The sequence below is a fragment of the Amblyraja radiata genome, chromosome 22 (assembly GCF_010909765.2).
Source record: "Amblyraja radiata isolate CabotCenter1 chromosome 22, sAmbRad1.1.pri, whole genome shotgun sequence".
Taxonomy (NCBI): Eukaryota; Metazoa; Chordata; class Chondrichthyes; order Rajiformes; family Rajidae; genus Amblyraja; species Amblyraja radiata.
In genome coordinates this window covers 21,241,959-21,447,537 of record NC_045977.1, presented here as the reverse complement: position 1 = coordinate 21,447,537, position 205,579 = coordinate 21,241,959, and the positions used below count along the sequence as shown (strand labels likewise).

At 44.2% G+C, this 205,579-nt stretch overlaps 7 protein-coding genes across 11 annotated transcripts; 2 read left to right on the top strand and 5 right to left on the bottom strand.

Moving 5' to 3' along the window:
* Positions 1-916: 916 nt before the first annotated feature.
* aimp2 (aminoacyl tRNA synthetase complex interacting multifunctional protein 2) lies at positions 917-6,796 on the bottom strand. Its single transcript, XM_033040572.1, has 4 exons — positions 6,618-6,796; positions 5,512-5,718; positions 2,961-3,192; positions 917-1,380 (listed from the first exon to the last, which is right to left on the bottom strand). The coding sequence occupies exons 1-4, from the start codon at positions 6,717-6,719 to the stop codon at positions 1,013-1,015; spliced, it is 909 nt and encodes a 302-aa protein (XP_032896463.1). The 5' UTR covers positions 6,720-6,796; the 3' UTR covers positions 917-1,012.
* Positions 6,797-7,115: 319 nt separating this feature from the next.
* Positions 7,116-28,903, top strand: pms2 (PMS1 homolog 2, mismatch repair system component). The gene is made up of 15 exons (XM_033040566.1): positions 7,116-7,340; positions 9,035-9,174; positions 11,123-11,209; positions 15,449-15,551; positions 16,085-16,268; positions 17,314-17,481; positions 18,292-18,389; positions 19,079-19,178; positions 20,850-20,934; positions 21,413-21,565; positions 22,384-23,245; positions 23,937-24,104; positions 24,920-25,020; positions 26,217-26,386; positions 27,967-28,903. Exons 1-15 carry the CDS (start codon positions 7,330-7,332, stop codon positions 28,108-28,110), a joined length of 2,574 nt encoding a protein of 857 aa, XP_032896457.1. The 5' UTR covers positions 7,116-7,329; the 3' UTR covers positions 28,111-28,903.
* Positions 28,904-32,942: 4,039 nt separating this feature from the next.
* On the top strand, positions 32,943-61,227 carry LOC116985682 (radial spoke head 10 homolog B-like). 2 transcript variants are annotated; one of them, XM_033040564.1, is made up of 20 exons: positions 32,943-33,280; positions 35,827-35,902; positions 36,754-36,822; positions 40,132-40,305; positions 40,449-40,534; positions 41,521-41,641; positions 42,183-42,359; positions 43,647-43,788; positions 46,132-46,256; positions 47,036-47,225; positions 48,267-48,378; positions 48,932-49,011; positions 51,086-51,234; positions 51,857-51,964; positions 52,233-52,400; positions 53,094-53,201; positions 53,993-54,056; positions 57,632-57,757; positions 59,801-60,056; positions 60,994-61,227. In XM_033040564.1, the coding sequence occupies exons 1-20, from the start codon at positions 32,973-32,975 to the stop codon at positions 61,157-61,159; spliced, it is 2,805 nt and encodes a 934-aa protein (XP_032896455.1). In that variant the 5' UTR covers positions 32,943-32,972; the 3' UTR covers positions 61,160-61,227. The 2 variants fall into 2 exon arrangements, with proteins under 2 accessions (XP_032896455.1, XP_032896456.1); XM_033040565.1 differs by lacking the exons at positions 46,132-46,256; positions 47,036-47,225 and having other exon boundaries at positions 32,958-33,280.
* Positions 61,228-62,658: 1,431 nt separating this feature from the next.
* On the bottom strand, positions 62,659-97,477 carry ccz1 (CCZ1 homolog, vacuolar protein trafficking and biogenesis associated). 4 transcript variants are annotated; one of them, XM_033040568.1, is made up of 17 exons: positions 97,400-97,477; positions 95,057-95,145; positions 89,309-89,402; positions 86,279-86,376; positions 84,719-84,812; positions 83,374-83,451; positions 81,394-81,441; positions 81,207-81,290; positions 78,156-78,331; positions 77,170-77,251; positions 74,987-75,048; positions 74,612-74,723; positions 72,034-72,067; positions 70,589-70,706; positions 67,604-67,762; positions 67,364-67,491; positions 62,659-64,284 (listed from the first exon to the last, which is right to left on the bottom strand). In XM_033040568.1, exons 2-17 carry the CDS (start codon positions 95,068-95,070, stop codon positions 64,229-64,231), a joined length of 1,437 nt encoding a protein of 478 aa, XP_032896459.1. In that variant the 5' UTR covers positions 95,071-95,145; positions 97,400-97,477; the 3' UTR covers positions 62,659-64,228. The 4 variants fall into 4 exon arrangements, with proteins under 4 accessions (XP_032896459.1, XP_032896460.1, XP_032896461.1 ...); XM_033040569.1 differs by having other exon boundaries at positions 95,057-95,142; positions 97,400-97,471; XM_033040570.1 differs by lacking the exon at positions 97,400-97,477 and adding an exon at positions 97,018-97,288 and having other exon boundaries at positions 95,057-95,142.
* Positions 97,478-107,465: 9,988 nt separating this feature from the next.
* Positions 107,466-118,319, bottom strand: LOC116985681 (parvalbumin, thymic-like). Its single transcript, XM_033040563.1, has 5 exons — positions 118,161-118,319; positions 116,720-116,787; positions 116,501-116,633; positions 108,627-108,736; positions 107,466-107,712 (listed from the first exon to the last, which is right to left on the bottom strand). The coding sequence occupies exons 2-5, from the start codon at positions 116,778-116,780 to the stop codon at positions 107,687-107,689; spliced, it is 330 nt and encodes a 109-aa protein (XP_032896454.1). The 5' UTR covers positions 116,781-116,787; positions 118,161-118,319; the 3' UTR covers positions 107,466-107,686.
* An 8,219-nt stretch (positions 118,320-126,538) lies between these two features.
* On the bottom strand, positions 126,539-133,077 carry LOC116985580 (parvalbumin beta-like). Its single transcript, XM_033040400.1, has 5 exons — positions 132,962-133,077; positions 131,683-131,750; positions 129,333-129,459; positions 127,919-128,028; positions 126,539-126,757 (listed from the first exon to the last, which is right to left on the bottom strand). Exons 1-5 carry the CDS (start codon positions 133,075-133,077, stop codon positions 126,714-126,716), a joined length of 465 nt encoding a protein of 154 aa, XP_032896291.1. The 3' UTR covers positions 126,539-126,713.
* An 18,218-nt stretch (positions 133,078-151,295) lies between these two features.
* Positions 151,296-157,940, bottom strand: LOC116985679 (parvalbumin alpha-like). Its single transcript, XM_033040562.1, has 5 exons — positions 157,812-157,940; positions 157,254-157,327; positions 156,159-156,285; positions 153,241-153,350; positions 151,296-151,586 (listed from the first exon to the last, which is right to left on the bottom strand). Exons 2-5 carry the CDS (start codon positions 157,318-157,320, stop codon positions 151,558-151,560), a joined length of 333 nt encoding a protein of 110 aa, XP_032896453.1. The 5' UTR covers positions 157,321-157,327; positions 157,812-157,940; the 3' UTR covers positions 151,296-151,557.
* Positions 157,941-205,579: the final 47,639 nt, after the last annotated feature.

Here is a 205,579-nt window from a genome sequence, read left to right as displayed (position 1 = left end):
GAGCTGTCCAGTGGTGGGACAAGGCGAGGCCCGGTGGAGCGAGACGCCGGGGCCAGGAACGCAGTTAGCGGCAAAGATCTTATAGGATCTTTGGTTAGCGGCGGCCCTGGGGGACGGCAGCGGGAGAGTGCACTGGGTTGGGAAAAGGCCCGGGGCACGGCTGCAGGGCCGGGGCCTTGGCGGTGTCAATAAGCGTTTTAGAGGGTGTGTGTGTGAGCCCTGGTGAGCAGAGGGGGGAGTCTGAGTGTAAGTAAAGGCGAGTGGACGATCCTGTGAGTGTGAGCAGTAAGGGGGTCCCTGTGTGTGTGAGGAGTGAGGGGGTCACTGTGTGTGTGAGCAGTGAGGGGGTCCCTGGGAGTGAGCAAAGGTGAGGGGTTTCCTGTGAGTGACCAGTGTGGGGTTCCTTGTGAGTGTGAGCAGTGAGGGGTTCCGTGTGAGTGAGCATAGGTGGGGGGTTTCCTGTGAGTGTGAGCAAAGGTAAGGGGGGGGGGGGTCCCTGTGAGTGTGAGCAGTGAGGGGTTCCGTGTGAGTGTGGAAGACCCTGTGAGAAATTACGGGTAAACAGACAAGAAAACGGTGTCATTTCAAGGTACAATTATCACAAAAAAATCTGCATAAAGGGGGCGCTGCCCCTGTTTACCCCCGCCAGGGGCGTTGCCCCTTGGAATACCAATGCCCCCTGGACATCCATCTCTCTTCCTCTTTTTCAGTTTTTTCCTGTCTCATGCCTGCATAAAGCAAGAGTTTCATAAAGAATGCAGTACAGTACAGGAAAAGCCCCTTCGGCCCACACTGTCTGCTGAACATGATGCCAAGACCATCTCCTACCTGCCTGCCTGCACTTAATTCATATCCTTCCATTCCCTGCATATCCATGCACCTATACAAAAGTCTCTTACATTTTCAAATCAAAAACTGCCTTTAAAAATATTTATTAAGTATTTTAAATAGTTACCTCCTCATAAGTAAATATTCAGGTACAGGGTTATCAGATGCTTGCAAACTGTGACATTTATTTCAGCAGTTTCGGCGCCAGATTCTGGCAGCTTTGCATGCATCGCTGGATGTTGGCTGGAATGCCCTCCAACTCCACCTCCTGCAAGACACAGTACAGCACCACATCAGCCAGAGTCAGATCGGCTCCCACCACCCAAGGGCTCTTGCTGAGGACAGAGTTCAAGGACCGCAGGACTGCGGCCTTCCCCTTGTTGCTTCCGTTCTTCAGCTGGAAGATGGCCACGTCAACCCAACTGTCGATCTGGGTCGAAGTCACTGCGTCATACTGGTGGCCCAGCAAGGCGAAGAGGAAGCGGGCGATGTTTCCCTCACCTTCGATGGAACACATGTTTTGGATGCAGAACTTCATCTGAGGTTTGAGCACTGCCAAAACAAAAACAAAACTGTCACAGCTTCATCTGAATTGGGTGCAAAGACCAAGATCAACACTGAACCAAATGTTAACCTTGTTATCCATGACCCGTCCTGCCATTCTTGCACTTCAGCACCACTTTCCAGAAGCATTTCCCTTGATTAATATTTAAATGCAAGGATGTTGACTGGAGCATCGCATAAGAAGGGGTTGGACAAACTCATTTCTATTCTGAAAGTCTGGTAGGGGGAAGAAAGCTAGAAGAGATGTGGATGAAGGACAAAGCCAGGCAAATTTAGATACACATGGCCTAGCAAGTCCACACAGATCATCGATCAAACTAGTTCTACATTATCCCACCTTTTAATCCACTATACACTAGGGGCAATTTTTCAGCGGGTAATTTACTACAAAACAAACACGTCTTTGGGATGCGAAGTGAAACCAGAGCACCCGAAGAAAACCTACGTGGTTACCGTGAGAACTTGCAAAGTTCACACTGACTGCACCAGGTCAGAATCAAATCCAGTTCTCTGGCACTGTGAGGCAGCAGCTTTACCAGCTGCACCACTATTCCACCCTTGAAGTGAAAAGTTTATACAGGCGAGGGGGTTTGTTCTGCCCCTTCTCTCTTCCAGCTTTCTTCCCTCTACTGCAATCAGTCTGAAGGGTCCCGACCCAACGGCAGAGACCCGGTTTCAATCCTGTCTGTACAGAGTTTTTGTACATTCTCTCTGACTTTATGGGTTATTTCTGGATTCCCCCCACACTCCAAAAACGTATTGTTTGTACGTTAAATCTGAAGGAAGGAACCACGAATGCCAATTTAAACCGAAGATAGACACAAAATGCTGGAGTAACTCAGTGAGACAGGTAGCACGTGGAAAGAAGAAATGGGTGATGTTTCGGGTCTGAAGTAGGGTCTCAACCCGAAACGTCACCCATTCCTTCTCTCCAGAGATGTTGCCTGTCCCGCTGAGTTAATCCAGCATTTTGTGTTTATCTTCAGTTTGTAGGTTAATTGGCTTCAGTTAAATTGTAACTAGTGTATAGGATAGAACTAGTCTACAGGGATCAGTGAGGACTCGGTAGAGTCTGTTTCAGTGCTGTACCTCAAGTCTAAACATAGTTGATAAAGTGGTTTTACCTCTCCAAAATTCCCTAGATTTGGTTTCCTGAGATTGTAAAGCAGCAAATCAGCAAAAATTTGTTTAGCTGCTACGGCAAAGGTTATTGCATAAAATAATAGCTTATGATGTAGTACATAACACCAGTGTCTCCTCCACTGCCAGAGTGTTTATATTAGTTGAGAGATGTAGTACAGAAACAGGCCCTTCAGCCCATCAACACACCAACCATCAATCACCCGTTCACACTAGTTCTATGTTATCCCACTTTCTCATCCACTCCCTACACACCAAAGGCAATTTACAGATGCCGATTAACCTATAAACACAGGTCTTTGAGAGCGAGGCCAGACACAAAGTGGAAGAACATAATATTTTAAGACTTTGCTCTATAACGCTTAAGGTTAAGACACATGTTGAATTACTGTTAAACTATGAACTTCAACAAATCAATTTTTCCTCACCATCCTTCCAGACGAGAGTGAAACCAAGTTGATATTCCCGACGGGATTGACAAATGCTTTCATTTCCCAGACAGTTCCAGAGTTGAGAGGGAACGTTTTGAATGGAGGAGTGCACGTGCACAGAAGACAACACCCGGTATTGTTTACACAGCAAGTTGTGCAGCACCAACAGGGACAGGGGTACCTCAGACGGGTTGGCATTGATGACGATGTCTCGTAGCACACTAGAGGTCTAAAGCAAGATTAAATTAAAAACAGTTATGAATGTAACATAGAAGTACTCACAACACATCATGACCACCAGGTTCAAGAACAGCTTCTTCCCTGCAACCATCAGGCTGTTGAATACTACAAGGCACTAATCTCAGCAACTATGATCTTCTATGGACTCGATGGACATAGTTGTATGGACATAGTTGTACTATGGATTTTCTTTTGCACCAGTATTAGTTATTTTTTGATTACTATATTTATCCGTGCGTATTGCCTTTATGACTGCCTCGGCAAAGCAGCCAGCATAATCAAAGACCTTTCCCACCCTGGTCATTCCTTCTCCCTGCTCACATCCAGCAGAAGGCACAGAAGGTTGAACGTGCCAGATTCGGGAACAGCTTCTTCCTCTTTATTATCAGGCTTCTGTACTTACTTACTGCCTCTTATGCTTCCTGGCATGTAGGGCAACAAAGGTCCTCCACTCTTGTCTGTTCTGGGCTAGCTTCTGGACACTACCCCAGGTCAGGTCCATTGTTTTCATTTCCTCCTCTACAGTTCGACGTCAGGTGGTTTTGGGTCTCGCTCTTTATCTTTTCCCTTCCGGTGTCCAATGCAGGGCTATTCTTGGGATGCTGTCTGGTCCTCTTCGGCTTTCACCATTGACATTCATCCTAGCATCTGTCAATAGCCCTGGAAGTCCATCACGCCCAGTAGTATTGATTCCTTCAGTTGCTGTTTCCATAACATATTTGTTTTACGAGACAGGGTTGTTAGCCCTGTGCTCAACCTCCAACCTGGAGGACCAATGGATCGCTCTTCGTCTCGCCTCTACCCTTCGACCTGTCCAGCATGGGAGACCCAACAGGAGACGAATCTCCCGCTGGCATAGCTCTAGGGGTCACTGAGACACACAAGCTCCCTGACAATGACAAGGTTGCAATCCAACGGGAGAGGCTTCTGTACAGTCGTTCCATAAGCTAGGCTACTGTCCAATGCGCCTTTCTCCCTTTGCTGACATTGGACTTTGTCTCTGGAACATGGAGTTCTGTCCACGACTGCAAGAAATTGTGGAGAGTAGTAGGCATAGCCCAGTCGTTCACACAGACCAGACTTTGGACCAGTGACTCCATCTACACTTCACACTTCCTTTAGAAAAACAGCCACATAATCAAAGACGTCCCACACGGCCATTCTTCCTCCTCCTATCAGGCAGAAGCTTGAAAATGCGCACAAGACACACGGTTTCTTCCCCTCTGTTATCAGGCTTCTGAATGGCCCTTTAATAAGGTAGGGTACTGTCCAATTCACCTCTACCCTATTGCGGATGTTGAGCTTTGTTTATGGAACTGATGCATTACAATGCGAAGAACTAGATTCTGCATTCTGTATCTTCTCCTTTGCTCTATGTATTGTACTAGATTATGACTTGATTGTACTTATGGATAGTATTATCTGAACCAATTGGATAATACAAAACAAAGCTTTTCACTGTACCTTGGTACACATGACAATAACAAACCTAAATCTTATGGGATAGCTAAGCTGTTTCAAGTAAGAATGCCAATTACACACACTAGACTCGAGTACACAAATAGACTTGAGTACACAAATAACGCATTTATCCTGTCAAGCCTACCTCTGGCACCTAACCAAGGCGAATCAGCAGCCCAACACCTTTGTCTCATCTTTGCTCCATTTACTTAGAAATAGTTAGCCAATTAAAAAAAATCCAGAGAGCTCAGCCATGAAAACGTCATTGCACCAACAATTGGCGATAATTAGAAAATTCTTCCAGGGAAGAATCAAATGTTGAAACATCTTCAACATATCTTTAAACCTTCAACTCCATGAAGAAATGACATCAGACAGTAATTTAGGAATGACAATTTTGATACAAGGGCTAATTTTATAACATGTAAAAATGCAACAAGTGCAAATTGCAGAGTCCAATTTAAGAACCGAGCTGCCAGTATTATTAGAATTAAACTTGCAATACAAAGTGCGGGAGTAACTCAGTTAGGCAGCATCTCTGGAGGACATGGATAGGCAACGTATCGGGTCAGGAACCCTCCTTCAGTATGAAGGAGTGCACATCCTAACAAGCATTAACTGCTCCACCTGTGGGTGAGTCACATTAAACACCTCAGAACCTTTGGAGTAGCACAGTGGTGCAGCTGGTAGAGCTGTTGCCTCGCAGCACTAGTGACCCAAATGTGATCCTGGCCTCGGGTGCAGTCTGTGTAGAGTCTGCACATTTTCCCTGTGACTGCTTGTGTATCCTCTTATCACCCTTAATGCATATTCATTTATCAAGAGTCATGCAGAGATTCTAGCCTACCTTTCCTAGTACAGAATCTAAACTGACTGTAGTCCCACTTGTCGGCTCAGAGCAAGCACGATTCATTTCTGCCACATCTAAGTCAGCATCTGGAGTGAGAACAGTCTTTGAGAGACCATCGACGACAGCCTTCAACTCATACAAGCGATTCAGGATTTCTGTCTGTCTTGATTCCAAATTCAGGAGCTCGAGAGACTCATCTCCATTCTGAAAGACAAATGGTGTATACATTGTAGACACAAGAGATTGCAAATTTAAGATACTTTGTGATAGGCACACGGATAAGCAGGAAATGGAGGGATGGAGATCAAGTGCTGGCAGGGGAGATTAGTTTAACTTGACATGTTCAGTACAGACGTTGTGGGCTAAAGAACCTGTTCCTGTGCTGTGCTCTTCTAAAAATGGTCCTGTATCTGTCTGTGTGGGCCCCACATCCATTTCTGATGCAATGCATCTACCTACATAACTTTCATTTTCGATTTCCCCCTTTACTAATTTCTTTGTCATTCTTTGTTGAACTCTAACGTTTCCACCCCTCAGGCATTTACCTTAGATTGATTAATATTTTAAATTTCTCCTGCAATTGGTCCATTTGTCTTTTGTCTTTGTCCCTTAAAATAATATGTATATATGTTGCCAATCATCTACTATTTCTTGTAAATGGTTCCTATTAAATCCCCGCCCGTCCCCGCGTTAACTGCAGCTCATTCCACATACACACCACCCCTTTGTGTAAGAAAGTTACCCCCTCAACCTATGCCCTCTGGCTCACGATTCCCCTACTCTGGGCAAAAGATGTAGTCTTCTCCTGATGTACACCACCACAAAATCACCCCACATCCTCCTGCACCCCAGGGAATAATGTTAGTCTGCTCAACCTCTCCCTACAGCTCAGGCCCTCGAGTCCTGGCAAATTCCTCGTAAATCTTCTCTGTACTCTTTCCAGCTTGACAACATCCCCTATTATTGCTGTATTAGATCCACTACATTAACACTCAGTGCTGCATCTCTATTAACTATTTGGAGGCTTTTAAGCAAGGGCCACTAATTTGGCCTGAGCGCAAGAGGCACGTGGCAGCCTGGCCAACCCTCCCTCAGACACGCACCTGAGCGTCCGCACCGGCTTCGTGAACATTGGGCACCTTGTACATACAAGTGGGCAGCTCCACGGCGCCCTCGCCCAGGTGATAAGACTTTACTTTATACATCAGCGCCGCTGACAACCGGGCTCCCGCTCACCAGCCCGCCCACCATTAAACCTTCCCATCAGCCTTCGAGCCCGCATAGACCCGCCCCTCTTCCTTCCCATTGGTCCAGCATCACCGTCCTCATATTCCTATTGGATAATAGACGTGTCAATCATATAACGTCAGGTGTGTTTAAGATGGAGGAAATATTAAAAATCAAACTGTTGCAAACATAATAATTCAATTCGCGCTTTCCTATCAAATATGTTTTATTACTAATGGATAAAATAACGACGGTCTTTGTAAGCTTAGTACTGTCAATAATGCCGCGGGCAATGTTCTCACGTGGACTACATGTCCCAGTGGGCAGTTCGCCGCGATGGGCTTCTGGGATGGGTGGCCTGCGGCTGCGGGGAATGTTCACCCATGGACTACAAATCCCAGAGGGCTGTTCACGATCCTTTGCTGGGCGGGTGGGCCGAGGCTGCGGGGTTGAGAGGACTACAATTCCCAGCGGGCAGTGCGTCAACCGTTGGCGGTCCCGCGCAGCTCCTCTAGTATCTTGGGTCCGGCGGCTTGAAGCGGCGCGCGATCGGTGGTGAGCCCGGGAGTCGCGTTAGTCACAGAGGCGATGGAAGCCTGGTGAGTGGAAGCCTCATTCAGGCCGAGCGTGAGGGCAGGGAGCCAGAGGTATTGCATCCCGCGTTCTCTGGTACCTGCAATGGAAGTGCCAACCTTGAGCAAGTTGGCACCACATCAGCCTCAAAGTTCAAGGGTCGTGGGCAAAGATCCTATAGCAAGCTCCACTATAGGACAGTGCCACTCCGCTCCGATTCATACAACATGCAAACAGGCCCTTCACCCAGCTTGCCCATGCCAACCATGGTGCCCATCCATACTAGTCTCACCTGCCCACGTTTGGCCCACGTCCCTCTAAACCTTTTGTATTCATGTACCTTTTTAGATTCCCTCTCTTAAAGAGCTGCCTATCTAATCAGTCTGATGAAGGGTCCCCCACCAGAAACATCGCCTGTCCATTCCCTCCATAGACACTGCCTGATCCCCTGAGTTCTTCCACTGCAGCATTTGTGTTTTGCTCAATATTTCAGCATCTGCAGATCCTTGTGTTTGCACATCCAATACTCTACTACCGTGTGCCAAAACACTCCAACCTCCCTTATAAACTAATGCACTGACTTGGTGCTTTAACATCTCAGTTTTAAAATACTTATTCTTGCTTTCAAATCCCTCAAAGTTCTTGCCTCTCCCTATCACCATAGCATCTTCCCATGTTTTAACTGTCCTGAGATTTCTGCAATACATAGAACAATATAGCATAGGAAAGTACAGCATGGTAACAGGCCCTTTGACCCACAATGTCTGTGCCAAACATGATACTGTCAAACTGATCCTCTTTGCCTGCATGTGATCCATATCCCTCTATTTCCTGCATATCCACGTGCCTCTTAAATGCCAGGATCATATCTGCTTCCACCACCACTGGCAGCGCGTTCCAGTCACCCACTCCACCACCACTGGCAGCGCGTTCCAGTCACCCACCACTCTGTGAATAAGGCTTGCCCTGCACTTCTCTTATAAACTTTGTTCTTCTCAGCTTAATGGCAATCTTTCAATAACGACTTCTGCACCTCTAACTTCACAATTTCTTCTAAGGCCGACCCTTGGGGTGCAGAAATATTGTTTCTGTTTCACTTTTGTGGGTTGTGAGATGGTTTGAGGTCAATGTGTGGAAATTACAGACTCTTCCACAGATGGGACTGGGACAGGTGGATCGGTAGTTTGTTAGACACATGGAACTGCAGATGCTGAAATCTTGAGCAAGAAACAAAGTGCTTTTTAGAACTGCACTTTACGGGTCAGAAACATAGAAAATAGGTGCAGAAGGAGGCCATTCGGCCCTTCGAGCCAGCACCACCATTCATTGTGATCATGGCTGATCGTCCCCTATCAATAACCCGTGCCTGCTTTCTCCCCTTGACTCCACTAGCCCCAAGAGCTCTATCTAACTCTCTTAAATCAGGCAGCATCTATACAGGGAATAGACAAGTGACATTTCGGTGTTGGGATGCTTCTGGTAGTTTGTGAAGTGTTGTCCTCTTTCCATTGCTTACGCAGGGCCTCCATGTGCTCCTAAAAAAAGACACAAAGTGTCTCAAGAGTAACTCAGCGAGTCAGAACATGAATAAGTGACATTTCTGATCAAGACCCCTCTTCAGATTGTTGTATTTAAGGTTTTTTTGTGCTTTGTTAACTATCGATATCAATGCCTTCCATGTGTTTTGTGAGTTTGTTTCAATAGTTCTCTGTTCATTTAGCTTGGAGCCTGCAAGAGCGATCAAGGCAATTGACAGGAAGTCAGTGCACCAGATTTGTTCAGGGCAAGTCGTGCTAAGTCTCTGCACTGCTGTAAAAGAACTGGTGGAAAATAGCATAGATGCTGGAGCTACTAACATTGGTGAGGACAGCAATAATTAAATTATATCTCTAATATTTTTCAACAATGTACATTTGTATAGGTCTTTTCACAGAAATGGGTCAGTCATGTTAGGCCAAGTGGATTCCACCTGTATCATTCTTTGATAAACATAGAACAGAACAGCACAGGAACAGATTCTTCAGCCCACAATGTCAGTGCCGGACATGATGCCAAGTTAAGCTGATCTCATCTGCCTGTACATTGTTTGCTCTATTGCTCTGTGTATAGGTTACCTAATTTATACAAGGTGCTGTATTTGCTTTTCATAAAATCAGTGCAATTCTGACCAGAAACTGTACAAATAGATGTCTGAATTTCTCTTTAGATTAGAGATAGAGCATGGAATCAGGCCCTTTGACCTATTGTGTCCACGGCAACCATCGATCAACCATTCACACTAGTTCTGTTATCCAACTTTTGCATCCACTCTTACACACCAAGGCAATTTACAGCAGCCGATTAACCCGCATGTCTTTGGGATGTGTGATGCAGCAGCTCTACCTGCTGCCCATTTTATTATTGCAGTTAAATGTTTAACTATAATTAGAGTAGGTGGCTTATAAGAAATATTCATAGAAGAAACACATCTGCGCCTTCCTCCCTCGGAACATGGACCCGTTGCAGTTCGCATACCGTCCGAACAGATCCACGGACGATGCGGTCTCCCAGGTCTTGCACACTGCTCTCTCCCATCTGGACAGCCAGAAGGGGGGCTACGTGAGGATGCTGTTCATAGACTACAGTTCAGCCTTCAACATGATAGTCCCCACCAGACTGGCCGGGAAGCTAATGGAATTGGGGCTCAACACCTCCCTGTGTGCCTGGGTCCTGGACTTTCTCACCGCCAGGCCCCAGGTAGTCAAGATGGGAGGGAATACATCAAAGTCCCTCACCCTGAGCACAGGATCGCCCCAGGGTTGCGTCCTCAGCCCCTATTGTACTCCCTGTACACACATGACTGTGTGGCTAGGTTCAGCTCCAACTCATGAATTAAGTTTGCTGATGACACTGTGGTGGTGGGCCTGATCTCAGACAACGACGAGAAGGCCTACCGGGAGGAGGTGGCTGGTCTAGCACTCTGGTGCCAGGATAACAGCCTCCTCTTGAACATCAAAAAAACGAAGGAGCTGATCATGGACTTTAGGAGGGCACATCATCCGAAGACGTACACTCCATTGAGGATAAATGGGGATCCTGTGGATAGGGTGAACTGTTTTAAATATCTGGGAGGCCACATCTCCGAGGATATGACATGGGCATCACACGCCTCAGCACTCGTGAGTAAGGCAAGGTAGCGCCTTTACCACCTCAGGCAATTGAGGAAATTCAGAGTGTCTCCGAGGATCCTCCAGTGCTTCTACGCAGCGGCGGTGGAAAGCATCTTGTCCGGGAACATTACCATCTGGTTTGGGAATTGCTCTGCCAAGGACAAGAAGGCTTTGCAGAGAGTAGTGCGTTCGGCCGAACGCACTATGGGAACTTCACTTGCCCCCCTGCAGGAACTATACATCAGGAGGTGCAACTCCAGAGCCAACAATATCATGAGAGACCCCTTCCACCCCTGCAACGGACTGTTCCAGCTGCTATGGTCAGGCAAACGCCTCCGTTGCAATGCGGTGAGAACGGAGAGGTTGAGAAGGAGTTTCTTCCCAGAGGCCATTCGGACTGTAAACGCCTATCTCACCAGGGACTAACTCTACTGAACGTTTTTCCTTCCATTATTTATTATGTAAAAGAATATGTGTGTTATGATTGTGTTTATAGTTTGTTTGGTTGTTTGGTTGTTTGTCTTTTGCACAAAAGTCCGCGAGCATTGCCACTTTCATTTCACTATACATTTCGTATGTGTATGTGACAAATAAACTTGACTTGACTTGACAATGAGGGATTAAATGTATTCCTTTCTCTTACACTGGATCTTTTTCAGAGATTAGATTGAAAGAATTCGGAGCAGACTTGATTGAAGTATCGGATAATGGAGATGGAGTGGAGGAGAAAAACTTCAAAGGACTAAGTAGGTCCTTCTTTCTTTCACGGGATAGGTACACCAGCAAGCTCATATTTATTGCGATTTCTTAACAGAGTTAGTGCTGAGTTGCCTTCTTGAATCATTACAATCTGTATGTTGAAGTAACTCCTTGGAGTACGAGAATGAGATTTCGAACCAAACATTGATGTTGTCCTATTCCAATAATTTTAAGTTGGCAGTGATCTCAATGGCTCAGTGATACATTAATGTCACATGCGCCTAAGTGCCGTGATAATTCAATTATTGGATACTATTCAGTAAAATCTTACTGTACATGAGCACAACCCAAGTACAAGAGTGTAAGAATAGTAGATTGTACTGAGGCAGTACACAAGAGTCGCCACGTTTCCGGCATCAACTTGTATACTTCAAGTTTCATCTCTTTTGTGCCTTTCATTTATTTACTAAAGAGGCGCTTAGGTGACCCTTACTCTGGGTCCAAGTCATTTACTTAGCCTTATAGTAAGTAAGCAAGTTTATTGGCCAAGTATTCACATACAAGGAATTTGCCTTGGTGCTCCGCCCACAAGTAACAACATGACATACAGTGACAGTTACGAATGACTCAGAAAACACTAAACATTAATAATAATAAAACATTAATGATAAAACACCATTGATCAAGCATGTGAACCAACAAAATACCAGATCAAAGGGAGGCTACAGATTTTTGGTTGTAGAGTAGACTACTCGTGGATAAAAACTGTTTTTATGTCTGGCTGTGGGCAGCTTTGACAGTCCGGAGTCGCTTTCCAGAGGGAAGTGATTCAAATAGTTTGTGGCCAGGGTCAGAGGGGTCAGAGATGATCGTGGCCGCTCGCTTCCTGGCCCTTGCAGTGTACAGTTCATCAATGGTGGGAAGATTGCAGCCAATAACCTTCTCTGCTGATCGGACGATTTGCTGCAGCCTCCAGGTGTCGTGCTTGGTGGCTGAGCCAAACCAGGCCATGATGGAGAAGGTGAGAACAGACTGTACGATGGCCGTGTAGAATTGGACCATCATTGCCTGTGGCAGATTGTGCTTCCTCAGCTGCCGTAGGAAGTACATCCCCTGTTGTGCCTTTATGACTGTGGGGTCGATGGTAGCTCCCCACTTAAGGTCCTTGGAGATGATGGTTCCCAGGAACTTAAAAGACTCCACAGATGTGACTGTGGTGTTGTTGATGGTGAGTGGCTTAAGGGGAGGGGGAGCTCTCCTAAAGTCTACAATCAATTCCACTGTCTTAAGAGCATTGAGCTCCAGGTTGTTGCGATGGCACCAGGACACCAGCTGTGACACTTCCTGTCGGTAAGCAGATTCCTCCCCATCCTGGATCAGTCCAATCGGGGTTGTGTCGTCCGCAAACTTGAGAAGCTTGACAGAGGAGTCAGTGGAGGTGCAGTGCTTGGTGTAGAGAGAGTAGAGGAGAGGAGAGAGTATGACAACGGGGACGACAGATGGCACAATGGGCTAAGTGTTCGGCTGGCGACCGGAAGGTGGCCGGTTCGAATCCCGCTTGGAGTGCATACTGTCGTTGTGTCCTTGGGCAAGACACTTCACCCACCTTTGCCTGTGTGTGAATGTGTGTGAGTGATTGGTGGTGGTCGGAGGGGCCGTAGGCGCAGAATGGCAGCCACGATTCCATCAGTCTGCACCAGGGCAGCTGTGGCTACAGAAGTAGCTTACCACCACCGAGTGTGACTGAGGAGTGAATGAATAATGCGATGTAAAGCGCCATGAGTATTAGAAAGGCGCTATATAAATCCCATCCATTATTATTATTAGAGTATGCAGCCTTGCGGTGCTCCTATGCTGAGTGTTTGCGGGTCCGAGATGTGCTTTCCCAGCCTCACATGCTGTTTCCAGTCTGTCAAGAAGCTGGTGATCTACCGACAGAGGGGTTCAGGCACAGTCAACTCGGAAAGTTTGGAGTGTAGTAGCTTTGGCACAATGGTGTTGAATGCAGAGCTAAAATCAACAAACAGGATCCTCGCATAGGTCCCCTGGCGGTCTAGGTGCTGTAGGATAAAGTGCAGGCCCAGGTTGACTGCATCATTCACAGATCTATTGGCCCAATATGCAAACTGCATAGGATCGTGATATTTTTCAGCTTGGCCAACACAAGCCTTTCGAGTGTCTTCATGACTTCAGAGGTCAGTGCAACAGGCCTGTAGTCGTTAAGACAAGTAATCCTTGTCTTTTTGGGTACAGGGACAATAGTGCAGACTTTGAAGTAGGCAGGGACAGTACATGTTTGCAGGGACTGGTTGAAAATATCTGTATAGACCGATGCCAGCTGTTTGGCACAGAGCTTAAGAGTAGAGGGGGAAACATTGTCAGGTCCTGGAGATTTCCAGCTTTTTTGTCTTCTGAAAAGCCTCTGCACCTCCTCTATTTTTATTGTTGATATTGGATAAGTGATGTTGTGCAGCACAGAGGGTGTGGGTAATTGGGTGTGAAGTGGTGAATGGAGGGGCGTGGATGTAGAAGGGCCCAGTCTTTGCAGACTGAGGTCAGGCTGTGAGTGGGTGTGAAGTGTTGGTTGGGGTGGGATATGGTCACGTCTTTTCGTACTGGAGTCTTGCCTTAAGTAGGTGTGGAGTGGTGAATGGGAAGGAATGCTCAGCCCTCTGCTGTACTCACTCTATACTCATGACTGCGTAGCCGGTCATAGTGTGAACTCCATCATCAAGTTTGCTGACGACACCACTGTTGTGGGACGTATCACTGATGGGGATGAGTCAGAATATAGAAGAGAGATCGAGCGAGTGTCCATATGGTGCCAGCACAATAACCTGGCCCTCAACACCAGCAAAACCAAGGAACTGATTGTGGACTTTAGAAGGAGTAGGATGAGGACCCACAGTCCCGTTTATATCAACGGGTCGATGGTTGAAAGGGTCAAGAGCTTCAAATTCCTGGGCGTGCACATCTCTGAAGATCTTTCCTGGTCCGAGAACACTGATGCAATTATTAAGAAAGCACATCAGCGCCTCTACTTCCTGAGAAGATTACGGAGAGTCAGTTTGTCAAGGAGGACTCTCTCTAACTTCTACAGGTGCACAGTAGAGAGCATGCTGACCGGTTGCATCGTGGCTTGGTTCGGCAACTTGAGCGCCCTGGAGAGAAAAAGACTACAAAAAGTAGTAAACACTGCCCAGTCCATCATCGGCTCTGACCTCCCTTCCATCGAGGGGATCTATCGCAGTCGCTGTCTCAAAAAGGCTGGCAGTGTCATCAAGGACCCACACCATCCTGGCCACACACTCATCTCCCTGCTACCTTCAGGTAGAAGGTACAGGAGCCTGAAGACTGCAACAACAAGGTTCAGGAATAGCCACTTCCCCACAGCCATCAGGCTATTAAACTTGGCTCGGACAAAACTTTATCACTTGCTCCTTTATCAGTTTATTTATTCATGTGTGTATTTACGTATGTAATGGTATATGGACACACTGATCTGTTTTGTAGTCAATGCCTACTATGTTCTGTTGTGCTGAAGCAAAGCAAGAATTTCATTATCCCATCAGGGACACATGACAATAAACTCTCTTGACTTGACTTGGGTGCAGGGTCCATTCTTTGTAGACTGGGGTTTGGCTGTGTTGGTTGGGGGGGCAGGGGGTATCAGGGTTATGTTTCTGATTTTCAAACCTGCAGTAAAACTCATTCAGGTTGTTGGTCAGCTGACGATTGTCCAAAGAGCGGGGGGGCTTTCCTCTTGTAGCTGGTAATTTCTTGCAAGCCCTTCCAAACTGAAGAAGAGTCACTAGCTGAGAACTTGCTCCTCAACTTCTCAGAGTACCTTTCCTTGGCAGCTCTGATTCCTCTACTCAGCTTGTACTTGGTCTGCATCCCTGCTCCTGTAGGCCTCCTCTTTAGACTGTCGGAGCTCTGCAGTGAACCAGGGCTTGTTGTTGTTGCACCATGTCCGGTCTTAGTTGGAATGCAACTGTCCTCGCAGAAGCTGGCAAATGATGAAACAGTGGTGATGCTCTGTATGATGATATGGGCCTAACACTTTATAAAGAAGATGGCTCAAATGTCGCCTGTGGTTTGTTGAGACTCGTTTATAATATAGATTGGAAGTCCATAGAATAATGCCTCCAAGGTTTTAACTTTAACAGTGACTAAGAATTTGTTATTGAAATACAAATAAAGTAACCCTGCTAAATTTACATGATAAATGAATATTTATATATATATATATATATTGCAAATGTATATTTCTTCATTTTTTAAAGCACTGAAGCACTACACATCCAAGTTACAAGATTTCTCTGACCTTTTGCATGTGGAGACATTTGGATTTAGAGGAGAAGCCTTAAGCTCCTTATGTGCTCTGAGGTACAGTGATATCTCTATAATACTAAAACTCTTCTTCTTGTTTGTGGCTGTACGTGTGTGAGTCAATATCTGGTTAATTCCTATTTTCTTTATGAACAAAGTCAAGATTTTTGAGCTGAATATTTTGTAAGACAAGAACCGTTTATATATGAAAGGCTGTGTGGTTAGTTCGAAGAATGAGTATTGTTCACGTACTGAAGACCAGCAAGAAAACTAAGTTGGCCAGTCTGGATAGCGTGAAGCTTTTGATAAAGGTAGACACGAAATGCTAGAGTAACTCAACGGGTGAGGCAGCATCTCTGGAGAGAAGGAATGGGCGACGTTTCGTGTCATCGCCCATTCCTTTTCTCCAGAGATGCTGCCTCACCCGCTGAGTTACTCGAGCATTTCGTGTCTACCTTCGATTTAAACCAGCGTCTGCAGTTCTTTCTTACACAAGCTTTTGATAAATATTGGTTTAACTAATACTTTAGTTCAAAGGAAGGTTAGACTGTGCTGGGTATCTCTTAACATTGTCCTTTTGCTCTTGCTAGCAACCTGTCAATTGTGACTTGCCACAAGACTGCCAAAGTTGGAACCCGCCTGCTATATGACAACGATGGGCATATCAGCCAAAAGATGCCACAGCCTCGACAGCAAGGGATGACTGTAAATGTTCAGCAGCTGTTTAATACACTTCCGGTCAGACACAAAGAGTTTTTGCGACATATTAAGAAGGTGGGTTATATTTTATTTAGTGGTTTATTTCAAGTAAACCAATACAAATATAGGAGGATGGCACAGTGGCGCGGCTGGTAGACCTGCCGCATCGCACGCCAGAGTCCTGGGTCCAATCCTGACCTCAGGTGCTATCTGTGTGAAGTTTGCACGTTCTCCCTGTGAGCGCGTGGGTTTACTCCGGGTGCTCAGGTTTGTTCCCACATCCCAAAGAAGTGCGGGTTTGTGGGCTGATTGGTCTCTGTAATTTGCCTCTCTGCGCAAATAGGATAACATTTTCGAATGTTAATGAATGATCAGTGGTTGACTGGACTCAGTGGACTGAAGGGCCTGCTTCCATGCTGTAACTTTAAATTAAAGAGTTAAGGCAAAACATTTACAAATTTAAATAATCTAATCCCTCCCCGGATGTAATATGGGTTCCGAACTCCTGGGAAGCTGAGGTGGTCCAACAAATGGAGCACTCTATGATTCCCACACATGACTGGTAAAGTGGTTGGAATTTATAGACCAGAATAAAAACCAAGACTGCTGGAAACAGAGTCTGAAAATTGGAAAGCAAAATATCCATTGTAATTTAGTTTAGTTTAGAGATACAGTGCGGAAACAGGTCCTTCAACCCACTGAGTCCACACTGACCCAACATTCACCCATACATTAGTATTATCCTACACACTATGGACAATTTGCAGAAGCTAATTAACCTACAAACCAGCATGTCTTTGATATGTGGGTAGAAACTGGAGCACACGGAAATAACCCACACGGTCACAGGGAAAACGTACAAACTCCGTACAGACGTCACCCATAGTCACGATTGAATCCGAGTCTCTGACACTGAGGCAGCAAATCTACTGCTGCGCCTCCGTGCTGCCCCAAGTTTAGATTTGGGAAATGTGTTATCCAACAATTCTAATCGCTCAATATGCATTGTATTGAAAAAAAATTGTTCAAATCGCAGTTTGAAACTCTTTGTGTGAAACTCTTTGGAAATTCTGTTTCAATCCTAAACTTTGTAACTCTTTTGTTATTAAATTTAAAACAGGAGTACAGCAAAATGGTGCAGGTGCTCCAGGCTTATTGCATCATCTCCACAGGGAAACGGATCTCCTGCACAAATCAGGTTGGACAAGGAAAGAAAAACCCTGTCATTTCCACAAGTGGCTGCTCCTCGTTAAAGGAGAACATAAGTGCTGTATTTGGAGCAAAACAGGTGAAAAGGTTCATCATGTATCTTATCTGGCACAGAAATCCTTTAACTACATTTGCAATCTCTGCTTGGTCAGTCTACTTAACATGTGCCAAGAAATTACCAAAGTGCTTCCTCCATGAAGTGGATTTGGAGTATTACTTCCAGCTAATTTGTCAGCAGTTAAGGGCCCTTCCCACTTAGGCTATTTTTTAGGCGACTACAGGCAACTAAGCTGTTGCCACATGGTCGCCGGGGTGTCGCCTGTATGGTCGTGAGTAGTCTCCTCAGTCGACCAAAGAGTCGTCGCGTCTTTCTGGTCGCCGCTGGATTTTCAACATGTTTCAACATGAAAATTTTCGGAGACATTCGACGACAGTGGGTTTGACGCCAATGAGCGTAGCTTGACTTCTCCTGACATGGGTACTGTCGTAGTTGTCGCCAGTGCTGACTTCGTTTTTGTTGTTGTTGTTAAAGTAATGATTCTATTTCAAATTTTATGTCGAAGTGGGGTCCAGTCGGTGGTTTTTTGGCAACCTACTATGACAGTCGCCGGCAGTCGCCTAAAATTAGCCTAAGTGGGACAGGCCCTTTGGATTCTCTTGGAAAGAGAATTATAAAATCAATACAATATAGACTAATGCATTGTGTTTGTGCAGAGTATTTGTCAAACAATCCAATCAATCCCATTAGAAGATAGAACATCCAGTGCAAGGACACGCCCTTCAGCCCACAATGTCTGTGTCGAACATTATGTCAAGGCCTACACAAGCAAGATAACTTCATTCTGTGCACATAATTTTATGCAGTATAACTTTTTTTTTTAATTTACAGGTAAAGAGTCTTGTCCCTTTTGTTCAACTACCTCCCAGTGAAGCAATTTGTGAAGATTATGGAATTAACCCTGCTAACATTCCCGAAAAGCTTTACACGTAAGTAATAAACAATGGTTATCACTAAATTCAGATCCAAGATACAGTGAAAAACTTTGTTTTGCATGCTATCCAATCAGATCAGATAATACTATACGTACATACAATCGTCAAACTCAAGTACAAAAGGAAGAGCAAAGGGGAAGATACAGAGTGCAGGATATAGTTCTCAGCATTGTAGTGCACCAGTTCTGTAGTCAAAATACAATGTCCACAATGGGGTAGTGGTGAATTGGATAGTACCCTAGCTTATGGAAGCACCGTTCAGAAGCTTGATAACAGAGGGAAAGAAGATGTTCCTGGGTCCAGTGTGCACATCTTCAAACTTCTGCCTGATGGAAGCGAGGAATGACCGGGGTGGAACGTGTCCTTGATAATGTTGGATTAATGAGGATGGTTAGAGCAAACACAAATGGAATGTAAAAGCTGCAAAGTGTAAGGAATGCAAGCAAGCCAGGTCAGGCTAATAGAGGTAGAAAATCTGCAAATTTGGTTCAGATGGATGATTAACCACAGAACTCGCCCAGCCTGTTCAATCTTTCCCCATATTTAACCCCTTCAACCTGAAAATCAACCTACTGAGCCTTCTCTGAACACCTGCACAAGTATATTTTTGCTTAAATATGGTGAACAAACAACATTGTTTTATGTGCTGTAACATTATCTTTCTTTTCTGTACTACACTGAAGGATCACAGGTTTCGTGTCTCGTAGCGATCATGGAGTTGGTCGCAGTTCGACTGATCGACAGTTTTTCTTCATCAATCAACGACCGTGTGATCCAATAAAGGTAAGCAGCAGTCACGGTGAAAATGTATTAAATGCTAAACATGGATAGTTGACGTTTGGATTCAGGACCCTTCGGTCTGATTGTGGTGGTGGGGAGGGATAACAAAGCTGGAAAAGAGGTGGGGGCAGGACAAGGACACGCAAAGCTGACACTCGGTGGGTAGGCAGCATCTCTGGAGAACATGGATTGGTGATGTTTCAGGTCGGAACCCTTCAGACTGAAGAAGGTGAAAAGATGCTACCGACCCATTGAGTTACTCCGGCATTTTGTATGTATCTTTAATATAAAGCAGCATCTGCAGTTAATTTTTATCACATATTTGCAAGTGATAGGTGGTTATAGGTGAGGGGGCAATTTTGATAGCGGGATGGTTGGACTAAGGCAAGAGGTGAAAAGCAAACTGAGAGAGATAAGGATTGAAGTGTGAATTGTGTAAACATAGAAACATAGAAAATAGGTGCAGGAGTAGGCCATTCGGCCCTTCGAGCCTGCACCACCATTCAATATGATCATGGCTGATCATCCAACTCAGTATCCTGTATCTGCCTTATCCTGTATCCTCTTCATACCCCCTGATCCCTTTAGCCACAAGGGCCACATCTAGCTCCCTCTTAAATATAGCCAATGAACTGGCCTCAACTACCTTCTGTGGCAGAGAGTTCCAGAGATTCACCACTCTCTGTGTGAAAAATGTTTTTCTCATCTCGGTCCTAAAGGATTTCCCCTTTATCCTTAAACTGTGACCCCTTGTCCTGGACTTCCCCAACATCGGGAACAATCTTCCTGCATCTAGCCTGTCCAACCCCTTAAGAATTTTGTGATTTTCTATAAGATCCCCCCTCAATCTTCTAAATTTTAGCGAGTACAAGCCGAGTCTATCCAGTCTTTCTTCATATGAAAGTCCTGACATCCCAGGAATCAGTCTGGTGAACCTTCTCTGTACTCCCTCTATGGCAAGAATGTCTTTCCTCAGATTTGGAGACCAAAACTGTACACAATACTCCAGGTGTGGCCAGAGATAAATGAGAGAGAGAAGAGGCAAGAGTGGAGGGAACCTAAGTGGAGGAAGGGGTTGCTAGGATTACTCAATGAGCCGGGATAGACTTACTGGGCCCAATTGTAGAACTACAATTGGGTTTTTTTCACGAGTCTTCTCCTGTTCTTCCTCATTACTTTCCACATCCTGTAAACCTTTATTTCTTTTGCCCTTGGGTATTTTTAGCTTCCCATTAAATGAATATAAATGCAAGATATGTAGCAATAGGTTGCACATTTTCACCACTCCTGAAGAAGGGCTGTTTTCTTGAACCTATCTCATTTTTTGGTGACAGTATCATATCAATGATGTCTGGTCTTCCTGCCCTCTCTGAGCTTGCACCACCCCCAAAGTTAAAATAACAAATAGTTTAATTGTTATATAGGGAGAGAATATATCATGGTTAAACACAAAGTGCTGGAGTAACTCATGGGGTCAGGCAGCATCTCTGGAGAAAAATGATATGTGATGTTTCAGGTCTGGACTCTTCATCAGATTGAACTGAATTATATTAAGGCAAATGAGATTAGTTTATCTTGGCATTGTGTTTGGCAGACGTGTTGTGGGCCAAAGGTCCTGTTCCCCAACTGTACATTTCTCTGTTATAAATAAAACACATTTTTGTTTTCTTTTAGATTTCAAAGCTTGTAAATGAAGTATATCACATGTACAATAGACATCAATACCCATTTGTTGCCCTGAATATCTGTGTTGATTCTGGTAAGTGGAGTTCAACACTATGGTTTTTGTTTTTTTTTGCAAATCATTCCTATTGAGAATTTTAGATGCAAGATAAATTAACTGATTTTCTTTCAATTGGGAGAAATAAATAATCTGTGGATTGAATGTTGCAATGGATTTCTGTTCTAATAATTTACCTGCTGAATCTGTGGAATTCACTGCCACAGGTGGCTTTGGAGGCCAAGTCAGTGGGTATTTTTAAAACAAGAGATTGATAGATTTTTGATTAGTATGGTTGTCAAAGGTTACGGGGAGAAGGCAGAAGGATGGGGTTGAATGGGGGATAAAGGAGATTAGCCATGATCGAATGGAGGAGTAGACTTGAAGGGCTGAATGGCCTAATTCTGCTCCTGTGTCTTATCGTATGGATGTAATCAAGCAAGAGTATGTATCCTCCAGGATAAATATCCACACATAAGATGACTATATTCACTAAGATCTGTTTTGCAATTTCTAGAGTGTGTTGATGTCAATGTCACACCAGACAAAAGGCAAATTCTTCTTCAGGAAGAAAAGCTCCTTCTTGCAATCCTGAAAACATCGCTTGTTCAGATGTACAATTCTGATGTCAACAAGCTCAATGTTAATCAGAAGTTTCATCAGATGACAGGTAAAAATTAATGTGGCTGTGTGTTTGCTGTGGAGTTGTCAATTTTTTGATTATTGTTTTCTAATTGTTACTTCAATCAAAGACTAAAAATGGGATGATGCAAACAAAATCACTGCTGGATTTAAGAGTAGTTTACACAGTGGCTCAGTTTGTAATCCTGAGCCATTGCAATATGGTTACTGTTGTCATGTAGTCAAACACAACAGTCAGATTTCACACAGACAATGTGCTTTAATTAAATACAACAGAACAGAAAAGTGTGGCATAGTGATAGAGCTGCTGCCTCACTGCGCCAGAGACCCTAGTTCGATCCTGACCTTGGGTGCTGTCTGTGTGGAGTTTGCACTTTCTCCCTGTGACCGCATTAGGTCTCATCCAGGTGCTCCAGTTTCCTAAAGTTGTGCAGGTGGGTAGGTTAATTGGCCTCTGTAAATTGCCCCTTGTTTGTAGGAAAGTAGGAAAATCAGAGGGAGTTGATAATATGGAGAGAATAAAGTTGGATTAGATTAGTGTAGAGTGTGCAAATGGGTGGTTAATGGTTGATGAGCCAAACAGCCTATTTCTATGCTGTATCTCTCTTTAAAATAAAAAAAACTATTCTGTGAAGGGTACTGAGGTATTTATTGCGTTTATGTTGGACCTAATTACAGATAAATTATTTCCAGCACAGAATTCTTGTACCTCTTGATCAGCACTTCCAAAAGGAAATTATCTGGTCCGCTTCGAGGGGATGCAGCTTTTCATTGTACCTCCATGATCATGAATAATAAACCCATCCTTTGTATTTCAGATAGTTTATTTTGTGCTTCTGTCTTCAGTTTTAGACGCCTCTGAGAAAGCTCCCCAGGCAGTAGGTTCGGAGTCCTTTATTCACGACGAACAGGAAGCTGCTCCTGTGCATTCAGAGAGGAATATAAGTATTGCCAGATTACGTGAGTCGTTCTCCCTACAGCAGTCCTTGTCCTGCAGATCAAAGTGCAGCGAAAAGCAGGGTCTGCCACTGCAAAGGAAGCTGCATGCGTTTTTGACCAGTTGTAAGCGGAGTAGCGCTCAATGTGGCTCCCATGACGAGTTGCCACCCAGAACCCCTGACCATTTGGAGAGAGACTGCAAAAGTTCTGAGAGTGAAACAGATTCTGGAAAAGGCAGCACACCATACTCGTTGATTGGAAGTAGCACATCAGAAGATAACACTCCAGCCAAATCTAGCGTCTCCTCTGACAGTGCAGCTAGCTCGCCCATTGCACTGCTGAATTTTGCAGAAGCTCAGAAAAGGGATGATGAGCTGAAAACTGTAGCAACAATCTGTGATGTTACTATGTCAGAGTGCACAGAGAGAGCTAGTTCAACCGGAAGTTGCAGCCAACCGCTGGAGTTTTCCCATTTGCATGATAACTCTTTCCAGGGTGCAAAACGCTCCAAGGTTGAAGGGCTGTGTTTAGATGTTGGCTTGTCTTTGGGTCTCGGACCTTCTGAGAACTTGGAAGTTGATAGACCAGTAGAAATTAGTAAAAAGACTGTGGAGTTCCCATTTTCCATGAGCTGCCTTGCTGAAAAGATGAAGCTGATCGGTATGCAGCAAACGCAGCAGGAAGAGGCTCAGAGACGTAGGCGATTCCGTGCCCAGATTAATCCTGGAGACAATCAAGCAGCAGAAGAGGAACTCCGAAAAGAGATCAGGTAATGAAATTGTCAGTATCTGCATGAATAACAAGCTTTCATCAGTAAGGGCATTGAGCATAGACGTTAGGGTGTCCTAAACTGGACACAATACTACTAAAAAGACATGCTTAAATGGTGAAGAAGGGTCTCGACCCGAAATATCAATTATCCATGTTCTCCAGAGATGCTGCATGACCCGCTGAGTTACTCCAGCACTTTGTGTGCTTTTGTGTATTAACCAAGGTCAGCAATTCTTTGTTTCTACAATGGGTCACAGTTGGACAAGATGTTGGTGAGGTGCAGAAACAAGGAACTACTAATGCTGTTTAACAAAAGAAGGCACAAGGTGCTGGAGTGATTCAAAGCGTCAGGCAGCATTTCTGGAGAACATGGATAGATGACATTTCAGATGAGCATTCTTCAGTCTTAAGAAGGGTCACGACTCGAAACGTTACCAATCCACGTTCTCCAGAGATGCTGCCTGACCCACTGAGATACTCCAGCAATTTGTGTCTTGGATGCTCTCTGGAGCTGCTGCCCAGTGACTTGTAAGGACCCAATAGGCCAAACAGCCTCCAATATTGCCATAAGTGTAAGATAAAAGATATATATAACATTAAAGACAGAAACAGTTGTGGAAAATTGCCATGTTTTCTCCAGTGATTTGTGGCTGAAGTGTATTCAATGGTTTGTTTATTCTTGCCTGCAGCAAAGACATGTTTGCAACCATGGAGGTTCTTGGCCAGTTTAACCTGGGATTTATTATTGCCAAGCATGGATCGGACTTGTTCATTGTCGACCAGCATGCCACTGATGAGAAGTACAACTTTGAGATGCTGCAACAGCTCACCGTTCTCCAAGGTCAAAAGCTGATAGCGTAAGACTTTCCCTTCTTGTATGTTTTACTTATAGCAAAATGTTTTGCACTCAACAGTAGGCATTTTGGGAGTTCTCTGCAAGGCAGAGGACAATCGATTTCACAGTCGAGGTCACTGTTTTTATTAACGGTGTATAAGTGAGCGAGCACAAAAGGTTCCCTCTTTATCTTGGTACATGTGACAATAATAAGCCAATAACAATAAAGATCAGCAATGATCTAATTGAATATTGGATCAAAAATGAGAACTGGTCTCCTTCACTTCCTGTGTTCATAGCCTTTCACAAATTCATAAGTTATAAGAGCTACCTCACAGCGCCAGAGACCCGGGTTCGATCCTGACTACGGGTTCTGTCTGTACAGCATTTATACATTCTTCCTGTGACCGCGTGGGTTTCCTCCAGGCGCTCCGGTTGCCTCCCACTTTCCAAAGACGTGCGGGTTTGTAGGTTAATTGGCTTCTGTAAATTGTCCCTAGCGTGTAGGATAGAGCTGGTGTACGGGTGATCGCTGTTCAACATGCAGTCAAGTGTTAGGCACTAGTGATGGGCACTAAAGGGTAAATAATTGCTACCTGTAGGGAAGAGCAGAAGAATTGCACAGTTCTGGAGTAACTCAGCAGGTCAGGCAGCATCTCTGGAGAATATAGATAGGTGACATTTGGTTCGAGACCCTAGAAGACTGAAGAAGGGTCCCGACCAAAATTGAATTTGAGTGGATTGTTCCAAGAGCTGCAATAGACTCAATGGCTCCTGTGCCATTACAATTTTGTTTTACTGACAGAATTGTTTTCTGTTTCTGTTCAATGATTTCAGACCGCAAAATCTTTATTTAACAGCAGTGAATGAAACTATACTGATGGAAAACATGGACATCTTCAAAAAGAATGGGTTTGAATTTATTATAAACGAGGAAGGTTGGTTTTACCCTTTGTACTTACAGCACATGGCAGGGGTTTTATTAAAAAGTTTTTTTAGATCTATTAAATATCTGTATTTTTGCAAACATTGGAACAAGTCCTCCCTGGGTTACGAACACCCAACTTATGAACGTATGTATAGGCGGGTGAGATGGATGGGGATGGATTTACCAGCTGCTGCAAGGTTGCAAACATCTTCTGCCGGGCGAGATCGGGGCATTACTGTCTGCCGTCTCTCCTCCTCCCTCCCCTGCTCCCCCAACTACACCCCCCCCCGCCCCCCCCTTAAGAGCTGCACCAGTCAGGGGCTAGATTGAACAAAGTGCTGACAAACCTTGCCTCCTCCTGCTCACTCTCCCGTGGCACAGTGGAGTAATTGCTGCTCACAGCACCAGAGACCTGGATTTGGTGCTGACCACGTTCGGAGTTTGCACATTCTCCCTGTGACTGCATAGGTTTCCTCCGGGTGCTCCAATTTCCTCCCACATTCCAAAGATGTGCAGGTTAGTGAGTTAATTGGCCTCTGTGAATTGTCCCTATTCCGGAGGATATAACTAGTGTACAAATTATTTTTACTTTAGACTGTAGAGATACAGCGTAGAAACAGGCCCTTCGGCCCACCGAGTCTGCACTGACCAGCAATCGCTTCCTACACTAGTACTATCCTACATGCTAGGGATAATTCACAGTTTTTACCAAAGCCAATTAACCTACAAACTTGTACATCTTTGGAGTTTGGGATGAAAATGGAGCACCCGAAGAAAACCCACGCAGTCACAGGTAAAACATACAAACTCCGTACAAACAGCACCTGTAGTCTGGATCGAACCCGGGTCTTTGGCGCTGTGAAGCAGCAACTCCACTGATGCGCCACTGTGCCGCCCTGATCGTGGTCGGCGTGGACTCGGTGATCCGAAGGGCCTGTTTCCATGCTATATCTCTAGACTCAAGTAACACTAAAATAAATCTGCTCCTGTGATCTCCTCCCACACACATACACACACTGTTTTTTGTTCATTTTTGACTTGAGACCAATTTGGGACACTTTCGTAACTTACTGTAGGCAAACTGCTGATAGTTGTGGATTCCTGGGTTGCATCTGCATTTTTGAAGCGCAACCTGTTAATGCGTGGACACCTGTTTCATTGCAACACTTGCTCACAGATTTTTATCTTTGATGATTTCCTCTACAGCACCTCCCACAGAGAGAGTGAGACTGGTTTCTTTGCCAATGAGCAAGAACTGGACGTTTGGTGCACAAGATATCGAGGAGCTGATTTTCATGTTGAGCGATAGCCCAGGTGTCATGTGTCGGCCCTCCAGAGTGAGACAAATGTTTGCTTCCAGAGCCTGCAGGAAATCAGTAAGTGCTCCCCAATATGTTTCCATTAATTAGTACAATTAGGCATAGATAGAGTGGACAGTGGCATAGATAGGGTAGACAGTCAGAACCAGAATGGGAAAAATCAAATACCAGTGGGCATAACTGTAAGGTGAGAGGGAAAGTTTAAATGAGACTAAACTAAGTGGTCTGTTCCCCCAATGCACCCGTTCCCTACCCGTAGCCCCCACGGTAGGTGTGGTCCTCCAACTCAAGCCGTTGCCGAATGTAAGAATCAAGCACTCCTGCCTTTCTCAGCCGTGATCTTAAAAAAAAATTCCAATTGCACTTGCCCTGCACGTTGCAATAGCAATTCGTCCTTCCCCTGCTAGTCTAGCCATTGTGAGGTCAAAATATTCCTTTTTGACGTAGGAAGAAGGGTCTCGACCTGAAATGCCACCCATTCCTTCTCCCCAGAGATGCTGCCTCTTCTCCATTGTTGGCTGACTACTGAATAGACATCTCTGAAGGACACAAAGTGCTGGAGAACATCGATAGGTGACGTTTCGGGTTGGGACCCCTCTTCGGACTGATTATAAGGGGAAGGGGGAAAGAAAGCTCTGAGAGAACAGAGGCAGTACTGTACAAAGTCTGGCAGATGATAGGTACAGGACAAGGCAGGTATTTATATCTCTTAAGCTGGGGATGTAGATCCGATCTCCCAAACTACTCATTGCAGCACTCTGTTCTCTCTCTGTAGCTCTATCATCGATAATGTTTTATTATTAATGTTTAATGTTTTATGTGTCATTCCTAATTCCTAACTGTCACTGTATGTCATGTTGTCACTTGCGGACAGAGTACCACGGTAAATTCCTTGTATAATAATAATTATACATTTTATTTATGGGTGCCTTTCAGGACTCTCAAGGACACCTTACAGATTAAAACAAGCAAATTATAAACATATAAGCAAATGAAACAAACAAAGTAGTAGGGACATCAACAATACACAATTCAAAGAGAGAGCAGCGGCAGCTAATCGCGCCAGCGTTCACTCTCACTTCCAGCAGCCATCTTGGAAACAAAACAATCAAAACACATTTTAACATGAACATCCACCACAGTGACTCCTACACACTCCTCACTGTGGTGGAAAGCGAAATAAAGTTCAAGTCCTTCCCCTAGCTAATCCTCGGTCGGGGGGCTCGAGCCTCCGTTGATGGGACCATCTTGACTCGCGTAGCCGGCGGCATTTGGGCCCTCCACATCGAGACAATCGGCTCCCGCATCGGAGGGGATGTCAACTCCCCCGTGCCGGGCGATCGAACCTCGCGTCGGGGTTGGTCGAGCCTTCTGCGACGTTGGAGCTGACGACTAGCCTCCCGAGACTGCGAGCCCTTGATGGTAAAGTCCGCGGTGGTCGCGATCCCAGGCATTAATGCATTAATTCATTCAGCTTGTGGGTGACATTCACATTCAGGTTGTTAATGTGAAAACATCAAAGGTCCCAACCCATAATCAATCATTGATTCCTCACAAGAGTCGGACTATTCCAAGACACAATCTTGAACCCAAGGATGGTATCAATGTATTTACATTATGCAACTCTCTATCAACAGGTGATGATTGGGACTGCGCTTACTGTCAATGAGATGAAGAAGTTGGTTACGCACATGGGTGAGATAGAACATCCCTGGAACTGTCCGCATGGACGCCCAACCATGAGACATCTAATTAACCTGGACATGATATCTGGGGAATGATTGACTGTACTTAGACCATGTCTATCAAACATTGAGTTATAGAATAGCTACATTGGTGCTTGCTGTTCAATATGCATTTCTATTAAGGAGAATGCTAAAGGAATCAGCATTAAACAGGGTCTCAACGACATTATATGTTGAGAGAGATATCACTGACACACTACTATGGTAGGAACCTGGCTAAGTTGGAAACTGCTTCCCTCACTACTGTTGTTGGCTGAGTAGTACAGACATTAGTGTGGAGATCAGGCCTACATTCTGGCCAGCAGGGTGGGTCTGGGTGTTGTGGGACTGAGCCCCACCATTGAGCACGAGGCATCTGTACTCTTCATCCCGGCCTGCTCGTCACTAGTCCTCACAGGCAGCCTCCTAACATCAAGCCATGAAGGGATTCCTTGCTGTGGTGTGTTAGCAAAGGCATAGGGATTGGTATAAGAGTCGGGAAGGTAGGTGTTTGTGGCAGCTTCCCACTGCAGTAAAGAGGATGGGTATCAGCATCAGCTTTCCAGCCTAGCAGCTCACGACTTGAGCAGGTGTCTTTTTAAATGCAGCAGGATGCTATCTGTGAGTGTTCAGACTGGAAGACCAAAACGCTATAATGCTCAGCAGAATAGCATTAAGTGGGGTACCAGAACATATTATTCTTAAAGTTGGAGCATCAAACTCAATTGTATTGTACAGTAGCAAATTACCCTCTTTTTGGAATTACATTGTAAAAGGTTTATCAATATTTTAGTAATGGAAATGCCAAATACCTGTTTCATTTCTATTAAAATTTTAATTTAAAACAAAATCTTTGTACTTCCATTTACAAAACAAGTAAGCTGGTGAATTCTCAACAGGGAGTTTGATGATGGCATGTCGTAAAGCCCAATGCTATTTGGTTCCTTAAAAAATGCGTTGCTGGAACAAAAGCAAATGCTCAAATGTTTTTTCAGGCACGATGGAACAGATTGAATCACTTAAAGAAGGTTCCTGACCAGAAAAGTCACCTGACCATTCCCTCCCCAGATGCTGCCTGACTTGCTGAGTTCCTTCTGCATTTTGTGTTTTGTATCTGAACAGACTAATCAGCTTGTTGCACTGTAGCATTAAATATAAATGCCATAATCCTCGACTTCCTCATCCACAGACCACAGTCTGTCCGTATTAGTGGAAATATGTCATCCTCGATAACAATCAGCAAGGGAGCAGCCCCCTGCTGTACTCTATACTCATGACTTGGCAGCTGGACATAGTGCGAACTCCACACCACTGTTGTGGGACGAATCACAGATGGTGATGAGTCAGAGTATAGAAGTGAGATTGACCAGTTGGTCGAACTCAACTGGCTCTCAACACCAGCAAAATCTGGCTCTCAACACCAGCAGAACCAAGGAACTGATTGTGGACTTTGGAAAGGGTAGGATAGGGACCCGCAATCCCGTTTTATATCAATAGGATGATGGTGGAAAGGGTCATAAACTTCAAATTCCTGGGCGTGCATATTTACGAAGATCTTTCCTGGTCCCAGCATACTGATGCAATTATAAAGAAGGCACATCAGCACCTCTACTTCCTGAGAAGATTACGGAGAGTTGGTATGTCAAGGAGGAGTCTCTCGAACTTCTACAGGTGCACAGTAGAGAGCATACTGACTGGCTGCATCATGGCCTGGTACGGCAACTTGAACGTCGAGGAGCGGGAAATAATGCAGAAAGTTGTGACCACTGCCCAGTCCATCACCGGCTCTGACCTCCCCACCATCGAAGGGATCTATCGCAATCGCAGTCGCTGCCTCAAAAAGGATGCCAACATCATCAAAGATCCACACCATCCTGGTCACACTCATCTCTCCGTTGCCATCGGGAAGAAGACATAGGAGCCTGAAATCTGTAACATCCAGGTTCAGGAACAGCTTCGTCCCCACAACCATCAGGCTATTAAACATAACATCAAATAAGCTCTGAACAATAACAGTCTATTATTACTATTGCACTTTATCTGTTTATTTTTTGTGTGTCTATGGTCTATAGTCTATAGATACACTGAACTTTTATCTCCTGTTCATTATTATGTTTACATATTCTGTGGTGCTGCAGCAAGTAAGAATTTAATTGTCCTATCTGGGACACGATAATAAAACACTCGATTAATATTGAAGAGATAATAATTTTCCATTTCACGTACTATGGTTATATAGAAAGGATAAACTGATCATTTTGTGTTAGTCTATTCTGCGGTATAACTCTTGTGATAGTAACCTCGTTGGTTCTTGGAGTCACCAACCATCTAATCTCCCGGGAGAAAAATCTGCAATACAATATAGGAAAACTCCAAAGGCACTAAACCAGCTCAAGAAATCCAATTAATATAAAGGCACAATTGCAACTTTCATAATATTTTTGATCGAAAAATACAACAATCAAACAGGCCCCATCAGCCCACAGAGTCCACGCTGTCCACCAGTCACCCGTACACATCAGTTCTATGTTATCCCACTATTGCATCCACTCCCTGCACATAGGAGCAATTTACAGAGACTAATTAACCTACAAACCTGAGATAGACACAAATTGTTAAGTGGGTCAGTCAGCATCTCCGGAGAGTATGGCTAGGTGACGTTTCAGGTCTGGACCCTTCTTCAGACTCAAGACTGAAGACTCAGACTTCTTCAGTCTGAAGAAGGGTCCTGACGCAAAATGTCACCTATCCATTTTCTCCAGAGATGCTACCTGACCCGCTGAGTTACTCTGGCATTTTATGTCTATATTCTGTATAAACCATCATCTGCAGTTCCTTTTTATAACCTACCACCCTGCAGTCTTTGGAATGTGGGAAGAAACCAGAGCACCTGGAGGAAACCCATGTGATCACAGGGAGAACGTGCAACTCCTACCCTTGGCCAGAATCGAACCCAGATTTCTGGTACTGTGAGGCAGCAGCTCTACCAGCTGCACCTGTTTACAAAACTAAACTTTACACTAATCTCCAAGAAATCAAAGGCACAATTTTCAAAAGTTTCAAAGGTCTGTTTATTGCCACGTGTACCAATTAAGGTACAGTGAAACTCGATTACCAAACAGCCATACTAAAAAAAAGCAACAAAACACACAACTACATAAAAGTTAACATAAACATCCACCACAGCGGATTCCACATTCCTCACTTTGATGGGAGGCAATAAAGTCTAATCTTCTTCTCTCGTTATTTTCCCGGGGTCGGGGGAGTCGAACCATCCGCAGTCAGGGCGATCGAAGCTCCCGCAGCAGGCAATCGAAGCTCCCGCGGTTGGAGCTCCCGAGGTCGGTTCCTACGAAGGACTGTGAGCTCCCGCGGTTGAAGCATCCGAGATCGATCCACGACAGGGATGGCCAGCGCCACGATGTTATGTCCGCTGGCTCCCACGGCTGGAGTTCCGGAAGTCGGTCCCCAGCAAGAGGCCGTCAGCTCCGTCAGCTCCACGATGCTAGGCCGCATTGTGGACGAAGATACGATATGGAAAGAAATCGCATCCCCGTCGAGGTAAGAGATTAAAATAAAATTCCCCCAATCACCCCACCCCCCCACATAAACCAATCTGAAGAACACTAAAACATACATTTAACACATACTAAAAAAGCACCAAAGAAGGGAAAGGACAAGACAGACGGTTGGCGAGGCAGTCTTGAGCATATCTTTGAACAAAATACGGATTCTGTTTCTGATGCACTTCAAAGCATTAGATAGTTTAGAATTTAATGAGTAGTCCTTTAGCAAAAGTTTGAATACCTGGTGTGTGAAGCTCCAACAATCTCCATGAAGCCCAATGCCCTCCAAGACAAAGTTGGCTGCAATGTGACACACATTCCATCCATTAATATAAATGTTTCTCCTCCACTGCTGACGCATCGTGTTTGCATTGTGCACTATCTTAAAAATCCATTGCACTTACTCACCTGGGCTTTTTGACAGCATCTCCCATACCCACAACCTCTCCCCATAAGGTCACCTGTTGCAGAGAAACATCAGGCTTCCCTCAATAGTGCACCTATTCCTGACTTGTTAATGGATTGGCAATCCTCATTGCTGCTGGGTCTGAATGCCAGAACACCCATCCAATAGTAATGTGGGAGAACATACAGCTGAAGAACAGCGGTTGTTCAAGATGGTGGCTTACCGCCTTCTTTCTCCGGGTCTTCCTCTAGGGCGGCACAGTGGCGCAGCTGGTAGAGCTGTTGCCTCACAGCGCCAAAGACATGTCTGTGTTCGATTCCGACCTTGGGTGCTACAAAACCAAAAAGTGCAGGTTTGTAGGTTATTTGGCCTATGTATACTGCCCCTTAGTTTGTAAGGAATGGGATATAGAACTAGTGTGAATGGGTGATCTATGTTCAGAGTGGACGGTGGGCCGAAGGGCCTGTTTTCACGCTGTATTTTTAAAGTAAGACATTGAAAGCTTCATAGGATAGGCTTTAGAAGGATATGGGCTAATTGCAGGCAGGCGAGACTAGTGTTGGTCGGCGTGGGCAGGTTAGGATGAAGGGTCTGTTTAGGATGAAGGGTCTGTTTCCATGCAGCATAACTATAGAAATCCAGGACATTTAGGAGACAGTGAATGCTGACCTTGCTAGCGATTACCACATTCTGAACAATAAATAACTAAAATAATAATTTCATCAGCGTGGTTAGGCTTTACAGAATTGGTTGGTATAGGCAAGTTGGCCGAAAGGCCTGTTTCCGTGCTGTACGACTCTTCAAGAGGACAAATGGCAGAAGAACGCTATTTAAACCCAGTGGTGGAGACTCATTGCGGCCCTGCGACGTCCCGTAGATCACGTGCGCAAGCCCACGAACGGGTTGCCCGGGTAACAGCGGCCGACGTTGCCAGGGACGACACCAAGATGGCGAAGGAGAAGAGGAAACGGAAAGGGAAAGAGGATAAGGACAAGGACAAAGACAAGGAAAAAGAGAAGGAAAAGGAGAAAATCAAACTCAAGAAAGGGAAGTCGGGGGATTGGACGGAGGAGACGGCGTTGGAGCCGGAAGCGGCGCAATCGGATGCGAACCTAACGTGCCGGGTGGTGTCCGAGGCGCCGGAGGAAGGGAGCCTGGAGCCGGTGCCCGAGGAGCCCGAGAGCCACGAAGTGTCGCCGGAGGTCACCATCACCTACTATGAGGAACCCATACTGACCAAGCTGATTGTGGCGAGGTGCGGCCCTGCTTCTAACCTGGGTGTCACAAACAACTGCAGATACTGGTTTACAAAAGGTTTACAGACGGAAAGTACTGGAGGAACTCAGTGGGTCATGCTGCACCTGCGGAGAAAATGTGTCCAGAGATGCCACCTAACCCGCTGAGTTATTCCAGCATTTTGTGTTTGCCTCTAATCTTAGTGACTAGTTATCGAGATCCTTTTGGATGTAAGATTTAAATAACGTTGCTGGATATATATTTTCAGGAACTGCAGATGCTGTAATCTTGAGAAAGTGCTGGAGGAACTCAGTGGACCAGGCAGCATCTGTGGAGGGAAATCCATTTCCATTTCCATTTTGTTGCTGACTTTCTCCAGCATTTTGTGTTTGACTAATTCCCGAGGCACAATAGACTGCAGATGCTGGAAACCTGAGCAAAAGACAAAGTTCTGAGGCAACTCAGCAGGTCAGACAGCACCTGTCTAGGGAAATCCATTTCCATTGCATTGCTGAGTTCTTCCAGCACTTTGTGTTTGACTAATTACTGAGACTGCCCCCCCCCCCCATTGCTATATCCCATTCCTTAAAATGAATCCTAAAATCTCCAGTGAAACTCAAGTGTTAAATATTTCACTCAAGATTCTGCCTCTGATACAAAGCAGACTCAAGATTGTTAAAATGGAAAGAGTGCAGAGGAGATTTATGAGGATGCTGCCAGAACATAAACTCGAAGGCCTGAGCTATAGGGATAGGTTGGGCATTCCTTGGAGTGCAGGAGGATGATGGTGATCTTATCGACACCATGAGAAAAATAGACAGAGCAGGTGCACAGAGTCATTTACCCAGAGTAGGGGAATTAAGAACCAGAGGACATGGGTTTAAGGTGAGAGGAGAAAGATTGAGTCGGATTCTGAGGTGCAACCTTTTACACAGAGAGTGGTGGGTATATGGAATGAAATGCCAGAGGTGGCTGTTGAGGCAGACATTAAAACAACATTTAAAGGATATTTGGACAGGTACATGGGCAGGAAGGTTTGGAGGGATATGGGCCAAGCATGGGCAGGTGGGACTATTTCCATGCTGTATGACTTTATTCCAGCATCTGCAATTCCTTGTGTCTTTCTAACATCTCCAAGCACTAAACCCTCAGGATTAGGATGAAGATCCTATGCATTAACCCTCTTCGAACGCTGTACATTCGCACTGGCAAAATGTATATTATGCCCTGACCACAGGTGTGGGGGATAACAGCAAATAAAACAGTACAAGTTGCATGTGCAACATTCAAGTGACAGCTGCCAGTGAAACACAGAAAGTGGAATGTGAGAATATCAAAGATAAATGCAATCAGCTTGCTGTGTGCAAAGCTGAAATCTAATTTTATAACATGAATGATAACCCCTTCTGTGAATCGTAATCTTTAAGCATGAACTGTAACTGTAAATGCTTATCAAATTGTAATGTGAAGTCTAAAGTGAACCACTAACCTTGATATGAGTCTTAAGCTTCAGTGCAAACCAGGAAACAGAAATTTACCTGAATTTGTATCCCTGTCCTTAACTCAATTATTGTTGGCACCACTGTAGTGCCAAATGCCATTGCCAATTAAGAGCTGTTATGTTGTCAATGTGTTTTAATAACTTTACAACTTCTAATGGTTCACCAGGAACTGAAACAATGCTGCTAAACAAAATTAAACTCTCTAACTAATGTAACAAAACAAAAGCTTGGAATTGGGAACAAAAAGGCAGCAGCGCCACAGACCCAGTTTTGATACTGACTTCAGGTGCTGTCTGTGTAGAGTTTGCATGTTCTCTCTGTGATTGCATGGGTTTCCTCCAGGTGCTTCAGATTCCTCCCAAATCCCAAAGGCGTATGTGTATGTTGGTTAATTAATCTCTGCCAGAGTGTGTAGGGAGTGGATGCAAAAGGGGGATAACGTAGAACTAGTGTAAACAGGTGATTTAAAAAATAGTAAACAGGTGATTGATGGTTGACATGTACTTCAGCCGAAGGGCATGTTTCCTTGCTGTATATCTCAATCAATCAAATGAATAATTGTTAGAATGTGAAACTCTCCAAACCAAGGACAATTACAGTTAAAACAATAGATGGAGTGAGGTAAACAAAGAAGAAAGGAGTGGAAAGAAATGCAGATTTAATGACATTAACAGTGAAATGTGAGGGTGCTCCAGTGAAGTATAAACATGAATGGACTGGATAGGAACAATTAGCTTGCTATTGAAAAATATAGGAAATATTAAGCAGATTAGTGATCATTCACAAGAAAATAGATTAATTAAAAATATTAAATTATTACATTAGTCACAAAATAAAAATTATGGATAAAATAACAATTATTGCTTAAAGTCAGTGCCTTCACAGCAGATTGACACTTGCTTCTAATTAATGTCCAATTGAGAATAAGGAAAGACTTGCATTTATTTATAGAGAGCACATTAAGTCTCTTTCAGGATGCTCTGAAGAAGTGACAAAGTAGATAACAATTGCAGTGAAATGAGGAAATGTGTTTATTTCTAAAAAGGATCCATTTCTTTTAAAGCTACGAGGGAGAGAAGATGCGAGGTCTTTATGAAGGTGTAGGTGTTGCCCAATTCCAAGGAGGTCATGTCTATGAAGTAAGTGAATTGGGTAGTTTCAATTCTCTCTTTTATCATTCACCTTCAGAACGAATACCCTTTGTGTGCTGAATATTGTGTCATTTTAGTGTGGAATGCTGTATTCCTCAGGCAACTGTTTACAAGATTATTGTTAGCCAAATGGGGAAGATGGACAGTTTTGTTCTTTGTTTCTTCAACTACCAAGGGAGCTTTTATGAATCAAAACACAAAATACTGGAGGAACTCCGAGGTCAGGCAGCATCTCTGGAGGAAATGGATAGGTTCTTCTGAGGAAGGGCCCTGTTGCAAAATATCACCTATCAATAGAATTCCCCTTTGGTCCCAAATAGGACCCAATCTTTCCCTGGAGACTCACTTGCTCCTTTTCCATTCGCATTCAGTGGTGGATATCCACAGCCAACTTTTTGATGCTAATGATGGCACAGTCCCATCCAATAATGGGTCTTGGGTCATTTTATTAGGTGTAAGAATGCTTTATGTGATGCCCACGTCCCCAACCAACTTCCAATAATATCCATGTTATATCTTTTGAAATGTTTGCTCACAAAAATCTTTGCTCCATTTTTTGATGGTCTGCATTGTTATTATTATTCACTGCTGCCATCATCAGTCTTTTAAAGCAATGCCCTTTAAGTGATGAAGCAAATGCACTTATCAGCACTTGGACTTTGGGTGGATATTTTTGCTACTTTGTCGGGAGACATAAATTACTGCTGCATAGTGGTTTACAAGTTGAATTTATAATTGTATTAACATTTTCATAAAGTTGAAAATGAAATTGTAGTACATTAGTAACAGGTTAGGCACACTAACTCATTCTAAGATCTGTCATTCATGTTTTGCCACAGGGTATGTTTTCGGAAGGCATGATGCATGGCCGAGGTACCTACATGTGGGCGAACGGAATAAAGTATGAAGTAAGAGAACAGCTGTGTATGTCATAGAACATGAAACAGCACAGTGTACTGTATATGGGTGTTCTCTGTCTTGTCAATGTGCTTTGCACTGAAATATCATAAAAGAAACTGCAGATGCTAGTTTATACCAAAGATAGACACAAAATGCTGGAGTAAAACAGCGGATCAGGCAGCATCTCGGGTGCACATGGGCTGTCTGCTTTGCACTGCATGTCTGCTGCTGAGCAAATACATGTATAACGAGTGCCATCTTTTCTTGCAGAAAGAAGGAATTGCAGATGCTGGATAATAATAAAAGACACAAAGTGCTGAAGTAACTCAGCAGGACAGGCAGCATCCCTGGAGTAGGTTCAAGGTTCAATGTTCAAGGTTCACATTTATTTGTCACATGCACCAATTAAAGTACAGCAAAATTAGTTACCATGCAGCCATACAATTAAAAAGAACACAATACACAATAGAATTTAACATTAACATCCACCACAGCATTCTTCACTGTGATGGAAGGCAATAAAGTTCAGTCAGTCTTCCTCCTTTGTTCACTGTGGTTGGGGGTCTTGACCCTCCATAGTCACCGCAAGGACAGCCCGATGTACAAGCCCTCTCGTCAGGATGATCAAAAACTCAGACGTCGGGACGGATCTAACACACTCCGCGGCTTGGAGTTCCCGAATCGGCCACTTTCTTACCGGAGACCATGGCTTCAGGATGCTATAGGCCGCGGTCGGAGCTCTTCTCCGGTGATCCCGGCAAGGGATCAGCCCGCTCCGCGATGGTAAAGTCCGCTCCACACCCGCTGCTAGAAGCTCCGCTGACCTAGGCTGCAGGATGTTATAGGCAGCAGGCCAGCGATCGGAGCGCTTTGGCGATCCCCGGCAAGGGATCCCCCGCTCCGCAATGGAAAGTCCACGCTGCTCCTACTGCTGAAGCTCTGGGCACGACTCCGGGAAAGGCCGCACCAATCCAAGTTGTTAGGCCGCGAGGGAGGCAAAGAAGAGACAAGGAAAAAAGTTGCAACTCCGTCGAGGTAGGCGACTGAAAACGGATTCCCCCTATTCCCCCCCACCACCCCCCACATAAGACATACTGAGAGATACTAAAACATACATTTGGATATACTAAAAAAACAAAAAAAGTCGTAATGACGAACTCGCTGCTGGCGAGGCAGCCGACGAGTAGCGTCGCCCGATGTAAGTGTAAGTAAGAACATGGATATGTGACGTTTTGGGTCGAGACCCTTCTTCAAACCGGTGGATAAGTGACGTTTCGGGTAGGGACCCTCCTATCCATGTTCTCCATAGATGCTGCCTGACCCGCTGAGTTAGTCCAGCACTTAGTGTCTTTTTTCGGCTTACTTGCTTGTTGCACCACAATAATTACTGAAGAATTTAATTTTGTTTTTAGTCAACCTGAGGGAAGCAATTAAGTTAGTCCAACAGCAAATTTTTTCTTATCAGATACTTACACAACATTTAAATCAACTTCCACCACAACCCATATCAGCACATTCCAGACCCTCACTACTCACTGTGTAAAAAGAAAATCCTTGTGTAACTTTTCACCTTCTTCTAAAATATGTTCATTTAGGGTCCCGTAGCTCATTTCCACTTTGCTACTGGGAATTCTATTCTGTCAAGACACAGCAAGATTTTAAATATCTCTATCATATCCTCCCGAAATCTATTAAAGGAGAATCATCTCAATCTTTCCTGTTTATTCATGTAAGTTCCTCGTTCCTGATATCATTTTAGTAAATCACATCTATACCCAAAAAAAACCTTTATATCTTTCCTAATGCTTGGTATCAGAATGGGACAACGATATTGCTCTTGCAGCTGAATCAGCATTTTATACATTTTTATCATAAAATCCTTTCTCTAGCACTCATTTATTGTTGTCTGCAGAGCATCAGCGACTGAGGTGAGACTTGATAGACGTTTATAAAATGATAAGGGACATAAATAGGATAGAGAGTTGGAATATTTTACCCAGGTTGAAAATGTCAAATACCAGATGGCATAACTTTAAGGTGAGAGGGGGAAAATTGAAAGAAGATATACAGGGCAATTTTTTTACATAAAGAGTGGTAGATATCTGTAACGCACTGCCAGGAGTGATGGTGAAAGCAGATACAATAGTGGTGTTTAAGAGACTTAGAAATTGATGTAAATATGCAGGGTATGGAGGGATATGGAAGGGAGTATTATAATTTGACATCATGTTCAGCATGGTGATTGTGGCTCAAAGGTCCTGTTCCTGTTCTATAACACCAAAGGATAGGGTGAATTCTTCCTGATTTTCCAGCCAATTGGGGCTTTTGATGGATTGAGCTTTTTTTCCTTTTTGCTATGTTATCTATTGAGTCTTGCTTTACAAACCTATTATGCCACTGCAAATCAGAATTTCATTTTTCTGATTGGTACATATAACAATAAGACTTTCTAACTCTTGAAAATTTAAACCATCAACCAAAATATGTATTAAATGATCTGGCGTTACATCATCAGATTACTTCTGACTCAGATCACAGTGGCGCAACGATAGAGCTGTTGCCTCACAGCGCCAGAGACCCAGGTTTGGCCATGACCCAGGCTGCTGTGTGTGTGGAGTTTGCATGTTCTCCCTGTGACTGCATGGATTTTCTCTGGGTGTTCCAGTTTCCTCCCACATTCCAAAAACATGCATGTGTGTTAGTTAAGTGCCCTCTGTAAATTGCTCCTAGTGTGAAGAGAATGGATGCAAAAGTAGGATAATAGAACTAGTGTAAATGGGTGATCGATGGTCAGTGTGCACTCAATGGTCTGAAGAGACTGTTTCCATGCTGTATCTCTAAACTCTAAACTTCTAGTGCAGGAACTTCCTGTACTCATTGGGTGCCACATTTTCTCCATTACACAGTGCCTGCTGTTTTAAGGTGCTTCATTGCCTTTAGACAATAGGTGCAGGAGTAGGCCATTCGGCCCTTCGAGCCAGCATCGCCATTCAATGTGATCATGGCTGATCATCCCCAATCAGTACCCCGTTCCTGCCTTCTCCCCATATCCCCTGACTCCGCTATTTTTAAGAGCCTTATCTAGCTCTCTCTTGAAAGCATCCACAGAACCTGCCTCCGCTGCCCTCTGAGGCAGAGAATTCCACAGACTCACCACTCTCTGTGAGAAAAAGTGTTTCCTCGTCTCCGTTCTAAATGGCTTACTCCTTATTCTTAAACTGTGGCCCCTGATTCTGGACCTGGTTTAAGGTGCCTGCTGATATTGTGAGGCAATGAAAGGTACTGCAGTGCATATATCAGAATATTTATTTTCTCAGGGAGATTTTGCGATGAATACTCCCACAGGCCACGGCACTTACACATGGACTGACGGCAGCACCTATGTTGGTGAAGTGCAAAATGGAATACGCCACAGACAGGGAACTTTCACGTGTGGTGATCGATCTATTTCTTACACTGGCGATTGGAGCTATGGCAAAAGGCACGGAAAGGTAAGAGTTAATGCATTTACTGGATTATTATTGTTGAGTTGTGATTCAGACAATGTAAGTGTATGTTCAGAGTGGGCAATGGATTGGAGCAGAAGTGACAGCATCAGACACAGTATCTTTGACATCTGACCATCCTTTCTTAGGGAACAATATACTATAATGAAGAAGGAACCTCATGGTATCAAGGTGATTGGGTGAACAATGTTAGGGAAGGCTGGGGAGTTAGACGGTAAGTACATTTCTAAATAAATTTATCTTTTTATACACTCCTGTTAACACAAAATCAATTTCAGATCCTCTGCTAAAATAGTGAATCATTAATTTGTCTTAAATGGGTTAGCACCTAAAAGATAATCTGAATTAAAATGAATATTTGTTTGGTTTTTAAGAACACTTAGCAATGAGCAAATTTCCACAGTCTTTAAGAGAATAGAAGATGAACCAATTTTAATACATTACCATGTAATTCTTGCACTGTGATGAGCAGCAGTAAAAGTCTACAGTTTCTAGTGTCTCTGGAGAATGAGCTATTTGGCTCAAGAGAACGCAACAAATAACTTTAATCTTATCCTCTCCGTAGACCCAGAAAGATTCCAGCATCTGTATTCCCTTGGTCACCATCCATAGACCCATGTCTTGACAGTTTGAGGAGCTGTGTGATTTTCTAGTTCTTTCCACTTTCCCCTCCATTGAGAATGGGTTGGTGTTTTCACCATGATTTATGTGATTCAGCAAAAGCCTTTAGACTATGGACTTTATAGATATACAGCGCAGAGACAGGCCTTTTGCCTCACCGAGTCCATGCTGACCAGCAATCACCCCATGTACATTAGCACTATCTTACACACTAGGGACAATTGTTACAATTTTACTGAAGCCCATTAACCTACAAATCTTTACATCATTGGAGTATGGGAGGAAACCGGAGCACCCTGTGAAAATCCACCCTATCACAAGCAGAACCTGCAAACTCCATACAGACTGCACCCATAGTCAGGATCAAACCAGGGTCTCTGGCGCTGTAAGACAGCAACTCTACTGCGGCGCCCTTGAAACCACGAACTAAACTTGTGGTAAGGCAAGTGGATGAGTCACTATATTACTCTGGTGACTAGTAGAACGTTACTTGTTCCATAGGTTTTAGGATGAGATCAAACATTTCATGAAGGGCACCATTCAGATATTCTATGTTGTGACATAAGTGTGTCTCCCTAGGTATAAGAGTGGGAATGTGTACGATGGAGAATGGAAAAACTTTACTCGTCACGGAGAAGGCACGATGAGTTGGATTTCCACTAATGAAGAATACACAGGCCAATGGGAAAATGGTATTCAGGTGAGATTGCAGCCATTCATATTAAGCTTCCTTCTCGTTTGAGGAAGTTACTATTGTCAACATAAAAATTATCCCACTATTCCCAATTATAACTTCCCAAGCCCCCTCCCCTGTGCCCTACCTCCACTTGGCCATATTTCTCTCCTTCCCATCCTCCTCTTCCTAGATTCCTTCCTCTGGTTTCATAATGTGCAACTCTTCAATCTTTCTGTCTCACACAAGGACACAAAGTGCTGGACTAACTCAGCAGGTCAGGCTGCATTTCTGCAGAACATGGTTAGGCGATGTTTCTGATGCACATCTATTTTGATCTCTGTCCTTTGTTCCAACCATCTGCATATGAAACCCCCCCTCGCCTATGCCCACCAATAATTACTATGCTTTGTCCTACCTCTCCTCCCTCCCAGAAGTAGCAGCAAGAACAGGAAGTATGTAATAAAATGGTGCCACCAGTTGCTGTAATGCTTTGCAGATTTTATGTTTGGGTGTCAATTTGAAGATTTTTGGAATCAATTTGAAGACTCCTGTTTTCTTTTTCCAGCATGGATTCGGGAACCACACCTGGTTTCTGAAGAGGGTGTTGGGTACTCAGTACCCACTAAGAAATCAGTATGTAGGAGAGTTTGTGAAGGGGGTCCGACAGGGTCATGGCAAGTTCTTCTATGCAAGCGGAGCCATGTACAGTGGAGAATGGCTGGCAAACAAGAAGCACGGTTTTGTAAGTTTCCTCCAAAAAGCACTGGCTTTTTGTTCACTCACTGTCAACTTTCAGAGCACATTAATTATTAGTCTCTATTAAAGAGTCAGTCAAATTTATTATTAGCTGAAAAAGTGCAGGGTATTTTGCTGTTTTCTTTAAATGGCTTTTATGTAAAGATATTTATTCTCTCTTTGTGCTTGTTATTTTGGTGAATAAATTTTGTACGGAAATACTACTGCGTCCTAAAGGGAATGCTGCAATCCTTTGGTGTGGTGCAGCCACCAGGAACTGCAGATGCTGGAATCTCAATGTGCTGTTTTCCAGACTGCAGGAGTACGTGCTGTGGAATGCACGGAAGCTTGGTGCAGCTGACGCAAAGACTTAGTGGGGGAGGTCCACAGCCTAGGGTCCATCCGCTGCTGGACATTGAGGGGCTGAGTCAAGTGGGGTCACCCCTCAAAAAAGGGAAGGAATATCAGGGTGCCACTTACGTGGGAAGGGTGATTTGTTTGAAGATAGGTGTGAACTACTGACTATGACACTATTGAATGTATAGAAAATGTAAGAAGAGTTTTTGCACAGTTTTTGTTCTGTATATTTCTTTTATTCTGAATAAAGTTAATTTTTGAAAATTAAAAACGACGGGTCAGGCAGTATTTAGGGAGGAAATGGACAGACGATGTTTCGGGTTAGGACCCTTCTGTAGACTGATAGATGTAGGGGGGTAGAAAGCTGGAAAGGAGAGGTGGGGGAGGACAAAACCTGGCAAGTGATAGGTGGATACAGGTGAGGGGGAGGGTATAATTGGCAGATGAGTGGACTAAGCAACAAAGTAGAGGTGGAAAGGAGACAAAGGGGTGTCAGGTAAGGAGAGGAAAGAAGGGGTGCCGTTGGACACTAGAATTGAGTGGAAGGGTCAGTAGTGAGGATCAGGGAAGGATTATTGGAGTTGTGTGGGTGAGTCATGGATCAGAATCTGTATTATGAATGTGCCATGCATCAGTAACATTGCAGGGAGTTCAGGATTTTGACAGAGCTAATATTATTATGGATTGAGGGTGGTGGGTAGGAGAGTGCAATTTACAGTTAGGTTTTGAAAGAGGCCCGGGTTTCACATAGGGGATAATGGGGGAGTCAGGGCAATGCAGACAGGGGGAAATTGGAACTGGGCAGTGGTAGTGAATTAGGGCTGTCTACTCCATTTTGCTTTGTGTTTTAGCTGACTACAACAAACCTGCAAATGTTATTTTCAATATAATTAAGTCTGAATTGTTGAGTTCAATCATTTTTCTTTTGTAATATTAGGGAACATTCTTGTTTAAGAATGGTCGTACTTTTGAGGGAGAGTTTTTGGAAGATCGCATGGCAGAATTTCCTAATTTTTCAATTGAGGGGATGAACACACCAGATCTGAGTACCATACGCACCGAATCACCAGTTCAAACTGGTAAGCAATTTTTCTGACATTTTGATCCATATGTAATAGAAAGTATTTTCTTCAAATATATGTGAAACTTTCTCTCTCCAATATATAACTGATGAATATTTTAATAATGCTTTGTAAAGCATTATTAAAATATCATGCTTGACTAATCTTCTGAGGATGAAACTGGGAAAATGGACAAGGGAGGGCCAGTGGATGTAGTGTACCTGGACTTTCAGAAAGCATTTGGTAAGGTCCCACATAGGAGATTAGTGGGCAAAATGAGAACACATGGTATTGGGGGTAGGGTGCTCACATGGATAGAACATTGGTTGGCAGACAGGAAACAAAGAGTAGGGATTAACGGGTCCCTTTCGGAATGCAAGGCAGTGACTAGTGGGGTACCGCAAGGCTCGGTGCTGGGACCGCAGCTATTTACAATATACTAGATTATTAAAAGTAACATTAGCAAATTTGCAGATGACACAAAGCAGGGTGGCTGTGTGAACTGTGAAGCGGATGCTATGAGGATGCAGGGTGACTTGGACAGGTTGGGTGAGTGGGCAGATGCATGGCAGATGCAGTTTAACGTGGATAAATGTGAGGTTATCCACTTTGGTGGCAAAAACAGGACGGCAGATTAAATGGTGTCAAGTTGTAAAAAGGGGAAGTACAACGGGATCTGGGGGTCCTTGTTCATCAGTCACTGAAAGTAAGCATGCAGGTACAGCAGGCAGTGAAGAAAGCGAATGGCATGTTGGCCTTTATAACAAGAGGAGTTGAGTATAGGAGCAAAGAGGCCCTTCTGCAGTTGTACAGGGCCCTAGTGAGACCACCTGGAGTATTGTGTGCAGTTTTGGTCTCCAAATATGAGGAAGGACATTCTGGCTATGGAGGGAGTGCAACGTAGGTTCACGAGGTTAATTCCTAGGATGGCAGGACTGTCATATGTTGATAGAATGGAGCGGCTGGGCTTGTATACTCTGGAATTTAGAAGGATGAGAGGATAAGGATCTTATTGAAACATATAAGATTATTCAGGGTTTGGACACGCTAGAGGCAGGAAACATGTTCCCGATGTTGGGGGAATCCAGAACTAGGGGCCACAGTTTAAGAATAAGAGATGAGGAATGATTTAAGAATTAGAACGTAGACGAGGAAAATCTTTTTCACACAGAGAGTTGTGAGTGTGGAATTCTCTGCTTCAGAAGGCATTGGAGGCCGGTTCTCTGGATGCTTTTGAGAGAGTTAGATAGAGCTCTTAAAGATAGCGGAGTCAGGGGATATGAGGAGAAGGCAGGAACGGGGTACTGATTGTGAATGATCAGCCATTGAATGGCGGTGCTGGCTCGAAGGGCCGAATGGCCTACTCCTGCACCTATTGTCTATTGTCTATCTAAACAAAGGTACGTGTGTATTTGTTGCAAATCTGATCCATGGTTACAATATTTCTATATTGAAAATTGCAGTTCAGATGACTTAAGCCTTTGTCATGTCCACCGGTTTGCAAGCTCGGTGATGAGAAACTAATGCAGGAAGTGGTGTCATTCTTGGAGTGTGGGGTCTAGTTTAATGGTACAATGGAACTTTATTGTCAATTGTACCTAAGTACAATGACATACAGTGACATATAGGCACAATCTGTTTTACTGTAGATACTACTTTGGTATTGGGTTTGGTTTTCTTGGTTGAGCACTTATCCTGGTGCTATAGCATAAGTACTTTGTGTTTCATCAGTAATTTAAAGTATAAGACCGTGAGATAGTAGACCATTCTGAGTCAGTACACAAGAGTCGCAACAGTTTAGGCACCATCTTGGACCCTTCAAGTCCAAATTTTAATTAAAAATGTTAGAAACTTAACTTAGCCATAAAAGCCCCATTGTCCTGGCGTCAGCACTGGGTTGTCGTCGGCTTGACCAGACGATGTACCGATGTCCTCCAACGCTACTCTACCACTCTGTGCCACTGCAGGCCACATCCGTTTATGCGCTTGGCCACTTGGAGCAGCGCACGATAATAACGCCTCAGGGCCTCTAGCATTGACCTTGTAGGTTAACTGGCTTTGGTAAAAAATACATATTGTCTATAGTGTGTAGGAAAGTGCTAGTGTACAGGATGATCACTTGCTGGTGCAGACTCGGTGGGCCAAAGGGCCTGTTTGCACACTGTATCTCTAAAGCATAAAGTAAAAAGTCTAAAGTTAAGTCAACATCGCAGGCATGACACACAGAATAATGGCAATATGTATTTTCCATTATTCCAGGACGTCCCTGCTATAAATGTTATGTTAAACACATATAATAACAATAGGTATTTTAAAAAATCAATTGAACAAATAAAAGATTTACATTACTTTCCTCGAAAGGCAATATCGAAGAAGAAGGATCAAAAAGTGCAATTAGATCAATTCTGCAACATAACGTGGAACTTGATATCGCATCAGTTTTGGAGAAGATGCCAGAAGGAGACAGACAAAACGAGGTTTTGCAGGTAAAACAGAACTCCGTCAGATCATAGAATTGCAGATGCTGGGAATCTCAAATAAAGACAGAAAGTACTCAAAACATTCAGCGGGTCAGACAACATCTGTGGAAAGAGAAACAGAGTTAGCAACACTTCATCAAAACCACGACAAAGTTAATTTTAAGCTGCATTCAGGGTGGGAGAAATGGTTAGAACTTTTAAACTTTAAAATTGAAAGTTTAAAAGGCTTAAAGTGAGGAGGGAGAAGTCTAAATGAGATCTAAATGTTTTTTTACACAGTTAGTGTAGATGCCAGGGGTACTGTGCAAGGGGAGGTGGTAACACAGTTATGATAGCAATGTTCAAGAGGCAATTAGACAGAATAAGCAACGAAAAGAGGGGTAAATGGAAATGGGATTAGTTTAATATTGCATCATCTATATTCTATGTTATCCGGCTTTCGCATCTTCCACATTAGGGGTGATTTTACAGAAGACAATTAGCCTGCAAGCCTGCACATCTTTGTAATGTGGGAGGAAACCGGAGCACCCAGAGAAAACCCATGGGGTCATAAGGAGAACATGCAAACTCCACACAGATAGCACCTGTAGTCAGGATCAAACCTAGCCCTGGTGCTGTGAGGCAGTATCTCTACCAGCTGTGCATTGTGCCGCCCTTGTTACTGTTCTGTATTCTATGCTCTTTCTCCTTGACCAATTATTCCCTCGCCTCACCATGACCTCTGCTTAAACTTTATGAAACTGCTTTATTGGAGATCAATGTTATGTTGCTTTTGTTTTGCACAGTTAGAGTATGCTATTCTTCGAAATTTCACACAACTGAAGAAAATATACAGTTTCTACAGTAGTCTGGGACACCAGCAATCTCCGGATAATGCCTTCCTACTGAGCCAGCTCCAGTTCTGGAGATTTCTCAAAGACTGCAAATTTCACCATTATGGTTTGAGTCTGGCTATCATGGATAGAATTCTTCACGGTAATTAAATCTTCCTCAGAGTTTTTCCTCTTTGAGACAATAGACTTTACTTTAGACATTAGAGATACAGTGCAGAACCAGGCCCTACTAGCACTATCCTACACACTAGGGACAATCTACAATTTTTACCAAAGCCAATTAACCTACAAATCTGTACATCTTTGGATGTGGGAGGAAACCGGAGCACCTAAAGAAGACCCAAGTGGTCACAGAAAGAGCTTACAAACTCCGTGTAGACAGCATCCGTAGTCAGGATTAAAACCGGGTCTCTGGACCTGTAAGGCAGCAGCTCCACCGCTGCGTCACTGTGCCGCCCCAACGTGGATTTCTTGTGGATAATAATGCTGGTGTATTGTAGCCAATAACCTACAGGTTTGGAATACAATGGAGCTAATGATTCCTCAGAGGTTGATAGTCAGAGTGAAGAAGGATTCAATTGTGCAGGAGGGAGGAAGAGGAGTTAGACTGCAGAAGTGATACAGGAATTAAGATCTTGATGGGTAGAGGTGTTTCAGTAGCAGCAGATATGACTCTAGGGTGGTGAGTTGCCTCACTGAACATCTGCAGAATATCCTGAATATGAACTGTGAAGAACCAGATGTTGTGGTCTACATCAGTACCAACAACATTGGTAGAAGAAGAGATGAAGGCCTGTTTCCAGTCATGGCAGATTCTAGAATCTGAGAGCACAACCTCAGAATAAAAGGATGTACCTTCAAAATGGAGATGAGGAGGAATTTATTTAGGAGGGCGGCAAATCTGTGGAATTCATTGTCACAGACGGCTGTGGAGGCCGACATTGGATATTTATATGGCTAAAATTGATAGGTTCTAATTAAATTAGAATACAATCTTGCAATTTTACAAAGGATACAACTTATTCCATTTTTTTAAATTAGTTTTAAAATTAACAAAGCTGTATTGATAAGAAGTGACTTCACCATCTCTACAATGTCCTAAATTCAGAGTATTTTGAATATAGTAAATGTTTATCCTCCAGCCATGCCAGATGTAAAGCCTCTAATTTTCTGTCTTTTGCAGAACAATTTACTACAGTGGAGGATACTCACTCTCCGTTTGACACACTGTTGTTGGGGAAGTTCCTGAGCTACATTGTCATCTTGGCCTACCATATTTACCACAAAGAGCATGAGTAAGAGACTCATATTTAGCCCATGGAGACATAAGGAACTGCCACTACTGATTTACAAAAGAAACCACACAAAGGGCTGGAGTAACTCAGCAGGCCCCCAGGCAGCATTTCTAGATAACATAGATAGGTGGAGTTTTGTGCCAGGAGCCTTCTTCAGACTAAAAAAGATGACCCGAAATGTCATCTATCCATGTTCTCCAAACTAAAGAAGGGTCCTGACCAGAAACATCATAGCCTCCATCCATTTTCTTTTTTATTAATTATTGAACTTTTTGTTGTTTAATATTGTATCTACTGAATACTATGTTAACTTACCTGTTATGCTTCTGCAGGTAAGAATTTCATAGTTCTGTTTCAGGACACATGAAAATAAAACTCTCTTGACTCTCTTCTCCATAAATGCTGCCTGACCCGCTGAGTTACTCCAGCACTTTGTGTCCTTTTGTGTATTAACCAGCAACTGCAGTTGTTTGTTTCTACTGCTTACACAGTGATAATCCCTGACTCGGTTATAGCGGACGATCAGCAATAACGGACACCATTCTCATTTCAGAGGTCAGCGTCCAATTCTTGAAGATTGCTTTTCCAAACTAATGGCCAACAATCTTATTCCTTATGCCTGCGTTGTTCATGGTACGTCAATTCTGCATATGCCCTTGATACTATGTAATAACTCATACTGTACTTAATGCAACAAACTACATGTGGGATTGCCAATAGTATGAATGCATTATGAAGATTTTTAATACTGATTTGCAATCCATGAACGTGCTGTCCTTGCCATTTGTAAATTATGAACCGTATCCCTTTGTGTCTTGTTTTGCTAGTCCCTCTTCCTCTGCTTGTACATACTAACTGTGCAACATTATTGTAAGCTTCCCTTCATAATTTCTAAATAATGCCATTGTTTCATATTATTGATTTGTTGTTATCCATGTGCAGATCACAATGACTTGCACAGGTAAGGGTAGACTTAGCCGTTAGAGATAAAGCGTGGAAACAGGACCTTCGGCCCACCTAGTCCGCGCTGACCAACGATACATTAATACTATCCTACGCACTAGGGACAATTTACAGAAGCCAATTAACCTACAAACCTGTTTGCCTTTAAATGTGGGATGAAACCGGAGCATCCGGAGAAAGCCCAGGGAGAACGTACAAACTCTGCACAGACAGCAACCATAGTCAGGATCGAACCCGGGTCATTGGTACTGCAAGGCAGCAACTCTACGGGTGCACAACTGTGCTGCCCCAAATACTTAGATATTTAGACTTGATAGAAGTATACAAAGTTATGAGAGGCACAGGCATGGTAGACGGTCAGAACGGTCCAAGGATGGAAAAATCAAATACTAGAGGGTACAACTTTAGGGTGAGAGGGACAAAGTTTAAAGGTGATGTGCGAGGAAAGTTTTTTATACCGAGCATGGTATGTGCCTGGAGCATGCTGCTGGGTATGGTTGTGGAGGCAGATGCGATATAGGTGTTTAAGAGACTATTGGATAGGTAGTCAAGAGTGTTTTATTGTCATATGTCCCAAATAGAACAATGGAATTCTTACTTACAGCAGCACAACAGAATATGTAAACGCTGTAAACTCGAAAATATATATTGAGAGAGAAAAAAAAGACGCACACACGCACACACACACACACACACACACACACACACACACACACACACACACACACACACACACACACACATACACACACACACACGCACGCACACACACACACACACACACACACACACACACACATACACACACACACACACACACACACACACACACACACACACACACACACACACACACACACAAAACAATAATAGTGCAATGAAAACAATAATAGTCTATGTAGTTCAGAGCTTATTTGAGGTTGTAGTGTTTAATAGTTGAATGGGGAGAAGCTTTACCTGAACGTGGACGTTACAATTTTCAGGCTCCTGTATCTTCTTCCCAACGGCAGGGGTGAAATGATTGCAAGGCCAGGGTGGTGCGGGTCTCTGCTTATGCTGGCTGCCTTTTAATGGCAGCGACTACGGTAACTCCCTTCAATTGTGGGGAGGTCAGTGACAGTGATCACAACTTTTTGCAGTCTTCTTCGCTCCTGGGCATTCATGGCCAGGCCATGATGCAACCAGTCAATATGCTCTCTACTGTACACCTGTAGAAGTTCAAGAGAATCCTCTCTGACATACCAAATCACTGTAATCTTCTCAGGAAGTAGAGACATGGATATACCATGGAGGGAGTATGCCATGCCATGTAGTATGGAGGGATATGGATTACGTGCAGGCAAAGAAAAGTTGGTCTTGGCATCATGTTCAGCACAGTTGTTATGGGCCAAAGGGCCTATTCCTGTGCTGCACTGTTCTGTGTAGGAAAGAACTGCAAATGCTAGTCTATATCAAAGGTAGACACAAAATGCTGGAGTAACTCAGAGGGACAAGCAGCATCTCTGGAGAGAAGGAATGGGTGACGTTTCGGGTCGAGACCCTTCTTCAGACTGATGTCTGTAGACTGTACTGTTCTATCTTCTACTATTGTTTTTTAATTCAAATGAATCATTCAGATAGAAAAGGGAATGCAGATAGGCGAGCATTATAACAAAGAAAAATCTGGGAGATAAAGCCATGGATACAACCAACTGTGTGCTTACTCCTTGGTCTCTGATTCCTGATGGATTCCCTTTATCTGCAGGGCGTTTATTTCAAGAACGTGAATGTACTACGATCACACTCGGCTATGCAAATAAATGCTGGGACGTGTACAGAACCTATTGTGAGCAGAACCGTAGGCCAGCCAACACCAAGATCATGACAATGAGGCACTTCCTGTGGATGCTCAAGGTACATCTTTGATTGATGAATTGAATGAATGAATGAATGAATGAATGAGTGAATGAATGAATGATGGGTTGAATGGATGAATGAATGAATGAATGGCAGAATGAATGGATGGGTGGATTGAATGAATTGATGATTGATTGATTGATGGATTGAACGAATGAATGAACCAATTGATGGAATGAACGGATGGATGGACAGATTGAAGGATACAGCATTGAAACAGGCCCTTCGGCCCACCAAATCTATGCCGACCATGAGACATATTAAATAAAATCCAATATTTATGATTAGAGCAAAAAACATGCTGTTTGAGGGACTCAACCAGCTAGACAATGTCTGTGGAAGGAAATGGACAGAGGTTGTTTCAAGTCAGGAACCATCTTCAATCTTGAAGAAAGATCCCGACCCGAAACGTCATCTGTCCATTCCCCCCCACAGATGTTGTCTGGCCCACTAAGCTCCTCCAGCAATTTGCTTTCTGCTAAAGTTTCCAACATCTTCCAGCAGTCTCTTATGTCTCCATTTTATGATTAGAAATTACTATATTTTGTACGATCACTTTTTATATATTTATCTGAACAAAAACATTTGTCTCACATTTTATTTTATTCCACAAATGCAGGATCTAAATTTATTGAGCAAGCATTTAACAGCAACTCGTGTTGTCCAGATCTTGTCTCAGGATAACCCGGCAGTGTCTGATGGAACCTACCATAACATGGACATTGAGGTACCAGAGGTCTTATTTAAATCGTTTCCAGGGTCTCTGGCGCTGTGAGGTGGCAGCTCTACCAGCTTTGCCACTGTGCCCCCCCGAATATTTATCTTAATAATATGTTAAATATATCAAACAGTATGGTTAATGTAAGTACCATTTTTTTCATCAGTCTTAAGAAGGAGAATCTCGACCCAAAACGTCACCTATTCCTTTGCTCCATACCCGCTGCCTCACCCGCTGAGTTTCTCCAGCATTTTTGCCTACCTACCATTTTTTTCAGATGGTTTTCTTGGAGTTTTTGGAAGCCCTTCTCTCGTGTGCAGCAGTATATGTGACCAAAAGAATGCTTGAGAATTCGGAAATATCATCTGGAACGTCAAGTGGTGTGAATCTAACACACCTGTCAAGTACTGTGCCTGCTCAGGCAAGACAAGAACCTATAGACCTGGTAATCAAATACTTTAGATTTCTTTTTTTTAATAGAAATTGCTGTTTAACTCCAAACCAAATAAGAACAAACCCATCATGTGGATACATTTTATTTCTGTGCATTACAAACCATCACAGAGAGTTATGGAGTCATACGGCATGGAAACAGGCTAAACTCTTCCATGCTGACCAAGATGCCCCATCTAAGCTAGTCAGTCCCATTTGTCTGCATTTGGCCCATATCCCTCTAATCTATGTACCTGCCCAAATATCTTTTAAATGCTGTTATAGTTAAACGTTGCAAAAGTACTTGCCTCAACTACCTCCTCTTCATATACCCACCACCCTCTGTGTGAAAAAACTGCCCTCAGGTTCCTATTAAATCTTTCCCCTCACTCCTTAAACCTATGTCCTCTGGTTCTTGAGATAGTCAAGAACAAGAGTCAAAAACGCGTTCTCCCTGTAACCACGTGGGTTTCCTCCAGATGCTCTGGTTTCCTCCCACATCCTCCCCAAAAAAACACGAGGGTTTGTAGGTTGGTTGCCTCTGTAAATTGCTCCTAGTGTGCAGGCAGTGGATGGGAAACTGGGATAACATAGAACAAGTGTGAACAGGAGATTGATGGTTTGTGAGAACTCGATGGGCTGAAGGACGTGTTTCCATGCAATATCTCAAAACGAATGTATTAAGATTATCCTTTAAATTAATCAGCAGGTCATCATCCAAGAATATATTTCTCCTGAACCAAATGGACGCGGCGCAAAATCCCTCCTGAAGAAACGTGGAGAAGCTAATGGAGTCGGTACACGGAGGTCAGAGGTTTGTATGATGATTATGGATCTCTTTTACACATAATAGATGTTAAAAAAACTTATTTTTTTGGTGCATTTTCTTTGCCAAATACTGTTTATGTTAAATTTTATTTTGTGCTCTTTTCACTTACTATGGCTGTATGGTAACTCAAATTTCACTGTACCTTAGTTGGTTAAGTGACAATAAACGCGAACGAACTTGAATACTATTCTCGCCTGTTTCATCCATTTGGCACTAGAATGCAATGTGCTGCAGTAACTCAGCGGGTCAGACAGCATCTCTGAAGGACATGGGCAGGAAATGTTTCAGGTTGGGACATTTCTTCAGATGACAGAGATGCTGCCTGACCCGCTGAGTTACTCCAGCATTTTGAATTCCACACAAGTTTCCAGCATCTACTGTTTCTCCACAGTTTTGACAAGGTGGGTTCAGTTAAAAGAAATCCATCAGGAGAAAAGAAAAGCTCAGATTCATAACAAATATAAATAAGTTCTGGATTTTAGCATACATATCAACAAGCTGCATTGATAGATCACCCACAAAATACTAAAAAAAGAAAGCGTTGGAGTAACTTGGGTAGTATCTCTGGAGACACAAAGTGCAGGAGTAACTCAACGGGTCAGGCAGCATCAACCCGCTGGAGTTACTCCAGCATTTTGTGTCTTTTTTGTAAGCCAACATCTGTAGTTCCTTGAATCTAAGTAGAATCATTTGTTTTGTACAATTGTCCAATGCCCCAGGGCTTGGAAGTTGCAAATTGTGCAAGGGGCAAAGATTAACTTTCATATCTGTTCCAGCGGAGGAAAAATAAAGCATCTGCCTCATCAGCTGAGAAGTCCACAAAAGCATCCGCCCATCATGGTAAGTTCAGCAAATGAATGCATGCAGCAGTCACAACACAATATGAGGATCTCTATCGATAACAGTTACTTTAGAAAATGGATATTTGCCTGCCAACTCTACTCAGCCTTTGCTAATTCATTGAACAATAGTTTAGTTTATTGTCACGCGTACCGAGGTACAGGGAAAAGCATTTGTTGCGTGCTCACCAGTTAGCAGAAAGACTATGCATGATTGCAATTGAGCCATCCACAGTGCACAGATACATGATAAAGGGAATAATATTTAGTGCAAGGTAAAGTCCAGTAAAATCCGATTAAAGATAGTCCAAGGGTCTCCAATGAGGTAGATGGTAGCTCCAGACCGCTCTCTTGTTGATAGGATGGTTCAGTTGCCTGGTAACAACTGGGTAGAAACTGTCCCTGAATCTGGAGTTATGCATTTTCACACTTCTGTATTGCTTGCCTGATGGGAGTAGGGTGACGAGGGATTGACCGGGGTGAGACTGGTCTTTGATTATGCAGGTGGCCTTGCCGAGGCAGAGTGAAATATAAATGGAGTCGATGGAAGGGAGGTTGGTTTATGTAACGGCAGCAATTCTCCACAATTTCTTGCGGTCTTGGAAGGAACTGTACCGAAAAAAGAACGATTGTGGGAACTTAAACATTGGTTCTGTAGCTCAACTGACCCATGGAAACCTAAACACCACAGGTCTACTTCTCACCCTGGACTTGGTCAGTATGGACAAGTTGGGCCAAAGGGTCTGTTTTTGTGGTGTGTGACTTTGTGGCTCTTTGACCCTTTGAGTTCCTCCAGTTCCTTGTGACTCTATCTAAACATATTGATGGGTTAGCCATATTGGGTGGTGGCAATTAACCAGGATTGGTCTCTGGATGTCCACCATTCATGGTTCCAGCTGAATTATGCTGGTGGGCTGAACTATAAGGAACCTTCAAGTAGAATTGTTGAATGCTGCAGATCAAAAGGAACTGCAACAAAATGTTTAGTTTAGTTTAGTTTAGAGAATCAACGCGGAAACAGGCCATTCGGCCCACCGGGTCTGTGCCGACCAGCGATCCACACGCATTAACAGTATCCAACACCCACTTGGGACAATTTTTACATTTACCAAGCCAATTAACCTACAAACCTGTACGTGTTTGGAGTGTGGGAGCAAACCGAATATCTCGGAGAAAACCCACGCAGATCACGGGGAGAACGTACAAACTCCGTACAGACAGCACCCGTAGTCAGGATCGAACCCGTGTCTCCGGCGCTCCATTCGCTGTAAGGCAGCAACTCTACCGCTGCGTGGCAAAGAAAGAGCCATCTAATTAGTCCCATTATTGTGAGCAATTTTGGGCTCCATATCTGAGGAAGGACTTGCTGGTGCTGGAGAGGGTCCAGAAGAGGTTTACGAGAATGATCCCAGGAATGATTGGGTTAAAATATAATTTGCGTTTGACGGCACTGGGCCTGTACTCGCTGAAGTTTAGAGGGATGAGGGGAGACCTCATTGAAACTTACTTAATAGTGAAAGGCCTGGATAGAGTGGATGTGGAGAGGATGTTTCTACTAGTGGGAGAGTCTAGGACCAGAGATCATAACCTCAGCATAAAAGGATGTATCTTTAGGAAGGAGATGAGGAGGAATCTCTTTAGTCAGAGGGTGGTAAATCTGTGGAATTAATTGTCACAGACAGCTGTTGATGCCATCAATGAATATTTTTAAGGCAGAGATTGATAGATTCTTGATTAGTGTGGGTGTCAGATGTTATGCGAAGAAGGCAGGAGAATGGGGTTGAGAGGGAAAGATAGATCAGCCATAATTGAATTGCGGAGTAGAGTTGATGGGCCGAATGGTCTAATTCGGCTCCTACAACATGAACTCACTACTGCTCTCACCCTAGTAGCCCTGCAAATATTCTCCTTGTAGTTATCATGTATGTTGCACTTAATCTTCTTTGGCTCCAGCATGGTCTCATGAGTTGGTAACAGTAATCAAAAGATATTAGAACATGCACATGAAAATAAGGCAAGGTCAGGACAGAAAGATTGGCAACCCACCTTGGAACCCACCTTGCTGTGTACCATGGTATGAAGAGGATTGTGGTTTGTCCCTCAAGATGGATGCTTTATTTGTTCATGTGAGTAAAGCATGGTTGTTTTTATGGTCTGAAGGAGGGTCCTATCCAGAAACGTCACCTATCCATGTTCTCCAGAGATGCTTAGTTTAGTTTGGTTTAGTTCATTGTCACGCGTACCAAGGTGCAATGAAAAGCTTTTTGTTGTGTGCTATCCAGTCAGCAGATAGACTAGACATTTCTGGTTGGGACACGACTTCAACCTGATTATAGCCTGACTGTAGTAGGGCGAGAGAGAGTTGGAAGAGAGGACCTGACAAGAGATAGCACTTCAACTCCCCCTCCCACTCCGTCTCCGACCTCTCTGTCCTGGGTCTCCTCCATGGCCACAGCGAGCAGCACCGGAAATTGGAGGAACAGTACCTCATATTCCGCTTGGGGAGTCTGCATCCTGGGGGCATGAACATCGAATTCTCCCAATTTTGTTAGTCCTTGCTATCTCCTCCCCTTCCTCAGTCCCCCTGCTGTCTCCTCCCATCCCCCAGCCTTCGGGCTCCTCCTCCTTTTTCCTTTCTTGTCCCCGCCCCCCCCCCATCCCCGATCAGTCTGAAGAAGGGTTTCGGCCCGAAACGTTGCCTAGTTCCTTCGCTCCATAGATGCTGCTGCACCTGCTGAGTTTCTCCAGCTTTTTTGTGTACCTTCGATTTTCCAGCATCTGCAGTTCCTTCTTAAACAAGGGATAACATTTGCTCTCACCAGTTCTGCTATAGATTCATTCATTTTGGACTGAAATAAGGTGATACCTCTTTAGTCAGGGTTGTGAGTTGTTGGAATATTGCATCATAGAGGGCAGTGTATTTTTGTCATTGCGTATATTGAAAGGTGAGACTGATAGAAATTTAGACACCTTGGGAATGAAGGGACACAGGGATTGGGCAGGAAAGAAGATTGGTGGTGGAAGTGATGATATTGAGTGACAGAGCAGACTTAGAGAGGTTGAATGACGTAACCCTGTTTGACTTGTCAGTCTGAAGAAGGGTCTCGACCCGAAATGTTGCCTATTCCTTCGCTCCCTAGATGCTGCCTCACCCGCTGAGTTTTTCCAGCATTTTTGTCTATCAAGCTCTGTTTGATTGATTGATTGAAAGATACAGCGTGAAAACAGGCCCTTAGGGCCACCAAGTCCATGCCGACCATCGATCACTTGTTTACACTAGTTCCATGTTATCCCATTTTCTCATCCACTCCCAACACACCAGAGGCATTTTACAGAGGCCAATTAACCCGCGAACACCCACGTTTTTGGGATGTGGAAGGAAACCGGAGCACCCAGAGGAAACCCACTCAGTCATAGGAAGAGGGTGCAAACTCCATACACAGACAGCATCCAATGTCAGGATTGAACCCAGGTTGTTGGTGCTGTGGGGCAGCATGGGCCATTTGGAAATGGTAATTTTCTGAATATCCGCCATGTTTCAACGGGTTCTAACAATGAGTTTATTGACTTGTACAGATCAGGGCAAATCTGCAGCTGTGCTGAAATCAGCTCAGAAGGAAGAGGAGCTAAGCCAGAACATTTCCCAGTTGCTGCCTGGTGAGAACATCTCTGGAGATTCACAGAGTGAAATGAGTGATTATGGTGAGACATCTTTTATTTGTGTGCTTGGGGCTTTTCCTGCATTTTCATAGTGAGATATGATTTCAGATCTCATTGCCAGTCGCCATTAGAAGAAGACATGACGTACATAATCTAAACCAAATGAGAAGTTATTATCTTCCATAAGTTTGCGATCAAGGAAGAGGTGGTATTGGGTCACTTGATCTGTACTTAGGTGGATAAATCCCCAGGGCCTGATGAGATCCATCTCAGGTTATTTTAGGAGCCAAGAGAGGAGATTGCAGGGGCCTTGATGAAGATCTTTGTATCCTTTCTAGCTATTGGTGAGGTCTCAGAGGACTGGAGAGTAGCTAATGTTGTTTCTTGTGTTTAGTTTATGAGTTTAGTTTGAGTTTAGTTTATTGTCATGTGTACCAAGGTACAGTGAAAAGCTTTTGTTGCGTGCTTGGTTGGGGGCCATTTTGGATCAACCTCTGTTTAAGAAGAGGAGTAGAGATCATCCAGGAAATGATTGGCTGCTGAGCCTCACGTCAGTGGTAGGCAAGCTATTGGAGAGGATTCTTCGGCATAGGATCTGGTTACTTTTAGAAGAAAATGGGATAATTAGAGACAGTCAGCATGGCTTAGTCTGTGCAGATCATGTCATGAATTTGATTGAGTTTTTTAAGGGGGTTATGGAGGTGATTGATAAGGGTAGGATGGCATATGTTGTCTGAATGAATTTCAGCAAGGCATTTGATAAAGTCCCTTATGGAAGGTGCATTCAGAAGCATGGGATCCACAGTGACCTGGTAGTTTGGATTCCAAACAGCCTAACCCATGGAAAATGTTACTTTGGAGGGAGGTGTGTAACCGGTAATGTTCCACAGGGATCTGTGTTGGGACCTGCTTTTGTGATATATATAAATTACTTGGATGTAAAGATAAATGGGTTAGTTTGTAAGTTTACAGACAACACCAAAATAAATAGAGTTGCAGACAGTGAGGAAGGCTGTCAAAGGATACAGCTGGATATAGATGCATTACTGAAATGGGTGGAGAAATGACAGATGAATTTTAATCTGAGCAAGCATGGGATGTTGCACTTTGATTGTAAGCAGAAATATAATTAATTTAGTTTAGTGTAGCTTAGTTTATTATTGCCACGTGTAGAGTTCAGATATTGGCAAGACCCTTACAGCATTGATATACAAAGGGATCTTGGGGTCCAAGTTCATTGCTCCCTAAAATTGGCAACACAGGTAGATAGAGTTAAATAAGGAATTTGCTATGCTTGCCTTCATCGGTTGGAGTATTGAATATAAGAGCCAGGAAGTTATGTTGCAGATTTATAAACGTTTGGTTTGTCCACATTTGGAGTATTGCGTGCAGTTCTGTGCATCCCATTACAGGAAGGATGTGGTGGCTTTGGAGAGGCTGCAGAGGAGGCTTCCCAACACGTATGGGTGTCTTCAGGAGATGAGTGGAGTGGAGATGGCACAATCGCACCGATGTAAAATCTCTGCAATTAATGATTATCTTTCATAAATTAAAACAGAAAATGACAGAAACACTCAGTAGGTCTGGCAGCGTCTGTGAACAGAGAAGCAGCTTACATTTCAGGTCTGAAAGCTTTCACTCTTGATTACCTCGCATTGGTGATTCTGCGATGACTGAATGTGAGCAGAACATATGTTTACACACTCAATCACACTCACATATTCAATCACACTTATAGAAAATAGAACAGTGCAGCACAGGAACAGGCCCTTAAGCTCACAATGTTTGTGCTGAACATGATGCCAAGTTAAACTAATCTCCTCTGCCTGCATGTGATCCATATCCCTCCACTCCCTGCATCCACTCACAGACATCTGCACTGACGGTCACTCTCAAACATTCATAAACTTACTAACAAATTTAAATCTGAATGCATTATATGAGTCAGCCACAGCTTTTATATTGTCAATCAATATGACACTGCTCTCACAGTTCTTAATCAGATTGTTAAAAAGTCTTTACTTCGTTGAGTTAATTCTTATCGCCGTGAATAAATCAGTGATCAAATGTTTCTTTTCATTTAAGGTAAAGGATCAGAAGATTTGCAAATTGCGCTCAAGCTACTCGAAACAAAAGCAATGTCTGCCAAGGCTCCAGCACTGAAACCTGAAGTCAAGTCAGGGGCTGAACTAGAATTGTGGCTGAGTCAAATCTGCTTCTTCTTCTTGAAGAGACTATTCCCAGCCTATGAACATGTGGAGGTCTTGAAGCTAGAGGCAAGGAAAGACATTCTGCGACAGAATGAACTGGAACACCAAGCAAGGATAAAGATTGAAATGAGGTCTGTATCCTGGCCTTACTGGAAAACCTCATAGTAACCACACAACGGGATTCTACCCCTTCCAGTGGCCCAGAGGGAATCGGATGGTTCTACCTAACCTAAAGCAAGGTTACTAATCTAAAAAGCTCTTCAATCCTACTATCATATCTGCCTCCACCACCAGGCACTCGAGACTCTGTGTGAAAAAACTTGCCCCACACATTATATTGTTTATTATGGTGTTTACAGAGCACTATGTTTACATATCTGTTGTGCCGCTGCAAGTGAGAGTTTCATTGTTTCGGGACATACGACAATAAAACACTCTTGACTAAACTTTGCCCCTTTCACCTTAAAGCTATGTTTTCTAGTCTTTGACATCTCCATCCTCGGAGAAAAGGTTCAGACTATCTACTCTATTTATGCCTCTCACATTTTAAGAGACTTGTAGAAAGGCACACGGGTATGTAGGGAATGGAGGGATATGGGATCATGTGCAGGTAGAGGAAATGAGTTGAAGATAGACACAAAATACTGGAGTAGCTCTGCATCTCTGGAGAAAAATAGGTGACATTTCGGGTAGGACCCCTTCTTCAGACTGAAATTAGAGGTGGGGGGGGAATAAACTGGAAGCGTGAAAACGCCAGAACAAATCAGTTTATTGTCACGTGTACCGAGGTACAGTGAAACCATTTTTTTTTGCTTGCTAACCAGTCAGCGGAAAGACTACATATGATTACAATCGAGCTGTCCAATGTAGATATACGATAAAGGGAATAACATTTATTCCAGTATTGACATTAATTGGTACATGTGACAATTCAATTAAATTATGGATCTTGATCAGCATGGACACTGTGGGCTGAAGGGCCTGTCTGCACCTGTACTGTTCTATGCTCATACCTGTCAAAGTTTCCTCAATGCTGCTCCAACTTTGTCTGTTCTAATCTGATTACAGGTTGAAAGATAAAGACATAAAATGCAGCCAGGAGAATGAATCGTCATTGAATGCTGGATCACAAAGTGACGAAGATGATAAAAACTATGTTCCACATAAGGATAATATTTCTGTCATATCCTCTAAAAAAAGCAGCGGAGTCAGAAAGAAGAAAAAATCCGTATGACTTGGGTCCTCACATATAAACGGGGACTAATTTTAATAAACCATTGTTATTAACAATTTTCTAACTTTCACTGAAACCTAAAATTGGAATAATTACAGTGTCTCTGTTTAAATATGTCATACCAGGGCTTAGGCAGAGGAATATATCTTAGAGGAATATATGTTCTATTTAATAGGTTCAAGGGCTATGGGGAGAAGGCAGAATAATGGGGAATAGAGGGTATAGAGGGAAGGATAGATTAGTCATGATTGAATGGCAGAGTAGACTAGAGGAGCAGAATTAGGCATTTGCAGCTCATCGAGTCTACTCCGTCATTCAGTCATGGCTGATCTATTTTTCCCTCTCAACCCCATTATCTGCCTTCTCCCCATCACCTTTAACACCCTTACTAATCAATAAAGAGCTGCAGGCGAGAAAAGACCAGGGTTAAATCAGGGACAGCAGCAGATTGCCTCAGACAGGGAGGTGCCCTGGAATGTCAATTGATGGTTGGGGAAGTATGATATCAAGAGGGATACAATGTGGCGCACTGTGGAATTGGTTAAATGACTAGGGTGGAAGAAGGCGAAAAAGGGGAAGAGGTGAGGAGTGTTAGTAGAAGCTCTACATCATGGCAGACTCTGAACTCGTTGAGGTGGATGCGGAGCAGTACAAAGGTGTCTATTGAGGACATGACATTCTATGATTCATTCGCAGCCAAAGATAGTTCACAGCCCAGACCTCTGCAATGCAGGAGATGAGCACCAGAGGGCACTCTCACGCCTCAGACCGCAACAAACCAAGTTTCTCTTTCGAAATTCACCTCCAGCTCGTTTGGTTCCATATCTAACCCTCAGCCGACTGGAAATTCACCGAGGAATTCAGTTATTTTGTCATCAAAGCCAAACCACTGTTCTTGAGTACATACTCTGTACAACACCGAGTCAGTGCTGCACTGTCTGTGATACCATCTTTCCATGTCAGGTGTTAAACTGACGCTCTCAATGACTTTTCAGGTGGGTGTAATAGATTCTATTGGCACTGCAGTAGTCTGAGAAAAAGCATCCCTTGGTCAACATCTACCCATCTGCTAACACCACCTGGGAGCAACTTAGCTCTGTATGGAGTTTTCAAGAAGGAACTGCAGATGCTGGAAGATCGAAGGTACACAAAAATGCTGGAGAAACTCAGCGGGTGCAGCAGCATCTATGGAGCGAAGGAAATAGGCGACGAGCTCTGTATGGAGATCAGTTGCTGTGATGTCCACAATACAATAGTGACAGTACTTATGTGCAAGGATGGATACAAAGTGCTGGAGTAATTCAGCAGGTCAGGCAGTGTCTCTGGAGGATGTGGAGTTACTCTAGCACTTTGTGCCTTCTTTTTTGTAAACTAGCAGATGCAATTCCTTGTTTCTACTCAAAAATTTCAATTCCAGTTAGCCACAATATATGCCAACAAAAAATCTTCCATTTTCCCTTTATCTTAACATAACTGCAGAAAGCCAACAACTCCATAAATTAGTGCAGATAGATTTGATTTTATTTTTAAAAAATGCATCATTACATGGATAAATCAGCACCTTGTCTCTCAGATAAACCCGTTTCACTTTGAGGAAGTGAAGAAATTAAAGATGGCAGAACACACAAATGCTAAAACATAATCTGTCTGGGTATATATACCTGCAGTTGTCTGATATGAAAACTAAGTTTGACGTACAAAAGATCTGCTAATTTTTAAGCCAATAACTTAAATGCATGCAACACACAATTTCACACATCTAAGTACATGACTTTTGAGTGCTTTGAAAAATCTGCATTGCTATTAAGACTGGGAAGTAACGTCTATCTGCAAGTAGTTTTTGGCTGAGAAAGGCAGGGACAGGATGTGGTAGCCTGGGTGCAAACCAAACCAGCTGTCATAATGTAGCTGGCTACCTCCAAAACCCAACACCACGGAAGTTATTGGACAACTGAAAACTCCAATACGCTGATAAAGCTCCTTGGATTAACTAAGATCTTGTGTACAAATGTTTACACAAGGCATATATGTCCCAGGACACAAAGTACTGGAGTAACTCAGTGGGTCAGGCAACAATTCTGGAGAACATGGATAGGTGATATTTTGGGTTGGGACCCACCTTCAAACTAGGTGACGATTTGGGTCGGGACTCTTCTTCAGACTGACCCGAAATGATGCCAACATATGTTCTCCAGAGATGCTGCCTGACCCGCTGAGTTACTCCAGCATTTTGTGTCCTTTTTATAAACCAGCATTTGCAGTTCCTTGTGTCTCTTTATTTCCCAGGCCTTGTTGAACATACAAATGTGGGACACTGTTTCTCCAAACTGAAAAAATCTTCAAAATACACAGATTTTCAAGTCATAATGGCATGTTACTCCCAGCGTCCGTGTCTGAAAATATTACAGTTTATGTAGTAGTTTTGTTCAAAGTTAAAACTGCACAGGACATCAGGAGCTGATGCAGTGTAACAATAACCCACACAATACTGAGCAAGAATACTTCCTGATAAACACAGATCACTTCACACAGAAACCCACATCTACATAAAAAAGGGACCCACATTATATCAGATCACGCAGCTTTCATTAGAGAATACACTTTTTTTAATATATAAAATACCCAGTGATCAACTCTCCTAAACAAGAGTTAACATAAATAAAGCAAAAAATACAGACACAATGGGAAAGTTAAAATCTCACTCAAATGTCATTGTTAATTTATTTTTTTACAATACAAGCTTGCCATATATTACAGAATGGAATGATAAAGTTCTCATTCTTTTAACTCCATTACCATAAATATTTAAAATCTAATTATCTTACATTTCATGGAAATTTCCTATCACAGCGACTGCTGTGCGCAAGCTGAAGGTGAGCCCTTTCCCTTCCAAGAACGAGCAGGATTAATGGGAATACCATCGCCGTCACTGGCATAACTTATGGGATGGAGTTTGTTGGCCACAGTGGCATCATCCATAGTTCCTCCTTGTGCCCTCAAGCTGACTGGTGTCACCCCACATCCCTGTCCCGTAACTGAAGCCACAATGAGCAGCGAGATTCAGCTCCGTTAATCCAAGAAGAAAATGTTGTTAAACTGAGTTGCACAGAGTTTCTTGACTTCCTCTGGATGGAGTAAGAACACAGTAAAAAAGTCAGAAGGTTTTTACGAGCCAAGGGCATTTCATTGTCAAAACAGTAGAAACAATAAACTGCAGATGCTGGTGAATGCACAAAAGGACACACAATTCTGGAGTAATTCAGCGGGTCAGGCAGCATCTCTGGAGAACAAGGGCAGGTGACGTTTCCGTTTGGGACCCTTCTTCAATCTGAACAAGAACTCGACCTGAAACATCACCAATCCATGTTCTCCAGAGATGCTGCCTGATCCACTGAGTTACTCTAGAACTTTGTGTCTTTTTGGACATATAATTCTCATTCGACCAGCGACAAAACACTAATTCTTACTTGCAGCAGTTTAACAATTCCATTAATACAGATAATATATATTTTTTAATTCAATAATTTAATAACTGTAAAGACCAATGTCCATAGTGCAACCAAAGACAGTCCATAGAAGTTCATGGTTGTTGCGGTTAGTGTTTTGTACTGTTCAAGAGCCTGATGGGTTGTTGGGAAGAAGCTGTTCCTGAACTTGGTGGTCACAGTTTATGGGCCCAGTTGAATTTATTATTGTCACATATACTGAGGTACAGTGAAAAACTTCTGTTTGCATGCAATTCAGTCAAAGAAAATACTATACATGATTACAATCAAGCAGTCCACAGATAAAGGAGAGATTGAAGTCCGATAATGTTATAGATTAAAGATAGTTCCAAAGGTCTCCGTGAGGTAGATTGGAGGTCAGGACCAGACTCTAGCTGATGAGAGAACCGTTCAGTTGCCTGCTAACAGAATTGTTGACTTTGTACATCATGACTGCAATCTGAAGGTCCAGCAGCAGATTGATTCTTGATCCAGATTCCAGCATTGTAGTCTCTTATATCTCAACAATTCCATGACATGAAATTACTTTAGACTTTAGATACAGCGTGGAATCTGACCCTTCGGACCACCGAGTCTGCGCTGACCACCGATCACTTATTCTAGCACTATCCTACACACGGGACAATTTACAGAAGCCAATTAATCTACAAACCTGCACCTCTGGAATATGGGAGAAACCGGAGCACCCGGAGATATCCCACGGAATGAGCAAACTGCTTACAGACAGTACCTGTAGTCAGGATCAAACCTGGGTCTCTGAAACTCTACTACTACACCACAGTGCATCAACAGTCAAGAGTGTTTGATTGAACTGTCCACGCGACATGTTAACGACTGACGATATGGGAGCTGATAACGGTTGGTGAGACTGCTCTAGAAACACTTGGTCCCTCAAAGTTAATGCTCCAGTGACCCTCCATTTTGTGTCATTTACAAAGCCTCTCCCCTTCCAGTGCTCATCTAGCTTCTTCCCAAAAACATCTCAGCTATTTGGTAAAAAAGGCTTCTGATACATTGGCCTTCATCAGACAGGGTATTGCGTATAGAAGTTGGGATGTTATGTTACAGTTGTACAAGATGTTGGTGAGGTGTATTAAGGCATATAGATGTCATTACACGCAGATTTTATAACATTTAAAAGCCATTTGGATGGATACATGGATAGCATAGGTTTAGAGGGATATGGGCCAAATGTAGGCACGTGGGACTAGTGTTGATGGGACATCTAATTGGTATGGGCAAATTTTAGCGAAAGGTCTGTTTCCGTGCTATATGACTCCATTTGCCTCAATGTCTCTCGTATTACTGAGTTCAAAGTTCTGGGCACCTCATCACATTCTTTCTTGAATAGCCATAGAAAGAATACAAGATAATTTCCCAGCGTGATAAGGAGGTCAAAGATGTTACACCTAATTCTCTTAACTTTTCCTGGGTTTCATGTTGGTCAAAATAAAAAGCTTTTAATGGGGGAGACATATATTTGGTTGGTTTAACAGTCAATGACCACTGGGGCGGCACACAGTGGCGCAGATGGTAGCTGCTCTCTCACAGTGGCAGAGTCCTGGGTTCAATCCTGACCCCGGATGCTGTCTTGTGTGGAGTTTGCATGTTCACCCTGTGACCGCGTGGGTTTCCTTTGTGTTCGGGTTTGTAGATTAATTGGCCTCTGTACAAGTTCCCCCTTGTGCATAGGGAGTGGATCAGAAAGTGGGATAACATTGAACTAGTATGAATGGATGATCGATGGTCAGCGTGGACTCGATGGGCCGAAGGGCCTGTTTCCATGCTGTATCTCTAAATTAACGTAAACTACAAACTAGAGGGCATATGTGTGTAAGTAAGTGTTCACAAAGGAGCCACAAAACAGGCTGCAAAACTCAAGCGCCAGCAAAGAAAGGAGAGACTCTCCACCAAGGCATCCCATCCCAACCACATCCCACCACCCTCATCCACACCCACACTATCCCTCCAGTCCCGGCATATCCATGTGCTTATCCAAAAGCCTCTTAAACAGCACTATTGTATCTACCTCCACCACCACTCCTGACAGCGCTTATCAGGCATCCATCACTCTCTGTGTAAAAAAAAATGCCCTGCATATCAACCTTTAAACTTTGCCGCTCGCACTTTAAGCCTATGGCTTTTGGATAGGCACATGAATGTGCAGTGAATTCAGAGATATGGATAATATACACGCAGAATTGGTTCATAAGTTCACAAATTGTAGGAGAAGAATTAGGCCATTCAGCACATCAAGTCCTCTCTGCCATTCATTCATGGCTGCTCTTTCTTTCCCACCCAACCCCATTCTCCTGACTTCTCCCCATAACCCGACACCCGTACTAATCAAAAATCTATCAATCTCCACCGTAAAAATATCCATTGTCTTGGCCTCCACAGCCTTTTGTGGCAATGAATTCCAGATTCACCACCCTCTGACGAAAGACATTCCACCTCATCTCCTTTCTAAAGGTACGTTATTTTATTCTGAGGCTATGGCCTTTGGTCCTAGACTCTCCCATTAGTCGAAACATTCTCTCCACATCCACTCTTGGCATCATGTTTGGCACAGACATTGTGGGCCGAAGGGCCTGTTGTGCTGTACTGTTCTACGTTCTATGTGCACTTGGAGATTAGCTCTCTAATCTCACTGGTAAATTCGAGGAGGTAGAGAGATTAAATGCCAAGAACAACTCACCGTTAACCTCGATTAGATTTGCGTTCTTCTGACACAGAATGACATACAGCTCGCGTTGGTCGGACTTTTTGCCGACAACCCAATAATCCGTCATGGCCTTGGCAATGACCTCTTCATCCTCGTCGGCTCTGTTGGAAATGAGAAAAAGCAAGTCAAACGGGAGACATGAGAACCTCAATTGCCCCTTAGTCACCCAGTCCAGGTCAGAAGGTGTTAGCTGAGCAAAACAAGTGGTTGCACCTTGAGAAATCGCTGTTGATATCCCCCAGGATCTTCATGAGATCGGGATGGACGGAGGTCAGAGACATGCTGGCCGTTTTGCGCATGTGGATGGTTGTCTTCTCCGCCAGGTTCATGTGGTTGAAATAAATATATTTAAAGTGAGGTTCCTTTTCAGGCCTGCAAGTGAAAGATCAAAAGCTTTGTAATTGCAAATGGTAGCTGCAGTCACTTCCTAGCTGAATGAAACGCAAGCACTGGTTTATTCCCACATCCCAAAGACGTGCTGGTTTGTAGGTTAATTACTCCTCTGTGAATTGCCCCTAATGTGTAGGGAGTGGATGAGTAACCATATAACCATATAACAATTACAGCACGGAAACAGGCCATCTCGACCCTTCTAGTCCGTGCCGAACACGTATTCTCCCCTAGTCCCATATACCTGCGCTCAGACCATAACCCTCCATTCCTTTCCCGTCCATATAACTATCCAATTTATTTTTAAATGATAAAAACGAACCTGCCTCCACCACCTTCACTGGAAGCTCATTCCACACAGCCACCACTCTCTGAGTAAAGAAGTTCCCCCTCATGTTACCCCTAAACGTCTGTCCCTTAATTCTCAAGTCATGTCCCCTTGTTTGAATCTTCCCTACTCTCAGTGGGAAAAGCTTATCCACGTCAACTCTGTCTATCCCTCTCATCATTTTAAAGACCTCTATCAAGTCCCCTCTTAACCTTCTGCGCTCCAAAGAATAAAGCCCTAACTTGTTCAACCTTTCTCTGTAAGTTAGTTGCTGAAACCCAGGCAACATTCTAGTAAATCTCCTCTGTACTCTCTCTATTTTGTTGACATCCTTCCTATAATTAGGCGACCAAAATTGTACCCCATACTCCAGAATTGGCCTCACCAATGCCTTGTACAATTTTAACATTACATCCCAACTTCTATACTCAATGCTCTGATTTATAAAGGCCAGCACACCAAAAGCTTTCTTTACCACCCTATCTACATGAGATTCCACTTTCAGGGAACTGTGCACAGTTATTCCCAGATCCCTCTGTTCACCTGCATTCCCTACCATTTACCATGTACATCCTATTTTGATTTGTCCTGCCAAGATGTAGCACCTCACACTTATCAGCATTAAACTCCATCTGCCATCTTTCAGTCCACTCTTCCAACTGGCATAAATCTCTCTGTAGACTTTGAAAATCTACTTCATTATCCACAACCCCACCTATCTTAGTATCATCTGCATACTTACTAATCCAATTTACCACACCATCATCCAGTAAGTGAGATAACATAGAACTAGTGCGAACGGGTGATCGATTATCAGCGTGGACTCGGTGGGTCTACTTCCAATGTTGTATCTACAAACTAACCAAACTGGGCAAATGGATCCACTATTGAACCATTGAAGGATGACCATTACCTGAATGAGTTGGCTCAAGTGAAACAACTACGTAACCTTCATATCTCTCTGGGCAACACCAGACTTCATCCCACACTGTCATCACTCTCTCAAACTGACCTCTCATAAGCTAACAACATACTCCCAATCTTCCAATCCACCCTCGTGGTGACCCTTGAACTTTTTTTTAACCTGCACTTTCTCTGTAGCTATAACACTATACTCTGCACTCTTTTTTATGTTCCCTTTCTACATTACATGGTGTACTCATGTACGGAAGATAGACACAAAAAGCTGGAGTAACTCAGCAGGACAGGCAGCATCTCTGGAGAGAAGGAATGGGTGACGTTTCGGGTCGAGACCCTTCTTCAACCCGAATCTTGTTAGGTATTGCGTGAATCTCCTGGTCTCAGCAGATCTAACAATGTGGTCATCAACAATAGACAGGTCGCATCTATTTCATGCAACACCTTAAAATTTAATTAACAATGAGGCTGATTCGGGATATCAAGTAACATGGCACCAAACCTATTAAAAATGCTTCCGATGATCTCGAACAAATCACTCTCAATCTGGGCCGTTAGTTCCCCGCACAGGTTTAGGTTTAAGGTAGACACAAAATGCTGGAGTAACTCGGCGGGACAGGCAGAATCTCTGGAGAGAAGGAATGGGTGACGTTTTGGATCGAGACCCTTCCTCAGACTGAAGAAGAGTCTCGACCTGAAACGTCACCCATTCCTTCTCTCCAGAGATGCTGCCTGTACCGATGAGTTACTCCAGCATTTTGTGCCTACCTTCGATTTAAACCAGCATCTGCAGTTCTTTCTTACACAGGTTTATGTTCAGTTTAGTTTAGAGATACAGCGTGGAAACAAGTCCTTCGGCTAGTGTCTGGTCATTCGGGATTGAGATGAGATGAAATTTTAAACCGTGCAGTGCACATATACAGGATAAAGGGAATAATGTTTAGTGCAAGATAAAGTCCAGTAAAGTCCACTTAAACCTTTTTTTTAGTTTAGTTTAGCTTATTGTCACGTGTAACGAGGTACAGTGAAAAGCTAGACACAAAATGCTGGAGTAACTCAGCGGGTCAGGCAGCATCTCTGGAGAAAAGGAATTCATGATGTTTCAGGTCGGGACTTCTTCAGACAGAGTCAGGGGAGAGGTAAACTAGAGGCATGAAAGGGCTCAGAACAAATTAAGGCTGGCACCAATGACCAAGGAAAGGTGGAGCCCACATTGGTCCATTGTTGGCTGCGGAAGAAGTGATAATGATAAGGAAGGGATATGAACAGTGAAACTAGCAGGACGACTAGAGAGGGTGATGGAGGGATAGAGAGAGGGGGAAAAAAATGCAAGGGTTACTAAAATTAGAGAAATCAATATTGATATTGCTGTGTAAAGAAGCATCTGCAGTTCCTTCCTACACATACAGTGAAAAGCTTTTGTTGCATGCTAACCTTGCAAACCGCACCGGTGGTCGGGATAGGGATCGAGCTGTGGACTGTGGTGCAAGGCAGCGGCACTGACCACTACACCACCGTGCTGCCCTGATGCATTAGGGTGTACGGAGTCTGCTTGTACTCACGCAGAGAGGCGCTTGTTTGCGTTGAACTGCTCGCAGATGTCGGAAGCCAGGAGTGTGAGCTGAGGACCAACCAGGTCATCCAGTCGCTGGCAGAACTCTCGTGTCAGATCCACTGCGGCTGAGGAGTGGAGCAAAGCGATCACTTCAGCTGCAGGTAGATAAAAATGCTGGAGAAACTCAGCGGGTGACGCAGCATCTACGGAGCGAAGGATTAGGTGACGTTTCGGGTCGAGACCCTTCTTCAGACTCAAGAGTCACCGAGTGGCACAGAGTCGTACAGCACCGGAACAGGCCCTTCGGTCCACCACATCCATACCGGCCATCGTGTTGCCGTCCACACTGAGGGGCACAAGGGCTTTGGGAAAGTTCTTAAGTTCCAGGAGCAGAATTAGGCTATTGGGCCCATCAAGTCTACTCCACCATTCAATCATGGCTGATCTATATTTCCCTCTCAACCCCATTCTTCTGCCTTCTCCCCATAACCCCTGACATCTGAAGAGGCAGGAACCTTGAACCGAGGCTAGGGTCAGTGCAGTGTGGTAGCTCTGAGGGGCTGAATGACCTACAGGTTGGAGCACGGAGCACACAAAACCCGGTGTAGGAAATCGTCCCGTGAACGCACTATATAAACTAATGCCTAAACCCTATGCTTGCCTGTACACTCTGCATATTTATTGCTATGTCGTTACAGGGAATAAAGCTTAAAATCGAAAATAAAACAATTGCTGTCATCAGAGATGGATTTGTTCTTTCATTAAATGTGCAAGGATTGCCATGCCAGTTTCCAAAGAAAACCCCTTAAGTGGCCTCCTGCTGAGATAAGGCCACCTAAGATCACTATTCTTGGTAAACTAGTTCCGTTCTTCTTGTATGTTTTGGGTTTGTTTATTAATTTATATTCCACATAAACTGTGCAAGTCCCAAATGCCAGATGGAATCTTTCCCAAGTCTGTGTGGAGTTTGCACGTTCTCCTTGTGATCACGTGAGCTTTCTCCAGGTTGCTCCAGTTTCCTTCCACATCCCATAGACGGGTGGGTTTATAGGTTACTCGGGCTCTGTAAATTACCGCTAGTGTGCAGGGAGTAGATGAGTGGGCTAACATAGACCTAGTGAGGATGGCCTACAGGTTGGGTCTGGCATCCATAGGACCACCGGAGTGCGGAAAACCTAGAACCCGGAAACATGGAGCGCAGGAAACCCAGGAAATCCCGGGTGATTGATGGTTGGCATGGACTCGGTGGACCGAAGGGCCCGTTTCTGAGCTGGACTTTTCAATCAATGAAAATAAGTCAAATGTTGCAAACAGCAAAGGGGGTACAGTTGGACTGAGGAAATGCTGTATCATTCTTCACCTGTTTATGGTGGCCTTTAATGCGAATGAGAATGCACATTGGAAACTAAGACAAGCTCCTAGCTTCTCACGATATTAAGCAAAACCACTCACCATCAATCAGGAAACACACCACTGCACTCATAGCCTGGAAGGAAAAACAACATTTTAGCGACTGTAAGCATTTTATAAAAATTCACATTAAACAAAAGAAATAGCAACAAAGGCACCGTGCGTTTTAATCATGCTTGACTTACATATTTTTAGAATAATCGCTTTTATTTTTAGAGAGTTATGCCTGGAAACAGACCCATTGGCCTACTGAGTCCACACCAACCATCGATCATCTGTACACTATCGTACACCATGAGGCCAATTAACCCACAAACCCACACGTCTTTGGACTGTGGGAGGCAGCCGGAGCACCTGGAGGAAATCCGCAGTTACAAGGCGAACGTACAGACAGCACCCATAGTCAGGATCAAACCTAGGTCTCTGGCGCTGTCTATTAGATCACCCCTCATCATCCTGCGATCCAAGGATAAAGTCCAAGGCTGCCCAACCTAGCCCTACAGCTCAGGCCCTCCATGTCTGGCAACATCCTCGTAAATATCCTATCAGCACCCTTGGAGGGAAGGAATGGGTGATGTTTCGGGTCTCGACCCGAAACGTCACCCATTCCTTCTCTCCAGAGATGCTGCCTGTCCCGTTGAGTTACTCCAGCATTTTGTGTATATCTTTGGTTTACACCAGAATCTGCAGCTCCTTCCTACATATTTCTCTGCACCCTTTCTAGTTTAAGATGATGTGGACGTTTTGGAGAGAGTGCAAAAGTGGTTTACACAAAGGCCGTAAATGGGCACCTGCCTCTTTGAGCATGAAAGCTCCAACACGCAGGCATTGTTTCTGTGGCCTCAATACCCAGTGCCATCTAACGAGATGACCCAGACGTTGGTGGATCCAGTTACCAGTGTTCTCCAACTACTGTAGCCACAAATAAATTTTCTCAGTTCCTTGAACAATACACCTATCAATCAGATTAATTAAGAAAAGGCACTGGACGGACTTGGGCTGGTATCAAATTAGTATCACTTATTTGTTTTGACTGTGTCATAAACCGTGAAGGCCACGGCTCATTTACACTTTATTGTACTAACTGTGAATTTATGATTGTTTCAAATCCCTTGTTAAATATTCAGCACTTGCATTATTACACAAGACACAAAATAAACGGGTTTTAATTGTTTCTTGGAACAGGAGGAAACCTGTCCCTCAGAAGATCACAGTGGCGCAGCGGTAGAGTTGCTGCCTCGCAGCGCCAGCGACCCAGGTTCAATCCTGACTATGGGTGCTGTCAATACAGAGTTTGTCAATTTTCCCTGTCACCACGTGGGCTTTCTCCGGATGCTCCGGTTTCCTCCCACATCCCAAAGACATGCAGGCTTGTAGGTTAATTGAATTATGTAAATTGTCCTAGTGTGTAGGATAGAACTAGTGTATGAGTGATAGATGGTCAGCATGGACTTGGTGGGCTGAAGTGCCTGTTTCCACATTGTATCTCTAAACTAAACTAAACTATTAAGCCCCTGACCTGAATTGTGGACATTATCCAGACCAGGTCTCCCAGGGCACTGCTACGGCATTTCAGGTACAGTCCTTTACATGAGACATTGAACAGCAGTGGTACAACTGGTAGATCTGTTGTCTTACAACTCCAGAGCCACAGGTTCAATCCTGACTTTTGATCAGGACTGTATGGAGTTTGCATGTTCTCCCTGTGACTGCTGGAATCTTGAACAAAAAACACAAAGCGCTGGAGGAACTCAGTGGTTCAGACAGCATCTGTGGAGAAGATGTGTAGGGAGGAGCTGCAGATGCTGGTTTAAATCGAAGATAGACAGAAAATGCTGGAGTAACTCAGCAGGCAGGCAGTATCTCTGGAGAGAAGGAATGGGTGACGTTTCGGGTCGAGACCCTTCTTCAGACTAGTCAGGGGAAAGGGAAACGAGAGAGACAGACAGTGATGTAGAGATTTTTTGTATATCTTTCATTCATTTGTTCTATATCTCTCTACATCACTGTCTATCTGTGAAGAACATTTGCCTATCCATGTTCTCCAGAGAATTGTTGCCTGACCATCTGAATTACTCCAGCTTTATGTATTTTGCTCAAGGTTTAGAAGGGTATGGTCCAAATGGGACTTGCTCAAGAAGGCCTCTTGGTCTGCATTGACGAGTTGGGCCGAAGAGCCTCTTTCTGTACTGTCTAACACTGGACGTCTTTAATTGTTCCCAGTTAAGGTGCAATTTGCCTTGTGTTATTTATATATTTGGAGATCGTATTGGGTCACATTGGCAGGAGGTGGATGTGGCAAGGGGCGGCACAGTGGTGCAGTGGTAGACTTGCTACTTCACAGCACCAGTGACCTGGGTTTGGTCCTGACCACGGGTGCTGTTTGTATGGAGTTTGTACGTTCTCCCTGTGACCCTGTGGGTTTTCTCCAGGTGCTCTGGTTTCCTCCCACACTCCAAAGAGTACAGGCTTGTAGGTTAATTGGCTTCGGTAACATTGTCCCGAGTGTATAGGATAGTGTTAATGTGCAGGGTGATTGCTGGTCGGTGTGGACTTGGCGGGCCGAAGGGCCTGTTTGGGTGCTGTATCGCTACATGTTTAAACATCTAAAAGACCTCACCTTGTAGACTATTAAGTGTAATTCTTCATAGGTGCTGTCAGTGTTCACAAAGATCCTTGGAAACCGCACAGCGAGTTCTGGATCGTTGATATTGTATGGGCCGGTGAGAAACCTGAGAAAAACACAAACCTCTGTGCAGTTAGATCGCCTTCACAAGAAGCAGAACAAAGCAGCTGAAGCCAGTTCACAGCCCAAACAGGTTGGAATTTGTTTCCCTATCTTGACCACCCTATCTACCAGTGATGCCACTTTCAAGGAAATTTCTGGATAGCAGGTGCAGGGGAATTCAAGTGTCTTGTGCGGAGGTTCTGGTACAAGTGTCATGGGAGCCACACAGGGACCTGTGCATTCAATACTGGGCCTGCAGAGCCATACCTGCCGTAGTGGTGAAGGCTCCCAGTTATGCCTCCTCTCCCTGGGGAATCACAGCCGATCAGCTAAAGGCAGAGAGACAAAACCATTTAGTCAGAGTCGCACAGCATAGTCACACTCATTATCACAATCTCAGGAAAAGAGTGTTTTATTCTCATATGTCCCAAAACGGAACAACAAAACTTTTACTTGCAGTGCAAAACAGATATGTAAACATAGTACTCTGTAATACCCATAATAAACAACAAAAAAGTTGTGTGTGTGTGTATATATATATATTTATATTATGTGTGTGTACATGTATAAAAAAACGAAAAAAGTCCAATATATATACACATATATATTCTGAAGAAGTGTCTCGACTGGACACATCTGTACAGCTCCTCCCCCTTCTGTCATGGGGTAGATTGAGACTGACTCTCCACCCACCCCAATCTTTGCACATCCCCAATCCTTTCACTTTAATTTCATGTTTCATGTATGTTGTGGTTTTGTGGCAGATCAATTTCCCTCCTGGGGTAAATAAAGTTCAATCGTATCGTATCATATACTATTAAACTATTAAAGAGTTTAATAGTTAAATACTATTAATGTTTAATACTCCCAGCTTAAACAAAAGAGACCAAGTGCTGGAGTAACCCTGTGGGTCAGGCAGCATCTATGGAGAACATGGATAGGCGACGTTTCGAATCGGGACCCACAATTGAACATGGCATCATATTCGACATGGACATTAAGAGCCAAAGGGTGTGCTCATGTGCTGCACTGTTCCATGTTCTAATAAATCATTTGTACTATGACTATGGAATGCTTTACCATAGAGGGGTGGGGAGGGACAGGTTAATATTTCACCCTCTTACCCCTGGGATCTGAGTTCTTACCCTAATCCCAAGGCGGTGGATCATCAGCCCATCCCCTTTCCACCTCTATCCCTCCCTCTGGGTTTACATTTCACTCCACTTTTCTCCTAATCCGGTACCTTTCTGTCTCCTTTACATCCCTGGCCTTTGTCCGCCCATCTGCCAATCAACCGCACTCCCCACCTGTATCCACCTATCACTTCCAGAAACAAGACCATCAAATCCAGTGAATTATAGACACAAGGAACTGGAGATGCTGGTTTAAACCGAATATAGACACAAAAAGCTGGAGTGCCCAGAAGAAGAATCTCGACTCTAAACGTCACCTATTGCTTTTCTCCAGAGATGATGCCTGACCCACTGAGTTACTCCAGCTTTTTGTGTCTATCTGCTGGTTTACATACTTGTGTTTGACTTGATTGTGTCCATGTATATCTGATATCTGATTTGATTGGATACCAAGCAAACAAAAGCTTTTCACTGTAACTTGGTACACATGGCAATAATAAAGCTAAACCTAACAAATAGCCAAAAACGGTAAACCAAGACAATGCACAAAGTGCTGGAGTAGCTCAGCACATCAGGCACCATCTCTGCAGAACATGGATAGGATTCCAGAGACGTGTGGGTTTGTAAGTTTTAGTTTTGAGATACACCATGGAAATAGGCCCTTGGGCCCACTGAATCCACACCGACCAACGATCACACTAGTTCTACCTTATCCCACTTTCACATCCATTCCCTGCACTCTTTAGGGCAATTTACAGAGGGCCAATAAACCTACAAACTTGCATGTCTTTGGGGCGTGGGAAGAAATCGAAGCACCAAGAAGAAACACATGTAGTCACAGTGAGAACATGCAAACTCCACACAGAAAGCATCGGAGGTCAGGACTGAGCCCGGGTCACTGGCGCTGTGAAGATGCGGATTTACCAGCTGAGGCACTGTGCCACTAACTTGGCTTCTGTGAACTGCCCCTAGTATGTAGGGAGTGGTTGCGAAAGTGCCATAACACAGAACTAGTGTGAATAGATGAACAATGATCGGCATGGACTCGGTGGGCTGAAGGGCCTGTTTACATGTTGTACCTTTAAAAAAAATCACTGTGCTTTGTTTTACTTTCAAAAGACGTCCGGGTTTGTAGGTTCATTAGCCCTCTGTAAATTACCCCTAGTGTGTAGGGAGTGGATGAGAAAGTGGGATCACGTAGAATTAGCGTGAATGGGTGATGGTTGGTCGGCATGGACTCGGTGGGCTGAAGGGCCAGGTATCCATGCCGTTTCTCTAAGCACTCTCCAGATACAACTGCAGATGGGTTGGAAGTACCTCAGGCTCCAGGTGCCGTGGGAAGAGCGACGTCGTGAGATACTTGTACAAGATCTGCATGTCATCCTGCTCCAGCCCGCTCCTGAAAGGAAGACTTGCATTTCTATAGTGCTCTATACACAGCATTTCTATAGCACAACCTCAACTGCACTAAGTACTGGATTTAAACACGGCAAGATAACCACCCACAGCACTGCGATCGTTTCCAATTCAGGACAAAATCAGGCCTTGAACTTGCAACAGGGGTGGTGGTGGAGGAAGAGGCTTTTAGATAGGCACATGGATTAACAGGGAATGGAGGGATATGGATCACATGCAAGCAAAGGAGATTAGTTTAACTTGGCATCATATTCTTGCGCTGTACTGTTCTATGTCTGAAGAACCAGTACAAAGAGACTTTAGACCAACGTCCCATGCTCCCTCAGGAGATGGAAGTGCGTGAATGGTCCTTGGGTGACATACGTTTGGTTTTAAGAGGATGTTGCCAGGACTCGAGAGCCTGAGCTATAGGGCGAGATTGAGCAGACTAGGTCTTTACTCCTTGGAGCACAGGAAGAAGAGAGGTGATCTTATAGAGGTGTACAAAATCATGATAGGAATAGATCAGGTAAATGCAGTGTCTCTTACCAAGAGATGGGGAATTAAGAACCAGCGGACATTGGTTTAAGGTGAGGGCGGGGGGGGGGGTGAAAGATTCAATAGGAACCTGATGAGTAACTTTTTCTCACAAAAGGTGATGAGTGTATTGAACGAGCTGCCAGAGGAGGTAGTTGAGGCAAGTACTATTGCAACATTTAATAAACATTTAGACAGGTACATGGGTAGGACAGGTTTTGAGGGATATGAGACAAATGCAGGCAGGTGGAACTAGTGTAGATGGACATGTTGGTCGGTGTGGGCAAGTTGGGCCGAAGGTCCTGTTTCCACACTATATGACTCCATATTCCTATACCGGTTCAACCGACATTGGACGAAGAGGGACCCACCAGATGAGTTGATCGTTGTACAGGAACGCGGTGTATTTGACCAGTTCCAAGCTTTCCTCCATTCTGTTGACAAACGACTGGATTTTCAGGTAGGTCATCTTATCCAAGGGGAAGAAACTGATTCCCCCGAACACATCCAACAGGTCACAGGAGTGCAGGTGCAATGTTTGCAAGTACTGCGGGGAAATGAAGAACAGGAAAAACATGGGATCAGAACGAAACACAAGAGACTGGAGACACATGGAACTGCAGATGCCGGATTACAAAAAAACTGTTTAGTTTTTTTAATTACGATTGTCATGCGTACTGAGATATGGTGAAAAGTTTTTGTTTTTGTGCTGTGCAATCAAATCAGATAATACTATACATGAGTACAGTGTAGCCAAATACAGCAGGTAGAGCAAAGAGAAAAATACTGGAATTTAATGCCGAATGCCGAAATCTTGAGTAAAACACAAAGTACTGGAGGAACTCAGCAGGCCAAGCGCCGAAGGAGATTACAGAGAGTGGTGGACACTGCCCGGTCCATCACGGCTACTGTCCTCCCCACTATCAAAGGGATCTACAGAAGGCTCTGCCTCAAAAAGGCAACCACCCTGGTCAACCTCTCCTTTCACTCCTGCCATTGAACAGAAGGTACAGGAGCCTGAAAACCGTGACCACCAGGTTCAAGAACAGCTTCTTCCCAACAACCATCAAGATTTTGAACACTACACAACACTGTGGTTACGGTGGCGCAGCAGTAGAGTTGCTGCCTTACAGCGAATGCAGTGCCGGAGACCCGGGTTCGATCCCGACTATGAGTGCCGCTGTACGGAGTTTGTATGTCCTCCCCGTGACCTGCGTGGGCTTTCTCCGAGATCTTCGGTTTCCTCCCACGCTCCAAAGACATCCAGGTTTGTAAGTTAATTGGCTTGGTAAATGTAAAAATTGTCCCTAGTGGGTGTCGGGTTAATGTGTGGGGATTGCTGGTCGGCACGAACCTGTTGGGTCGAAGGGCCTGTTTCCGCGCTGAATCTCTAAACTAAACTAACCTCAACAACTATGAACTTCTACTTTGTCTATGGTTGCGCAAAGGACTTTGGTTTGTCCATTAGTTATAGTTATTCATTTATTTAAAAAAATAAAATCATGTGCGTGTTATTGTATTTAGAGGCCCGTGAAGCTGCTGCAAGTAAGAATTTATTTGTTTCGCTATTGGTACAATATTATGATAATTAAACACTCTTGATTCTTTTCTGATCACTTTAAAACAGTAAAGTTAAAATGATATCCCCGCAGGCAACTCAATCCTGCCACATTTTATATCGAACATATTTTATATTGAAATACACTTGGGTTTAAATAAAAGAGTGAGGAAATTATTTTAAACTGTCTCACTGTCGGTTCCAATGAATTATTTAATTGCAACATTATACAAGATTCATTACAATGTTCATTGCCACAAGCTGATATCAGGAGGGCTCATTTGAAGCACCAGACACTATAAATCAAGATGCCATACAGTGTTGCGACTTGAGTTTGACTGGGGAGAAAGAATTCAAATAACACACTGTAAAAAAAATTATTTAGACAACTTGGCTCTCAAACGGATGATAAAAATGCAATGCTAAACTGGTCATTAAAAGTTTCGATTTCGGTGACATTTACCTGGCAGCGGGTTTCGTGATTAAACTAATCCTAACATTCATTATTCAGGCTGAGATAACGACAAGGCAACAGGGATATTGGAGACTATGCGGAAGAGGGGATGAAAAGAAATTCAGCAATAAAGGTTCGACCCATTTAACACTCGATACAGTTTCAGACATACTTGATTGGATTGATTGAAAGATACAGCGTGGAAACAGGCCCTTCGGTCCACCAGGTCCACGCCGACCATCGATCACCCATTCACACTAGTTCTGTTTTCCCACTTTCGCTGCCACTCCCTATACTCTAGGGGCAATTTACAGAGGCGATTAACCTACAAACCCACACGCCTTTGCACTGTGGACAGCTTAATTGTATACTCGTATTGCCTTTTCTTTGATGATAGCACGCAAACAAAAGCTTACCTTAAGTGTACCTTACCTTGGTACACGTGACAATTATAAACCAAAATAAATAGTCTCTCCTTAACTTTTAGTAACTTAGTTCAGTTTACTGTCGCGTGTACCGAAGTATAGTGAAAAGCTTTTCCATTTTGTGTGCTAACCAGTCAACGTAAAGAGTATGCATGATTACAATCGAGCCATCCAGAGTGTACAGATACAGGATAAAGGGAATAACGTTTAGTGCAAGATAAAGTCCAGTAAAGTCAGATTAAAGATAGTCCGAGGGTCATCAACGAGGTAGCTAGTAGATCCGGACTGCTCTCTCGTCGTTGGATTAGACTTGGTTTGGACCTAACTTTCAATCAATTACGTTTTAAGTTTGGTCACTATTCTGTGGAGCACCTTGGAACATTTTGTCTTCTTTTAAAAAGAGGAAAATTGTTGCTAACAAGGGGTTAGAGTGGGGAAAAAAAGGACAGCACGATGGCACAGCGGTAGAGTTGCTGCCTTACGGCACCAGAAATCCGGGTTCGATCCTGACTACGGGTGCTGTCTGTATGGAATTTGTATGTTCTCCCTGTGACCGCGTGGGTTTACTCCGGGTGCTCTGGTTTACTCCACTGACGTACAGGTTTGTAGGCTGATTGGCTTGGTAAAATTGTAAATTGTCCCTCATGTGTGTAGGATAGTGCTAATGTACAGGGTGATCGCTGGCTGGGCCGTCTAAACAACATTAAAGGCTCCTGGGCAAAGCAGTGCACTGGGGCCCCTACACTTCCAGTTTCTCTATGCCAAATCAAATATGCCATCATGCACTTGCGATGTTCTTCTCCGTTTTCATGTTCTACAATAACATTCTACAATACATAGATTAGCATGGGGCCCCTATGCTTGTGGGTGCCCATGCGTTAAGACGGCCCTGATCGCTGGTCGACACGGATTCGGTGGGCCGAAGGGACCGTTTCCGTTCTTTATCTCTAAACTAAAAAACTAAAATAAAAGTCACAAGCTTTACCCTGTAGAAAAACTTCTGGATCCTCTGTTGCAGATGTTCGATGCCGCCAGCCTCTATCGACTTTACAAAGGTGCCGTTGAAGAGCTGAATATGCAGGAAAACCAGATGCCAACATTAAGCCGGGAAGGTTGGAGCGAAAAGAAAATGCGAAGAAGAAAATGGCTAGGAACTAGCCGATCCACATCACCTTGTACATGGAGTAGCACTGCTGGATTACGGCCCCGTAGACTGTGTCCTGGAAAGCAAGAAGACACACTGCGGTGAAGGTCAGGTTTATGTGGCCCAAACAATGTTTAGTTTAGAGATACAGCATGGAAACTGAGTCACTCTCTCCCATAACGGAGGTACAGAAGTCTGAAAATGCACACCTTCAGATTCAGGGCCAGTTTCTTCCCAGCTGTTATCAGGCAACTGAACCATCCTATCAACAACTAGAGAGCGATACTGGGCTATTATCTACTTCATTGGAGACCCTTGGACTTTTTTTAATCGGACTTCACTCTGTACACTGTGGATGGCCTGATTATAATCATGTATGGTCTTTCCGCTGACTGGTAAGCATACAACAAAAGTTTTTCACTTTACCTCGGTACACATGAAAATAAACTAAACTAAACACCGGTCGATTCAGGACCATGAATTACAAATAATATGAAGTGGTTTACAACAAGTTATTTCAAACGTCTGTTTATTTAATGGCAAATGAATTGAAACATAGCCACTCTGCGTTGGAAACAGCAAATTAGACAGTAGCAAGTAGGGGCAGCACTGTAGCACAGCAATAGAGTTGCTGCCTCACACACCTGTGGCCTGAGTTCGATCCTGACTACGGATGCTGCCTGGATGTAGTTTGCATGCTCTCCCTGTGACTGTGTGGGTTTTCTCCAGTTTTCTCCCACATTCCAAAGATGTGCAGGTGCAGGTGCAGGTTTGTAGTATAATAGTGTGCAGGATCTCAAAACTAAACTTTAGTAGAATACTTACTGATAGTGTTTGCACTAACTTCCTGGCAGGGTTATACAACCAAATAATTGTTTCCAATTGATTCTGTACCATGAAGTATATCAAGTTAAGTGGATTAAAATAAGTTATTTCAAAGTTCACTTTAGTTAATGGCAGAGGAATGAAGCATGTCGACTTAATTGGCAATGCCAAATTAGACTGCTTGCTTTAAGTAGAATACCCTTTTCATACTTTTTGCACTAACGTTTCCTGGTAAGGTTATATAAACAATGATTCACACTAATTCCGTTATACCTCATCCACTCCTTAACACACGAGGGACAGTTTATAGAGGGCCAAATAACCAACAAACCTGCAAATCTTTGGAATGTAGGAGGAAACTGGAGCAAACAGAGGAACCCACATGGTTACAGGCAGAACGTACAAACTCCACACTGACCGCGTCCGAGGTCAGGATCGAACCCGGGTCTATGGGCTGCGAGGTAGCACCTCTACCTGCTGCACCACTGTGTCGCTTTAACAGTGTTGCTACGTGTTGACAGGTGATCTCACACTCTCGTTCTGTAGTCATAGTCATACAGCATGGAAACAGGCCTTTCAGCCCAACTTGTCCATGTTGTTCAAAATGCTCCGTTTAATCTAGTCCTATTTGCGCACATTTGCCTATATCTAAGCCTTTTCTATCCATGTACCTGTCCAAGTGTTTTTCAAATGTTGTTATAGTGCCTGCCTCCCCTACCTCCTCTGGCAGCTTGTTCCATACATCCACCAACCTTTGTGTAAAAAAGTTACCCCTCAGGTTCCCATTAAATCTTTCTCCCCTCACCTTGCACCCATATCCTCTGGTTCTTGATTTCCCCTACTCTGGGCAAGAAACTCTGTGCATTTACCCAAATTATTACTCTCATGATTTTGTACACCACTATAAGATCTCCCCCCCATCCTCCTGCGCTCCAAGGAATAGAGTCCCAGCATGTTCAAATCTCCCTAAACCTCTCTCTCTCTCTCTCTTTTCCTGGCAACATCCTGGTAAATCTTCTCTGCACACTTTCTAGCTTGACAGCATTGACTCTTTCTCTGCAGCTCAGGCCCTCAAGTCCTAGCAAAACCCTCACAAATCTTCTCTGCACTGTTGTAACTGTAGAACGCCTGGTGAAATTTAACTCTGGGACTGGAGCAGATTACAAAGCAGTTGCCAACTAACCAGTAATTCATCCTCCTGGTACTCCGGTACCCGAGTGCCGTCCTTGCTCACCCTTTCGATCATAGGATTTGACACCACCTGGACAGTGAAACACAGAGCTGTAACAGTGGAGAAACAAAGACCGTCTCCATAGGGTGCAAGGAAGAGGAATGGAGAAAGGCAGAGGAGGGGGGGGGGGGGGAGGGGGGGGAAGAGTAACAAAGGACGAGGGATGGAAAAAACAGGGCAATTTATTCACAGAAAGCTCTCACTAACACCATGAGGTTAGTGACTTAATGATCTAGTGATGAGATACAACTGCAGATACTGTTTTACTAAATAAAGTGCTCGGGTAACTCAGCGGGTCAGGCAGCACCCTTCTTCAGACTGATTGTGGTGGTGGGGGTTGGGGCCGTAGGAGGAGGCTGGTAGAGCACGGGGGGGGGGGCAGGACAAAGCCAGACTTTGCCCTGCTCTCACCTCTCTCTCCCTGCTTCCTTCAAGGATGTTACCTGCATCTACCTCTCTTCCAGCTTTCTACTCCTACCACAATCAGTCCGAAAAAGTGTCCCAACCTGAAACGTCGCCTATCTATGTTCTCCAGCGATACTGTCTGACCCGTTGCGTTACTCCACCACTTTGTGTAATAATCTAGTGATGTTAGGCAAGAGATAAATATTGGCCAGGATAATGATGAGAACTTCTCTGTTTTGCGTCAAAATACGATGAGGACATTGAAGGCTACTTGATGGAGCAAACAGGACATTGTATGGAAGAAGCTTCCTCCCTTGACAACACTCTGAAACGTTAGTCAAGGTTACAAGATTATGTGCTTGACCATCTCATTTAAGAGTCAAGAGTGCTGCGTCTAGAGCAAGTGTCAGCACAGATCGGTGGCAGTGGAGCAGCAGCAGAGTTGCTGCCTTACAGCGCCAGAGACCCAGGTTCGATCCTAATTATGGGTGCTGTCTGTACGGAGTTGGTATATTTTCCCAGTGACTGAGTGGGTTTTCTCCAGATGCTCTGGTTTCCTCCCACACTCCAAAGGTGTGTAGGTTTGTAGCTTAATTGACATTGGTGTTCCTGGTGTGTTGGATAATGCTTGTGGACGGGGTAATCGCTGGTCAGCGCGGACTTGGTGGGCCAAAGGGCTTGTTTTTGCGCTGTTTCTTGAAAGTCTAAATGTCTAAGATTGCTTTCATCTCACGCTGGGACAACCAAGATTGGGTCAGAACTAGTGTAATCGGTCATAGTTGAGCAGTCTCCTGACAACGCCTCAAAACACATGCAATGTATAAGCGAGAGTTCCAGGTGTCACTCTGTTATGCAAACCACATTCTGCCAAAGCACGTCATGCAAGGTGTACCATAACCATCCAGAAATTCCCCTCTGCTTCGTAAAAGAACTGCCTGTTCTTCTGCGTGTGCAGGGACTTTGCGGGCTTGTTGGGGCAAAAGGTCCTGCAAACAGGAGAAAGGCGCAGGTTAGTCTCGACCTAGAATCAGCAGCAACTGTAGCCCAGTAATACCTGCATCTCTACAAAATAAATACTTGCATACGATTAGGACAAGTTGGCATACAACCGTGATAATGACAGGATCATCTGTACTTAAAGTCTGAGTCATACAGCCTGGAAAAAGACCCTTCGGTTCAACTTGCCCACACAGACCAACATACCCCATCTACACTACTACACCTGCCTGTATTTGCCCCTTATTCCTCTAAACTTGTCCTATCCATGTACCTGTTCAAATATTTCTTAAACGCTGCGATAGTGCCTACAATATTGGTTGCGACTATCAACTAGAACACCTGAAGAACTCTCCTGTACGGCAGGATCTGTCCTATCCACACAGACAGGGCCTCCATTTCACGCCGTCCAAAAGAGGGAACCTTGAAATGTACAGCTGTCTTTCACAACTTGTACTGAAAACAATCGCATGGATGGGGCAGCACAGTGGCGCAGTGGCAGAGTTACTGCCATAAAGCCCTGTCCCACTGTACGAGTTCATTCCAAGAGCTCTCCCGTATTTGCCCTGATTCGAACTCGGAGATTTACGGTAATGGCCACTCGTCGGTACTCGGGGCTCTCGTGGACATTTTTCAACATGTCCACGAGTGCTATTACAGTGCCAGAGACCCAGATTCAATCCCAGCTATGGGTGCTGTCTGTGTGTGAAGTTTGCATGTTCACCCTGTGACCTCATGGGTTTCCTCCGAGTGATCCGGTTTCGTCCCACATCCCAAAGACGTGCGGATTTGTAGGTTAATCGACCACTGTAAATTCTCCCCAGTGTGCAGGAAGTGGATAAGAAAGTGGAATAACATAGAACTAGTTTATTTTAGGGTAGTTTACTAGTTTAGGGTAATTGATGGACTTATCATTCTGTATCTCTAAACTAAAGATAACGGAGAATTGACCTTGAACTCAGTTTTAATTTGCTGCCAATTTTGTTTCAAAATCACAACCCGCCTATAAATCAAAACTCTGCTCTAGTCTTGAATAAACTTGATTGACTGATTGATTGAAAAATACAGCACACAAACATGCCCTTCGGCCCGCTATGTTCATGCTGAACATGATGCCAAGATAAACTAATCTCCTCTGCCTGCACATGATCCATGTCGCTCGATTCCTTGCATATCCCTGTGTCTATCAAAAAGCCTCTTATACACCACTATCATATCTGCCTCCACCACCATCCCCGGCAGCTTGTTCCAGGCATCTCTGTGTAAAAGAAGCGTTCTCTGCACATCTCCTTCAAACTTTGCTTCTTATTTTTAATTTTATTTGTTTTTTTAATTTACCGACAATGGAACAATTAAATGCTTACTTACAGCAACATTACAGGCCTGTAAACACAATACACATAGAAATATATTTTATATATCTTATAAATAAAAAAATCCTGAGCAAATTCCTTACCTTGTAAACTGCACAATTGCTTCACACAGTCCAACATTCCTAATCTTTTCGTTTTTATCAACCTCACAGGGATGATAAAACAGGATCTTTTTCTCCTCCTGAAATATGAACCACAAGTTAGTCATTCACGATGTCCCACTCAACAACTTAAACTTGCTTCCCAATAGCATTCTTAGAAGGTGGTACAGTGGTGCAGCAGTAGAATTGCTGCCTTATAGCACCAGAGACCTGGGTTTTATCCCGAATACAGGTGCTGCTTGTATGGAATTTGTACTTTCTCCCTGTGACTGTTTGTGTTTTTCTTCGGGTGCTCCAGTTTCGTCCCACGTCCCAAAGACGTGCTGGTTTGTAGATTAATTAATTTCCGTAAATTGCCCCTAGTGGGCAGAATATAGAAATTGGGATAACAGGTGGACTAGAGTAGATGGGGCATGTTGGTTGGTGCAGACTCGGTGGACCGAAGGGCCTATTTCCATGCTGTATCGCTAAACTAAATTCAGTAAATACCTTAAAGGCAAAACTCTGCTCTGTTAACCAGTCAAAATGTAACACCAATGTGGATAAATGTGAGGTTATCCACTTTGGTGGCAAGAACAGGAAGGCAGATTATTATCTGAATGGTGTCAAATTAGGAAATGGGGAAGTACAAAAATATCTGGGTGTCCTTGTACATCAGTCACTGGAAGTAAGCATTCAGGTACAGCAAGCAGTGAAGAAAGCTAATGGCATGTTGGCCTTCATAACAAGAGTAGTTGAGTATTGGAGCAAAGAGGTCCTTCTGCAGTTGTACAGGGCCCTAGTGAGACCACACCTGGAGTATTGTGTGCAGTTTTGGTCTCCAAATTTGAGGAAGGACATTCTTGCTATTGAGGGAGTGCAGCGTAAGTTGATTCCCGGGATGGCGGGACGGTCATATGTTGAAAGAGTGGAGCGACTGGGCTTGTATACACTGGAATTTAGAAGGATGAGAGGATATCTTATTGAAACATATAAGATTATTAAGGGATTGGACACGCTAGAGGCAGGAAACATGTTCCCGATGTTGGGGGAGTCCAGGACCAGGGGCCACAGTTTAAGAATAAGGGGTAGGCCATTTTGAATGGAGATGAGGAAAAACGTTTTCACCCAGAGAGTTGTGAATCTGTGGGATTCTCTGCCTCAGAAGATAGTGGGTCTATTCTCTGGATGCTTTCACGAGAGTTAGACAGAACTTTTAAAGATAGCGGAGTCAAGGGATATGGGAAGAAGGCAGGAATGGGGTACTGATTGTGGGTGATCAGCCATGATCACAGTGAATGACGGTGCTGGCTCGAAGGGCATACTCCTGCACCTACGGTCTATTATGTATTGTCAATCTGTAAATGAATGCGAACACAGGGCTAAATAGTAGAAGTAAGTCAGAGAAATGTCTGAAGGAGCATCTTGAGGAGAATAGGGAGATTCTGCCGCTCCATTACAGGAAGGATGTGGAGATTTTGGAGCGGGTGCAGAGGAAGTTTACCAGACTTATGCCTGGATTTGAGGATGTTAGCTACAGGGAGAGGTTGGACACACTTGGATTGTTTTCTCTGGAACGCTGAAGGTAACAAAACACCTGATAGAGATATATAAAACTATGAGAGGCATAGATAAGGTAGACATTCAGAACCTATTTCTCAGGATGGATATATCAAATACTATAGGATATAGCTTTAAGGTGTGAGGGGCAAAGTATAAAGGCGATATTCGGGACAAGTGTTTTCACACAAGGTAATTGGTGCCTGGAACATGCTGCTAAAGGTGGTGGTGAAGGCAGACAGTGGCATTTGAGAGGCTGTTACACAGGCACATTGATATGCAGGGAACAGAGGGATATGGATCATATGCAGGTAGATACGGGTTGGTCTTGGCGTCATGTTCGGCATAGTCATTATGGGCTGTCTGGCTTCCTGCTATGTATTGTTTTCTGTTCTATGAAATGAGAGATGTAAGGAGGAAGCTTAACCCTCAGGAAGCTGGCAGTATGGCAGCTATTGGTGAGTTTTAAAAATTGGGAATACACAAGAGATCTTGGAAGATTCTAGAACTAAAGGGAGTTCCAGAGGGGGAGAGGAGGCAAGATGTAAGGCATCTCAGTGCCAGAGACCCAGGTCCTGACCTCGGGTGCTGGAGTTTGCAAGTTCTCCCTGTGACCGCATAGGTATCCTCCCACGTCCTAAAGACATGTGGGTTTGTAGGTTAATTGGCCACTGTAAATTGCCCCTAATGTGTAGGGAGTGGATGACAAAGTGGGGAACAAAACTAGTTTGAAGATAGATACAAAATGCTAAAGTAACTCAGTGGGTCAGGCTCCGTCTCTGGAGAAAAGGAACAGGTGACATTTTGGGTCGAGACCCTTCCTCAGAGCCAAAACATCACTTATTCCTTTTCTCCAGAGATGCTGCCTGACCCGCTGAGTTACTCCAGCATTTTGTGTCTATCTTCGGTGTAAACCAGCATCCGCATTCCTTCCAACACATAGAACTAATGTGAACAGGTTGGCATGGGCTCAAGTAGGCTGAAGGACGTCTCCATGCTGCATTTCTAAAACTAAAATAAAACGCAGGCGATCATGGGTGGATTTGAAAGTAAGGTTGAGAATTTTTAAGTTGGTATAACTTTTTATACACAGAGGATGGTGCATATATGGAATGAGCTGCCAGAAGAAGCTGTAAAGGCAGATACGATTACAATGTTTAAAATACATTTAGATAGGTACATGGATAGGAAAGGTTCCGAGGGAAGTGTGCCAAACGTAGGCAAATGCGACTAGCTCAGATAGACATCTTGGTCGGCATGGAGGAATTGGGCCATGCTGTGTGACTGGACCTGGAAGGTAATGTCAGCCAGAAGACATAATGCTGATGGATCAACAGGACCTAGTGTGGGTTGGGACACAAGGCAGGTGAATCCAGGCTCGAAAGCTGAAGGCGAGAGTGCGTCGCCCCAATCTAGGACATTAGTTACAGAGAGCAGGCAGTTCCAACAGTGCTCCTGGTACATCGAGCTTACCTCACCTTCCTTTGGTCCGAGCTGTGGGTTATAAATGAAAAAGCTCAACAGCGAGGGAGGAAACTGCTTCTCTTGTGCTGTTGTCATTCTGGGGCTGGTCAAAGAGAGAAGGAACAGGAAGGTTTAAGCACTCCATTCAACAAAAGCATTTCTCAAGAAAAACATTAATCATCGGGACAGGGTCAGCTGAAACAAGGCTCATTGTTTATAACTTATTAATGCCCTTGAATTTCGTGGTTTGCTAGATCTTTTGAAAGTCTCTAACACTGAGTCACAAGGAGCCCAGATTGCCTTCACTGAAGATATGGTGCAACTGTGGAGCCGCTGCCTTGTAGTGCCAGAGGCCTGGCTTTGATCCTTGAATTTCGTGGTTTGCTAGATCTTTTGAAAGTCTCTAACACTGAGTCACAAGGAGCACAGATTGCCTTCACTGAAGATATGGTGCAACTGTGGAGCCGCTGCCTTGTAGTGCCAGAGGCCTGGCTTTGATCCTTGAATTTCGTGGTTTGCTAGATCTTTTGAAAGTCTCTAAAGCGGCCTTTTCACGGGGCGACTTGACGCAAGAGTTAACCGGAGTTTAACATCGTGGGAACCTCGTGCGATAACAGTACGGCATTCGTGGACCACCGTGGACCACCGTAGCGCTAACGGCAGGTCATCGTGTAACTTGGTCACTCGGGAGAAAATTCAAGAAAGTTTGAATTTCTCCAAGATTGACTTGTACACTTGTGGTTGAGTATTGCAACATTATATGAACGTAGTGGCCAGTGCGATATCCGTAATAACTCTTGCGGGTACCGTGGGAACTCCTGCGAACGGTGAACCCGGAAGCTGGACAGAGGGGACAGAAGGTGAGTAAAAATTATCTTATGTGGGATTGAATTTAAAAAATAAATAAAAATAAAGATTTGCATCCGCATATGGACATCAACTTATTCATGAGTTATGTTAATGAGATTCAAGAAAATAACTATAATCTTTAAAAGGGACTTTAAAAGGGACTTTACTGAAAGGTTACGCATTTTTATGGTCCGTGAGAAATTTTTCACATGTACTTCTTTGAGAGATACAGGTCGGAGTCCTCGGGTCCAGGGGTCCGGAACGCTACCAATCAATGTTGTACAGAGACCCGTGTAAGGAGTGAACTGTACATGCTGGTTTAAACCGAAGACAGACACAAAAAGCTGGAGTAACTCAGCGAGTCAAGCAGCATCTCTGGAGAAAAAAAGCTGATGTTTCGGGACGAGACACATCTTCAGACTCAATTCCGATTAGGCTGTCTGAAGAAGGGTTCCGGTGTTGGGGGAGTCCAGAACCAGGGTCCCAGTTTTACAGTCTACCGTGGGAACTCTTTAACTCAGTAAAGTAAAGTAGCCTTTATTGTCATATCAGCGCACAGGCAGCAGTTGACTGTTGCTCTATTCAGTTTCCCAGGGGATCGGGACGGGACTGGAGTTGGGAGAGAAAGGTGGGGGAGTCGAGGGAGAGGAGGGGGAGACAGATGGGGGTGTCTTCATTTACTGACGGCGGGTGTCTGTCACTGAAACAGGCAGGTGAGATTTCACATCCACCTTGTGTGTGCCTCTCTCTCTCTCTCCCTCCCTCTTACACAGGCTGAGAGACTCTGCCTCTGTGAGTGTACGTCTCTTTCTCCCCCTCTCCCACACACAGTAAGACCGAGGTACTGTGCTCAGTCCATCTGTGTCTCCCACATACACAGTAAAATATGTCTCCAAATGAGCCAATTCAACCAAGGGAGGATATATATAGTGTGTGAAAAAAAAAGTTACATCATTAGTGTCACGTGTAGTTCACGATGTTCATTCAAGATTTAACGGGAATGCTCGGGAAACGGACAAGTCACTCGCACAAATAGCAGAAATGCCGAGTACCGTGGGAACTCTTTATCTACTGCCGTTATATCGTGCGAGACTCGTGCTGGACCACGACCTCTTCACTCTGGTGACATCTTGCGTCAACTCGCCCCGTGAAAAGGCCGCTTAACACTGAGTCACAAGGAGCCCAGATTGCCTTCACTGAAGATATGGTGCAACTGTGGAGCCGCTGCCTTGTAGTGCCAGAGGCCTGGCTTTGATCCTGACTACATGATTTATCCTACACACTAGGTACAATTTACCAAAGCCATTAACCTAAAACCTGTATGCCTTTGGAGTGTGGGAGGAAACCGGAACACCCGGAGAAAACCCACAGAGAGAACATACATACAGCACCCGTAGTCAGGATCGTACCCGGACCTCTTGCACTGTGAGGCAGCAGCTGTACCAGCTGCGCCACTGTGCCGCCCCCAATCATGGCTCAGATTCTTTGTGACAATATGACTGTGGCACAGAAAAGCACACCAGAATTTAAACATTGGTTTGTTTCCCACACACATTCCCTGATGTGCTGACTATTTTGAGCATTTTCGGTTTTTATTTCAAATTTCAAGCATTTGTAATTTTTTTTAAATTTTCATTCTGTGTTAATTTTTGTCCGATTCTGTTCCTGTGATGCTTTTTACTCCAAGTTATATAAATACTGACATAAAGTGCTGGATTAATTCAGCGGGTCAGCCAGCATCCCAGGAGAATAGGGATGGGCGACATTTTGGGTTGGGATCCTTCGTGATCCAAAACGTCACTATCCATGTTCCCCAGGGATGCAACCTGATTTTCCCTTTTTTTTGGTAAATCAACATCTACATTCTACATTATATAACTGCAGTAAACCCTCGTAATAACAGACCATGGTGGGGGAGGGGGGGGGGGGAGGGAATGGTGTCTATTATTGTCAATTGTCTGCGATAACTGATTAGTGAGCCAAGGGCGGCGGACTGTGCATTTGTGTGAATAACACATGGTGTACGGACGTTGTTAGGATTGGTAGTCACTGCTCTGCTGATCTGGAATACCTGATGTTAAAGTGCAGGCCCTTCTATCTGCCCAGAGAATTCACATCGACTGTTATCACTGCAGTCTATGTACCCCCGGACGCTAATGCCAGGCTAGCAATGGAAGAGCTGCAAGCTGCTATCAGCAAACAACTAACTGCACACCCAGAGGGGGCATTTATTGTTGCGGGTGATTTCAACCACTCCAACCTTAAAACTGTACTCCCCAGGTTCCATCAGCATGTTTCCTGCCCAACCAGAGGAAACAATATTCTGGACTTAGTATATACTAACATTACTGAAGCCTACAAAGCCCTCCCCCTCCCCCACCTTGGTCAGTCTGACCACCTCTCTCTGTTCCTGCTCCCCAAATACACACCTCTGATCAGACGTGTGAAACCTACCGTGAGGACAGTGAAGGTTTGGCCTGAGGGGGCTGTCTCTGTTTTACAGGAGCAGTTTCAGCAAACAGACTGGAGTCTGTTTGCTACCCAGTCCACCTTCAACTCCCAAGTGGACATCAACTCATACACCTCAACAGTCTTGGACTATATAAAATTCTGCACTGATAACATCACTACCCACAAAGAGATAAAGACCTTCCCTAACCAGAAGCCGTGGATGAGCAGGGAGGTCAGACTCCTGCTGAAGGCTCACGATGCCGCTTTCAGATCTGGCAACGCTGAGGGATACAGCTCATCCAGGGCCAATCTGAAAATGGGAATTAGGAATGCTAAACTCAATCACAAACGGCGGATTGAGGAGCATTTCCAAAACAACTCTGACCCCAGGCGCATGTGGCAAGGAATCAAATCCATTGCCGATTACCAGAAAGTTAACCCCCCCCCCCCCAGGGTGCTCAGGGCATGTGCTGGACAATTATCCCTAGTCTTCACTGACATTTTCAATCTGTCACTGGCCCAGGGTGTTGTCCCCACTTGCCTCAAGACATTAACCATCGTGCCAGTGCCCAAACAATCAGCTACAGGGAGTCTCAACGATTTCCGCCCAGTGGCACTCACCCCTGTCATTGCAAAGTGCTTTGAGCGGCTGATCTTGGCTCACCTCAAAGCCAGCCTCCCCCCCACACTGGACCCCCATCAGTTTGCCTACCGGACCAACAGGTCTACAGAGGACGCCATATCGGCGGCCCTACACTCTGCCCTGACCCACCTGGACAGCAATAACACCTACATCAGGATGCTGTTCATTGATTTCAGCACTGCCTTTAACACTGTCATCCCCGCCAGCTTGATCACCAAACTCAGCGGACTTAGCATCTCCACCTCCCTCTGCAACTGGACACTGGATTTCCTCACCAACAGACCGCAGTCTGTTAGGGTCAACAACCTCACCTCCTCCACTATAACACTGAACACCGGCGTGCCACAGGGTTGTGTGCTCAGCCCTCTCCTCTCCTCCCTCTTCACCCATGACTGCATCCCTAAGAATGGATCCAACGCCATCATTAAATTTGCCAACGACACCACGGTGGTAGGACTGATCAGTGACAACGACGAGTCAGCCTACAGGGATGAGGTCCAGCACCTGACAACCTGGTGTGCCAACAATAACCTCGTCCTCAACTCCAAGAAGACGAAGGAAATTATTGTCGACTTCAGGAAGATCAGAGCGGGCAGACATACCCCCATCCATATAAACGGGACTGAGGTGGAGCGCGTCTCCAACTACAAATTCCTCGGGGTACACATCTCGGAGGATCTGTCCTGGTCCCTCAACACCTCTTAGCTGATCAAAAAGGCGCAGCAGCGCCTTTACTTCCTGAGGAGGCTCAAGAAAGCTCACCTGTCCCCCCAGATCCTGACCAACTTTTACCGCTGTACCATCGAAAGCATCCTGACCACCTGCTTCACGGTATGGTACAGCAGTTGCACCGTAGCGGACAGGAAGGCACTACAACGGGTGGTGAAAACCGCGCAGTACATCATCGGTGCCCCGCTCCCTGCCATGGATGCCCTCCACCGAAAACGGTGTCTGAGACGGGCCGGGAAGATCATTAAAGACCCCTCCCACCCCAACCATGGACTGTTTGCCCTCCTCCCATCAGGGAGCCGGTACAGGAGCCTCAGGTCTCGTACTAGTAGGATGAGGAACAGCTTCTACAATAATACCATCACATTGCTGAACTCGGAGTCCCGCCGATAGATTTCTCCAGTCTCTCCGTCCACATTGTTTGATTATTCTGTATTTTTATTTCTATATTGCACTACTACTACGGACTGACGCTAAACTGCATTTCGTTGTACCCATACTTGTATTTGTGCAATGACATTAAAGTTGAATTGAATTGAATGGAATTGAAGTGATTTTCATTGTATAAGTACTAGAAACAAACAACTGCAGTTACTGGCTAATGCACAAAGTGCTAGAGTAACTCAGCAGGTCAGGCAGCATCTCTGAGAATATGGATAAGTGACGTTTCGGGTCAGACTCCCAGACCGGAACTGAGCATGGAATCCCAGTGAGTTGACCACCCTGGCCTGCTGGCAGCAGGGAGAGAGGTGAGGATCAGCAGAGTCGATGGTCGCATCCTGCATGTGACCAGAGTGCAGGTGAGGGTCGGTGGCGACAAGTGGCTAATAACGCTGTGTGGGCTGGCGATGGCAGCAGTGAGTCTCACCTGGAAGGGGCTGATGAGGCGGTGTGAGCCAGGTGTGCCACCAGCAGCCATCGGTAGGTCTGTCCGCTCTAACCAAAATCCGTTCTAGAGGTCTGTTAAAACGAGGGTTTACTGTACAGTAACTCTTTTTTCCTTGTTGTATATATGTATTAAATCAGTGTGTCTGCTCTCCCCATTCAACCATATGAATACAGAAATAACCAGCTTGGAAAATTACCTTGTCATCAACATCGGCGATGTTTTAATTCAATTCCTTTCTCTACCTCGGTGCTGAAGCACATTACTCGGGTCTCAGACAACCATCTACTGAGAAAGAGAGAAAGAGAGAGAGAGAGAGCAGTGTCAGGTCCATTCCCCTCCGATTATGCTGGGGCAGTACACACAAATCGCCACGTTTCTGACGCCATCTTGTATTCTTCAAGTTCAAAGATGTTAAAACCTATTAACCACTTGGATTGCAGTGGCTTCACCTCACCCTCCATGACGAAGGGCAGTGGTGGTAGCCTTGCATAAAACACCCATATATCCTAAATGAACACGGTAGAAGGTCCCAGCGAGTCGCGCTATATCCCGACAGCAGGCCTGGCACGTCCACCGTGGAACCGGGAGAGGAAAACCGCTGAGCTCGGCCCCTGCTCACCCCGAAGACTAGGAACTGGAGAGCAGAGGAGGTGGAGGGAGTTTGCGTCAGCTAAACAAAGGCCGGTAAGAAGAACTGGGGGGGGGGGGCAGGTCTTTCCTTCCGCACCCTCAAAGTCAGCTGCAGGAGGCGCCCCCGGGGCAAAGGTTGAAGATGGTCGGGCAAGGAGGGACGATGGTCGTGAGATGACGGCGGGACTTTATGGCCAGCTGCAGTTGGGGCAGTGAAATGGCTCCAAAACCTGGGGACTTGCATATAGACTCAGTGTGCTATTTCTATGCATTATGTACTTAACTGGGTATTGTACTTGTGTATGGCAATGATCTTACAGATCTATATGACAGAAAAGAATCTCACTGTTCCTTGGTACACGTGATAATAAGGAACCATTGTCCATTGAAATTACTATTGTGATGTGGGAAATGGAGTGGTCTTAAAACACACAGCAAGCTCACATTGTGATAATAACACGGTCTTCAGTTTTACTGATGTTGAAGAAAGCCAATCATTAACCCCAGGGCTTCAAAGAACTTTACTCATCTAATATGGTGCTATTGGAAATGTCCAATTCGGTTATGGACCAAATGCGAGCAAATGGGACGAGTAGAAACATAGAAACATAGAAAATAGGTGCAGGAGTAGGCCATTCGGCCCTTCGAGCCTGCACCGCTATTCAATATGATCATGGCAGATCATCCAACTCAGTATCCTGTACCTGTAGAGATGGGGCATCGTGGTTGGCATGACGAGTTGGGCCGAAGAGCCCGTTTCTGTGCTGTACGGCTATGACTCTAGATCACTAATGCAGCATCTGTCTAATTGTCTGTAGTCTCCAACTGACCGCTGAGCCACATCTGACAAGAAAGGAACTCCTTCCTCCTCGCCAGTATAAAGTTCAAAGTCACCTTTTTCACTGATTATCTCCAGGCTAACTTTGGGAGTTCAGATTGTACAGTTGCATTTTCTGGATTACAACCACACTTAAAAAAAAGTTTATCATTGGCTCCGCATTTGTGGAAGGTACAATATTTCACTTTCTGTTTAAGGATACCAAGTGGCAAATATTTGACAAGCGAACACCTTATTTATTTTTTTAAATACACAAAGTGCTGGAGTAATTCAGCAGGTCAGGCAGCATCTCTGGTGAATGTGGATAGTTGATGTTTCAGGTCGGGACCCTTCTTAAGACTGATCTTAACTTTATATAATCTCTTACATTTATATTTTAGTTGGAAAAATGTCCAGAATTTACAGAAGCACAAATCAGAAAAAAACAAAAACCACACTAACATAAATGATACTGGGGATGTTATATAAATCATTCAGATCAGCAAATTTAGAACTAACAGATATACTCAAATAGACCACTGATGTAATCTTAAAAGCTAATTGAACATCCTTATCTGTATCCACTCAAGAAAATGCTTCTTCCAAAGTCTCTAACTCAGTTTAAAAATTCCTCCTTATTTATTAAAAAAATATTAGGAAGTGTTTCTATCGAAAAGAAAGTTTCACTGTAGTTTTAAAGAAAAGTCTACCTCCTCGGAGTGTAGGCCTCGTTAGGAGCAAGGCTAAATTTGAATGCCAGCCCAGTATTCTGCTCCGTGGCCGGGTCGGATTGTCTCCCCGAAACGGGATCTCTGATGTGCAACCCGTCACCGAATTCGACTCTCCGCAATAACAACACATCGTTCACAGTGCGCAATTATAAATCAAACGTGGATAAGTGGACGCATTTGATTAAAAGACGCCGGGCGGAAATGCCTAGGCCGCAGCCTCCGGCAAGAGTCATTGGGACATCCCCATCAGTCACGACCAACCCCAGCCAAATCTCCAGACGAAGTTAATGTCTTATTATTCCTGCCGCAACTTTAAAGATCTACTTTTTTTTTTAAAGAAAAAGAAACATGTAAGTGATACCTTGTTGATGTTTTCAGTCTGAAGTCCTGCCTCACAAACCATCCTGAAGTGTCTGCTGTAGGAACTCCACAGCACCACATACTGGATGAAATATTTCTGGCCCTCAGAACTGTTAAACTGCCTTTTTGGCCCAAATTTCTCCTGCATCCTCGTGTTTTTAGAATATAAAATCATTTCAATCAACTGTTTTAAATGAAATATTTCCAACAAGAGGAAGGAAAGGTTTAACGGGGTATGAAATAACTGAAAGTGATGGAGCAACTCAGCATGTCAAGCAGCATCTCTGGAGAACATTGACAGGTGATGTATTGGTTTGAGACCCTTCTTCAGACTTAGAGGGATATAGATAGGAAAGATTTAGAGGGAATGGAGAAACAAAAAAAACTTCTAATGCTGGTTTATACCAAAGATAGACACAAAGTGCTGAAATAACTGAAGTTGTGGACGCAGCCCAGACCATCACACAAACCAACCTACAATACAATACAATACCTTTTATTGTCATTTGAACCTCACATGAGGTTCAAACGAAATTTGGTTTCTGCAGCCATACAAAAAAAGAACCAAGACACACACCAACACAATTCAATTCACAAAAACATCCATCACAGTGAGTCCTCCTCACTGTGAGGGAAGGCAAAACTTAAACATATCTCTCCCCTGCACTCCAATAGAACCTCCTTTCTATTGACTCCATTTATACCTCATGCTGCCTCGGCAAGGCTAGCAGCATAATCAAGGACGTCGCATCCTGGCCACTCTATCTTCTCCCCTTTCCCATGATCACGCAAAAGGTATAGGTATGAAAACACACACCTCCATATTCAGGAACAGTTTCTTCCCAGTTTTTAGGCAACTGAATCATCCTACCAGAACCAGAGAGCAGTGCTAAACTACCATCTACCTCTTTGGTGACCCTTGAACTATCCTTGATTGGACTTTGCAGACTTTAACTTGCACTAAACGTTATACCCTATACACTGTAAATGGCTCGATTGTAATCGTGTATTGCCTTTCTGCTGACTGGATAGCACGCAACAAAAGCTTTTCACTGTACCTCGGTCCACGTGACAATAAACAAAACTGATAACTCAGCGGGTCAGGCAGCATCTCTGGAGAAAAGGTTGTCACCTGTTCTTTTTGACCCACTGAGTTTCCCAGCACTTTGTGTCTATCTAAGATTGAGAGGGACAGAGGTCAAAAGCGGACATGTAGGACTAGCATAGATGGGGCATCTTGGTCGGTATGAGCAAGTCGGGCAGAAGGGCTTATTTCTGTGCTGTACTCTAGGACTCTAAGACCAGCCTACATTTGTATATTTCTCTCTGTTATTGCTAACATCTTGGTGATCATCAAAAATTACAGCAGGAACTTGATCTGCTGGGTATGTGGGCTGAGGAATGGTTAATGGGGAAAAAAGACGCAAAGTGCAGAGGAATTCAGTAGGTCAAGTAGCATCTCTGGAGATTATGGATAGGTGATGTTTCGGGTCTAGACCCTTCTTCAGACAGACTGTAGTAGTGGAGAGAGTATTGATATTAGTTTATTATTGTCACATACAACTTCCTCATCGATATCCACCTATAACTTGCGAGGCCTTGTCCTACCCCCTCCCAACTTGCTAGATTTTGTCCCACCCCAACCTCTCTTCAAATTTTCTCCCCTCATCACCAACCCCCCTACTTCAATCAGCCTGAGGAAGGATCCCAACCCAAAAGATCACCCCTCCATGTTCTCCAAAGATGTTGCCTGACCCGCTAAGTTCCTCCATCGCTTTGTCTTTTTTTGTAAAACAACATCCGTAGTTCTTTGTTTCACTAATTGTTAATGAATTGGCAGCTGTAAATTGTCCCTCATTTGTAGGTGATCAATATTTTCTGGTGATGTTGTTGGAAATATGGGTAGGAATAACATAGGATTAGTGCAAATAGGTGGTTGATGGTCATTCTGGACCCAGTATGCCGAAGAGCCTGTTTCCATATGGTGCAGGAAGCATATCTTTCATTGTAGGTGAATCCCATTCCCCCGCCCTCGGGCTCCTCCTCCTCCCCTTTTTCATTCCTTCTCCCCCCCCCCCCCACCCCCTATCAGTCTGAAGAAGGGTTTCGGCCCGAAACGTCACCTGTTTCCTTCGCTCCATAGATGCTGCTGCACCCGCTGAGTTTCTCCAGCATTTTTGTGTACCTAGCATATCTTTCATTCATTTGTTCTATATCTCACTACATCATTGTCTATATCTCTCGTTTACCTTTCCCATGACTTTCAGTCTGAACAAGGATCTCAACCTGAAACGTCATCCATTCCTTCTCTCCAAAGATGCTGTCTGTCCTGCTGAGTTACTCCAGCATTTTGTGTCTATCTGTTTCCATATGGTATCTCAATATGACTCTATAACTCCTTGACATTTCTGGCTACAGGCTGGCAGAAGTTTTAAATGTAAGAGGACATAAGATAATATGGAATAAGGTGGCTCTATTATAACCTAAAGACCGTCCCAAATGATCTTTAATACTGCCAAAATCTTGAACTCTACACCGAAGACCCTGGGATGAATATTGCAGGCAGCAATTTCATGAACTAAAGGCACAGAATGCTAGAAAAACTCAACTAGCACAGAGTATCTGTGGACAGAGAAAGAGTGTTATTATTTTAGGTGAACTACCATGCACCAGAAATATTTCCAGTAGCTTTTTTTAAAATTAATGTTTCCAACATCTGCAGTATTCTCTTCAGTAAAGGTAGGAACAATTTAATGAAGTCCACGCAATCCATCTGTTATTTGCCCCTAGTGTGTTGGGAGTGGATGCAAAAGTAGGTTAATTGGCATCTTTAATGTTTTCTACCCTCTACTACAATCAGTCTGAAGAAGGGTCCCAACCTGAAATGTCACCTATCCATTTTTCCAGAGATGCTGCCTGACCCCTGAGTTCCTCCAACATTTTGCATCTATGCATCTAAAGTTAAGCTTCATTAGATAATATTTTCCAGCTGATTGGCATCACATGGACCTCTGAGTTCATCAACTCTTCAATGAGAAAATCGAATGAGCCTAACTGTATGGGTAGCTTAAACAGTGAACAGTTTTCACTCAGTACGGATTAGTATACGCTTTTACTATTTCCAGTGATTAAATATTAATGCTGTCTTCTCTATAACCCATATCTTTAACCAATAAGTGATGTCCATAATGGTAACTACTGACGAGTGACATTGAACAGTAACATCTGTATAATACTTCTGGAACAAGACAAGACACAAACAGAGATCAAAGGCGATGAGTGAAAGTGAGAAGCACAGCTGATCGTACATTTATTTAGCTGGCTAGATTTTAGTTTTGAAGCATCCACTTTTTGACTGCCACCAAATTCGGAGATTCACAGAGTCATACATGGATAATTTAGTTTAGTTTAAAGATACAGCGTGGCCCACCGATTCCAAGCCGACCATCGATAACCTGTACGCACTATCACTCCTACACACCAGGGGCAATTTTTCAGAGGCCAATTAACCTATAAACCCTCGCATCTTTGGGATGTGGGAGGAAACCGGAGCACCCGGAAGAAACCCACGCGGTCATAGGGAGAACGTGGAATCTCCACACACAGACAGCACTCGAAGTCAGAATTGAAACGGGGAGCAGCGAGGTGATGGCTCTACTGGTACCTAAAATTGGAGAGTTCAGTGTTCATACAATTGGTTTGTAAGGTGCTCAAGTGGAAAATGCGGTGCTGTTCCTCCATTCTGCGTGTGGCTTCACTCTGGCAATGGAGTTTCATGCATTTACCAATTTGGACCCTTACTGACAAGTAGGAAAATGTTTGAAGTTTTGAAATATCCCCAAGGTACCCCGTAAGAATGAAGGTTACGCTGTCAAAAGAACACCGAATCATTGGATCCAGCCTTCTGCTCAAATTTGGGATGGGGTCATTTTCTACAGATCAGCGTGTGGAATGAAACAAGATCTCTCATGGACGTTTCAGTGAAGCAAGCTAGGTGAGAAACTGGTTTGTGGTTACAGATCTGCCCGGAGACCTAATTGTTTGCAAGGCTACACCAAGGCTCGATGTTACTGGAAACAAGCATCAAATGTACCCTGCCTGAAATTCAACCCCGAGGATCATTGTTGCATGTAAAGGCGTTTATTCTGCAGTTCTTTTTCATATCAAATGGAAAATCCCAAATATGGAGAGTCCCACAAATTAAATAAATGACTGTGTTGTTTTATCATTTTTGCAGCAGTGAAGGACTTTTGCATCGACCCCAGTCATCATGTTCTACAGTTTTGTCCATGCTGGTGAACAAGATATCTGAGTATCCATTCCCTCTCCAGGCTGCAGACTTAACTAAGAATCCTTGGAGTCTAGGTGTGAGAGCGAGGTTGTGTGGAAATGTGCAGGATATAGCCTGGAATGGATGTTCAGGCACAAGGAACTGCAGATGCAGGTTTACAAAGAAAGTTTGCCTATGGTTCAATGGTTCTTTATTGTCATGTTGTGTACCCAAGTACAGCGGCAGAGACCGGGTTCGATCCTGACCTCGGATGCTGTCTACGTGTGGAGTTTCCACTTTATCCCGGTGGTTGCATGGGTTTCCTCCGGGTATTCCAGTTTGTTCCCCCATCCCAAAGATGTGTGGGTTAATTGGACTCTGACTTGGGTACTCCAGTGGCATCATTCGTAGAGGTCCTGCCTCACAAAGCCAAAGATCTGGGTTAACTCCTGACCCATTGCCGCTGTCTATTTGTGGAGTTTTCACGTTCCTCTTGTGACCGCATGGGTTTCCTCTGGGTGCTCTGGTGTCCTCCCATATCCCAAAGACGAACAAGTTAATTGTCCCTAATGTATAGGGAGTGAATGAATATATGGTTAGATAGAACTAGTGTAAACGGATAGTCGGCATGGTGGGCCGAAGGGCCTATTTCCATGCTGTACCTCTGAAATAAGAATTCCAACCTGAAACGTCACCTATCCATATTCTCTGGAGATGCTGTCTGACCTGCTGAGTTACTCCAACACTTTGTGTTTTGCTCAATATTCCAGCATCTTCAGTTTCTTGTGTTTGACCTCCAGACAAATACGCAACAGCCAGAAATTAAAGACAAATTATACATAAATTACATATATATTTTGCAAGAGTAAAAAAGAATGAAAGAATAAGCAAACAAACAAAATGTTTGTGCAAAACACAATTAGAAAAAACAAGCCCTTGGTGGTCTGAGGTGGTCTGTAGTGTTCCATTGTCGAGGTGGGATTAGGGCTGTGTAAATTGCTATAGCACAGGATCTGGCACTTCGACCCACAATGTTCGTGCTGAACATAGTGTCAAGTTAAACTAATCTCCTTTGCCTGCACATGATCCATATCCCTCCATTCCCAGCATATCCATGTGCCTATCTAAAAGCCTCTCAAACACCACGGTCGTATCTGCGGACATGAGGAACTGCAGATGCTGGAATCTCCAGAGATGGTGCCTGACCCACTGAGTTACTCCAGTACTTTGTGTTCTACTGTCATATCAGCCTCCACCACCACCCCCGGAAGTGTGTTCCAGGCACCCACCACCCTCGGTGTAAAACAACCTGCCCTTTTAAACTTTCACCTAACAGAATATGGTAATTTCCTGTTCAGAAAAATAACTGAACACAGAACAAATTAAGCAGAAAGAGTGCAAAGAGGATTTACAAGGACATTTCCATTCCTTGAGGGCCTGAACTACAGAGAGAGTTTGAGCAGGCTAGGACTTTATTTCTTGGTGCGCTGGAGGCTCAGGGATGATTTAATAGAGGTATATAGAATAAATAGGCCAACAGATAGGGTGAAAACAGAATCTTTACTGAGTAGAGGAATTGAGAGCCACAGAAAACAGGTTTAAGGTGAGAGGGGAAAGATTTCATAGGAACCTGAGGGGATGGTGTGTATATGAAACGAGCTGGCAGAGGAGGTTGTTGAGACAGCTGTTAGAACATTTTGAAGACATTTAAGGGCCTGTTCCACTTGGGCGTCATTTACGCAACATCATTTACGTGTCACGATGCGTGGTGGCGTAGGCAGTGACGCGCGGTCCCGCGCGGCACCCCAGGATTTTGGGATTCACAAAATCTTCGCGCGCCACCTGCGTGACGCGCAAATGACACCCAAGTGGGACAGGCCCTTTAAACAGGCACATGGATAGGAAAGATTCAGAGGGGACAAACGCTGGCAGGCGGGACTAGCTTCTTGTTCGTCAAGGACGGATTAGGCCGAAGGGCCTATTTCCATGCTGTATGACTGACTCTACAAATCCGTTTCTTTTACATAAATAATATATGTGTAAAATATATGTGGAAAATGTGTGATTTGCCTTATGAGCTGATAGAACTTAAGGAAAAAAACTAAAGTAAATTGGCCGTGTGGACAAGAAATCGCAATACTGCCCTTGAACCCAAGGATAATGAGGAAAATAATAGCAGATACTGTTAAAGTGGCTACACTTCATGAGTGTTTAATTGCCTGTAAGTGCTTTGGGACTTTCTGAGACCATGAAAGGAACTATACAAATGCAAATGGTTTATGTTATGGGTTGAGTGGATCATTTAGATCTCTTAATTAATCTAAACACTGTATAAGTGTCAGAAAGTGGAAAGCAACCTCAAGAATAAAGGGTGACTTGAAGGTTGGACAAGCTTGCATTGTTGGACAGACTTGGATTGTTTTTGCTGGAACGTCAGGGGCTGAGGGGAGTCTTGATAGATGTATAAACAACTATGAGAGGCGTAGAAGGTGTACACAGTCAGAATCTTTTACCCAGGGTTGAAATGTCAAAGACTAGAGGGCATAGCTTTAAGGTGAGAGGGGCAAAGTTTAAAGGAGATGTGAGAGGTAGATGTTTTTACGACGAGAGCAATGGGTGCCTGGAACGTGCTGCCAGGGGTGGTGGTGGAGACAGATAAAATAGTGGCGTTTAGGAGGCTTTTGATTAGGCAGGGAATGGAGGGATATGGATCAGGTGGAAGTTTATCTTGGTACCATGTTTGGCATTGACACTGTTTCTGTGATATTTTCTATGAAAGTTTCCATTCAGCCCCAAAGGTAACAATTCAGTTACGTATCATTTGATCATAATATAGGAAAACAAAATATCAAGGAAAGTCAGCAAAATCCCCACGTTCATTTGGTAGCTGACCTTATCTTTCTGACTCAGCAATTCATCAGATGCCGATGACTTGTTACCAGGAGATTGCAAGTTATTGATTTCACAAAATATGAAAAATATCTCGCAATTTTACCATTCACTCGACCTATACCAATTACCTGCAGGGGTATTTTCACATCCTAATGGGCCGCAAAGAATCATACAACAAATATCCACGGTGCTTTGGGCCACATAATTAATGACCTGTCCCACCCCGGTCATTCCTTCTCTCCGCTCCAGTCCGGCAGAAGGTATAGAAGGTATAGAATCTTGAATGAACGCACCGCCACACTCAGGAACAGCTTCTTCCCCTCTGATATCAGGCTTCCATAAGCTAGGGCACTGTCAGATTCACCTTTACCTCATTACGGACATTGGACTTTGTCTCTGGAACTGATGCATTACAATGCTGAAAACTATATTTTGCACACTGTATTTACTCCTTTACGCTATTTATTGTACTTGAGTTCGACTTGATTGTATAAATGTATAGTATTACATGTTCCAATTGGATAGCATGCAAAACAAAGCTTTTCACTGTACTTTGGACAAGAAAAAACAAAAACTAACCTAAACGTAAGGAAAATTAAAAATCACTTGTGCACTTAGACATCACACGAATAAAGGTTGAATGAAGGGAAAATGTTGGACAGAACACCAGGGAGATCTATTCCACTCTTCTTTAAAATAATGTCACAGGATATTTTAGGTGCCATGGTGATGCAGCTGGCAGAGCTGCTACCTCATAGCGCCAGAGCTATGAGGTTCAATGCTGACTTTGGTTGCTGTTGGCATGGAGTTTGCACGCTCTCTCTGTGACTGCTTAGGTTTTTTCTGGGTGCCTCAGTTTCCTCTCGCATCCCAGAAAAATTTCCATTAAATATTCTCTAATCCTAATCCAGAATTGCATGAAACTCTTTGGCTGTGGCCTAATCAAGGTTTTATACAAGTTTAATGTTATTCGGCATACCGATAAATACTCCCTTGAACTTCTACTGCATGTTGACTTGTTGCATCAGGGCCTGATTCGGCATCTCAAAAGCCCAGGAATGAAGGAGATTACAGAGAGTGGTGGACACTGCCCAGCCCATCAAAGGTACTGACAGGAATTTGCAGAAGGCGCTGCCTCAAAAAGGCAGCCAATATCATCAAAGACCCACACCAGCCTGGCCACACTCTTATTTCACTCCTACCATCGGGAAGAAGGTACAGGATTCTGATAACCATAACCACCGCAATCTAGAATAGTTTCTTCCCAACCACCATCAGGCTCTTGAACTATACCCAACGCAAACATCAACTATGAAATCCATAGGACTGTCTTCGGTTGCACTAAGGACTGTTTTATGTTGTGCAAGTATTGTGCTTATTAATTTATTGAATTTTGTTTATTATATATTATCTATGTCTTTTGTTTTTATAATCTGTAATGTTACTGCAAGTAAGAATTTAATTGATGTTGATGCATGTGACAGTTAAACATAAGATAGACACAAAGTGGTGGTGTCCTTTTCCCCCAGAGATGTTACTTGACCTGCTGAATTACTCCAGCACTTTGTGTTTATCTTTGGTGTAAACCAGCATCTGCAGTTCTTTGTTCCTACTAACAAACACTTTTGACTCTATTTACTCAATGATCTGACTTCAAATCCCTCCACATCTGCTGCAGAATTTAAATTCAGTTAATTCAGTTCATCAAAGACCCACACCATCCTGGCCACACACTCATCTCCCTGCTACCTTCAGGTAGAAGGTACAGGAGCCTGAAGACTGCAACGACCAGGTTCAGGAATAGCTACTTCCCCACAGCCATCAGGCTATTAAACCTGGCTTGGACAAAACTCTGAACATTAATAACCCACTATCTGTTATTTGCCACTTCATCAGTTTATTTATTCATGTGTGTATATATTTATTTAATGGTATATGGACACACTGATCTGTTTTGTAGTCAATGCCTACTATGTTCTGTTGTGCTGAAGCAAAGAAAGAATTTCATTGTCCTATCAGGGACACATGACAATAAACTCACTTGAACTTGAACTTGACTTTATATATCCGGAATTTGGAACAACAGTTCACAGGGCAATGAATCGGTGGAATTCATTGCCACAGACGGCTGTGGAGGCCGAGTCTTTGGGTGTGTTTAGTGGAGATTGATAGGTAGTTGAATAGTAAGGGTGTCAAAGGTTATAGGGAGAAGGCAGAAGAATGGGGTTGAGAGGGAAAGAGGGATCAACCATGATTGAATAACGGAGTAGACCCGATGGGCTGATTGGCCAAATTCTGCTCCCATGACTTATGAACTTGACAATTTGTGGAGAGTGCTGTGGGTGTCTCCATTGTCTACTGCAAAGGCACGATGAGTTATAGGAATTGGTTCAAGGAGGTGTCTCACCATTAAACGTGATGAGTTGATTGGCAATAAAAGCCGGTCTTAGGCACAGTGGCGCAGCGGTAGAGCTTGCTACCTTATAGTGCCAGAGACCTGGGTTCGATCCTGACTACCGGTGCTGACTGTAATTTGCACGTTCTCCGTGTGACCACGTCCATTTTCTATGGGTGCTCTTGTTTCCTCCCACATTCCAAAAATGTGCAGGTTTCTAGTTCCTGCTGATGGCTTCCTGCAATTGGCTTCTATAAGTTGTCCCTAGTGTGTAGGATAGAACTAGTGTGAACAGGTGATCGATGGTCGGCATGGACTTGGTGGGCCGAAGGGCCAGTTTCCACACTGTATTATGAAACTAACTTAAACTAAACTAATCTCATGGACATTGTGGGCCGAAGGGTCTGTTTCTGTGCTATACTTTTCTATGTCCTAAATTCCAAACTCTGCTTAATCCCGCAGGAATCTGAATAATTTTAGTGGAACAGATGATGCACAAAGACATTTGGATACAAGGCAAGCTTTTTTTTATTAATCTTCCAAAGGCAATCTTCCTTTACAGAGCAAGCTATAGCTCAAATAGTGGGCTCCATCTGAATCTCTGACCACTTCTACGATCTCGTCATTACAACAGAAAAATGTTGCTCATGCCTGCAGTCACGAAAACAGGAGCTTTGCATTTAATATACCCTTGCAATCAAACACTGGAAGAGATGCCATCCTGGGAGAATCTATGATAGAACTAGGTCAACAAATTCTGTAAAACAAAACAGCAGGTTAAGCTTTTCAATTCATTAAAACATTCTTAATGCATGCAATTCAATAGCAAAATTAAAGATATATCATGAAAATAATCTATGTTATATGAAGTGGGTGACACATAGGCGCAGCTGGTAGAGCTGCTGCCTCACAGTGCCAGAGACCCGGGTTCGATCCTGACCTCAGTTGCTGTCTGTGTGGAGTTTGCACATTCTCCCTGTGGCCATGTAGGTTTCCTCTGGGAGCTCTGATTTCCTCCTACATCCCAATGATGTGTGTGGTTGTAGGTTAATAGGCTCTGTAAACTTGCCCCTAGTGTGTAGGAATAACATAGAACTAGTGTGAATGGGTGATCAATGTCTGCCGTGAACTTGGTGGGCTGAAGGGCCTGTTTCCATGCTGTATCTCGAAACTAAACTTGACTTTTTTTAAACGTTCAATGGGGAGAAATAGCACAAATGCACCAGTGCTTCAAGGTTCCCTCCTGACCTCAGCTACTGTCTGTGTGGAGTTTGCACATTCTCCTTGTGACCGTGTGGATTTCCTCTGGGTGCTCCGGTATCCTCCAACATCCCAAAGACGTGGTAGATGGGAGGTCAGGGCTGTTCTCTCGTTGCTGAGAGGATGGTTCAGTTATCTGATAACAACTGGGAAGAAACTACCCCTGAATCTGGAGGTGTGTGTTTTCACATTTCTGTACCTCTTGCCTGATGCGAGAGGGGAGAAGAGGGAGTGAACGGGGTGAGACTGGTCCTTGATTATGCTGGTGGTCTTGCCAAGGTAGCGTGAAGTGTAGATGAAGTCAATGGAAGGGGGGTTGGTTTGCGTGATGGTCTTTGCCACGCCCAAAATTCTCTGCAATTTTCAAGTATTATATAAGATAAGGAGTTCTGCAAAGATTGATCAACATACCTTCAGCACCAAGTTTCCCATCACTATCTTTATCACCTCCAGCCATGAATATTTTGGTTTCATTATCACTGAGGACTCTGGCCCCAGCTGAGAATCTTTGCAGGAAAAATCTGCAGGAAAAAACATTGCTTTATCAACTGAGGATAACTCGTAGAAGTTGTCCCAACCCGAAACATCATCTGTCCATTTCCCTCCGCATTTGCTGCCTGATCCGCTGAGTTCCTCCAGCACTGTGTTTTGCCCAAGGTTCCAGCATCTGCAGTTCCTTGTGTCTTCAGCGAAACTTTTTACTTTAGTTTTGTTTATTATTGTCATGTTGTCACGTGTAGCGAGGTACAGTGAAAAACTTTTTTGTTGAGTGCTACCCAGTCAGCGGACAGACTATACATGATCTCGAAGCGTCTGAAGAAGGGTCTCGACCCGAAACGTCACCCATTCCTTCTCTCCAGAGACGCTGCCTGTCCCACTGTGTTACTCCAGCTTTTTGTGTCTATACATGATTACAATTGAGCCGTCCACAGTGTACAGATATAGAGTAAAGGGAATGATGTTTAGTGCAAGATAGAAGGGCCTGTCCCACTATACGAGTTTACCCAAGAGCTCTCCCGAGTTTAAAAAAAAATCAAGCTCGTGGTAAGTACGTAGAATGTACGTAGCAGGTACGTCGGAGCTCGGGATGTCTCTTAGCGGCTTGTAACGCTAACGGTAGGTACTTGGGAAACGCAAGTTTTTTCAACATGTTGAAAAATGTTCACGAGAGCCCTGAGTACCTACGAGCGGCTATTACCGTAATTCTCCGAGTTCGAATCAGGGGAAACTCGGGAGAACTCTTGAATTACTTCGTACAGTGGGACAGGCCCTAAAGTCCGATTAAAGATTGTCTGATGGTCTCCAAGGGTAGGTCAGGACTGCTCTCTGGCTGGTGATCACATGGTTTCGTTACCTGATAACGATGTTTCACTAATATAACCTCCATCCCCACCCTTCCCCCCCAATCACCTGAAAAATGTGTCTAACCCAATCCAAAGACAATCAGTACATTAGAAAATACTTTCAGGTATCAATAAGATCAGTGCTTATTGATAAATTAATTTGTTAAAAATATATTTTCCTCCACCCCTGGTACTAAAATGATATTTGAGAGGACTTTGTACTTGTTTTTAATTAATTTTGATTTTCCTTTATTGTAGAACTATGTATAAAAATCTAGTGTAATTTAGAATCCAGAATAAAGATCAGAAATATTATTCATCCAATTTTAAATAACATCCTTTCCTTACCCCTCTCTTTCCTGTGCCCCATCCAACCCTGGTGAACCACATTTCTCCCACTATCCCCCCCTCCCCCTTCCCCCCTCGCCACCCCTTCATCCCCTTCTATTTATATCCCCCTCCTCTGCTTTTACACTTCATTCTTCTTCTCTCCCTATCTGTAACCTGTTTGTTTCATTTTCATCGCTAGGGCTTGTCCACCCATCTGCCAATCAAATTCCCTTCAGCTGTATCCACCTATCACAGTATAGTCCCTGGTGGACTCTTGGTACAAGGTATTTAAGGAAACAAGGGGCTGGAATAACTCAACAGGTCAGGCCGCATGTCTGGAGAACATGGAGATAGGTGACGCAGTAACGTAGCGATAGAACCGCTGCCTCACGGTGCAAGAGACCTGGGTTCGATCCTGACTACGGGTACTATCTGTGTGGAGTTTGTACCTTCTCCTTGTGATCATGTTGGTTACCTCTGGGTGCTCCAGTCTCCTTCCACATTTCAGAGACGTCTGGGATTTGTAGGTTAATTGGCTTCTGTAAATTGTCCCTGCGAAGGTGGGATAACATGGAACTAGTGTGCGGGTGATCAGTGGTTAGCATGGACTTGGTGGGCCGAAGGGCCAGTTTCCACACGGTATCTCTCTAAACTCTAAACTCTCTAAAAAGTGCTGTTTCGGGTCGGGACCCTTCTTCCGGTGTCTGACGTTACTCCAGCACTTTGTGAACTTTTGTGTTCCTTGTTTCTCCACCTATCACTTGCCAGGCTTTGTCCCATTCCCACCTCTCTTCCATCTTTCTCCCCACTACTAAAATCAATTGGAAGAAGGGTCCCGGCCTGAAACGTCACCTGACCCATTGTTTTGCTAAGAGTGACTAGTTTAGATTAGTTTAGTTTAGAGATACAGTGTGGAAACAGGCCCTTCGGCCCACCGAGTCTGTGTCGACCAGCAATTACCCGTATACTAGTTATATCTTACACACCTGTGACAATGCACAGAAGTCAATTAACCTACAAACCTACACGTCTTTGGAATGTGGGAGGAAACCAGAACACTGCAGAAAACCCACAGCATCACAGGGAGGACGTACAAATTCTGTACAGACAACACCCGTAGTCAGAATCGAACACAGGTCTCCGGCGCTGTAAGGCAGCAACTCTACCTCTGCGCCACTGTGCTGCCCTAGCTATTATTTGGTGTTCTCAGTGGAATCCTGCTGCCACTTCCAAACACTAGTCATACTGAGTAATGGTGAAGCTTAAGGTATAGGAAAGGGAGTTAAGGTGTTTAAGAAGTCAAACTAGATTCTTGCCTTCATCAGCTAAGGAACGGAGTGCTGGAGCAGGAAGGTCATGTTGGAACTGAATAAAACATCAGCAAGGACACTTGGTGTCAGATTAAGTTTTCGTTCGAATAACGGAGATTGAGGGGCGATTTAATTGACGAAGTTATGAGTAAATATAACAGAACCGCATGGTGGCGCAGCAGTAGAGTTGCTGCCTTACAGTGCCAGAGACCCGGTTCAATACTGACTACGGTTGCTGCCTGTGTGGCATTTGTACGTTCTCCCCATGACCTACATGGGTTTTCTCCAGGTGCTCCAGTTTCCTCCCACATTCCAAAGATGTACAGGTTTGTAGGTTAATTGGCTTGATATAATAGTTGTAAATTGGCCCTAGTGTGTACAGGATAGTGTTAACGTGCGGGGATTGCTGGTTGGCGCGGAATCAGTGGGCCGAAGGGCCTGTTTCCACGTTGTATCCCTAAACTAAACTAAACTAAACAGTACAGCACAGGAACAGGCCCTTCGGGCCTATAATCTGTGCCGAACATGATGCCTAGTTTAACCAATCTTCTCTGCCTGCACATGTTCCATAATCCCTCCATTCCCTACATATCCCTGTAACTATAAAACCTTTTAAACACCACTACCATATCTGCCTCCACCACCAATGCTGGCAGCATGTTCCAGGCACCCGCCACTCTCTAGGTAAAAAAAACTTGCTCTGTACATTTACTTTAAATTTTGCCCCTCTTATCTTAAAGCTGTGGCCCCTAGTCTTTGACATTTGCACCCTGGGAAAAAGAAAAGTTCTGACTGTTGATCCTATCTATGCCCCTCATAAGTCTCAACCTCAAACGTTCTAGAGAAAACAATCTAAATTTATCCAATCTCTCTTTGTACCCTCTAATTCAGGCAGCATTATGGTAAACTTCTTTGCACCTTAAGTAGCCAAGAAAGATAAACAGGGGTATAGAGTTCTGCAGTCATACACACGGAAACAGCTCTTCAGCCCAATTTGCCCAAGCCAACCAAGATGACCCATCTACATTAGTCCCACTTGCTTGCGTTTGGCCCATATCCCTCCAAACCTTTCCTATCTATGTGCTTTTCCAAATGTCTTAAAAATGTTGTTATACTACCCATGTCAACTACCTCCTCTGGCAGCTTGTTCCAATACCTGCCAATACCTCCTGTGTGAATCAGGGACATCAATTTAAATAAATTGTTTACGAATTGGAGGGGAATTGAGGTAAAAATGATCTGAAATGTTGTCAGTGCAGCTATAGACCATCACGAGATTTCAAAGTTCCTAGTGAGCATTTGAAGAATCGTGATCTGCAGGGCAGAGACCTAAACGCTTGGATGTGGAGAAACTAAGGTTGTATTTTCTCTGTCGCAGACACAACAGGTTTAGAAATTTCCATGTGTAGATGAATTGCTTACTCAAAGAAAAGTGAGTTGGTGGAAATTGTCACCACAACCACAAGTCGAGCAGCACAGTGGTGCAGCGGCAGAGACCCGGGTTTGGTCCTGACTACGGTTGCTGTCTGTACGAAGTTTGTGCGTTCTCGTGATCACGTGGGTTTTCTCTGGGTGCTTAGGTTTACTACCACACTCCAAAGACGTACAGGTTTGTAGGTTAAATGGCTTCTGTAAATTGTCTCTAGTATGTAGGATAGTACTAGCATACGGACGGGATGATCATTGGTCAGTGCAGACTCGGTGGGCCAAAGGGCCAATTTCCATGCTATATCACTAAAGTTTGAAGTCTAAATTATACCTGAAATGTGGCCACACTTGGAGGATTGGGTTCAGTTTTGGGTTCACCTTGCTGTAGAAAATGTGCCATTAAAGTTGGAAAGAATGCAGAGAAGATGTACGAGGATGTTGCCAGGACTCAAGGGACTGGATTATGGGTTGGACAGGCTAGGACTTTCTTCCTTGGAGCGCAGGAAGCTGAGGGGTGATCTTATAGAGATGTATAAAATCATAAGGGGCATAGAATGGGTAAATACACAAAATCTACATCCCAGGGCAATGGAATCAAGAACAAGAGGGCATACTTTAAAGAAAGTATAGGATCCTGAGCAGCAACTTTATCACACAGAAACTTATGAATGTATAGAACGACTTGCCAGGGGAAGTGGTTGAGGCAGGCACCATACCAACATTTGAAAGTTGTTTTGACAGGTACATAGATGGGGAAAGGTTTGGAGGTTTATGGACAATGAGACTAGCTTAGATGGGGCATCTTGGTTAACATGGGCGAGTTGGGCCGAAGGGTCTGTTTCCATCCTGTATGACTCCATATGACTCTATGAATGCCAGAATATATTTAGGAAAAGGTAGGTAAGTACACGAGAGAGGAAGGTTGTGTGGGTAGGGTAGTTAGAGGCTGGCTTGAGACCAGGTGGGTTGAGTGCCTGTCACTATACTGCATGCTTTCATCAATACAGAGAAGAGTCAGTCACTTGGAACATGGGTTATGTCTGATCATCCTACTAGGGCATTCAGGTCTACGCTAAGCTAAATGGTATCAGGAAAAGTGTCCGTGATTACAGAGTACTTCAAATGTTGTTTACAGGCCATGTATGTGCAAAACGAATTAAATGAAAGGACCAGTCAGAACTGCAGATGCTGGTTTACCAAGGAAAGAGACAAATGCTGGAGTAACCCAACGGGTCAGGCAGCAAAACTGGAGACCACCTATCACTTGCCAAGCATTGTCCTGGCCCTAGATGAACACAAAATGCTGGAGTAACTCAGCGGGTCAGGACGCATTTCTGGAGATAAGGAATAGGCGATGTTTTGGGTCGGGACCTTTCTTCAAACTGTCCTGCCCCTCCTCTCTTCCACCCCCCCCCCCCCCCAGACTGCCACTATCATCAGTTTGAAGAAAGGTCTCGACCTATCCATGTTCTCCAGGAATATTGCCCAGGCCAAATGAAGGAGCAACACTGTCCATTAGAAAATAGAACAGAGCAGCACAAGAACAGGCCCTTCAAGAACAGTCCACAATATCTGTGCCAAACACGATGCTAAGACCCGTCTCTTATCTGCCTGCACACATTCCATATCCCTCCCTTTCCTGCATATCCATTGCCTATTCAACGGTCTCTGAAATGCCATTAAGTGTGTGGGAAGTTACAGACTGAGGAGAGAAGAGATTGAAAGGTGGAGTAAGGTACTGACAGGTTCTCAGTCCTCCATCTCTCCTTTTGTGTACCCGCACGCAGACTGTGGACATGGGTGACCATAATGGATCGGACACAAAGTAGATCGTGCTCTCACTTTCAAAATTATTCTCTGGTAGTAAAAAATATAGAAGGGAAGAAAACCCATACAGAATGAGCGGCAGGTCCTCTCTGAAACTGTGCTGTGATATCACTTGTTCAAAGTTTTTAAAGTACAATAATGGATTAAATGATTAACCCCACATAGTACAACAAACAAGGAAACCAACAGGAAAGAATATACATTTCTATAGCACGTTGCTATGTCCTTGGGGCATTCTAAATCACTTTGTATCTAATTTAGCACATTTAAATGCTGTGGTAATAAGCAGTTATTTTTGGGTGGCACAGTATCACCTCTAGTGGACCATTTGCCCCACAGCGCCAGTGCTGTCTATGTGGAGTTTGCACATTCTCCCTGTGACGGCATTCCCCCTTTCCCTCCCTCATCCCAAAGACATGTGGATTTGCAGGTTAATTGGCTGCTGTAAATTTCTCCCTGGAATTGGTGGGAATGTGTGGAGAGGAAAAAATATGAGATTTATGGAGGATTGGTGCAAGTGGCCGATTGATGGTCGGCACGGACTCGATGGGCCGAAAGGCCTGCTTCTGCGCTGTACCATGCAAGTTTCCATCAATAACCCATCTTGTTTCTTGACGCAAAGTGCTTAAGTAACTTGGGACCCTTCTTCGAACGTCCCGACCTGAAACGTTCATGTTCTCTGGAAATGCTGCCTGACCCGCTGAGTTACTCCACCACATTGTGTCCTTTATAAACTTGCATCTGCAGTTCCTTATGTCTACAGCTGATTTTTGATGCTGGTTGAAGCAGGTTATTGGTCATAATGATAAACAGCCTTGGTTTTTGAATTATTCTGGCTTCCTAATATTATAGTTATTCATATGTTTTTAATTATTATATTTTAACTATGTGCATCATGTTTATGGGTCTGTAATGCAGCTAAAAATAAGTATTTAATTGTTCTGTTGTCAGTATATTTTACAATTAAACACTCTTCACTCTTACCACTTGATCATTTTTGCTCTTCTCCAATATAATGGCAATGGGTCTTTTACGTACATCTGAATAGAAAAAAGGAATTTATTTTAAGGCCTTGGGACACTCATTACTGAAATTTAATGTCCACCTCTATATCATGGTGCAGGGACTAAAACTATCACCTTCAGATGCTAGGAGGCTGAGTGGTAACCTACCAAATAATGGCTCCATAGAACAGTACAGCACAGGAACAGGTCCTTCGGCCCTTAATATCCATGCCGCACATAATGCCAAGTTAAACTAATTGCCTGGGCGTGATCCACTGCCCTCCATTCCCTGCATATCCATGTGTCTATCTAACAGCCTCTTAAAAACCACGATCGTATCTGCCTCCACCACCACCCCCAGCAAAGCGTTCCAGGCACCCACCACCCTCTGTATAAAAAACACCCACCACCCTCTGTATAATTTAACACCTACCATCGGGAAGAATGTGCAGGAGTCTGAAAACCGTGACCACCAGGTTCAGAACCAGCTTCTTCCCAACAACCAACACCACAAACACCAATTAACATTCGAACGACCAACTGTCTTGGTTGCACAAGGGACTTTGGGCTTTTAATTTGTTTTACACTATATCTGATTATTTAAATTAATTGAGCTTTTTTTGTTTATTATATTATCTATTAAGCACTGTGTTTGCGAACACATTGGGCAAAGGGTATAGTGTGAAAACGCACACCTCCAGAATCAAGGACAGTTATTATCTACCTCATTGGAGACCCTTTGGTCAGACTTTACTGGACTTTATCTTGCACTAAATGTTAATCACGTTATTCCCTTTATCGTGTATCTGCACACTGATTGTAATCACGCATAGTCTTTCGCTGACTGGTTAGCACGCAACAAAAGCTTTTCCCTGTACCTCGGTACATGTTATAATAAACTAAACTCAACTAAACCTGTTGTGCTGCTGCTGCGAGCACGAATTCCATTGCTCTGTTTCGGTACATATGACAATTAAACACTCTTGACTTGTCTATTTGATTTTGATTTTAGTGTCAGGCTACTAGAGAGGGTGGTGCCTTACTTTAACTCTTCTTCTTCGATGAAACCACTGTTATCATCGTCAATTGCCTGGAACACTTTTCTGATTTCTTCCGCAGTTTTTTTGGACAGGCCACAGGTCCGGAAGAATCTCTTGCAGTTGAAGGACTCGTTGGCTGCGAAACAAGACAGGCGGTGAGTGTCAATGCCGCGAGCAGCCTCCGGGCAGAAACGTTTAGGTGAGACAGGCAGGGTACGTTACCTTGACATTCCTTCAATGCGCTACTGATGTCAGCGACAGAGAGAACGTCGGTGATTTCCATTCTGAGTCTGTGGGTCAGCAAAACAAAGCAGGTGGTGCAGGTTGTCAGAGCTCACTCACTTCCCTCTTGTCCCCCCTCGAGGCCCTCTCCCTACATACCTCTCACTCACACTCTCACTCCTCCCTTTATCCTCTCTCTCACACACCCTTACTCTCTCCCATTCCTTTATGCTCTCTATCTGTGTCACTCTTCCCCACTTCCCCACACACCCTCTCTCCCTCTCTCCCTCTCTCCCTCTCACCCTCTCACCCTCTCTCCCTCCCTCCCTCCCTCATGCACTCCCTCTCTCACCCTCACTCCCTCTTTCACACACTCTCACCCTCTCTCTGTCTTGCTCTCTTTTTTCACTCTCACTCTCCTATATCTCTCCCTCGCACACACTCTCCCTCTCTTTCCCTCTCTCCCCCTCCCTCTCACACTCTCTCTCACCCGCTTACCCTCTCTTTCCCTCACACTCACACCTTCTCTCACCCTCCCTCCCGTCCTCCCTCATTCTCTCTCTCTCACTCTCGCTCTCTATCTCATACACACACACATTCACCATCACACTCTCAACCCTAGGTCTTATTCCCGCACCTCCTCCCGTCTCTCACCCCCTACTCATTCTCATACTCGCCCCGTCCCACTCTCTCGCCCACAGTGTCACTCCGTCTCCCTGGCTCACTCGCTCTCCCACACACCAGCATCAACCCCGAGCGCCTAGACTCCAGGTACCGATAAAGCCACTAGAATATAACACGACTGTAATGACCAGCCGACATCTCTAATGCAAACAATCTTCTAGACGGCCGCTCATATCTTGCGCGTTGGACTCAGAAAAAAACTATTCTATTTGCGACATAAAGTAAATAAATATTTATCCACGGTGCCTCATCAAAAAATGTTGCAAAGGCAACAAATAAGATCGATCGACCCACTCCAGGCTGAAGAAAGGTCCCGTCCAGACTCGAAACGTCACCCATCCGTGTTCTCCAGAGATGCTGCCCGACCCGCTGAGTTACTCCAGCACTTTGTGTCTATTTCGGGGATAAACCAGCATCTGCAGTTCGTTGTTTTCTACACTCTGGGTGGTGCTGGCTCTTCAGAAGAGACCTCAACGCTTTCTCTTCATGTGAGGGGTTTCCGTGTTAATTGAACCCCAGATCGCAACATCTGATGTCCTCTCACGTTTGTCTTACCCCTCTCTAAATGTCCCGTCCACTGTGCCCCTCGCGTCAAGTATCGGGCTAATACTCCATCTCTCACACGCACACACAAACGCACACACAGTCTCATTATCAGAAGACAAATCAGGCAGAAACTCAAGTCCTCAAACCTCCTTCCTTTACGAATGGACTTTGCATGGAGTTTGAATTCATCAGCCGCCCTCTGGTTACTCACCTTCACTGTACCTTTGGCTTGACTAACACTAGACCGGAGCGATGTGCCTTCTGTGCCTCAGTGCCTCTGTCAGACCTGGTTTATATGCAACCCATTAAGGTGACTCTTTACTGTACTTGGATTGCATAGCTAGGATCAAATACACCAGTTCCACCTGCTATTGAATTTCTTACCCAGCTAATAATCGCAGGCTATTTATATCCCCCTACACCTGATATAGGATATAGCCCCTTACAAAGACAATCCCCTCCTGAGTGAATTACCTCATTGGTGGGGGACACTGAAAAGATCTTTGGTGGGTGGATTTAAAGATGCATGTTTTACAATATAGGTTTAGGTTTATTATTGTCAGTGAGAAGCGTTGTTTTTGCATGCAATCCAAGCAGATCAGATATTACCATACATCAATACAATCATAGAACGAAGAACAATACAGCACAGGAATGGACCCTTCGGCACACAATGTATGTGCTAAATATGATGCTAAGTTAACTGATCTCATCTGCCTGTCCATGATCCATGTCCCTCTATTCCCTGCATTCCCATGTGCCTATCTAAAAGCCGTTCAAACACCATTATTGTTTCTGCCTCCACCACCACCCCTAGCAGTGTGTTCCAGGCCCCCACCACTCTGTGTAACAAAACTTGCCCCACACATCTCCATTAAACCTTCCCCTTCTCACCTTATAGCTATGCCCTCTAGTATTGGACATATCCATCCTGGGGAAAAGTTTCTGACTGTTTACCCCATCTATGACTCATAATCAATCTTTTATTTTGTCATCCCGCAAGCTCCAGCATTCCACAGAAGTCAAACTCAACTGCAATAGATAGAACAAAGGGGAAGAGTGCAGAATTAATGTTCTCAGCATTGCAGCGCATCAGTTCCATGGACAAAGGCCAATGTCCGCAATGGGGTAGAGGTGAATCGGACAGTACCCTAGCCTTTGGAAGGACCGTTCAGAAGCCTGATTACAGAGGGGAAGAAGCTGTTCCTGAGTCTGTTACAATTCCAAATCCAATGCCAATTCCTTGGCAATTCTGGCAACTTAAATGCATAAGGGGTTACATTTCCTTCCGTGAGCTGGCTGGAAGATCAAGTTGGTTCAATGATATGGCTGTGATTAATAAATGGAAGGCAATCAACGGAAATTCTACTTGTGGATGTTTGGGGAGCACTCCAGTGTTTGAGAGGGGCAAGTTTGTTTAAAAGTGGATGCTGGAATCTTGAAAAGTGAAGTGCTAGAGGAACTCGATGGGTCAGGCAGCATCTGGTGGAGGTAAATGGGCAAATTACATTTTGGGTTGGGACCTTTCAGAATTAAGTTTTGATTGTTTGAAACGGCTGAAATAAAACAAAATGAAAGTGAAAAAACTGCAGGTGCTGAAGATCTGAAGTAAATACAAAAAATGTTTGAAACACTCAGCGGTTCAGGCAGCCTCTGTGGGGAGAGAAACAGATAATGTTTAAGAAGGAACTGCAGATGCTGGAAAATCGAAGGTACACAAAAAAGCTGGAGAAACTCAGTGGGTGCAGCAGCATCTATGGAGCGAAGGAAATAGGCAACGTTTTGGCCCGAAACGTTGCCTATTTCCTTCGCTCCATAGATGGTGCTGCACCCGCTGAGTTTCTCCAGCTTTTTTGTGTACCAACAGATAATGTTTCATATCTGGGACGCTATACCTGATGACAGACTTGGGCAGAGGATCTATTCTGCGATCCTTAGCATGAGAGGACGAAAGTTTAAAGGAGATGTACGGGGCAAATTTATTTACACAACAGTGGTGGGTGCCTGGTACACTCTGCCAGGGGTGGTAGTGGAGGCAGGTAAATGTATGACAGTGAACAAGTAATGACTAGTTTAGTTTAGAAACAAGGAACTGCAGATGCTGGTTTACAAAAAAAGATACAAAGCGCTCGAGTAACTCTGCGGGTCAGGCATTGTCTCTGGAGAACACGAATAGATGATGTTTCGGGTCAGGACCCTTTCTTCATACTCAATTTCTTCACTCTGAAGACCCAAAACGTCACCTATCGCTGTCCTCCAGAGATATTGCCTGAACCACTGAGTTACTCCAGCATTTTGTACCTTTTCTTGCTAGTTTAGTTTAAACTTACAGCATGGAAACAGGTCCTGCGGCCCACCGAGTCTACTCTGACCACTGACCACCTGTTCAGACCAGTGCAATGTTATCTTACTTTCTCATCAACACCCTGCACGCTAGGAGCCATTTACAGAGGGCCGTGATCTAGAAATCGACACGTTTTTGGGATGTGGGAGGAAACCGAAACCCACACAGGCAGCACCCAATATCAGGATCCAACCTGGGCCTCGCACTGTGAGGCAACAACTTTATCAGCTGCACCACTGTGCTGAAGAAGAATACATAGTTTACAAGTAATAAACAGAGAGGAAGAATGGTGGTCAAGAGTAGTTAAAGATACGTGTTACATTATAGAAAAATGCGTATCATATCAAGAACTTTGAAACTGAGTATTGGGAAAATTTAAAAAAATCAGCAAAGCATAACTGGGATATTGATATGGGAAAGTTGAATGTAAGAACAACCAATTAAGAAAATATATTTTTTTAAATAGTAATAACTTTCATGGATACGGAAAAGATTAACAGAGTGTCTGTGCCATACAGAATGAGACAGGAGTCATTGCACTGGGGAATCGGGAAATGGGGGAGAAATTTACCAAATATGTTGTGTCTATTTTTAAGGAAGGTGACACAGGAAATGATGAGCTGAAAGAAATTAAAATTTGTAAAAAAAAAAAATCTATATTAATGGGACGAATGATTGATTGACTGAAAGATGCAGCGTGGAAACAGGCCCTTCATTCCACTGAGTCCACGCCGACCCGTTCACACTGGTTCTATTATCCCACTTTCACATCCACTCCCTGCACACCAGGAGCAATTTATAGTGAAGGTACATGAAACTTCAGATATTGGTTTGCAAAAAAACACACAAAATGCTGAATTACGGAAAGAGACAGACTGTCTCCATGCCAGTGTATCACTTCCAAATCATGCGAGATAGATAGATAGATAGATAGATAGATAGATAGATAGATAGATAGATAGATAGATAGATAGATAGATAGATAGATAGATAGATAGATAGAAAGAAAGAAAGGGGGAGAGAGAGAGAGAGAGAGAACAAACAGATAATTTGCATTGCAAAACTGCAGTTTAATATTCAACACTCCCTAAGGGAATATTTATTTTCAATAGTTTTCATTATACTCTTGATCATATTTTCCCCATGACTAAACAGATTAGAATGTAAGGCCTGAATCTTGTTAATGTAAGATAGAGATTGAAATCAATAAGTAAAAACTCTTAGATAGATAAATACCAATGATCTGCTGGCACTGGGCAGGTAATGCAAGGGCCGGATGGATCCGCTGAACAATGACTTTTGGAAGTGTTTAGTTATTTTCACAGTGGTGGTGTAAAGGGCAAATATCAAAATTTTCGGAGGAACTCAGTGGGTCAGGCAGCATCTGTGGAGAGAAACGGGCAAATGGCGTTTGGGGTTGGGACCCTTCTTCAGACTGATGGAGTGGAGGAGAGATCATTGGCGGGGAAGAGGCGGGGCAAGAGCTGGCAAGTGATGGGTGGATTTAGGTGGGGAGGGGTTTAATTGGCAGATGGAGGAGTCAGGTGGGGGAGTGATGGGTGGAGAGAGTGATCGAGGCAGAAGGTGATAAGTGGAGAAGACAAAAAGGATGCAGATGGTGAAATCGGACTGGTTAGGAAGGTGGAGAGTGTAAAATATAAAATGGGTCTTTTAGCCAGAGGGTAGTGAATCTGTGGAATTCATTGCCCCAGATGGCAATGGAGTATTGTGGACTCATTGGATATTTTGAAAGTGGAGATTGATAGGTTCTTGCCTAGATTAGATTAGATTAGATTAGATTCCTTTATTGTCATTCAGACCTTTCGGTCTGAACGAAATTTCGTTTCCCTGCAGTCATACATATAATAAAAAATGACAAAAACACACAATCAACACAAATTTAACATCCACCACAGTGAGTTCACCAAACACCTCCTCACTGTGGTGGAAGGCAAAATCTTAAAGTCTCTGTCTCTTCCCTCTTTGTTCTCCCTCTGCGCCGAGGCGATCCTAGTAAGTCCAGCAAATGTTACGGGGAGAAGGCTGGACAATGGGGCTGATTGAATGGTGGGGCAGACGCAATGGGCCAAAATGGCCTAATTCTGCTCCTCGGTCTTATGGGCCTGATTTTGCTTGGTCCACACCAGTCAGCTGTGGAGTTCAAGAGTATTGTGCTCATATTCTGTGCTTCCTCCTACCCAGATGTATGTGAGAGAGGGGGAGGATAGAATCAGGAGTTTAGTGATTATACCCAGGACTGGCTCCTAACCCCAAGCTGGGGTTTAACATTGACTGTGGATTATTTAAAAAAATCAGCAGTTTCACTTGGAGTGAGGTTCTGAATTATTTTAGGTACACAAAAAAGCTGGAGAAACTCAGCGGGTGCAGCAGCATCTATGGAGCGAAGGAAATAGGCAACGTTTCGGCCCGAAACGTTGCCTATTTCCTTCGCTCCATAGGTGCTGCTGCACCCGCTGAGTTTCTCCAGCTTTTTTGTGTACCTTCGATTTCCCAGCATCTGCAGTTCCTTCTTAAACACATCTGAATTATTTTACCGGTCAGATTTTCTCTCTCCCCTTATCCGCTTTCCGTTTTATCGCTTTGCTTAGTTTATTAGTTTAGTTTATCATTGTCACGTATATGGTAAGTGCTGGGACTTTGAACAGTTGGGGAAACAGGTCATCCTGTTGACCAAGATGCACTATCTACGCTAGTCCCACCTTCCCGATTTTGGCCCATATCCCATGAAACATTCCCTACCCATGAACCTGTCCTAGTGTATTTTAAGTGCTTTTATAGTATCTGCCTCAACTACCTCCTCTGACAACAGCTCATTCCATAAACCCACCACCCTGTGTGAAAATGTTGTCCATCAGGTTCCAATTAAATCTTCCCCCCCCCCCCTCACCTAAAACCTGTGTCCGCTGTTTCTCGATTCTCCTACCCTTGGTAAACGACTGAGAATTCACACTATATATTCTCCTCATGATTTTAAACACCTCCGTAAGATCACCTGTTAGCCTCCTGAGCTCCAAGGAAGCATGTCCTAGTCTACTCAACCTCTCCCTACAGCGCAGGGCCCCGAATCGTGGCAACATCATTGTAAACCCTCTTTTAAAACCATTCCCAGTTCCTCAGTGGCTAACAACCCCTCCCCATCTCCATCCGTCGCTTCTCGATGTTCGTTCCCCAAAGTGAAATTACAGTCTCTTATTTCTCTTTTTAATAATTCATTGCTTGGAAAGTAATGTATCTTCTCGTGAAGCTCTCTGGATAATGAATCTGCTCACTACGCATAATCAGGCAAGGAGTGACATTCAGAGGACAAAGCATGTGCAATGTTGCTTTGTGAGATTTTAGTGTGGAATTAGAAAAGATCCTACTGTCCAGTGTGTTTAGTTTATAGATACAGTGTGGAAACAGGCCATTCAGCTCAGAGTCCACGCCAACTTGCAATCACCCGTAAACTAGTTCTATCCTACTCATTTTTGCACAAAATTTACTTTTAGAAAATGTATATTTAACTTGTGTATAAGTTGTTTTGGTCTGTTTGAGTCTATGTGCCTGTGATGTGGCTAGTGTAGTTTAGTTTAGTTTAGAGATACAGCGTGGAAACAGGTCCTTCGGCCCACTGAGTCCGTGCCGACCAAAGATCACTCGTACACTAGTTCTATCCTACACACTAGGGAATAGACTTGTTTTTTTTCTTAGTTTAGTTTAGTTTAGCTTATTGTCACATGTACCGAGGTACAGTGGAAAGCTTTTGATGCATGCTAACCAGTCAGCGGAAAGACAATACATGATTACATTCGTGCCATCCGCAGTGTACAGATACATGATCAAGGGAATGATGCGAATAACATTTAGTGCAAGATAAAGTCCAGTAAAGTCCGATGCGAGGGTCTCCAATGTGGTAGATGGTCGCTCAAGAATGCTCTTTAGTTGTTGGTAGGATGGTTCAGTTGCCTGATCACAGCTGGGAAGTAACTGTCCCTGAATCTGGCTCTGTGTGTTTTCACACTTCTGTATCTCTTGCCTGATGAGGATTGTAATTGTATTTATAATTCTAATCGTATTATAATTGTATTTTGCACTAAGTTTACTTTTAGAAAATGTATATTTAATTTATGTATAATTTGCTTTGGTCTGTTTGTTAGAGTCTATCTGCCTGTGATGTGGCAAGTTTAGTGTAATGTGGAAACTGGCCCTTCGGCCCACCGAATCTATGCCGACCAATGATCACCCATACACTAGTTCTATCCCACACACTAGGGACAATTTACAAAAGCCAATTAACCTACAAAACTGCACGTCTTTGGGATATGGGAGCACCTGGCGGAAATGGTTACACATGGTTACACAGGGAGAACATGCAAACTCCACTCAGACAGCACCCAAGGTTGGGAGCGAACCTGGGTCCCTGGCACTGTGAGGCAGCAGCTCTCCCAGCTGCGCCACTGTGCCGCCCGTCAATCAACCCAGCAAGCATTAACTCTTTGAAAGGCTAGTTGCCAGAAGTGATCTGCAGATAACATGTAATTCAGTTGCAGAGTTCAGATACAGCAGAGAAGAAAGATATCGGAACAAAATAAACTCATTCAACCTCAAGCCTGCCTGATCAATCAAACAGATGATGGCTGATTTATATTTTAACTCTATATCTTAAGTTTATCAATCTTTAACAACATATCCCAGAAAGAATTGGGGCAGAGCGCTTCAGATTACCGCTACCCTTAGAAACACAGCATAAGATATAGCATTATCTGGAGCAGGCCATTCGGCCCATCATGGCCGGTTTGCCACTCAATAAGATTGTGGTCATTTTTTTCTACTTCATCTGTCTTTTCCTGTTTAATACCACACCCTTTAAGTACCTCAATATCTAAATACTACTGACTTGAAAAGTGACCGAGCTATTACTTGTGCGGAGAATACTTAAGGTCACTGACCTCTAAAAGACATTTGGACAGGTGCATGGATGGATAGGAAAGGTTTAGGGAGATGTGGGCCAAACGTGGGCAGGTGGGACTAGTGTGGATGGACCATCTTGGTCGACATGGGCCAGTTTGGCCGAAGGGCCTGTTTCTATGCTGTATGACTCTATGTCCCTATTGGGGGCGGCACAGTGGTAGAGTTGCTGCCTTACAGCGCCAGAGACCTGGGTTTGATCCTGACCATGGGTTCTATCTGTACTGGTACTGCCTCCACTATCAGTTTTTACCTTCTCCCTGTGACCGCATAGTTTTTTTTCCGGGTGTTCCGATTTCCTCCCACACTCCAAAGACGTACAGGTGTGAAGATTAATTGGCTTTGGTAAAAATTGTAAGTTGTCCCTAGTGTGTAGGATAGTGCTAGTGTACAGGATGATCATTGGTCGTCATGGACTCGGTGGGCCCGAAGGGCCTGTTTCCACGCAGTATCTCTAAAGTATGGTAAGAAGCTAAAGGAAAGGCAATAGGATTCTGGGCAAAGAAATGTTATCTCATCTCAATCTTGAATGAGCAGACACCGGCATGTTCCAAGCACCCACCACCCTCTGTGTAAAAGATGTGGTGTGTGCCTGTTCTATGTTATCCCATTTTCTCACCCACTCTCTACACACTAGGGGCCATTTACACAGGCCAATTAAACTACAAACCCGCACGTCTTTGGGATGTGTGAGGAGACGGTAGCACCTGGAGAATACCACGCGCTCACAGGGGGAACGTGCAAACTCCACACAGACAGCACATGAGGTCGGGATCAAATCTGGGTCTCTGGCGCTGCGAGGCAGTAATTCTACCTGCTGAGCCATTGTGCCACCACTAATATATTTTTAAAGTATTTCATTGGCTGACATGAACCTTTATTTGGAGGCTCAACAAAACTGCAAATGCTGAAATCTTGAGCGAAAGCACAAAGTGCTGGAATGACTCAGCGGGTCAGGCAGTATCTGTGGAGGGAATGGACAGGCGACGTTTCAGGTCTGACATCAAATTTATTTTTGCTTTAATTGTGATCTGGTCATTCAAAACTGCCTGAGAGCGGAGTCTAGAACTTCAGTTTAAGATTTCGTCCTTAGGAGTGGCACAGTGTCACAGCAGTAGAGTTGCTGCCTCACACTGTCAGAGACTATCTGTATGGAGTTTGCACGTTCTCCCTGTGACCGCGTGGGTTTTCTCCTGATGCAGCACTCCCTCAATACTGTTCCTGTCCATGTATTGTGATTATATTGTTTTTTTTACAGATAAAGTAACACAGATAAATTTACTTTCAAAATGTACTTTATTTAGTATTGAACGACCTTTCCTTGAGAGATATACAACCAAGCATTCAGCACACTTCCATCATGCTGTTTGATCAAAGGTGTCCAGATCAATGCCTGCCTCAGTGCTGGTAAAGTGGATGCAATAGAACATCACGGCCTTTCTCGGATTAGTTCTAGGCTTCAGGATTTTTCGACATCGACACTAGTTGTAGGAATTCTGCAATGGAAACGCAGGACATTATGCATTTAGTTTAGTTTAGAGATTCACCGTGGAAACATGCCCTTCAGCCCATCGTGTCCACGCCGACCAGCTAGTTCTAGTTCTACGTTATCCCACTTTCGCCTTCATTCCGTACATGCTAGAGGCAAGTTACTGAGGGCCAATTAATTTACTAATCTTTGGGATGTTGGAGGAAACCGATGCACCCAGAGGAAACCCACGTGGTCCCAGGGAAAACGTACACACAGGCAGCATCCAGGGTAAAGATCAAACCTGGGTCTCTGGCGCTGTGAGGGAGCAGCTCTACCCACTGTGCTACTGTGTTGTGCTGATTTGATGATAAATTTAATACTAGGTTATTCAGACTGCACTCAATGTAGAAACTAACAAGTGTGAAGTGTGGAATTGGCAAAAGAAAAGACAAGACCGAAGGACACCTCTGGGTTTAGTCGCTCTGCCCAGAGACTGTTGATGCTTAGGTGGCAACCAGCGTCACAGAAGGCAATTCAGCCCATCATGCCTATGCCAGGTCTTTGGAAATAGTATCCAAAGTCCCGACCCACTGCTCTCTCCGCACACTGCTGTCGAAAGTATTCCCCTTTGAGCAAAGACAGAGAGACAGTGAACATTAGATGCATCTCACAGGCTCAAACAGTTGGTGCAGTTACCGGCTGTAATTGGGAAAGATCTGCACAAATAGCAAGTGAGTGAGAGAGGAAAAGAGAAATAGAAAGAAAAAGAGAGAAATAGAGACGCAGAGAGAAGGTGACAGTAGGGAGAGAGAGATTGAAAGAGAGAAAAAGAAATACAAAGAGAAAGGGTCAGAAAGAAAGAAAGATAAAGAGCAAAATAGAGAAAATGAAATACAGAGAAAGAGAAAAGGATAAAAATACAAATAAAGGGAAAGAGAGGAAGAAAGAGGGACAGAGGCAGAGCAAATCTGAGAGAGAGAGTGAGAGAAAGAGAGAGAAATAGAGAGAAGGAGAGCGCCACAACGGAATGGAGTTCTTGCTGAATGTGGGATGGGAAGGAACGGTAGTTTGGTTCGTTGTGGAAGTCAAGCAGTCAACCATGTGGAGTATGATTTGACTGGATCGCACACTGAACACTGTATCTGTGTACACGTGACATTAAATAAACTGAAAGCACCACACTTACCCTGATATTTGATTTTCCCATCACCATCGTTGTCCACAGCGGAAACCATGGTCTCGGCCTCTTTATCGCTCAGCAGTCTGGCATCGGGGGAGAAGTATTTAAGGAAGGACCTAAAGCAGGAAACACGATCAATGGATGGGTCGGGTTCTACAAACGAACCAACTTGCATTCTTGTAGCGAAACCTCCCAACACGGTCATAATGCCGGACTTTGGTCAGGCCGCATTTGGAGTACTGCATGCAGTTCTGGTTGCCCCATTACAGGAAGAATGTGGAGGCTTTGAAGAGGTTGCAGAGGAGGTTTACCAGAATGCTGCCTGGCTGAGAGGCTTTCTGCCACAGGGAGAGTTTGGACAAACTTGGATTGTTTTCTTTGGAACGTCAGAGGTTGAGGGCAGTATGTAAAATGATGAGAGGCGTAGATAGGGTAGACAGTCAGAACCTTTTCCCCAGGGTGGAAATGCCCAACGCTAGAGGGCATAGCTATAAGGTGAAAGGGGGAAAAGTTTAATGGAGATGTGAAAGTTTTTTTACACAGAATAGTGGGGGCCTGGAAGGCATTGTCAGGCGGGGTGGTTTAGGTGTATACGATAGTTGTGTTTAAGAGGCGTTTTGCACAGGCACATGGAAGTGCAGGGAATAGAGGGATATGGATCATGTACAAGCAGATGAGATCCTGATCTTGGGTGCTGTATGTGTGGAGTTTGCATATTCTCCCTGGCACCATGTCTCCTTCCCCGGATGCTCTAGTTTTTTCCCCACATTCCCAAAACATGAGGGTTGGTGGATGAATTTGGATGAATTGTGATGTACCGTTCTATGTTCGATGTTCTCTGTAAATCTCACCACACCCTCTGGTCTAAGAGTGTCGATCGTTAGACGGAAAATGAAAAATAGGACTGACTAGTTCTGATGCAAGGACACTCATCAGAAAGTTAATTTTTAGTTTAGTTTATAGATGCAGTGCGGAAACAGGCCTTTCGCCCCCTTCGAGTCTGCGCTGACCAGTGGTCTCTGTACACTAACACCATCCTACACACTATGGACAATTTGCAATTTTTACTGAAGCCAATTAACCTACAAACCTGTACGTCTTTGGAATGCGGGAGGAAACTGGAGCACCCGGAGATAACCCACGCAGTTACAGGAGAACGTACAAACTTCATACAGACAGCACCTGTAGTCAGGATTGAACCCAGGCCCCTGGCGCTGTAATGCAGCTACTCTACCGCTGCGCCACCATGCCCCCCTAATGCTGCAAAATATTCAACATAATCTTTCAGAGGAATATTGAGTGTCTCTCCACAGATGCTGCCTTTTATTTCAGATTTTCTGTACACATTGTAATTAGTCTTTGTAGCATTAGAAACCACGCTCTTCAAACCCCAATGGGCCACAACTCCACCTGTCCTTACTTCAGTTCACTCTTGTCTATGTAGCCGCTCCTATCCTGGTCCAGGATTGCGAAGACTTCCTTCACTTCGTCAGCGGATTTACTGGAGAGGCCACTTGTTTTAAAAAACTTCTTGAAGGTGAAGGACTCTGTGATGGAAAGAAAAGACAATTGTGGAGTCATGCAGCATGCAAACAAACCCTTCGGTCCAACTCACCAAACCAACCAAGGTACCTCATTTAAGGTAGTCCCATTTGCATTTGACCCATATCTTTAGCCTTTAGAGATACAGCTTGGAAACAGGCCCATCGGCCCACCGACTCCACGCCAACCAACGATCACTCCATACACTAGCACTATCCCACACTAGGGACAATTTAAAATTTTTACTGAAGCCAATTAACCTACAAACCTGTACACCTTTGGAGTATGGGAGGAAACCAGAGAAAATCCACACGGTCACAGGGAGAACAGTCAGGATCGAACCTGGTTCTCTGGGGCAGTAAGGCAGCAACTCTGCTGCTGCATCACTGAACCTCCCGCTCTCTAAATCTTTCCTATCCATGTCCGTATGTCTTTCAAATGCTGTTGTAGTGCCTGCCTCAACTAACTCGCCTCGCAGCTTGTTCCAAATACTCACCGCCCACAGAGCGAATAAGTTGCCCCTCAGGTTCCTATTTGAACCTTGCCCCTCTCACCTTAAACGTATGCCCGCTGGTTCTTGATTCCCTTACCTGGGGTAAAAGACTCTGTGCATCTACCCTATCTATTCAAAAATAGTGTTAAAAACCATTTTAACATTGTTAAAAAAATGGCGCAAAACTACGATGTTAGTGCGAAACGCAATTATTTTAAACGTCTGTAAGTCCATGGTCGTGCAGGAGATGGTCCATGGTGTTCCATTGCTGAAGTAGGATTAGGATGCTTCAAGAAACTGTGCTTTCTCTGTTTTCATTCCCCTAATGATTTTATACACCTCTATAAGATCAACATTACAAAGGGAATTCAAGGTGAGTTAGCCAATTGGATTCACAATTGGCATGGAGGAAAGGTGGTAGTGGAGGTTTGTTTTATCTGATTGGAATCCCATGACCAATGGAGTTTGTCACAGGGGGTCGGTGCTCGATCCAGTGTTGTTTGTTATCTTCATTAACGGTCTGGATGACAATGAAGTGTAGATTGGCTATTTCATACTAGCCAATTATAGTGTTTGTAGTAGTGACTCTGCCTACTATGTATTTCATATTATCAAGAGCCTGCTTACGCTAGTTAGAATGAATAGCAGCTCGGAGATGTGATGACTGCAGACCCTTGCTGTATGTAGATTTAATAAATATGTGTTGTATCTTGATGTGTGTTCGAGCCGACATTACAGAAGTTAACATCGTTAATAAATTTACAGATGGTACAAAAATAGTTGGAATAGCAGGCAGTGGAGAAGTTTATCTACACCAAGATGTAGAGAAGGTGGGCCAAGGAATGGCAAATGGAATTTAATTCTGACAAGTGTGAGGTGCTGGATTTTGGTATACGGTATTATGTTTTATCGAACGAGCTGCCGGAGGAGATAGTTGAGGCAGGAACTATCGCAACGTTTAAGAAACATTTAGACAGGTACATGGATCGGATAGGTTTAGAGGGATATGGGCCATACACAGGGATGTGGGACGTGTAAATGGCCGGCGTGGGCCGAAGGGCCTGTTTCCACGCCGTATGACTCTATGACTACATCAAATCAGTGCAGGACCTACACAATAAATGGTGAAGCTCTGGAGTGTGTTGCAGAACAGAGAGATGTGTGAGTACAGGTGAGAGGTTCTCTAAAAGTAGCAAGGCAAATGGACAGTGTGGTAAAGAAGGTGTCTGCAATGCTCGCCTTCATTGGGAAGGGTATTCAGAGCAAATGTTGGGAAGTCATGATTGAGCACTTTATGTTTATTTACACCAGGATGTTACTTGGGCTTGCGGGCTTGAGCTACAGGGGAACGTTGAATAGGCTGGGACTTTTTTCTTTGGAATGTATTAGGTGATCTTGTTAATATGTATCACGAGGGGCATGGATAAAGTTAACACCCACAGTCTTTTTCCCAGCATAGAGGATTCAAAAACTAGAGGGTATAGACTTAAATTGAAAGAGGAGAGATTTAAGAGGGACCTCAGGAGTAACTTTGCTCTGTCTATTGTACTTGAGTTTGACTGATCATATCTACATATGGGGCATCTGATCCAAATCTATGTTTGAGGTATCTGATCTGTTTGGATAGCATGCAAGCCAAAGCTTTTCTCTGCATCTTGGTACATGTGACAATAATAGACCTAAATGAAACCTAAACCTTTTTTTCAGATTAAATCAAAGAAACTGAATACTTTACCTTTGCATTGTTCGATAGCCTTGGAGATGTCCCCAGCTCCCAGTATTTCAGTGATCTTCATGGTAAAACTACCCAACAAAAATAATACAGTAAATTGTAACAAATTGTTTGCATAAAGCATACTTTTACAATACATTTCAGACATGATATTTTCATCCAAACACAAGTTTTGAAGAAGGGTCCATTCACTCCCCAGATGCTGCCGGACCTGATCAGAACATAGAACAGTACAGAACAGGAACAGGCCCTTCAGCCCACAATATCCATGCTGAACATGATGCCATATCAAACTGATCCCCTCTGCCCTTCACCTGATCCATTGCCCTCCATTTCCTGTATATCCATGTACCTATCTAAAAGCCTTTTAAACGCCACTTTTGCATCTGCCTCCACCACCACCCCTGGCAGCGCGCTCCAAGCACCCACCACCCTCCGTGTAGAAAAACTTGCCCCGCACATTTCCTTTAAACTTTGTCCCTCTCACTTTAAAGCTATGCCCTCGAGTCTTTGACATTTCCACCCTGAGGGAAAGGGATTGATCAAGATTCCAGCATCTGCAGTCCCTTGTGTCTCTCTTTAATTTCATCAAACTGGTTCGACTAACAATAACAGGGCATGAGTGTTGGATAACTTTCACCTATTTATTGCCAGCATTTATTACCCATCCCTGGGGTGGGAGATTGCAACCTTCACGTGGTCCGCCCTGTTTCAACGAATGCAATCAACCCGGCGTGCACAATCAAATAGAACAAGTGTCCTACAACTTTAGGCTGTGTACACCAAACGCAAGAAGAAGACTAATTGCCCCTAGAGATGCTGATGACAAAACTTGGCTATTCTAGAGTCAACCACATAGGTAGGTCTGGCGGCACTGATGGGCCAGACCAGGGGACGAAGGGCAGATTTCTTTCCCTGTGGGACTTTAGTGAACCAGGTGATCAAATAGCCGGTAATTATTTCTGTTCAGTTCGTTAGCTAATGACTACAAGATTACTTAATTAATGGGCAGCACAGTGGTGCAGCTGCTGCTTCACAGCGCCAGAGACCCGGGTTTGATCCTGTCTCGGATGCTGCCTGTGTGGAGTTTGCACATTCTCCCTGCAACCAGATGGGTTTCTTCAAGACTCAACAAGTCCGAAGAAGGTTCCCGACCTGAAACGCCACGTTCTTTTTCTCCTGAGATGCTGCCTGGCCCACTGAGTTACCCCAGCACTTTGTGTCGATCTTCGATATTGACGAGCATCCCTTCCGACACAACGTGGATCCCTGCACCACTCACCTGCTGTGGCCTTCTTCTTCCTCCAGCAAGAGAGAGAGAGAGCGAGTGGAACAAGCGGGGCTGTCTGATGCCTGAGATGCGCCTGAGCCTTTAAATACCGTGTGGTCATGCCTCATTTACCAACGGTGAAACACACATCAAAGCAAAGCTGGCTGATCGCGTCACAATGCCTGGGAATAACCAAATTGCATGGGATTGTTCCTGTGTGACAGAGAGCGAGAGAGAGATAAAATGATCAGTGTTCCAACAGGTATGGAGCAGTTGTGTTGACTGGTGAGTGATGGGTTCCCAGCCACTGTGCAGGTACAGTCACCTTTACTGTCTCAACACAGTCACAAGGACACAAGGAGCAGTTGGTAGACTCAGGTTTGATCCTGACCTCAGACACTGTCTGTATGTGGAGTTTAGTTTAGTTTATTTTAATTTAGTTTGGTTTAGTTTAGTTTATTGTCACGTGTACCGGGGTACAGTGAAAAGCTTTTTGCTGTCAGCAGAAAGACTATCCCTGACTACAATCGAACCGTCTCTCCCTGTTCTCCCTTTGCACGTTCTCCATGTGACCACCTGGGTTTCCTCCAGGTGCTCCGGTTTCCTCCCACATCCCAAAGATGTGCGGGTTTGTAGGCCCTTTGTAAATTTCCCCCTAGTATGTAGAGTGTGGATAAGAAAGTGGGATAACATGGTACTAGTGTGAACAGGTGATCGATGGTTGGCGTAGACTCGATGGGCTGAAGGGCCTGTCTCCATGCAGTATCTCTCAACTAAATTAAATATCTCATGCAGCAGAGGAAATCAGTCTAACTTGGCATCATGTTTGGCACGGACATTGTGGGCTGGACAGTGCTGAACTGTTCTATGATCTATGTTCAAAAGGAGAGAATGATTGAACAAGTGGATGAGACGATAGAACGTAGAATAAGGAACCATGCAGCACAGGAACAGGCCCTTCGGCCCACAATGTCTGTGTTGAACACATTGCCAAAGACCATCTCTTATCTGCCTGCACCTAATTCATACTGTATCTCCTCATTCACTGCATATACATATGCTTATGTACAAGCCACTTAAATGCCACTATCATATCTGCCTCATACAACAACCCCCACAGCACATTCTAGGCACCCACCACCCTTTGCCTGAAAAAAACCCTCTCAGCTTAAACCTATACCGTCAAGTCTTTGACATTTCCATCCTGGGTAAAAGGTTCTGACTGTCTACCCTATCTATATCTGTCATAATTTCATATGCTTCTATCAGGTCTCTCCTCAACCTCTGGCATTCCAGAGCCTGTCCAACCTCTCCCTGTAGCTAAAGATAAACATAAAGTAACTCAACGAGTCAGGCAGCAACTCTGGGGATTAAAAGGATGGGTGACATTTCAGGTTGGGATCCTTGTTCAGATTCTGGAAAAGGGTCCCGACCCGAAACATCACCCATCCATTTCTCTCCAGAAATGCTGCTTGACCTGTTGGGTTACTCCAGCACTTAAGGGGTTGGACAGGCTAGATGCAGGAAGATTGTTCTCGATGTTGGGGAAGTCCAGAACAAGGGGTCACAGTTTAAGGATGAGGGGGAAATCTTTTAGGACCGAGATGAGAAAAACACTTTTCACACAGAGAGTGGTGAATCTCTGGAATTCTCTGCCACAGAAGGTAGTTGAGGCCAGTTCATTGGCTATATTTAAGAGGGAGTTAGTTGTGGCCCTTGTGGCTAAAGGTATCAGGGGGTATGGAGAGAAGGCAGGTACGGGATACTGAGTTGAATGATCAGCCATGATCATATTGAATGGCGGTGCAGGCTCGAAGGGCCGAATGGCCTACTCCTGCACCTATTTTCTATGTTTCTATGTCTGTCGTAGGTATAAGCCAGCACATGCAATTTGTTGTTTCCACTCTCCCTGTAGTTAATACATTTTAATCACATAATTCTGGTGACCCTCCTCTGCAATTGAAAGTGAGGTGGGGAAAGGTGAGAATATTTGGTGGGAAAAGTCTAAATATAGACCATGTTTGAAGTGGTGAGAAAACAGTAAGTGCTGTTCTACAAGATATCTGTGTATGCTGGTCTTTGCGATGCAGAGAATAAACATGCTGGCAAAGAGAGCAGTCATTGTGGGTTGTGAGACGCCATGGCTCTATGAGTCTTGTCAATGTAGCCCGATCCATCAAACAGACCAGACTCCCCACCATTGACTCCATCTACATTTCACGCTGCCTCGGGAAAGAAGCTAATATAATCAAAGACTTGTCCCACCCCGATCATTCCTTCTGCTCCCCACTCCCGTCTGGCAGAGGGTACAGAAGCTTGAAAGCGTGCACCACCAGACTTGGGAATAACCTCTTCTCCTCTTGCAAACCCATACTCTGTAAGAGGTGATCTGCATCAGTGCTGGGTTTGCAAGGATTTGGAGGCAGAGCTGACTTGTCTACACAACGCCATCTCTGAGAAGCCTCATTGAAGTTTACCATAACCAGTTCTGCATCCATGACTGGGAACTGTCTGCCCCCTGCTGGCACCACTGAATTATGATTGATTGAAAGGTGCAGCATGGAAACAGTCCCTTTGGCCCAGTCCATGTCAACCACCCATCAACCGTCCACATTAGTTCCAGGTTATCCCACTTTCTCATCCACTACCTACACATGAGGGGCAATTCTTACAGAGGCCAATTTTCCCAGGTTGGGAATGCCAAAGGTGATAGGGCAGAGCTTTATGGTGAGAGGGGTAAAGATGAGAGATGGGCGGGGAAGGTTTTTTTACACAATGCGTGGTGAGTGCCTGGAACATGCTGGGCTGCCAGGGGTGGTGATGGAGGCAGATATAATAGCGGCATTTAAGAGACCTTTTGATAGGCATACCTATGGTTATGTGGGGACTGCAGGGATGCGGATCACATGAGGGCAGAGGAAGTTAGTTTAACTTGGCAACATGTTCGGCACGGACATTATGGGCCAAAGGTCCCGTTCTTGTGCTATATTGTTCTATGTTGTAACATAGGCAGCACAGTGGTGCAGCGGATAGAGCTGTTGCCTCACAGCGCCAAAGACCCAGGTTCGATCCTGACCTCGGGTGTTGTCTGTGTGGAGTTTACATGTTCTCGCGTGGGTTTCCTCTAGGTGTTCTGGTTTTCTCCCACATTCTTAAGACGATTGGGTTTGTAGGTTAATTGTCCTCTCTAAATTGTCCCCAGTGTGCAGGAAGTGGATGAGAAAGTGGGATAACATAGAAATAATGTGAACGGGTGATGAATGGTTGGCGTGGGCTGAAGGGCCTGTTTCCATGTTGTATCTCTAAAAAAACCCTAGTCTACATTTAGTTGGATTGGCATAATGGCCAGCACAGACATGGTGGGCCGAAGGGCCTATTGCTGCATTGTCCTACGTTCTAAGAATGCCTATTTAGTTTAGAGATACAGCGTGGAAAGAGGCCCCATAGGCCAACTGAGTTCGCGCCGACCATCGATCACCCATTCACACCAGTTCTATGGACTATTTACAGAAGCCAATTAACCTACATTTGGAATGTGGGAGGAAACTGGAGCACCCGGAGGTAACCCAAGCGGTCACAGGGAGAACATGCAAACTCCGTACAGACAGCACCCGTAGTCAGGTTCAAACTCGTGTTTCTGGCGCTGTGAGGCAGCAACTCTACCGCCGTGCCACTGTGCTGCCGATGTTTAGCCTACGTCAGCTTTCTTCAACCCACTGGTCGCTGCGTGTGAGAGGTGGTGGGATGGGCTCTGTGGCATTACCCTGTTACCTCTGACAGTGATGGATTACCTGCCCTGAGCTGCAGATAGAGTGGTGGAAAAGCTGACCTACTCTCCTCCATTGTTTGGAAGATGGTCTGGGGTGATAAGGCGTGGGAGGATTGAAGCCACCCTCATTCCCTCTTCTGTGTGACCTCAATCTATGGGTCACCTACCGAACTTTTTATAGAATGACAGGGCGCGGAATGAGACCACTCACTCGTTACACCTGTGCTTGCCCTTTAAAAGAGCACTCAGGTCAGTCAGGAGTCGACAGATAGGTCAAGAGTGTTTAATTGTCCTATACTGAAAACGGAATAATGAAATTCTTACTTGCAGCAGCATAACAGGTCTGTAAACCCTGTGCGCATAGATAACATAATAAACAAAGATTGTTTCAATAGACTTTGTGACTTTAGAGATACAGCATGGAAACAGGCCCTTCAGCTCACCGAGTCCATGCCGACCAGCAATCAGTCCATACACTAGCACTATAGTATACACTAGGGACAATTTACAATTTGTTTACCCTAGTCAATTAACTGACAAACCTGTACGTCTTGGAAACAGGCTCGTTGGCCCACGAAGTCCATGCCGAGTCAAGAATCACCTGTCCACTAGTTCTATGTTATCCCATTTTCACATCCTGCACACTAGGGTCAATTTACAGAGGCCAATTAACCTCCAAATCTGCACAAAATGTGGGTGGAAACCAGAGCACCTGGGGAAAGCCCTCACGGTCCCAGGAAGAACGTACAAACTCCATACAGACAGCACCCTTGGTCAGGATCGAACCCTGGTCTCACGCTGTAAAGGCAGCAGCTCTACCACTGTGCCACTCTGCCACCCAAGAAAAGAAATAAATAAAATTAAAATTCGATATTAGTGCAAAAAAAATGTCCGGGGTCCCTAATGCAACCAAGGCAGCGAGATGTCTGTCAGGGAATGTTGCCGACTGGCGCGCTCCAGAATGCAGGAGCATGTGCTGAGGGACGCACTGAAGCTCGGTGCAGCCAACGCCAAGGCTTTGTGGGGTGGTCCCTTGTCTAAGGTCCTTCCGCTGCTGGACATTGAAGGGCAGACTCTGGTTGAGACAACCCCTCAAACAGGGGAAGGGATATCACCTCAGGAGGCTTCATGAGTGGGAAGGGTAATTTGTCTAAAGATTGTTGCGAACACTACTGAGCATGACACTATTGAGTAAATAGACACTGAGAATGTGTGAAGAGTTTTGGCAGGTTTTTTTCTTTTGCCTTTTCTAAGTTACGAATACCATTTTTGGGGCGGGGGATTAATACTGGACTTACTCCCTGATCCTTGGAATCAATAAATATATTTAATAAATAGCAAATTCACAGAGACTCAGCTCATAAGAAATTTAGTTCTACTTATTTTTGTTATGATTCACTGTTATCTGCGACGTTACAGAGTTTTAGATAATTGTTGATGTGTTTAAAGAGTGCAGGTATTTGGATTGGAAGGGAGGGTTAATTAACTGCAGACCAACACCACCAGATGGCAGCACTGAGAAACATTGCTGCCAATGCACAGATTCTAACCTTGAAGGAAGACAAGTCAAGTCAAATCAAAGGCTGGAATACTGAAGTCTGAAGAAAGGTCCCGACCCGAAACGTCAGCCATCCTTTTTCTCCAGAGATGCTGCCTGACCCACTGAGTTACTCCGGCACTTTGTGTCTATCTTTTATAAACCAGCATCTGCGGTTCTTTGTTTCTTCAATTAATTGTCGACACAAGGAAATACAGATGCTGGTTTACAAAAAAAAACAAAATGTGCTGCAGTTACTCAAGAACTGCAATTGTTGGTTTGCAAAAAAACGGGCACAAAGTGCTTGAGTAACTCAGCGGGTCAGGCAGCATCTCTGGAGAAGATGGGTAAGTGACTTTTTGGGTCGGGATTCTTGTGCAGATTGATTGTGGTGGGGTGTTGCGGTGAAAGCTGGAAGAGAGGAGGGGCGGGACAAAGTACTGCTCCACTGTGATATCTCCTCAAGGTAAGCCGAGTTTGAATATGTTCTCCTCCTCTGCAACGGGAGTTCAGTGTTTTCTTTCTCTCTGCTGTGGCTCTCCTGCTCTACGATCATGTTCTAACGCGATCACTCACCAGGCTTTGTCCAGCCCCTTCTCTCTTCCAGCTTTCTCCACCCCCCTCACCACTATCAATCCGAAGATGGGCCCCGACCCAAAACATCGCCTATCCATGTTCTCCAGAGATACGGCCTGACCCACTGAGTTACTCCAGCACTTTGTGTCTTCGTACGATTAATTGCCATATACGCAAGTACAGTGAGGTACAAGTGCAATGAAAGCCTTGCTTACAGCAGCATCACAGGCACATAGACTGGGCTGTCCCACTGAACGAGTTAATTCAAGAGTTCCCCCGAGTTTCCTCTGATTTGAACTCGGAGAATTACGGTAAAAGCCGCTCGTAGGTACTCGGGGCTCTCGTGGACATTTTTCAACGTTGAAAAATCTTCACGAGTCTTCCCGAGCTTACCGCGTTTCCCGAGTACTTGCCGTTAGTGTTACGAGCCGCTAAGAGACGTCCCGAGCTCCGACGTACCCGCTACATACATTCTACGTGCTTCCACGTGTTTGATTTTTTTAAAACTCAGGAGAGCTCTTGAATGAGCTCGTACAGTGGGACAGCCCCTGAGACCACACAACAAAACATGAATGATACATAAATTGCACATAAATTCTACAGGTTACTGACTAGAAAAAGATTGTGTAAAAACAGAGCATTAATGGCAAAACACAATTAGAAAACAAGTTGCGTGTCCGTGGTGTTCTGTTGCTGAGGTAGGGTTAGGGCTGTGTGGGTCGGTTCAAGAACCTGATGGTTGGAGGAAAGTAGCTGTCCCTGATCCTGATGGTGTGGGGCTTCAGAGTCCTGCCCGACGGTAGCAGTGAGAAGTGGGCACGGCCCAGATGGTGGAGATCCTTGATGATAGGTGATGCCTTCTTGAGACAGCACCTCATGCAGATGTTTTTGATGATAGGAAGGACAAAGGATTTTAGTTTCATTTAGTTCAGAGATACAGCATGGAAACAGGCCCTTCGGACCACCGAGTCCACACCTACAAATATTCACTCGTTCACACTAGTTCTATGTTACACCACTTTCGTATCCACTCCTTGCACACTAGGGCCAATTAACTTTTCACTTACCAATCACTTTTGGACTTTTATACGCAGCTCCATGCCCGACGAAGGCAAGCATGCTGTATGCTCCCTTTATCTCCCTATCTACGTGTTGTGTTTCACTCTCCACAAAGATGTACTGAGGGTATCCCTCATTGTTTTACGTTGCAGGGGGTGGGAAGGGTTTCAGGCAAGTTACAAGCACAAGTTAAAGCATCTTATCGGGATGCATCACAGCATAGTTTGGGAACAGCCTCATCCAAGACCGCAAGAAATTGCAGAGAGTTGTGGATGTAGACCAGACCATCATGCAAACCAACCTCCCATTCATTGACTCCATCATAATCAAGGACCACTCTCTCTTCTCCCCTCTCCCATCAGGCAAGAGGATAGAAGTGTGAAAATGCACACCTCCAGATTCTTCCCAGCTGTTACCAGGCAACTGAACCGTCCTCTCACCAGCTGGTTTTCGGCCCTGACCTTCCATCTACTTCATTGGGGACCTTCAAATTATCTTTAATAGCACATTATTGGGCTTTATCTTGCACTATATGTTAAACCCTTTATCCTGCATCTGTACACTGTGGACTGCTCCATTGTAATCATGTCTAGTCTTTTCGCTGGCTGGATAGCACGCAGCTGGATGGCACTGGGCCTGTACTTGCTGGAGTTTACAATGATGAGGGGACACATCATTGAAACTTTCAGAATATTGAAAGGCCTGGATAGAGTGGATGTGGAGACGATGTTTCCACTCGTGGGAGAATCTAGGACCAGGGAGCACAGCCTCAGAATAAAAGGACGTACCTATAGAATGGATATGAGGAAGAATTTCTTTAGCCGGAGAGTGGTGAATCTGTGGAATTCATTGCCACAGATGGTTGTGGAGACCAAGTCATTGCGTATTTTTAAATCAGAGATTGACAGATTCTTGATTAGTAACGGTGCCAAGGGTTACGGGGAGAAGCAGGAGAATGGGATTGAAAGGGAAAGATACAGTATAGTAGACTTGATGGGCTGAATGGCCTAATTCTGCTCCTATGACTTATGAACTTATGAACAAAAAGCTTTTCACTGTACCTCGGTACAAGTGACAATAATAAACTAAACTACACTAAACTTTGAAGCATTTTTATGTTGAGGAGGGGGAGGGGTATGGTGGGGTGGATAATTGCTGTAATAGCAGCTGTTTTTGTTATTTAAAGAAAAACACGTGTCTTCTCTTCCAAAAGTCAACCTGCCACCCACATATGTCTCACTCTGCACTTTACAGCTGACTCTTGGTGCTCCATGATGTGTCAGTCCCAAGGCAACCTGGAATAGACAATAGATGCAGGTCAGGCCAATGTTAAACGCGTCTACAAGTGGAAGCACTTGTCCCAGTGTTAAAATGCTGAATGATTAGTTGTTCCCACATGATAATAATGCCACGGAACCTGATTATAGAACATAGAACACCACAGGAACAGCCCACAATGTCTGTGCTGCACATTTATGCCAAGTTAAACTAGTCTCCACGCGATCCATATCCCTCCATATCCATACGTCTATCTTAAATGTCACTGTCGTATCTGCCTCCACCACCACCTCTGGTAGTGCATTCCAGGCATCCACCAGCCTTTGTGCGTGTATAGAACTTGCTCTAGGTTAGGTTTAGATCTATGATTTCCACATGTGCTGGTGCATGTGCCGCAGGACATTTCTGTGGCAAACGCCATAGGAGATTCCTTTTCCCTGTGGCTATCAAACTGTTCAACTCCCCCTTCTGACATGGGGTAGATTGACTCCCCTTCCGTCCGCTCCCCCTCCCTCCCTCCCCCCCCCCTAATCGCTGCACACCCCAATCCTTTCCCACTCGTCACTTTAATTTCATGTTTCATGTATTTTGTGTTGTTGTGACTGTTGGCAGACCAATTTTTCTCCCCGGGGATAAATACAGTTCCATCGTATCATATCGTACAGTGAAAAACCTTCTTTTGCATTCTCTCCAAATAAATCAGATATATGACTGGATAGGCACAGTGGCATAGCGGTAGAATTACTGCCTTACAGTCCCAGAGATCCAGGTTTGATTCTGAATATGGGTGCTGTCTGTGTGGAATTTCCACGCTCTCCCTGTGACCACGTGGGTTTTGTTCGGGTGCTTCGGTTCCACCCACATCCCAGAGATGTGTGGGTTAGTAGGTTAATTGGCTTCTGTAAATTGTCTAGTGTGTAGGATGGAACTAGTATATGGATCGATGGTCGGCATGGACTCGATGGGCTGAAGGGCCTGTTTCCACACCATATCATTATAAATAAAATCACACATAAATACAATCAAGTCAAACTTAATGACAATGGGTAGAACAAAGGGTGCAGAATATAGTTCTCAGCATTACAGCACATTACACCTCCTTTAAACTTTGCTCCTCTCACCTTAAAGCTTTGCCCTCTAATCTTTGACATTTCCACCTTGGGATAAAGGTCACTCTCCTTTGTTCTAGCGAAAACGGTCTCAACCTCTCCAGTCTCTCCTTATAACTCAGGCCTCCAGTCCCGGCAACAGCCGTGTGAATCTTTCCTGCATCTTTTACACCACAATAGGTATATAACACTTTAAACATTTGATCAAACACCAAATAAAGCTGACAAAAGATTGTGGGATTGATGTTGATGGCAAGGCCATCATTTAGTTTTGAGATACAGCATGGAAACAACAGGCCCTTCGGCCCACCAAGTCTGCGCCAACAATCGATCACTCGTTCACACTAGATTTCTGTTATCCCACTCCCTACACACGAGGGGAAATATTTATCTGGAGCAACAGATATTGAGCAGAGACCTGACAGAAGAATATAAAATTAAGAGAGGCATAGATAGGGTAGACAGTCAGAAACTCTTTCCTTGGATGGAAATGTCAAATATCCGAAGGCGAGAGGGAGAAAATTTAACAGAGAGGTGCGGGTCAATTTTTTTACAGAGTGGCGGGTGCCCGGACCTCACTGCCAGGGGTGATAGTGGAAGCAGATATGATAGTGGCATTTAAGAGGCTTTTAGATAGACTGATGGATATGCAGAGAATTGAGGGATATGGACCATGTGCAGGCAGACGGGATTAATTTTTATCATCATATTCAATGTAGTCATCATGGGCTGTAGGGCCTGTTCTTGGGCTGTGCTGTTCTATATTCTAAATATAGATGGACTATATTAAATCTATGGAACTCTATGCCTTTCCATTGAAAGCACCAAGGTAATATAAAATCTATAAAAATAGACTAGGCCTGCATAGAGTAGATGCGGAGAGGATGTTCCCACTAGTGGGAACGTCTAGGACCAGAGGGCATAGCCTCAGAATAAAAGGACGTTACTTTAGTAAGAAGATGAGAAGGAATTTCCTTAGTCCGAGGTTGGTGAATCTGTGGAATTCATTGCCACAGACGGCTGTGGGGGCCAAGTCACTGGGTATTTTTAAGGCAGAGATTGACAGATTCCTAATTAGTGCAGGTGTCAAGGGTTATGGGGAGAAGGCAAGAGAATGGAGTTGAAAGGGAAAGATAGATCGACCATGATTGAATGGCAGAGTAGACTCGATGGGCCAATTGGCCTAATTCTGCTCCTATGACTTATGAACACATGAAGACATTTAAGTTACCTTCTAAGTAGCAGGTTGAATGAATTTAATAGAGAAAATATTGAGTCAAGATGGAGTTAACGATATGGTTTAGGAGGGTCATATTTAATGGGAAACTGGAGAAAGAGTCAGTGTGTAAGTTTGGCTTGTACTGAACAGGACAATATATTGTGCAACATGCTTAATTATAAATAAGCTTTTGACAGGTCAACACTTGACACTCCAGCAGGTCGGATTGTCAATTCCAGATTACTGCCTTGTTTGGAATCACTGGTACAAGATTTAGCAGGTGCTGATTGCATTTAAAGAATTCAGTTGCTATAGAGTTTCATTACTGTATTTCTTGAATCTCTGAGGAAGCCACAGATGTAAGTTGAACGATTGAGGTCAAAAGATTTCAAAAGAAGCAGAGTGGTGCAGTGGTAGAATTGCTGCTATACAGTGCTAGAGACCCGGGTTTGATCCTGGCTACACAGTTTGTACGTTCTCCCTGTAACCGTATGGGTTTTCTCCATATCCTTCCACACTCCAAAGACGTACAGGTTTGTAGGGTGTAGGATAGTGTTAGTGTACGGGGTGATCGCTGGTCAGCACGGACATGGTTAGCGGAAAGGCCTGTTTCCATGCTGTAACCTAAAGTAAAGTAAAAGATAGAGGAACCAACAAAATCAACAACGCACACCCATCCAAATCACAGCACCAGAGACCCTGGTACGATCCTGACCTTGTGTATTGTGTGTGTGCGCATTCTCCCTGTAGCCACATAGGTTTCCTCCGGGTGCTCCAGTTTCCTCCCACATTCCAAAGACATGCGGGTTTGCAGGTTAACTGGCCTCTGGAAAAAATTGCCCCTCGTGTGTAGGGAGTGGATGCAAAAGTGGGATAACATCGAACTAGTGTGGACGGGTGATCGATGGTTGGTAGGGGCTCGGTGGACCGAAGGGCCTGTTTCCATTCTGTATCTCTAAACAAAACAAAACTAAAATAAAATTGCTGCTTACCTTCTAACCTCTCCCCAGTCATGGGGTCATGTGTTCATGCAGCACAGAAACAGATCACCGTCAAGTACTTGTTTAAACTGATCCCATTTCCAAGCTCTTGTTCCTGACCCTACATTGCCTTGACTTCTGTCATGGGAGATTGGCATCGGTGGGAGTTGGGTGGTGTTTAGGGTTAGGTTTATTATTGTCACGTGTACCGAAGTACAGTGAAAAACTTATTTTTGCATGCTATTCAATCAAATCAAATAATACTATCATAAATAGAATCAAGTCATTCTCAAGTATAATAGGTAGAGCAAAGGGGAAGATACAGAGTACAGAAGATAGTTCTCAGCATTGCAGCGTATCAGTTCCAGAGGCAAAGTCCAATGTCGGTAATGGGGTAGAGGTGAAGGATAGTATCTAAGATTATGGAAGGACCGTTCAGAAGCCTGATAACAGAGAGGAAGCAACTATTCCTGAGTCTTTGTAGCTTTTGTACCTTTTGCCTGATGGAAGTGGGGAGAAGAAGGAATGACTGGGGTGGGACAAGTCTTTGATTATGTTGCAACAAGAAACTGCAGATGCTAGTTTACTCAAGGTGCTGGTGGAACTCAGCGGCTCAGGCAGTATCTGTGGAGAACTTGGATAGGTGCTGTTTCATGTTGGGAGCCTTCTTGATTATGTTGGTTGCTTTCCTGAGGCAGCATGAAATGGTGGGGCGTCTGGCTTGTGTGTGCACTGGGCTACGTCCACAACGCTCTGCAATTTGTTGCGGACTTGAACAGAGATATTCCCAAAACAAGCTGTGATACAACCGGACTATATGCAGGGTTGGGGGTGAGTAGAGCTGGCCACAGAATCTCTCATTTAAATAGGGGAATTTAAGTCAGCCAGTGGTTAACTGTCTCTGTAGGTTAACTGGCCTGTGTATCCAAGTGGGAAATGTCACAGACGAGAGGGTACTACATTGGGGTGAGAGGAGCAAGGTTTAGGGGGGATGCGCAGCTCAGGGTTTTTACACAGAGGCTGGTGAGTGCCTGAAATGCGCTGCCAGGAGTGAAGGTTGGTACGGTGGTGACATTTAACATGCTTTCAGACGAGCAAATGGATATGCAGGGAATAGAGGAATACGGATCATGTGCAGGCAGATTAGTTTATCTTAGCATCATGTTTGGCACAGACATGTGACGAAGGGCATGTACCGGTGCTGGACTGTACTCCGATCCATTTGAAGCCAGAAGGAATGGAATGGGTGGGACCCTGTTTTCATATAAGGATGGTGCACATTGCACTGCACCTTCTCATTGCCCAGTGACCCGGGTTCGATCCTGACCTCGGGCGCTGTCTGTGTGGAGTTTGCATGTTCTCCCTGTGACCGCATGGATTTCCTCTGGGTGCTCCGGTTTCCTCCCACATCCCAAAGACATGCAGGTTTGTAGGTTAACTGGCCTCTGTAAATTGCCCCTAGTGTGTAGGGAGTGGATGGGAAAGTGGGATAACATAGAACTAGTGTGAATGGGTGAACGATGGTCGGTGTGGACGCGGTGGGTGAATGGGCCTGTTTCCATGCTGTATCTCTGAACTAAGCTAATATTCAGTCCTTTTGTAATCAAGCTGAGAGCTAGGGAATAGCATAGAACAGCTGTGAAGCTGTCAGATCATCGCAAGGGATCTGCTGAGAAGGGTTATACAATAAAAGTTATGTGAGTTACTGCATTTCTAGTTTTAGGTTTAGTTTTATTATTGTCACGTGTACCAAAGTACAATGAACAGCTTTGTTTTGCATGCAATCCAATCAGATCAGATAATACCATACATAAATACAATCAAGTTAAACTCAAGTACAATAGGTAGAGCAAAGGGGAAAATGCAGAGTGCAGCAACTAGTACTCAGCATTGAAGCCTAGTAGGGAATAAAGAAATGGCAGAGGAGTTGATTAACATTTTGGTATCAGTCTTCACAATGGAAGACACCAGCAACGTGCCTGAAATTCAAGAGAGTCGGGGGTTGGAAGTTAGTGGAGTGGCTATAACTAGGGAGAAGGTGCTTGGGAAGCTGAAAGGGCTGAAGATGGATGTCACCTGGACCAGATGGACTGGACCCTAGGGTTCGGAAAGAGAGGGCTTTAGAGATCATGGAGGCATTGGCAGTGATATTTCAAGAATCACTAGAGACAGTTGATTGGAAAGATACCCTAGCAGGGAGGACAGTGGAACAACAATGGCAGGTATTTCTGGGAATAATACAGAAGGTGCAGGATCAGTTCATTCCAAAGAGGAAGAAAGATTCCAAGGGGAGTAAGGGGCGACCGTGGCTGACAAGGGACAACAGAAAAATAAAAGAGAAGTATAACACAGCAAAGATGAGTGGGAAGTCAGACGATTGGGAAACTTTTAAAGAGCAACAGAAGATAAGTAAAAAGGCAATACGGGGCGAAAAGATGAGGTACGAAGGTAAGTTAACCAAGAATATAAAGGAGGATAGCAAAAGTCTATTTAGGTATGTGAAGTGGAAAGAGTTAGTTAAGACCAAAGTTGGACTCTTGAAGACTGAAACAGGTCAGTTTATTATGGGGAACAAAGAAATGGCAGATGAGTTGAACAAGTACTTTGGATCCGTCTTCACCAAGGAGGACACAAATAATCTCCCTGATGTACTAGTGGCCAGAGGATCTAGGGTGACGAAGGAACTGAAGGGAATTCACATTAGGAAATGGTGTTGGGTAGACTGATGGGACTGAAGACTGATAAATCCCCAGAGCCTGATGGTCTGCAACCCAGGGTACTTAAGGAAGTGGCTCTCGAAATTGTGGGCGCTTTGGTGATCATTTTCCAATGTTCTATAGATTCAGGATCAGTTCCTGTGGATTGGAGGGTAGCTAATGTTATCCCACTTTTTAAGAAAGGTGGGAGAGAGAAACCAGGAAATTATAGACCAGTTAACCTGATATTGGTGGTGGGGAAGATGCTGGAGTCAATTATAAAAGATGAAATAGCAGCACATTTGGATAGCAGTAGCAGGATGGATCCAAGTCAGCATGGATTTATGAAGGGGAAATCATGCTTGACTAATCTTCTGGAATTTTTTGAGGATGTAACTAGGAAAATGGACATGGGAGAGCCAGTGGATGTAGTGTACCTGGACTATCAGAAAGCATTTGATAAGGTTCCACATAGGAGATTAGTGGGCAAATTAGAACACATGGTATTGGGGGTAGGCACTGACATGGATAGAGAAGTGGTTGGCAGACAGGAAACAAAGAATAGGGAGGCAGTGACTAGTGCGGTACCGCAAGGCACGGTGCTGGGACTGCAGCTATTTACAATGTACATTAATGATTCAGATGAAGAGATTAAAAGTAACATTAGCAAATTTGCAGATGACACAAAGCTGGGTGGCAGTGTGAACTGTGAGGAGGATGCTATGAGAATGCAGGATGACTTGGACTGGTTGGGTGAGTGGGCAGATGCATGACAGATGCAGTTTAACGTGGATAAATGTGAGGATATCCACTTTGGTGGCAAAAACAGGAAGGCAGATTATTATCTGAATGGTGTCAAGTTGGGAAAAGGGGATGTACAACGGCATCTGGGGCCTATTCTCTGTATGCTTTCAAGAGAGAGTTGGATAGAGTTCTTAAAGATAGCGGAGTCAAGGGAAATGGGGAAAAGGCAGGAACGGGGTACTGAGTGTGGATGATCAGCCATGATCACAGTGAATGGCGGTGCTGGCTCGAAGGGCTGAATGGCCTACTCCTGCACCTATGGTCTATTATCTATTGTCTAGGAGAGCTCCCAGAGGATTGGAAAATTGCCAATATTACCCCACTGCACAAGAGGGGAGCAAAGCAGAATAATGGGAACTATAGGCCGGTTACTCTGACTTTGATGGTTGGTAATATTTTAGAGTCCATTATAAAGGATGAGGTTACGAAGCACCTAAAAGATACTAGCATGGATAGCTGGTTGGCTGGATGGTAGAAGACAAAGAGTGGCAATAAAGGGGGCTTTTTCTGGTTGGCTGCCAGTGACCAGCGGAGTTCCGCAGGGGTCAGAGCTGGGGCCGGTACTCTTCACGTTGTATATTAAATATTTGGATATGCGGATTGAAGGCTTTGTGGCCAAGTTTGCAGATGATACCAAAATACAGTGCCCTCCATAATGTTTGGGACTAAGACCCATCATTTATTTATTTGCATCTCTACTCCACTATTTGAGATTTATAATAGAAAAATTCACATGTAGTTAAAGTGCACATTGTCAGATTTGAATAAAGGCTATTTTTATACATTTTGGTTTCACCATGTAGAAATTACAGCAGTGTTTATACATAGTCCCCCCCCCCGCATTTCAGGGCACCATAATGTTTAGGATACAATACAATACCGTTTATTTGTCATTTGAACCTCACATGAAGTTCAAATGAAATTTGGTTTGAATGTCATGTAAATGAAAGTAGTCATGTTTAGTATATTGTTGCATATCTTTTGCATGCAAAGACTGCTTGAAGTCCGCAATTCATGGACATCACCAGTTGCTGGGTGTCTTTTCCGGTGATGCTCTGCCAGGCCTGTATTACAGCCATCTTTAGCTTATACTTGTTTTGGGGGCTAGTATATAAATGGCTTGCTCAATTGGGTTCAGATCGGGTGATTGACTTGGCCACTCAAGAATTGATCATTTTTTAGCTTTGAAAATCTCCTTTGTTGCTTTAGCAGTATGTTTGCGATCATTCTCTAGCTGTAGAATGAACTGCCGGCCAATGAATTTTGATGCATTTGTTTGAACTTGAGCAGATAGGTGTCTATACACTTCAGAATTCATTATGCTACTACCATCAGCAGTTGTATCATCAGTGAAGATAAGTGAGCCAGTACTTTCAGCAGCATACACACCCAGGCCATTACACCCCCACCACCGTGTTTCACAGATGAGGTGGTATGCATTGGACCTTGGGAAGTCCCTTCTCTCCTCCATACCTTGCTCTTGCCATCACTTTGATATAAGTTAATCTTCGTCTCATCTGTCCAGCAAACTTTCTTCCAGAACTGTGGTTGCTCTTTCAAGTACTTCTTGGCAAACTGTAACCTGACCATCCTATTTTTGCGGCTAACCAGTGGTTTGCATCTTGCAGTGTAGCCTCTGTATTTCTGTTCATTAAGTCTTCTGCGGACAGTGGTCATTGACAAATCCACACCTGACTCCTGAAGAGTGTTTATGATCTGTCGGAGAGGTGTTTGGGGATTTTTCTTTATTATAGAGAGAATTCTTCTGTCATCAGCTGTGGAGGTCTTCCTTGGCCTGCCAGTCCCTTTGCGATTTGTAAGCTCACCAGTGCTCCCTCCAAAACAGTTGATTTTGGTAATCCTGAGGTTTGGCTGATGTCTCTAACAGTTTTATTCTTGTTTCAGTTTCATAATGGCTTCTTTGACTTTCATTGGCACAACTTTGGTCCTCATGTTGATAAACAGCAATACAAGTTTCCAAAGGTGATGGAAAGATTGGAGGAAAGACTAGGTGCTGAGAGCTCTCTTGTGCCTGCATTAAGGAGGCATTGACACACACGTGAGCAATTACAAACACCTGCGAAGCCATGTGTCCCAAACATTATGGTGCCCTGAAATGGGGGGAATATGTATAAACACAGCTGTGATTCTACATGGTGAAACCAAAATGTATAAAAATACTGTTTAATAAAATCTGACAATGTACACTTTAACTGCATGTGATTTTTACTATTACAAATCTCAAATTGTAGAGTACAGAGGCAAATAAATAAATGACGGGTCTTTGTCCCAAACATTATGGAGGGCACTGTAGGTGGAAGCAGTGGAAGTAGATAAAGCAGGGACTCTGGAGGGGGACGTGGACAGGTTGGGAGGGTGGGCAGAGAAGTAGCAAATGGAATATGGTGTACCAAAGTGTGGAGTCATGCATTTTGGTGGTAAAAATAAAGGCATAGAGTATTTTCTAAATGGGGTGAGAATCCAGAAATCTGAGATGCAAAGGGACTTGTGAGTGCTGGAGCAGGATTCATACAGAATACATACAGAATAGTGAAAGGCTTGGATAGAGTGGATGTGGAGAGGATGTTTCCACTTGGGGGAGTCCAGGACTAGGGGGTCTTAGTCTTAGAATTAAAGGACGTTCTTTTAGGAAGGAGATGAGGAGAAATTTATTTCATCAGAGGGTGGTGAATCTGTGGAATTCTTTGCCACAGAAAGCTGTGGAAGCCAAGTCAATGGCTATTTTTAAGGCAGAGATAGATAGATTTTTGATTAGTACAGGTGTCAGAAGTTATGGGGAGAAGGCAGGAGAATGGGGTTAGGTGGGAGATATAAATCTGCCGTGGCGGAGTAGACTTGATGGACTGAGTGGCCTAATTCTACTCCTATCAATTATGACCTTATGATCAGTTTCATAGACAAAGTCTAATGTCCTCAATGGGGTAGAGGTGAAGGCAGTGCCCTTGCTTATAGAAGCCTGATAATAGAGGGGAAGATGCTGTTCCCGAGTCTGGTGGTGCGCGCTTTCAAGCTTCTATACCTTCTGGCTGACGGGAGCGGGGAGAAAGAAGACCAGGATGGAACAAGTCTATGATTATGTTGGCTGGTTTCCCCTTTTCCCAGGGGGGAAATGTCAAAGACTGGTGGGGATAACCGTCAGGTGAAAGGGATCGTGTAAGTTTTTCTTTGAAATGCAGTCACAGGTGTGTACATGTGCCCAGATAGTTTGAATATTCCTTGACTATTTAACTTTAATTTGTGTTTGCATGTCTTCGAAAACAATCATGGAGAGAAAAACACAATCGACCAAGCCGTAGAATTTTTTTTAAGTGGTGATGATCTTTATTATTTTGTGAATTTGGTGTCTCGAGGCACTTTCCACAACGAAGACATCAAACAATAAATATTAATTAACGTCCACAGAAAATGTTCTGGTAAAAAGTTTCAACAAAGGAAACGACATTTCGACATTTATTAATGCCATTCAACTGTATCAAAATGTATAAATAAAAATGTGCTTGCTATGTGAGATGTTAATAAAAGTGTTGGAACTGCTCGATACCGAGAGAGTGGCCTTCTCTTTAAGTTTGTTTAGCCATTATCTTGAACTCTGCAAAGCAAGAGAAAGATTCAGAATGAACACATATGGAAAAAGGGCAACACTGTCAATAAAATTTACGCTTCAAATCTTAATGCCTGCATTTGTTATCACCCCCATCATTGGTTCAACTTGAAATAAGACCATTGTATTAACTAAATGAAGAAAAGGGGATATTTCAAGGACCACGGGGCACAGATTTAAAAATAAGGGCAGCACGGTGGCAGAGCAGGTAGGGCTGCTGCCTAGCAATGCCAGAGACCCGAGTTTGTACGTTCTCCCTGTGAGCGCGTGGGTTTCCTCCGGGTGCTCTGGTTTCCTCCTACATTTCAAGGATGTGCGGGTTTGTATGTTAATTATGTTCTGTAAGTTACCCTTTGTGTGTAGGGATCAGTTGCAAAAGTGGGGTAACATTGAACTAGAGTGAACGGGTGATGAATGGTTGGCATGGACTCAAAGTGCTTGTTTATCTGCTGCATCTCTAAAATCTAAAACTAATATTAAAATTAAATTCAATCCAAAAAGATACGGACAATACGAGGAAAAAATTGTTACTCAGGGATTTCACGGTGGAAACTAAATGCCTTCCAATGATTTAATGGGATAGGCATTTGAGAAAGAATAATTAGTAGAGATATGGGAAAAGGGGGAATGGGATAAAGGAAATTGTTTCACAAGAAGCCACATAGAATCAATGGCTGAAAACCTTCTGTGAATAACCATTCTCTGACCCTATGATCGTCTTGGTATAAGATCTTAGAATGTTATCGCAGGGGAGGAGACTATTTCGCCAATCACCTCCATGCTAGCTGGGAAAGTGGCCAGTCAATCTGATCCCATTGCCTAGCTGTGGTTCATCAGTTCTGGTCTTGTATGGGGAACACTGTTCCTCAATATAGTCCTGTTCTCTGTAAAACTGGGTCATTCCCAGGATTTGGCTGATGGTCCATGCTTGGGGTCAGGGCACTGGGGGGGGTGTTGTGGGAGGGGTGGGAATTACAATTGGATTCAATGGGCCGGCCCTCAGTGGAGTGAAGCCACATGTTCTCATGCGTGGTGGTAACTGTACACGCCAGGGAATGATGTGACACGCAACCGAGTTATACAATTATAGAGAAACATGGATAGGTGATGTTTTAGCTTGGGACCCTTTTTCAGACTGGTTATAGTTGGGGGGGGGGGGGGGGGAGAAAGACCTTTTGGGTCAGGCCCCTTCTTCAGACCATGTTTTGTTTAGTTTATCATCACATGTGCCGAGTTACAGTGAAAATATTTTTATCACGTGGTATCCAGTCAGCGGAAAAACTACATGATTACAATTGAGTCGTCCACAGATCAGGATAAAGGGAATAATGTTTAGTGCCAGATTAAGCCCAGTAAAGTCTGATGAAAGATGGTCCAAGGGTCTCCAATGAGGTAGAGGTAGATGGTTGGTCAGGATCGCTCTCTAGTTGTCGATAGGGATGGTTCAGTTACCTGATACTACTCCCCTCTACTACAATCGGTCTGAAAAACAGTTCCGACCCGAAACATCACCTATCTATGTTCTCCAGTGATTCTTGCTGTTCGACCCACTGAATTACTCCAGCTGTTTGTGTATTAAATAAGATCTCCCTAGGCTATCCAATACTGGCCACCAAAAGGATTGCAAAAATATTTAACTCACCATCAACCCCGATCTTGCCATCATGATCACTATCTCCAGCAGCAAGAAAATCATTCGTCTCCTTCTCATTCAGAGTACGGGCACCGGCAGAGAAACATTTCAGGAAGTCTCTAAAAACAAGAGAAGGAAGCAAATCAATCAATGACATTGATGAGAGACACAAAATGTTGAAGTAACTCAGCGACTCAGGCAACGTCTTTGAGGAAAGGAATAGGTGATGTTTCTGATCGGACAGAGTGGGGGGGAAAGGAAATTGAGAGATATAGATGGTACATAGAAAAAAATGAATGGAAAATATGCAGTAAACAACAATGATGAAGGAAAGGTGGAGCCCACAATGGTACATTGTTGGCCGTGGGAAAGATGATAACAAGTTATAGAGACAGTGAAACTCGATAGGACAACAGTAAAACTGGTGGGACGATAACCAGGGTGAGGGAGGGATGGAGAGAGAGGAGAAGCAAGGGTTACTTGAAGTTGGGGAAATCAATATTCATACCGCTGGGTTGTAAGCTGCCCAAGCAAAATGAGCTAACACTCTCCGCGGTTGAGAAGAATATAAGATGATTGCATGCAAGCAAACAAAATTCTGACCAAGTGAGTCAGTCTGTGAAATGTGCAGTTGTTGGGCACAAGACAAACTGTGGGCTGTTTAGGAATGAGATGGTGAAGTTTCTGTACTCATTGGAGTTGGAATCTGGGGATACTTGGTGGTAGAGTGTCGGGAGATAGCATGCTGAAAGCATTCGGATACTCAGTCACAGGGATGTCACTCCTGAACACTAAGAGATATGGAGAAATTGAGATTGGGTGTGAAAATTATTGTGCTACAAAATCTTATTCAAAGGTGGTGCCGACTGCTGGTCATGTGTTCCTTATGGTATTGGGAGTGATTATTAATAACAAAGTTGGTTGCATATTACCGTATATTAATACATTGTATTAATTTAAGGGCAGCACATTAGAGCAGCTGTTGGAGCTGCTGCCTCTCAGCACCAGAGACCTGGGTACATTCCTGACCTTGGGTGCTGTCTGTACAGAGTTTGCACGTTCTCTCTCCCGGTGCCCCGGTTTCCCCCTACATCCCAAAGACGAGCGGGTTAATTGGCCCTCTGTATGGGGAGTGGATAAGGTGGTAGGATAAAATAGAACTAGTGTGAACAGGTGATTGATGGCCGGCATGGTCTCAGTGGTCTGAAGGGCTTGTCTCCATGCTGTATTTCCAAACTAACCATTAATGGGGGTACAGTGGTATTGAAGTAAAGAGTTAGTCATGATCATATTGAATGGCAGCACAGTTTCAAAGGACCAAATGGCCTGCTCTTACTTTTTATACATGATTTAAAGCAGATCACATTCAGGAGGGTAAACACAATCAGCACCATATATGTCAACACTTCATTCACATAGATCATGCATCTTGCACCTACTTCGTCTTCTCTCTAACATAGTGTGGGCGGGATACTATAGAGGCAGTAGATGCTAGAATCTAGGGTCAAGGGCTGGAGAGACACGGTGGGTCAGGCAGCGTCTGTGGAGGGAAGATCGGAAGAAGTGTCCTGACCCTGAAATGTCATTTGCCCATTTTCCCTCCTCAGATGCTGCCTGAACCACCGGGTTTCTCCAACACGGTGTATGTGATACTCTTATGAGCACGGTTACTGCCTAATGGACTGAATGGCCTAATTCTGCTCCTATGTTTAAAGGTCTTATGGTCTACTGTCCAGTGATGAAACTGTAACTATACCCAGGGTCTCAGGTTTAGTGAAAGCCTGTGGCAATACATGGGACAAGCAGGCAACAATCACAACTATGGAATGTACATTCACAAAGAATATCAATGACATTTGGTCTCCAGTTGACCTTAAACGGATGCAAATGTTATTTCCAATAAAACAGTAACTGTTTGTGTTCAGTTTTGATCACCATGTTATAGGAGAGATGTTGTCAAGCTGGAAAGGCAGCAGAGAAGATTGACGAGGATGTTGCCAGGACTCCAGGGCCTGAGCTATAGGGAGAGGTTATTCCTTGAAGCGCAGGGAGATGAGGGCTAATCTTATAGAGGTGTATAAGATCATGAGAGGAATAGATAGGCTAAATGTAGTCTTTTGCCCAGAGTAGGAGAATCAGGAACCAGAGGATACAAGTTTAAGGTGAGGGGGAAAAGATTTAAAAGGAACCTGAGGGGTAACTTTTTGACACAAATGGGTATATGGAGCAAGCTGCCAGGAGAGATAGTTGAGCCAGGTATACGTCTCAGAGACATTTGGACAGGCACATGGATAGAACAGGTTTAGAGGGATAGAGGGCCAGTGTATCTCTCTAACAGGTTTAGAGGGATACACTAGTCCAAACACCTGCAGGTGGGACTAGTGTAGATGGGGCATGTTGGACGGCGTGGGCAAGTTGGGCCGAGGGGCCTGTTTCCACGCTGTATCACTCTATATCTATCCCAGTCTATTTTGCAGTCACTTTTATCAACCTCCTCATATCTTCAAAGGAGTACAGAGGCACAGATCATGTGCCAAATATCGATCGACTCTAATTTAAATTTTTTTTTTTAAAGCACAAAGTGCTGCAGGGACAAAGCGGGCCAGGCAGTATCTGTGGAGAGAATGGACAGACGACGTTTCGGGTTGAGAATCCCCGCCTGTCCCGTTCCCTCCACAGATGCTGCCTGACCCGCTGAGTTCCTCCAGCACTTTGTGCGATTTGCTCGAGATTCTAGCAACTGCCGTTCCTTGTGTCTCGGTTTCAATTTCCCGTGTGCTTGTACAGCCAAAAGACAAAGTTTATCTCCCCTCGACCCGACCCCTGATCCGTTGGTTTTGAATTCAGGGGAAGATTTCGGGAAAGAAAAAATATTGCAAGTCAACGTTAAGGCATGAAGTGCAGTGGAAGAAAGTGTGGGCGCTTACTTTAGTTCATCCACCTCAATGTATCCACTCTTATCTCCGTCCAAGACGCCGAAGATTGTGGCAAGTTCGGCGTCAGTCTTCTTACTGAGGCCACTGGTTGCGAAAAAGGTCTTGTGGTGGAAACCAGCTGTTAATGGAGATCGAGAGGGGGAAAGATTGAAGCAACCGGCCGAGGCGCAGGTATTCTGGTGTGGCTACACCAACTTTGATCACGCTTCCATACACCTCCATTCTCCCCCTCCCCACCTCCCACATTCCCCTTCTTCCATCTCCCCTTTCCCCTCTCCCCTTTCCCCACCGCCTTCCCTTCTCCCATCTCCCTTCCCTCACCCCTTCCATCTCCTCCTCCCCTCTCGCAACTCCCCCACCTCCATTCCCCCTCCCCATACCTCCCCCTCTCCCCAAGTCCAATCCTCTTCCCTCTCTCCACACCCTCCCCTCTCTTTCACCGCCCCCTCACTTCTCCCCCTCCCCGCACCCTCCTTTCCCTCCCGTCCCCAGACCTCCTCACCCCCACACCATCCTAATCTCCCCACCCCAGACCCCCTCCCCTCTCCTTCCCAATGCCGTCCCCTCTCTCCACACCTTCCTCCCAACCCTCACCTCTCTTTCACCCTCCCTTCCCCTCTCCTCTCCCCACTTTCATCTCCCCCTCCCCATTCCGCCCTCCCGTTCCTTTCACCCTCTCGATACCTTCTCTCGATAATCTCAGCTCAACTGCATCCAATTGCAGACCCACACCCCACCCTAGTTCCACTCCCTCCACTTGCTCCTGAAGGCCAACTAGTACTATACAAGCCAATACTTGCACAGTGCTACAAGTACTATACTGTACTATTTTATTCTATACAAGAATAAAACAATTCTATTATTTCTACTATTTTTATTGTTACTATTATTAATATTGCTACTATCATTTATTATTTTTGTTATTATTATTACTACAATTTTTTCTATACAAATACTATTTTATACTGGGAACACTTGAAGACTGTGACCCCACCACCCCTCTACTCCAGCGGGCACCCATAAACACCCCCCGGAGAACTGAAGCTGCGATTAGTACACTGCCAAATGCTTAAAAATATACTTCACCAGCGCACTGTTCCAGGGCTTTGGTGATGTCGGCGGGGTTAAGCAAGGCGGTGATCTTGGAAGACATGGTGAAGCTAGAAAATAATAATGAACAAAGAAAATGATGAATCACTCAGAGTCGCATCTTCATCAATCCCTAAGCATTTTTTTCCTTTTAAACTCTAGGTCTTCAAACCAAATGTCCCGACATTGAGAGGCAACAGCTTAGTATCTCCACGCGGAGAGGATCTCGCTGTCTCGTCTTCTCTCCCTTCTGGGGCAACAGTGGACCTTGAGGTCCTCCAGGAACCGAACCCCCTTCCTCGCAAGCCAGGCGGTCCAACTTTTTAAAGTTCCAATCGGCCGTGCAAGCTATCTTCCATCGCTCCAGAGAGTCCAGGGTTTTTTTTTAAAAGGGGAAAAATAAGTTGGGTATCTGGCGTTCCAAGTTTGGTCGAAGAGCGGACGAGCTTGCCAAAGACTAGGACTTCTACTCCGGCGCTGAAGGTTGCTGGAAGAATTGATCCCGTTTTGAAAAAAAATATCAGAAAGTAGAGTGAGAGGTCTGGAGTAACTCACCTGCTTTCTTGTTCTTCTCCTTTTGCAAAGACCGATCGGCAGGTGTAAGGGAACAGTGCCGCCCTGATGTGAGCGATTCTTTATATATGCTCCATTCTGCACAGCGTTTGCAAAATTCAAATCTCAGCGTCATCGCGTCTCCTTCAACATGGAGAGGGGATCAGTGTCAAATGAACCTACCAGCTAATCATTTTCTACATCTATTTTTATCCGTGCAGAATTTATATTTAATAACAATCAATAACTTGCTATGCTGCCCAGAAGCCTCAGAGGGAAGGTTTTATCAAATTCCAAACGATGCCATAAAAATGGTCCAAATCTTTTGCATGTTTGAAAAAAAATGATACTTTAGCTAGATAGTGCTCAGCTAGATAATGCCTTATATATTGCCCCACACACTTCTTATACTTGAGGTTAGGATACCGTTCAGTTGGAAGAAACACACACTGCCTTGCTCTCCAATAATTCACTGGGTTTTGCTGCATTACACGGGGCCTTTAACTCCTCAAGTCAATGCTGAATCTTTGAAGGTTGATAGGAGATTTGACAGAGGTTAAACTTTTTCCCAGGGTGGAAATATCAAAGACTAGAGGGCATGGCTTTACTATGAAAGAGGCAACGTTTAATGGAGGTTTGTGAGGGCAGGTTTGATAGAGGTTTATAAAATGTTGAGAGGCATAGAAAAGGCGTAGTATCAGAACCTTTTTTCCCAGGATGGAAATGTCAAAGACTAGAGGATATAGGTTTAAAATGAAGGGGCCACATTTTATTGGAGATGTGTGGGGCAGGTATTTTTGCACAGAGAGTGGTAGATGTCTGGAACCGCTGCCAGAGGTGGTGGTGGAGGCTGATCCAATAATGGCATTGGATGAGGCTTTTAGATTGGCACACAGATATGCAGGGAACAGAGGAGTCTGGATCATGTGCAAGCAGATGAGATGCATCTTGTTTGGCACAGACATTGTCTGCAAGCTGAATAGCCTATTTCTGTCTTGTACTGTACTATTCTATGTTCTATGAATGATACATAAAATGTTTAATATTCAGATTAGGGGTGGGTGAAGTGAGAATTTCCACACCGTGTAAATGGTTAAACTTTTACAACATTCTGTTACTGAATCGTATTTCTTTACGACAGTGAAAAAGGCCATTTGGCCCATCATAGCCATGCTTTCCCACAAAACAATCCCATTCTGCCAAATAGTTTTGCATTTAATCTGCTCTTCTCTGTGCCTCTATCAACACCCCCCCCCCCCCCTAGATTTGACCATGTATCTACATTTTCTAGGTTTACACATAGCCTTTTCATCCCTGGTCATTCTCTCTTCTCCCCATGCCCATTGGGAAGAGATACAAAAGCTTACAAAAGATACAAAAGCACATACAGTACCACTAAACTCAGGAACAGTTCTTCCTCTCTCTTCTCAGACTTATGAACGGTCCTCCCATACGTTAGGAAGTAGTCCTGATCTTCCGACCAACCTCACTGTGGACGCTGCACTTTTTCTCTGAAACTGTATCGCTATGATGCTGCAAAACTATATTCTCCACTGTGGTATTTTTGCCTTGCTCTACCTGTTGTACTTGTGTTTTGCTTGATTGTACTCATGTGTTGTATTATCTGGTTTAACTGGGTAACTTGCAAACAAAAACTTTTCACTGTATCTCGGCACACATGATAATAATAGTTGAGTTTAGTTTAGTTTGGAGATACAGCATGGAAACTGGCCTTTTGGCCATGCTAACTAACGATTACTAGTTCTATTCTACACACGAGGGACAAATTACAGAATTGGAATTGCCAATTAACCTGCAAACTCCACCTGTCTATTGGATGTGCGAGGAAACCAGAGCACCCGGAGAAAACCCATGCGATCACATGGAGAATGTACAAACTCTGTACAGGCAGCACCAGAGGTCAGGATCAAACCCGGGTCTCTAGCACTGTAAGGCAGCAACTCTACCGCTGCACCACTGTGCTGTCCAAAATCAATACTAAGTCAGTACCAAACCAACACCAACACCAGTGGCAAGTTTACCAACCAACCTGCACATCTTTGGGATGTAGTAGGAAATGAGAGCACCCAGGGGAAACACAGGGAGAACGTGCAAACTCCACATGGACAGTTTTGGAGGCCAGGATTGAACTGGGGTCGCGGGAGCTGAGATGGACTGTGCCATCCATATTGTACCAGAATTGAGTTTCCTACTTTTTAATTTGAGTTTGTGTATCATTGAGGTGGATTAGTTTCCAAGTGCATTACTCTCCAATCATTCATTAGATGATGCTGCATTAAATGGGGCTTTTGGCCCATCTAGGCCATGCTGGCTCTTTGACAAAAGCACTTCCCTGTCCTTGCCCTGTTGGCATGCTATCTTGTCCTCATCAAATATTTATCCTTTTAGGATAAAGAGTTGCAGTGTCATACAGCACGGAAACAGCTCCTTTACCCCAACTTGTCCATGCCACCAAGACGCCAACCAGTTGCCCATATTTGGCCCATACCCCTTTCCTGTCCATGAACCTGTCCAAATGTCTTTTAAACATTGTAATTGTACGAGCCTCTACCACTTCCTCAGGCAGCTCATTCCAGATACCGACCACCCTTCTGAATTTTACTGCATCCTTTCTAGCTGAATTACCTCCTGGGCAACACAATGGCACAGCTGGTAGAGTCACTATCTCACAGCATCAGAGACCTAGGTTCCATCCTGACCTTAGGTGCAGTCTGTGTAGAGTTTGCACGTTCTCCCTGTTACCACGTGGGTTTCCTCCTGGTGATCCGGTTTCCTCTCGCATCCCAAAGATGTACAGGTTTGTAGATTAATTGGCCCTCTGTAAATTGCCCCTGTTGTACAGGGAGCAGATGAGAAAGTGAGATAACATCGAAGTAGTGTGAACAGGTTTTCGACGGTCAGTGTGGACTCGTTGAGCTGACGGGCCTGTTTCCATGCTGCATCTCTAAAACTAAACTAAGCATCTTCCTGTAGTATGATGACCATAGCATCACACAAAGTGCGGTCTTACCTGTGCTTTGTACAGTGGCATGTATACCACTTCAGTTCCTGATGTCAATAACTAACTCCTTTGTCTTGCTGACATTGAGGGAGAGGTTGACAGAGCGAGCAACACTGGAAATTGGAGGAGAGCACCTCATATTCCGCTTGGGGAGTCTGCATCCTGCGGGCATGAACATTGAATTCTACCAATTTTGTTAGCCCTTGCTGTCTCCTCCCATCCCACGGGCTCCTCCTCCTCCTCCTTTTTCCTTTCTTCTCCCCGCCACCCCCCCATCAGCCTGAAGAAGAGTTTCGGCCCGAAACGTTGACTATTTCCTTCGCTCCATAGATGCTGCTGCACCCACTGAGTTTCTCCAGCATTTTTGTGTACCTTTGAGGGAGAGGTTGATGTCTTGACACCATGTTATTAAGCTTTGTACCTACTTCCTGTACTCCATTTCATAATTGTTTGAGATCTGGCCCATGATGGTGATGCCACCTGCAAACTTGTAAATGGAGTTACAGCAGAATTTAGCTGTACAGTCATGAGTTTCATAATTAAAAGGCCTAATTCCAAGTTATAGATGGAGTTAGAGCAATAGAATCATAGTTATACAAGTTATACAACACTGAAACAGGCTTCTTGACTCACATTGTCCATCCTGAGCTAGTCACATTTACCCACATTTGACCCACATCCCTCTAAACCTTTTCTATCCATATATCTGTTCAAATGCCGTTTAAATGTTGTGTATAATACCAGCCTCTACCACGTCCTCCTGCAGCTTATTCCATGTACCCATCATGTTGAAAAAGATGCCCCTCAGGCCCCCTTTAAATCTTTCCCATCTCAACTTAAACGTATTCCCTCTTGTTTTAGTTAATGTTCAAATTGGCTCCAATCTTATATTGAATGGGGAATGGGATCCAATTCAGCACAGCTGAATTCTTGTTACTTGTTAACTTAATTGAATTATTTTGCTAGAAAGCAAACTTTCCAATTCCTTGCATTTAATGAACAGAATAATTGCCCTTGTATTTAGTTATCACCTATCACCAACCTTATCATTTGATCTGCAGAATTTGAAGACAATGTTGAAGATGGACCTGTTGCTGATATTGATAGCAGCTACTGGCAATCTTACAGTGAGTGTTAGCAATTTTATAGCTGGCAATTCATGCAAGTTTTCTGTCTCCTGCTGGCTGATTTACACCTTGAATTGGTGACTCGTGTGATTTATTGAATGAAAAAAATGATTCACGAATGTAATTACAGTCAGCTGTAGTTTATCATCCAGCACTAACTTATGTTTCAGCTTTCACTCCGTGGACTTTGGCGGGGATTTTTTTTTAGTATAGTTTAGTTTATTGTTATGTGTATCGAGGTACAGTGAAAAGCTTCTGTGGTGTGCTAACCAGTCAACGGAAAGACTGTACATGATTTCAATCGAGTCATCCACAGTTCCGAGTGGCACTGCGGTGCCCGCTCAATTGCAATCTCTGACATGCATAAGAGAGGTTAAACTGCGTCTCTGGCTTCTCGACTGCACAAAAGAGCTTGTGGCATCGCTTTGGAGAGAAGCAGAGTTGTTCCTCTCAATGCTCTGGCCAGTGTTCGCACGCTATCAACACTAAGAAGCAGGTACAAAGTGCTGGAGCAACTCAGCGGGTCAGGCAGCATCTCTGAAGAACGTGGAGAGGTCACGTTTGGGGTCGTGACCCTTCTTCAGCCTTTGTGGTGTCTGAGTGGAGTTGAAAGAAGGGACTCGAAAAGTCGCTCATCAAATGTTCTCCAGAGATGTTGCACGGCTCGCTGAGTTATTCCAGCACTTTGTGTCTTAATGTGTAAACCAGTATCTACAGTTCCTTGTGTCAAGTCTGAAGAAGAATCCCATGTCAAAACGTATCCTATCCATGTTCTCCAGAGATGCTGCCTGACCCATGGAGTTACTCTCGCACTCTGTGTCTTTTTTTGTAAACCAGCATCTATTATTCCTTGTGCCTACTCTCTCACTATAAAACAGATTATCTTGCTAGCACATTCTTCTTTTTAGCTGCGTGTAATTTGGCAAATGCATTTTGTCTTTACAACAGTGATTATGCAGCAAAATTATATTGTTGGCTGCAACGTACTTTGGCAAATCCTAAAGTCATGAACGACACTACGTATAAAGCAAGTCTTTCCTTCAATAATTGGACAGAGACCATTTAGTTCATTCTATTTGACCATCCAAAGCCCAGGAATATATTGAGTTAATTATTTATTCCCTGAGAGAGCGAGAATGAATCTACATTCTTTGTGAATGTCTGTGTTAGCTAATTACCCACAGTCTAATTATTCAGGTCTGGTTCTTAAACTCTGCCACAATCAGCAAATATGTATATAAAACAGAAGGGAAGAAGCTGTTCCTGAGTCTGGTGGTGGGTGCTTTCAAGTTTCTGTACATTCTGCCAAACAGGAGCAGGGAGAAGAAGGAATGTCTGGGGTGGACAAATCTTTGATCAAGCAATCTATCTTGGTGTGGTGACCTTAATACTCTGAGGTATAGGCTTGCGATGCCAACTGCAGGTTCAATAACCTCAGGGGACTTAGGAAATTCAGCATCTCTTCAACGGTTCAAAAGCTTCTACAGATGCACCATAGAAAGCATACAGTTGAGTTGCATCACGTCTTGGTTTTGGAACAGCTCTGCCCAAGACAGCAAGAAATTGTGGAGAGTTGTGTTTGTAGCCCAGTCCATAACGCAGACCAGACTCCCCATCATCGATTACATCTACACCACTTTGCCTCGGGAAAGCTGCCAACATAATTGAAGACCTTTCTCACCCTCGTCATTCCTTCTTCTCCCCACTTCTGTCAGGTAGAGGTAGAAAAGCATGAAGGTGCATACCACCAGACTCAGGAACAGCTTCTTTCCCTCTTCCCTTTCCAGGCTTCTGAACGATCCTTGTGCTACAATGCTGAGAACTATATTCTGCATTCTGTATCTTTCTCTACATTATCTTTTGTACTTAAGTTCAGCTTGATTGTATTTATGTATCATATTATCTGTTTTGATAGCATGCAAAACAAAGTTTTTCACTGTACCTCAGTACCCCTGACAATAATAAACCAAAACTCAGTGCTCTCACTCCGACTGAGAAGACATAGCCTAAAATCCTGTGCCCATCACTGGAGCACATACTCCAAAATGACACCCTGTGTCCTTTGAAGGCCAAGATGTCAAACTCAGGCTCAATTCACTAATTTGTCCAGAACAAGGTACGATGGTACAGCAGTAGAGTTGCTGCCTTACAGTGCCAGACATCTGAGTTCGATCCTGTCTATGGATGCAGACTATAGAATTTGTACGTTCTCCCTGTGATCGCACTGGTTTTCTCCGGGTGCTCCGATCTCCTCCCACACTCCAAAGACGCACACGTTTGTAGGTTAACTGGGTTCGGTAAGAGTTGTAAATGATCCCTAGTGGGTAGGATACAGGGATCGCTGGTTGGCATGGACAGTGGGCCGAAGGGCCTGTTTCCGTGCTGTACTCAAGTAAACTATATAAAAGGTCGTAAATAGAGCAATGAGAAACTAAGATGTTGACAAGAGATAATATGTTTTGTGTCGAATGTGACATCTGCTCCAACCTTTCCTTTTGGGAATTCGTGACATTCACCTGTGCAAAAGAACATAAGAAAGTGAGGTAAGTGGAGGCTAGTCAACCCCTTGAGCCTGCTTGCTGTTCCATACAGCTTCGCAGGTTGAGGGGAGACCTGATAAAAGCATCTAAAATTATCAGAGGGTGATTGTTGGTTGCTTACTTTCCTTAAAATCTATTGATTTAGTTTAGTTTAGAGATACAGCATGGAAACAGGCTCTTCAGCCCATCGAGCCCTCACTGACCAAAGTTTACCCTTACACTAGTTCTTTGTTATCCCAGTTTCACATACTATACTGTGGGCAATTTACAGAGGCCATTTAATTTACAGACCCACATGTCTTTGGCATGTGGGAAGAAATCGGAGGACTTGGAGGAAACCCACACGGTCACAGGGGGAACGTACAAATTCTGTACAGACAGATCGAACCTGTAGCAACTGTACCGCTGCGCCAATGTGCCACCCCTACCTTAATTTAAAGTCTCGTTAGTAGTCTCCTGCTAAACTATCATAGTAAATGTACTGATGTTAGTGGACATTAGCATTTTGGATGAACTGCACGGAGGAACAATCTCTGGGTCACTATGTTGTCAGCTCATGGGAAACCCTCACTTATTTTATGCATGGAAAAACAGAGTGAAAGAATGATTGCCACTAGAGTCTCATAAGTCAGTCAGCAAGAAAGAAGCAGCTACTGACATCATTGACTGAGAGATAACAGAGAGGCCGATTAACCTATGAACCCACACATCTTGAAGGTTAATTGGCCTCTGTAAATTGCCCCTGGTGTTTAGGATAGAACTAGTTCAAGTTCAAGTTCAAGTGAGTTTATTGTCATGTGTCCCTGTATAGGACAATGAAATTCTTGCTTTGCTTAAGCACACAGAAAATAGTAGGCATTTACTACAAAACAGATAAATGTGTCCATATACCATGATATAAATATATACACACATGAATAAATAAACTGGTAGTGCAAATAACAGAAAGTGGTTGCTAATAATCAGAGTTTTGTCCGAGCCAGGTTTAATAGCCTGATGGCTGAGGGGAAGTAGCTATTCCTGAACCTGGTTGTTGCAGTCTTCAGGCTCCTGTACCTTCTACCTGAAGGTAGCAGGGAGATGAGTGTGTGGCCAGGATGGTGTGGGTCTTTGATGATACTGCCAGCCTTTTTGAGGCAGCGACTGCGATAAATCCCCTCGATGGAAGGAAGGTCAGAGCCGATGATGGACTGGGCAGTGTTTACTACTTTTTGTAGTCTTTTCCTCTCCAGGGCGCTCAAATTGCCGAACCAAGCCACGATGCAACCGGTCAGCATGCTCTCAACTGTGCACCTGTAGAAGTTAGAGAGAGTCTTCCTTGACAATCCGACTCTCCGTAATCTTCTCAGGAAGTAGAGGCGCTGATGAGCTTTTTTGATAATTGCGTTAGTGTTCTCGGACCAGGAAAGATCTTCAGAGATGTGCACGCCCAGGAATTTGAAGTTTTTGACTCTTTCAACCATCGACCCGTTGATATAAATGGGGCTGTGGGTCCCCCTCCTACTCCTTCCAAAGTCCACAATCAGTTCCTTGGTTTTGCTGGTGTTGAGGTCCAGGTTATTGCGCTGGCACCATATGGACAGTTGCTCGATCTCTCTTCTGTACTCTGACTCATCCCCATCAGTGATACGCCCCACAATAGTGGTGTCATCAGCGAACTTGATGATGGAGTTCCCTCTGTGGTTCGCTACGCAGTCATGAGTGTACGGGTGATCATTGGTCAGTGTGGATTTGTTGGGCCGAAGGGCCAGTTTCCACACTGTATCACTAAAGGTCTAAAGTCTTTGGGATGTTGGATGAAACTGGAGCACCTGAAGGAAGTCCACATGGTCACAGGAAGAACAGGCAAACTCCAGCATCCAAGGTTGGGATCCATTCCAGGTCTCTGGCACTGTGAGGAACCAATTCTACCAGAGATGTTCACTCACCATCCAATGGGCAAAGCCAACATGTCCCTCGTGACTGAGATGACATTCTGGCTGTTTCTCATGTATAACATGCAAGAAAAAAAAAAATCTTTGCAGATATTTCATTTGGACCCTGGAATCAAGTATCAGGGTTGTCTGCTTCTCCCAGTTGGTGAAAGGCCAGGCCAGAATAGAACCCACATTTTTCAACATTTGTTTTATCCCCTTGTAAATATTTAATCTGGTATTGATCCCATTGTTTTGCAGAAATGTGCATAAACTTTCAGAAGCTTGTTGTAACTGATCCAAAACATAATGGAGATGACAATGTAGACAGATCTCTGTAGGTCTCAACTATGAAGTGGCTTCTCTCTGACTTTGGCCGTATGTCCTCTCCTTCCCCTAATAGTTATGGGAACTTTATTACTTCCTATAACTTTTAGGGGAAGTAATGAAGTGATCACTTTTGGATCACAGTTCACTTAATGATCACTTGGAGGAAGGTGCAGATGAAACCAACAATGGTAGAAACGAGGAACTGCAGATGCTAGTTTACAAAAATAGATACAAATTGCTGGAGTAGCTCAGTGGGTCAGGCAGCTCCATGGTGTCACTTCAGGATCCTTCTTCACATTGTCTGACCCATTGAGTTACTCCAGCACTTTGTCTCTTTTTTGTAGTCTAAGGAAGGGTACCTATCCATGATTTCCAGGAATGCTGTCTGACTTGCTTTATGTCTCTTTTTGTGAACCAACAACTGTGTTTGTTTTATCCCATCTCATCTAATATTGATTCAATTATTCTACAGAGTGTGTACTTGCATATAAGATCATGAGAGGCATTGATAAGGGAAACAGTTTGAACATATTTCCAAGGGGGAAATATCGAATACTAGAGGACATAGCTTTATGCCGGGTGGGACAAAGTTTAAAGGGAGAAGTGCAGGGCAAGGTTTTTTACAGAGGATGGAGGGTGCGTGGAATGCACTCCTGGGGCTGATGGTGGAAGAAGATATGAAAGTGATATTTAAGAAACTTTTGGATAAGCACATGGTTATGCAGGGAATGGAGGAATATGGATTAGATGCAGGCAGACAAGGGTTGGTTTTGGCATCATGTTCGGCACAGTCATTGTGGGCCAAAGGATCTGCTCCTTTGCTGTACTGTTTTGTTCTCTGTTCTATAAATCTTTATAAATTAACAAAAACGGATAACAGCAGGTTTCTAGATAAGGCATTTCTTCCGAAGAATCTGGAGAAGGGTCCCGACCGGAAATGTTGCCCGCCAATACCTTCCACAAATGCTGCCTGACCACTGACTTCCTCCAGCACTTTGTGTTTTATTACTAGCATCTCTGACTCCGATTTCTCCAATGAGAGTGACAATCTCTCTGCCTTCAGCCTTTGAAGGTCTTTAACAATTCCATACGCCATTGGAAAAAACAAAGACTAAGCACCAATCTCTCGTCATATGTCCACCCTCTCAAAATAGGAATCAATCTATTTAAAGGAAAGTAAGGAGATATCTGTGTGCAATAGCCTGCCTGTGAAACCCTAGCAGACCCTTCAACACTCTTGGAATGAGAGCAATGTTGCCTCAGGTAGAGTTGGACATTAACTACAGATCCATCTGCCCTTTTGTCAATGGGGTGCTATGGTGGACGGGAAGAGGTTTGGGCTAACTCAATGAACTTACTTCACAAGCACATCAGCGGGCAAGATAAACTCAGGCCGAGAAACAAGGAACTGCAGATTCAGGTTTACAAAAATGATATCAAGTGCTGGAGTCACTCAGCAGGTCAAACATCATCTCTGGAGAACATGAGTAAGTGATGTTTTGGGTCGGGACCCTTCGTCAAACTGTTTGTGTTGGTGGGGGGGGGGGGGGGGGGGGTGGGGGGGGGGGAGCTGGAAGAGAGGAGGGGCAGGACAAAGCTTGGTGAGTGATAGGTGGATACAGGTGAGCTTTTTTTGATAGGCAGATGGTTGGACAAAGGCCAGAGATGAAATGACAAAAGGTGTGAGATAAGGATAGAAGAGTTGCGAATTGTGAAGGCAGACGAAGGAATGTACGTGGAAGGGATGGGAGACGTTTTGGGGTTGGGACCTTTCTCCAATCTTTGATCTCCAGAGATGCTGCCTGACCAGTTGAGTTATTCCAGCACTTTGTGTCATTTTTCCTTTTGGAGGATATTCTGTATGTGGAATGAGCTGCCAGAGAAAGCTCTTGAAGCGGGTACAATGACACCTTTCAAAACACATGTATATGTATAGGAAGGGTTAAGAGGGATACGGCTTAATGCCAACTTGGTCAGCATGAATAAATTGGGCCGACGGGCCTGTTTGCATGCTGCATAGGTCTATGATTGTATTCACTGGAGTTTAGAAGGATGAGCGGAAAATCTTATAGAAACATATAAAATTATAAAAGGACTGGACAAGTTAGATGCAGGAAAAATGTTCCCAATGTTGGGCGAGTCCAGAACCAGGCTGAGAATAAAGGGGAGGTCATTTAAGACTGAGGTGAGAAAAAACCTTTTCACCCAGAGAGTTGTGAATTTATGGAATTCCCTGCCACAGAGGGCAGCGGAGGCCAAATCACTGGATGGATTTAAGAGAGAGTTAGATAGAGCTCCAGGGGCTAGTGGAGTCAAGGGATATGGGGAGAAGGCAGGCACGGGTTATTGATAGGGGACTATCAGCCATGATCACAATGAATGGCGGTGCTGGCTCGAAGGGCCGAATGGCCTCCTACTGCACTTATTTTCTATGTTTCTATGTTCCTGGGTGCGAGGTAAAGGGAGATGGGAATGAGAAAGGAGAGTGGGAAAAAAGCTTACAATTTATATATTAAAAAACAGGCTCATGAAGAAGTGAGAATCCACTGTTGTCGGTGTAAACTCCTAGCGGCTCTAGCGGCCAGTTATTTAGATTGGCAGCCAAACACGACGACCTCAGTAGCGAAACTCCCTGAACCAGTTAATTACTAGACTTTACGGTCGAGTTTAATGGGCAATTAACGCGAAGATACAAATCAGAGTACACTAGCCGCTCTACTTAATCAATGCGGAAGGGAAGCGCGCAATTTGATCAGATGGTTGAAAGCATTTAATTCAGGGACGGTCTGAAATAGTGCAAAAATTTGCGGAGACAGTTAAATGGATGTAATCACAGCTGGGAACTTGAAACCGTGCAGCGCCGGGTCCAAGTTTTCACATAAGCGAAAGTTATTGCAAGCAGTCACTTTCTGCGTGGCGACTTCGCCCGTACAAGGAGACTTTTGCCCGCTGACGCCTTCACAGCCACCGGAAGGTCAAGGTTTTTGAAGGGAGGGGAAAGAACACATTGCTATATACGCGGAAACCTTGTCACAATATCAGTAACCAGTGAGTTAGACGTTAGAAATTAATGTCTGTATTATATTGATCATTAATCCTTGATGGAGGTTTAAAGCTTTATTTCCAGGCAGTTATAATATTGCATTTTATTTTTTCTTTACTAATATTTTTGCAAAACTTGTCTAACCTGTAGTTGATTGATAGAAGCGTGTACAATTGTCAGATACATGGATAGGAAGACAGTCAGATCCCCTTTTTTTCCTCCACACGGTGGAAATATCAAGGACTAGAGGGCATAGATTTAAGGTGAGAGGGGCAAGGTTTAAGGGAGTTGTGCGGTTTTTATGTTGCAAAGGGGGTGTGGTGGGGAACGCGTTGCCAGGAGTGGCGATGAAGGCAGATACAATAGTGGTGTTTAAGAGGCTTTTGGATAGGCACATGGATATGCAGGGATGTGGATCATGTGCAGGTAAAGGAGATTTAATTTGGCATTATGTTGGGCACGGTCATTGTGGGCCGAAGGGCCGTAGTATTCTATGTTCTTAAACGGGCCGTTTATGGACATGCCGCTGAAACGTTTGAACTGCTGGATAATACATTAATTGCAGGCAATGCTTTTCCTGTTCTTGCATCTACATGCGTTGCTAAGGGCCGTTTTATTGAGCCCCTCCCCCCCTCTCCCCCTCTGGAGTGGAGCATTGGGGAACCGGGGCAGGTCGGGCAGGTACCCGGACCTCCCAGGGAGAAGGGACCCTTCTTCAGACTGAAAGAACCTGGCAGCAAAACTAACCTAAATTGTTAATCTTCCCATTCATTTCAAAGCTATTTTGCAGATTACAGCAGGATTAAATAAAAGCGGTATTCACACTCCATAAATCAATACCTCTACTTGAATCAAACTTCAGTGACAAAATGCCTTGTTCTCTAAAACTTAACCGATGACTGACGGAGTTAAGTATACCAAGTTGTACTAACCGGGTTTAAAATTTAAACAAATCTGTATTGTTTTTTTTTTTTAACGCAGTAGGTCGAGGGGAGGCCTGATAGAAGTTTATAAAGTATGAGAGGCGCAGATAGGATGGATAGTCAGTATACCCCCTCGGGTGGAAATGTCAATGCTCTTGCTTTATGGTGAGAGGGGTAACGTTTAAAGGAGATGTGCGGGGATTTTTATTTACAAGTGGATGCCTGGAACTGAGGCAGCCCCGACAGTGGCGTTTAAAAGGCTCTTAGATAGGCACATGGATATGCAGGAAATTGAGGGATATGGATCGTGTGCGGGCAGAGGAGATTGGTTTAACGTGGCACCGGGTTGGGCCAGGCATCGTGGGCCGAGGGGCCTGTTCCCGTGCTGTACTCTTTTACGTTCTATGTCCAAATACGCCTGCAAAGGACTTCACTCATTCTGCCAGAGCAGTTGGAGATGTAACTGAGAATATCAACTCCCTGTCTTGTTTACCCGCCGCTCTACCACTGCCCTGTAAACTCGCACAGAGCTTCTAACCAAATCAAGGCACAAGCAACTACAGGTGCTGGGATCTTGAGCAAAACACAAAGTGCTGGAGAAACTCAACGGGGTCGGCAACATCTGTGGAGGGAATTGACACGCGACGTTTCGGGTCGTTGAATCAATTGTTTCTCAGAGTCTCTCGTTAAGCAACATAGCTGGAGTCAGAAGATAGACATAAAAAGCTGGAGTAACTCGGCCGGACAGGCAGCATCTCTGGAGAGAAGGAATTGGTGACATTTCGGGTCGAGACCCTTCTTCTCGGTTTAAACCAGCATCTGCAGTTCCTTCCTACAGAGTCAGTCTCAGCCTGAAGAAGGGTCTCGACCCGAAACGTCACCTATTCCTTTTCTCCAGAGATGCTGCCTGACCCGCTGAGTTATTCCAGCATTTTTGTGCCTATCTTAGTCAGGATTAACATGGAAGCAGTCTGCTTGGCATGGCACCGATCCGACGGCGATCCGACGGTTTATTTGAAGGGATTGTCTTTTGTCTCAACAAATCAAGCTCGATTGTTCTAGGAACCAAAAGAAAGCTAGCAATCGAGTTAATGCAACGTTTAACACGGTGCATGGGTTTAGATCGAGGGTGGCAAAGGTCCCCTTTCTACCGACCATTCCTAATATTTGTTTCCCAAACTGCCTTGAGAGTTAGAATTTTTGGAGTCAAATTTTGTGGGACTCGATCACTGCGATTCATTGACAAATTTCGGGACATGGCTATAATTCATGGGCCGGTTGACAGTTCCTTTTAAGGCACTAAAAACAGAAACAGAATATTTGTTAAAAAACAAAGCTAAGCAAAAAAAAAAACTGGCTCCAATTCCGCAGGATCGCGTTCCCGGAGTTTCCCTATAAAATGTATCATTTGCAAGCTGTCTGCATTTATATTGCTAACGGGGACCCAAATAAGGCAGCGAGATACTGGGTGTTAAAGTATCTGGTTTCCCACTCCGGATGTTGCTTGATCAATGTAATTGTTAAAGGCAAAGACACCCCGACGTGAACAGTGAAACGTTGCACTGATGTACGGAGAATTCTACTCGTTAATTTGAGTTAAGAGTATGAGCGATGGTTTACAGGGCATTTTATACTCCCCCGTAGCGTTGAAAGCAGGAGTGATTCCCCAGAGCCTTTGCCTCTGAAGTCTCACATCACCATGTTCAGGAACACCTACTTTCCTACAAGCATCAAGTTCTTGAACCGAAGGTAGACACAAAAAGCTGGAGTAACTCAGGGGGTCAGGCATAATCTCTGGAGTAAAGGAATAATTGACATTTCGGGTGGAGACCCTTCTTCAGACAGAGTCGGGGGAGAGGGGAAAGTGATATAAAAAGATAGAGAATAAATAAATGAAAGGTATGCAAAAGAACAAATCAAATTTCCTTGATCATCGGCTTTGATTTTTCCCTTTGCATTCCTTTCATTCATTTGTTCTCTGTAGGAGGGTGAAAGACAATAGGAACATGAGAGACAACTTTTTCACACAGAGCATGGTGGGTATATAGATCGAGCTGCCAGAGGAGTTAGTTGAGGCAGGTTCAATAACAGAATATAAAAGACACTTGGACAGGTACATTGATAGGAAAGGTTTAGGGAGATATGAGCCAAACGCGGGCAGTTGGGACTAGTGTAGATGGGCCATCTTGGTTGGCATGGGATAGTAGGGCCGAAGGACCTGTTTCCATGCTGTATGACTCTTATGTGCAATTTCTGTTTCTGTGTGATGTCTGAATCTGTGTCTGTGATGTTGCTGCAAGCAAGATTGTCATTGTTACCTGTACCTCACCAGACTTGTGCATTTGACAATGACTCTACCCCAATACCCCCTACTCCAATCATCGAAAATAGGTAGAGTAGGCTATTCGGCCCTTTGAGCCAGCACCACCATTCAATATGATCATGGCTCAGCATCCAACATTGTACCTTGTTCCGGCTTTTTCCCCATATCCCTTGATTCCCTTAGTCCTAAGAGCTAAATCTAACTCTCTCTTGAAAACATCCAGTGAATTGGCCTCCACTGCCTTCTGTGGCAGATAATTCCACATTCACAACTCTCTGGGTGAAAAGGTTTTCCTCATATCAGTGCTAAATGACCACGTTCCCCAATGCAATCCATTCCCCCAACGCAATATTCCACCACTCACCCATAGCCCCCAACTACGCAGGCTCATTTCCCCTCATTCCCAGCACTCCCTCCCCCTCTTCTTCACCCTCCCTCTTCATTCCCCTCTCCTCCTCCCCTCCCCCACTCCCTCCCTCGCCTCTCCCTCCCCCTCCTTTCCCCTACCCTCAACCACTCCCTCCCTCCTTCCCTAACCCCTCTCCGCTCCCTACCCCCCTCTCTCTCCCTGATCCCCCCCACTCCTCACCTCTCCCCATCCCACCCCCCACTAAACACAATGTTTAAATAACATTTCTCCTCCTGCCCTCCCCCACTCCCTCCCTCCCCTTACAACAATGTAACAAATCTCACATTGCACTGGGAGTCCTGTCTCCCCATCCCCACTCCATCTCTCTCCTAACAACAGCGCAACAAATCTCTCATTGCACTGGGTGTTGTCATTTGGTAACATTTTTAACAGGCATGGCAAGTTTTGAAGTGAAAGGTTTGATTTTTTTAAGTGAAAAGTTAATTTAAAGTTTTAAATGTGAATAATGTAAAATATAACATCAATCTGAATGGAGTGCTGCTGTGTTTTTCAAAACAGACGTTTTTAATGTAAATGAGATCCCATTGTGATGTTATTGTGGGGTGGAACACCACTGATGGGCAGTGTATGTAAATAAGATCCCATTGTGATGTCATAGATGCTAACTGCCAGTGCAAGTTCAAGTGATTTTTGTCAAACTGGATGTTGCAAAGTTTAAAATGTGAATAACCTGTAAAATATCTGAACGAATCTTTGACACAACACAGGATAATGGTGAGTAAGGTGGGACAAACATTGTAGCGCTATCATGTATCGTTTTGGCATAATTTCAGGATCACATGGGCAGGCATACACACAGACAGAATCATAGATGTTGAAACAAACAAGATGAGAGTTTTAGTAATATATAGACCAAGTGCAGACCCGTTGGGTCTGTTTCCCCAACGGGTCTGCACGAAATGTAATGAGGAGCGGATACTTAGAAAGAAAAGTGAAATCTCTACCGAAATGGAAAAGATGTCGGCGATTCAGCTTTCCCCCTTATCCTTAAACTTTGACCCCTTGTTCTGGTCTTCCACAACATCTGGAACAATCTTTCTGCATCTAGCCCGTACAACCCCTTAAGAATTTTATACGTTTCTATAAGATACCCCCGAGAACACTAATGCAATCATCAAAAAAGCACATCAGCGCCTCTACTTCCTGAGAAGATTACGGAGAGTCGGATTGTCAAGGAAGACTCTCTCTAACTTCTACAGGTGCACAGTCGAGAGCATGCTGACCGGTTGCATCGTGGCTTGGTTCGGCAATTTGAGCGCCCTGGAAAGGAAAAGACTACAAAAAGTAGTAAACACTGCCCAGTCCATCATCGGTTCTGACCTTCCTTCCATCGAGGGGATCTATCGCAGTCGCTGCCTCAAAAAGGCTGGCAGTATCATGAAAGACCCACACCATCCTGGCCACACACTCATCTCCCTGCTACCTTCAGGTAGAAGGTACAGGAGCCTGAAGACTGCAACAACCAGGTTCAGGAATAGTTACTTCCCCTCAGCCATCAGGCTATTAAACCTGGCTCGGACAAAACTCTGATTATTACCAACCACTTTCTGTTATTTGCACTATCAGTTTATTTATTCATGTGTGTAGATATTTATATCATGGTATATGGACACATTTATCTGTTTTGTAGTAAATGCCTACTATTTTCTGTGTGCTTAAGCAAAGCAAGAATTTCATTGTCCTATACAGGGACACATGACAATAAACTAACTTGAACTTGAACTTGAAATCTAGCGAGTACAAGGCGAGTCTATCCAGTCTTTCTTCATTTGAAAATCCTGACATTCCAGAAATCAGTCTGGTGAACCTTCTCTGTACTCCCTCTATGGCAACAATGTATTTGAGCATTGGGCATTGTGACATCACACGATGGAACGTTCACCATTGGCTGGGGCTCCTGCATAGGCATATGTAAATGAATCCATTCCGATTGGACATATGTGAGCATCGGGCATTGTGACATCACACGATGGAACGTTCAGCAGGTGCTGGGGCTGGTGCTGATTCTTTGGGTGAGAAGCCAGTTTAGTTTTGAAATATTGGGGGGGGGGGGGGGGGGGGGCGGGGAAGGATTTGATTAAAAATGTGTACTTAAACACGACGAAATGTAATGAGGAGCGGATACTTAGAAAGAAAAGTGAAATCTCTACCGAAATGGAAAAGATGTCGGCGATTCTGCGTCTGGTTTCGGAGTTGCAGGGAATCAAAGGAAGAAATGCGGCCGGAAGCCGAACTTGTAAATGGATCCATTCCGATTGGACGTCTGCGAGCATCGGGCATTGCGATTGGACATCTGCGAGCATCGGGCATTGTGACATCGCACGGCGGGAACGAATGGAAGGCCGGACGGATGTCGGACGGATGGGGCGAGAGTTTTATATATTAACTAGACCAAGTGAAGACCCGTTGATTTGTGAAGACGGGATAGATTTGGGAGGGAAAGGAGAGCGGGGTAGGGGGTGTGAGATGGGGAGAGAGATGTGGGGTGGGGGGATGGGGAGGAGGGAGGAGGGAGGAAGGGGGAGAGGGGTGGGGGAGAGAGGGGAAAGAGTGGGGAGGGAGAGTGGAGGGGAAGGGGGAGAGAAGTGGAAGAGTGGGGAGAGGGGTAGGGGGAGTGATGGAAGAGGGATAGGGGGTGGGGTAGAGAGGGAAGGGGGGTGGGGGAGAGTGGGATGGGAGAGGGGTGAGGAGAGGGGGAGGAGAGAGTGGGAGAGAAGTGGAAGAATGGGAAGGGAGGGAGGGATAGAGGGGTAGCGGGAGTGGTAGAAGAGGGACGGGGGAGTGGTTGGAAGAGGGACAGAGGGGAAGGGGTGGGGGAGAGAGGGGAAGGGAGCGGAAGAGAGGGGTGGGGGAGGGAGAGGCGTTGGGTAAGGGGATAGAAGTGGAAGAGTGGGGAGGGAGGGGTAGGGGGAGTGGTGAAAGAGGGACAGAGGGGTAGGGGTAAGGGGGTGGTGGTAGAGAGGGAAGGGGGTGGGGGAGAGAGGGATGGGTGGGAGAGGGAGAGGGGTGATGAGAGGGAAACATAGAAGCATGGAAATGCATGCATGAGTCGAGAGAAGAGAAAAGGGCAGAGAGAGAGAGAGAGAGGCTGGTACAACAACAAAAAAGCTGGATAAACTCAGCGGGTGGGGCAGCATCTATGGACCGAAGGAAAAGGGCAACGTTTTTGGCCGAAACCCTTCTTCCGGGTTTCGGCCAAAAACGTTGACCATTCAATTCGCTCCATAGATGCTGCCGCACCCGCTGAGTTTATCCAGCTTTTTTTATGTCTACCTTCGATTTTCCAGCATCTGTAGTTCCTTCTTAAAGACAGAGACTGTGCACGGTAAGGGAATGAGGAGGGAGAGGGGGAAGAGTGTGGAGGGAGGGGGGAGAGTGGAATTGGAGGGGGAGAGGGGGGGGGGGAGAGAGAAGTGGAAGAGAGGGGAGGGAGGGAGGGGGGGGGAGAGGGGTAGCAGGAGTGGTGGAAGAGGGACAGGGGGAGTGGTGGAAGAGGGACAGAGGGGTAGGGGAAAGGGTGGGGGAGAGAGGGGAAGGGAGGGGGGGTGAGGGAGGGAGAGGGGTGGGGTAAGGGAAGAGAAGTGGGAGAGGGAGGGGTAGGGGGAGTGGTGGAAGAGGGACAGAGGGGAAGGGGGCGGGGGAGAGAGGGAAGGGGGCGGGGTAGAGAGGGAAGGGGTGGGGGAGAGAGGGATGGAAGAGGGGTGAGGAGAGGGAGAGGGGGAGAGGTGGAAGAGTGGGGAGGGAGGGAGGGGTAGCGGGAGTGGTGGAAGAGGGACGGGGGAGTGGTGGAAGAGGGACAGAGGGGAAGGGGGCGGGGGGAGAGAGGGAAGGGGGTGGTGTAGAGAGGGAAGGGGGTGGGGGAGAGAGTGATGGGTGGGAGAGGGGTGAGGAGAGGGAAACATAGAAACATAGAAATTAAGTGCAGGAGTAGGCCATTCGGCCCTTCTAGCCTGCACCACCATTCAATATGATCATGGCTGATCATCCAACTCAGTATCCTGTACCTGCCTTCTCTCCATACACAAGGGCCACATCTAACTCCCTCTTAAATATAGCCAATGAACTGACCTCAATTACCTTCTGTGGCAGAGAATTCCAGAGATTCACCACTCTCTGTGTGAAAAATGTTTTTCTCATCTCTGTCCTAAAGGATTTCCCCCTTATCCTTAAAGTGTGACCCCTTGTTCTGGTCTTCCCCAACATCGGGAACAATCTTCCTGCATCTAGCCTGTCCAACCCCTTAAGAATGTTATACGTTTCTATAAGATACCCCCTCAATCTTATAAAATCTAGCGAGTACAAGGCGAGTCTATTTATTTTTTATTATTGGGGGGGGGGGGGGGGGGGGAAGGATTTGATTAAAAATGTGTACTTAAACACGACGAAATGTAATGAGGAGCAGATACTTAGAAAGAAAAGTGAAATCTCTACCGAAATGGAAAAGATGTCGGCGATTCTGCGTCTGGTTTCGGAGTTGCAGGGAATCAAAGGAAGAAATGCAGCCGGAAGCCGTACATGTAAATGGATCCATTCCGATTGGACATCTGTGAGCGTCGGGCATTGCGATTGGACATCTGCGAGCATCGGGCATTGTGACATCGCACGGCGGGAACGAATCGAAAGGCAGAAAGGCAGCGGGACGGATGTCGGACGGACGGGCGAGAGTTTTATATATTAACTAGACCAAGTGCAGACCCGTTGGGTCTGTTTCCCCAACGGCGTTTGCGGGGGGGGGGGGGGGGTTGGGGTGAGAAGAGGGGAGGGAGGGGAGAGGAGGAGGAGGAAACGGGATAGATTTGGGAGGGAAAGGAGAGCGGGGTAGGGGGTGTGAGATGGGGAGAGAGATGTGGGGGAGGGGGGATGGGGAAGATGGGGAGGAGGGAGGGAGGGGGAGGGGGAGGGGGGGGGGGGAGAGAGAGGAAAGAGTAGGGAGGGAGAGTGGAGGGGAAGGGGGAGAGAAGTGGAAGAGTGGGGAGGGAGGAGGAGAGGGGTAGGGGGGAGTGATGGAAGAGGGACAGATGGATAGGGGGAAGGGGGTGGGGGAGAGAGGGAAGGGGGTGGGGTAGAGAGGGAAGGGGGGTGGGGGAGAGAGGGATGGGAGAGGGGTGAGGAGAGGGGGAGGAGAGAGTGGGAGAGAAGTGGAAGAGTGGGGAGGGAGGGAGGGGTAGAGGGGTAGCGGGAGTGGTAGAAGAGGGACGGGGGAGTGGTTGGAAGAGGGACAGAGGGGTAGGGGTAAGGGGGTGGTGTAGAGAGGGAAGGGGGGTGGGGAGAGAGGGATGGGTGGGAGAGGGAGAGGGGTGGGGAGAGGGAAACATAGATGCATGGAAATTAAGTGCAGGAGTAGGCCATTCGGCCCTTCGAGCCTGCACCACCATTCAATATGATCATGGCTGATCAACCAACTCAGTATCCTGTACCTGCCTTCTCTCCATACCCCCTGATCCCTTTAGCCACAAGGGCCACATCTAACTCCCTCTTAAATACAGCCAATGAACAGGCCTCAACTACCTTCTGTGCCAGTGAATTCCAGAGATTCACCACTCTCTGTGTGAAAAATGTTTTTCTCATCTCGGTCCTAAAAGATTTACCCCTTATCCTTAAACTGTGACCCCTTGTTCTGGACTTCCCCAACATCGGGAACAATCTTCCTGCATCTAGCCTGTCCAACCCCTTAAGAATTTTGTACGTTTCTATAAGATACCCCCTCAATCTTCTAAATTCTAGCATGTACAAGGCGAGCATTGTGACATCGCACGGCGGTAACGACTCGAAAGGCAGAAAGGCAGCCGGACGGATGTCGGACGGATGGGGCGAGAGTTTTATATATTGATAGATAGATAGATAGATAGATAGATAGATAGATAGGCCAAACGCAGGTAGGAAGGACTTGTGTAGATGGGACATCGTGGGCAAGTTGAGCCGAAGGGCTTGCTTCCATGCTATATGACTCCATTACTCTAAATTTGTGTGACTTTATTTTGCATTGTCTGTTGGAATGCTTGAGAGCTGTTAAAAAGTATTAATGACTCAGTACATGTAAATGGATCCATTCCGATTGGACATCTGCGAGCATCGGGCATTGCGATTGGACATCTGCGAGCATTGGGCATTGTGACATCACACGATGGGAACGAATCGAAAGGCAGGCAGGCAGGCAGCCGGACGGACGGCAGGCGACAGGCACACAGTTTTAAAGATAGATAGATAGATAGATAGATAGATAGATAGATAGATAGATAGATAGATAGATAGATAGATAGATAGATACTAGGCCAAGTGGGACCCGTTGGACCCCATCCCCCAATGCTGGAGGGGGGGGGGGCAGGGCAGGGCAGGGCTGGGCATGCCATCACACGGGAGGGATGGTCCCCGAATGTGGCGGCTTTGCTCACCCCGGAGACAGGCGCGCCCCCCCGGAGTCAATCACCCCATCACCCGTTTGCCCAATGCAATATTCCACCACTCACCCATAGCCCCCAACTGCGCAGGTGCGGCCCATTTCCCCATATCCCCCAACACTCCCTACCCTTCCTCTTCACCCTCCCTCTTCTCTCCCCTCACCTCCTCCCCTCCTCCATTCCCTCCTTCACCTCTCCCTCCCTCTCCTTTCCACTATCCTCAGTTACTCCATACCCTCAGTCACTCCCTCCCACCCTTCGTAACCCCTCTCCCCTCCCTACCCCCTGGCCCGTTGCGCCCCATTTCCCCAACACAATATTCCACCACTCACCCGTTTCCCCAATGCAACCCATTTCCACCACTCACTCGTTCCCCAACACAACCTGTTCCCCTAGGGCAAACAATCCTGCCCATGTTGGGGGGGGGGGGGGGGTAATCTCACTCTCTCCTTACTCCCCTTGAAGCTGCTGATCCCATTGTCTCTCTGTTACCTCTCCTTCCCTCTCCTTTTCCCTACCCTCCGTCACTCCCTCCCTCACCTCTCCTCTTTCGCACTCCCCCACTAAAGACAATGTTTAAATAACATTTCTTCTCCTCCCATCCCCCACCGTCAACTCTCAAAGCTTCTGTATTGGCAGCAGAGATCACATTGTGATGTCATTTTCGTTTGTCGGAATGTTCACTGCAGTGTGTGTAAATGAGATCCCATTGTGATTGGATGACTGTGAGATGCCATTGTGACATCATCACTGGAAGCTGCTAGAAAAGTATCCCACTCACAGGCAATAATTATTTTCAAAGTGGCTTTTTTAACTTTAAATATCAATAACTTATGAAATATAACATCAAATGTGAAGAAACTATGCTAATGACCACGGGAAAAAGCTGAGTAAGATTCTGCAAAAAATGTCATGCTATTGTTAACTGTTTTGGCATCGTTTCTTGATCTCACAAACAGACAGACAGACAGACAAACAAGACGAGAATTTTAATCGTATATAGATAGATGGATTATAAACTGGGGTCCCAGCACCGAGCCTTGCGGCACCCCACTAGTCACTGCCTGACATTCTGGAAAGGACCCGTTAATTCCTACTCTATACTTCTTGTCTTCCAACCAGTTCTCTATCCATGTCAATACCTATCCCCAATACCATGTGCTCTAATTTTGCACACTAATCAATCAATCTGAATAAGGGTCCCGACTCAAAATGTTGCCTCTCCATTCCCTCCACACATGCTGCCTGACATATTGACTTCCTCCAGCAATTTGTGTTTTGCTCAGGATTCCAGCCCCTGCAATTCCTTGTGTCTCCACATGTTTTTTTCCTTCTTGTGTTTGGCACTAACATCATGTTTTTTGTAGTCTTCTTCCACTGTTTGTAGAATTTATGCCTTTGCGTGCTTGCCTGAGCAACAATCATCCTGTATGCAAGCACTATCCTACACACTAGGGACTTTTTTTTACCAAAGCCAATCACTGTACAAACCTGTACGTCTTTGGAATGTGGGAGGAAACCGGAGTACCCCGGAAAATCCACGTGGTCACAGGGAGAACGTGCAAACTCCATACAGACAGCGGCCATAGTCAGGATCGAACCTGAGTCTCTGGCGCTGTAAAGTAGCAACTCTACTGCAGCACCATTGTGCCGCCCTGTGCCACTGTGCCACTGTGCCAACAACCACACACTCTAGAGTGTAGTGTTAGTTCCATTTTTGAGGTTAAGTCACTGTTGTGATACCTTAAGGTGTCTCCAATTTGCACTCAACTAGCACATACAAATCAAATTTGGATCTGACAATCTGCCTTGACTGATTGACTGAATGATACAGTATGGAAATGAGCCCTTTGGTCCACCGAGTCCACGCTGACCATCCAGTTCTATGTTATCCCACTTTTTCATCCACTCTCTACACACTAGTGGGAAATTTACAATTAACGTACAAGCCTGCACGTCTTGAGGATGTGGGAGGAAAACGGAGCACATGGCGGAAACCGATATGGTCATAGGGAGAATGTGCAAACACCATACACGGATAGCATCCGAGGTCAGGATCAATCCCGGTCTCTGACGCCGTGTGGCAGCAGGTCCAACAGCTGCGCCACTGCGCTAATCTTTGATGAGCACGCTGGCAAAACCTCCACTAATATCACGGAATTATGCACATTTATGGAGTCATCTTGCACAGATGAGGTCCATTTGTCCCAGTCAGCCCATCCTTGCTCCTTGTGGAACAATCCAGCCAGTGGCAGTACCATTATCTCCCCCCCCACTCCACCTCACCCCTTCAAACCCCCCCTCCCCCCACCTCACCCCTTCCACAACCATACAAAGTATTTCCTTGCAGGTTCCTATCCAATTCCCTTTTCAATAGTTACTTCACTGTCACCTGTACCTAGATTCAGCAAAGTTTAGATTTAGGTCTATTGTTGTCACAATAATCGAGGTACAGTGAAAAGCTTTGCTTTGCATGCTGTCCAAACAGTTCAGACAATACTGTACATAATTATAATCAAGTCAAACTCAAGTACAAAATATAGAGTGTAAGAAAAAGATACAGAGGGTTGAATACACTGTAATTCTCAGCATTGTAGCGCAACAATTCCATGGACAAAGTCCAATGTCCGCACTGGGGTAGAGGTGAATCGGGCAGTTCCCTAGCTTATGTTAGGACAATTCAGAAGCCGGACAACAGAAGGGAAGAAGTTGGTCCTGAGTCTGATGGTGCGTGCTTTCCAGGTTCCATACCTTCTGCCAGACGGGAGAGGGGAAAAGGGATGACCGTGGTACGACAAGTTTTTGATTAGGTTAAAAAAGGACACAAAGTGCTGCAGTAACTCAACGAGTCAGGCAGCATCTCTGGAGAACATGGATAGGTGATGTTTCTGGTTGCGATCCTTCTTCTGATTAATTAAGTCTTTGATTATGTTTGCTGCTCTTCCGAGGCAGTGTGAAGTGTAGATGGAGTCAATGGTGGGGAGTCTGGTCTGTGTGATTGACTGGGATACATCTACAACTCTACAATTTCTTGCAAACTTGGGCAGACAAACTGAGTCCCAAAACCCCATCTCCGGTACCATCTTATATCTTTCGATTATCAACATTATAAATATCAAGCCTTGTCTTGGCCATAAAGGCCCGTTGTCCTGGTCGCAGCACTGGATCAGTGATGTAGGGGTTGGCCTGGCCTGGCGATGTTGTCGGTGTCATTCACCGCCATCCTGTGCCGCTGCAGGCCGCTACCGATCCACAAGCTCATCTGACCTCTGACTGCCCTCCTGTGGAGTTCCATTTATGCGATCTGCCTAATGTAAATATGTTATAATGCTATCATGGCTAGTGGCAAATTCACAGCATTAGCAATAGGGAGGCATATATGAAGTTCATTAAACCGAGTCCTATTGAAACGATAGTTCAGAAAAAAACAATGCAGAAACACAGCAGATAATTTGAGACAGATCAGAATACAGCATAGAAACACCGACCACCCGTTCATACTAGTTCTATGTTATCCCACTTTCACATCCACTCCCTACACACTAGGAGCAATTTACAGAGGCCAATTAACCTACAAACCTGCACATACTTGGATTGTGAAAAGAAACCTGGAGGAAACCCAATTTCTGTAAGAACAACTGGTTTAATTCCCTGTTTAAAAAAAAAAAAAGACACAACATGCTGGAATGACACTGTGGGTCAGGAAGCATCTCTGGAGAATGTTTTGGGTCTGACCCCTTTCTCAGATGACTGAAACGTCACTTAGCCACATTCTCCTGCGATGCCGAGTTACTCCAGCACTTTGTGTCTTTTTTTTGTAAATTGGTATCCGCAGTTCATTGCTCTACTTCTTGATTCCTCGGTAATTTAGCAATTCACATTGGAACTAAGTGCAAAAAAAATGAAAACTAGCAGAGTGGCTGGAGGTAAAGGAGAAAGTTTTGATTCGTACTCTAATTAGGAGCAGAGTGGGGAAGAAACCTCAACAGAAGTGGCAGATAATGAGGGGCGAGAGCAGCGGCATCCTTGAATAACACTTGCCAAAGCAGGAAGGGGTAGACAGTCAGCAGAGGTCAGATGCATTGGTCCAGCTCAGGGGTTTATTTGCATGTAATCAGATTTTATTTGAATCCACACAGTGGTGTCAATGGATGCATATTAACTGCAGGGGCACTTGCTGTGTAGTTATAATAAGATCTGTGGGTAACAGTCCCTTCCCTTGATAATGTGTGCAGTGAATGGGGAAATACCCAACTAAAGGTCAGAAAGATTATTGCCAACTGACAGCAGATGCTCTGTGGCACTGCCCACGACTTGGCTTTTAATACTTACTCCGCTCCCATTCATTAACTTGGCTGGGATGACCTGTTATGATTTATTTTATCTGATTGCTTAAAATAACAACATTGGCATACTTAATAAGAACCACAGTAATGTAGAATGCAGTTATAATAACAGCTAATTCAGCTAGCCTGGGAACTTCTGATAAAAAAGTATTGAAACAACGTTTGGCTTCTTCTTAGGCATTTGTGTATTATGTGGCATGTACTTTACATTAGAACATAGGTTTTGGTTTATTATTGTCACATATACCGATAGAACATAGCACAGGATCAGGCCCTTTGATTCACAATGCCTGTGCCAAACAAGATACCAAGATAAACTCTCATCTGCCTGCAAATGATCCGTATCCCTCCGATCTCTGCACATCCATGTAAACATAGAAACATGTACCTATCTAAAAGTCCCTTGATCACAATCGTATCTGCAATAGTATTATGAGATGTAAAGTGTGTATTGCGTATTACTGGATGTGAGGTGTAGAATATGAAAAGTAGGGATTATTTTAGAAGATGGAACATGTTTGTATATTAAAGTCAAATCTGTATCAAACATTTTTAGAGCACTACACAAAATTCTGGTTGCCACACAGTTCAGGGAAAGCTTTCAAAGATGATACCAGAAATGTTGGGGTCTACTTATGAATGTAGATGGCACGGTTAGTAAGTTTACGAATATCACTAAAATTGAAGGTTATCTAAGGTTACAATAGGATCTTGATCAATTGGGCCAATGGGCCAAGAAATGGCAGCTGACATTTATTCCAGATAAATGCAAGGTGTTGCTCTTTGGTAAGACAGTGTTCAAGGCGTTGGTGAGGTCTTATTTGGAGCATTGTGTTCAGTTTTGGTCACCGTGCTAAAGGAGAGATGTTGTTAAGATGGAAAGTGTGTAGGTGGAGAACATTAACTAGGATGTTACCAGGACTTGAGGGCCTGAGCTATTGGGAAAGGTTGGGCAGTCTGGGACTTTACTCCTTGGGAGTTCAAGAGGATGAGGATTAATTTTATAGAGGTGTATAAGATCATGAGGAGAATAGTTAGGGTAGATGCACAGGAAAAAAAAAGGGGAATCAAGAACCAGAGGACATAGGTTTAAGGTAAGGAGAGAAAGATTTATTAGGAACGTGGGGCAATTTGTTTTACACAAAAAGTGGTGGGTATATGGAATGTGCAGCCAGAGGAGGTAGTTGAGACAGGCACTATCATAACGTTTAAAAGACATTTGGACGTACATGGATAAGATAGGTTTAGAAGGAAATGGGCCAAATGCAAGCAGGTGGGGCTAGTATGGATTGTGAATTGTGAAGCTAGAGGAAGGAATGTAGGTGGGAATGGAAGGGGAGAAATTGGTGCACCCCCAGGAGAGAGGGTAGGGGGAAGATAGGGAGGGAAGGGGGTTAATAGGAGATGAGGGGAAAGGGGAAGGATTCTGTAGTTTCCTAAAATTGGAGAATTCAATGTTCATACTGATTGAGTCTCTTTTCTCTGGAGAAAAGGCTGAGGGGTGACTCTTTTAAAATTCTTAAGATTTTGATGGAATGGATAGAGAGAAAATCGAGAGCAGCACCGTGGCGCAGAGGTAGAGTTGCTGCCTTAAAGCGCCAGAGACCTGGGTTTGATCCTGACTACGGGTGTACTCTGTATGGGGTTTGTACGTTCGTCCTGTAACCGTATGGGTTTCTTCCCATACTTCAAAGACGTACAGGTTTGTAGGTTAATTGGCAAAGATTGCAAAATTGTCCCTAGTATGTAGGATAGTGTTGGTGCTCGGGGTGATTGCTGGTCAGCATGGACCCAGTGGGCCAAATGCCCTGTTTCCATACTATCTTTAAACTAAACTAAAATGTTTTCATGCAGTGGAATGAGCAATCAGAGGACTTCAGTGTAAGATGGTCACCAGGAAATCCAACAGGGAATTCAGAAGAAAGAATGATGAGTATGTGGGACTCATTCCCACAGCGAATGGTTGAAGCAAGTAGTATAGATATATGCTAAGGAGGCTTGAAAAGCACTCAGAGGAGCAGGGAATAGAATAGAAGGTCATGCTGATAGATTTGAATGCAGCATAAACATCGATGTGGATCAGTGGACCAAGTGAGCGCCAAAATGCTTTAAATGCTTGAGGGGAAACCTGCAAGACTCTGGGAACTAATGGAGACACAGATTCCAGCATCTGCAGTTCCTTGAGTAGAAAACAAAATGCAGTCTGAAAAAGGGTTCTGACCCAACACATTGCCTATCCATGTTGGACGGAGGGCCGGTAAGCAGGCTGTGGAAGGGAGTGCACTGCCTCGACGGTGGAGTGGGCCCCCAGAGGCCCAGCAACAGCTTGGGGCTTGCCTGGACCGGGCACCGCCTCAAGAGGCAGACCACGTGGACTGGACATGGGCTACAGCGATGGAGTAGTGGCGGAGGACACCATGATTACGCTTAGCCAGGCTAACCCTGCAAAGTTGCCATGACAACAGGCCTTCATGGTCAGGTCAAAAACCCTGCACTTACAACAAATAGGACTTGAAAATAGCTCAAAATCTTGCAACTCTGCATACTGTCTCAGTGTACTACTACTATCTACTTATTCTGTATTTGAGATGCTTATCGAAGATGATCTAAATGCTTATGTATTGTGATACTTGTACTGAACTGTATACAAAAATGAATTTCACTGCACCTCACAGTACATGTGAGAATAAATTACCATTGAGTTGAGTTCTCCGGAGATTCTGCCTGGCCTGCTGAGTTACTCCAGCACTTTGTGTCTTTTTTTTGGACAGATGATATTTGGAGTTGGGACCCCGATTTAGACTGGCACATCCATTTACATTTCAGTTGAATTTCTGAAACATCGTTTGTCCGTCCATTTCCATTCGTAGGTGCTGTCCGACCCACAAAGTTCCTTCAGCACTTTGTGTTGTTTTCAGCTCTTGAGGTTAATTTATTGGTCTGTAAATTAAACGCCATGGGCTGAATGGGGCCCCTTCTGTGCCACACTGCACAATTGGTACTGGTAGTGGTTTATTATTGTCATGTGCACCAAGATACAGTGCTATCTAATCAAATCAGATAAAACTATATATGAATACAGTCAAGCCATTCACAACTACAACAGGTAGAGCGAAGAGAAAGTGCAGAGTGCAGAAAATAGACCCCCAGCATAGTAGCGTAACAGATCCAGAAAAAAAAGTCCAATGCAATGAGGTAGGTTGCAAAATCGGGACTGTACCCTAGCTTAAGGAAAGGCTGTTCAGAAGCCTGATAACAGAAGGGGAGAGAAAAAGACACAAAGTGCTGGAGTGACGCAGTGGGTCAGGCAGAATCCCTGGAGAACATGGACAAGTGACATTTATGGTCAGGGCCCTGCTTCAGACAGAACAGAGGGGAAACTAACATAACTACTCTGCTTCAGGGTTCCCTACCCTTTTCCCAGTGGACTGGATTGATGGCTCTCGGACCTGCTGGCTGCAGTCTGGTTGCTGACACCTGTGTCTCAGCAAAACCTTTTTTTAATGCAACGCACACATGTTTATTCCAAGTTGTGCCAAAGCTCCTTCTTTATTTAGGTCTTGCATCAGGGTTATTGATGGATTAGGGAGCTCAAGTTGCTGCTATTTTTCTGCTATGGATGGAAATTCCAGAGAGGGAAAGCCTATCCAATGTCACATTACCGAGCAGGATTCCCTTGGGCTATCCAGTCCACTCGTTAGTACACAGCTCAGCTCAATGCGGTTCAGACCATATTAGAGTTTAAAACCATCTTCGAGTCAACACCTTTGTATTACTGATACATTAGACTCCTGTTTGCATGGTTTCTATCAATCTTGCATTTGAGTCTTCCAAACTAATATTTCTCACTGCACCAACACGTGAATTCCTCTAGTTTCATTTAATCTCACTGGTGCAAAAGAAGGATGTTCAGTCCATCAAATCCAGTTAGGCTTATGTTTATTATTGTGTATCAAACTACAGTCAAAACCTTTGATTTTCGGGGACGAGTGTCAAGGGTTATGTGGGAAAGGCAGCAGAATGGGGTTGACAGGGAAAGATAGAACAGCCATGATTGAATGTCGGAGTAGACTCGATGGGCTGAATGGCCTAATTCTGTTCCTATAACATGAATTTTTCATGCAATCCAAACAAATCAGATAATGAGATACAAGGAACTTTGGTACATGCTGCATTAATAAACTGGAACCTAGACCTAAACATTGTCTCAACTAAAGTTTTCAAGTTCTTTGGAAGGATAAGCAAAGAAATGCCAGTTTCCTGTCCTAGGCCAGTATCCCAGTGTAGGGGCTTCAGAACCACTTAGTTGGTTGTATCAGACAAGGTGTGGCATTTGGATGTCTGAAAAAGGGTCCCGACCTGAAACGTCACCTATCCATGTTCTCCAGATATGCTGCCTGACCCACTAGGTTACTCCAGCATTTTGTGGGGAAAAGGTGAATTGGACAGTATCCTAGCTTATGGAAGGACTGTTCAGAAGTCTTTGCTTGGAGCAATCGCATTAGACCCATTCCCCAACTCTACCCCAAACCCCTACAAATTATTTACTGTCATGACTATCCAGTTTCCTTTTTAAAGCCCTGGATTGGACCAAATTACATTTCTTTATGCCACAGGCTTACGTATAAACCATCCCTACAGCCAGCAAGTGGCAGGTCATTGCTACTCAATGCCTAAAAAATCTTCCCTCACATCTCCTTCACGTCTTTTGCCCATTACCTTAAATCTCTGCCCTTGGAAACAGCCCCCCACAATATACTATTCTGAAACGCGTTGTGACCACATCCACTTCCATCAAATCTTCTCCAAAACCTTTTTGCTCCAAAGAGAATAATCCCAGCTTCTTTACTCTAACCTAGATCTAGATAAAGTGTGAAGAAAGAAACTGGATTATACCAAAGATAGGCACAATATGCTAAAGTAACTCAACGGGTGAGGCATCATCTCTGGAGAAAAGAAATAGGCGATGTTTCGGGTCGGAAACCCTTCTTCAGACCGAAAACAGCGTTTGCAGCCTTGTATCCCCTTGTAGATGAAGTCCCTTAATTTCAGGACTATTCTTTAATTGCATCTTTTCTAATCATTCCTAAATTCAGCAATGCCTTGGCAATGAATAACATTAATCTAATGAGTATTTGCTTTGTCTAGTTAGAAATAAATACAGGGTTGCCCTGTGGCGCAGCTGGTAAAGCTGCTGCTTCACAGCACCAGAGACCCGTGTGCTTGTGTGTATGGAGTTTGCACATTCTTCCCTGTGACTGGGTGGGTTTCCTCCCACATTCCAAAGACGTACAGGATTGTAGGTTAATTTGCATCAGTAAAATTGCCCCTAATGTGTAGGGAGTGAATTTGAAAGTTGGACAACTTAGAGCTAGTGTGAATGGGTGATCGATGGCCGGCATAACTTGATGGGCTGTATCTCTAAACAGTGGAGAGAAAAATGGATCAGAATTGTGCTGACGAATCAATGGTTAGAGTCAATGAGACAAAGGTCAGATAAAAGCAGAACACAGAAAGATCAGATTGGTTTGGAATTGAAGAGGTTTTAACCAGGTATAAGTGAAAGGAAGAAGAAAATTTCTTGTTAAAGTGCCAGAGGAGATGAAGGAATAAATAGTTACGTGTGGACCCAGGACAGCTGTGAAAGAGAGTGAGTCATTCTGTTGGAGAGAGATTCCGACAGCACACAATGTTAAGTATGAATCTCAGTATGTGGCAAGCACAGTGGCTCAGGGAACGCTAAAGATCTTGAAGGTATTGATTGACTTCTTGAGAGATACAGCATGGAAATAGTCCTTTGGCCGACTGAGTCCACGCCGACCACCAATCACCCGATCAATCACTAGTTCTATGTTATCCCCCTTTCATATCCACTCCTTACACATTAGGGGCAATTTTACAGAGGCCAATTAATCTACTAACCTGCATGTCTTTGGCACGTGGGAGGAAACCAGGAGCCCCGGAGGAAATCCACAAGTCACAGGGAGGAACATGTAAACTCCACACAGAAAGAACCCATGTCTCTGGCGCTGTGAGGCAGCAACTCTACCAGCTGCATTACTGTGCCACCCTGTAGTTATGTGGGAGAGATTTAGGCATGCATTTTAAACATGAAATGTGCAATTTAATTTGTGGGAAGATGAAAGTCAATGGGAGGTCATTGATGTGAAATGTTATTTCAGTTTCTCCCTCTACAGATGCTGCCTGACTAGCAGGCTGTTCCCAGCAATGTCTGTTTTTATTTCAGATTTCCAGCAGCTGCAGTGTTTTGCTTCTGTATTATTGTCTTGCCTGAGGATTACCATAAGTCATGGTCATACAGCATGGAAACAGGCCCTTTGTCCATGTCGCCCAAGATGCCCCATCTACACTAGCCTCACCTGCCCGTATTTGGCCCATATCCCTCTAAACCTTTCCTATCCATGGTCACCTTGTATCTTGGACTGTAGGCTATCCTGCACTTGCAAATATCAATTTGTTATGTTCCAAGTCTTCAATGTTACATCATGGATAGTTCCCAATAGTGGATAGGGACATCATTGTGAAAGTGCCACGGTGAAATTTTGACCAATTATCTCCATGCTAATTCCAGTGCTGATCCCAGGGTCACAAGAAGTTGCAGAGACTCAGCCCGGTCAATCACGGGCACAGTCCTTCCCACCTTCAAATGCATCTACATGAGGTGTAAGGAGGAACTTCAGATGCTGGTTTAAACCAAAGACAGACACAGAAAGCTGGAGTGACTCAGCGGGTCAGACTGAAGAAGGGTCTTGACCCGAAACGTCACCTGTTCCTTTTCTCCTAAGAACCCGCTGAGTTACTCCAGCTTTCTGTGTCTGCCTTTGTCTGCCGCTGCTTCAAGAAGGTGGCATCTATCATCAAGGATCTCCCCCCTCCAGGCCATGCCCTCTTCTCGCTTCCACTATCAGGAGGAGGTACAGATTACTGAAGTCCCACACCACCAAGTTCAGGAACAGCTACTTTCCCACAATATCAGGTTTTTGAACCAAACTACACAACCATAATCCTACCTTGGCAATGGAACACTACAGACCACCTCTTGCACTACCATGGATTTTTTTGTTCTAATTGTGTTTTGCACTATTGTCTTGATTTTTTGCGGTCTATTTTTTACTGTTTTGCTGAATTTATATGTGATTTATGAACAATGTATGTTAAGTGTTGGTTGTCTGAGGCTACATGCCAGTGATGCTGCTGCAAGCAAGGTTTTTATTATACCTGTATCTCATCGTACTCATAATGCAATAAACTCAATTTGACTTGAATATCTTTGCTGGCTACTCATCCCAGCATTCATACAATCAGTGAATCAAATATTTGGTCATATGACCTTCTGGCCTCTTGTGTTGACCCACGAATTAATTTTTATTGAACAAATATTCCGCACATTGTCTCATTTCTCTTGCAAAATTTGATAAAACTGATCACTATTTTATTGTTGTAGAAATGCAAGTTTTTTTTTCTGCTGATAGTTTGCATGACTTTGTGCTCAGAAGAATTTCTTCAAATACTGTCCATAAGCCTTCTGACAAACCTTTGGCCTGAACTGTCTCATACACTGGTTGACGGATTTAGCATCTCTGCTCCTCTGGCACCTGCTTGACTATGAGTCATTAATACTTTTTAACAGCTCTCAAGTATTCCAACAGACAATGCAAAATAAAGTCACACAAATTTAGAGTAATGGAGTCATATAGCATGGAAGCAAGCCCTTCGGCCCAACTTGCCCACGATGTCCCATCTACACAAGTCCTTCCTACCTGCGTTTGGCCCATATCTCTCTAAATCTTTCCGACCTATGTACCTGTTCAAATGCATTTTAAATGTTGTGATAATACCTGCCTCAACTACCTCCTCAGGCAGTTTGTTTCATATACCCACCACCCTTTGTGTGGAAAAAGTTACCAATCTTACCCAAAGTTACCCAAAAAATCACCATTCATCCTCCTGCACTCCAAGAGATAAATTCCTAGCCTGCTCAACATTTCCTTATAGCTCAGGCACTCGAATCCTGGCAACATCTTTGTAAATTTGATCATCTGTTTGTCCCCCTTTCTCCCCTCCCTCCCTTTTCCACCTCTCTTCCCTATGCCCCACCTGGATGCGCACCCATTTCTCCATTTCCCCCGTCCCCTTCCACCTATATTCATTCCTCTGGCTTCACATGTCACACTTCTTCTTCCCTTATCTCACACTTTTTGTCTTTTATATCTTGACTTTGTCCAACCATCTGCCAATCAATCCCCCTTCACCTTTAGACTTTAGAGATATGGTGCGGAAACAGGCCCTTGCACCAACACTATCCTACACACTAGGAACAATTTAAAAACTTACCAAAGCCAACTAACCTACAAACCTGTACGTCCTTGGAGTGTGGGAGGAAACCAGAGCACCCAGAGAAAACCCATGCGGTCACAGGGAGAACATACAAATTCCGTACAGACAGCATCTGTAGTCAGGATCGAACCCGGGTCTCTGGACCTGGAACCCATAGCAACACTACCGCTGCGCCATTGTGCCAACCCTAAATCCACCAGTATTCACCCATCACTAGCAAAGCTTTGTCTAGCTTTCTCCCCCCTAATACAATCTGTCTGAAGAAAGGTCCCGATCCAAAACATTGCCTATTCATGTTCTCCAGAGATGCTGCCTGACCCAGGCTGAGTTACTCCAGGACTTTTATTGGGGGGTTAACCAGCATCTGCAGTCCTTGTGCCTTTGAGGAAAGGTCCGTTCAAGTAATCAAAAGTGATAATTGAAGTAAACACACAATACATTTCCATCCTTGTTTGCAGGCTATTTCATCAGCATACAGTATATAAATATCTTGCAGCAGTACCAACTTTCATGATTAATGAGATAAATTAATGAGAAAGAAATGAATGGAAATCTGGAGTGATTGACACTGCTCCCTGCAACTGTCCAGGTGTGAGTTTCATTCACACAACTGGGAGCTCACTGTTGAGCAGAATATAGAGTCACACAGCACAGAAACAGGTCCTTCAGCCCAACTCATCCATGTCAGCCAAGTTGCCCCATCCAATCTTGTCCATTTACTCACATTGGGAACATATACCTCTCAACCTTACCTATCCATGTGCCCGTCCAAGTGCTGTTGTAGTACCTGCCTCAATTACCTCCCCTGGCAGCTCATTCCATATACCCAGCAGCCTTTGAGTGAAACAACTGCCCCTCAGCTTCCTATTAGACACAAAAGATAGACGCAAAGTTTTGGAGTGACAAAACTGGTCAGGCAACATCTGTAGAGGGACTGCGCAGATGACGTTTTGGGTTAGGACACTTCTTCAGACTGGTGTTTCCAAGATGTTGCCTGACCTGCTGCATTTCTCCAGCACTTTGGCCAAACTTGCCCATGCCGACCAAGATGCCCCATATACAGTAGTCCCACTTGCCCTGGGTTTGGTCCCTATTCCTCTTCATGTACCTGTCCATATCTTTCCTATCCATGTACCTGCACCAATGTCTTTTAAAAGTTGTTATAGTCTCTTGCACATGCATAATATGGATGAGAGTCAGAGCCTTAAAGGTGAAGAGATGCTGTAAGGCGGGATGGAGATAGGGAGACAATGGCTTCCAAGGGAAGGAGGCATTTTTACATGCAGCTGGCTACCACTCCGTCACCGGGTCACCCAAAACTCATGGCAATTCTTTCTGCCAGCGCATTCTTTCCTTCAGGAATTTTGTGCTTCAATGCGACTGGTGAAATGTAACACATGCACTGAAATCTGTTTGCAATGGACACCATGTTGTTTGTAACTCCAAACCTGTCATGTGTTGTAAGACCCAGTCGACATCTTTTAATCTCATAACTCTTCCCTGCTTTTGCTAATCCACGTTCAGTGCTACAGACGACATGTTGGTCACACCCTAACCCTTGGGTCAAGTGCCAGAAATGGACGAAGTAACATTATTGTTAGGCAATGCTTGGCATCTAACCTTTCTGTGGGGGCACGATAATCTTTACTTCTGCTGCATTCTATTCCAAAAATCTGAAATACACCCTGTAAAATTGCTTAAAAACACAAGAAATGCACATGTCACAATTTGCTAAGTCTATTAAGCCACATTTCACTTAGAACATAGAACATAGAACAGGGGCGGCATAGTGGCACAGCAGTAGACTTGCTGCCTCACAGTGGAAGAGACCCAGGTTCAATCCTGCCTACGGGGGCTGTCTGTACGGAGTTCTTACATTCTGCCTGTGACTGCGTGGGTTTTTCTCCGGGTGCTCCGGTTTCCTTCCACACTCCAAAGGCATACAGGTTTGTAGATTAATTGGCTTTGGTAAGTTGTTAAAAATTGTCCCTAGTGTGTAGGATAGTGGTAGTGCACGGGGTGATCGCTGGCCAGTGCGGACTTGGTGAGCTGAAGGGACTGTTTCCACACTGTATCTAAAGTATAAAGTAGTACAGTACAGGAATGGGCCCTTCAGCATCTGTGCTGAACATGATGCCAAGTTAAACTGATCTCATCTGCCTGTACATGATCCATATTTCACTATTCCCTGCACTACCATGTGCCTGTCTAAAATCCCCCACCACTCTGTTTAAAAAAATCTTGCCCCACACAAAACTTGCTCCATTAAACTTTCCCCTTCTCGCCCTATAGCTTGTGTTGCAAGTTACACAGTGTAGCATCTTATTGTACTTTTAACACTTCTGTTTTTCACTTCACTATCCCAATTGGTAGGTTATGTTATTGCTAAACATCTATTTATTTTTCAGACATTTAGGTTGAACATACAATTAATTGATTTACTGGAAGCAGAATTTACATGACTCCTTCTTCATTCTTTCCTGTGCTCACCACTGGAGCACTTCCACCATCTCCCATCCCTATCCCCCAGTCACCCTGCTCCATTTCCCTCCTGTATCCACCTATCACTTGTCCAACCCCCACCTCTCTTTTCCAACTTTCTCCCCCCTTCTCCAATCAGTCTGAGGAAAGGTCTCACCCCGAAACGTGTTGAATTCCCCCAGCTCTTCGTATTTTCCTCCAAATTCCAGCATCTGCAGTCTCTTGTGTCTCCTTATGAGCACTGTTTTGCCATATTGTATGGAATGATGAGAAATGATGGGAAGGTCAAGGTTAGGACCAGTAAGTCTCAAAGGAAGGACACGGAGGGAAAGGTGAAGGAAAATTGTGACATTGATGTGTGTTTATTTCATTACAATGAGTATTGTGGAGAAAGCAGACAAACTGTGAGCCTGGACCAGTCCTTGGGTCTGTGATAGACACAAAATGCTGGAATAACTTAGCGGGTCAGGCAGCATCTCTGCAGAAGAAGGATGGATGACATCTCAGGTCGGGACCCTTCTTCAGACTGGAAAGGATTGTGATGCTGTCCCCCAAACACTATGGAAACACTATGGAAACGTGGTTGCAAGAGGGACATGACTGGCAGCTCAATTTCTGGGGTTTCAATGTTTCAGAAGTTTCAAGATTGCTGGGGTCACAGATTGTGAGGAAGTCTGTCAAGCTCTACAGCAAGATACAGATCAACTACAGTAATGGGAGGAGAAATGGCAGATGGAGTTTAATCCAAGCAAGTGTAAGGTGTATTTTGGGAGGTCAAATGTTAGGGGAATACATACAATTAAAGGCATGACCCTTAACAGCATTGACATACAGAGGGATCAAGGGGTCCAAGTCCATTACTTCCTGAAAGTGGCAACACAAGTGGGTAGTGTTGCAAGTAAGGCATATGGTATGCTTGCTTTCATTGGTTGGTACATTGTGATTAAGAGTCAGGAAGTCATGATGCAGCTTTATAGGATTTTGATCTGGCCGCATTTGGAGTAGTTGTGCAGTTCTGGTTGCCCCATTACAGGAAGGATGTGGAAAAGGTACAGAGGATGTTTCAAGAATGATGCCTGGATTAGGGGTTATTAGCTACAGGGAGCGGTTAGACAGACTTGGATTGTTTTCTCTGGAACAGCGGAAGTTGAGGTGAGACCCGATAGAAGTATATAAAGTTATGAGTGGCATAGATAGGGTAGACGCCAGAACATTTTCTCAGGATGGAAAAATCAAAAACTAGAGGGCATAGGTTTAAGGTGAGAGGGCAAAGTTTAAAGGAGATGTGCGTGGCAAACATTTTACGCAGAGGGTGGTGAGTGCCTAGAATGCGTTGCTGGGTTTGTTTGTTGAGGCAGATATGGTAGGAGCACTTAAGAGACTTTTGGATAGGCATGTGGATATGCAGTGAATGGAGGGATATGGAGTATGTTCAGCATGTTTGGCACAGACATTGTGGGCCAAAAGGCCTGTTCTTGTGCCATGCTGTTCTATGTTCTATGCAGCGGATATAACAATAGCTATATAAAGATGGACATTTTCCCTCTTTCAGCTTATTAGCCAAAAAAAACTGCATACAACAATATAAAAAGGGGCCAATGTCTGACTGACGTGAATAAACAAAGACAATTGGGATGAAACAAAAGGCTATATCCTCACTGAGTGCATGGATTTTAATGAGCCTCCTTAAAATGCATCAAATCAATAGTTTCCTCTTCCATTTAATAAGCAAGCATTTCAAGCTCACATTGCCAGATGGTTGGATCTTTTGATGTGGATTTAAAAAGGCTTTATGCTTGATTTGCCTCAGGGTGTGCTTTGTAAGTATATTTTGTTTAAGATTTTGACATGGAACATATGAATTAAGAATATACTTAAAATGCTGAATGTTATGTCTCTTCAGGGTAAAATTAATTTGTGTTCATAAAAAGATAGAGAAGTCGAAGTATTATGTAGTACTTACCAGATTCAATTTTGGCTGCATGCCTCTGCCCTTCCTTAGCCAGATTCGCTGGGTACAGGAACAGCTTCTGTTATCAGATTAATGAATAAACCTCTCAGTGCCAGAGACCTGTGTTTGATCCTCACCTCAGGTGCACCTCAGTTTGCACGTTCCCCCGGTGACCAAGTGGGTTTTCTCTGGGTGCTCTGGATTTCCTCCCATATCCCAAGGACATGCAGGTTTGTAGGTTAACTGGCCTCTGTTAATTGCCACTAATGTGTAGGGAGTGGATGTGAAAGTGGGATAACACAGAACTAATGTTCTGAATAGGTGATCGATATTTGGCGTGGGACAAAGAACCTGTTTCCATCTGATTCTTTCAATCAATCAATTAATATCGACCACTCCCTGGTATGTAGCCTTGGGGTAATCTCCAGCCAGTATCAATGGCCCTCTCAGCTTGAGTTTTCTCGTTAGTTTCAAATACCAAAAATATAAGCTTTCACTGAAAATTTACAGCATTTTTTTACCCTGAAATAATGTAAATATAAAATGTAAAATCCATTCCAAGCCTTATCCCACACTCTTCAGATGAAGATCCAGATGCTGCTCTTAAAGTGGAAGAATATAGAGTAATAGCAATCTCTTGCATTGATTTACATGGCTGTTATCCACAGTAACGAGAATAATGCTGGACTTTCGAAGCTGTAATCTCACTTTAGCATCTAAACACCAGTTATAAATAACTCAAAGATTCAGTCTCGTGGTTTATGATGCTATCCGAATCGCAATGAAGCACTACATTGTGCTTAAACGGCTATATCATTTGTTCTTCAACCTAGATCAATCTAGCTTCAGCATCACTATAATTGGTCATTAAATTACCGGAGAAGAGCGTAAAATCATAAAACATAATTTGGAAGAATTTTTTTTTGCATATATGCAAATCATGCTGTGCATTGATAAAATTGCCTGGAGCACTGCATAAGGAGAGATACAAAATTAATATAGACGAACAAGGGGAAGATTATAGAACATAGAACAGTGCAGCACAAGAACAGGCCTTTCGGCCCACAATGTCTGTGCCGAACATATAACCCATATCCCACCATTTTCTGCATATTCATGTGCCCATCCAAAAGACTCTTTTGAATGCCACTATGGTATCTGCCTCCCCCATCACCCCGGCAGCACGTTCCAGGCACTCACCACCCTGTTTTCAAAAGATGTTTCCACACATCTTATTTAAACTTTGCCCCTCTCACCTAAAAGCTATGCTCTCTAGTATTTGATTTTTCCATCCTTGGAAAAAGGTTCTGACCTTATCTATGCTGCTTATAATTTGATAAACAAAGCTGTCACGTGTATGAATGCGGATGTGCGGGAGTGGGCGCCGTCTGTGTATGGCAGCCTGCCCGCAGTCCGTCTCTTCACCTTTTTTTAAATTTTAAGTCCTGTCCAAAATGTTAGTGGAGGTCTTTTATGTGGTGGGTGGGGGTGGGGAAGGGGGAAACTTTAATTCTTAGTCCCCTACCTGGTCGGAGAGGCAGCATCCCTCCGAGCTGCTTCTTCGCCCCGTCCTCGCGGCCTACCATCGAGAATGGAGCGGCGTTTCCTGTCGGGACCGGCCGGGCCTACAGCTTCGGCGGCGGCGCAGCGCAAGGACACCATCACGGAGCGGCGCCACGGAGCGGGCGATGCCTTGCCGGGTCGCCGTGCGGTAAGCTCCGGAGCGCTGTGGCCGTCGATCCAAACATCGCGGAGCTGGGGCTGCGGGCGTCCGGCCGCGGGCGGCGCTGGATTTGGAGCGCCGCGGAGCCAGGGATCGAGTTCGCCGGGTTCGGAGCTACAACCGGAGCGGCCTGAAGTCTACGAGTGCCCCGGTCTCCGGTCTCCGGGGAGGAGGCAGCCGCTCCAGACTTTCCAAGCCGCTTGAGGAATTGTTTCACCCAACGCCAGTGTTCCATCTTCACGGCAAGAGGGCCCTGAAAATCATCGGACTGGCTGCAAGGCCACAAATGGGCCCCGACCTCGGGTGTTTCAGAGGAAGAGGACTTAACTTTCTGTTGCCTTTCCGCACAGTGGAAATTTTTGATTCTGTTGTGGGGGGATGTTTGTGTTGAACTCTATAATGTGTTGTGTCCATTTTCTTTCTTTATTTATTTTTAACCTTTTTCTATGGTTTGTATGTAAACTTATTATTTAATTTATGTAAAGCACTTTGGTGTCAATGCAAGTTGACTTAAAATGTGCTATATAAATAAAGCAATAATAAAAAAATAATAATACTTCTATCACAATATACTTCTATCAGTTGTCTATTGACAAAATATCCTGCAAGCTTTTACAGTTAGAAACTCAAAAGAGCATGGTTTTAACCTGCTTTTGGGTAAATAAACTAACTTTTTATCATTCTACATATTATTAGTCTTGCCTGTTGGCAATTTCCATTGCAACTTGCTGTTAAAAGTATTCCAAACAGTAAATCTGGTGTTAAAATATTAACACTTTCCTACCACAGGGTGGCAGTGAACTTCAGTTTCAGTCCAAAGAAGGATCCCAACCCAAAACGCTGCCTGTCCATTTTTCTCCACCGATGCTGCCAGACCCTCTGAATTTCTCCAGCAGATTGTTTTATGTTCAAGATTCAGCATTTGCAGTATCTTGTGTTAACTCTTTAGTTTCATTTTCCCCTCCATTTTTAGTATCAATGGTTGTATATATATATTGTAACTTTATTTCCTTAACACAAATATATTTACCTATTATATTTGTGTTTTTAAAAGATTTTGATCTCAGGTGTGGAGTTTGCACGTTCCCCTGTGCTTGCGTGGGTTTCCTCCGGGTACTCTGGTTTCCTCCCACATCCCAAAGACATGTGGGTATGTAGATTTATTGTTCTCCATAAATTGCCCATCGTGTGCAGGGAGTGGATACGTAAGTGGGATAACATAGAACGCTGGCACAGTGGTAGAGTTGCTGCCTTACAGCATCAGAGACCCGGATTCGATCCTGACCACAGGTGCTGTCTGTACGAAGTTTGTATGTCCCTGTGACTGGCGTGGGTTTTCTCTGGGATCTCCGGTTTCCTCCCACACTTCCAAGAGGTACAAGTTTGTAGGTTAATTGGCTTAATATAATTGTAAATTGTCCCTAATGTATGTAGGATAGTGTAAATGTGTGGGGATCGCTGGTAGGAGCAGACTCGGTAGGCCGAAGGGCCTGTTTTTGCGTTGTTTCTCTAAACTAAATTAAACTGGGATTGACGGTCAGTGTAGACTTGGTGGGCCGAAGGGCCTGCTTCCATGCTGTATCTTTCAATCTATCAATCAGTACTGTCAAGATCATTAGCATTCCCTGAGCCACTGTGCTTGCCACATACTGACATTCCTACTTAACATTGTATGCTGTCGGAATCTCTCTCCAACAAAATGACTCACTCTCTTTCACAGCTGTTCTGGGTCCACATGTAACTATTTATTCTTTCATCTCCTGTGGCACTTTAACAATACATTTCCCCCTTCCTTTCACTTGTCCATGTTTAAAACCTCTCAGTGGGCTGAAGGGCCTGTTTCCATGCTAAATTAAACTAAATTAGTGTCCTTGAGATGTCCTTTAGAAGTTAGAGGTTTAAGTCCTGCTGCAGAAACTTGAACACCAGTCCTGGAGACACAAGAAACTGCAGATGCTGGAATCTTGAGCAAAGCACAAAGTGCTGGTGGAGCTCAACAGGTTAGACTGGGTGGGAGATTGCAATCTTCACGTGGTCCGCCCTGTTTCGACAAATGCAATCAACACGGCATGCACAATCAAATAAGATCAAATAGAACAAGTTGTCCGACAACTTTAGGCTGTGCACGCCATACGCAAGAAGAAGAAGAACAGGTTAGGCACTATCTGCAGCGGGCATGGACTGATGGCATTTTGGATTGTAACCCCTCTTCAGTAGCATATGTCCTCATATCTCTTAGGTGCACCTTGAACAATCATGTAATACAGGACTCTATGAATTGTGTACATATAACTTGAGGAAGAGTCTCAAAGAAATCAGGACCTGTGGCTTTTCCCAGAGACATTCACAACATCCCAATATTTAAAGGTTTATAGGGATATGAGCCAGGCACAGGTGGGTGGGACTATTGTAGATGGGACATCTTAGTTGGCATGGGCAAGCTGGGCCGGAACTGTGGCTCAAAGATTGTCAACTTTGTGAAAGTTGTATTTGAAAATTCAACAGTAGAATGCGCTGTCCATGATAGAATGTAGTGGACTGTGTGGTTGTAGACAGGAAAAATTCACGGGAGGTCCAGGGTTTACTTTCAAAACAAACTCTCTTTATTACAATGTAGACTCAAGGACCTACAGATGCGGGTTTACAAAAAACGACACAAAGTGCTGAAGGTGAACTCACTGGGTCAGGCAATTGGTAAGTCAGTTTGAAGAAAGGTCCTGACACGAGTGACCTTAAGTAACCCTGACCCGAAACATTATCTATCCATGTTCTCCAGAGATGCTGCCTGACCCTGTGAGAGAGAAGCGAGTGTCACCAAACTTCTGAATTCTCTGGGGTGGAACCCTCTCCAAGACAGACGTGAAGCTCACCGTTTGACCTGTTTTTACAAAATGTTAAATGGTCAGCTCTATATAGACTACAAGACCTACACCAAACCCAAACCAATTAGGAGCAGACGAGGGCATTCGATCCAATTTGTGATCCCAGCTACAAAGACAGATGTGTACAGCAATTCGTTCTTCCCCCGCACAATTAAAGCATGGAATAATCTCCACCCAACTATAGTTACCCAACCAGATGCAACTAAATTTAAAGTAGCTCTTTCTTCCCAATAACTCTTTCTGGCTTAAGCCCTCCCTTCACCACCTCCAGTTTAAATTCAATTTGGAATATTTTGGAGGACCAAGAAACCAAGAACCAAGACCCACTGAGTTACTCCAGCACTTTGTGCCTCTTTATTACAAATTGGCCAACTTGGGAGACAGATGTTCTGGGACAGCTGCTTCCTATCCTAGGGCAGATGCTCATAGATGCGAAGCAAACATGCTTTTTATATTACCCATTATCTACATTTCCCCTTCCCTGGAGTCTGTGGAGTGGTTGCTCGGCAGTATTGAGGCATTGGCTCACTTAAGGTCACTTTATTTGCAACTGTTGATTGAGACTTTTCTAATTATGTTTCAACCAGGTTTCTCTGAGGCCCCTCACCTAGGCTTGAGAATCACCCTGTCTTGGGTATCTCTGCCTTAGTCCACTGTCCACATTGCCATTGTGTCCCTTTACAATGGTCCAGGACTACAAGTTGAGAGATATGCTAAAACTTGGTGCACCCTTTATAAAATCTCCATAGGAAAATCCCACAGTTTAAAGTTTAACTGCCATTGTTTACTAAAAGATTGAAAACAAATATATGTACTAAACTGAAACCCTTGGATTATTCTCTCAAGGAATGTGTATAGAGGGAAATTGTCATCATGTTTACATCATGTAAATGGAAATATGTAGTTAGTTAATTTATTGTCAAGTGTACAGAAATACAGCGAATTGCTTGTTCTGTGTGCTAAAACTAGCTGTAGAAATTATGAAGGACAACTCTGGATTCGGGATTCCGAGGTACTTGGCTGCATCACATGAATCATACAGTCTGGTAATAATAGCCAATGCAAGATAATAGTCGAATAAATATCGGAGGTCTCACCTTCTGTAGTTGGAACATCAGAGGTGCGAATGAGCCAATTAAGAGGGGTAAAATTCTGGCACAATTAAAATCATTAAATATGGATATTGCTTTCCTACAAGAGACACATCTGAAACAACAAACTCAGATCAGATTAAGGGCAAATTGGATAGGTCAAACCTATTACTCCTCATTCACCTCTAAAGCAAGAGGCACGGTTATTATAATTCGGAAGGGTATACCTTTTAAATTAAAGAAATCTATATCTGATAAAGAGGGAAGATATGTTATAGTCACGGGAGAAATTTACAATACACCATTAACTATGATAAATATTTACGCGCCTAATTTTGATAACCCACAATTTTTTAGGAAAATAATGGATTTAATCGCAGAGCATAATTATCAAAATATAATAATGGGGGGAGATTTTAACTGTGTTATAGATCCATACTTAGATAAATCAATAAAGCTAGGGAAGCGTCTTGTTAAAACTAAGACCTGTGAATTTTTAAATACTTATATAAAAAATAATAACATAGCTGATATTTGGAGAATAGCAAATCCAAGTGGTAGGGAATACTCATTTTATTCATCAGTTCACAAAACTTATTCGCGAATTGACTATTTTTTATTGGACACAAAATTAATCCCGTATACGAATAAACCATCATATCATAATAGTATTATTTCTGATCATTCACCATTGACTTTTATACTTAAAATTGAGGGAATGCCGAGTATAAAACCTTTTTGGAGATTCAATGTACATATATTAAATAACCCACAGGGTTATGAGTATATAAAAGAACAAATAAAACTTTTTTTCGAAATAAATGACACGCCGTATTTCTGCACCGCTATTATGGGAAACCTTCAAGGCATATATTCGCGGTGTCATAATTTCTTACCAAAGTTTTCAAAATAAGGAAAATAAAAGAGAACTTCAGCGAATAGAACAGAAAATAAAACTACTAGAACTGGACAATGCAACTGACCCAACTATAAATAAACATAATAAGATAACTTTATTGAAATATAAAGTCAATAGAATACTATCGGCTAGAGTAATAAGATTATTCCAAATTACAAAACAAGCACACTTCGAATTTGGGGATAAGCCACATAAACTACTTGCGAGGCAACTGAAGCAACGAGAAAAGGAAAAAACTATTACTAAAATTAAATCGGATAAGGGTGTTTTTAACACTGCCTAAGGATATTAATAAGAGGTTTGCCCAATTTTATCACAATTTATATACATCTAAAATAAATACAGATGTAAGTAAAATTACAAATTTTTTAGATAATTGCAAGCTCCCAAAATTGGATAGTTTAGAACAAGAGCAATTAGGAGCACGGATTACTAATGAAGAAATAAAACAAATAATAAACTCACTGAAAAATGGGAAGACCCCAGGACCAGACGGTTTTAGTAATGAATTTTATAAAAGATTTCAGGAGTCAATTGTACCAAGATTATTCAATTTATACACGCAGGCTTATACTGAAAATAAACTACCAGAAACCCTAGCAGAAGCAACAATAACACTTATACCAAAAAAAGATAAAGATTTAGATGAACCGGGTTCTTATAGAGCTATTTCACTACTAAATACGGATCAGAAAATTTTAGCAAAGATTCTAGCTAGAAGGCTAAATAATTATATTAACAATTTAATAAATACGGATCAAACGGGATTTATACCCAAAAGACAATCATTTAATAATTTGAGAAGGCTTTTCAATATAATGTACTCTCATAATGAGGACAATGAAGATATTTCAGTTGTCACGCTGGATGCAGAGAAGGCATTTGATCAAGTAGAATGGCAGTATTTATACAAGGTACTCCAAAAATTCAATATGGGAGAGAATTTTATTAGATGGGTTAAACTACTTTACGATAGACCTACGGCAAGAATACTAACTAACAATACGCTATCTCCAAAATTTTACTTATCAAGGGGTAATAGGCAAGGGTGTGCCTTATCACCATTGCTATTTGCCCTTATGATAGAACCGTTGGCCGAAAGGATTAGAAATCACCCGAATATTCACGGATATAACACTAAGGACTCAAAGAATAAAATTTCACTATATGCTGATTATTACTAATACACAAACGAGTATACCCACCTTATTAACACTAATTGAGCAATTCGGCTCTTTTTCAGGATATAGAATAAATTGGAATAAAAGCGAAATTATGTCTTTAAAACCACAGGATTCGAGACACTTACTAAAATTCCCCTTCAAAATTGCAACAGAAAAATTCAAGTATCTGGGTATTCAAATTACGAGAAGACACAAATCATTATTTAGTGCCAATTTTATACCACTATTAAATAAACTGAATGATATGACTAAATTTTGGAAAACGCTTCCGCTCTCATTGATAGGTAGAATTAACGCTATAAAAATGACTTTCTTACCACAATTAATATATTTGTTTCAAGCGATCCCAATATATATTCCAAAATATTTTTTCAAAAAACTAGATTCCACTATCACTAATTTTATATGGGATTACAGAACACATAGAATTCAACGAAAGCATTTGTGCAAATCTAAAGAAGTTGGGGGTTTATCATTACCTAACTTTATGTATTACTACTGGGCAGTGCATATTAAGAACCTAATGTACTGGCTGGATAGTTCCACTCAGCAGTTGGAGTGGATAAGAATGGAGAAAGAGGAGTGCTATCCGCACGATATAGGAACGATCCTGCTCTCACCGATAAAATTGAATAGTATAATATATAAGAAGAACCCAATTATTCACAATATAATAAGAATTTGGAAACAAATAAAAGTATCCTTGAAATTAAATAATTTATCAGTACTAACCCCACTATTGAACAACCCCGCATTCAAACCTTCTCTCATCGACAACACATATCAA

Excerpts from the sequence above, each read along its gene's own strand:
- aimp2 (XM_033040572.1), bottom strand. The coding sequence starts at position 6,719 with ATGTATAAAGTAAAGTCTTATCACCTGGGCGAGGGCGCCGTGGAGCTG. Across the intron at positions 5,719-6,617 it reads AAGCCGGTGCGGACGCTCAG|AATGGAGATGAGTCTCTCGA; the intron begins GTGCGTGTCTGA and ends TTTGTCTTTCAG. Across the intron at positions 3,193-5,511 it reads TAGATTCTGTACTAGGAAAG|ACCTCTAGTGTGCTACGAGA; the intron begins GTAGGCTAGAAT and ends ATCTTGCTTTAG.
- pms2 (XM_033040566.1), top strand. Across the intron at positions 11,210-15,448 it reads GAAAAACTTCAAAGGACTAA|CACTGAAGCACTACACATCC; the intron begins GTAGGTCCTTCT and ends CATTTTTTAAAG. Across the intron at positions 23,246-23,936 it reads GAACTCCGAAAAGAGATCAG|CAAAGACATGTTTGCAACCA; the intron begins GTAATGAAATTG and ends TCTTGCCTGCAG.
- LOC116985682 (XM_033040564.1), top strand. The coding sequence starts at position 32,973 with ATGGCGAAGGAGAAGAGGAAACGGAAAGGGAAAGAGGATAAGGACAAG. Across the intron at positions 36,823-40,131 it reads CGAACGGAATAAAGTATGAA|GGAGATTTTGCGATGAATAC; the intron begins GTAAGAGAACAG and ends TTATTTTCTCAG. Across the intron at positions 40,535-41,520 it reads GAAGGCTGGGGAGTTAGACG|GTATAAGAGTGGGAATGTGT; the intron begins GTAAGTACATTT and ends GTGTCTCCCTAG.
- ccz1 (XM_033040568.1), bottom strand. Across the intron at positions 77,252-78,155 it reads TACAACGATCAACTCATCTG|GAGCGGGCTGGAGCAGGATG; the intron begins GTGGGTCCCTCT and ends TCTTCCTTTCAG. Across the intron at positions 74,724-74,986 it reads AGCCTTCACCACTACGGCAG|GTTTCTCACCGGCCCATACA; the intron begins GTATGGCTCTGC and ends TGTTTTTCTCAG.
- LOC116985681 (XM_033040563.1), bottom strand. The coding sequence starts at position 116,780 with ATGGAAATCACCGACGTTCTCTCTGTCGCTGACATCAGTAGCGCATTG. Across the intron at positions 108,737-116,500 it reads ATCGAAGAAGAAGAGTTAAA|ATTTTTCCTGCAAAGATTCT; the intron begins GTAAGGCACCAC and ends TTTTTCCTGCAG. Across the intron at positions 107,713-108,626 it reads TGGGAAACTTGGTGCTGAAG|AATTTGTTGACCTAGTTCTA; the intron begins GTATGTTGATCA and ends TTTGTTTTACAG.
- LOC116985580 (XM_033040400.1), bottom strand. The coding sequence starts at position 133,077 with ATGAGGCATGACCACACGGTATTTAAAGGCTCAGGCGCATCTCAGGCA. Across the intron at positions 129,460-131,682 it reads GGCTATCGAACAATGCAAAG|AGTCCTTCACCTTCAAGAAG; the intron begins GTAAAGTATTCA and ends TTTCCATCACAG. Across the intron at positions 126,758-127,918 it reads TGGGAAAATCAAATATCAGG|AATTCCTACAACTAGTGTCG; the intron begins GTAAGTGTGGTG and ends TTTCCATTGCAG.
- LOC116985679 (XM_033040562.1), bottom strand. The coding sequence starts at position 157,320 with ATGTCTTCCAAGATCACCGCCTTGCTTAACCCCGCCGACATCACCAAA. Across the intron at positions 156,286-157,253 it reads AGCCCTGGAACAGTGCGCTG|CTGGTTTCCACCACAAGACC; the intron begins GTGAAGTATATT and ends CTCCATTAACAG. Across the intron at positions 153,351-156,158 it reads ATTGAGGTGGATGAACTAAA|AGACTTCCTGAAATGTTTCT; the intron begins GTAAGCGCCCAC and ends TCTTGTTTTTAG.